This window comes from Mchenga conophoros, linkage group LG13 (assembly GCF_057382185.1).
Source record: "Mchenga conophoros isolate Kocher_MC1m ecotype Shallow Benthic linkage group LG13, M_conophoros_male_GT1.1, whole genome shotgun sequence".
Taxonomy (NCBI): Eukaryota; Metazoa; Chordata; class Actinopteri; order Cichliformes; family Cichlidae; genus Mchenga; species Mchenga conophoros.
The window spans coordinates 10940281-11177639 of record NC_140538.1 but is presented as its reverse complement, the minus strand read 5'-3'; the positions used below and the strand labels follow the sequence as shown (position 1 = coordinate 11177639).

At 39.6% G+C, this 237359-nt stretch overlaps 7 protein-coding genes across 17 annotated transcripts; 2 read left to right on the top strand and 5 right to left on the bottom strand.

The window, feature by feature from the left end:
- Positions 1–8018: 8018 nt before the first annotated feature.
- On the bottom strand, positions 8019–24594 carry tnfaip3 (tumor necrosis factor, alpha-induced protein 3). The gene is made up of 10 exons (XM_085296431.1): positions 24450–24594; positions 19941–20101; positions 17921–18329; positions 13769–13959; positions 13530–13671; positions 12944–13114; positions 12659–12836; positions 11477–12474; positions 11108–11301; positions 8019–10987 (listed from the first exon to the last, which is right to left on the bottom strand). Exons 3-10 carry the CDS (start codon positions 18225–18227, stop codon positions 10712–10714), a joined length of 2457 nt encoding a protein of 818 aa, XP_085152557.1. The 5' UTR covers positions 18228–18329; positions 19941–20101; positions 24450–24594; the 3' UTR covers positions 8019–10711.
- Positions 24595–30693: 6099 nt separating this feature from the next.
- perp (p53 apoptosis effector related to pmp22) lies at positions 30694–42686 on the bottom strand. The gene is made up of 3 exons (XM_085296430.1): positions 42306–42686; positions 35834–35971; positions 30694–33461 (listed from the first exon to the last, which is right to left on the bottom strand). Exons 1-3 carry the CDS (start codon positions 42508–42510, stop codon positions 33250–33252), a joined length of 555 nt encoding a protein of 184 aa, XP_085152556.1. The 5' UTR covers positions 42511–42686; the 3' UTR covers positions 30694–33249.
- A 3354-nt stretch (positions 42687–46040) lies between these two features.
- Positions 46041–56060, bottom strand: LOC146560877 (transmembrane protein 26-like). Its single transcript, XM_085296429.1, has 6 exons — positions 55796–56060; positions 54981–55077; positions 54638–54721; positions 50280–50488; positions 50044–50123; positions 46041–48417 (listed from the first exon to the last, which is right to left on the bottom strand). Exons 1-6 carry the CDS (start codon positions 55984–55986, stop codon positions 48125–48127), a joined length of 954 nt encoding a protein of 317 aa, XP_085152555.1. The 5' UTR covers positions 55987–56060; the 3' UTR covers positions 46041–48124.
- Positions 56061–64550: 8490 nt separating this feature from the next.
- LOC146560876 (transmembrane protein 26-like) lies at positions 64551–72063 on the bottom strand. The gene is made up of 6 exons (XM_085296428.1): positions 71822–72063; positions 71271–71367; positions 71041–71130; positions 68391–68587; positions 68189–68268; positions 64551–66841 (listed from the first exon to the last, which is right to left on the bottom strand). Exons 1-6 carry the CDS (start codon positions 72010–72012, stop codon positions 66339–66341), a joined length of 1158 nt encoding a protein of 385 aa, XP_085152554.1. The 5' UTR covers positions 72013–72063; the 3' UTR covers positions 64551–66338.
- Positions 72064–98045: 25982 nt separating this feature from the next.
- arid5b (AT-rich interaction domain 5B) lies at positions 98046–175182 on the top strand. Its single transcript, XM_085296427.1, has 10 exons — positions 98046–98876; positions 99209–99463; positions 108657–108891; positions 131887–132117; positions 153810–153973; positions 155715–155988; positions 160624–160676; positions 161724–161821; positions 169637–169847; positions 170037–175182. The coding sequence occupies exons 1-10, from the start codon at positions 98856–98858 to the stop codon at positions 172035–172037; spliced, it is 3543 nt and encodes a 1180-aa protein (XP_085152553.1). The 5' UTR covers positions 98046–98855; the 3' UTR covers positions 172038–175182.
- Positions 175183–176155: 973 nt separating this feature from the next.
- Positions 176156–185109, bottom strand: rtkn2 (rhotekin 2). Of its 4 annotated transcripts, XM_085296424.1 has the most exons (14): positions 184915–185109; positions 184500–184601; positions 182773–182972; positions 182323–182381; positions 182128–182181; positions 181900–182017; positions 181470–181670; positions 180917–181011; positions 180078–180184; positions 179854–179985; positions 179237–179405; positions 178918–179025; positions 177853–178594; positions 176156–177118 (listed from the first exon to the last, which is right to left on the bottom strand). In XM_085296424.1, exons 1-13 carry the CDS (start codon positions 185047–185049, stop codon positions 177882–177884), a joined length of 2193 nt encoding a protein of 730 aa, XP_085152550.1. In that variant the 5' UTR covers positions 185050–185109; the 3' UTR covers positions 176156–177118; positions 177853–177881. The 4 variants fall into 4 exon arrangements, with proteins under 4 accessions (XP_085152550.1, XP_085152549.1, XP_085152551.1 ...); XM_085296423.1 differs by having other exon boundaries at positions 176156–178594; XM_085296425.1 differs by lacking the exon at positions 184500–184601 and having other exon boundaries at positions 176156–178594; positions 184915–185107.
- Positions 185110–188317: 3208 nt separating this feature from the next.
- On the top strand, positions 188318–228341 carry cep170aa (centrosomal protein 170Aa). 8 transcript variants are annotated; one of them, XM_085296415.1, is made up of 23 exons: positions 188318–188473; positions 197562–197621; positions 198161–198300; positions 203040–203129; positions 205342–205423; positions 205908–205963; positions 206062–206287; positions 208049–208186; positions 211428–211601; positions 211927–212241; positions 216322–216687; positions 216931–217220; positions 218786–218878; positions 219537–219654; positions 219823–221400; positions 221661–221711; positions 223545–223803; positions 223966–224176; positions 224600–224767; positions 224867–224955; positions 225073–225166; positions 225277–225328; positions 225686–228341. In XM_085296415.1, the coding sequence occupies exons 3-23, from the start codon at positions 198196–198198 to the stop codon at positions 226018–226020; spliced, it is 4890 nt and encodes a 1629-aa protein (XP_085152541.1). In that variant the 5' UTR covers positions 188318–188473; positions 197562–197621; positions 198161–198195; the 3' UTR covers positions 226021–228341. The 8 variants fall into 8 exon arrangements, with proteins under 8 accessions (XP_085152541.1, XP_085152543.1, XP_085152540.1 ...); XM_085296417.1 differs by having other exon boundaries at positions 223945–224125; XM_085296414.1 differs by having other exon boundaries at positions 223945–224176.
- Positions 228342–237359: the final 9018 nt, after the last annotated feature.

Below are 237359 nucleotides of genomic sequence, written 5' to 3'. Positions count from 1 at the left end.
GTTTAATCATCTCTGTGGGGGAAATTACTGCTGCAGTGGAGACTATGATGTAGATGAAAATATAAACAACCAAAATAGTTAAATGCAGTTTATTTTGTTCAGCTAAAATCACCTTAGGGAAAGTTAAGAGACCTGAAACGGCAAGGTTAATGACCCGCTGCATGGTGTTTTGCTGTGATCTGTAGCCCATCGGTTTCACTTCTTTTATCATTGGCATCTAGACAGTCCAGTGACGCACTGTTGAGCACTCCTACAAGCATACACATACTTACACACAATGATAGGATTAGAGATCCTAGATTAGAAAGATTAATAACTGTGAGACCGCCTGTTGGATTACTCAGAATTACTTTTATAACACAGGACTTTGGGTTATGAAACTGTGGAAATTTCACAGATGTACATCTGTAACACTTTTACTTCCTATATGAAAATAAGTAGCTTATGAAGGACTCTAATATAGCTGTAAACCAAAATGAGAAACCAAAATGGAAATGTAAATACAGCACATGTATGTGTTTGTTTTATATTTTTACTGGTAATCAAAACTTACTTGAATATTTACAGTAACATGTTTAAGTCTGTTCACGAATGACAGTCATGAGATGTGGCTGAAAGCACAGAGGAAATCTGAATGAGCAAATCTAGCTTTCAGTTAGAAACATTTATTTTAAGCTATTAATCAGGCTGGTTAGGACAAAGCACATTTATATGAAGGACAATTCTGATACTGACACCTCTCTGTATATACTGTGAATTTTACACCTGTGATATTTTATTGGTAACTTATTAATTTACTTTTAACCCTGGAGAACCCATGGGGTCAGATCCGACCCCATTGGTTTACTAGGGAAACCATGGGGTCAAATTTGACCCCATGGGTTCTCCAGGGTTAAATACCATACATAGTTAACAAATGAATGAGCAAACACTTTAAGTGTTCCCTTATCTGTGGCTTTTTTTTTCAGCTTATGAATGCCAAATAAACAGGGTTAGATCATACTTCATGTGGCATGTACAAATTGTACTTTATATACTACTTAAATAATAATTTTAATGGTTTATGTGAAGAGCCTGAGAATGGCATTGATAATCAGTCAAACAAACTGTGTTCTGAGTATTTCACCTCACTCTATAACCCGAATCTGAATCCCGCCTCAGTTTCCAGGAATGTTACAGTACTTGAGAGTTTTAAATGGGCCAAAAAAAAAAAAAACCTCAGTTGGTGGGTGTTTATGTGATACTGTTAGGGTGAATGGGCGTGTTTTGTTTGCTGCTGTTACAAAAGGGTCAGACAAAGGTAACCATGGATACACCCTCTTCCTATTGCACAACAGCAGATAACTTCCTGTCGAATGAGCTTCAGCTGTACTTTTGAGTTTTGCGACATGTCACTTTTCAAAAGAAGAGGCAGTGAGTCAGATTCATTCATGAACAGACATTGTGCAGCGATCTTGGTTTGACATTTTCATTCTTATTTTATTGATGACAGCTTAAACACAGAGTTTGGGCAGCTGTTTTTTTCCTGTGTAAATCAGGGCGTTTTGCAGTCTTGCGAAATACCACAAACGTCAAGATGAAAACTTTTCTTGTATAATCCTTGTAGTTACATATTTGAGAGTTTGTAACGGCTTGATAAAGAGGCTACAACTAGAAGGTCACCAAACTTCCAAGTGCACCAAAGCTCCTCTTTCACTGCCTTTTTAAGGAAGTTCTGGTAATGACTCACCTTTTTCACTACTGCACAGAGTGCTACTGTAACCATTTCGTTCCACTATCTATATTGGATAGTTGTAGTTACAAGTTACTTGGCTGATTAGGATCATTTCGTTCTACAGGTATGATTACCTTATAAAAAAGTGGTGCTTTCTTATAGATTAATCTATCCACTGGTGGATAGATTAAAAAAGTACAAATTTGAATGCTTGTCTATTTTAGCACTGCGGGTTTTAGACACATAACCAGTGACCAGTTATTCGGAATGACATAAATTCACACCTCTTTAAGATAAGATAAGATAAGATAAGATAACCTTTATTAGTCCCACACGTGGGAAATTTGTTTTGTCACAGCAGGAAGTGGACAGTGCAAAAGTTATGACGCAAAAATTAGAATACAATAAGAATAAATACAGTACACAGCTGTACAGAATAGAATAAAATAATATACTATATACAGTAGAATAAAATAGAATAAAAATATACAATAAGATAAAAATAGAATACGAATGCTATATACAACTGAGTAAAAATACAACGATGCCAGAAAAGATTATTGCACTTAGTGTTATTGCACATGTATGGATGTGTGTGTTTGTTCAGTTAAAGTCTTTGTTGTGGAGTCTGACAGCAGTGGGGAGGAAAGACCTGCGAAATCTCTCCGTCCCACACCGTGGGTGCCGCAGTCTCCCACTGAAGGAGCTGCTCAGTGCTGTCACAGTCTGCTGCATGGGGTGGGAGACGTTGTCCAACAGAGATGACAGCTTAGCCGCCATTCTCCTGTCACTCACCACCTCCACTGGGTCCAGAGGGCATCCTAGAACAGAGCTGGCCCTTCGGATCACCCTGTTCAGTCTCTTCCTGTCCCCAGCAGAGATGCTGCCGCCCCAGCAGACCACACCATAAAAGATAGCAGAAGCCACCACAGAGTCATAGAAGGTCTTCAGGAGTGGGCCCTCCACCCCAAACGACCTGAGTCTCCGCAGCAGGTACAGCCTGCTCTGCCCTTTCCTGTAGAGGGCGTCTGAGTTATGAGTCCAGTCCAGTCTGTTGTTCAGATGAACACCAAGGTACCTGTAGCTGTCCACAGCCTCAATGTCCATACCCTGGATGTTCAGTGGTTGCAGTGGAGAATGCTTGTGCCTGCGGAAGTCTACCACCAGCTCCTTGGTTTTACTGGCGTTGATCTGGAGGTAGTTCAGCTGGCACCAGTCCACAAAGTCTTGAGTCAGTCCTCTGTACTCCTTGTCGTCCCCATCAGTGATGAGGCCGACTATTGCAGAGTCATCAGAGAACTTCTGCAGGAAGCACTGGGTGGAATTGTGGGAGAAGTCTGCAGTGTAGATGGTGAAGAGGAACGGAGCCAGAACCGTTCCCTGTGGGGCCCCCGTACTGCAGACGACCCTGTCCGACACACAGCCCTGAGTCCTCACATACTGTGGTCGGTCAGTGAGGTAGTCCAAAATCCAGGTAGTGAGGTGATGGTCCACTCCAGAGTTCTCCAGCTTGTCCTTCAGAACCGAGGGAAGAATAGTGTTGAAGGCACTGGAGAAATCAAAGAACATGATTCTCACAGTGCTTCCAGCGGTCTCCAGGTGAGCGAGGGAACGATGTAGGAGGTGAATGACGGCATCATCCGCGCCAATGCCAGGCTGGTAGGCAAACTGAAGTGGGTCCAGTGATGAGCTTGTTAGGCGCCGAAGCTGAGCCAGGACCAACCGCTCCAGGGTCTTCATCAGGTGGGATGTCAGAGCCACCGGCCTGTAGCTGTTGAGGTCCTTGGGGCGTGAAGTCTTTGGCACTGGTACAACACAGGAGGTTTTCCAGAGCTGTGGGACTCTTCCCAACCTCAGGCTCAGGTTGAAGAGGTGCTCCATCACCCCACACAGTTGGTCCGCGCAGGACCTGACGACCCTCGAGCTGATGCCATCTGGGCCCGCTGCCTTCTTGCCATTAATCCTCCTCAGTTCCCTCCTAACCTGGGTGGTTGAGAGAGACAGGCTGGAGCCTTGTGTTGAGTGTGTATTGGATGCTGTTGTTGGGGGTGGGGGGGAGTGAGCAGGGTGAATAGAGGAGGTGTGAAGTGTCTGAGGTGTCAGAGGTGGAACAGCAGCAGTGGGGGTGGGTGAGTCTGCAGCCGATGTTGTAGACTGTCTCATGGTTGAATCAAATCTGTTGAAGAAATGATTCAGTTCATTTGCCCACCTCACATCCCTCCCAGGCAGAGAGTTCTGCTGTTTGTGGCCTGAGATGGTTCTGAGGCCTCTCCAGACTTCACCAACGTTGTTTTGCTGAAGCTGGTTCTCCATCTTCTGCCTGTAGCTGTCCTTCCCATTCCTTATCAGTCCCCTCAACTCTCTCTGCACCCTTTTCAACTCCTCTTTGTCTTTGGATTTGAAGGCCCTCCTCTTCTGCTTGAGGACAGCTTTAATTTCTGGGGTAATCCAAGGTTTGTTGTTGGAGAAACACCGTACAGTCCTGGTAGGTACGGTGTTATCCACACAGAAATTAATATAGTCAGTAATGCATGTAGTAAGGCTGTCGATGTCCTCTCCATGGTCGTCACAGATCACCTCCCACACAGTCGACTCAAAACAGTCCTTAAGAGCCTCCTCGCTCTCCTCTGACCATCTCTGCACTGTGCGGGTGGCTGGTGGCACCCTGCGCACTAAGGGCTCATACACAGGGACAAGGTGCACCAGGTTGTGGTCAGATTTGCCCAGTGGAGGGAGAGGTGATGAACTGTATGCCTCTTCAGCATTGGCATACAGTAAGTCCAGTGTTTTATTGTCTCTGGTTGAGCAGGTCACATACTGGGTGAAGGTGGGCAGTGTGGAGTCCAAAGAGGCATGATTGAAGTCCCCTGATATTATGAGAAGGGCTCTCGGAGATTGTGTTTGCAGTCTGCTGACCACTGAGTGGAGATGCCTCTGGTTCTGAAGAGCCATATCCCTGGTCTGCTCGTCTTACTGGTCCCAGCTACCTTAGGGCGAGAGGCAGGGTCCACCCTGGACAAGTCGCCAGACTGACACAGCAGGGCCTCGGCCAAATGGTGGAGTCAAACTCAGGACGTTCTTGCTATGAAGCAACACTGCTAACCACCATGCAGCCCTAAATTAATAAATGTAATGCCTTAAATAAAACTGAATTTAATTAAACTGAAGACGATGTTGTTGCTGCAGCATTAAAAGGTACACAACAGCACATTTTTGCCCCAGGCCTGTTAGGATGCCTGGGTCGTTGACCCAGGGTGTTTGAGTTTATGTTATTATTTATACTTTCTAGTTTTTGGTTTCTTTGAGTTCCGTCTTATGGCTTATGTCTCCCCTATCACCTGCATCCCCTTGTCTAGTTCGCGTCTGTGTATCCTAAGTTCCTATATCCCCGTGTTCAGTCAGTGTTTGTGTCTGCCTTGTTCCCACGTCTCTGTTCCCTTTGTAGTGCCTGCATATGAGTCTGTGTCTTTGTTCAGTCTGTGTTATGTGTTTCCTGTTTTACTTTGAAAGTCCATGTCTGATGTTATTGTGTCTGGTTTTGCTTCCTCTTGTCTCGTTAGGCCTGATTTGCCCCAGCTGTGTTTCCCTTCTGTTACCCATTCCCTGATTGCTCCCTCTGTGTATTTAAGCCCAGTGTTTCTTTGTGTCTGTGTCGTGATCTACCGTTTATTTTGCTGTGTGTTTTGCCTGTCCACCGGTGTAAGTTTATTTTGAGTTTTTCTAGTTATGTCATGTTGCGTTCAGCATTAAAGCCTTTTTGAGTTCACGTCTGTCTCCGGAGTCTGCACCTTGGGTCCTATTCCTGACTGCACACAGCCTCACCTAACAAGGCCAACTTGACAGGTTAATCAAGCCTAGCAGACTGGAGCTGTATAGCATTTAGTCATGTGTTAGTCCTTATCTAAATAAGAATTTTAAGAATTTACTGGGTCTGGTATGTAACATTTGATTAATTTATGTATTTGTGTATGCACTTGCATACATTTTCCTAATTGCAAACTTGTTAATATACTTTTTGCCTAAGTCATCTCTCTGTCAGGATAAGCTATTCAATGAAGTCTGGCAATAAAAATAGGCTATTTGTAATCTGCAACTAAATTTGCTTCACTATATTTATTCATACTGCGTATGAATAGAAAGGTCTGCTGCACCACACTCATGAGAAACCTCAAGTGAAACACTTCTTGCCTGCTTGTCAGAACGGTTTTACAAGAGCGTTTGCATGTTGGGGTATTTCCAGGAAACCGCATCAGCCTACCAATCTCCCCACGCACAAACCTTGCAGTCCCACGTTTGTTAAATGTCACCTCAGCCCTACCATATATAAGTATTGCCAATTCCCCACCTGTAACTGCCATATCTCCCCTTACTCCAAATTCCCCCCTCCCACCGTGTGACCCACTCCTCCTGAGTAAACTGTTTTCTTTTGTGAGGGTGGGGGTTCCCTTTTTTCTTTTCTTTTTTAGCACAAAAGCCTTACAATAACCTGGAAACAAGAATATAGTGACCAAAAAAGAAAAGAAAAAAAAAAGCACAGAAGGAAAAAACCTTATTGTTTGCGCTTCTTTTATGGAAATCTGCATAACTGACAAAAGAAAGAAGAACATCAAAGGCGGAAAGAAGAAGAAAAAAATCTAACCCAGTTAAGCATATGGGAAAATGGTGCAGTCTGCCACATCTAAACCAGGCCTCAGTAGTCATTTATCTGATGTTTTTGCAGCACCCACTATACTTCCTACACTGGAGATGGATTTGTTGCCAACAGAGTGCAAGTGCTTGTCTGCAGAAACAGCGTTAAGCAATATCCAGCTTAGTAAAGAGAAGCAATAAGAAGAAGGTTGAGTATCTGAGAACACAAGCAGACTCCATATGCAAGTGCATGCAGGCTAGAACACATTATAGTGTTTCATATACTGTATTCTCCTGCCCCCTCCTAACCAGCCACAAGAAAATAATAGAAAAAAATGCCGAACAAACCCATTTGTAATGTTACTAATAATAATTCGAGAATTATGTCTCTCTTTTCTTTTTTCTTTGCCTATTTTGACAACTGTTTATCCAACCCAGTTCAAGCTTGGTGAGTGTGTTGCTGGGGACTTGACTAAGTATGATGCCAAGTCTGACATCATTTGGATGAACACTTCCCATATTTTGGCTAAAAGTACTCTCTTACCACTGTTTCCCCTGTGTGGCTGCCGCCTGCTCCACTCTCTGTGTGTTGAGGCATATACATACACACAAGGCCATATTTAGCTATCTTTATAAGGACCTTCACTGATCATAACATCATAACTAAGGGCCCCAGGCTTTACCCTGACTCAATTATAATTTTAACACCGAAACAGTATTTAATGAAGTATAGGGAGTAAAAAGCAATAACTTTTGCATTGTTCTAGCTTCTTTCAGCTGCTCCATTATTCACAATAGGTCACCACAGTAGACGGACCTGCGCACTTTTACACCAGATGCCCTTCCTAACACAACCTTCACAGGAACTTGTGCTTCCTACTGGTCTGGAACTTTCACACATTAGGAAAAGCTGTTAACCACTATACAACATTACTCATTCGGGACAAAACTCTCCTCACAATGACAGCCTGACGTGCTTTTTTTTGCCTTTGATGTCGAGTTACTGATGACCTCAGTCACTCATGCATTGGTTGAATGAGCTGTTCTCGAAAAACCCACAATGTTCCCTTTCTGCAAAACCTCATTTTAAACTGGAACCATCATACACTTAAACATAAATGCAACAAGCTCATCTTTACAACTTTCTTTTCCAAACAGCAACTTAACCCAATGAAGTTTAAGTAATCATAATCCCATCCATAACCCTAGCACTCCCCTATAATTGTATATTTTGGAGACTTTTTGGGGGGAAAACATAGATATTTTTGATGTATGTCACTTTGAATAAACGCTTTCTTTGTTTCCCAATTGAAAATATTTTGGAGAACAACTTAATAAATCAATAAACATATTCTAATTGCCTAGTTCTAGAGTTAGGGTCATCACCAATGATGTTTGTGGTGTTGTTTGCAAGCAGGTGATGCATTTGAGACTCATCAGTAAGTTGTAGCTTCAAAAGCTTATAATAAACTCTCCCCTGACAGCGATTGCACTTGTTGACATGGGGCTGCACGTTAATATGATTTTTATCAATATAATAAATGTTTGACGCCAATCCTCACGCAAATCAAATTCTACGGTTCCACCTGATGTCAAAATACATCCACACAAGTATATGCACACACACACACGCACACACACAGTAAGTACAGACCCAAGAAACACATCAGTCAGATTTCAGATTTCTTAATAAAAATAATTCATTTCAGGACGACATATAAATAATTATTGAATCACACAATACAGATATTTTGATATGAATAAATACTTAACAAATAAAACCAGGCTTTTTTCATACAATACCCTATTGTCAAAAAGTCACACAAAGAAACTTCCACACCATTTGCATGTTTTGTTACACCTTCTGCTCTTAAGTCGATGCTCTTCCTACTGTTGGAATGTCCCTACACAGGTCGGAGTACCATTCCTAAATGCCTCAGCAGCTTAGACAAGTCATGTGCAACTTATGTGATCTCCTCCCAGTCAAACTCAGTCAGAGCCCCTTGTTAAGAGGTTATGATGAGCTGAGCACTAATTGGCCTTGAAGTGATTAAGGTTTGTCTAGAGGTGATTAAAGCACACAGAGATCTACGTCCAGGCCGTCAACACGTGGGCTGGCCTGACAGCTTTAGATACAGTTGAATGAAAAGGCAGACCAAGAGCCTGGTTGTCTATGCTTTTCTAACTAGAGCCACAGATGGATATCTGCCCACAGCTAAAGTAAGAGGGGAAAGAGGTTCCAGTTATTACCAAATTTGAGTCTGATAAATGTTTCATGTTTGAGCTTATCTTTACAGACAGACATTTCTTCGTATCTGAATAAAAGATAAGTTCACGGAAAGATGGTGTCCATTAGGGGGTTTTCAGCATGAGAGATCTGGATTAGCTGAAGTCTGTGGTTGCGCAGAACAGGAGATGTCAATCTGTGGCACTCTGGTTAGTTTAGAATGGTCCAGGCTGGCCGTTTTTAAGGAGGTAACAACAACTGTTTGGCAATTGATGGCACGTTTTTTTGTTTTTTTTTTCCTCTTTTGGCAGAAAAAAAACAAATATATCAAAATACATTTGAAATTCAAAAAAAAAGAAAAGAAAAAAAGAGGAGGAATGTCAGTTTTTTGTGTACTCCAGACGCACACACGCGTACGTTTTATCTGTATGTGTGTATGTGTGTGTGTGTGTATTGAAGATGAGGCATCGGGTTGGAAGGTCCTACGGTATGGACTAAGATCCATGTTCACAAAAGCATTTTTTATAAGTGGGAGCACTGATCCATAATCACTGATCAGGCCCCTCTGGTCCATAAAATTTCAATCACTATGTAAAGGCAAAACTTATCGAGGATCAGCCCCAATACTGTGCTGCTGTACAAGCAGCACAAACACATTCAGATAGACAAGATTAGCCAAAGCAGGCAACAGGATTGCTCTCTGAAGTTTTGAAAGTGATGCCTTGGCACATCCAGGAGGGTGAAGCAGAGAGGAATGCATCTTTACAGGTTCATTTACCTACACATTACCTCAGGCTGGGGTGGGGACATACAATCTCACAAAGCTGTGTTTGCATGTGTGCGTGTGTATACAGTAGTAGGGTGGATAATTATCCAGACTTCGCCTGTCCTTGTAGTCTCAGTTCTCCTCACAGTTGCCAATCCCCTTTTAACAGGACTGACGATATTATGTTGGTGTATACATTGTGTAGATATGTGTGCGCATGTGTCTATGCGTTTCTAGGTGCTTAAGTGGTAAGTAAACAGGAAAACAACGTCCAAGGCAACAGATTTGTTTTGGAGAAAAAGGGAAATAAGAGGAAGGAAAGGAGGTTTTGAAAGAGAGTGAGTCCTGTCTCTACTGTGATCTCTGCCTTCTGTCCGCTGAAACCACCAGCATGTTGGCTACAATGGAGAGGCTTGTATTTCTGTACATGTAGCACCAAAACTAACAGGGGCCTGCCCTGTCTGTCCTGCACAGTTTATAATTTGTTTTTTTACTTTCCATATCAAGCAATTTACATCAGATATGTAACAGTAATAAGGTTAATTAGCCTCAAAATATAAACTAACCCTGCTATTGTCTGGCTAATGGAAGAAAATCAATATTTGACCATTTTTACAATATTGACTGCAAGAGAATCTTTTTGAAAAAGAAAAATCTTTGTCTGGGTTGTGAGGACATAGATGAGTGATTTAGGAGATTTAAGCAAAACAGTGGTGAATGCCATTTAACTTAATTTCAAGCACTTTGCTTGCTTTCCTTTGGCCCAGTTTTGCACACTTCTGCTGACTATTTTCACAGAGATTTGCTGTTGGGCATGCCCAACTACTGCATCTCTCTTTCTTCAGAGCAAATGCTAGACAGACAGGCAGACAGATACACAGATGGGTTAAGACAGACAGACAGACGGGGGGTATAAATCCTTGGCTGTGGTCTAGAAAGCAATGTCAGATGCTTCTTGTTATGTCGACATACAATCATTTTGTCCGGCACGATTCACTACGTACCTCTAAATACATATTGTACACAAGAGTTAATTCAGTTGCTCTGACATGTAGCCAAACCTCTCACCGTGTAAGTGCGCAGGGCATGTCAGATGATAATAATTGCACAAAGAGGTATTCTGGAGGCCATGTCTACTGCGAAAACACACACACTCACCACCACCCCCACATACACACACTCTCTCTTCACATTCTACATGGGGGGTTTGATTTTCAGGCCATAAGGTAACTAGTTAGTCACTAGCAAGTTAGTTAGTTGGTTAGTTAGTATCAGAGGTGCATTGACTGGCATGGAGAGCCCACAGCAGGGCGGCGGCTCTAGCGTGCTAGCGATGTGTCATCATCGCTGTCGTGTGCATGGGCGCTAAATGTGGTCAGCCGCGGTAAATCTGTTTGAAGTGGTCACACTCGTTGCAGTAGCCCTGTTTCTCTTGGTTGGCGTAGTGGTCACAGCCTTGTGTCCGGCACCGCTGCTTCGACTTTTCTTTGGGCGCCTGCGCCCGTCTTCCTGGCTCTCTGCCCTGACCACGCGTGTGGCACTCTGGGCAGAGGTCTGTGCAACCCGGGGACACATTACTGCAGCCACTCCGCCGGCACTGAGTCTGGGTCTGGGATTGCTGCGAAGATCTGGGTTTTGCTGCTCGTTCACGCTTTTGTACAGAGAAAGAGCGAGAATGGAAAGAACTGTCAACAGGCGAAGAAGAAGAACACACGAAAAAAACAAGACGTGAAGAACAGTGAGGAGTTATGAAGGTATGGCAGGTACCTACCAGAGGAGGGGACGTGCGATTTGCGACTTGGTTAAGTCTTGCACTTTGCTCTTTTACGTAGCACTTATCACAGTAGCCCTCCAGCATCACCTTGCCAACTGCACCACACCCAGGCCCACGACATCGTGAGGCATTCTGGAAGCCTGTCTCCAAACCATGCCGACTCTGGGCCGGGGCAGGAGGAGGAGTCAGGTCTGGAAGAAACAGTGGCCAACATAAGCAATGTGCCATATGATATTTGAATAACAACAAACAGAACAGTTAAATGAGATGTTTATTAAGACAGCTATACGGCTTTTATAATAAATTTTATATATACGAAAAGCGTGCAATGCAAGAAGTGTTTTCTAGTTTTGTTTTAGGACTTACGGTGATTTGTCTGATAGTCTACGTAGCAAATAGTGCAGAAACCCAGTTTCTCAGGTGTCCCAAAGAACTGGCAGCCAGATCTTTTACAAGGTCGGGCCACAGGGCCCTGCCAAGCTGAGGTGTGCCCTGGAGTTAGAGTGAGGCATGGCCGCTCAGTGTCCCTGGCCTGGGTCCAAGCTGAAGATGAGGCTTCAGTCCTGGGATTGATCTGTTGTGGCTCTCCCCTTTCTGGAGCCTGCTGTCTCTGCATGCAGGGTGGACACAAGCCATTGAATATCCTAAACGCCTCCTTTCTGCACATGTTACATCGCTCTGTCTCGGTCTCACAGCCTCCCCACTGGTTCCAGCCGGAGCCCTGGGCTGGGTGGGGAACGACAGGCCCCCCATTGGTCCCTGGCAGTCCTGTAGCGGCCGTTCCAACTCCAGGGGGTCCATGGTTTTGCCTGGAGTTGAAGCAGCGCTCACAAAGTCCATCATGCTCCACACTTAGGGTGAAGAGGCAGCCGGGTGTCTTGCACTTCATTGCATGTGTTTCACTGTATAGGCTGAGGCTGGGGGCGGTGGGCGGGGCTGAGCGGGGACTGGATAACACTACTCCTCTCCCAGATGAAGAGCATGGGGGGCTGCTACTTCTGGCCCCTCTGGAGCTCACCTCAGTCTCTGATCCCCCTATGACTCCTACCCCACCTTGTAAACCTCCTTCCTTAGTCTGAATTACCCCTTCTATCCTCGCTCCTCCACCAGTAGTGGCCTGCCGCTTTTCAAAGCATTCATGGCAATGAGGCTGCGTGTCCACAGAGACATAGAAGGTGCATCGTGGTGTGGCACAGCGGATCTCAATAAGCGAGAGCTGGGAGACGGAGAAGGGTGGCGGACGCTGTGGCTGGGCGGCCCATGCCTGCTCCTTGTCCTCCTGCCAGCGCTGGTACTCATGGTTCACAAGCTGTAGGTAGTCCTCCATCAGGTTCATGTCTTCAGGAAGGTTTCCCTCATCCAGCCTTAGGACAGAGACATACAATGTGGTTCTTAACTGCATTTTATTACTTTTTTCCCTTTCAAATTCATAGTTAGTAAAAGTAGTTTGGCTAAATTATCTTTGATAATCAGTCAAAAACAATTCTTATGCCATGAGCTGTTCAAGGCTGCATTTAACAATGGATGGAACTTATAATGCCCAAGTACCTTGCAGCTTTCATAATCTGTGTAATGTCATGGCCCAATCTGATAGGGATCTCTATCAGGTGCAGGTACTCTTTGAGGAGCCTCTCTTTCTGCTGCTGCTCCTTCTCCATCAGAAAATGAACTTTCAGTTCCTCAAAGCCATTCCGCCTCGGATTGATCAGCGGTACTGCTCGGATCTCTGGGAAATTCAGTTAAAGATACACAGAGCCAAATCCATGAACAGGGGTCCTGCTTTGTCCCTTTATCGTGCCAAATATATAACACCTATTTCTTTGTGATTTGTACCTGGACCACTGTCTTTGATGGTGATGAGGGGTGCAAAGTGCTGGGAGTCGTAGCCGAGCACTATTGGGTATTTGTAGCACTCTGTGGGTTGCCAGTGTAGAGGCAGATAAATCCCACCCACATTCAGAGGAGAGATGGAGGTGCCGGACTTCATACTCCTGACCACCTGGTCTGTTGAAAGAACAAAGATTTAAGAGTTTATAACTCTCTAACAAATGACAATGAACAACTTTTATAGAGCTGCACCCAATTCAAGTGGAATAAATGGAGCAATGTGCAGTCATTTTAGGATTTTAGATCCTGAAAAAGCAAGCTTTGCTCAAATATGACTGCAAACATGTTTCTGCATATTTATTTTTTTATATTTTGAAGTTGAGAAATCATCAGTAGTCATTTGAGATTCTTTATTAAGATAGACAGTAAGTGACACAGTGCATTAAGAAGACTTCAAAACAACCGAGAGCAAATGTTGAGGAATGGTGGTGATATATTATACATTACAAGATGTGCTCTTACAAAACCAGTGAGTCTTTGAGGGCTAACAAGGATAAATAAGCATAATTTGAGATGATAAAAAAGGGAGTACCTGCAATGACGATGATGGGTCTGCGGAGAATGTTGGAGAGGATGAAGATGTGGATGTCCTCCAAAGAATCAAACTGGAGGCCATTGCTACTGGAGACTGGCGATGCCATCTTCACAATCTTTTCCCACTCATCCTCCCAGTTCTGGAACAAATGCACACAATTAGGAAATAAACTTCTGCATGAGCACAGTTTTCTCAAAGCAAAGTAATGGAAAATGGATCTAGTTGAAAATTCATACCATGGTGGTGTATCGGAGTCCAGTTTGGGTGAACTCCTGAGATTGGAGCAGCTCTGCCTGGAAGCGAGCTTTGAAGACGCCCGTGTCAGTTTCTTTCAAAACACCATGGAGAGCTTTCCGAAGAACCAGGTCTGTGTCCTGAACACCCAGCATGTACTGAGAGGCTGCATGAAGCAAACAGTTCCCATCTCCTACAGACACACAAAGAGGAGGCAAGAAAACACATGTGTTTTTAGTACTATGGTTGGTTGATTTTGTACACAGGACACAAAGTTCTCCTTCTGTGAATAGGCACATGCACACGCACACATACAAAGGCTATGCACATACAGCATAAAAAACAGGCAACTGCAATGTGTACACACACACACACACACACACACAAGTGTAACTAAAGTCTGGGGATTTCCAGGCCGCTGGGCTGGTCGTTAGTATCTGGTGTTTCGACTATTATATGACCCTTATACATCTAACAGTACACACGCCACAGACAAGGCTGATAAAAATGACCCGTAATTTCCCCGGAACATGTTTTTGAAAAACTGAATCTTTTTACAATCTAAATCTGTATAGAAAACCAGAATTCTCACATACATATATTTGTTTTTGCCAAACGTATGTGCCTTTATCACTGCAGCCAGTCAGTAGAATATAGGTAAAGACTTGGTTGCTGAAAAGACGAGTGTGTGAGAGCGTGAGCGGCTAAAAATCCTGGAATTTTATTTATTCTCCTTTGGCAGTACTGGGTCTTTTTCTCATTGTGAAACAGCAGAGCCCATATTTGTTAATGTGTGCAGCTCTGAAAAACCCTGTTGCCACACTAAACACAGGAATTTCCCTGTACTAACTTCTGTCTTTCATGCGAGTGCATGTGTGCATGCTCCCCTCCTATGATCCCAACTCATCAATGCTACTCAGCTGGTCCTGTACTTTCCACAAAGGCGTGACTTGGACCGGATGGAATGTTATCTTTTTAAATACTACAATCAACACCCGATGAATGCTGTGATTAATGAGCAGAGATAACATGGGTCCTCACATGCACAAGCATATACACATGAACTGTAATGTGTACTTCTTTTTTTTCCCTCCACAAACATTTACCTGGCAGTAACTTCATACACATAAAGCATCTGCACCCTTCTTTGTAAAATACTGCTGTATTAAACAGGCGTTTTCAAGATCTCTCCTCTATACAGGAAAAGTTTAAGTTTAAGTAGGTTTAAGAAACAGCTAGGAAAAAATTTCTAAAAAAAAAGGATCATAAAATGTTGTTTTGTTTTGATGCAAGTGTTAAATAGGCCAAAATCTGATCTCAGTGTAGCATTAATTGTTGTGTGGCTCAATTAATGCAATCTAAGCTACAGTTGTTTTCTTTCAACTGAAGGAACATCTCGCTGTATTTAAAGAGAGAAAAAAAAACACTTCTCCATTTCAGACCAGCTAGATGTTGTTCCATTTCAGTGCTCTTGCATCACTCAGCAAAAACATAAAATGCAAGGCTTTTTTAATAAAAAACACCAGACATATGTAGGCCCAAAGGTACACACAAATCCAAACAAATGTCCACACACGTAATCACTTCCTCTTGCATGAAAAAAAATCATGATCACAAAGTGAGGTGCCTGAAAACTAAAGATGAAAGTGGTTCAGCAGCTCCCATCAGGTTATATATAGATACTTCCTCTGTGGCAAGCTGGGGAACTTCCTGAAAACATACCAGTGCAGAGCCAGACTTAAGTTGATTTGGTCACTGTCCAGGTGACAGCACAAGTTTGCAACAGTGTGCTTCCAGCAGGGCTGCACTTTCCCACACCTTGTCTGCAGGTTGTTGTGTGAGAATGGCCCAAGATTTGTGACTGTAAACAACTGCAGTAAATTATTACCAAACTAGAAAAACGCTCATAGATTATCCACTAAGGCCAATGTCCCATTTTACAGAAAGTGATATGGAAAATTTCACTGGCTCATCCTTTGCTCATGCGTCGCCTCCTCATCAAGTTTTTCCTTGTGTAGTCTTGCTTATAAAAACAAAGTGCACATACCACATACCCCAATCTAGGAGGAATAATGTGGATGCCCCAAAAGAAACCTAAAAGCTTTATTTGTAAGGCAGAACACTGCAGCAGTGTATGTGTCCTCCCAGTAACTTAACCATGAAGTTAGTGTATTGTAGCTGAACAAATCCTTCCTGATGGGGACACATGACAGACATGGGATACTGTTTGGGAAAACCCCACGGATGTGTCCGAGACATTCAAGACAGAAGAGAGACTGAATTCTAATAAAGCCTTGTTTTACTTGGAGGAAGAGTTGGATGTATCAGGAAAACGGATGTGGCCCTGTTATTTTAATTGAAGCGGAGTGGAAGTTTTATGAGTCTGGGTTTTTTTTGATGGTCAGTTATATTCTGTGGTCTTGCTTCGTAATTAAGCCGGGCTCGGGGAAATTGGTTATGGGGTTTGGATCTTTAGTGCATTTGCATAGACCAAATGAGATAAGGATTTTGGGTTCACTGGTAAATTCAGTTCTGAGATGATGTGGAGACAGATATCCGACAACGGCGCTGGACATCAGTGAACAGACTTCTTCTCTCTCACGTTTTCTTTCTGTATTTGTGTGTGTCTGCTGAGCTCCAGTGACTCAGCAGCAGTCAGTCAGCCTTGTGTGTGTGTGAGTGTGTGCGTGCGTGCGTGTTGTCCGTCCTCTGCTCAAAGTCACGTCTGGGTCCTTCAGAGTTAGACGCTCCGGCACTAAATTCTGTCTCCTCTTTATGACATCATCTTCGCAAACCAGGAAATTCCAGCCAGGTTACTGGCAGCAGAAGTCATCCATTTTGGTCATCAATTAAGGGGTCTTTGCAAGGGGGAATTATGTGCTGATGACAGTTACAGTAAGTCCTTCAGTGATTACTAACTTCAGAATTGGCAGGGACCCTTTCAAAGAGTTTCACTATTTAAAAAAAGTACTGTAGGACATAACACATCCAGCAAGTTCCTCAACCATCCAGTAATTATTCAAAGTAACTTCTGATATGTGACCAATGTAGGAATTTCTCACATGAGAAAGAAAGAAACTATTTCCTCTGGAAACTCACATGTTTAGCACAAAGCTGCAATTATGACTGATTTCCTCTTCCTCCTTCTGTTGTGAAGCTATAGCTGATGATTCCTCTCAAAAACCTTGCTCTCCATTAACTTTAAAATAGATCTGATGTACACAGCAGCTGTGTTTAAGCTACTGCAGTATAGATGGAAAAGGCCACCAGAGACACACACGTTTGCTTTAACAAGGTCTGATGAGCTCTAACAGATCATCACAAACACAAATCCATAAAGTCACATAAAGTCAGGCAGGTGGGGAATTTAAGGTAAAACGGTGTGTTTTTTTGACATCCACTGACATTCACTAACACACACCTACACAGAAAAAGAGGGGGCATACCCCAAATGCAGCAAATGAAAAACTGTGGAAATAGTTGGGTCTGAAACATCACAGACAGTAAATAACAGTCCTGCATGTGACGCCAGAGAATTTCCCAGTACACAACTATGATCAGAAGTAATCAGGCCCGAGTCTACATGTTTGCCTGCCCTGGGATGTTCCCGTCTTACAACATTCACGTAACAGAAAACATGACTTAGCAGTGGGGTGCCTAAAGTCAAACACTAAGGTCGGCACAGTAAAACCAAGGGGGCTGCTAAATGAGTCTATGTGAAAGCGGAACTCACGTCCCTCGATTGTTGTCATTTACAGTAACCCTGCCTGTGAGTAATGACATCTCAGAATTTGCATATCAAATAGTCCTGACTCATAAGAGCTCACCATCTCTCTCATAGAAAATGAAACAAAAGCAAAACACATCCTGTGTTGAGCGCAATATGTTTTGCTTCTAAAATCAAGGAGAAATGGTTCAACATTAGCTCTGTGACCAATCTGCTGAATTGTTCTATTCGTGTTGAATATCACCTACTGCTCCAACAGCAGTTATTTACGGTGCCCTCTGCTATACAACCAATAATATAAAACATCTTTGAACATCAACAAAGCTTCGTGGAGCTTCATCCACTTACAAGACCACCACAGAAATCTGGTTTACTGTAGCCTCCATATTCCAGAACAGCTCCTCAACATCAGCATAATCGTTCTTACCATTGGTGCGTAAGGGCACCATCTTCTTCAACTCCCCACACCAGTTGAGCTTTTTCTCCTTCTCTAATGAGGCCTGCATGGCTCGGTCCAGGATGGCGGCCTGAACCACCTCCCTGAAGGCCTGGGGGAAGTGGTTCATGGCGATCATCTCCAGCGTGTACCGGTGCATACCCCGCAGGTGGTGCATGAGGCCACCGCTGGCAGCAGGCTTCACCACATCGTTAGGCACTCGCTGTCGGATCTTCACTGCCTTGAGCAGGTTGGAGACAAACAGGAATTTGGGGAGGAAGTTCTGACCCTGCGACATGGCGGATGGCTGGCCAGGTGAATGGAAGGAGGGGAGGAAGAGGAGCAAGGAGGAGAGGAGGAGGAGGAGGCACCAACCACCGATGCCGGATCAACGTGGAAACTGGATGGAGAGAAGCGGAGAGGACATGTTATTTCACAGCAGGGATTTGTGGGAAATTTTCAGTGGAGAGTCCCCTTCCTAACAAATTAAGACTTAAGGCACAACTTAATTTACAGTTTGTTTGGGAAACTACCCATCACAAAGGATGATTCCAGTATGGAGGCTGTATGGTGCTTTTTCCTGGAGATTCTGCTGGGCCCAACTGAATAAAGTACACAAAGACCCCTTTGTATTCTTGTTTGTTCTTTTAATTCTCCTTTTTGTCTTGATGGTTTTTGAGAGTTTCCCTCAACAGGGCTTCCTAGTGTCCCACTGAGCTCAAAGACTTCCAACAATAAACGGGTGCTTTCCAGACCTTAACCGAAGGCCACCCAGGGCTTCCCAGGCTGATGGGAAGGTCACAAGGCCTCCTCCCTCAACAGCCTGCATAAAGTCTCCATTTAAAAGGCTGGGAATCATTAGAAAAATTATAGGCTTTCAGTACAGACACAAACACTGCTCTCAGTACAGGAGGAAGATAATCTAACCTGGGTTTACGTCACTCCCTGAAGTCATTTAAAAGACAAGCAGCTGCAGAATTATTTCCCCTAAATAAAGTAGTAGTAGTATTTATTTATTGTCATTGTCAAGAACAATGAAATTGAAATAAAATACAACTTTAATTCAGCCACGTTTCCCAATTTGTTACAGTAATTTGAAAGCTAGGAAAATTAGGGAAACTTTTGGCAGTTTTTATACTTTAAGTATAAAGGTACTGAGGTTCAATGCACAACCTCTATACCCAATTTGAGTCAAGTTTGCTAAAGGGAAGGTTTTAAAGGACTATTTCCCCTCACATTTCAACGCAGTGAAGACGCATTAGCAGTTTAGAGGAAGTAGAAAGTAATGGTCAGCAAGTGGGCCTGGAGTTTTGCTGACTTTTAAACTTCCCACAACATCCTTCTATCAACCTCTCGCAAGCTGGCAGTCAGGTCGAAAGATACTGTTCGAGTCCACAAACACCTGAACAGCGAGCTTCTATTGGCCTCTGTGCCTTTACTACCCAAACAGCAGCAGGTGCAACAACAGACTAGGCCGTGCTAAAGGGCTAGTCAGTCACATGAGGGACCAGACAACAGACACCTGGATGTCAGGGAGCATGTTGACACGAATCATTAGCGTGGCGTGCTGTCACAGCGGGGCACACTTTAAGGCAGACAGACAGCAGCACCCGGGTGGACGCTGCGGTTTAGGATGGCTGGCTACACAAAAACACAATAACAGGAGACTTTGCTGACGTTAAAGGCTTACGTAATTCCAATGACAACTACCTTTGGAACAATGTAGCGTTCAATCGCGTCTAACAGCGCGGGTATCGATACACTGTAGCTTCGCCGATGCCACATTTGGCTGTTTAAATGTCCTGCTATCCGCTCGAGGGTGACGTCTTTGTAAACAATGGCTGTCAAAGCCACTGTCGTGAGCAGGCTTCAAGCTTCCTCCGTGTCCCCAGAAACACGACCATACATTACTCAAGGCCCAAACGTGGTCTTACCCACCAAGTCTCACCCAATTGCTAAGAAATGTGTGTCCACATGGGGAGGCACAAGGAGGGAAAGGCTGGCGTCTTACCTGTGTAATTTGTCGGGGTAATAACAAAAGCCTCCCGGATGCTCAGGCTAGTCCTCTCTCAGCCACTTCACTCAGCCTCACCGCAGCGGTCCTCGGCGCCATTCAACCTTCTCTTTCTTTCAGTATCAGATCTATTTTGGAGCCCTCGCAGCCTGCGAAGCCTTTCAAAAGAATACACACGTACGATAATGATAGTTTTTTTAAAACAAGGAAAAAGTCCAAGTCAAAGGGGATTTCCACACGGGGACTTTCCGTCCACCCATTTTCCTCTCTCTCTCTCTCTCTCTCTTACTCACTCACACACACACACACTCACACACACAACCGCTGTAGTTGCAGCTCATTGCCACCAGGGGGTCTTTACTATCTGTCTGACTCGATACTGAAAAGCATATCCCACCTACTGAGCACAAAGGAGCGTCACTGAGGGAGGGAGGCAGTTCGCGTCATACTCTATTTCATGAGACAGCCTTAAAAAATAAATCATTAACCTTCAGAATCAGCAAATGAGTAAGGAAAACGAAGCTCATTACCTGATTGTGAAATGGATTTGAGTTGTTGACTGCATGCACTGATATGTGCATTCATGGTCTGATGACTGTAGCTATTGAAACAATGATGCGATGGTGCTTTAATTGTTAGCAAATCATGTAAATATAATTACAGACTTTCAGGTTCTTGGGGATTCCTGTCTTGCTCAAAGATATTTAAGAAGCAGATGTGAGCTCTTTGCTAACCCGCTGGTTCATTCACTACATTAGTAAGTTAGCTCAATGTTCATGTAAAGTGAAGTTTTCTTTTATTTTGGCAAAAGTTTCTAGCTCTTCCCACCCAAATCACAAAACAAAAATTGGTTTCCTCTTAAAGAAAGCCTCTTAACCTCCATATGTCTCCACCTAATGGAAACGTAAACTGACACTTGGTTAAATTGTGCCTCTCATTTTCATGTGAGTTCAATACTAAACATCAACAGATGATCTTTGCTCTAGTCTACCAAGAAAAGTGTGCATCTTCCATCATCCAGCAACCCACCTGACTTTGGCTGTCAAGGCGGCTAAAGCATTACAACAGTCAAGTCACAAGTCTGTTGTGCACCTGTGGTTTGTTGTGGTTGACAAGTTTTATTATCTTGACTGAGCTTCTAGTATGTGGCAGAGCATGCTTAACTGTTTTACTGCGGTCTACCATTCAGAAGCTGCAACGGAAAAGTAGTCAGAGCTTTATGTTTTATTTCCAAGTGTAGCGTTTGCTTAAGTTATGCATGATGCTAACACATGCAACTTGCTGGAGTTGCATGTGTTAGCATTATGCACGCGAAAAAGAGGTGTGACACATTTAGATGACATAAAGAGACAAATATTTTTAGGCTTTGTGTGATGGGTGTGTTCCAACACAAATAAAGTTTCAGTTTAGCATTTAGGAGGAGGTGAAAATACAAAAGTTGGAAAAGCCCACATGCTGCAAGTTACAAAAGCAAAATTTTTAGATGGTTTGATTTCCTTAAGTCAATCAAAAACAAAACATAAATTCAATTTGCAGTACTACTGGGACCAAAAAGTTAAAGAGCTACATATAACTTAGCATCGACTTACTATACAACACACTGGGGCCAGTATTTTTTATTTTTTATTAAAACATGCATACACCCCCTGATTTCTTTTTTGATTAACTTGTCAGTTTAACTTACCAAAGTCTTCTTGACTTCTTGAATTAAAGGAAAACTGAAGTTGACTAAGTCATTAGACAGGAAGGAGCAGTAAGTTTATACTTCTCTCTAGTCCTTTTGAAGCATAAAATCAGAATTGCTTATATATATATATATATATATATATATATATATATATATATATATATATATATATATATATATATACATACATATACATATATATATACATATACATATATATATATATATATATATATATATATATATATATATATATACATATATACACCAAGTACCTGCAGAGGGTCAGGCAAGTCCTGAGGAGTCAGCTGAATGGTAAGAACAAGATCCGGGCCATCAACACGTACGCCCTGCCCGTGATCAGGTACCCTGCTGGGGTAATAGGCTGGCCAAAGGAGGAGATAGAAGCCACTGACATAAAGACAAGAAAGCTCCTTACCATGCATGGAGGGTTTCACCCCAAATCCAGCACCCTGAGGCTGTACGCTAAGCGGAAGGAAGGGGGCCGGGGACTGGTGAGTGTCAGCACCACAGTCCAGGATGAGACAACGAACATCCAAGAATACATTAGGAAGATGGCCCCAACTGACCGAGTGCTCAGTGAATACCTCAGGCAGCAGAAACCCAAGAAAGAGGAGGGAGACGAGGAACCATCATGGAAGGACAGGCCCCTGCACGGTATGTACCACCGGCAGATAGAGGAGGTGGCTGATATCCAGAAATCCTACCAGTGGCTGGACAAAGCTGGACTGAAAGACAGCACAGAGGCACTAATCATGGCAGCACAAGAACAAGCTCTGAGCACAAGATCCATAGAGGCTGGGGTCTATCACACCAGGCAAGACCCCAGGTGCAGGCTGTGTAAAGATGCCCCAGAGACAATCCAGCACATAACAGCAGGGTGCAAGATGCTAGCAGGCAAGGCATACATGGAACGCCATAACCAAGTGGCCGGCATAGTGTACAGGAACATCTGTGCCGAGTATAACCTGGAAGTCCCGAGGTCAAAATGGGAGATGCCCCCAAGGGTGGTGGAGAATGACCGAGCTAAGATCCTGTGGGACTTCCAGATACAGACGGACAAAATGGTGGTGGCTAACCAACCGGACATAGTGGTGGTAGACAAACAGAAGAAGATGGCCGTAGTGATCGATGTAGCGGTTCCGAATGACAGCAATATCAGGAAGAAGGAACACGAGAAGCTGGAGAAATACCAAGGGCTCAGAGAAGAGCTCGAGAGGATGTGGAGGGTGAAGGTAACGGTGGTCCCCGTGGTAATCGGAGCACTAGGTGCGGTGACTCCCAAGCTAGGCGAGTGGCTCCAGCAGATCCCGGGAACAACATCGGAGATCTCTGTCCAGAAGAGCGCAGTCCTGGGAACAGCTAAGATACTGCGCAGGACCCTCAAGCTCCCAGGCCTCTTGCTGTGTTGCCGCACAGCAAGAAGGTCCTGAGTTCAATTCCACCATCAGGCCGGGGTCTTTCTGTGTGGAGTTTGCATGTTCTCCCCGTGTTTGCGTGGGTTCTCTCCGGGTACTCCGGCTTCCTCCCACCGTCCAAAGACATGCAGCTTGTGGGGATAGGTTAATTGATTAATCCAAATTGTCACTAGGTGTGAATGTGAGTGCGAATGGTTGTCTGTCCCTGTGTGTTGGCCCTGTGACAGACTGGCGACCTGTCCAGGGTGTACCCCGCCTTTCGCCCTATGACAGCTGGGATAGGCTCCAGCGCCCCCCGCGACCCTGAAAAGGATAAGCGGAAGCGAGTGGATGGATGGATGGATATATATATATATATATATATATATATATATATATATATATATATATATATATATATATATATATAAAATTAATATATTTGGGATTTTGTTTTGTTGTGTTTAAAAATATGGATTGTACATTCCTTCAATTGTTTGAAATAGGCATATCTATCTAAATTTGCAATGAAAAAACAGAAACTCACTAAGTGAGCGGGGTAAAGCAAATCAAAGAGTTTAATAAAGGAGCTGGCACTTTATTTGCAACTTTAATTCACACACACGCAGACGCAAATATGCACATGCACATTTAAACTGTGTCGTGTATTGCGCTGTCCTGGGCCACTTAAGATTAGATTAACATGCCATGACCCATTCTGTGATTCCCACCCCTAATTTCTAGTGTCATAAAATAGATAAATCAGAAAAAATAACCAAGTACAAATAGTATATTTTGCACGGCGTGCAAATACGAGTATTCGGTCCAAATCCCAGCTGTCATGGGCCGAGAAACAGAGCACAGTTACCACAGAACTGTCGCAAATTAATGTCGGTCTGTAAATTTGTTCTCAGTTAAGTGATAGATAATTTATAATGTCATCTTTTCAGTGTTGAATCAACCATTAGAAAGACCACAGAAACTTGGTTGTCATTAGGTTTCAAAAGAAGATTAATCCAGCCAGAGTCACAGTAACTGAAAGTAGCTTTAACAAGAATTTGGCATCCTAACAAACATGTTTATTATGTAAGGGCAGGATTCACGTAAATCTAGAGTAGGCCTGAAGCTGAGGTAAAACTTTATTCTATATTTTTCCCACTGTGGACAAATATCCACTTCACCGCTGTGAAAGAAGATAGTTCGTCTTAATCTTGCGGTTGTTATCCTGTGCTGATCCTCACTTTTTATTTCCTTTCTCCTACCTGTGGAAAGACTCCTACTGCTGTGTTGAGCTGCCCCAACAGTTGAAACTACATTTCAGTTTTCTACCTACTTGGGGAAAGAAACTTAAAAAACACCTGACAGCATTCACGAGGAATGAGCTCTGTGAATCAGTCTTACCTTTCGAAGTTTCAAGCTGTTGCCCTTGAGGTAATGCTTTGCACGCACCGGCTGTTAAAATGAACATCTATAAAGTCACTTTGACTGACCTCAAAAAGGCCTTTGATTGAGTAAGTGGGCACTTAAGAAAAACCCATCTAACTCTGGTCTGTTTTGACTGAATGCTGCTGAGGGGGCTATTGTAGATAAAGCTAAAAATTTCAGTTTCCAAACTTTTTAAAAGTTCCTTACTGAGTCACATGCTGGCTGAGTCATTGGCCGGAAGTCAATAATCAATACTAGCCGGCTGTGGAAGTGGTGAAAGCTAAGTAGCATAGTCATCAGCACATGGAAAACCCCAGAAGGGACAACTGGCCCACTCCGCTGTTTCAAATCACCAGTATGAGCAATCCTCTTTTAGTCACTGTCCCCACCACCGCCACCACTATTGTCTCATATCAATGCTGAACTTTTCCCTCATTAAATGACCTATATTAGACCAGCAGATGATACTGTAATAAAACCACCTGACCATTGTACTGCAGTCCACATTTCCTTATAACGTCTGGAAGGATTTATGTCTGTCAAGAAAAGGTCAAAGGATTCCACAGTAGTGCATACTTTTATAACTTTCTTCTCAAAACTGAATAGTTTTTCAGTTAAGTTACATTTTTGAGGATATGCTGCACACCATGCAGAGATGGGGCAAGTTTTTGGCTAATAGTTCTTTGGGAATCCCATTGTTGGTGCAAAAATAGAATTTTATGTCTGTCAAGCTGTGTTATTGTTAGCATTTTTTTTTTAAATATATAGAATAGGAACAAATGTGTTTTTGTGACAGGCTGCTAGTAGCAAAGTCCCAGGAGATGCATTTTATAATGGGGTCTTTGTTAAGTTGTCTGTTATGTGTAGACAGAACACTGCTTCATCCCTCTATAGTTGAATAATTCATAGGTCAGTGCTTAAAAAACAACAAAAACCCCAAATATTCTTTTCTTAAAATAGTCAGGTACAAGGACTGGACTGAAAATGAGTGAAAAAAGTGAAAAAGCAAAAAAACAAAACAAACAAAACAACAACAACAAATTAGAAACCCTTGGAAAGATCTGCAGAAAGTCTGGAGAGTTATTGCTTAAGACCACTTTTAAAACATTACACACAAGTTTAGCCTTTCCCTGGAAGCAAAATATAAAAATTCAGGGTGACTCAAGATTATTGCACAGTTTGTTTCCATTTCATTTATTTTGGACTTTTTTCTTCACCTCATTTATTTGTCAATATTTGCTTTAAATAATTAACACACAAGAGGCCTTTTAAAACAATTAAAGTAATAAATACAATAATAATTTAGATATGTACAATGCTTTTCAAAAAATCCAAGGACACAAATATGTTGCATTGATAAAATAAATTGAGATGAAAGTACTGGCAGTATGCAGTGCAGTAAGCTCTAACTGGATTGGCTGCAACAGTAAACTATTGCTTACAAATAAATGCATCAGCAACAATAACTTACTAAAAAAGTAGATGTCAGCTTGACACTTTTAGCCTCTACAGACATGATGGCTACTTACTTTTAATTGAGCAACTTCATCAATGCAGGACTTTTTTGCAGAGGTAAAGGTCTTGAATACATCCTACAATGTTGCCATCTTGAAACACCAAAGTTGAACAGCTTTTGAAAACCCATGAACATGCAGACAGAGGGGTCTGCAAAGATTTCACCCTTTCTTCAAATTAAAAAAACATAAAAATGATCAAATTCAAATAAATATTGCTAGTGTGCATTATATTCCTTGGCAGTCTATTGAAACCTTGCATATTAGGGGATTTTGTTGATGCTCTAAAGGAAGCAACAGTTGCTAACATGAAGTAGAAATCTGACTCACTGAGACTTTGATAGTAACCTTTACTTTAAAATGTGGCATCCACTTTTTGATCTTAGCTGGCAGCAAATCCGTGCTGCTGCTTACTTGCAATGCTTTTGTTGCATGCTGTATGTGCTTTGTTTTAAAGCTTGAGACATTTGCCAAAACAACAAAAACATGAGCTTTGCAAAATCTTAGTCAAGCCTAATAATGTTGGCATATACACCCTGCCCAGTCTCCTCATCTGTGTTAAAAGGCGGAGCACAAGTGGAATTGGGGATTTATGACAGGTATGTCGGATATGTACATCCTGCTGGTAAACCATTTACTTTACATTAATCTATCAGCCTCATTCTTACCCATATACATCCTCCAGAGTCAAACGTCTCTTGTGTTCTGACAGTGCGGCCAGTCCCTCAGAGTGACTTCTGAACCCGGATTGTTCCATCAGAGCCCCAAAAGCTTCGGAGCCCCATCCTGGTATGAGGTGGCAGAAGAGCGGGGAGAACCCTGGAGAGAACTGTGAAGAGGAACATCTCAATGTTCTTCTGACTCTTCTTCTCAGTGGAAAGCACCTCGGAGGCGGATCGAAACCAACCCCCACTAAAAAATTAGTATACACAGCTTTGTGTAGGGGTGAAGACTGACATTCACATTGTTTAATTGTGATATGTCCCCCTTTTTATGGGCCACTACTCCTAAGAAAGTAGTAAAAGTTGATGCTGACTGGTTCAGAGAAAGCAGTTGTGGATTGAACAGCTGGTTGATGACGCAGCCACGGAAGCTCTTGTGCTGATCAAGCCTGACCTCCAGTGGCAATTGTGTGGAAACACAAACTAAAGGGAACCAGTGAGCTACTAAAGCTGTACTGGTAACCTGTGGCAAAGAGTAATTGAGCATATTGGTTCAAGAATTGTACCACAATAAATCTTTGAAGTATTTACTGTTTTCTTTCTTTAATTTCTGCTTTTGCTCCACTACAATACAGAAGGAAATACAGCACATTTCACACCACAATTACTTACTAACGTCAGGGACTTTCCAGAGTCATTGTAGAACATAAAATTTATATAAAAACTTGGATTTACATCATAAAGTTAGTAAATAGTATTTGAAAATCTAAATATTTTGTGACCCTGAAGAAGCTATAAAAATGGTTCTTCTGATGAGAGTGCATGGGAAACTGAGGGCTGAATTTTCTTTTCACCAAATGCACTTGACATTAGACAAACAACGTCTTCAAATGCTCAACATGAATTCATCCATATATTCCGGGTTGTGTGGATATTTGGACGTCAGTTCACACATCAAGCATTCATTTGTGTTATGTTCGATGCCTGCAATGTTTGTAAAGTAACTTAACATTTACATAGTCCATTATACAACATATGTTGTGATTTGTCAACTTCTGGGCACTTCAGCATGCTCACATTGATGGTGAACTGTTAGTAAGTTGGAGATAATAGTAGAAACATTACCTGATCTGAAGAGTCTCAATTTCTGCAGCTGTATTTGGATGGCAGGGTCAGAATTGGGCAGAAACAACATGAAAGCATGGATCCATCCTGCCTTATTTAAACAATCAGCTCACATTTTTTGTGGTTTTGAAATGGTGTGGGCCTCTTAGTACCAATTAAGCATCATTTAAACATCACAGACTAAGTGAGTAATGTTGCTAACCATATCCAACCCTTTATGACTGCAGTGTATTCATCTCCAAAGAATAAAATAATCTCTGAAGGAAAACAGGGATCGACGTGAAGCGCACCTATTAAAGTGACCAGTGAGTGTATAACAGCATTAGAAGTAATGTACCGTTTAATGTACTGATATTGCTTTCATTTAATTTCTATAACAATATTTTTGCTACTTTCCTTGTGGAATCACTCGTTCTTAAACTTCAGGGCTTACAAAAACATGTTGACTTTTAATTTTAACTGATATGCTGAATTAAAAAAAAAACAACTTTTACAGAGATAAAACCAGCAGCTGAGAAGTTTTTCACTGTTAGAATTTCCTGTTTATATGAACCACATTTCTATTCATTTCTATTCTCTGTTAATATCTCTATCTCATCACCAGCATGTTTATTCTGTAACTTCTCAGACCTGAGGGGGTCAGCATTGTGCAGATAAAGACAGCAGAAAATCGAGCACATAAATTACAAAGATGCGTTTAATGTGTTAAAGATATCACCTTACAGTGCTGCTTTTTCTTAGAGCTGCACTTTCGGGAGATTTTTACAGCAAAGAAAAGAAACAAAAGTCTCTTCGTCTCAAGTGAAAGTTGTTGATACTTTCTTGTTATGCACAACTGTTGAATAAATATTACTTCTTTTTGTCTTCATGCTCAATTATTCACGGAGACTGAAGAAGTCACTCCCACTGAAAAGGCTATGTCCACACAAACAGATTCAACTTTTTGGGATATCTTCGTTTTGTGTTGTTGGTCAAACATGTCAAAAACATTTAAACATGATCCACCAACGAAAAAGGAATAACTGTGGAAGTACTCAGTAGTTTTATTAAGCACCTATTTTATATGTGTTTATATTGTAGATGTACTGTGTAGCAAAATACACTGCAAATACCCAAGTTTGACTATCATGAACTGTGGTGCTACATGAACAGAAAACAATGGTGCAGCAGATTTTCGCTCTGTGACGTGAAAAACAGAAACAACACAGAGGGAAAATAATTATAGTCCATGGTGTGGATTAAAAAGTTCCAGTGTGATACCATTTGTTTCACTTTCTTTCTCTTCCTGCTTCAGTGCTGTGTTACTTTCCCTTACGATCTCTGCCTTTGTGTTGTCTTTCCCTTCCCCTACCTGTCTCTGTTCTTGCCACTCCCATTTTACAGAGAAACCAAACTTGCCACAACATGCTGAGCAAAGTCTAATTCCCAGTCAGGGAGGTGCTGGGTGTGTACACCAGAAATGTATGACTCACATCGTTGGATCTCTGAGCTGTTTATCACCAATGTGTGTCTCCACTTGTATGTGGTAACAAATGCTCTGTGTGTGACGATAAACTACGAGTGGCAAATTAATGTTATGCTGCCAATACCACTGAACAAAAACTCAGGTTGACATGCACATTTAACTTTAATTTATAACTTTGAAGTTACCGATGAGAAACCCACCAGTCACTTTATTAGGTACACCTTGTAAGTACTTGGTTGAACACTCTTTTGGAGTTACAGAACTGCCTTCATTCTTTGTGGCACAGATTCAACAAGCTGCAGATTTGCTGGTGGCAAAGTGTTTGATTGTGTTGACTGTGATTAGTGACTGTGAGTACTGTGAACTCACTGTCATGCTGAAGAAACCAGTTTGAGATTACATAATCCTCCTGCGAGCAGCCATCATAAGATGGGTACACTGTAGTTAGAAAAGGATAGACATGGTCAGCAGCAATACTCGGGTAGGCTGTAGCATAAGGCTGTCCAAAGCGTGCCACTAACAGCCTGAGCCGTTGATATAAAGCAAGATAGATTCATGCTGTCATGTTGTTTGAGTCTCACCCTACTAACCAAATGCTACAGCAGAAATTAAGACTCATTTGTTTTTTCAGTCTTCTTTTGTCCAATTTTGCTGAACATATGCAAATTATAAGCTCAGTTTCATGTTTTTAGGAGAAGTGGCACCCTGTGTGGTCTTCTGCTGCTCTAGCCCATCTGCTTCAAGGTTCAACTAAGAAATGTAGTAAATATGTTTTAAGGATGTTTTATTTTAATCAGTGTCACGCAGATGACTTTCAATTGTTTATTTCTTTTAAGTCCAAAGAGGTTTATAAGTACAGACCTTGCACAAGTGCTTTCACTATATTAAAAGTTAGGTTGACAATTTCATCTTAACTTAATAAAGGGAATAAAGAGAAATCCTTGTTTGTGCCCCTAACAGAATTCTGCCAAGTTGCGCTTCATTCTGTCATCCCCTGAATTAGAAATGTTACTGATGCCTTTATTCCATTACATCTTAGTAATTACAATTCATTGTTCGCTTGTCTTAAAGCTTCCTTGGAACATCTGCAGGTTGTTTAGACCAACTAATGTGAGGCTTATGACTAAATCCAATGACTCACAGGTCACACCTCTGCTAATTCAGCTGTGCTGGCTCCGTATTACCATCACAGTCCACTTTAAATTTATGGATTTAACTTCTCCATCAAGTGATCAGGACTCAATACTCAAAGAGTACTAAAGGAGCTCCCGCACCCTGGAGCGTTCACTTTCTTAGCCCAGCTCTGTTGACTGATCTATTATTGTGTTGTGATATTTATCTCAAAACTACAAATATTTCAATTTGACTTGTTTATGCACACAAACTTCACTTTATCATTTTGTCCATATGAGCAATACAAAAATAGTCACTGCATTTCAACAAACACTCAGAAAATCTTTCCAAAAAAACTCTTTATTGCATAAAAATACACACGCTACCAAAATTATTCAAACTACAGCAGAAAACCAGCTAGATTTCCAGTGAGACAGTCCCTATAGATCCATACAGTTACTAATGATATATAAAGCTGGAACTAAAAAGAAAAAAAAAAAAACAAGAAAAAAACAGAGATCCATGCCTTGAGCAAAAACATGTTTTTGTTGCAATAGAGTTAGGAAGAATAAACCTGCTCTCATTAAAAGGTATAAAATAACGGTTGTTATTTAGCAACAACTTTATACAATCTACATTTAATGCGAAACGCTTCAACTGGGTTGTGGCCAATAATCGAGAATCAATTACTAATAACTACTTCTTTGGAACTCTTTCTTTAATTGATTAGAAAAACTTCATCTTGCTTGGGCATGAAATTTGTCTCAACACGAACAGACTTGTCATAAGTCAATAAAACCTGACTTACCAGTTGGATCGAACATTCAAGGATTCAGAAACACAACACTGAAGAAGCTAAGGCACAAGTTGTCCACACAGTAAGTCAGATGATTGTACAACATTGTTTCTGTGTCTTATCAAACAAGAAAATGTCAGCCAAAGTGGCATCATGAGAACTTTTGGCGGCCTTTAGAAAATACACATTTGGTCATCTGTCAGCAATCTGCCAGTATTAAAAACACAGTAAACCTACTGAGTTCATCGCGAGTCCCTTTAAACAAAGATTTTGACCACCTAAAACAAAAATGTTACCACATTTAGATGTTCTAAAATAACTATGATGTGGACGGGGATATCAGTTGTTATCAAGTTCGATAAAGGTAAAAAAAAATCTGGATACGAGTTGTTCTTTTTTGTTGTTTATGTTAAATTAATCATTGTGTTCAGTGGAAATTTCTTTATATTGTCTTCCAGTTTAGAGCGGCACGCAAAGAAGCAACATGCACTGGAAACCAGAAAACAAGAAAACAACTTTTTCCGGGATCACAGCAATCATCAAACTGCCGCCCTACTCGAGAAGTGTATCATTAGCCTTATTCATGATGGGGTATTGAAGGTGTTTTTGGCCGACAGAGGTGGAGAGGTGAGAAGTGACGCTAAGAAAAATCTCAAAGAATTTAAAGATTAAGTTCCTAAAATCAGGTGAAGATTGTCTCTGACATTGTTTGTAATAAAAATTACAAGAAACAAAACACATTTTTCCAAAGTGAAGCAGAAATTGCTTCACTTCACAACTGTGTCAGTGTTTCCTACACTGTTGTTCGCCAAATCTGATCGCAATTTAGGCCGTGATTTAATTAAGTTATTAGAGGCATAATAGAAGGTTTGTGTTATAAATAGGTTTTTTGTGACTTAAGGGGAAATTATGAGCCATTTCTCAGAATATTACTCCCTTCCTGCATATTTTTTAAAACATTTTTACTCTTACCTTCAATCGCTCTACTTAATTACACATCCAGACAAAACAGCACAGTGAACTCCCCCAGTTATATCCCCTTGGTAATATGGAAATTTAGAACAGAACTATGAAGACAAACAGCAAATGAATAAGAAAATGTATAAAAAGTTACAAACAGGAAAGTTGAACCACACAGACATTTTCTGTATAACTTGATTACATTCCAGAAGCAAAGTCTCCTTCTTATCATCTATACACAGCAACATACAGAACAAAAGACACAGAAAAACTAATGATGGCACACAGGACAAATCCAAGAAATGATACTGAATGATTTGATATCCTGTGCAAAATATTTGACTCTGGATTGCTTATCAAGGAGATACAGACAAATCAGGCAAAAAAAAAAAAAGCTTTATACCTAACCTCCTTTAAGTTGAGTGCACTTAGGTGATCTTGCATTGACAATAAAGCACAGTCTCGTGGTCCATTTGTGAAATATTCACAAAATGTGAGCTATTTAGTTGACTATATGGTCATTATTTTATTTTTTTATTTATTTAACTTTTCTATACCATCCTTTTAGGGACACATAAAAACATGTAGTAAATATAGTAGGTTAACCCAAGCGATACAGTTTTCCTAAATATAACCAGGAACTTGTGTAACCAAACATATAGAATTATAAAAAATATCAAATCAAAAATCAAAATGAAGTGTAAAATTAATGTTTGTCTGTTTCTTGGTCCTTTGATTGACGTTTGCAACTATTTCACAAAGTGATGTGAGACTGTGTTAGAGAGTTACAGTTATAAAAGTACAGGTAAATTGATAAGTGTGTTTTATATGACAAAAACAAAAAAATAACATCATGATTATTATTTCTTTCTTAATAAATCTAAAATAGAGATCTGTGTACTAAAGTAGATGCAGTTCCCAATTGCAGTCCACTCCCAGTAGGAATTACTTCTTGCCTATAACTTCACTCACAGATTGTAGAAGAGTGGTTTTCCCATTGCTGGACCATATTAAACTGAATAAGCCATTGGAAATCTTTGGTGAAACGGCACAGTGTAAAAATGTTCAGTGGCCAGTCCAGATGCAGCTCAGAGCGAAAAGTGGAAATGGCTATGACTGGGTGGGTCCCCAGGTTTTTTCCTTACTCAGAAGTATAGAGGTATTTGACCTTTGCCTGGCCGCTGAGTTCATCCTCATATCTCGGCAGGCAGCAGAAGAGGATGGCGCAGCCGATAGAGATGATGGTGGCGCCCCAGCCAAATCCGTAGGCCCAGGTGTAGTAATAGTTACCCTCAAAGATCAGCTCATTGAATTTGACTGGGTAGATGATCAGAGCGATGATTTGGATAATCGCTGCAGAGAGAGACAGACAAACAAGGCTTGGTGCACAGTGTGAGGTGATAATCTACACTAATAAATCAACTAATGCCAAACTGCCTAAACCAGCAATGGCTCAAACTAATTGTTTTGTTTTTTTTTTTACTTTACTAGAAATGTTGTCTAAAGTCATTGTTAATGGTCAAAAGCTAATTCAGAAATTAGGGTTTCAGGGCTTTAAATTACAACATGATGAGAACTACTTCTTTTCCTGGGATAATTAAGCAAAGTACATATTTAAGTTTTATTTAAAAACTGATATAAAGCTATGTGTTAACAACTGCAAAATGCCTCCGGGTTCACTCCACTAAATTAGATGGAAAATTAAACAATGCAATAATGATAACCTATTATTACATTTGATAATTTATGCAAGATCTCATTTTGGGGATAAATTGTTTAGAAGCTGATAAATGATCTATTGCATTTTTTATTAAGCAAGAAATAGAGGGAGATTTTATATAGCCGATTGGCCGAATAACTTACTCTCACAGACCAGTCAGTGGAAAGTAGAGTTCATTTTTACTGTATAAATAAAAACCTACTAATAAAAAATATATTTAAACCATAAACTAGATGAGCAGAGTTTTAAAACCATTACAGAAAACAAGGAAGTTGAACATACTTAGTCAGTCATGCAGTCAACACTACACTGATGGTAACAGCAGGGTGTGAAAAATACCTTCACAAGCTTGTGTAAGAGTTTCATCAGCATATCAACATCTGGGAGTTCGAGGTGAGTTTTGGCAGACCTGTCATTATTACCAGGGATTATTCATGAGAAAGGTGTGACTCTGACTCAGTTAGATCCACTTTCCCATGACAGATGACTATTAAAACAGCATTATTTTGCTTAGGAAAGGCAGGGAGTGAACATAAACTACTCTGTTTCAACACGCACTTTCACATTAATTGCAAAGGCAGGCCTGAATTTTTGAACACTGCATTAACATATTAAAGGGGACGGGCCCCACAGTTCATCTACTTGACTGAAGCAAGCTCTTTTATCTCACTTTCTGTTCCTAATAGGCCAAATTTCTTCAGAGTCGCTCGCCTCATAAAAAAAAAATGCTTTGAATGGCAGATGGGTTGGGCTCCTGTGCTCACAGCCAGAGCCAACCACAGTAGGAATGACCAAATTAGGGATATCCGCTCTCTTTGACATCATACGGACACCAGAGTAAAGACTTAACAAGTGAAGAAAATATAGTTTTGAAGGAATGCTTGCCAAAAATCATCAATATACTCTTCTTTTTCTATATTTCATAAATACACAGTTTAAATCAAACGTTCAAGTTTAGTTTGTTTTGTTTGATTTTTAACCACCACCTCTTTTTGTAAAACCCTCCACCAGACTGAAACTGAACTTCCTCATCCCACTATTTTGCACATTTTGTTCAAACACCCGACTTTATTTTAAAACTCCTGTATAATCAAAATCTCAGTTGCAGGCAACTGCAACCGACAAAGTGATGTATCCAATCCAATTCAACATATTTCTGTAAAATGCAGCTATAAAATAAACCCCGAATCTTGGATTTGATTCAATGTAGGATCATATCTTCAACAAGGAGCTGTGTGGGCTGAAACAGCAGCTGGGATGCCGTCGAATAAAAATAGGAAAATAGATTTTTGAGGTGGCAGTCATTTCTGCTATCTTTTTGGTGACTATTACAGTGTAAAGCAACTTAAAATAAAAAAAAACACCCCACCACCTGTAACTGTGTCAGGGTCTTTCGTCTGTGAGGTGAGTCAGTCAGTCTGTCTGTCTGATAAACACACCAGCTGTTGCCACAGCAGCGTCACGCCTCAGGGGAAAAAGGCCTTTTCCTACGCTCACCCTCTTAACGCCAAAACACGCAGTCATTATCAGCGTCACTAGTTTTATTGTGTGATTGTATGCAACTCCCACATATTTCCCTTCCCTATTTTACAGTTTTGGTGTTGGTATAAAATAATATTTTCAGATTATTACTTTTTTTTAACCTATTTTGCATATTGCTTCTATTTGGGAAGCTGCTGTCTGAACATTTGCAAGCTTAAACATGTTATTTGAAGATTAAAGCATCATGTAATGGACCGATAAGACCGGAGGCATGTTTGGTATCAGTTTCAGAGATTCTAATCTGTGGTTGAGTGTTGCTCTTCGTGTAGTTAAAGTTAATTTCATTTACCAACAAAGAATATCTGAAACGGAGGATTATTTCTTCTTCTCAATACATATCGCCAGCCCCACCTGACTTTGTTTACAATATTTTTACTGTGTAGATGTGGAAGTAATTATACCTGCAGAAATTAGGTGTTTGTGTGGATGCAAGTTTTTGTGCATGTGTGTGTGTGTATCTTACCAACAACGATCAAGAATGCTGCAACAGCAACCATAAGACCAATGTTGATGTTACACATCGCCACAATGGCCAAAATGAAGGCGATGATGAGGATGATTAGACCAATGATCATTAGAGCAGCGACTGCCTGGGCCCAAGCTGGAACGAAACATAAGCAAAAACAATTGTGACACTCAAGAAGAAACAAAAGTCTGAAAAGTTCAGTTTTTTTAAAAGGAGTCTTTTTTTAAGATTTTCAAACCTGGTATATCAACAAGTGTTACAACAGTGTATGTCTTATACGCCACACAAGGTACAACTCCCATTTCCATTTTTAAGTTAATTTTCTTAAAAACAAAACAAAACAAAAGAAAATCTCTGAATATGTTCTGTTAAAAATGTTGGCACATGTTACCATTAAGCCCTCAGAGAAAACAGCTGCAGAAAGTTACAACTGTAAAGCTGCGCACAGACTTTCCAGTCTTAGTGGGAAGGTTTCGGCTGCTTTATGCCTCAACACAGCTTTGGTTTTTCTATTTATGGTTAATGTTCAGTAAAAAGATTCATGAAAATGAAGGAGGCAGCACTCTTTCTGCACTATTCATTCTAACTTTATTGTGCACCTCTGAAATCAAACCACCACCTTTTTGTAGAAGCTCAGGATTTGAAGCATTAACTGCTTACTGGGTCAAATTTTTATGCGTTAAAATTGTCCAAAAACAACAGTTTATGACAGCTCAGGATGCAGCTTGGTGGTAAATCCAAATCCCTCTCACTTTTGTTTGTGGAACTAAATGAATCATCTATTGTTCAATATGTCTACATGGTGTTTAGTTATTATTGCAGCTCCCCTCCCCAAGGCTGTGCTCACACAGATTGCAAAGTTACTAAGGTTCAAGCTGTGACAAATTTTGTTTTGCTCACACACACACACCACACCCTTAAAAGCACTGGAATTCTCTAAAACTCTGTAACGTCGGCAGACATGCCTCTGAACTTTAGCAGAGATGCAAACCTCCCAAAATGCAAATTTTTCAATCTTTTGGACAAAAACTGATATGAGTTGTTGGCCAAATACTCAGCGCACCACCAGCCTTTGAACAAATTATCATGTGACACTGCTGCTGTTTGCAAAGAAGCACCAAGAGGTGTTCATTGTATTGTGAATAGGTTTTACTTGCATCAAGGATTAAAAACAAAACTTCCTGAGAGTTTTAGGCTTTATGTAAGCTCGCCATGTGGATCAGCACAGCATTACACCCAATTTACTGATACTGGATAAGTTACACCCTAAATTATTCACAGTGTTTTGCCTGTGAATGTGTTCAGGTCATGGCCTACCTGCCTCAGCCCCAGGCAGCATCACATACACATCAGACTAGTCCAACTGGTTCAGCCTTCCATACCCATGTCAACATCAACCAAGCTTCAAGCTCACCAGTAACACAGTGTTCTGCTTTTCACCAAACTAGACTGGTTATCAACAGTTTGATGACTTCAGGCTTATTGTGAGATTCAGTCCAATAAACTTACTACAAGTATTTCTTCAAGAAGCAAAGCTCTCAAAATAAAACAAGTGAAACAAAGGAGACAGTCACAGAGAGACATGCTACTATTTCAGCTGTTTTACATGGTGTCTTGATTCATTATTGGTAGAAGAAAAAGCTTTTGAGTTTCTGAACTGATACTTTTTGCCATACGAGAATTAAAAACTGATATAAAAGCTCCTACACTTAACGATGACTGTTTAATTTAAAAATATTCATGGGTGTGTCCTTGTTTACTGGGTGAGCACTCGAAATGCGTGTCCCAATCACTCACACTTACTACTATCCAGCTGCTCAGCATCTGCTTTCCCCATTTAATCAAAACACAAAGACATTTGGCTGCCCTCCTACATTTTTACACTATCGCTACCCGCGTGCCTGAAACTGCCTCTAATTGCAAATTTACTAAAATGCCCTATTAGTATGATTATGAAAACATACACTGACTTTCCCATATTTGACAAATCTAAACCTTCAGATAATAAGGATAATTTAATAGCTTTTATTCTAAAAGCTATTAGAATAAGGCTTTCACAGAGGCAGCTGGGATCGACAACACCCTGCGCTCTCCCTGAAAGAATTTTAATGGCACACTCTCTTAACCAGAAACTCCAGTGTTAGAAATGCAGTAAATCGTACTAAAATAGCTCCTTGGTTTTGTTTTTTTTACTTGCTGTTTGCGCATTTACATTTTTCACAGTTTGGGCTCAGCTAGAGAGCGGTGACAGTGAGTGGGCGATAAGCATTAAATCTCCAAATGCTGGTATTTAATTGAGGGCTAAAATGATTACAGCTACTCAATTTTATTTAGATTTCACCAACTGGCAACAATCGTCATCTCAAGACACTTAATATCGTTAAGAACACTTTCTGTCTATTATTGTAGGATCTTTACCTTAAAATATAAAGTGTCTTGAGGTGCTTTGAAGTATGAATCATCATGCCTGATACTTTTGATTGAAAATAAATCTGAAAATTACGCTCTGACGGATATTAAAGTGGCTTTTTTGTCATTACTCTCTCTGCACAACAAACTGGGAAGACAAGCAGCAGATTAATAGATAAAGAAAGCAGTGGTTAAGTATATCTTTTGCAGCTATCTTAATCTGTTACTAATAAATAAGATATACAGACTGGCATGTATCATACTTAATCCTTGGAATCACTGTATCACTGTGGCTCTAAGAGTGTGTGTGTGTGTGTGTGTGTGTGTGTGTGTGTGTGTGTGTGTGTGTGTTTTAAAACAATGTATAGTTAGTCAGTTCTGACTCAAAATGGGCTGCTGTAATTTGAAATATCACTCTTCCTCAAAGTGATGGGAAATTCTAATTTTGCCTTAATGCTGTGCTCCCCTAACTGCCCTAACACACTCATAAGGGCGTGACAAACTTCTTTTGTCTCAGCATACTATCATATCACCCAACCCTTTGCCATCATCCATAGTCAAGCCTGTAATTATGTGATTTGTTCAAGCACTCATACCAGAACACTGAAACTGCTTCTTCCTATTTAAAACTGCAGTTCCTGAGAATTCAGTCTCTTCAGCTTTACAGGCAGTTGGCCTAAACGCCCTGAGGGGGAGTTAGTTTGGTCTGCTTCCAATATTCACAACATCCTACAACTTACACACACAAACTGTGCTCTGGTTGTGTTTGTTTCCTTAGTTTTCAGAATATCCCTACAAGTATTTAAGCCAGAGAAACCGCGGGGCCAAAATGTACCCTTCATCTAGCCAGCAGCCTTCAGGCAGCTTTGTTCTGCTTCTTCTTCTTTGTGTAACAGCTTCAGCCCCGCTGAGACTAAAGGACACCAAAACAGTAGCAGAGAGCGGTTGAGGCAAATAAGGCTAGGTTCACACTGCAGGTCTTAATGCTCAATTCCGATTTTTTGATCAAATCCGTTTTTTTTGTCTGCTTGTTCACACTACAAATAAAATGCAACAATATTGTTTGACTGATGGCCCTTAATATAAAGACTTCGGACTTTACGTTTCCCAATTTTTGCTTTAAGTTATTTTGTTGTTAACATAATAATGTAAATAACCTAATAATTATCCCTATTGCTGTTTTAGAGAGGAGCGGTGCTTCAAAGGATAGTTGCAGATTTCTGTCAGAATCTGGAGATTATACAGTACAAATAAAATGTTCACGTTTCTCCAACGTTGTCTTCCCAGCAGTTTCACTGACATCTGGCCAGGAAGCGTTCGCGATGTCTTCTCGGGCGCTTCTCCAGCGCTGATAATTGGCGTCTGTCTTGTGTCAATGACGTAAAAGACGGATTTAATGCGACATGACCGTTCAAACAGCAGTCGCTTTCTAAAACATCGGATATGTATCGGATTCAGTACCACATAAGTGACCCAGATCGGATTTGAAAATATTGGATTTGTGCCGTTCACACTGTCATACCGTGATCGGGTATGGGTCGCATAGGGACAAAAAAATAGGATTTGATGCGCTTTCGCCTGCAGTGTGAACGTAGCCTAACAAAACTATTTAGCCTGAAATATCAAAAGAGATCAGAAAAATGCCAGAAAAACACTGACAACATGCTAGAGCTATAATACTCTCTTAACAACCACACTGGCAATTGTTGTTGTTGTTGACTTTTTGGAGCTGCTGTCACACAGCCATGGATATTTACATTAAACAGTCATCTTAATTAGGGCTGCAGCAAGTGGTTATTCCCATTAACAATTATTTTCTCAACTGACTGTTACAGTGAGGTCATTAAATATAATAAAACATGACACCACAGTTTAGTAGACTGTATGTGTTTTGTGTAAATAATACAAAACTAACTTATTTAGTGACATACAGTAAAACTGAGGTGATCTGTTGAACTGCTGATTAATAAAGTGATCATTTTAACCATGTTTTAAACTAAAACACAGGTGTGCATGCAAAGTATGAAACACAAAAAAGTAATATCAACAGACATCTAAAAAATAAGGGGCATTTTCCTGTGAGTAAGGTTTTATGCCACCGAGTGCTAAAAGTACTTTTTTTTTTAAATGTACATATTACACAAAAAATACCAGATCTTGCTTTGGGGCTGTGCTCCATGCTTAGATCTCTGGTTATGTTTTCTAGAAATGGCATTAAAGAGTGCAAGCAGCTCCTAAAATAATTACCACTGTGAATGGCGAGTCTAATAAGTGATCCTACATGTATGCTTTGCAGACCCTAATTTGGAGCTGTGTGACATTAGGCTGACCTAGGTGACTTTCAAAGAGTCTGATAAGAACAACAATAGTGTCTCTGTTGGCCACAGCAGGCGTGGAGCAACACAAATAAAGCCTGAGTAGGAGAGACCGAGAATACAAGTCTGTTCTGTTCTCAGTTATTGTTCCACATACTGGGTCTCCTTGTGTGTCGGTGAGTTACGTTTCTGTGGCTGACAGTCTTTGCTGAAGAATAAACTCATCAACTGGTTCTCCCAAAATAGTCTGTGTGAAATTCTGCTTCTCTTTGGTTTGGGCTGGGAGAAGCTATTAAAGTATTCTAAATGTACCCGAGTTGTTTTTGTTTTTCCTGATATGGTTTTCGCTACCTGTGCAGATTCACAGAGTTCACAAAGTTCTTGTTCGTAAGGGTTTATTCAGGGTGCCCTTGAATCATTCTGATGAGTAAAAGTATTTTAATCCATTAAGTCATAGCAACAATGACCTCATCTGTCAACAGTTTGTCTTTATAGGTTTAATTTCTTTGTAAATCCATTTTTTTCAGGGGCTGTAATCAAAAGTGGACCTTCTGGTCACTAATAGTAAACCCTGAGGGGGGCTGTGCAATTAAACAACTACTACTTTTCAAGAAGAACTTATCTCTGTGGTTGTTATGCAACCACCACAGTTGTGGGAACATATTTCACATATGGGTTGCTATGGGGATAGCACTATGAGTTTCACTGCTTTGATAAAAAGAGGTTTATACATTATATGTACTGTAAAATGCACATTAGTTATTCGTGTGTTCTAATATGAAGATAACCTTTAAAATGACATCAACCAAGGATTCTATAACAAGGATGCCACAATTTACACAAACACCATCAAACAGCAGCTCTGCGCTGTCTTCTATGAAGGCCACATTTAGTAATTATCTTGATGATAAGAACATCAATATCTTAACAGTAAAAAAGCTCAGACTTCACTTACTAACAGGCTTTTAGTCATCTTTGGTGCCTGTTGGTTGCACCCATTTCTGATACTTCAGAAGTATGTTTTCAAGATTCATGCTAATCCTGCCATTAATATTAATAATTAACATTATTAACCATAAAGGTGAAAAAAAAAAGGGGGGGGGGGTGTTATGGTTACACTCCATATAAAAATTTACAATTTACTTATAAATATGTTTTCACAACCATAACCTAAGTGCGACTGCCCCCAGAAAAGAAAATTCTTCCTCCGCCAATGCCCAGGTTTCATACTGAACAGGATATTATGTGAGGAATCGTTTCTTTATTCATGATTCTTTTTGCTGCCGTTTATCTACGTTTGAATCGTTTTGCCTTCTTCGAACTAATGTTGTGACCCTTCACACAAACTAAAGAACAGAAAGCTATTTCAAGGAATGTTTCTCCTGGCGTGAAGACGTCAGCCTAGAAGGAAGGCACTCAGGACTTATTATCCAACAGCATTCAACCGCCTTTCTTTCAACTGCGTTTATTTAAGCTGGAGGTGATAAACGAGAAAAGAGTTAATGCTCGTGGAGACCAAAGTTCATTCCGCCTGCTTGCCTGACTGTTGCAGGCCTCCCTCCTCCCCTCAGCCTGGACTTCTTTAGCAGAGGTCAACACCCTGAAGTTACAATATGGGAATGTGGATTTTCGCACTGACTCGAGGTTTATTATTGGCTGCATTAAGGCATCCCATTCGCTCTTGTCGGATTATCTTTGAACAGCATATTGTGTATGGTTTATGTGTGAGGTAGACTGATACTTACAGAACTCCATGAGCGACTGGCACGTCCAGTTGTCTTTTAAGCCGCGGCACTGCTTCCACATACTGGCGTAGTGAGACTTGGCGTCCTCGTCCTCTACCCATCCCGATTGTGCGCAGATGGCGATAAGGTCAAAAATAATGGCGAAGAGCAGAAGCAGGGGAATGATCCACCTGCATCGAGGGTAGGCGATCCCACAGCGAAACATGACCGACGATCAGCGAGCGGTGTACACGGAGAGGAAAGGCGAGCAAAGGAGCCGAAATCTGTCCGCTCAATGTCTTATGCGTCTTTGCGCAGTGACAGTGGGTGATGTGAGGATATAATATAAAAGCTCCAGCCCCACCCAAGAGTGAAACGTACCCGTCAGCCAGGTTAGGATCGTGAAGGGCTGGGCTTATTTGGATACAATAGCAAAGTATAGCCCAGCCCCACTCAGTGTGTCATATTACACACCCAACAACCGGCCTGTGACCGTTACTGTCTAAGCTCGAGTCCTGATCACAGAAAGGATTGCGTTTAACAGAAGATAGTTGAGCTGAATGCTGCAGAGATGTACTTTTCTTTTTCGGAATTCCAACAGGTAGTAATGGGTGATGTGCTGTGAGGCAGAAAATATAAAGAGAGAGTACAAAATAAATGTAATAAATGTAAAATGCCACAAGATGGCAGCCCAGCTAACCTTAATATTTTCTTTAAAGGTAAGGAGGTAAAAAAACAACAACAACACACAGCGTTTGGCTGTATTTATTCTGTATGCCTTTATGATTTTTACATGGAACTGTCTATCTAATCAAAAATTAAATGTATGATTCCGTAACTTATTGAATCATCTTTAACGGCAATAACTGTATATGGAGGGATTTTGGTCCACTCAGGTCCCTGTTTGAGCCATGCTTTAATTGTGAGACAGATGGTCTCATATTTGACTCTAGAATACTTTGGTATAAAGTGAAGTTCATGGTCAACTTGACTGCAAAGTGCCCAGATCCCTTGGCTGTAAAACAAGTCCAAATCATCACCCTTTCATCATCGTGCTACAAATGAGGGGTTTTTTTATGGGGCTTTGCTGTGTTTATGGGGTTTTAGGAAAACCTAAGCTGTGCTGCCAAGCTCATTTTAGATAGAATAGGCTTTTCTCCTGGCAACCCTTCCAAACAAAATAGTATAGCTGCTACTTACATCCTTAATTCTTATGGAAGCAGTAAGGGTGTATGTAGTTTTTCCAAAGGATTGCACAGAGTCCTGTGAAACCTTTATTCTTCAGATGAATGTAGGTATCTCCTAATAAAGAAGTAAATTAAAAAACATACTGTGATTGTAGATTACTATAATAAACTGTTAGACAACACTCAGTTGTCACCTTTGGAGAGCACATTGGACTTTTTTGGTCCAACACCTAATTACAGTTTGCTTGTTTGCTTTAGCACATTTCTCACAAGTTCTCAGTTCTGAAGATTTCTTTTGCAAATTAGAGCATGCTTATGCATTCAGAAAAAAACCCCACTTCTGCAAAAGCTGTAGCTCACTGGAAATACTTAATTCATGTGTCAAAATGTTTTTTGTTTTTTGTATTGATCAAAGAGTAATGACTACCAGAAATAGATAAATTAATATTTAGAGAGAGAGGTTAGATATGAGTACATCAGTGGGAAAGCTCAGGATGGAGACAAAGTCAGAGAGGCAAGGCTGAGATGGTTTGGACATGTGTAGAGGAGGGACAGTGGTATGCATATGGTCCTCCGGGCAGGAGGAAAAGAGGAAGACCACAGAGGAGGTTCATTGATATTGTGAAGGAGGACATGATGGAGGTTGGTGTGACAGAGGAGGATGCTAGGGTTAGGGTGAGATGGAGACAGTCCCCTAAAAGAAGTGGCTGGTAGAAGAAGCCAAAATCTTCATTTATTTATTTATTAATATTATTATTATTATTTGAAATAAAACTTGTCAGCTGATAGAAAAAATACACGTTTTCACAAAAAGTTATATGCAACCAATATTTGTTTTTAGTCATGGTCCTGGCAGGCCAAGGCTGTTTTTCTTCTTCTCTCTTTTTCTCTCTCTCACTTCTGCCTCCCCCTTCTCAGGTGGAATTGCCCACCCTGAGGTGACTCCAGTTTGAGTGTCCACACTCTGCAAGATCATTGGCTCCTTGGTATTGCATGGTGTTAAGATTGCTGGAAAGATTTTGGTGCATTCCTCCAAACTCAGCTTACCTGCACTTTCAAGTGGGACGTTACCTGTCAAGAGAAATATGCTTACAAGTTAATTTCCTGCCCGCTTTCCACCACTCTCTTCTGTTCCCTCTCTTGATTTTTTCAGCCTACTTGTTTGGCCAGTGCAACCTGCTAAGAAGAAACACAGAGGTAAACAATTTGAAACTGTATCTGCGATCCTCACCTTAGTCAGCTCTTACATGTCCTCTTCTCTTTGAGAGAAATCCCCATTTCCCTGTAAAGAGTTCACTTCCCTGTGTACTCACCTGTTTCAAAACTCTTCAGAATTCTGTAAACTTTAAAGCTGCTGTGCTTTCTCTTGAGTCCGGTGTCACTTTGATTATGATGAAAACATTATCAAATGATAACAAAGAACAAGAAATGCTCTAGCTAATGTGCACAGATAGCAACTCTTACGGAGGTTTTCCACAGTTATCTTTGTCTCTCTGTCAGCCCTTTGAATACCTGCATGTTTATCCAAATAACAGGCAAAGTCAAACTGGTGACTGATATTACACAGCCATGTTCAGTTTCTTTCACTGTAATCTTCATGCTCATGAAATGAAGACTTAGCTCAGAAGGCGACGCGCATATTCAGAAAACTTTTATGCCACAATGGGCAATTCAGTTTGACAGTCCACCATCATAATAACCATATAAAATTTGGAATAAATAAACAAACTACACGTAGGTACAGTTTTAAAGTCTCTGGGTAGAACCTAAACATAGATTGAAGATGGAATAAGAAAAACTACTCAACATTCAGCAGCTTATTAGAAGACGATATGAAAGATTTTGAGTAGCAGTTTGTTTTTCCCACAGGTGCAGGACAGCACCAACCTGAGGGCAACAACATAACTTCTCTTAAGAGAACATGCTTTGGTTGACAAATAATGCTTTTTGTCTTCTGAACAGATGTTTCTTCCAAAGCGAGTTCACTTGCTGTTAAACTAACTCTATTTTACTCAGGGTATGCAAACACTACACCTCAACACACAGCTTTGAGATGCAAAACTTTTATTTTGGATTTTTTGGATTATTGTGGCAGTCTGTGGCTGCTCTATTAAAAACAAACGAACTCCAGTAACAGTTTGACAGCAGCCACAGTGATTTCACAGAGAGCTCTAAGCTCAAATAAAACTGACTATGATTATACAACATGTCAAAATCTGCCCACAGATGGCATCAAAGTGTTAATACACTAATTGTCCACAAAGGGGAGACAGCAGACAGGTTGCAGAATCGAGTTACTGTAAAAAATGATCAGCTTTACTCAAAATAAATAGGAATCACTTTTTCCTTAAAGTGATTCAGCTTTTACTTTAAGGTGAGGCTGTGCAGAAGTCAAGTGACGGCTGAACCTTATAATTTATACTTTGTATCAGAATTAAGATGAAATGCATGCTCAGAGGTTTGAATTTATATCTGTGAAGTGAAACAGGTCAGTCCACGAATTCTGCTGTAAATGATCAGTTTAATTCTGAAACAAATGCTTGTTCAGTAAAGTAACGGGAGGCAGAGCTACATCATTTAATGATGTTTATTTAAAAAAACAGAATTACAGAAAAAAATAAGACCTTGACAGGATAAGATGCTATTTCTTGCAGTAATCTAGGAAAATAATGCAGTCAAAATAGCATCACCAAACCAATACGAATAATTTGAAAACAAAAATTGCTGGCATCTTAAAGCCTGAGGAGAAGTTTAAAGGTCTTAAATACAACGCAAACAGAGCTCCTTACCTGAGTAAAGTTTAACGGTGTGTTTGGTCTCTTTATCAGCTTCTTAGACCCTTACGTAAAATCAAGCCTTAGAAATCTCGGTGTCTTATTTGACAGCTCGATGTCGCTCGAGCAGCATTCTAAGCAGCTAGTCCGAAACTGTTTTTATCATTTACGGAATATTTCTAAACTCAGACTAATGGTATCAAAGCTTGAACTTGAGATGATTATTCATGCTTTTATTTCTTCTCGTTTAGACTACTGTAATGGCCTTTTTACTTGTTTTAACAAATCAGCCTTAAATCGTCTTCAGACTGTGCAGAATGCTGCAGCACGTCTCTTAACAGGCACCAAGAGAAGATCGCATATCACTCCAGTCTTGGCCTCCCTTCACTGGTTGCCTGTAACTTTTAGGTTTCAGTTTAAAATTTTAGTTCTAACCTTTAGGGCCCTGCATGGTCAGGCTCCTCAATATTTATCTGACCTGCTGAAATCACATACATCTTCTCGGGCTTTAAGGTCATTAGATCAGAGACTGTTGGTGGTACCACGCACTCGTTTTAAAACTCGTGGTGATCGGGCCTTTCAGACTGTGGCACCACGGTTGTGGAATTCTCTCCCACTGTCTCTTCGCTGCACGGACTCCATTGATTGTTTTAAGAAACAGCTGAAGACATTTTTATTTAGAAAAGCATTTGATTAATTTCTTCTTATGCTGTTTTTATAGTTTTATTGTTTTACATTGTTTTATTTACTGTTATATTGTTTTATATTCCCATTTTCTGTGTTGTAAAGCACTTTGTGATTTTTATCTGTGAAAAGCGCTATATAAATAAATTTTACTTACTTACTTTTACTTACTTTAACAATATTGCACGAACGATAAGATAATTCACCCACTTCAGGGATTATTTTACATTTCTGATACTTGTTAAAAAAGAAGGGGGGGGGGGGCATGAATTACTTTTTAAGCATCACCATCCAAGAGGTACAACTAACCATCAATCAAGGTGTGGAATAATTATCCACGCTGCTAAAGTTCTTTTCTTTAACAGCCAGCTGCTGGATCAGGGTTTGTTTTAGTCAGCCGGAACATCCTGTCTGCGTTAAGACAGGAAAAATGCTGTCGAGCTTTTTGTCAACACCTCCTAGCCTCTGAGCCATTGCTCTCATCTATTTTTCTCTTCCTGTTCTTGGTGACCTCATGTCCTCTCAGCCATTAAGCACAAAAGTCTTACCTGAAAGTCTGGGACTTCAGTTATTTTATGCTGCACTGATAAGCAGAGGCACTGGAGCTACTTTAAGGCATTGTGGAGTGTTGACAGGCTTAGTGTTGTAGATTTGCACTATTTTCTTATATGGAGATATTTATTATTGTGACCGCCACACCTTTTTCCTGTTCTGCTCTGTTTCCTTGTTTTGCTGTGTCCCTGGTGCTGTTGGTCACGTAAGTCATTCATTCAAACAAACAAACAAACAAACAAACAAACAAACAAACAAACAAACAAACAAACAAACAAACAAACAAACAAACAAACAAACAAACAAACAAACAAACCAGTTTATACCGTGCATAGTTGAAACTAACATTTAGATCATGTATTCATAACCGGATATAAGTACTACATGAATGAGTTGACAGAGATTTTCATAGGCTGAACTGGATGCTAAGCAGTTGAGTCTCTGAACTTAGCTGCTCAGCATATCCGAGTTTTCTGAATTCTGTATTTCACACAGTAGAAGTGTGTGAAGAAAGCAGAGAGCATTAAATTCTTTTTATTTTCCTGCTCCAGGTGTAGTTTTCTTTTTAACTGAAAAATCTTTAAAAAGTTTGGTGTAAAATCCTCCCAGACCTCCGTTTACACTTGTTGTTTATGCATCAAAGTCATGGGATGGCGGTGCCCCCGGCATCATTGTCACTGGAGGTTCTGAAGTCCTGACATATAACAACAAACCTGTACAAGTTCAGTGCAACCACTAGGAAGTTCTTGATGGCAAAAAAGACAAGCATCTGGTGGAAGACTTTGAAGCAGGCCATCACAGTGAGCCTGACACACAGAAAAGGGCCATCCTGGATAAACAGCGCCTGAATGATGTTCCATATGTCAGTGCTGTGCTTAGTCAAGAGAGACTCCTGTGCACCCTGATCAGCCTCTCTGCCAGGTGTGGAGTTCACCACTATGTCAGATAAGGAGAGAAAAAGCAACAGATTGGGAGTGAAATGAAGGTTTCATTCAGGTAGCTTGATGTAGTCTGACAGACGCCACACTTGCTATTTAGAGCAACCTTCCCTGCTATTGTTTTTCAAGAGGTAAATCTTTCTTCTCTAAAGAAATGCTGGAATAGTCACACATAAAGGATACCTATTATGCTTTTCCCTTGAACTTACATCTTCCCACCCATAAGAAAGTTAGCCAATTAGAAGAAAGCTGGATAAAGGGGAGGGAGAAACAGTTAGAACAGCTTACTTCTTTAAGTAGATCAGTAGATAAGAGGAGGGGCATCACTAAGACCTACAGTTAAAGCATCATTTTTAGCCTTTAAATGGCTAAAAACTAAAACAAAGGCTATCCATTTATTGTTTAGCTGTTTAAACCTCAAAAAAGTCTAACCTATCATAGAAGTGAAAACTCTTCACATATGCACAGGACTCCTATGTTACCCAGTTAATGTGTTTGTTGGAGTGTAATGGTTTACATAGTCACATAGAAAGCTGAGGGTTCCTGATTTGAGGACAGTAGGACACACAAATTCCCTGGGAGTTCTGTCAGGAGGGGTAGCTGGTATAAAAATCTATCAGATCAAATATGTAGAGCTAGCCAAATATTTGAATAAGTCAAGTCAAACTATAAACAGTCTTTGGTGGTTTTCCTGTGTTATAGGGGGATGGGGAAACCATGCTAGTGTAATTGGAAAGTCAAGCTTTTAAACCCTTTAATCTTTAATATATTCAGTGGTTGTTGTCTAATTTCTTTGAAGAGGGTTGATGAGGTTCACGCCTTTAATCATCAAACATTTTTCAAGAACCTTAACCTTTCAAAAATGTATTATAATGCTTGACCATATACCCTATCTTAAAGATTGTAAGATGTGTCAGAAACTCCAGAATAGCTTCTAAATTGATCTTTTTTTTCTCAGTGGCTGTTTCCAAAGTCAACTCTGCATTATATGAATATGTTGCATTTGTCTATCAATTCTTTGTGTGTTTAAAAGAGATCCAGACAAAGTGAACATGGCTCTCTGTGTGCAAACACAGAGTAAGATAAGATAAGATAGAACTTTATTAATCCCTCGGGTGGGTTCCTCTGGGAAATTCGAGTACTAAGTGCTCTAAATGCACTGCGATGGTAAAGATGCATATAACTGCATCATTAGGGTTACTTATAAATTATGAGATGGGGTTATGGAGAATTGAGATCATTATTAGGGTTTGGCAATTTCAAGAACACAGCGGCCTAATAAGAGATTCCTCTTCTCAGGTAAAATGAGAACTTGAAGCTTTGTCAATTTATCTCTAATTATTTGCACAAATTCCCAGTTCTGACTACTTCATGTAGCAGTTTTTTTTAAGTATAGGTCTGAAGGAAGCAGCATTTCCATGTTGGTGGCAATGCCCTTTGGTTTTGATACTCGGGAAGTGATGGCACTAGGGAGAACTTATCTACATCACCGTTTACTCCCAGCAGTTGATGGGATGTTTGGCAAAATTATAAACATGTTGAATTACTAGGGAATTAGTGTCTTTATGGTGTAGGCCCTTAATAAGCACTAAAGTTACATTTTGATACACTAACACGCACTGACCTGCTAGATGAAGTGGAAATTGCAACATACTCCAGGTCCATACACCTAAGATGACATAGACCAGCATATCATTGTTATCTCTGTAAAAAACAAAACAAAAAAACACGGTGAAGAGTGAAGAAAGAGTTTCACTGCTTATTTCAGTTATTGCATTGATATATTATCAACACATGTACATGGCTCTGTGTGAAATTAAAATAAATGCACATGGAGATGGAACATGATTAGTCACCCACTTGATATCTGATAGTGTCTCACTAGTAAATTCCAGGATGTCCGCTGCAGTGCCAACAAAGATTAGAAGAAGTTGAGACAACTCATCTCTTGTGACCCCGCCTCCCAAGGGCAGGAGCCACTTCCCCACAATGAGCAGGATGAGCAGGATCTGATGGAGAGCCAGGATCCAGTCATTCGCACAAACAGCAGAGAAAAAATTGCCAATATCCTGGAAAAAGAAAAGACATTAACAGATATTTAAAGTTGGTTTAAACTCACTTGTATACCCGTAAGAATGCAGAAATTAGCCCTATTAGAACAGATGTCAACATGAACCTTCGAAGAGAGAGTTCATGACAGAGGAGGATAGAGGTGGGGTGGGAATCCTATCCTTTATGACCAAAGAAAATTGGTCAAAAGACAATTCTGATGGACTGACCGAGTTATAAGTATCGGGTTTCACCCAACACCCACTCTTACCTTGATAATAACTAGCATCAGAACTGTCTTTTCTGCAACTGTCAGTAAAAACTGACCTCGGTTCAATTAAATTGGTGTTCCTAATAAAGTGCTCAGTGACTGTAAGAGTAACTGACACAGTTGCAAACCACACTAAAACAGAATTTAATACATCACTTACCACAAGACGTGACTAAATTATCTTTTACGTGTTAATATTAGATTTGGATGACAGTGGTAGTTTAGTGTCAGGGGAACACACTACATTATACTTTGTCAACACAGCCAAACTTGGCATTCACATGATATCATTGTATGTTATCATATTTCAATGGGATTTGTTGACAGTAAGAAAAATGAAGAACATTGCCAGAATTATCCTTCAGTGATTTTATCATCCCACACAACATTGTACATTGTTTTTATAAGTGACACGCTGCAACTAACTGCAGCCATTTTTAAAAAACGTGTTTTTTCTTTCATCTCCTGGGAGTTGTGGTCTAGTAATTGTTTATATAGTCTGGTTTAAATCACTCCTCTTACTGTTATTGGTCACTGTAGTATTGGGGCTCATGTGTTTCCAATCAGTGTAGAAAATTTAGTCTGTTTCATTTGTAATGTTTTACAACTGCAGTTTTATTCAGTGTTCTTAATTGCTGTGGCTGTAAAAGCAATGTGACCACTGGAGATTATTCTGATAGTTATGTAGATGCAGGCTACTTTTGCAAGTTTTAAAAGTCATACAATTTAAAATAGTCTTTGCAGCTACATTGTGGCCTCACTGTTTGACAGGTGTCCTGAAATGTAGTGTTTGTATGCTAACTACGTAAAACAGAGTTATTTTTTCCACTAAGTCTTCGTTTCAGCTGTATGACGTTTACTCCATCTCACCCTGTCACACCAACCCTCTCCATGTCCTCCTTCACTACACACATGAATCTTCTCTATGATCTTCCGCTTTCCTCCTGCCTTAGCATCCTCTGCACATGAACAAACCGCCTCAGCTTCTCAACTTTGTCTTCAAACCCAACGTACCCAATGAAAATCTGCAAATATTCAACGTCCCGCCTCTCGTCTTTCTCTCCAAACCAGACATAATAGCATGTCTCACCATCATCTTGCAAACCTTGCCTTTCACTCCTGCTGCTGTTCTTCTATCACAAATCACTCTTAGACTGCCTGCACTCTCTTCTTCACCACTCTTGTGCACTGTCTGTTACTTTGGATGGGTAACCACAGGTATTTAAACTCAGGCATCCTCTCACGCTCCAAAATTGTGTTAAACAATCTGATCTTTGCTGTCTCTCCTGGACATCTTCATACCCCCACAGGTAATCTCGGCCAGCAGCCCCGCTTCATCGTCTTCACAGTTCCCCTCTGCCTGTTCTCCATTTGTCCTCCCCTCATTCTCTTTTAATTAATCTGTGAGTTCCTCAAAGTACTTCTCCCATCTTCTCAACACACTCTCCTCATTACTTATTTCCATTTGTAAGAAAACCATCAACGGGAAAAGCTTTCAAAACAGTTTGACTGCACAGGAAGTTTCAATCCTCTTATTTTAATGACCTCCTGAATTAAATATTGCTTCCATTATCAAAGGTTTATTCTTACATCATCTGACGCAAAGCACACCCATTTAGAAATGCTACTCTTGACAGTCATTTTGATAGTGATGGACCCAGCCAACTGATAGACTGAGTGTTTGGTATTGACTTATAAATGCTCTTCATATTACGGATGAACTGTGGGACTCTATCCTTGGCCAGGTTCACAATATATCAATGTGTGCTCGACATACACTTATCCAATTTAAGATAGTTCATCGGGGGCATTGGTCCAGGGGTGGACCCAGCCTGTATAAGGTGTGGGGGTGCTCCTGGTACATTGTTTCATATGTACTGGTCCTGCCCTTCTTTGTCCACCTTTTGGAAATCTGTTTTCCATACCATGTCTGAAGTCCTGCAGCATCAAATTGAACCAGAGCCACTCTGTGCTATGTTTGGTGCGGTCCAGAATCTGAATCTGTCCAACTCCAGACTCAGTACATTAAACTTTTCATTATTGTTGGCCAGGCGAGCTATACTGCTGAAGTGGAAAGACTCTTCTTCCCCCTCACACACACAATGGCTAAAAGATATAAAGTCTTGTATGGATTTGGAAAAAATTTTTGTTTGTTTGTTTGTTTTTTGGTTTGTTTTTTTGTTTAGTTGGGCAGCAGGCTTCCAATTATTTGTTGTTTTAAGGGTTAAGGGATTGAAACTTTTGAATATTCTGAAGCATTTTGTGTTATTGTATACATTGTATTGGAACCTTTGTCTAATAAAAAGACTTTTGAAAGAAAGACTTATAAATGCTCTTATTGCTTATACTTATTTGACTGTGACCTGTGAACAGTGAGGTTCCTGAGAGGTTGATTGTTGGATCCTTTATCCTTCAACTTATTGTTTACCTGAAGGATTTGTACTGTATGCTGGTGATATTCATCTCAAATCTCATCTATTCCTTTCTTGTTGAATTACTCAAAGCGTTCTTATAATAAAACACAATTGAAGATTGTTCTTTTTCTTTGATCACGTCTCTCAGCTATTCATAACTTCTCTAGTTATCAAATACTCTCCATCCTCAGATAAAATTAAATGCAGTGCTGCAGAAGCATAAGTAAAGCAAACTATGTGACTGAAATTCTGCTGTCAACGTGAAAACCTGAGTTCCTTTGAACCAAAATGTCATAATATCGGAAAATTTAACACTAAGAAAAAACAGTTGAAACTGTCAAAACAACAAATAAAATGATCATCACTGACTGCAAGCCTTCAGAACTTCTGTTTTTCCTATTAGTGGTTACTTTCTATATTGTTCAGTCTCTAATGCCAAAACTAGACTGCCAGTCTTCTGATGTTGAAATCTTTCTAAACATATCGGAATCAGTCTGTACGAAGCTTTCCAGTTAAGTCTCTTCAGGGATCCCGTATTACACAGTCAGATTTCAGTTCCTGATAACCACGTCTCGTATTCTTTGCCCTTGAAGAGCCTGGCAGCACTGTCCACAACTAAATTGAGAAAAGACATGGACGCTGGTATTTCAATATACAATTTAATAGAAGTTAATAGAAGTTAATAGAAAGAGAATATGCTTTACATATATATTTATATATATTTTCCTAACCCTGTGTGTGCATATAAATAATTAATAATAATTTATATGCACATACGCATATAATAATAATTATTTAAACAATAATTACTGGGGGAAAGGTTAAAGTTTATGCATTGCAGACAGTGTGTCTGATGACGAGGTTATTCTGGGATATACATTGTGAACTTAAAGTTTCAGTATTACATTAAATCCACACTTCTGTGTAAAGAGTTTCCAAGAACTATTTCATTAAATCACCCTGAATCTCGAATTTTAAAAGAGACTTGACAGATTTTTTTTATATTATATGGTTTGCTAAACATTTTTGTGTTTTTCTTTTTGGCTTTATCAAAGAGAAACAGCCAGCAGGCAGTTAGCTTATCATCAAGAAGCAAGCTCTGTATGAGGTAAAACTTCAGCCTCACGAGCAAACACCTGAAGCCCAAGCTGTGGTTTTTTATGGTGAGCATTTGACTGTTTCCTGGCTGGGAGCAGTGACTTTCTCATGAATGATTATGTGGCAGCTTTAAAGTGCTGACATGGCAGGCATACAGCTGTGAGCAGTAAAAGGGAACAATACAAAACAGATAGAACCAGTGGAAGTAAACACCAAGAGACTTGTCTAAGCAACTTTCCTGAGAATTTTGTCTGCCTTTAGTTAGTTCATTCGGAAACGCTCTGTTAGTTTCACAACACTATTCAACATGATATATTTGACTATGAGTGCCAAATGGTATAAAATCAGTTTTCTTCTTTTTTTCTTCTTCTTTCCATCACTCTTACCTTCAGGGAATCCGTGATCGTGAGGTTTCTGGAGGTCTTGTTTTGAATGAGGTTGTACAGATCCAAAGAATCAAGCTTTTGACACTGAAACAGATGAAAGAAGATTTTACAGACTTAATTTCACAGGCTACTTATTATTCTCTTGTAGGTAAGCCTGTATAAACCTAAAAGCAAATGGGATATCTGATGGAATCTGTAAATGAATGTATAATGAACGGTTATTTTACAGAGCTGGAAGCCTGCAAACTTCCCACTCACCAACATCAGTTGTTAAATTACATGTTTGAGAAACAGGAGATTATTTTAAGCAAGTTATATAATTGATCTTTCTGGCATGGAGTACCTGAGGTTCGCTGTTCTTATTCTGCTGGTGATGGAGCTCCAGGAGCCACATGGAGGGAATGATACTAATGAGAAACAGAAAGATGGGTGGGGAAAACCTGCAAGATGACCAGAATCATTCAGACTTTTTATTTATTTATTTATAATTAGTAAAAAAGAAAAAAAAAACCATATACAGAACTGATACCCCTTAAAGATAAATAAGATTACAACAGATGCTTTTCATTGTGTTCTTTTGGAGATTTGGCAGTTTGAAATAATTATTAGTTACTGCCACAATATTAAGTATTTTATTATCACTTTGCTTCTAGTTTACTTCCTCAAAATACTACCACGCAACATGATTTTTAAAACAACAGATATTCTGAGGCATCCATTAACCTCCTCAGTGATTGGTGGATGCTTCATTAAATGCACAGTCTTACACAATATAGCACTTCAATAAGTTGTTGAATGAAATGCAATATCACGTCAGAAAAATAGAACAACACAATGTATTTCAAGCATGCAGGAAGACAGGGGAGACTGCGATCTGCGATATGAGTTAAGGGGTACCACCCCAACTTAATGTCTTAGGACAGCTTAACAATAGCAGCAGAGGGACAGGCAGGATATAGGATGCTCGGGGGAGATGGGGGAAGGGATAAAGTTTTTGGGGGAAATGGTAAGCGCTTAGTTTTAGTCATATACTGTACATCTATGCCAAGTAGCTGTGCAAACTCCAGTCGTTAAGTAACATAATGCATACTGAAGGATAATATAATTACAGCCTTACAGCACATTTCCACACTCTTACATTCATGCTTCACATCTCACCATTTGTAATCCTTTCCTTTCCTCCTCCTCAGGGTTATTATCATTTCCAGAACAAGCGGCAAAAAGAGGAAAGTTAGCAACCAGTAAAAGTCATGTTCCTTCACCCGAGTCACTCTCCACACACCGATGAGAGCAATCAGGATAAAAAGCGCTCTAGTAATGATCGCACTTATAAATTTAATCAGACCCATGTCGCCGGTTGCCTGCAATTTGGCACTGGACGCCGCAGCGGTCCCGTTATTCCTAACTGCACGGATACAAACGAAACTGTGACTCCAGCAGTGAAGTGGGGGGAAAATCGTTTTTCGCCAAAGTCACAAAAGTTTAAGCTCCGCCTTATAGAGTCAAGGTCCATTCCCCCCCCCCCCCCCGACCCTTAGACGGGATCAGATACACCAATAGAAGGGAAAGTCGGAATAAATGTAGCTCCAGTTAAATACAATGCAAGCTGACGCAAGAAGGTCTTTCTGTTTTTTCGTGATTAATTCATGACATCTTGGACTGATTAGAAATTCTTTAAGGGTATGGGGGAGGCAGCATCACAGCATGCCTTTCTTTAACAGGAATACCACGACAAGGACATCCTGAGCTGTTTTAATTCCTGGAAACTATAAATTAAGTCCCAAAGCTGAAGCAGAACAACAAACAGGCAAATATGACCTTTACTGGTTGAAAACTATTTTAATAATAATAATGGATTGCATTTATATAGCGCTTTTCGAGACCCTCAAAGCACTTTACAATTCCACTATTTATTCACTCTCACATTCACACACTGGTGAAGGCAAGCTACAGTTGTAGCCACAGCTGCCCTTGGGCAGACTGACAGAAGCGAGGGTGCCATATCGCGCCATCGGCCCCTATGGCCAACACCAGTAGGTGAAGTGTCTTCCCCAAGGACACAACGACCGAGACTGTCCGAGCTGGGGCTCGAACCGGCAACCTTCCGATTACAAGACGAACTGCCAACTCTTGAGCCACGATCGAGAGTTTTAGCAACTATTTTATATTTATTAACTGTTTTATACCCTTCAGTTAATGTATGAAAGGTCCACTGTATATATACAGGAAAAAATTACCCATGTCCAAATGCAGATACAGTTTATTTACAGAATTGTGCAAGTTTGTTCTACACACAGTAATAGTATCTTTACAATTACACAACTTCTGCATTGCATAAACATTTGCTCTCAATCTTAAATATACAGGAAGATATTTTTGTCTTCATTCATTCATCTCCAAGTTGTCCCGAGCTACAGAGTGCACATACTGCAATATTCAGCACCATGAAATCTGCCTGTAATTACTGGGATACCATCTTTTTTTTATAAAGAGGTGATTGTTAAGTGGCAAATACCCTATGCTTGTATTTAGGTTGAGCACTTGAGTAAATGTAGATTAGATTAGATTAGATAGAACTTTATTAATCCCTCGGGTGGGTTCCTCTGGGAAATTCGATTTCCAAAAAAGCACAGCACCGACAGAAGTTACAGAGTTAACTTCAGTAACTGCATTTTAATAGGATTATATTTGGATGAATCTTAGTTTGTAATTTTATAAAACTTGCATTTCTAGTAGTACTCAACTTGGGGTGTAAAATGCAGGTAAAGGTGGACTGAAGTATTTCCATGTTCACATACAGTTATGTAAAAAAGATCACAGGAGTCCCATGAGAAGCAAAGTACACCCTCTGATTTGGTAGCTTGTAGAACCATGTTATTGTAGCAATAACTGGAAACAATCTTCTTTACAACTTTATCAGTCTCTCACATCATTGTGGAGGAGTTTTGACTCACTCTTTTTTACAAGTCTGTGGTTATTCATTTATGCATAGCTCTCTTAAGGTCCTTCCACAGCATTTCAGTTAAGCTGAGGTCTGGCCTGGGTCATCAGAACACCTTAATTCTTTTCTTTTTGAGCCATTCTGCTGTAGATTTCCTGTTGTGTGTGGGACGTCCAAGCTTAAGCTGTCGAACAGATGGTCTCACATTTGACTCAATAATAGTTTGAAATACAGAGAAGTTCATTGTCGACTGCCCGGATACTGCAGCTGCAAAAGCAAGCCTGCAAGCTTGGATCATCACCCCTTCATCACCATGGTTTGCATTTTCCATGAATTATTGGATATTCTGTGTTTGGGTGTTTGCATTAAGGCAGATTTCTTGACTTTGTCCTTTGTATCCAAAGTACATTGTTCAGATGCAATTGTGCAGACTTAAGCTGTGCTGCCTTTATAGAGAGAAGAGGTTTTCTCCTGGCTATCCTTCCAACAAGCCATACACATTTGCTCTTTTTCTAATTGTCCTGTCCTGATCTTTAGCATTCAATATGCTCACTGAGGCCTGTAGAGTCTAAGATGTAACTCTTGGGTTTTAATTCCTGTGGAAGCCGACAGGTGTTTGCAGTGTTGCAAAAGACTGCATAGAGTCCTTTGCAAACTTTCTTTTTCACATGACTGTCAATATAAATTTTCAGAGCTACAAATATAATTAGACTCTTAATTTGTGGAAAGTTTTGAGGCAATAATTCAAATTCAAATTCAAATTTTATTTGTCACGTACACAGTCATACACAGTACGATATGTAGTGAAATGCTTGGACAACTGCTCGTGACCTAAAGAAAACAAAAAAGGAAAAGGCTATGAATAAGATAGGAAATAAATATGAAAAATTAAAAAGGGTAAATTTAACTAGGAAGGAATAAAATATAAATTAAGGTTAAAAATGAAATAACTGTACAACACAAATTAGAATGAAGGGTAAATTTAACTGGGAAGAATAAGATAAAGATAAATATATAAATTAAAGTTGAAAATAAAATAACTGTACAACAAAATACACAATACACAATATAGAACTATATAAGAATGTATGAAGAAATCTAAATATAAATAAATATATACACAATAACAGCAGCTGTACAAGTATTAACCGGAAATGAAGAATATAGTGACCAGTGTTGTGCAAAACCAAAGTCCAGAAAGTCCAGTGTGTGTGTAAGAACTGTATGTGTGGGTCAGTACTGTGTGGTGGTGTGATTGAGAGACCGTATCGCCTGCGGGAAGAAGCAATAAAGGTAAAGTGGGAGATCCTTGCAATAATAATGTTAAGAATGTATTTTTAATACATTAAAAAAATACATTAAGGAGAAAAAAATTGATCAAAACAGCAATGTTTTTTTGTTTTGTTTTTTTATCTTGGAGAACTTGCCACAATTTTTCAGTGGACGTATCAGGTGATCATAATTTGACTTCTCAGAGTTTGTGGGTCCATGATACAAGTTTCAGGACTTTCCATTCTTCTTGTGTCTAAGCACTGTTCTTTATGCATCTGTCTGTTTCAGGCATAAATTTGATTCCTCTTGATATTGTTGCTAGAATGCTAAGTTTTAAAACCTACTAAGGAAAATTCTAAAACTTCTGTACAGTTTAACACACACACACACACACACACACACACACACACACACACACACACACACACACACACACAGAGACACACACACTTATCTAACAGAAGTCAGTGATTATGTCATCTAACACACACACGCACACACACACACACACACACACGCACAGAGACACAGAGACACACACACTTATCTAACAGAAGTCAGTGATTATGTCATCTAACACACACACACACACACACACACACACACACACACACACACACACACACACACACACACTCACTTGTTTTTATATCTTAGTGAGGACATCAAATTGACATAATGCTTTCCCTACCCACTTACCCTAACCATCAAAAATGATGGACATTTAGTCCCCACGAGGAAATGTTGGTCCCCACAAGCATAGCAACATTCCAATTTTTGGTCCTCACAAAGATATCTAAACATGGTACGCACACACACGTCACTTTGCCCTGTTTGGCTGTGTGCTAGGTTGATTTCTATTCATATTTATCTGGCCTATCAGCTTTGCACAGAGGAAACGGTAAAAAGGTCTGTGACCCTGGAGAACAGCCAGACTTTTCCTGTCTTTGTTCCAAATTGTCTGTCATCATACTTCAGTCATCATCACGTGAAATCACAGTGAGAATTTTACAGAAGACGAAAGAGGAAGGAAAAAAATAAACTTAGTTCTATTTCTTCAAAACCCATTAGTCTCTGTTAATCACGAGGCAGCTTCCTTTTTTCCACACATCTTAAGTCTTAAGTCAACTCTGAGCACTTACAAATCACTGAAACTAAATTAAATGAATTTGTATCAGCAGGCTTTCCTCTTCACAACAGCAGGTTTTTTTTTCTGTGAGCGAGTAAATGGAAACAAACTGTCTTCTGTGGACTGAGACAGAAAGGCCATCCAACATCGCACCCTAGGCCTGGTGTGACCCTGCATTTTTATGTGAGCATAGTATTCAAAATTCAGCTGTTTTCAGCTTTGTTGAAATGATAATGACAGAAATGGGGCGATCGTGCCTCAAAGAGTTGTCAGTTTGTCTTGTAACCGGAAGGTTGCCGGTTCGAGCCCCTGCTCAGACAGTCTGGGTTGTTGTGTCCTTGGGCAAGACACTTCACCTGCCGCCTACTGGTGTTGGCCAGAGGGGCCGATAGCGCGATATGGCAGACTCGCTTCTGTCAGTCTGCCCAGGGCAGCTGTGGCTACAACTGTGGCTTGCCTCCACCAGTATGTTCTTTGAGGGCCCCAAAAAGCGCTATATAAATGCAATCCATTATTTTTATTAAATGGCCGAGGGGCTCTGGTCACTGATCACAGAACAGTGATTCCCTCTATGCAGTTGCTTCAATCAGTACAAGGCTCATGCAGACTAACATTGTTTGCTATCTTGGCACAAAGAACAATCTTGTCTGTCATGTAGAATAAAATGATCAGTGTTTGACATATTACTGGTCATGACATCCTACAATCTAGAAAGAATGATGACTATTAGAGAATTACAAGCCAGGGAACAGCGCTGTTAGTGGGTGAGCAGACAGATGAGGAAATAAAATGATTCCAAATCTAAACCGAAGTTTGAGTTTCAAAATCACAAAGGAGAATTTCAACAAAGCCACGAGGAAGATGACACACCAGGGGGTTACTGGAAGCAGTGGCAAGAGCAAGAGTAAGCACTTAGAAGCCAAGCAAAACATGGAGGTAAGAGAACTGAGGACTGAGACAGGATTCAGCTGGGAGACATGACATGCTGAATGAATTATCATAGATTTAGGTAGTTTTAGACAGACAGCGGATGGAGTTATGATTTCTTCAATTACATAGGGGCTGTAAAGAGATGTCATTGATGACAACCAAACATGTTGATCTAAATGAAAACAGGTGTCCCCCATCAATCTGCCAGTTTCTTATGTCGTTCAGCTGTCTCAAGAAACACACCCTTGGCCTCGTCCCATGCTTTCCTGAGCTGTTAACAGAGGGGGATAGGTGAGGTGGGAACAACCCAATGCACTACAGCTTTTATTTGTTTCGAGCTCTGTCTTCATCTGCCCACTCGCAAGGAGGTAGCCCAGAAAAGAACCTGATATTTCTTTGCATTAACTTCCTCACATTTTTCTGGTGATCAACTGGGTCTTTAGTAACTTTAAGTTATACATATCAGCTTCCACCTATCTTTACACCAGCTTTCTTCTCATTGGTTACCCCTGACAAACAAACATTTGATCGTCAGGTGGGTGGGGCTACTGTGTTCACAGGCAGAGCTGTGTTTTTAAATTTTTTAAAACCTCAAATAGAAGAAATTTAGAAACCCAGAAGATGTGTGAGGTCACGCTTATATATTTTATATATTTATTTACTTATTTTTAGGTTGTGACTTCTAGGACTCTGTGATAATGTGATTCTCTGCAGGTGTGCTCATGTGCTAGACAGTAAAGTCTAAAAAAGTAAAGTAAACCTTGGAGACAGGCTGCTAGGGATTATTATACTCTACCTACATTAAACCACCTTTCTTTGAACAATGTTTCCTTAGGCTAAAGATAATAAAAGAAGAGTTAATCCTTGTGAACACTAAAGCTCATTCCACCAGAGTATTGTCGTCCACTCCAGTGTTGCTATCTTTGAACAGCCTGTTATGTGTTCTGTGAGGTGTCAACTGATAGCTCTATAAGCGCTGTTGCACTACCAGTTGTCATTCCTCCTAAGTGAGTGCTTTTTCATATTTCAGTGGTGTAAAATTAGTCTAGAAATGTTTACAAAAGCATATGGTATGATCCATGAACATAAACTAAGATTTACAAATCTGCACAATGATTTGCGTGTTTTGACTTCTCACAAATGCATTTGCCAACCCACACACAAATACACAGCAACCTGAACACAGGTAAAATTATTTTGCAAATGCATAAATAGAAATTGTTACGGATTCAAATATTGGGGATGGATACAAGAGGAAAAACCACAATAACAACACTGGTCCGGCCGGGTTGAGTCAAACGATGATTTTAATAGTCACACGCGTGGGAGATGGACACTGTATGCAGACAGCCTCAGATCTCAAAATGGTGGAGCATTGATAAAACTCTTATAGCCTCTGGTGCCCCCACCTTATCATAAAAGCCTAAACATTCACATGCTTTCTCTCACACAGTGCCTAAGCTACGACCTTGGCTCCCCGTTTATCTGCTCCTGCTGAGATGGGGCAGAAAACTCCAGTATGTTCCGTTCTCTTCTAATCAGACAAATAAGGCGATGACTTTCTGCAAACAGTATTTCTTATAACATCATAAAACAATATCATTCATCCACAATAAATCATCAGTCTAATGTAATGCAAATCAGTTTAACAAATGCAATAGTTATCAGCTTCTTCTACTTCAGGAGAATACTGCAAACTAAAACTACATAATAATTCACAACCTTTAATTAGGGGTATAACATGGCATAAAATAATATTATAATCTAACAAAATCTATGAATGCATTAAGTTTAACTTCACAAGTCACATAATTTAAAAATTCAGTTATTTCAAGCAGCTTCCCGTGAATTTCAAATGTATATATATATATATATATATATATATATATATATATATATATATATATATATATATGTATATATATATATATATATATATGCTAGCCTTTTGAAAATAATTTGCACAAATCGCCTACCTTTTGAGATTTTGGATTGGATCAAGGGTAATGAAACGTGCCCGACATTCAGCGAGTGTTAAGCAGTGTAGGCAGAGACAAGCAGCCAAAGAGAATGACATTTGCCCGATAAATGTTGATAGGTTTGTAGCATAAACCTATTCGCTGGAACGTTAAGACAATATAATTACACTGCAAGCAAGACACAAGTAGGCAAACTTCTTCATGGTACTCGTGCACGGGAGAGAACCGGACAGGCACCGTTCCTTCGCTTGACCCCAGTAGCTCTCGTCCGTTCTCCCATACACTGTCCTTTTATTGAGGTTACATGAATATGCATAGGTTCATTAACATACGACGTCTACATACAAACAAAGAGTACCTTGCCTGTGTGTGTGTGTGTGTGTGTGTGTGTGTGTGTGTGTGTGTGTGTGTGTGTGTGTGTGGACTGCTGATCAAAGGGTCAAACATCCTTGGTCAGGAAGAGGGTAGCCTCCCCCTCACCCTAGATGGTTCATCCTAGATAACACGGTGAGGAAGTCCTGCAGTTCATCTAAACAAAGAGCACTTAGACTAGAACAGATGCAACTACGTTAATCCTACCATAAAACAATAAGACACGGTATGACCTCTCATGCTCCCAAAGTGCTGTCTAATACACACAAAGTTTGCAGACTATCAAGGATCAAAACCTCTACCAATCTACAACTAATTACAAAACTCTAAGCATATATAAGTAAATATTTCTAAGCATAAATGACAATCAACAATACAAATCTAACAAATGTCTTTTTCACCTTTCAACAAAGAGAGTGGCAGTGAATGAAATGGATTAGTGGAGTGAAAGTGGGCGTAAAATGCAGCAGCCAACCAGGTTTAACTTAATTTTACAAAATAAGAAGCTTGCAAATCTTTACTAGTTCAGTTTAACGGGAGTCCTGATCTCCAGAAATGATTTCGTTTAGTTAACTTTTTCTGTTACAATTAAAGAGGCAGTAAAGAGAAAAATGCTGTGAAGCAGAAGAGGAGCAAGATGATGTAATACATCTAAAATGCCACAAGAGGGAAGCCAAGCTCACCTTAACTGCCAAGAAAACTTGATGGTTTTTCCACTTTGTTTGTGTTTTAACTTCAAGTGGAATTATTCAGAATTATTATTTAATGATTATATTATATTTCGTTATTATTAAATAATAATTTAAATAAACATTTCGTCACTCCCACTGAAAACACAGATGTCCAGATAAACAACATCAACTTTTTGGAGTTTGTTTCTATATACAAATAATTCATTTCTTCTTACAGTAGTGAGTCAGGAAACACTCAATGGTTAGATTTCTGTGAAAATCCTGTCAATCAATCATGTCAATATTTGACCGGGACTGCTAGGCTCCATCTCTCCATCAGAGTTTCAGAGAACTGGGGAGTGTTTGAAGTTCACAAAGTTGTTTTAGTCTCATTGGCTTTGGCACATTTCTCATAACCTTGTTTGAAGTTCTCAGCTCTAACATATGTTTTCCGCAACAGATCATACATGCAGCATGTGCCAATATGAAGTCTTTGTCAATGAACAGGTCTAAATAATTGCCACCAAAATAAAGGTTAATATAACACTATTTAAAAGAATGACGGTGAACACTAGAAGTGTGTATCATTGTTGTCCTACATTTTTATTTTTTTGGTAATACACTATATGTGATTTCATTTGGTCACAGATTTTTATCACACTAACAATTAAATGTACTTCCTTGCAGTGTAACTAAAGAAGAACTGGCATATATGTTGCTGCACTTTTATGCATCTTCATATTGCAGCACACCTCTTCTCCCCTTCCTCCTGTAAAAAAAAAGTCCCTGTAAAATAAATATCTGAGATGATTTATATAATGAAACAATGCTTGTTTACAATTTGACCGGATTTTGGACAGCCGTTCTTCCTCATTTGCCTTAGAGCATTTCCAAATATTAAGGAAGGGTGAAAATGACTCAATCTGGTGTGATAAACTGTTTTGAAGGATTTCACACATTCCTTGAGCCTTTTGAACACCTGAGTATTTATTGTCATGACAGATTTATGGTTCCAAACATTGTTCAGTTTTATCCAGTTTAATCATCATAGAGAGGAAAAGGAAAAGACTATTTGCTGGAGCTGGAGTTAGTCGAGAAACTGTTTTACTCTTGTTTTGTCAGAAGCTGGACACACTAACATAAGACACAGACCTTCACAATAAAACAGGAAACCACACTGTGGGGCCATGACGCAGGTGCAAATGTCAATTTTAAATTTCCTGACATCTCTGAAAACTGGCTGGCATATAGATGGTGAATACAAAAATCAACTCTTGTGACAGTTTGACAGCAGCCACAGTGATTTCATAGGGAGCTGAAATGTTCTAAACTCAGATAAGACTGATTCTGATGCAACATCTCAAACAAAAAACTGTCACAGATGGCATCATCAAAGTGGTAATACACTGATGTCCACAGAGGGGAGACGGTAGACAGTTTGCAGGTTAGATTTACTGTACAAAATGAAGAAATGTAGACAAAATAAACACAGTTTTCAGATGAATATTTTCAACAGAAGTAGATGTAGCGCATTTGTGCTCATAAAGTTTGAATTTGTGTTTGTATATATTGGCAATGCGACAAATCACCCAGAAAAACTAAAAAATAATCATTTTGAACCCACTGTTTCTGGTTTTGTGATAAATGAAATAGCAAAAAAGTAAAATGAGCCACATTTACTGAAATGTATTCAGGTCAGAGCAGCTTTGACAGGATATCATGAGTTATAGTCATTTACAACAAACATGACATATATTTTTGTTCCTTTACCAGCTAAATGAAGATCCTCACATAAATCAGGTATAAAAACTTTGTGTGATTTTAAAGCCGTAAAAACGGTTTTAAAGGCTTTAAAAGCAACTCATACACAGCTCATCACCTGAGTGCAATTTTATCTTTAGTTTAAAAAAAATGTACAAATGGACAATGATCCACCTGTTTTAGCCACAGATATCACATTGATTTAATGTAACTACTGAGGTAACAATACTTTTTGATTTGTAAACAGCATATTCCTTATTTTGTAAAGAGCAATCATCTTAAATGAACAAAGCACCTACCGACTACCACTAGAGGGGCTTTTGCATGACTTTCAATTTCCTGTTTGGGTTAAAACAGGAAAATTTCTGTCTGTTATTATCTTCCTCTCGATCTCACACAACATGCAAAAATATCTCATCATCTCGCTTTCACCTTCGTTTGTTGCCCTCAATTCCTGTCGGCCAGACATCAGTTATCACACTGTTAGAAGTCGACTAACTTCTTATCTGACAGTCTGACTTTAGTCACTCTGACTTTGTAGCTGTGTCAAACCATTGTGTTGTGTTTCCTTCTTTTCCTGCTTCAGTGATAGTTTTTGCCATTTGAATTTAAAAGGTTTTAAATGTTTAGCGTAATACATCTCACTCTAAGATTCCTCTTTATCTACCAGAGCTAACTCATCGGTCAGCACTGCCTCTTCACTGTTGTGGCTGGAACGTCTGTCATCCAACTCATGGGTCGACACTGCTTCTGCACTGTTGTGGCTGGAAGGTCTGTCGCATAGCTCATCTAACTCATGGATCGCTATTGCCTCAGTGCTGCTGTGGCTGCAACGTCTGTCATCTGACTCATGCATCGGTACTGCCTCTGCATTGTTGCCCATGGAATGTCTGTAGTCCAGCAATATAATGGCCAACCTGTACAAGCTCAGTGTGATCACTAGGCCGTTCTTGATGGCAAAGAAACCAAGCATCTGGTGGAGGACTCTGAAGTGAATAATGACAGTCAGCCTGACCAACAGAAAAGGCCCATCCTGGATAAAGAGGGTCTCTATGATACTCCAAATATCAGTGCTGTGTTTAATAAAGAAGGTTTCCCGGACAACTTGATCTTCTCCGCCATTCTCTTCATCAGATTTGGTGTTCACCACTATGTTGAATAAGAAGAGGAAAAACAAATGATTGACAGTAAAAATGAAGCTTTCCTTCAGGTAGCTGCATGTAGTTTGACAGATGTCACATTTATTTGTTTGTTTTTAAAACAGCTTATCTCGCTTTTTGTTTAAGTGTGAAATTTACCAAGCTATTCTAGTAGAGTCCAAGAATACAAATATGGTCTGAATATAACAGGTCTCCTTTTAATTTAGAACCTGAATGCAGGACACAAGTGGATGGATTAACCAAAGGTTAGAAGTTTTAGTGAGGATGATACAGGAGGAAACCTTAGATAAAGGTGACATTAATTCAGAAATAGTCTTAACAAGTTTTTTAGCCACCCAGGTCAAAAGTATTTTAGCTACGACCAGGAAGAAGGTTCCCAGTGAGCAGAAACCTGGGGAGCTAATAATAATTATTAATAACAAACCAGAGCATAAGATATCCTTAAAGTTAGATACTTATCATTAGAATAACCATTTACCTATTAACAAATAGTAAATAAAGACTCGAGACCACAAAAACTAAGGTTGAATATTTCCTGTAACACTTTGAAAACACATCAGATCAAAATGAGAAAAAAATCATGCTGATATCTACACTGATATATACTGAGTAATGTGATGGGAATGAAAAGATGCCACATTGTTTGATGGAAATGGAAACCTACAGAGGGCTGAATTCAAAGACACCCCAGAAATCAAAGTGAAAAAATGTTGTGAGGAGGCTTGTCTATTTTGCTGAAATTATATTGCAGCAACTAAAAATGTGAGGGAGTAGTTTGTATGGCCCCCCACGTGCTTCTGTGGATGCCTGACAACATTGGGACATGCTCCTAAAGAGACCACGGCGTTACTGCGCTCCTAGACAGTCGGAGGTGCAACTTGGTAGCATCAGATGGGCAAAAAAATAAAGTCCCAGAGATGTTGTATTGGATTTAGTTTATGTGAGAGTGGGGACAAGTCAGTGATATCAATCCTTGATCCTACAGCAGCTGCCTACATACTCTCGCCACATGGGGCATGAGCTGTGTTGTGCACTAGGAGGAACCACACCAAAGCAGCTGAAAACTTATAACCTGCTACCTAATTCCTTTAATTTAAGTCTCGGGAAGTAAAAATGTTTGAGTTAGTCATTTAAAAGCACCGGGGGCTGTAATTTCAACTTACTTGCTGCACTTATGTACTTAACTGTTTACTTACTGGACTGGCTTGGATTTTTAGCCAATTTCTAAACACACTGTTAAGACTGTTTGTCTTTTTCATGACCGGGGAACAGGAAAGGAACTTCCTTACACTGCTGTAGCTCCTTAATAAACACCAAGTATTTTAAGGTACCTGACCTGCTAGATGTAGTGGAAACTGCAACATGCTCCAGGTCCATACAGCTAAGATGACGTAAACCATGGCAGGATTTTTTTCTCTGTAAGAAAAGTGACACCAATATCAGGAACTATATATGCATTTGCATACATTAAATGCAGACTTATGTCTCGATAGGAGAAGCACATTCTTAACGTACAAGCAACACGATTAGCCCCTTACTTTACATCTGACAGCGTCTCACTAGTAAATTCCAGGATGTCCGCTGCAGTGCCAACAAAAGTTAGAAGAAGCTGAGACAACTCATCTTTTGTGACCCCGCCTCCCAAAGGCAGAAGCCACTTCCCCACAATGAGGAGGATGAGCACGATCTGGTGAAGAGCCAGGATCCAGTCATTCGCGCAGACAGTGGACAACCTCTGCTCAGTATTTAAGAAAAGGAAAAAAGATGGCAAGATGTTTAATGCTGAAAACTTGGTTTTCTGAGAAGGTTGAATCACTTCACTCAAAAAGCCATTTGGGATTTAATCTCATCTCTGTCCTTTCAGTAAACAACAGTGAGCCACATGATAGTTTATGATAGTTTCCCACACATACAATTAAAAGCAGTTCTACAGAAGCATTTGAGTATAAGTAACCTGAGACACAGTACAGGTAATATGTCATAAGACCCTGCTGTAAATAAGAGAACCTGAGTTCCTTTGTACAATTTTTTAAATTATTATTTTCAAAATAAATAACAGAATAGTGGAGAAACTTATTAAATAAGTAAAAATGTCTATTTTCTTGGAACCTGCGCTAAACATTTTTAAAACTCTTCGTCAATATTGAGACCCAGGCTCTTATTTTCTAAAAATTATTCCTATTTCTCCAATTAGTGGGCACTTTGTGAATTATCTAGCTCTTAATGCTGCATCTTGAACTCGGCTGTCAAACTCCTAAAGTTTGCAGATGACACCACCGTCATTGGCCTCATTCAAGATGGTGATGAGTCTGCATACCGGCAGGAAGTTGAGCGGCTGGTACTCTGGTGCAGTCAGCACAATCTGGAGCTGAACACTCTTAAGACTGTAGAGATGACAGTGGACTTCAGGAGACATCCCTCAACTCTGCCCCCCCTCACCATATCAGACAGCCCTGTGTCAACTGTGAAGACCTTCAAGTTCCTGGGTACAACCATCTCCCAGGACCTGAAGTGGGAGACCAACATCAACTCCATCCTCAAAAAGACCCAGCAGAGGATGTACTTCCTGAGACAACTGGAAGTACAGTCTTCCACAGGAGCTGCTGATCCAGTTCTACACTGCGGTCATTGAGTCTGTCCTGTGCTCCTCCATCACAGTCTGGTATGGAGCAGCCACTAAACAGGACAGGAGCAGACTGCAGCGGACTGTACGGGCAGCAGAAAGGGTCATCAGCACGCCCCTGCCCTCAATCCAGGATCTGTACCTCTCAAGAACCAGGAAACGGGCAGAGAAAATCATCACAGACCCCTCACACCCTGCACACAGACTTTTCTGCTGTCCTCTGGCAGATGGTATAGAAGCCTGCAGACCAGGACCACCCGACACAGGAACAGTTTCTTTCCCCTCGCCATCTCCCTTCTTAACAGTTGACCTGTCACACTGCCAGACTGCAACTGCACCTTATGTACATGTGTGTGTGTGTGTGTGTGTGTGTGTGTGTGTGTGTGTGTGTGTGTGTGTGTGTGTGTGTGTGTGTGTGATTTACATTGCTGTGCTTGAGAGCCACCATCTATTGGAACCAAATTCCCTGTATGTGTCTGCACATATACTTGGCCAATAAACACGATTCTGATTCTGATTTTGATTCTGGTCTTTGTCATCAATCTGATGATATTTGAAATGATGAAAGTAAGAGAGACTGTCCACTTTATGCTTTACTGTTTTCTACTTTTCTTATTAAGAGTACTAAGTGAAAAGGCACTGGAATTTGGATGCCGCATTTTGGATAGGTAGCTGAAATAAATTCGTTTTTGTTTTTTTTAAGTGTGACAAAAATGCATTGTTCCTACAGGTGGAGTGGATCAGTTGGATTATTTTATTAATTTCCAGTCAATCTTAATGCATGAATGAAAAATGAAAAAATCAGAGCATAAATAGTTTCACTATGCGTTCAGTCCACACTGCTGCTTAAACAGTTTCCAAGAACTAAATGATGAAATCATCATTAATCATTTTATTTTACTTGAGTTGCTTCAACCTTTTCTGCTGCTCTTTCTGGCTTTCTTAAAGAGAAGTCATTATGAAACAGTCAATAAGCTGTTAAGTGTCTTAGCATAAAGAAATAACAACCTTTACAGTGGTAGTTCAGCCTTCTTAGCGAAAGACCAGAAGAGGAACAACGCCACCGGATGTTATTTCTGTAGAAGGTTATGTCAGTCTGCCCCAGGGCAGCTGTGGTTACAACTGTAGCTCGCCTCCACCAGTGTGTGAATGTGAGAGTGAATGAATAGTGGAATTGTACAGCGCTTTGAGGGCCCGAAAAGCGCTATATAAATGCAATCTATTACCATTATTATTATTATTATTATTATTATTATTATTATTATTATTATTATTATTATTATTATTATTATATGTCCCTTCCTGGCTGAATACAGAGAGTTTCACTCAAAACATTGGTAGAAAAAGTGGAAAAACTGGTTCTCTCTGATTAGACATGGATAACGAAATAAATTCCTGGCAAGTCTGTATTTGCTCATTGCTTGTCCCATTTGAGCTCATTCTTGTATTTACAGCACTTCACATGGCACAGTGATCTTTCTCATTTCATTCATTCACAGTTTCTTTCTTTTTTCTCTCTTTATTTCTGTCACAGAACCATAACTTAACAATTCAGTCACTCTTACCTTAAGTAAATTCTGGTTTGTGGTGTTTCCCTGCTCGGTGCTTCGATTCCACAGTCTTTGCAAAGTTTCTATAGAATCTAGTTTATTGCACTGAAAACAATTTAAAGAAGCTTTTGTGAGTGAATTTCACGGGGTATTTATTGTTTTATTGTAATTAAATCTTATAAACCTTAACATTAATAGCAGATGTGACATTTGATAGAATCGGTCAATAAATGTACATGGGGTACCTCTAGATCGCTGGCTTTGTCTTGCTGGTGTTGTATCTCCAGAATCCAGATCGAGGGAATAATAGTAATGAGGAAGAGAAAGATAGGAGGGGAAAACCTACAAGACAACCAAAGGCATTCAAAAATGTTTAAAAAAAAGAAAAGTGATAAGCATGTTTACTTCAAGCATGCAGGAAGACTGAAGAGATTAACTTGAAGTAATAAAAGTCAAGGGGTATCGTACCACCATTCGGGACAGTTTAACTATTAGCTTCCCAGCTTATCAATATAGTAGCAGCAAAGGTACAAACTACTTAAATATGCATGTAAGGTACACCGGGGTCGAGATAAAGACTAGGAAAAGATGAAAATGCATAATTTAATCATGCATTATACTGTTATACTGTCTATTAGAGGGGGAAAGTGCAAACGATAGAGCGGAGATGAGTTTGAAAGTAATATGAGTAGCTTCAGGCATTAAGTAGCCTAATGAATACTTAAGGATAATATAATTACAATATTACACCACTTTTGTTTTTACCATCACTTGCATGCATGCTCCTTTATCTTACCATTTATAATCCTGTCCTTTTCGCATCTTCAGTGTTACTATCATTTCAACAACAAGCGGCAACAAAAGAAAAGCCAGAAACAAGTAATTGTTATCCTTCTTAACCGATGCCACCCTCAACACTCCGATGACAGCAACTAAAATAAACAGCGCTCTGGTGAGGATCGCACTCATTAATTTAGTCAGCGCCATGTCGGTGGCTTAACGCAGTTCACAAGTGATCACCTCAATTTCCAGTGTTCACTGTGGCTTTTACTGTAAGTGAAACAAAACCTTTGGGAATGCATTTTCAAATAAAGTTCCCATGGATAAAGCCCCGCCTTGTTCCTCAGGCACAACATGAAAAAGCATGGGTCCATGTAGGGGAAATAACAGTAGAAGACCAGAAAAGGAACTGGTTTGAGTTTCTTAATAAACCGCTGGTGTATTTGTGAGTCATAATTCTGGTGTTTCTGGCTTCCAAGGAATAAAGCAATTTTTTTAAATGACTGTAAATGCTGCTGAGTAGCCTAATGTTTAATGTGAAGCTCATGATGTAACTCACTTTTTCTTTTTTGCTGGGCCCCCCTATGTTTTACATGAAAAATGTTCGCGCGCCCCCCCCCCCCCGCGCGTGCACGCACGCACACGCACTAACACATCCTCCAACCACACACACCCATATTTTGCTCCATTGCGCTTTATTTCACACCTCAAACATTTAGTAAACAATTAAGCAAATACAAGTAATCTGCAATAAATTACGGGTAGTAATAAAATAAACTACTAACTCTTTTACGCTACGTCCACACCTACACGGGTATTTTTGAAAACGCAGCTGTTTCGTCGTAAACGGCGTTTCGAATCACCGAAAACAGATATTTTTTAAAAACCCTTTTTTGCGTTTAGTTGTGGATGAGGAATACAGAGTTTGACACAACGTCAAAGGTATGTGCCTTTTTTCACGTCAGGCTGTGCGCCACATTGTTTACATGAGCTGCATTGCAGAATGGCAGACAGAGACAAAATACTGTTACTGTTAATCTGACTATCCTCAGGTTTTACACGCTTATATATACACAAGCAGTTACTGTCCCTCTATTTAGAAAGGCTGACGCATCAGGGTGTAATTATTTTTACTGTAGTTGGTTTTTTTTTACTGAGTAATAATATTCAACATTGCCATCAATACATTTTTAAAAAAATGTGTCTCTGTGCAAAATGGGTTCAAAAACATAAACAACTGTAGGATACTGTTTGTCTGTGATTTGAACCGGGGGAACAAATCGTGGCAGGATCAGTCTGATATTATTTGTATCCCGCTGTAACTTTACTGTATACAGAGCTAACATCTCCAAAATGTCAGGAGTAGTTAGTCATTACAACAAGTGTTTGTGAACTAAAAATCAAGAATGTGGGATACTGTTTGTCCGTGATTTGGAGAGCCCAGCGCTGCTCCCGACAAAGGGAAAACTAATTCTGCAGGGGAGACCTACCTCGGCACTTGTGCAGGTGAAACCAAAGGGAAGATATGCTTCACCAGATTTTCTAGTCTTTGGCTTAGAATGAAGTTGGTTTGGAAACATATTCAGCGATGCTTCATCTCCTGCTTTGCGTTTCTGTGGGCGCCCGTGCTAGCAGTGCCCAAGCCTTTTGTTTTTTTCCTTTTCATACCGCGCCCCCCCTGCCATGGCTCTGGGCCCCAATCACTTTGGGAAGGTCTGATGTAACTACTGGTACTGAAAATCAAAAAAAAAGAAAAAAAGTTAAAGCTAAAAACTTAAAATGTTTAAAAAAACAACAACAAAAATTTAGTTTGCATTTAATTTTTATTTGTTCATAGATTCTCATCACCCTTGCAGTGCAACGAGGGAAGAACTGTCATGTATATCACATCTATTTTGTGCACTGTTATTCATGTTCATCCTGCAGCACACCCCTACTCCCCTTTCTCTGCCTGTAATCCCTGTAAAATATATATCTCAGACGCATTATATAATGAAACAACGCTGATCTTTTTTTTAATAATTAAAATAAAAATAAAAAAATCTTAACGAATAATGAAAATGGCTGCTGTACAAAATGAACCAATACAGACAAAATAAATATGGTTTTAAGATGGAATTCATGCATCGGAAATATAGAAGTAGATCAGTTTAAAACATCTGTGCTCCGAGGATAAAGTTTGAATTTGTGTTTATGTACTGGCAGTGATACAAATCAGTTATGTACACAGAAATCAAGAGAAAAGCACCGGGCTGCTCAGTCACTAACTAACTACTGTTACTGTACTTTTATTATGAGTATATTACTGTAAGAGCAACAGGCTGGACTCTGCTTCAGCTCCTGTGCAGAGCTGATTATTAACAAACAGCATGTTGTCTGTCTCTTGCCACATCTGTAAGGATAGTAACAAACCTGGCACTTCAGTAACCCCTCATTAATCAGTAACTACGAATTAAATAGCAAAGCCCGATATTTATGTACTGAAACCAACTACTTCCGCTTGGCAGCTTAAGTTCAAATATATGTTTAATTTTTCCACTGATGAATTTTTTAGCACTGACTCTGTATATATTTTTGTACTGAGTTTGTTGCAAACATTCATGTTAAAAAACTGTCTGAATTATTGCTAATGAGATATGTTCACAAAGTCACATGTGCAGTACTCTGTACAGCTTACATCCTTTAAGAGAAATAATTTGAAGCCTTAATATTTCTTGTTCAATACCCAAGCAGCAGCTCACACACTGCTGATAATACCTCGGTAGCTTGGTGACCAGGATGCAGCAGCAGACTGAACCAGGACTGAAACCTGCTCCATCATCTCATCTTTGCATACCTCCATTTACAAAGCATCAACAACTCAAAAGGTAAACATTATATTGGAAATTTTTTTATTTCAGATTTGAGAGAGAAACTTTATATTTCAGTTTGTGATGATTCTGTTCTCCTTGTGATTACAGGAGCTGCCCTCAGATTCAGACCTCAGCACCAGCCAGTGACAGCAGACAGATCATCCTATATCTTCACTCTTTGTAGTAACTCCATAATTAACTGATGAAAACAGTACAAAGGTTAAAGTGCCACATGTGCTTTCAGTAAAAGCTGCAGCTGCTTATAGATAAAGTTAAAGACAAAGTCAAAAGGATTGATCACCCATGTAACTGTGTCACTATATACCAGCATTAACAGGACCTGAGTTTGGTGTTTCAGAAAGGTGCTAATCTCAGACCTGCTCAACTCCTGTTTTAAACACTGAATGTAGTCAGCTGCATGAAGAGGATGTGATGTTTTCTCTGACACAATTGAATAAAACCTGATGAAGGTCAAAAATCGTCACTTGTATGTTGAACTAAAAACGTCTGATCCGGAATTCTTTCACCGTTTCTTGCCAATAGTGTGTTATTTATCATAAAGTAATACAGAATCATTCATACAGAGTAACGAGAGCATAATATATATTTAAATATTTAACTTTCTACAGGACTGAATATAATATCTTTATGTTCAAAAAAAGAGCTGCTGGTGAAGATCATGAGTCCTGCTTTGTCCCTGCAATGAGCTTCAGTCTTCCTGGTGTTTCACTCAAAACATTGGTAGAAAAAGTGGAAAAACTGGTTCTCTCTGATTAGACATGGATAACGAAATAAATTCCTGGCAAGTCTGTATTTGCTCATTGCTTGTCCCATTTGAGCTCATTCTTGTATTTACAGCACTTCACATGGCACAGTGATCTTTCTCATTTCATTCATTCACAGTTTCTTTCTTTTTTCTCTCTTTATTTCTGTCACAGAACCATAACTTAACAATTCAGTCACTCTTACCTTAAGTAAATTCTGGTTTGTGGTAGTGTTTCCCTGCTCGGTGCTTCGATTCCACAGTCTTTGCAAAGTTTCTATAGAATCTAGTTTATTGCACTGAAAACAATTTAAAGAAGCTTTTGTGAGTGAATTTCACGGGGTATTTATTGTTTTATTGTAATTAAATCTTATAAACCTTAACATTAATAGCAGATGTGACATTTGATAGAATCGGTCAATAAATGTACATGGGGTACCTCTAGATCGCTGGCTTTGTCTTGCTGGTGTTGTATCTCCAGAATCCAGATCGAGGGAATAATAGTAATGAGGAAGAGAAAGATAGGAGGGGAAAACCTACAAGACAACCAAAGGCATTCAAAAATGTTTAAAAAAAAGAAAAGTGATAAGCATGTTTACTTCAAGCAGTTACTGTCCCTCTATTTAGAAAGGCTGACGCATCAGGGTGTAATTATTTTTACTGTAGTTGGTTTTTTTTTCCTGAGTAATAATATTCAACATTGCCATCAATACATTTTTAAAAAAATGTGTCTCTGTGCAAAATGGGTTCAAAAACATAAACAACTGTAGGATACTGTTTGTCTGTGATTTGAACCGGGGGAACAAATCGTGGCAGGATCAGTCTGATATTATTTGTATCCTGCTGTAACTTTACTGTATAAAGAGCTAACATCTCCAAAATGTCAGGAGTAGTTAGTCATTACAACAAGTGTTTGTGAACTAAAAATCAAGAATGTGGGATACTGTTTGTCCGTGATTTGGAGAGCCCAGCGCTGCTCCCGACAAAGGGAAAACTAATTCTGCAGGGGAGACCTACCTCGGCACTTGTGCAGGTGAAACCAAAGGGAAGATATGCTTCACCAGATTTTCTAGTCTTTGGCTTAGAATGAAGTTGGTTTGGAAACATATTCAGCGATGCTTCATCTCCTGCTTTGCGTTTCTGTGGGCGCCCGTGCTAGCAGTGCCCAAGCCTTTTGTTTTTTTCCTTTTCATACCGCGCCCCCCCTGCCATGGCTCTGGGCCCCAATCACTTTGGGAAGGTCTGATGTAACTACTGGTACTGAAAATCAAAAAAAAAGAAAAAAAGTTAAAGCTAAAAACTTAAAATGTTTAAAAAAACAACAACAAAAATTTAGTTTGCATTTAATTTTTATTTGTTCATAGATTCTCATCACCCTTGCAGTGCAACGAGGGAAGAACTGTCATGTATATCACATCTATTTTGTGCACTGTTATTCATGTTCATCCTGCAGCACACCCCTACTCCCCTTTCTCTGCCTGTAATCCCTGTAAAATATATATCTCAGACGCATTATATAATGAAACAACGCTGATCTTTTTTTTAATAATTAAAAAAAAACAAAAACAAATCTTAACGAATAATGAAAATGGCTGCTGTACAAAATGAACCAATACAGACAAAATAAATATGGTTTTAAGATGGAATTCATGCATCGGAAATATAGAAGTAGATCAGTTTAAAACATCTGTGCTCCGAGGATAAAGTTTGAATTTGTGTTTATGTACTGGCAGTGATACAAATCAGTTATGTACACAGAAATCAAGAGAAAAGCACCGGGCTGCTCAGTCACTAACTAACTACTGTTACTGTACTTTTATTATGAGTATATTACTGTAAGAGCAACAGGCTGGACTCTGCTTCAGCTCCTGTGCAGAGCTGATTATTAACAAACAGCATGTTGTCTGTCTCTTGCCACATCTGTAAGGATAGTAACAAACCTGGCACTTCAGTAACCCCTCATTAATCAGTAACTACGAATTAAATAGCAAAGCCCGATATTTATGTACTGAAACCAACTACTTCCGCTTGGCAGCTTAAGTTCAAATATATGTTTAATTTTTCCACTGATGAATTTTTTAGCACTGACTCTGTATATATTTTTGTACTGAGTTTGTTGCAAACATTCATGTTAAAAAACTGTCTGAATTATTGCTAATGAGATATGTTCACAAAGTCACATGTGCAGTACTCTGTACAGCTTACATCCTTTAAGAGAAATAATTTGAAGCCTTAATATTTCTTGTTCAATACCCAAGCAGCAGCTCACACACTGCTGATAATACCTCGGTAGCTTGGTGACCAGGATGCAGCAGCAGACTGAACCAGGACTGAAACCTGCTCCATCATCTCATCTTTGCATACCTCCATTTACAAAGCATCAACAACTCAAAAGGTAAACATTATATTGGAAATTTTTTTATTTCAGATTTGAGAGAGAAACTTTATATTTCAGTTTGTGATGATTCTGTTCTCCTTGTGATTACAGGAGCTGCCCTCAGATTCAGACCTCAGCACCAGCCAGTGACAGCAGACAGATCATCCTATATCTTCACTCTTTGTAGTAACTCCATAATTAACTGATGAAAACAGTACAAAGGTTAAAGTGCCACATGTGCTTTCAGTAAAAGCTGCAGCTGCTTATAGATAAAGTTAAAGACAAAGTCAAAAGGATTGATCACCCATGTAACTGTGTCACTATATACCAGCATTAACAGGACCTGAGTTTGGTGTTTCAGAAAGGTGCTAATCTCAGACCTGCTCAACTCCTGTTTTAAACACTGAATGTAGTCAGCTGCATGAAGAGGATGTGATGTTTTCTCTGACACAATTGAATAAAACCTGATGAAGGTCAAAAATCGTCACTTGTATGTTGAACTAAAAACGTCTGATCCGGAATTCTTTCACCGTTTCTTGCCAATAGTGTGTTATTTATCATAAAGTAATACAGAATCATTCATACAGAGTAACGAGAGCATAATATATATTTAAATATTTAACTTTCTACAGGACTGAATATAATATCTTTATGTTCAAAAAAAGAGCTGCTGGTGAAGATCATGAGTCCTGCTTTGTCCCTGCAATGAGCTTCAGTCTTCCTGGTGTTTCTGAAATGATACCTCTCTCTATGTGCAGCACACATCGTTGTGTGCCTCAACTTTCGGTCTTTTACCCAGGCTAATCTGCCATTTACCTTCCTTGGTTAGGTTTAGGGATTAGAGATCGATCTAGATTATCATTTTCAATTTGGGAGATATCATCAGCAGTGGACCTTGGATTCATCAGGTGTTTTGGCCATTATCACTATACACCCTCATCCAAGGAGGCCCTGCCAGGGTTGATCAGGCCCTGGATTGTGTCACTGGTTTATGTTAAATTGTTATTTCTCTTCTTCTTTCTTCTGTTTAGTTAGTCCACAGTGAACACTATCGGCTGTCATGATCCGAAGAAGAAGAAGAAGAAACCCCAATATTACTAATACTACTACAACAACAACTACTATTAATAATAACAACATAGCATGTACAAGTTGCAGTAAAAGAGGAACTAACACAGAGACTCAGACAGGTGGAATTGACACCAGGACTGGGGAAAAACAGACATGGAGACATGACCGGGAAAGCTGAAGAAATATCAAAACACAGAGACGAGACTAGGATGGATATGCAAATTCAGCATGGTGTTGGTTTAGCTCAGTGTTTCGAGTGAGCGACGGCTCAGAGCAGCCGGTCCAGGTTCGAGTCTGGCTCTTTGCCACAGTTTTAGCAGATCTAACAGACTGAATGAGATTGAGGGAGAAAGTAGTTTCCACTTCGCTGTGTAACATTTTTCCACATCCTTCTGATTAGCAGACCAGCAAAGAGGCCCATCCATTTTCCTCTTTTGCCTATTAAAACACTGAGCATTATGATGCATTATGCTTATCATTTGTTGTTATTGTTGTAAGTTGTGGTATTTCAGACTCACTTTTAAAAAACGGATGAGTAAAACTTTGCTATAATAATTTCTTTAGACCTTGCCCCGACTCCATAATAAATTTACCTGATACAAGTTTGTGCTTTCGTGTGTATTAAGTTTCTTTAGTACAAAGGTCACTAAAGGCCTGCTATAAATATGATATATGAGGTTTATAAATGAACAGTTCTGGTAATGACCTAAATCATGTTTTGTTTCTGTAATGGTCAATCCACCATTATATGAAGCCTTTTAATCAAAACTATATATAACGTATCCACGAATTTTCATATTTACTGTCTTCACTGTATCATAGATTTTTTTTTTTACATGTTTCTATATAGTAACTGAGGCAGCAAAGTGCATGAAAACCAAACTCACCACAACTGTAGGACTACAAAGCAACAGCAGGGGACAATCCTTAGGTTTGAACCAGCTCTCCATTTACAACTTGAAACGTGAAAAATCGATGTCATCTGTAATGGGAAAATTCTAGTGAATCCTCACATTTAGATTTAGGTGGTAAGAATTTCACTGTATTATTTTTGTATAACCTTTGCATGCTCAAGATGAAGTATGTATCAGCAAGACCTTGTGAAAACTGCTTAGCTAGGCCTAACAATGCTTCACTATGTTATCTGCTAACTGTTTTGCTCAGAAGGATAAAGTTCAGGGCCAGCGCCAGGTGCTGGCCTGGGAAGAGATAGTTGGAGTCTTCTTTGTTCAGCAAAAGCCCGGGATTGGACAAAAGACTGTTGTAACTAAAATATACACAGAAAAGATACAAAGCCTTTTAATCCAAACTACAGTGGGATGCAAAGGTTTGGGCAACCTTGATAATAGTCATTATTTTCCTGTATAAATCGTTGGTTGTTACACTAAAAAATGTCAGTTAAATATATCATATAGGAGACACACACAGTGATATTTGAGAAGTGAAATGAAATTTATTGGATTTACAGAAAGTGTGCAATAATTGTTCGAACAAAATCAGGCAGGTGCATAAATTTGGGCACCACAAAAACAAAGAAATGAAATCGATATTTAGTAGATCCGCCTTTTGCAGAAATTACAGCCTCTAAACGCTTCCTGTACGTTCCAATGAGTCTGGATTGTGGTTGAAGGTAATTTGGACCATTCCTCTTTACAAAACATCTCTAGTTAATTCAGGTTTGATGGCTTCTGAGCATGGACAGCTCTCACACCACAGATTTTCAATAATATTCAGGTCTGGGGACTGAGATGGCCGTTCCAGAACGTTGTACTTGTTCCTCTGCATGAATGCCTTAGTGGATTTTGAGCACTGTTTCGGGTTGTTGTCTTGTTGAAAGATCCAGCTTCAGCTTTGTCACTGATTCCTGGACATTGGTCTCCAGAATCTGCTGATACTGAGTGGAATGTGTCCCTCATCTTTGACAAGATTCCCAGTCCCTGCACTGGCCACACAGCCCCACAGCATGATGGAACCACCACCATATTTTACTGTAGGTAGCAGGTGTTTTTCTTGGAATGCTGTGTTCTTTTTCCTCCATGCATAACGCCCTTTGTTACGCCCAAATAACTCAATTTTAGTTTCATTAGTCCACAGCACCTTATTCCAGAATGAAGCTGGCTTGTCCAAATGTGCTTTAGCAAACCTCAAGCAGCTCTGTTTGTGCTGTGGGAGGAGAAAAGGCTTCGTCTGCATCACTCTCGCATACAGCATCTCCTTGTGTAAAGTGCGCCGAATGGTTGAACGATGCACAGTGACTCCATCGGCTGCAAGATGATGTTGTAGGTCTTTGGTGCTGGTCTGTGGGTTGACTCTAACTGTTCTCACCATTCGTCGCTTCTGTCTATCCGAGATTTTTCTTGGTCTGACACTTCGAGCCTTAACTTGAACTGAGCCTGTGGTCTTCCATTTTCTCAATATGTTCCTAACTGTGGAAACTGACAGCTTAAATCTCTGAGACAGCTTTCTGTATCCTTCCCCTAAACCATGATGGTGGACAATCTTTGTCTTCAGGTCATTTGAGAGTTGTTTTGAGACCCCCATGTTGCTACTCTTCAGAGAAAATTAAAAGAGGAGGGAAACTTACAATTGACCCCCTTAAATACTCTTTCTCATTACTGGATTCACCTGTGTATGTAGGTCAGGGGTCACTGAGCTTACCAAGCCAATTTGAGTTCCAATCATTAGTTCTAAAGGTTTTGGAATCAATAAAATGACAACAGTGCCCAAATTTATGCACCTGCCTGATTTTGTTTGAACAATTATTGCACACGTTCTGTAAATCCAATAAACATTTCACTTCTCAAATATCACTGTGTGAGTTCCTATATGATATATTTAACTGACATTTTGTATTGTAACAACCAACGATTTATACAGGAAAATAATGACTATTAACAAGCTTGCCCTAACTTTTGCATCCCACAGCATATATAACTTATCCACAAATTTTCATATTTACTGTCTTACAAACAAAAAGCAAACAACTTGTAAATTACATTGTTATTGTATGGTTAACATAAAAAATAACAGTTATTTATTTGGAATATTCAAAAGAAAAAAAATTAATCTCACAGATTGAATATTATGCTGATCATTTAGGGATGGAGACATAAGGGTGCCATAAGTATTGGTGTTAACATTTACATTTCTTTCCCAGTATGAAAAAGCCCAAACCGAAATAAAGAAAATGTTAAAACACATTTATGGGCAGTACCTGATAACACTTATGAAACTGAGTGCAGGCAGTCCAACACTCCTGCTAAGTTGGCAGCACTGCTTTTCCAGCTGCACTGCGCTCAGGAAATGCTTAAACTATTTTGTGCATTCAAAAATTGTAGCACTCAACAGAAGATGAATCATATACATAAAATGTCGATTTATTTTCAAGATCCAACAATGAAAAGGACAGAACAGAGGTGATAAACCACTGCACAGCCCATATTACAGACTGTGGACCTCAGGCCACACAAGCTGTAGTACAGGAGCTGCCAAAAAGGTTTGGCACTACCAAAACTAAAGGTATATGTATTTGTTAAATAAAAACTTTTGAAGCACATGAATTCCGTGTGATTGTTCTTCACTGTATCATAGAAACGTGTAAAAAAAACAAACAAACTATATGATAACTGAGGCAGCAAAGTGCATGAAAGCCAAACTTTGTGCTACTGCCCAAACTCACCACAACTGTAGGACTACTAAGCAACAGCAGGGGACAATCCTTAGGTTTGAACCAGCTCTCCATTTACAACTTGAAACGTGAAAAATCGATGTCATCTGTAATGGGAAAATTCTAGTTAACCCTCACATTTAGATTTAGGTGGTAAGAATTTCACTGTATGATTTTTGTATAACCTTTGCATGCTCAAGATGAAGTATGTATCAGCAAGACCTTGTGAAAACTGCTTAGCTAGGCCTAAGCACTATGTTATCGATGTTATCTGCTAACTGTTTTGCTCAGAAGGATAAAGTTCAGGGCTAGCGCCAGGTGCTGGCCTGGGAAAAGGTAGTGGAAGTCTTCTTTGTTCAGCAACAGCCGGGGTTGGACAAAAGACTGTTGTAACTAAAAGATACACAGAAAAAAAGTATTTAAAAAATGGTAGGACCAAAAGGCTATTTTTTTAAAGTGTTATAAAATCAAGACAATTTATACAAAAGCAATGTATAGATACATAACAGAATTTACTCTTAATCACTGAAAAGGTTTGTGAGATATGGATTCAGTTTATTTATCGTACAGGAATTCTTGTAGATCAGGAGTAGGCAACTCCAGGCCTTAAGTGCCAGTGTCCTGCAGGTTTGAGATATCACCCTGGGTCAACACACCTGAATCAAATGATTAGTTCATTACCAGGCCTCTGGAGAACTTCAAGACATGTTGAGGAGGTAATTTAGCAATTTAAATCAGCTGTGTTGGATCAAGGACACATCTTAAACCTGCAGGATACCAGCACTTCAGGCCTGGAGTTGCCCACCCCTGTTGTAGATCTTAGAAATATCATCAGCATTCAACACACTCTGGAGTATCACAAAGGCACTGAAACAAAGGCACAAATATTCTTCAGAAACAATTTTATGAATTTGAAAACATTAACCAGTAAACTCTGCAAAGTATCACAGAATATTTCAAATGAATAAAAACCTATGAAAAGTTGTTTCTGCAACTAAAAAAGCCAAAAGGATTATTCCCTGCAGGTAATGCTTCAACATAATAGTTGCCATTTAGAGATTTATATAACTTATAACATGTTTTTTTGCAGAAATTGAGACTTCATGATTTTTCAAAATGATGGCTGGTTGTTAAGTAAAGTTAAATGTAGAGCAAAATGCCTCAAATGTATTTTATTGCAATTACTTTTGAAATTATGGTATACTCACTGTACTTTTACAAATGAAAAATATATTTTCACCTAGAACTGTAGGGTTTTTTTTTTTTTAAACACATGAACAGTAAACATTAATGTCACGTACTGTTCTTGATTTACAATAACTGAATGTTTCTGGTAAAGTAAGGTATTATTTTTTACTTTATGGTCCAGTACTGTTGCCTTTGGAAATTTTTCACTGTAATTTTCACAAACATTTTTTACAGTGTAAGCTAAACAGCGCTAATCAGGTTTCTCTCTCTCTTTATGCAGGTCAGAACTGATCACCTGAATTTTCAGTGTTCACTGTGGCTTTCACTGTAAATGAAAAAAAAAAACATGCGGAAATCAAATAAAGTTCCCACCGGTCAAGTTCTGCCTTGATCCTCACAGGAGATCAGAGATCAGATAAGCTGAACACCAGGTAAACAGAAAGTTGGTTTTTTTATGATTTATGAGCGGCATGATTGGCTTAATCATAAATTCTTTAAGTGTACAGGAGAGGGCAGCATCATATCATGTTTCTTTAGCAGGAATGACAAGCAGCTCCTCTGCTGGAACTATAAATTAGGCCCAATCAGGCTCAAACTGAAGTAGAACAAATAGGCCACAAAATGTAAAAGGTCATAGGGCTTTCTTTTTTCTCTTTTTTCTATTCTTGTTTTAAAAAACACAAGGCTTTATTTGGTTTACATTAGGTGTTTAGGTGGGTCGTTTGTTTTTCTTTTGTTTCCTTTGGTTGTTTCCTGTTTTATTTTGAAGAGTAGCTTTCTTTCACGTCCTGTTTAGTTTTACTTGCTGTCTGTATTTCACGGGCTCTAGTTCTTAGTTTTACACCTGCACTCACTGGCCACTTTATTAGATAACATAAATATCTAAATAACGAATCACATACTAGGCAACTCTATGCTTTTAGACATGGTATCCAGAAAAGTCAACACAATCTTCAGAAGCAATTAAGTATCCAAAAGGCTGAAGAAAGGTGATTTCAGTGACTTTGAATGTGGAATGGTTGTTGGTGCCAGGTGGGCTGGTCTGAGTGCTTCAGAAATTGCTGATCTAATGGGATTTTCCCCACACACTTGTCACTAGGGTTTACTGAAAATGGTTTGAAAAAGAGGAAGTATTCCGTGAGCAGCAGTTCCCTGTGTGAATATACCTTGTTGATGTCAGAGGAGAGTGACCAGACAACAGTAGCTCAAATAGCCAGTTGTTACAAGCAAGGTATTCAGAAGCAGAGTCATTAGCACCCTGTCCTGAGCATGAGCACCACAGGTGGCAAAAGTACAGACTGTCTTTACTTATGTAGAAGTACAGATACTAATATAAAATATACATATATTCCAGTAAAAGTTGAAGTACTGAAGCAATTCTTTAATCATACATAACATAAGAATACAAATATTGTTCCTATCTAAATTTCAATTCTAATGGATGTGCTTAGTTTGAATCTGTTATGTAGGACACCTGCTGTGAATGAGAATTTAAGAAAATTACTATGTTCTGTTGCCTACATGATAGAGGGTGACTTTACGTCCACACCTAAACAGTAAAATGAATTCGCCACTGGATTTGCCACTGACGCCAGGTGAACTCCAGGAAGCCCTGATAAGTAAGGCTCCAGGTCCAGACGTCTTCCCTGTAGAATTCTACAAAGAATTCTGGACGATTCTAGCACCAGTTTTTAACAGAACGTTGTTGGAAATCAAAGAAAAGGGCAGACTTCCATCAAATATGAATTGTGCAAACATTAATCTCCTGCTAAAACCAGGCAAAGACCCTGTATATCCCTCAAGCTATCGTCCAATATCCCTAAATGTAGACCTTAAAATAATCTGCAAAGCTCTCTCAAAGAGATTAGAGAAAATAACCCCCCTCTTAATTCATCCTGACCAAACTGGTTTCATAAAAGGTAGGCACTCATCAACAAATACACGTAGATTACTTAATTTGATAGACTACTCATACAGTAAAAACCTAGAAACTACAATATTCTCTTTAGACGCAGAAAAAGCATTTGACAGAGTTAACTGGAAATTTCTATTTGCAACTTTACACAAATTTGGTTTTGGATCCTCTTTCATAAACTGGTTAAAAATATTATACAATTCCCCAACAGCTTGTGTCAAAACAACTGACCAAACATCCTCCAGCTTCTGTCTCCTGAGAGGCACCAGGCAGGGATGCCCACTCTCCCCTTCACTGTTTGCAATTTTTATTGAACCACTAGCAGCAGCAATTAGACAGAATTCAGTAATTAAGGGCATAAAATGCAAGAACGTGGAACATAAAATCAGCCTTTATGCAGATGATGTGTTACTTTTTCTCCAAAACTCACAAACTAATCTCTCTGGGGTGATTGCATGTATAAACTCTTTTGCAAGAATATCAGATTACTCAATTAACTGGTCAAAATCTTCAGTCCTTCCGATTAATTGCTCCTTCCATAATTTTTCTTCTACACCACTGCAATCAGGAAATATAAAATATGTAGGTCATAATGTTTCTCCCAAGCTTGCAGATCTAACTAAATTAAACCATATCCCACTTTTAAAGAAAAGTAAAAGACGATCTGGCTGGATGGAAATGTCTACCCATATCACTCACGGGAAGGGTTGCTGCTATAAAAATGATGGTCTTACCAAAAATAACTTGTTTATTCTCAATGATCCCAACTAAACCACCACAAGATTGGTTCAGATCTCTAGATTCATACAGTGGCTTGCAAAAGTATTTGGCCCCCTTGAACTTTTCCACATTTTGTCACATTACAGCCACAAACATGAATCAATTTTATTGGAATTCCATGTGAAAGACCAATACAAAGTCGTGTACACGTGAGAAGTGAAATGAAAATCATACATGATTCCAAACAAAAATGTTTGGAATCATGTATGAATCATGATCAAGTAAAGATGAAAAGGTTAAATGAGAAAAAGATTGTTTTCTTATCTTGAAGAATCTGCCAAAGTTTTTCAAGACTTTTCATTTTCTTGAGACTGAAGAAGTTTTAAGTTGTTTTCATGTTGAAGAACAAACACACATACACAGGAATTTCTCTTTCACCCTCCAGGAACACCAGGTGAAGCAGGTGTTGAAAGCTGTGAACATCAGGAAAGTTGCTGGCCTTGATGGAGTACGTAAAATAGTTTGTGCCTGCGCTGACCAGCTAAGGGGAGTCCTGACCAGGATGTTCAACCTCTCACTGTCACAGACCACCATCTGAAGGCAAACAACTTTATTCCTGTGTCAAAGTCATCTGCCCCAAGCTGTCTCATAGACAACCGACCTATCGCCTTAATATCTGCAGTCATTAAATGCTTTGAGAGGCTTATCCTGCAGCACATGGAGGCCTGCTTACCACAGAACCTAGACTTTTATTGCTTTGCCTACAGCGCAAACAGATCAGCAGAGGACGCCATTGCCACACCCCTACACAAGACTCAAATTGTATCAGAATGCTGTTGATAGATTACAGTTCAGCATTCAAGACCATCATTCCTGAAATTCTGGTTGACAAGCTGATTAATATCAGTTTGCCCCCCCTCCACCTGTGCCTGGATCAGGGATTCTCTGTCCAAATTGCCCTTAGTTGAGGTACTGCAGGCTTCTCCACCATGACCCTCAGCACAGGCTCCCACCAAGGCAGTGTGCTGAGCCCTCTCCTGTACACCCACCCACACACTAATGATTGTACACCTACCTACCCCTCTAACACCATCATTAAATTTGCTGATGACACTACAGTCATTGGTCTCATCAGTGAAAGGGATAAAACTGCGTACAGGGAGGGGGTTAAAAACTGTTGGGATGGTACGCTGAACCTTCAGCTCAATACCATCAAAGCTAAGGTAATGGTGATTGACTTCAGCAGACACAGAAGGGAACATGTCCCTCTCCACATCAGCCCGGACTGTTCAGTGAAAGTCCTCCTTTAAATGGCTCAGGACTTCTCATGGACCACTAACACCAACACGGTGGTTAAGAAGCCCAGCAAAGACTCCACTTCTTTAGCATGCTGAGGAGGAACCATCTGGAGAAGAGACTGTTGGTTCACTGCAGCACCATAGAGAGTGTCCTGACTGACATCACAGTTTGGTATGCTAATTGCTTGCTGGCAGACAAGAAAAACCTGCAGAGGTTCATTAAGAGAGCGCAAAAGCTCACTGGTGTGTGATGGTTGCCCACAACCCACAACTGAAATGCTCTGTTACCAGGCTGCTGCTCCAGTCCTTCCAGGTCTGAGTAAAAGAGGAGGGGGTGGAGCTGGTTTAAGTGTAGAGGCCACCAAAATGAGTGTTGTGATCATATAGGGGGTTTCTCCTTGTATTATGTTTAGCTATTGTCTCTGTGGTTTTCCCCTCTGATGTTTAAAATAGTTTATTCAGTAACTATATAGGTTGAGCTGTCTCTCATTTGGGTAGCTCAGTTTGTTGAGTTATGATATTTTATTAAATGTTATTTTCTTGAGAATAATTCAGTTTAGTTGAACTCTTTTACTTTGTTCTTAAAATAGCTTATTTCTGTGATTCCGTATTTTTGGTAAATGGCCTGTATTTACATAGCGCTTTACTAGTCCCTAAGGACCCCAAAGCGCTTTACATATCCAGTCATCCACCCATTCGCACACTGGTGATGGCAAGCTACATTGTAACCACAGCCACCCTGGGGCGCACTGACAGAGGCGAGGCTGCCGGACACTGGCGCCACCGGGCCCTCTGACCACCACCAGTAGGCAACAGGTGAAGTGTCTTGCCCAAGGACACAACGACCGAGACTGTCCAAGCCGGGGCTCGAACCGGCAACCTTCCGATTACAAGGCGAACTCCTAACTCTTGAGCCACGATCGCCCCATTTTTGAAGTAGCCTTGTGTTTTTTGGGTATAATACCCAGATTTTGAACATTACACCTGTGCCCGTACAATGTCCACCAATGCTGCCTAATGTAAGATTACATCATAGTACATATTTGCTGTTTTATTATTTATGTGGAATGAATGATGACTGTAAGCAAGTAAGAATGTATGTATGCTAGTCTGCTGAAACGTAAGCTCTGCTCAAGTTGTACAATGCCCAAGTACAGCGACAATAAAGGGATCTTTATCTTTACTTTATCTTTTTCAGTCAGCACAATGATTCATCCCAATATGTAAAAAGTAAAAATAAATGAATAAAAAACCAACAGTATCCTTGATCTTAAGAAATACATCAGTATAAAGAGCTAATTTCTTCTTGCTTCTCATCTGTCATTAGACTTTATCTAACATAAGACTGTGATTTAGTACTCTAATTACATATCTTATCTCACTGTGCAGGAATTGACATGTCAGACTAACTGTGCACAGGCTTTCTAAGTTTAAAACATGCACACGTCATTGTGTTCTATTTGGCTGCATACTCAGTTGATTTCTATTCACATTAATCTAGCCAGTCAGTGCATTAGACAGGAAACAGTAGAAAGGTTTGCAACCCTGGAAAAGAGTCAGACTTTTCCTGTCTTTGTTCCAAATTGTCTGTCATCATACTTCTGTTTACGTCATGTAAAATCAAAATGAGAATTTCAACCACATTAAAAAAAAGCATGGGAGAGAGTATCCAGCTGCATGCATGGGAAATAAAGGGAGAGGAAGAGAAAAGAAACTGTGGTTTGAGTTTCTTAAGAAACCGTTGGTGTATTTGTGAATCACTACCATGGTTCTTATCCAGGTTGTTGGTTTCCAAAGAATTAAAACCTAGAATTATTCAAAAAGCAAACAAAAGTGGCACTGATACAAAATGAAACTAATTTCAGTCAGCAGCGTTTGCGCTTCACTACAGCAGCTACACTACAGCACCGAGTCAGAGACGGTCACTCATAAATGGAAACAAGCTCCCTTCTGTGGACTGAGACAGAAAGGTCATCCAACATTACACCCCAGGCCTGGTGTGACCCTGCATTTCTGTGTGAGGGTGGTGTTCATGATTCAGCTGTTTGCTGTGTGGAGATGATATTGACAGAGATGGCCGAGGGGCTCTGGTCTCCGATCACAGAACAGTGATTCCCTCTATGCCGCTGCTTCAATCAGTGCAGCTACAAGGCTCATGCAGAGTGGCATTGTTTGCTGTCTCAGCACAAAGAACAAACTTGTCTGTCATGTGGAATAAAATAAAATGGATAAAACAGTGGATCAGTGTTTGAAATATTGTTGATCACAACAGCCTACAGACTAGAAAGCGTGATGACTATTAACTAAACGTGCAATTTGAAATTGGGCACTTAACACTGCATTAGTGATGTAAAAGCATACTCCTATATACGGAATGCATGATTTTAGGTGTTTTGCACAAACTTTGGGTTTTGGAGCATTAACATCAGTGCAGGGCCAGCAAAAATATAGAAAAAATAAGCATTAGCTGTGTTTCAGTGCTTTATTTTAACATTTCTGCTTCATCTCTGGCATGGTGTTTGAGGTTATTGTGGCTGACGTCTGAGGAAAACAACCCCAAGCAAAGCTATAATGAAGTCAAGATCGTTCTTTTGTTGGATGAACCCTGGTGCAGTTTTTACATTGGGTTTTTTTTTAGTTTATTAAGTTTCATATACAAACATGTTTTATTCATATTCTTCTAAAAGATTTTGTTATTACATTTAATGAGCCACATTTGCTACATAGTACAAAGACTGGATCATCAGCTGGAGCTCCTCAACACCTCCCTAATACTCAGGCTTACTGCATGCCAGGGGATTTTTGTATGTTTTCTTTTGCTTTTGGTTATGGCCACAGAGCATGATGCTAGCACCACCGAGCTTGACAGCTTTTGCAGTTTGAAAGCCTCATCTTCAGTATCTTTAAATTTAACGTAAAATGTTTGAACTGATGATCTGGAGAATATTCAGTTGTTTAGAAATAGCTCGAAGAGGCCTTCCCAGCTTGTTTAAATCTGCAATTCCCCTTCCTTGCATTTTTCCATTGTTCTGAGTATTGATATAAGAGTCAAACAAATCCTTTTTATTTTGGCAAAAAAAAAACCTACAAGCTGCAGTCAATTATGAACACTAACAAGAACTTATTAGGTATTGGCCTTGTCAGGTTAAAAAGACATGGCAGAACTTTCACCACCACTTATTAAAAGATTATGTGAGTGCACATATAATTTTAGCCTGGATGTATAATTCTGGCCCTGTGTAGATTAGAGAATATCCTAAATGAATTCAAACTTGTGTACGAAATTCTATATATGTGTGTGTGTTTGCGTGATAAATATGATTTTCTTTTTACATTGTAAATATGTATTCATTTCCTATGAGGTTTTCATCTTTATCTCATATATAGAATATCTCTTTATGAATAACCTCTGTGCATGAAAGGCCCACATTGAAATTCTCCTGTGGTTCAGTGTTGAGTCATCTGGCCTTATAAATAGACTAATTTTCATTTGTTTAGGTTCTCTAGCTTACAGTTTGTGTACTACATGCCTTGCCAGCTGTTGAAGAGGCTGTTTTACATTTGTTGATTTATTGCTCGGTGTCATTAAGATTGTATCCCAACAGGTGGCACTCAACACCACTGCTTCCAGGAAGAGCAGGAAAAAAAAAACATATCTGAAGGCGGCGCCTTTATTATTAGTCTGTGATATTTAAGCGAATGGACAAAAGAACCACAACTTTATAAAAAGGAAGGAAGGAGGTTGGAGAGGTGTGATTACAACAAGCAGACATTACCCTGTGTGTGTTCATCTATTTTGGGGACGAAAAATGTTATGTTTCAAAATCATAGAGTCACCACAGCTCACTGGATGTAACTCATATTTTCCAGAAAGAGAGCTCCTTTTAAGGCAAAAACGCTGAGTCCATTCCTCTTTTGTTTATTCATTTAATTTCATGCCAGCTGTGCCTGATTTAGAGGCATGTCAGAAACAACATAAGCTGATTGTTTCCCAAATATAAACTTTCTTTAAACAGCACAGGTCACAGGTGAAGCAGGTGGTTAAATGGTCATATAGCTCTGGCCTGAATTCTCTCCCTTCGTTTCAGAAATACTGCTTTAACCCAGGGCCCTGCAGAGTCACACATGTCAGGCATTTGCATGGGAGAAATTGGACTTAAATGGGTAACACATGACTCATTCTCTCTCAGCCCCGACAGCTGCAACAGGCCAAGCAGTTATTGGACAAATATGATTCGCCCTAGAACAGAGCAAGTCTTCAAAGCTTTTCCAATGTGGAATCTTTGACGTAAGCCGAAAAATAAAGAGATATTGAAGTGGATTTAGTGTGAAACATATTGAATTACACTCAAACCATATCATGTGTATTCATTTTCCTTTCACTCGCTAGGTTTTTTTTTTTTCTGACCTTAACCTGACAACTGTTATGAATTCTGCATTAGCAATCAAAACAAAAGACTATTATGCAGCACAGTGTTGGCCCCCAGTTGCTACTTGGCTCATATTCCCTGTACAGTAAACAGCCCACAGATGTTTTACATTGATATTAACAACCTTAATTTGTCCTGTGCAGAAAAAGGCCAAGCATAGCGTGGGGATTAAGTTCTCAGCCATGTATCACACACAGCACAGACAGCAATCTCATTTAGCTTGAGTGAAGTTTACAGTGAGTGGGTTTTGCATAGGTCATTAGTTGTCTCAAAATACCCCCCTGTCACCATAGCAACTTCAAGTGACTGCTAAATTGCCTTATAAAATGAGATAAATTATTAATGTTGAGAGGTTTTTTTCTCTTTAATATGTGTGCTCAGGCTCTGAGCTCAGAATACAATACTGTATTACCTTTCTTGTACTGCTGTAATGGAACAATTTAGCAGTTGTCATTCATTAATTCCAAACTTATCCTTTGTCTCCATTCTTGAATAGGCTGATTGCTGCGTCCTGGTTTCCAGATATATCATGGGGATTACACCGATTACAGCAGTGTTGCGCACATGACAACTGAAGCTATTATTCAAATAGAATACCTGAGGAGAAAGCTTGAAAACAGCCAGTGTAAAATACCTGCATTGTTATTGGCTATATGCACACAGCTATTTGACATATACATAACGCAGAACTCTAAGAGCAGATGGGAGGCTGACACGCACCAGTGAATAATCTGATCATAGATGTCTGCTGACATTTATGCCTGTTTTATAACAATTGGTGTCTCACAGAAAAGGCAGTAGTGATGCATTACACAGATGGTAAATGCTGAGGTCAGTGTCCTCAGTGATTTCATAGTCAATGATGGTTTGACCACTGGGTGTAATAACCATACTGATCTCTGAAACATGCAAAGCAAATCTTAAATGCTGAGATCAGGTATCAGTTTTAATGGATTCCTCAGATGTGAGGGTGACACTGTGACCCCTATGCTTCAAAAATTAGAGCTTTTTTTTTTTTTTTTTTTTTTAAATTCAGTGATGTTTGCCTGCACTGAAAACATCCATAACTCACTGGCAGCTGTAACTCAATCTAACAAAATGCCTTTTCAATCACTCTCATCTTTTATAGTTATACCCATCAGACATTTACATAAATACATTATTCATGGTTCTAATCCTGGTTTCAGATGGGGAGATATAAAATGCGACAGTGTGCGTCTGTGTGCATGTGTTTGTCTGTATGTGCTAGTGTGTGCGAGGGAGTGTGTGTGTCCTGATGTGTGTGCAGATGGCAGGGGAATGAAGCAGCCTATTTTGTTTGTGGTTTGCACATTTCTGATTCAGCTGAGCACTCTCCATCAATGAGGCAAATTTACATTTGCTGTGGTGGTAATAACCTAAAACCCATACTGATGTTAACACTTGTATACACTCGAATTCACGTTGCCCTGCCGCATGATTACATTTGTGTGGCGCTTAATAAAATGACTCACTTGACATTATCAAACAATTCAGCTGTAATAGTGGCCCGTGAATGTGAAATTGTGTTTTGCAGGCAATTAGTTCATTGTCACGACAGTCATTCAGACTGGGTCTACCAATGTTTGCCTTATGAATTACTATAACACGCATATAAATATGTAGTATTGGGTATCATCAGTGTTGCAGCTATGAATGGATACAAAAATTGGTTTGCGGGAAATAAGGCACCCCAGTGCTGCATACTGAAACTGAAAAGGTGGAATGCAGAAGCTATAAATTATGCATAAATCATGATGTATTGTGCCTCAGATAAACAAGTGTGATATTCGATAAGAACTAAAAGAGAGAAGAGAAGTATATTTTCAAGACGATATCTGTTCTGCTGTGAACTGTAATAATCCACACAGTTCACTGCACGCGCTCGCTCCTTTGATGTTCTGAAGATATCACTGCATCACAGATATTTATGAGCGAAGTCAGTTAATATTCAGCCTAGAGTACACTGCTGACACCTGCTTATATACACAGAAATCTTCTCAAATAGCCTCCAGATGAAGTCCTGATTAAAAGTGATCCTGTTAATAAACAAGACGGCTTTCTTGTTTACGTGCTGTCCACTGTAGGTGGACCGACATGTGATTGAATGGGGAGAAATGTAACACCATCTTATAATGACTCTAAGGCTAAAATTAGCCCCGCAACATCTCTCAGATCTCCTCTTACCTTGCCTAAAGTCATGCTGCAGACAGCAGCCATTGTCGTGTGATTACAGCAGCACAAAGACGCAGGTGTAAAGTTACTACTGAAACACGTTCCCCTGGACAAATTTACTTGATGGATTTTTAATGTTCCAGGGCTTTCCACTGATGATAGATGGATATCCACTTGGTAATGCATTTGTGCATTTGGAATGAGTAGGAGATAGAGTGTGTTGGCCTAATTTCTCAGATGCTTTCTTACTTTAGTCATCAGTAGATTTTCATAATGCCTGGCAGCACAATTAGAAATCTGAATCCTAATGTTGCATTGAAAGCTTTTACTGTCAGTAAAAGTGATGTTTGCCTGTGCATTTACGTGTGTATTACTTATAAATCTGCCTAGTTCTCCTTTCAGGATATTTCCAACACTCTATTAGATGACTAATTAAGTAAATGAGGAGGCTTTTGGTGTTTTTTTTGCAATTTAATGATCCTTTTTTCTTTGGTATTTTGAGTTGTGATATTTTGTTACAAAAATAATGGAAAAAGTCACTAAGTGCATTTACTTAAAGTGGCCTATTCTGCCTATTTCTAGCTCCATATTTTTACAGCAGTTAGCTATGACATACTTTTAGTTGTCCTTCTGAATGGCTGGCTCTAATAAACACAAGGTTTGAACAGTGGGTAGGAGGAAGGGTGTTTTCTTTACTGACATGTAGATACAAGTAAAGTAAGAAAGCACTCAGTAGCCTCAGCTTTTGGCCCATAGGGAACACTTACACACGTGGTGACCTCATTTTACAAAAACCGTGTTTAGAAAGAGCCCCGGCCACTATAGCATGAAGTACTACAGACATAAAAAACCCAGAGTGAACAATCTCCAAAAATAGCTTTCAAACATTTTAGAAACATTTAGAAAGTTATCATAGGATGATAGCCGAAAACCTCCTGCTCACCTGGAGTACCTTTTACTTAATTTTATATAATTTCTAGAAATAAAATCTACCCAATCACAGCAAATGTCCAGAAATAAAAGTGCTCTATTAAATAGTATTATATTATTAGATTATTCTGGGTCTAAACGTACACAGTTGGGATAAATCCAGTATTACTTCACCTACATTTGTCAGTAAAATTAAAAGCATTTTTATGACATTTTAGGTGCATTGATGAATGTACAGTGGTAATTGTTGCTAATAACTGTAATAATGATCAAAAACCAAATTTGAATATGCAGAACCTTTTCTGGCCACTTGGGGGCAAAAGAAACAAGTCTATGATGTATACTAATTGCATCTAAATGTATTGGGATCCTTTTGCAACATTATAGTTTCCAGGTGATGTCCAACATTAGCATTCATTTTGCATACATTCAGGGTAGCGTTTGAATATCTGGTGAATGTAAGTCATGTATTTCTTTTCATTTTAGCTCTGTCTTTGGTCTCTACCAACTCCTGGTGGAAACAATTACATTTTTAGTTCCCATGTTCATCCACTACCTTCTTTATTATTATTTCTTTAACTTTATATGCCTGCCTCCTGATTCTGAGCAAGTGGAGCACAATGGATTTATTCTAGGGTTTTGTTTTGTTTTGTTTTGGTTTTTTGGTTTTTGTTTTTGTTTTTAACTCTGAAGACAAGTTGCCTACTTGGTGTTGTTGAAAATAAAACAAAAGCAGGAAAGGAAGACTAAGAAAATTAACTTAAAGGCGCTAAAAAGCTAGCTCTGTTTTGTTTTTTCTCCCATGCATTAATAGTAAATGCTTTATTGGATTGGATTTGCGTGATTGGATTTATGAAAGGATTAAAAAAAGCACTGCCTACTTTTAAAACAGGGTGTTTTTTGTTAGTATACTGCTGGAAAATACACTTTTATTCACTTCTCTTCTGGATGGGTTCACCACAATACTGATTTAATCTCTCTTTAATGTTGCTTGAGCTATTCTAAAAAAAATGTCACATTCATTAGTGAGACAGGTCAACATGTGGTTGAAATTATATGTCCTATTTTTTTCTATTGGTGTGGTATTGCTTTGCCATGGTTAAAATTGTAACCTCACTTTACTTTGAGGTGGCTCTCCAACCACATTTGTGGCTCCCCACTGAGGCTGGCTCATTATAGTGAATGCGGAACACCTGTGCTGAGGAAAAAGGAAGCTTTCACCCCTTTAACAGGTATCTAGTACAGTATGTTCTTGTTACAGGCAACAAATAGCAAGGTAGCTGTCCAGAGCTACATATTCATCCAGCTTCTCATTTTATTTCCCAAAATAAGGCCTTTTAGTGAGTTCATTTGTGAACATTTTTCAATAGGGTTTCAGGCTTCTTTGTGAGCTCATAGTTTTGTTTTTTCCAGAGAATATTTGGTGTTCAGAATGATGCATTGCATGTTCCTCATACTACTTATTTGTGGAAAGTTTTTGAGGATGCTTATTCTTTCCAATCTTAACCATCCATCCATTCTCCGTGTTTCAAGTTCACTCACTAAACTACTGCATAAAAATATCTCTTACAGATTCCCATTATTAAATCTCATCTCGTCACAAAGTTGATATAAAGCGAGGCAGATGACATTGTAAACTTTGATTTCCAGCGAATTGTGCCGCATCTGCTACTGCAAAATTTTAAGATGTCCCATATATTGATATATATTATCATATTTAACCAGTACCTCTCTCTCTTTCTGCATACTGTTTTCATTTACTTTCAAAAAAGACTCTCAACGTGAAGCTTCATTCACACCAATATCTGCATAATAATGTTGCACTCGCGCTGGGCTCTAGCTGTTGACAAGAAAACACTTGCAATTGCCAGATAAGAGCTCGAGTGGTGCCATTGATTAACTAAGGACTTCATTATGCTGGCTGCCATTAACAATGCAACCCCATTGATTCAGCAACTGAAATGGCTGTGGGAGAAATCAGGAAAGATAACACTAAGAGCTGCGGTTTATATTGGATTCACTGCAGGAATCCCAACACTGCTGCAGCCACATGTAAGACAATGGGCCTCTGTGTAATCCACCTTTTGCTCTAAACTGGTACTTAAAATATCTGAGTGTCACAGAACATTGCCTCAGCTATTTTTGTATTAATGCATAACGTCCTGTCTTTTCTTTGAATGCAGGGTAGTGGGGGGGGATAATAGGAGGAAATTACCATCTTTCAGCCCTGATGCCACTAATTCTTCATCACTTTCTGTATGTCTTTAAGATAAACACCAGGCAGGCATTCATTTAACTAGAACAACACAACATGTCAGTTAAGAAGACATAAATACACTTTGCTGGGTGGAAATCAATGCGCCTGTATTCTCTGCCCATCATTTCTGGAAAAAAAGGCGCATTGCGTAATAGTGCTTGAAATAGCTGGTGTCAGAAGTAGGCCTGTGTTGCTGTTGCATGGTCTGAGATCTGAGTGGTGGATAAATGCAGGGCAAAGGGTGGATGACGGTGGAGGAACAGCACAGCGCTGTGGACTCAGTCGGTACTTTTGAATATACGAATAATTCCAGACAGCCGATAAAATAGAGCTGACACATTCAGACAGCGGGGACTCAAAGGACAATGAGTCCGCAGATGTAAATAGAAACCGAGAAGTTTGTGTAACTTGGTATGAATAACATAGCTGTTATTAATAATTCACAAGCTAATACTGGTTTCCTTACATCGGTTGCAATCCCCGACTGTTTAAAATGATAAATATTCATCAACGTAATTATAAGAGACTTTAATCGTTCAGATATGTTAACCTGTGTCAAACACATATCCAGCTGTCTGCACAAGGTCAGGTTAGCGTTTGAATATGATTTATGTACGGAGAAAGGACCGCCTCGTGGATTCTGTCTCGTGACGCCCCGCTTTCTAACTCGGCCAATTTTTTTTTTTTTTTTTTTTGTCTTTTCAAATGCTCGTTTCAAAATATATAAAGGGCATTATTTCCAGCATTAAACCCACTGCTCGAGCCTGAGCCATAGCGCATACCAAGTTCCGCTCAAAGCAAAAGCACCTCACGGGTCCTACACTGCCTTTTGAGGAATCATTTGATAGCCCTATTAACTTTCATGTAACATTGTTTCTTGAAGGCATCCACAGCGAGCGCTTCAGTGTCATTACTCTGAGAAATGTGCTTTCATACTGAACGTCGTTTACAGAAGTCCTGGAAGATACATAGTCTCGTAAAAGCCCTTAAACGCAGAATAATGGCACAAAGTCAGCTTCTGTGGGCAGAATATTTTGCTCAGATCCTGTTTTTTATTTTTCTATTTACAGTTATGTTTCATAGCTGAGTGATTTTGTTTTAAATATTTGAGTTGGACTTTAATATTTTACCTAAATAAGCGGTCGCGAATAATAGAAATGTGCCGAAAAGGCCACTATAAAATATTTTCTTAATCGGATTAGAATACAAATATGGGCGATGTTTCTCGCGGCGTATTTAATTGAAAACATATTTTTTCGGTGTCGCTTCAACGACGGAAACGCCATGTTTTAAACTCTAGAAAAATACGTCCCTTTCAGGACCTTGCCAATCCATTCAAGCCAGCAAGTTTGGAGAGCGTGTTGAGTTTAATCAATTCATAACGTCGAGATGGAGCCGAACTCACTGAAGGTAACGTTTGATATCAACCGTCGATTTGTTTTATTTTCGCATTGCGCTAAACGCCACCTGCTCTAAAGTATCCTCATGTTCCTATCCACAAAACTTTAAACATACAGCATTTGTATGACTACATCTGTGAATATGTTGACCATCTAAAAATAGTTACATGATACTAATTGTTTGCTTAAGACGGAGAGATCCTAATTTGATATTAGCCAACTATGCGTAATAACGCAGGGACATTAGAAATGTTTTTTTTCGCCTTGTTACAAATTGTTTACGAAAACGAGTTGATAAGCAATGTAAATATTTCCCTGTTTGCCTTTTTTTCCCCTCTACAGTGGGTGGGCTCGTCTTGCGGTTTACATGGACCATATATATTCTATAAAGCCTTTAAATTTAACCGGGACGCCAAACCGAGAATCCTGTCTCTCGGAGACTTTTTCTTCGTCAGATGCAAACCGGAGGATCCTATTTGCATAGCGGAGCTTCAGCTGCTCTGGGAAGAAAGAACAAGCAAACAACTTTTATCAAGCTCCAAACTTTATTTTCTACCCGAGGATACTCCCCAGGGACGCACAGTCACTCATGGAGAGGTAGGAATATTAATCGTCTGATGAATAATTGTGAATTTTTTTGGTGTTTTTAGTCCACCTCGTTCGGGAGGATTTAATTTAACATCTTTACCGCATTAAGAGTTGGCATTGGATGTCTCCGGTGACACGGGCATTTATAAACACAGGCACTGTTACTGACAATGATTGATGCGAGCAGTAAAAGGACTGACCTACAGCGGTATTTTCTTTTTCCACTAGTTTTACTTTTAGTCTGTTTGTCTATTGTGCTGTCAACTGCTGAATGTGCACTTGTCCAGCTGCGCTCAATAAGGCTGCCGCTGAGCTCTGTGGGGTTAATTGTGTTATAAAGGGGAAAATCCGCAACAATCCTGCGCCTGGGCTCTGTCATTTCATTTCTGGGTAAAGCGTGTCAAGCGCAGACATATGGGCGGAAATTGCGAAACGGTAATGAATGCATGGGATCAAACTGGCTCAGATCGGTCGCTACGATAGTTATTAGATATTTTGTAATGCAGCCTGATGTTGAAAGAAGTAGAGCGAGTCATAAAGCGTGGCAGAGCAAAAAGCCAGCGCTGACACGTTTTAGCTACTCTCCGCGTTTTGCATAATTTTCCATGTGAGCATCCATCCTTAATAATGTGATATTGCACTTAAAACCTCTGTGTGTTGAATTACGCTGTTGTTGGCACAGAAAAGCAATAGTTATAATTGGCTGTGGCCATATGTGGCGCTTGTGATCCGGTTACATCGCTGCACTGAATGGCATTAGTCTGATTATTGAGTTTTTCTAACCGGCTGTAAAACAAATGATGTGTTGTTTTTTTCCCTGATACGACCGCAGCACTTTAATTACTGCTATGTGCTTTTGATCACTTGCGGCTGCATTGAAATCACCCTCTGGTGCTCATATATTGTTTATAGGGAAGGACAAAGCCGTGTTTGTACTTGACTCTTCCGCTGAAGGTTTACTTACATTCTTTCCTCTTGAGTAATAGAGTGCCTATCACATTTCCCTTTCATGAAAAAGGTGGCTATTTATGGGCAGCGCTTTAGACAAACTATCATTCTTGTATGAACTGGTATCATCTCCCGAAATCCCCTCGCGTTAGTCTTTAGCACGCTGCAATTATTTAGTAATTACTTCGAGTGCATGCATTGCTGATTCTAAGGCAACGCTTGCGCAACGACGTGTCTTCCCCGCCCCTTTCCCAAAGACTTATTTGCATTGCAAAGTGCTTACATTCCACTCCACTGGACATCATATCTGGAAAATATGATACTTAACTACCAGAAGGTGTGTCCTGGCAGTGCAAATGAAACCTCATATTTGTCATATATATGAAAAAGTGCAGGATAAGAGAAGTCACAGCAGAAATAAAAAGCAGTCTCTATGCATAAACAAGGCATTGTAATGATTATAGAAGAGGGCTGATATGTTTAAGTGCAATGTAGGTGCCTCCAGGCTGACCTCAATTAAAGGACTTGTCAAACACTCCACTCTCAGCAAATCGGACTACTTACTGTATATTACAGAGTGGAAATTGCCCTGACAACTTCAAGTCAGTTTATGACCTTCACAGAGCCCATTCAGATTCTCGCTGACTTTGCCCCATAACACTAATCTGCACCGCATGAGTCAGCTAGGAGTGCTTACAGAGGCAAGCCGTAATCCAAAAAACAAACAGGAAGGGCAAGCCAGTCTGACAATAAAGCTATGACATTAAAACTCATCGGCTGCTAAACTCTGCGTCTGAGTGATGTATGTGTGAAAAGGTAAACATTAGAGAGAAGTTCATTTTTAGCTGCGCTGAAAAGTGGTGTATAAAGACAGATTAATGACTGTGGAGCCACGCTGACTCTAAATCTGTAATTGACTGGCTGAAAATCAGGGGTTCAAATTAGCCCAGTGACTCATGCAGATATGAACTTGATAACTTGCAGTTCTCAGGAAGTGTGTTGTTTTCACAAGGTTTTGGTGTTAAATGAGCACGGGCAACATCATGAGGTAAAGCCACAATTTATAACATTCACTCTCAGATCATGTGAGATTTACTCTTGAATATTTTCACACAACATAAAGCAGAATCAGTGTATGACTTATGACAGTCGGTGCTGCTTTGCTCTCTTTCTCCAACAGATCATGCCTTGTATCTTGTAGATAACTATTATCTTAAGCCTGAAGCCAATATCCTCCAAATACCAAAAAGGCATGACTTTGTTTTAAGATATCAAAACAGCCATATATTGAACAATTCCCCAGAATTGGATTACTGATTCACTTGTGTTCTCAGTGCTGTGGTATGATGTAATTTCCTGGTTATTTCTCAGGTATTTGTTTGCTCTCAGCCTCTCCTGCGCTGTATTTGTCATGTTTTGCTGTGCTGTGCAGTGACAAGAGGAACCAACCCGTGACCTACTGTGCTTGTTTTTCTTCTGTCAAAGGGTTGGAGGTCAATTCCTTTTAAACACAGCCAGCTTTGAATCCACTCAACTTTGGCTGGAAACAAAAATAATGATTCATCGAATAAGCGTAACTCTCGGCGCCCGTATTTGCTGAACGGTTGATAAACAGATCCAGGGAAAAATTTATTAACCTATTTATGCTGAGTTAATTATTAAGTCCATATGTAGAGGAAGCTTTATTTTTCATTGGATCACAGCATGACAAACAGTGTTTACCCCCACCAGTTGAGCTCAGCTTGCTCTTTAAACAGGCTTTGTGTAGAGTTGCTCACCCATTATGACAAACCCTCTATTGGGGCCTCTGCTCTATTTGTCTGCCTGCAAACTGCCACCGACGAAGCAGTCACATGTGTTTTAAAACTCACTGAGTGACACATTATTTCTTCTCACTCCAAATGGCCTGCCTCTCTTGCTGGTGCTGCTCACCGGCTGTAATACTTTCTGTTTTTGGACTCCCTATTTCAGGAGAGAGCTGTTGTAGATAACAGCTCACCACACACACACACACACACACACACACACAACACCCACTTATTGTATACGCTGCTTCAGGCGGTTAATTGCTTATTCTTATCTTATACTATATATCCCACATTAGTGCAAATACAGCAAGGTTCTCTTAATAGGAAGTCACAACCGCAGAGAATATTTCTAGATCATGTTATATTAATGTGCTATTATCATCACCTCTGATTTCATCTGACCTCTCTTCTCCTCTATTCTGTCCCTCTAGCTGACAAGGCTTTGGCTCACACACACATACATACACACACATAGACACAGAGACACACATACACATACACAGACACACTGACAGGCTGGGGACTGCAGCAGTAGGCCAGTATTGATTGCTGTGGAAAACACTTTGGCATGCATCCAGAGCCATTTCTTCAGTACATGGCAGTAGTCCATGCATGTGTTTCAGTGCTTGGAAAGCCAGCTTGTAGGGAAATTAGATTGTATTCATTTGCTGCTTCTTTGATTTTTCCTAAGGGAAAAACCCTGAATGGGTAATTCAAGCATCTGGGATGCTAGTTGAGTTAAGTGTAAGTGGCTTAGATATGCAACCAGCATTTTGATGGATAAGGTCGTTCTGCTGAATGACTCGAGTGTAAATGTGATATGGCACATTTTTACAGTGATCCTTTGAGTGCGTCCATACTGCTCTGTTGCCTTGACCAGTGTGTGCATTATAGCAAATCTCCCCATTCACACAACAATGGCAGGAATTTAGAGGTGGGGTGGGGGGGTTGGAGTGGGGATGTGTTTAGTGTGCATGTGTGGCGTGCACGCATATATGCCTCCTCCTGCCGCAGAACAAGTCATTAACTCTGAACACTGCCCTCCAGTGAATTCCTCACCATTGCTGAAATAGCATGTAAATTATTACCAGCTTTTTAGGATAGTGTAATTTAAAACCTTTAAAATGTAATACACTGGACTTCAAAGGCTATAAAAAACCCCTGCAAACATTCTGATTCTGATTCTTTTCACCAAATGTCTTTGCAGGCTAAAGTAATGATATGTTACAGCGGAGCCTGTTTGTCAACACACAGAAGACTTTTGGTGCTCTTTAGTTCAGTTTTTTCCACTTTGTCATTGACTAACCACTTGAACAGGCAAACATTTGCCTTGATGCATGACTCCAGCGCCCCCAGCTATAGTGGATCGTTATTATAACCTTTGAGGAGAATGCAGCCACAGATGGGAAGCTCTTGCTTAAATCCTCCAGCCAATATTTTTAATTCTTAACTGCGCTCTCTTAGATGGAGCATGTGGAATCAACATGCATTCAGTCTCTCTGTATTTCTATTTATTTATTTATTTATTTATTTATTTTTGCATGCGCATTTGCTAAAATACAAGGATACAAAGCTGCAGCGATTCAAGGGAGCTGACACAGCTTTTTTGTGGTGTCACCTTACATGATGGATGCCTCACCCACTTTCAGTAAGGCTTTGAAAACTCCTCTTATCTTGCTATTTCTCTCTTTCGTTATAACTGCAAAAGAATGCAAAGTTCATAAATCACCCTGGCCGATGTAAGTGAAGTTGCTTAATGGAATCAGTGAATAAAAGATGAGTTCAGCACCCTGCCGATATTACAGCAACATTTATACATGTGAATAAACTGCTTCAATTAAGTGGTAGTACATAATGTACAGTCACCTTTTAAATGCAATGCTTTGAACTCTTTGTAGTCTTTAGGCAGTCTCAAAAAGAAAATATTCTAATTCAATTGTTCCAGGCTTACTCCCCTGAGTTCCTCTTTAATTCCCAGATAAGTTTGTTTTGGGACACTGAAGCCAAGGTCAGTCATGGGGAGGGGAGATAGATAATGAACTCATATTGTGTTTCCTAGCCTCTCTCTCTCTTTCTTTCTCCTTCTTTCTCTCAATTTTTCCACCTCTCTCTTTCTCCCTCTCTGTCTCTTCATTGTCCATGTCACCATGTCCATTACTCAATTACTAATCTCCTTTGGCCTTAGGAATTCCAGTGCTGACCTCTCCGAGGCAGCAGGCTGAAACCTTCCCAGCATGACAGGAGCACTGTGTGTATGTGTACGTGTGTGCCCATAGTATAGAAAGATACCCACCAACTGGGAGCATGCACCCCTTGACTCTCAAGCTGAAAGTCCCGTCTGAGCGATGAGATGCTCCGCCGCAGAACGCTGACAGTCAGGAATGTCTGCCTTAATGCTCGCGCACAGTGGCGTGGATTTCTCACAGGGAATTGTTTGGAGTGATATGGAATATTTCAGGGTACATTGTTTGTAATTGGATCACCAAATATAGGATTGGGAATGTCCCTTATGTGCTGTTTTGCCACCAGTACACTATTGCATCCATATAAATTGAATGATATGGATTTTAGCGAGTTTAATTTCAATGAGATTGCTGGAGTCATGGGTTTCTGGAACAGAGTTATCTACAGTTTCGCAGCAGCAGGCTGTTTTTTCTACTTTCAGTCCATTATGTGCAGTCATAGCAATAAATTCACTCAGTAATGTTTTTGGAGATATCATGCTGCTGCAGTAATAACATAAATTATTGATAGAAGTATGGAGCCACGCTGTAACACTGAGCTGTTAATGTGTTATCTTGCATTTTAACTCAACCGTAAAAGGAGCAGTTTGTGTTTATATGGGCTTATTGATGTACCCACAGTAAAATTATGCCAACACATGAAGATATTTAGTGTTGTGTATAAATGCTTCTAATGCATCTGTGTCGGAAGTGTCAATGAAATGACACCAGGCTATTTGGTGTGTTGCTGATGTGGAGTGTCACCTCGTGGCTGCAGGCTTGTAGTCCTCTGACCTATATTATCAAGTGGCCTGCTGGCTGTGTCTGCCGCTTTGCTAAACTATCAACTGCCTAACTCGAAATGACAGCACAGTGTGGATGGGCGGCATTTACAGAGGAGCAGGGCCCCAAGACGCCCCAAATCAGAGGAGTGAGAAGAAGACCCCTGCAACGCTGCTACAGTGATTAATCTTAGTAAAATTAGTCAATTAATGGGGCTGACAGAATGTTAGTCAACAGCAGTTTAGCAAGTAGGTTAGCAGTTATTGTAGTCATCATTTCCCCTATTATTACGCATTATTTTCTTAATCAATTTTACTGACTGATACTGGAAATTTGTGGTTTCTTTGAACAATCACATTATTGAGAAGCCTTTGGTATAGCATGCAGGGGTTCTTCAGATGATCCCAATTTTGCTTTTTATGATCTATCATTATACATAAACAATAACAAGTGGATGGTACAGATCCTGGCCTGGATATCTACCAGTTATAGCCCCCCAACAAACTGACCATTGCCCTCATGTCTGATGATATTCAATCAGACTAGCTGAGGGGTTCTTCTGTTGCTAGATCAGTGCCTTTAAATTTCTCGTTGGACCCAGTAGTGTGAAAACTATTCAGGTTTCTGTTGCTGTGGTGTAAGAAGCTCAGAATATACTCAGAACTGAGACATCACAACTTCTAGGAGTTTAATATTTATTCGAAAATATCAACAATGTTCAGTTTAATTTGATATCAAATATTGAGTGGGCCCAGCTTTAAATATTTTCTCTTGCAATGCCACTTTGACTCCAGGCTAAAAGTCATGAAGGAAATAGTCATTTGTTGTAGCTGCAGTTCAGTGTTTTTCTCAGTGTAAGGGCAAAAGAGGTTGGTGCAATGCTGCTGTTTTGATCATTTCTCAACAACTTACGGACTTGGCTGGTTTTCAGAAGCCTTTTACGGAAACACAGCACATTACCAAACTCTTTACCTAAACATTTCTCAATCAAATATCATGACTTATGCAAACCACAAGCCAAAATTCATCTTCCTGCTGCAGCTCACAGACTCGCTGCTGTAAAGTTGTGCAGCCAAAGTACAGAAGGGAAAGGAAAGGCATTATATGGCAAAGTAATGGATGTAGCCTGTTTTCAGGGCTGCAGCTCTGTTCATAGACTGATTATATTCTGGACTGTGTTGACAGCTCCTGAATTGCGCTCACCTGTTGTGTTTTGCTCTCAAGCCGAACAAGTCCCCAAACAGCATCTGTTGACAGTCACACAAGGCACCATGTCATTCACCTGATTAATATAGAGGGAATGGCTGTGTGTTTTTAAGGTTTGATATAGCTGCGTGTATGCTCCGGTGTGCTATTGGGAGACTTGAATTACTGCCGTTTGACTGTTTGAGCATTCAGTGCATTATTTTAGCTGTAAATGGGTTCAAGTGCAATATTTCATGATGTTGTTTCTCAATATGCTGTCAAGAGATTGCATCAAAGTATAGTAGGTAATTCTGTAGAAATACACTACAATGTGGTTTTTGGCTGCAGGCTGAATGCTATTTACTGTTGCTCTACATTATTCAAATGTCCGGCTTTTCTGAAGGCAGAAACAGCAGTCAGTTTTTCATTGCATGGAAAGCCGGTTACAACCACCCGCCACCACTTGACAGCTGAAGACAGCTCATTATAAGAAGACCGAAAACCCATGTTTGATGTTTCTACTTAGTGAGGGAGGCACAGCTATATCAAGCTATCCCTCGCAGGCTTTTCCTTTATAAGGAAATACTGTCTCCAACTGGTTGGGATTTGATATGCCTTTAGTTGCAATGATGTGAGAACTGAATATGGGTAATTGTATAGACAGAGCACTCAGGGAGAATCTGAAACACACAAAAGCCATATGCATGTTTCTGGAATTTGGTGACAAACTCGAAACAAATACGACATTAAATGGCTAAAAAAAAAACAGCTTATCTTAACATTTAAAGATTCACAAAGAAAGGATTTGTTCTAAAGTGTAGCTTTATTTTGTCCACACCCTCTGCCAACACACATTGATATGACATAAATGGCTGTTATTTTAATGTCGACAGCTCTTTGAGGGGAAATAAGTACAGGCAGACAGATGCCTGGTAAATTGGAGATAACCAAGGTAAACATCAGAGACCTACTCAGTGTGTCTGCGTTTCTGCCCGTACACATCTGTCCTCCAGATTTCCCTGTTTCTGTAATAGCCATCTTACAGCACAGCACTCCATTCTGTTGGTAACAAGCACTTCAGCCATTAGCCCTTCAAATGGAAACACATTTAAGCATGTCTGCTTCCTTCCCTCCTCTGGACTTGTAGTTCTTTTGAGCATGAGAGTTATTAAAAGGAGCTGAATCCACCGTAGGAAAAAAATAGGTTGAAGCACACACAGACGGGAGAACAAATCTTATTAAGCAAGCCAACTGAGCAGACTGAAGTATGTACACAAAACGTTGCCTCTGTGTCAACCATGCGCGTCACTGCTATAAATTTACATTTTATAGTTTCCTGACAGTGCCACATTAGTTTTACTGTGCACTGAAGAAACCTGTGGCTACAGCGTTTTCCTCTTCATTCATTACATTCCCGGTATAACAAATTACATTTCAACTGCTCTTCTTCACTTTGAAGGTGTAATCATAGCCACTGAGTTTTAGAGCATAAAATCTTAACATTCACGGTGATTATCAGGAGCCCGACTTCCTAAACGCTAATCAAAGAGTCAAAAACACCTATGTCCTCAATGACATTGATTTAGTTGCTGGCATAAATTCAATTCAGCAATCATCCACATCATCCATATTCATGGTGCGGTAATTTACTTACATTAAGGTGCATCCAAAGCCATAACGTTACTTTATGCACATACAAATTGAGATTATACACAGGCCGTTTAGCTGTTGTGTCCTATTTATTCTATAAACTCTCATTTCGACTCTGATCTTTGGTCTAATTTTAATCCTCTCTTTTTTTACCCAAACTTTGACCCTGATTATGCTCAGCTTAGTTTGAGTAGTGGACCTGATGTGGTGCAATACTTTACTTAAGACGCTACTTTTACGTTAGTATATTTCAGAGCAACACTTTCACTTTTATGAGAGTTTTTCTTTTTTAGAAAAGTATAATTTTGAACCTGTATGTGTTTTCTGTACTGTATTCTATAATTATTTGTGTTTGTTTTAGGTTTTCTAATCTCATAAACCCAAGTTGTGTAATTATTTACACACCACAGTTGGTTATTGTTGGTCTCGGTTATTAAAAATAGCACATCTGCATACTTGGAGATGTGCTGTTTTGAAATGTTTATGTGTCTATGCAACAAAACCATTTCAGAGCCATAAAATTGTGGTGGAACTAGATGATCCATTTCCGTGGCACAGCTGCGTTTATGTAACTCGCTACGTGATTCTGCTCCTGCCTCTTTTCAGCACGAAGTAATTGCGCTGTCTGAGAAGGTGATCGTGCGACTGGAGGACCTGGTGAAGTGGACGGTACCAGACTTCTCAGGATGGGACAACAGTCTCAAGGCCGAGCCGTTGAAACCCTCGGTGCTCCGGGAGCTGGGGACCAATGGGAGGAGGGAGGCCCTCCACCGCTACAGGGAGAGCACCCTTACCAGTGGACTCAACTTCAAGGATGTCCAGAGGGAGAGGGCACAGCTAGGTGAGCTCCGGCAGAGACCTCAATTTCTTTTTAGCCTTTTATGAGGTTATTTTTATTATTTTCCTTCATTCCAAAAGGTTACTGTCATCTTTCCATTTTCTCTGGGCTGCTGTGTTGAATGTTTATGTATTTGTGTCCCATGTTCACCATTTATCATCATATGTTTATTGTCCTTTGGTTGGTTTAACAAGTGTTGTCTTGACTGGAGTAATTCATCAGTGCATAGTTGGAATTACTCCCGCTATAATGAGCTAAGAATCACACTAATACAAGCAGGCTAGAGGTAATGGCAGTGTGTTTGCCAACATATTATCATCTTACAGTGTTACAGCTCCGTTTTCTGAGTGTGACAACAACAAAGACTGCACTGCAAAAATCACATCATTCTGCTGGCAATGTCATAAATAATTGAGTTACATCAAACTGCAGTATAAGGCACCTCTGATACTGTCTTATCCATCAGTTCAGATCATAATTGGCTGTGTAGCTCAGCAGCCTTAAGGATCATTGCTGTGTGTATCTGAATGGCTGTCTGGTGTATTCATCATGTACACCGTGCCATTAAGTGTCAGTGAATGCTTGTTTCTTGAAGCAGGCTCTTGGGTTCTCACTACAGCCTTACCCATGAATCAACCCCAACGTAAAGCTGGATGTCTCTGGAGATGACTCATCTGATTCAGATAGGAAACTCTGGCATTTGAGCCTAATAATCAGAAAGAACATTATGTTCCCTTTGAAGCCTTTTCCTACTTATTTGCCTTTCCCTCACTTGGCTGTGATGCAATGCCAAATACTGCTTATAATGGTTTTACATAGCATAGCAAACATGCTTGAAATGCCATCAATTACAGTATTTCTTGTCAGATCACCAGTGCCTTTCCTTGCGATTTAAGCAAGCCAGAATTTTTTAGCTTCCTGATCCTCTAATAATTAATTTTTAATAACCATCTTATTCCTAAAGCCAACATGGAAGTAAAACTGCTACAGGCTTTAAAAATACTTTTTTTTCTTCTGTAGAAAATAGTGATTTATTGATGACTCTTGTAGTGTTTTCTGCTCAGGATCTTCCGGGAAGAGAGGCTGTTGTGTTTCTGTGTGATGCTGTAATGCCCTTGATTACTCGACATTGCTTGAATCTCATACGCAAAAAGGACAAGGCGATCAATAATGAATGCTTTGTTGTTATTCCAGTAATCAATATAGCGTGAATGTGCCTGCAGGCGCGTGTGTGTGTCTATGATTGCTCGCTTTCATAAATAGATGTGTCAGCTTGCTTCTGAAATGGTATTATGCTCCTTATTTGGATTTTCTTTAAACGTGTGGTATAGTCTAGAATTTATAGATTTAACTGTTGTTGGTGTAATAACCTGATGATAACGCTGTTGCTACTGAGAGCCTGCCTCTGTGTGTGCGTGAATGCATGTGTGTGTGCATGTGTTGCTAATGAGCAGCGCTGCCGTTAATGACTCCATCAGGCTGTTTCTAAATGCACTTGTCACTCCGATGGGACACTCCGCCAGAGAATCTGCCCAGTCAGCAGAACGGGCTCAGGCTCTGGCAGGGCACCAGAGACACACATACACACATAGATGCACACGCATGATACACACCGACAATCAGTGGTGTGCACTCACTTATCCATTTGTTTGTTTGTTCACTATATCTTTGGCGTGTGTCAGTTGTTGACAGTCTAACAATATGAGAGAGGCAGAGAGTTTGGGAGAGAAATATGAAATATGCCACTGCAATGCTGCTGACTACCAAAATGAAATATTCATACCACAGCAGCAGCAGATCAGATATAAAAGTAGCCTTAAAGCATCCTGTAGCTGAATGCTTGTAATTCTGTACAATACGTTCGCTCATTGACTAAACTAATGCTTTTATGATACAACTCTACACGCTTCTTCTTCTCTTTTTTTTTTAGATTCTTTTAGCCTGAAGTGGCAGCCTTCTTTATAACTTGAGTGATGCATTTGCTGATTGTTATTCTCAGGCTGATGTGTAACTATGTCAGAAGAATTGGATTGTTCCTCATAACAGGATACTGCAGCAATACCACAAGCTGCACAGAAAAGCATTGTGAGCTAAAGAGCAATAAAGTGTGCCATTGTTATCGAGGAAAACTTCTTTTTTTTTTTTTTTTTTCCAAGTGTGCATCCTAACTTTTCCTGGCATGCTGCCAGCGTGAATAAAGTGCACTGCTGTGCATTTGTGTCTCACAGGCAACATGTGAAAAATAAAAGACAAATGTGTTTCAAGCAGCAGGAAGACATTTTTTTGTTTTCATCTGTATTACATTGGGTTTTGTGGTTTGGTAAGCGAACAAAGCTCTACTGTATTCTCTCCTCAGAAATGCGTAAAAAGTGTAACAAAAGATGCCCACATTAAGTAAAGTAATTAATTAGAAGCAAGTGACCTTTACTGCAGTCCTGCACCGTTGGCAGCTCTGCAAAACCTTCAAGGCAGAGAAATTATTGGTATCATAATTCAAATTCCAGCAAGTGTTTCACAAAGTGCCATACCTGAAATAACAGGGTGTCTTTCTTTGGTCTTTTAACAATGTCATCTGTTGAAAGTTAAGTTTTGACATGTATGCCTTGTCACTTTCTTAGCCAAGAAGGTCAAAATTAGGTAATATCTTTATGCTATATTTAAAGCTGCTGCAGCTTCTTAGCTCAGCACCAAAACTGGAAAAACGAGAAACATCTATTCTGGCTCTGACACTGTGTCTCTCCTCAAATACTTCCATTACTACACTTCCATGTAGCACACAATGTACACTTTGTACCTCATTGCATAATAGGTGATTTTTGACTGTGTCAGAGTGAACGTATTGGTAAGCTGTTGGTAGTTGCAGCATTTGAATGTTAGCTCCAAATGTTCTAAATGTTTACAGCTTAGCAAGCCAATGAACACTCATACATTAATCTATAGTGTGGACATTGGGGTAACACAGAAAACCCCCCAAAAATAATAGAGTTCACAGTGTGTTTTAAATCATCTTTTGCAGCATTCTTGCAGATATAACAACTCTATGATACCCCCTGGTGCAGATATCTTTTACATACTTGAACAAACACATTCAATCTTATGTTCCCTCTCTCATGGACAAACTACTCAATAAGACACTTGCTGAAAAACAAATTGTTGCGTAGTCAAAGTCAACATGTTCACGGGAATTTTCCACAAATGACAGAGAGCAAGGTCAGGAAATACAAATAATATATTTCCCAGCTTGCCACCGCCACTTTAAGAAAAGGCACCTATTTTAGGAGTCTAAAATGTTGTGTAGATCTTTGCAGCTAAAATTAAATACATGGGAAAAACGTGTATTTTATAAACAAAGCTGGGCATTGCTTCACAAGATGGACCCATGCTTAAACATACTGTACAGTGGAACCTTTACAATCTGTCCAGTTTTGGCTAAGCACCATATATATCTGGATGTCTATTTGATAGTCCTATCAGCAGTGCTCCTCCTACCTTCTTGGACCTGCTGCACTGCATTAGCCTCACCATTGAAAGCCTTTGTACGTAGCCAAAGTGGTTACCCACCGAGGGTAAGAAGCATGTAATGTCAGTCAACTTTATGACCATTGTAAGTCCACCATCAGTGTACTAGTGCACTCACACCGAGTTATCAGTGTGAACCCGCTTGAACTCAAAATAGCAAAGGGAAATACAGAAGTACTTGATTTGAGGCAATCTGCAGTTCTGTTTTAAGAACTGTGTGGTTTTTTTCTGAAGAATCTCCAGCCCTGAAAAATTGTTGTGTTGAACTGTGTTTGTCTCACTCAAATTCCTAACTAACGATAAAGAGATAGCAAGTCTGCATGGGTGATGTAATGTATTTCGCAGTACTTATGTAATCTGTGGTGTAATTCACTTAATCAGGTAATGTAAACTGTCCACTCAGTTTATCTTGTATTGGAGTGGGTATTAGAGCTTCTTTTTACAGTTCAATCCACCAGGGATGGCTTGCCAGGGAAGTTTACATTCTGCCCCTCTATCTCTCCCTAGAGGACTGGCCTCGTTTTTTTTTTTTCATTGCTGCCTGCCGAAATTGGTTTCTGGTCGTATACTACGAGGCCGAGTGTTTGAGAGCTGTATCTGCTGATACAGTTTGTAGGCTTGTGCTGGGAGACATAGAGTGCTGTAGAAGAAAAATAATAAAGGATTGGAGAAAAAAAGACAGAATGGCTCATGCTCACAAAATAGCTCAATAGGTTTTCTGTCTTGTCTTTCTTTAATTCAAGCCTTCGGTGTGGATGCCACTGAACAGATTGTGAGCTGAGATGATGTGGAGGATTATACAAGGTCATAGCTTGCGACTCCTGCGTTCAAAGAACATAGATGGTGTTCATGACTCCTGCCCTCACCCATAGTATGATCTGTAGGCAGTTCATCCCTCAGCAATTGGAGGGATCAGGGCTCTCCAAGAAAACACTGAGACTAAAGGAACCATGCTGGCAGAAAAAAATAGAGTGAATTGCAGGGATGGTGAATTCGCCCATCTCCTTGACTTTTTTTAAATACTGTTTCTATGCTCTAACACCTTTGAAGATTCAACCATACAAAAATGAAAATTATATGACTCCATCTATTTTTTAATAAAAAAAAATACTACATACTATGTGCAGTGCTGCTCAAAGCTGTAATTTTGATGTTTAACCAACAAATGATGGATTGGATCTGGCAGAACATTTTCATGCAATATTCAGTTAGTAATGGAAATGAAAGCCACTTATTGGAATTCAAGGAAATTCATGTTCATTATGCAACTTTTTGTTGTATGAAAAGCCACAAATAGAGTTCTTTGAATAATGTTTCTATCCAGTAAGTGTGTCAATGTCCAAATTTCACATAACAGATTCGAATGAAAATGCACGTTATTGTGAGCTCTATGCTTAAATCATAACTGACCTTCTTTATAATGTATGCAGTTTCAAGTTAAATACATTTGGAGGGTGCTTTTGTCTAAAAGGAACCTACATATTTTCCACATCTATGCACTAGTGGAGTTTCTTGCCCAAGGGCAGCTTGGGAATTAGAGAAGCTAAGAATCAAACACGTAACTCTCGGATAAACACCTAACCTTCACTACAAAATTGAATTAAAAAATGATGTATGGTTCTATCATTTCCATACAGGATAAGCTACTTTGCATGAATACTGGTTTTGGAACTTGTTATACAAAAAGTCAACACACCAGTTTATGCAAACAGGAAATGACACTTGTACCTTCACATGTCAGTCAGAATGCAACTTCAGAACTGACACTTCAACTTCAGTAACTGACAGTTACTGCTGATGTGATTTTTAAGTGTGTATGAAGCTATTTTAAGTAAATGTTAACAGCATGAAAATTTGGACAAATTTCCCATGTCATGTCCAAACATTTTTCCCTTTCTGTGTCGTCTTGACCCACAGAATGACTTAAGGTGCCCTCTTTGCATTGATGTCGTTGAGTTGTATTGAGCTGCAGCAGATCGACAGTAACACAAAGAGGAAATTTCACACTAAGGAGGACACGGGCACACTTTTAAGTCTAAATGCTGACATGTGGTTGAGCGTATTTAGCGATGTCGCTTTTGTCACTTACACTGATTGATCTCGAAGGCGTAATAGGCCCGTGACACGCGTACCTGGCTTTTTTTTTTCCAAGAATCTTTACAGCCTCGCTCACTCGGGGGATATAGCCGCTGTATTTCCCTCCGATACAACATCTGATCTGTATGCCAGGCTTGGCACATATACCCGAGTTGATATCCTGACAATATTTCAGTCGGAACATTTCAATTTGATGTAGAGGGTAGATTCTGTCCTCTTTCAGAGAAGAGACTGTTCACAGAGTCACAGAATGTTTATGCGGGTAGGGACTTGTGATAAGGAAACAGACAGATGCGGTCTTCTCATGGTTGATTTGTCTTGGTGACAATACAGAACAATATTTGGGACACTGAGTCACTATCACACGTGAAAGCGTTTTATGTTTCGACTGCAACGTGGGAAGGAGTAAGCAGTTTCTTGAAAAAGATAAAGACAACTGGGTTGTGGTGTTACAAGAGTAATGGTATGTTGTGACTCAGGCAAAGAAAGAATGCCATGCTTTCGTAAGACACACTGCCACTGTACTCCTCCGTTCAGAGCATGTGGCAGATTGTATCGTTTGCACTTGTTTGCTTTCCGCCCCTCAGACATATTTGCTTCCCCTTCTGCTTTTTTTTCTCTGCAGAACTAATTCTAGAAACTGTCCAAAATCTCTTTTGAAGTAATTTAATGGAGTGTTTGTATTGATTATGTGCCTTTCTCACCCCCTCCTGTTTTCTTCTCTCCTCCTTTGCTATGTTTTTTTTTTCTTTTGGGGGGTTTATGGCAGTATCTTCTTCATTATGCCCAGACCTGTAGGAGAGAGAATCACAAGCTGTTTTTCCTCACTGATGTGCTCATATCATTAATTCCCTTCTGACTGTGGCCTGGCCGGAAGCCAGAGAATTCTAAATCTGTAAGCAGTAAATTGTGTGCTGGGGTGGAAAAATCTATTAGATGTTTGAGCATGCCTCGAATTTGAATGGGAGAAAGAGAGAGAAAGAGAAAGAGACCACCCAACAGTCGAGCCATATCCTGTTATGGCTCACGCCGTAATCAAATTCAGCTTCTTTGGATAGCTATATTCATCAATAATTTGTGTTATTTTATTTCTGGATTGTCACATAATGTGTTTTTTTGGCTTATGCAATGAAGGGGGCTGAAGGCTGGTGCATGGTTAAACAATGAGAATGGCCTCAGAGGAAATGAAGAGCTCCGTCTCTCCATTAGGGAGGTCTGAAACAACAGTTGTGTCTCTCTTCTCTCCATTAGTCAGGTCTGGAACAACAGAGATGCTATTGATGTGACCTCTGCCAGGCATCTTAAATAGACAGAAACAGAGTGAGGTGCTTTCATAATGCGCTAGCAGCTCTGCCTCCAAGACAAATTCCCTGATAGATTCATTATTAAATTATTCTTTTTAATGATTCGCTGTTATGAAAGCTCTAAAATCACATGGATAATGAGGCTTTATCTGAGGCTGTGTGTTGACTGAGAAACATTTGCTTTCTTTTCTTAAGCAAATCGCCTGCCTGTTCCAGTTACTCTGACTCATACTTAAGCGTTACCCAACCAGCAGACTTTTTAGAGAGATTTCTGTATTAGTCTATGTCAAAACATGATGTGTAATATGATGCCTATTTAAAGGATTACGGCAGCATTAATATTTCAGTGCTGAGGTTTTTTGTACATCTCCCCTGATATGTTTCTTTCTGCATGACAGCCTCACATTCTGCCTTCAGATAGATAGATATGGATGTTTTTTTTGGTGCTGCTCAGTAGGCTTTCTAGACATCACAGATTGTACAATTAATAACCCTGCATTTTTTATGAGCATGCCAGTCCATCTGCTTTATGAATGCATGTCCTCTTCTGGACGCCCTGTTGTGCTTATTAAAAAGGCTTGAAAGTCAAACCTACAACATGAGCAGTGTTAAGTTCTCCACTGAAGTGCAGATCTGAGGCATTTTAGTTGCTTTTAGTTTCAACTGTTTAAATTTTATACTGTTTGATGATTCTACTTCGCTGCAAGTCAGGGAAAATTTTCTTTTTTCCCTTTTGATTATGTATATGATAGTTTTGGCAAAGCACATCGTAAGATTTACTCACAAAAATACTATTTATCATTCAGTAAATGACTGCTAATGCACTGATATATTAGCCAAACGTCAGTATAAGCTATCAGCAGATAAGATGCCATTTACTGATGGCTGCTGATATTTATCTGTTGTATTCAATCCGTTTTGCACTGGATAATTGGCAAATATGGTCTGATGAAGAGCAACAAAAAGCAAATTAATCGATGATATAACAGAAAAAAAGATCACCTATTGGCCAAATTGTTGTTTTTAAATATGGGTGTCAGTATTGGCCCAGAATTTGACTTTTTTTTTGGCATATTATATACATATTACCAGTTACAGTAGTGAAATATATCAGTGGTAATGATATAGAAATGTAAGACTATAACCCTGTGAGCAGCTGAATGGATGGATGGACAAACAGACATTACTAAGTTTCCAAACTGGAATTGCTAACTTTTTTCAAGGACTTTACCTTTGCCTCATTAGTTCTTGTTAATTACTTTATAATAACATATAATTATCAGCACAGGCACATCTGTGTCTGATCTGAAGATAAATGAACAGATTTTTGCATCATCATTAAAACAGAGATACATTAAATCTGATGCTGTAATAAAATATTTCCTAAGTGACATTTCTGTTGTTCTTACAAAACTAAACACAGATTTTATCAGTTTATTGTGAGCTTCCAAGTTGTGCGAGTTTAATAATTCCACTTGTCTCTCTTAATAATACCAGAGACTTGGCTCATTATTTTCAAGATTTGAAGGTGCGTGAATTAATAAGACTGAACTCTGCAGAACGATGATAATAATAGCTTCTTGACTTCTACAGTATGTGAGAGTGTGTGAACATTAAATAACCATTTATTTGTATCATAGCATTAGAGTGTTGGAAAAACACTTTGAGTCAGACCCTTGCCAAGGTAAAAATAGCTTTCATTGCTGATTGCGGATCAGCTTCTCAACATCCACATAATATATTTCATAATGTGTAAGGCTGAACTAAACACAGGTGCACAGCCAAGCTGAAGGGTGTAAACTGTAGTACACAGTATAGATTATAGCCTTGCGTTCATTTCACAGCACAGAGGTACTGTAATGCATTTTTCCTCCTTTGAAAGGTAATTGTAATTTGGAAGCTTTGATAGATTCCAGACCTTTGTTGGAAGCTGTGGGAGTGTGTGCGCATAGTCACACATACTTGCCTGGGTACATAGCTGTTCTTAATGCTTTTATTAAGCCAAAGAACTACAGATGACGTAATGTGTATTTGCAAAATATCTCGTTGCAGATGGTGTAGTATGTTTGGCTTTCTTTGATATATTAACTGCCAGAGGAGTTGTATGCAGTGCCCTCCCTGCAAACAATAGATCATTGATGCTTCTCTGTCTTCTTTCTCAACCTTTCAGTCCATTTCCTTGTTATGTGGTGGCCCGAGGAGCACTTGGCAAAATGAGAGGCATTCAGCCAGCCCCTCCTCCCCCCCTCCCCGATTTTCCCGTCAGCCATAACTCAGGGAAAGCTGTTGTTTCATTCACAGTGTCAGAGGGTAATATTTAAAGTTAACAAAAGCCTAGTCACAGAATTGCTGCCTTGTAGAGTAGGTGCAAAATTTTATTTATATTGCTGAGGATAATTACTGAATGGGAAGGGAAAAAACAGCTGTGTTGGACTCTCATGAAGAGCAAAGTATGACACACCCATGTTGTCAGGCATCACGAAGACTAACTTAGCAAGTTATTTCTTAGACAACAAAGGCCTTTGCCAAAGAATCTCTGATTCATGTTGTTTTCGTTTCATGTCAAACACTTTGTCATTATACTGTAGTCAAAGTACAACACTATACAGAACAAATAAAATATCTTGCACTGTCATTTTAGATTCCTTTTGGACTTGTTTCATAATAATAATATTTTAAAAAAACAGCAGAGAGAAGTAAGAAGCCTTTTGGCATGAATGACCAGTGCACATAAACTTGTTATCACAGCTGGTAGATATTCTTCACTGAAGTTCTTATCAGTCCTGTGCAATGTGAGACAAGCAGCTACAAACACTGTATGTGCTGCATTACAGTAATTACAGCTCTGTTAGTAAAGCGCAGGATGGAGGTTTGCCACATCAGAGGTCATGTTCTGTAATCTGGAATGAATGAGTTTAGAGCCAAGACGGCTGCAGTTTATCAGAAATTACCTGCTCGTTTCGCCAGATACTGTGTATGTTAGGCGAATGAGACAGCAGCTATGTGAAAACTGTTTGTGTAGGACTGAGCTTGGGAACTTCAAACAGAGATCATTAGTGCTTGTGGAGAGAAAACAATTGTTAGTGGGTCTTGTTTTCTTTATTGTGGTGCTGCTGGAATGTGTAATCACAACTAATTGCACAGCAAAGAATGCAAGAGAAAATCCTACAGATTGCATTTCTCGGATTTGCTTTTGTATCTTCAGTACGGTTTATATCCATGACAGCACATAAACAAGAAATGTGAACAGATGGCACTGGTTTTTAATGACATATTGCTATCTGGAAAGTCTCCCTCTAAGCCACAGACTAAAACATCTCCCCTTGGGGAGCGCACCGCTCTAGTTGTTATCATCTACTGCTAATGTCACTCTTTTCTTTGCCACATTGTCAAATCCTCCAGCTAAATAAATGCAATGTAAATTGAGTATTGTGCTGGATGTAATTATTGAAAAGGGTTCCAGTTGGCTTAACTGCACAGGCTGTTTATATAAAGCCTTCCTCCTCTATACAGATCTGATGATAGAGAGATAGGGCGAGGGAGAAAGAGAAGTTCATATTTAATGACAGGAATTCGCAATGGAGCCATGCTGAATGACAACAACACCCCCACCCCCCCACCCTCAGCATCTCCAGCAAACACCCCCTCTCTTCTCTCTCTCTCATTACAGTTTTACCATTGGGAAACATGCCTGTCCCAAATAGCCTCCAGTATTATTCTTTTGTCCCTCTTCTTCTTCTTTTCTTTTCTTTTTTTATTCATTCTTTTACTAAAACACATTAAATTATGTTTCCTTTTGCACACTATGCTGAGTATACGCCCTGAGAAATAAGTCTGAGCTGATAATGAGGGACCCTTCTTTGAGGAAATACACACGGCAACTTTGATCTAGAATGGCATGTAATTCCTTGCCTGACCCAATTCCCAATCTCCTGATAAGATGTGTTTTTTTTCTCTCTCCCTCTCCCTCCTTTGCTCTAACCTTCCAGCAGAACTCACTTAAATGGGAACTCGCTGTCCCATTAAAGATACATTTAAAGGCAAACATGTCATCCATTTCATTCTGCGGGAGAATGATATGTGCGGTTGAAAATGCTGTCTTCTACAGGCTGAGCCAAAGAAACTCTCTATGTATTCCTCATTCTCTCTGTTGCTGACAACCTCTGAGATTTCTGATCACAGCTGCTCAATTGAGTTTGTGTCGGACAGAGCCGCGTGACAAATGAGAGTGGCCGTCATAGCAGATAGAGTATCATCACCTGGGTGTAACAGCTTTTAGGCTTGTTTGAGGAGAGGGAAAGAGACACGGGGAAGGGTTTCACTTGTTTGTGTAGTTGAAAGGAAGCTGTATTTCTCCAACCACAGATAGTTGATTAAATTTACTCCCTGTGGTATTTGCACATTTTGGGTTCTCGCAGAGCAGCTTTTTTTACTCTCTGAATTGACTGCGCTATAAGTGGATTGACCCCCAAAACCCAGCAGTAGTCTTTCATTAGTCAGGATGCAGCCGGGGACCAGACAGCGAACAGTGTTTAGGGCCAATCCATCACCGCACAAAAGGGGATCAACATGGCACAAACTTGTCTTCCTCATCTTAAGCGACAACGTGGCCTCGAACCTCATAGCTATCAGTTTCGAGTTTACTTCCTGGTGACAGTGATAATTCTGAAGGGTCAAAGCTACATCGAATTTCATTTCAGGCACAAAAGAGGAGCTTTCTGAAAGCTCATTTGTTACACGGCCCCCGTTGTTTTTTTTATAGTCAAAAGAGCCAATTTGGGTTTTTGACAAGGAGCCTCTCTGAATAATTCCTTCATGTATTACAGGACCTATTAAATGCAAACTTTTCAATCTGGCAATCAATAAGGCAGGCAGCTTTCCCTGGCCCTGTGCCAGACACATTAGGGCTGCGAGCGATGGTTGCTAGGGAGCTGAGCCTGCTCAGGGGAAAGAATGTTTAATGTAATAGAATCACATAAATCAACCGGAGGAAAGTGCTTGTGTTGTTTTTGTCTCTTCTCTTCTCTTCTCTTCTCTTCTCTTCTCTTCTCTTCTCTTCTCTTCTCTTCTCTTCTCTTCTCTTCTCTTCTCTTCTCTTCTCTTCTCTTCTCTTCTCTTCTCTTCTCTTCTCTTGCCTGTTTAACTGAAAACATTTAATATGGGTGTGTGTTTTTGAACCCCCCCTCCCACCAACATCAACCGCAAAAACATCTGGGAAGGAATTAAGCTGAGGGAAGTTGAATTTTCTCTGTATGTGTGTGTGTGTGTGTGTGTGTGTGTGCATACTAGTGTTGTATCACACTTGAATAAATTGAGGTGAAAATTATATAAATGTTTCTTTTTTTTATCCTTTTTCTTTTTTTTTCCTTTGTCACAGTCCGCCGCCCCACCCTGCTGAAATGAATGAGGCACTTTAGTGCTTTACTATAATTAAGAACAGGAGCCAGCATGCATGGAGGGCTCTCTTTCTCTCTATTTTATGTATTACTCTCTCTCTTTGTTACTCTCTCTTTCTATTTGCCCTCTGTACAGTTTCAGTGGAACATTTCCTCTGGGTGTTGGTGCCCTTTTGTGAGAATATTATTCTCTTGCAAGAATTAGGCATGTGCACGTAAAAGCCAGACTCTCACATACTAAGTCATACTCACTCCACCCATCTGATACTTTTTTTAATATCACAGCCTTCACGCAGAGCAGCAGATGTGATCAGCTTGAATTCCTGATGGGTACAGTTCATTCACCTTCTTGTGTTGGAGCACATAACGCTTTTTAGCTATCCGCCGGTAAGCTCAATGTGTTCCAAACAGTCATATTTATAACAAAATATCCCTAAGTAAACTGCGCCTGTGTCAGTCTCCACCTTGTGACAAACCTGCTTCCACATTGTTTGTCAGCTTTGAAATTCTGCTGTGGTTTACTTGCTTCGCAGCTTGTCACTGAAACACTTTCGCAATAAACAAAAGACCAGACTTCGTGCTCAACAGGGTGTATTAAAATATAAAACATTCTGGTGAAAACATAAATGTCGGGAACAAACTATGTTTGCAAACGCAGCTAAAAGGCAGGAAATGCTTCTGAGAGGCTTTTGCGAACATTTATTTGTAACAATCACAGATTACAATAGTGCTCATGTGAGGGGTGGGGCAAAATATCTATATAGCAGCATATGCAGTGATACATTATACTGGCAGTAAATAATGATATTTTATATAAATAATGCAGGTGAGAAAATACAGTTTGTTCAAAGCATTATACAGAAAGCAAATCAGATCAGAGTGCTAATTTAAGAAGCTGACTTTAAAAAATGTACTAATAATAATACACACCAGCTGAGGTTGAACTGCTTTGTGCTCCTCCAAATGCCCCAGTTTCAAGCAAATAGTTTACTGTGTATTTGTCCTTTTGCCCAATTTCTGGCCACTGAGTGATGTGTGAATACAACAGCTAACAATGATAAACTTATAACAGTGGGCATGTTAACAAACAGACACGGGGCAACAACAGCACTTGGATTAATTTTGTAAAAATAATTTCCATACTCTGCTTGTTTCCACTCTGTTTTGATCTCCACCAATTCTTGAGGGAAAATATCTGGATCTTCAGCTGCTAAATGCTAAGCTGTGTTCACCAGCTGTATACTGTGTTGGTATGCTTGAGGTAATGAATTGCTTAGTAGGTTTTTAGGGCATCCAGCTGTGCACAAAGATGCAAGCGTGTTGACGTTAAAACCAAAACATGAAAGAAGCTTAAAGAAGCTAAAATGGCTCAGGTGAGAGGTTTTTTTTATTGATTAGTCACTAAAAATGAACTGTTTCGTATTAGACGTTGGGATGTAATTGTTTGCTAATACGGCATAAAAACGGTGGCTGCTCGTGTAGGAATAGTCTTCAGTTCAGTACAGTTCAGCTACATGATCATTTTCGTTATAGTTGATTTATGGGCGACTCTGCATGAATTTGTCATATCTGTTCTGAGAAAGGAAATAAATTGTCAAAAAATGTCCTGATTTAAATCATCTGAGCCAACTCACTGCGATAGTTAGATTTCAGCTTGTCTTTTGATCTAAAAGGCAGAACGTATGCTGTGTACATTGTGTGCATTTGTCTGTGAGAGCACAGCTTGCAGCTGATTTAATGAGCAGGGGAGAGGCGAGTCAGTGTGTGTGACTGATGCAATGTTGATGATGGACGGCCACTGAGTCATTTGCAAACACAGTTTGTTATTTTGTGCAAATCCATTAAACAAATTTGAAATATTGTTTCAATTTTACTCCCTTTAAAGAAAATAAACTGTGCGTTAGTGTCTGTGTGATGGCTTTGCTTTGTTTTACTCTACTATAGTGATTTATTGATGCTGCTGCATCCCCGGTGTGATTAATGTGATTTTGTTTACTGCACAGACTAGGTTGCAATTAGCAAAATGTTCTAGCACATTTTGTTTTATCCCAGATAGTGTAGTCATTCACAGATTGGATAGGCGATGAATCATGCAAATTCAACGAATTTATTTCATTGTTTTATGTAATTCTGTCTTCATTGAAAACATGAGGTTGCCTGTAGTGTAAATGTGATGCCCCCCACACATCATTTCCATTTGGTGTCATTGACAGATGCCGTTCTCTCTTTATTTGGTCAGGTTTCAATAACCTGAAACCAACAGCCAGATCGGGCGCCTGCTGTCTCTCAGTGTCATGTCCCCTCATTGAAAAGTAGGAGAGAGAAAGGAGGTGAATAAATCAGAGCTGTGTTATATATTATGAGAAGAGGCTAAATGGAAACAGGGCAGTTTCGAAGATCAATACAGAGCACAGAGAAGAGAGCCCACAGCATGGAGGGAGAATACCAAACAAGAACCTACTTTTCTTTACTTTCCCTACTTATTTTCTGCCCCCTTTCTTCACCGCAGCCTCACTTGTCCCTATATTCTAAGTTTTTGGGCTTGTTTTGGTGTTACCGTGGGATTAAAAAAGGAAGGAAAAAAAAAATCAAATATGAAAGTGACATTATTGGCTCTGGGTTACATGCCTTGCCATTTCTCGCCAACCCCACAAAAGCAGCAGGGGGATCCAGTAAATTCCTTGGCCGAGCAGATAATGTGGAAATGTTGACAACAGCAAATTTGAGCAGAGTGAGTGATTTAAGGACTACAGCGGGTGACAGAGAGCATGAGAGTAATGGTTTTCAGCTTCTTCCTGCTTGTCTGTGACAAGAGAAATGAGCACACTTGCTTGAAAGATCTTGTCAGAGCTTGTGGGCAGTTTGAATATTTTTAAGCTTGGTTGAATGTAAATGACGCAGTTTACATGAGTAGCATTTGGTTTTTAATTAGCTAGCACAGATCTGCTTTTAACTGTCAACAACCCTCGTATTACAACTAGTTTTATTCCCAACTTTCAAAGCCGCTACAGAAATTATCCAATGAAAAGCAGAGGAGCTCAAAGATGCGGCAAATAGATCACCCTTTTATTTTGCTGGTTTTGAAATTCAATGATATCAATGATGTTTCATCTGCCAGAGCAGCTGCTTCAACCTCAACTAATGAGTTTCTTGTTGAATGCAGCATTTCTGAGATTTTGATTATGATGACTCGTTTATCATGCTTGTTATTAAAGAGAAATTCTTCATTTGGTGTAATTACACAAAATATGTTATAGTGGCTGAGCTTCTTCTCATCATACTTATTCCTGTACAGTGGGACCACAGTATAATCTCCTTTCATCCCTTTTTATGCACATGGATTACTGCATGTTGCTTTTATTATGCTGTGGTAGAAGTAAAAACCCTTATTTTTACTTTACACACTACCTCATTAGAGCTACTGTATGCTCTAGATAGTTGTTTTATTAAATATGTTCATTAAACATGTCGTGCAGCACATCATCGCACATATTAACTAATATGTAAATGCCATTTTATAATGCTTATAAAAGAAATAGAAAGTCATACTATTTGGTGTGACCAAAAGTTTGTACAATATCTCTTTATAAGTGGGTCTTTATATAGGTTCCCAACAGTTCATTGTTCTGTTTGTAGAATTTAAAACCTTTAAATGTCATCATAAAATGAGAAATAAAGCACAAATAAAACCACACACCCACAATAATATGTATTCTGCACACAGACTCTGTTAACAGAGAATTTGGCACAGGGCTAGAGAATTAGCACTTAACAGGCTCTCTGTTCCACTTTTCGGTTAGATGTAATGCAACTTTTTGTTGCCGCTGTCTTATTTTAATGTTTCCACAGCTGAGCTGTGAAGTGCAGCTTTGAAAACAATCTATTCTTGCGAACCTTGTGGTACAAATTGTTCTTAAGTCAGATGAAACACCTTTAAGTCCTTCCTTGACTCACCTGGCTCGATGTCACTGTGGGTGGAGTAGATGTATGACTATAGCTGTATTTGAACAATTCACGTCATGCAAGACACCATAACTGGCAAACCGGTACAGCTGACATACCATATAGCACAACTCATAAGACCTTGTTGTCATTAGTGCAAAAAGAAGTTGAGTAATTTTATGTTTTAAATCGCAATGATGTATTCAAGGGAAATTCGGTGAGCTGGATGTCTATGAAAGATGAGTGGGTTTCCAAAAGCATGTCATAGATGAGTGATTCTGAGAGGAAATCAACTTTTGTGTCTACCTCTGACAGGAGACAGACACAGATGTTGCAAAAAAGATGACATTCATTCTTTCTATCATGCTTCACATTAAAAAGTTGCTGTTTGGCAGGCTCTCAGATTTACGCATTTCCTTGAATGCACCATCAAAGCAGATATTTCATTTGTTCTCTGTGATGGATTTCCAAATGAATTATCAGCAACTTTACCCTGCAAGTTGAGTCTCATTTGTTTTTCCATTTTATTTGTTGAATAAAGAACAGCGGCTGCCGATAAGCCAGGAAATCAGGACTATCAAATCTTGTGTTCCGGCCCTTTAAAAAGGAAATACTACATCTGGTGTACAGTTGTTTTATTTCACATGTTCAAACCAAAAGTATAAAAAGAAAACTGTGCACTGCAACTTCTCAGTTTGTTCACTTTTTGTGCTTTGCTCCCCATTTCGGTTCCCTTTCATTTGTGCATCATCTGTCTTATTATTTACGTGGGTCATGACACCATTAACATAATGTATGGACTCACTGCATGCAGTCCTGCTTGTATACCTGAAACTCTAAAATGTTCCCATGATAGAAAAATAAAGGGAGAAACATTTGTTAATGTTATGCTTCCTGACTGATGTCATTTTTAAAGTATGCCAGCCCACAAATGAGTATTGCAGACTTTCTTGTATAATTGTCTTCCTGACATTAGAGGTTCGATGGCTCAAAGCTAAAACATACATTTTAATCACCAGCCCTCACCCTGTTGCACAATTCCCGAACTCTTGCTGTAGTTGTGTAATGCCTGTGTCTGAAAAAAAAAAAGACTGACTCCAGCTCGCATTTTTATTTGCATATTACAGAAATGTTTCAGTCATGCTTCTTTAATCTCGGGAATATTTTAAAGATCAGCCCAATCTTGTCATCTCAACACAGAGTGAAACCCATCCATGCTTTTGTCACATCCTGATTAAATTACTGTAATGCACTTTTTGCTTTAGTAACTCAGTCATCCTTGAAGTGTCTACAGCTTGAGCAAACTTTTTCTGCAAGACTGAATATCAAACTATAGACATATGTTAATAAAAGCTCTTCTTTTGCATTAGTACATTTTTGAATTGATTTTCTTCTGGAGGCCTTGCATACCAGAGACAAGTCTATGGAGTTGTTGAATTAGCTTGTATTAATGCTATTCTCGGTAGTACCGTAACAGAAAGCCATGAGAAAATGGATCAAGGTTTTTTAGCAGTCTCTTGGACAGCTCAAATCAAAAGGAGAAGAAGTATTCTCTTTATGACTCCTTAACTAAGTTGAATTGCTGAATCTTCCACATAAACTTCCACAACAATTTATATATATATATATATATATATATATATATATATATATATATAGTGAATTCCTTTGATTATATTTGGTATATAGCACTATGCAAAGGTATTATGTACACTAAAGGATTCCTATCCATCAAATAGTACCATGAAGAGATGTGCTACTTAGAATATATACATTCATAAGTAATAGAAATGGGCCTCGCATGCAAAGTGATCACAAGACTGAGAATCAGCTCAAATCCAGCGATAACAGCAGGGATGCGGGGAGTCGAGATGGTAGATTTTATCTGATTGTGCAGCATTCCGGTGGATGGAAAAGGGAGACCAGACATATTTCTTAAGTAGTGGTGACTGTACCGACTAACACTGACTCCACATTGGAAACAATAGCCAACCAGATAAGTCATAATTCAAGCATGAGATGCCAAAATATTCTGCCTTTTATTCCTCGCTATGAGTTGAGCTCCAGTAATGCAACTCAATAGCCTCTCTGATTAGGGCCTTCTTGGCTTGTTTACCCCCACATCTTTTATATGCCGCACTTTTTCAGTTATATATTTGAAAAGTGCTGGTCCAAGCTTAGATAACGTTAATGCTAGCACGATGACATCATCAGCATTATATTTTGAAACTTTAGAAAGCTCCTCCAGAGTCACAGCAGATGATACAGCAGGCTACAGGGAGGTGAAAATAAGCTGAGTGCCCCTTTAAGTGTAATACGTGTTTTAAAAGCACCACAGGGGATGTAATATTTAATGATTAGTATTCCTTTTCACTTTACTGTGTACTGTAAAGTATTGGAATTTATTTTGTGCTGCTCTGACTGAGTGGTTATATTATCAGCTGTCCTGCAGAGCAGTTATGACCCTGACACTATTGTAGTTTATGAGGTCAGAAGCTTTACAGCATGTTCTGAAAATAATCTGCCGCACCGCAGCTGTTTGATCAACACGCCATACTACCACTAGGAAAGGACAGAGAGACAGAAAGAGAAAATAGAAAAGAGGTCCTCAGAGAGAGAAACAAATTGCATAATGTTCTCACAATGTCTTCAGCTCTCCAGTGATACAGCCACAGCCCCAACCAATTAGGACGCTTACATTAAGATAAGGACGTCCTTTATTTTGAAAGGTCGGGCTGCAAGAACAAAAGGAATTTTTAAAGTGTGTTTGCACTCAATGTGCATTATACGCACGCACACTGACATGCATACTTTACAACACCTTTGTACAGTTATTAATGCCCTGCGGCTCTCACTCCAAATTGAATCTAATCAAGTGAAATGCTGTGAGGGTCCTCGGGAGAAAGAGCAGCTCTGACGGTGACCGCTTACAATAAAATCCCTGACATTTGGAAACAAAGCCTGCTCTACCTCTGAGCTGTAATTGCGAATGACAAATGCCGCAATCTTGGATAAATGTGTGTGACTGCTGTGGGATATGTATGCAGTAAAATGTGTGTTCATACATTTGTGGGCTTTGTAGCGACTTTGTAGCATGTGAATATATGTGTGAGTGGAGTGGCTGAATGGTTTTAATAATTTCTTTTGAGGTGGTCCGTATGTTGGAGTACAGTGGAACTAATTACGCTAATTGTTGGGAATGCAGCTGTTGTAAATATGTTATGAATAGAGTCCTTCCTGTCCTGCTTCTGCTGCACATTTCAGTGATTTTTATCAGCCTGCAGCTTCAGAAAATACCACCACAAAAGGGAAAATGCATTTTTAAAATCTGTTTAAAACTGTCTGTAGCAAGGCAAGGTGAAAAGCTTGCTAGTTAGCCTCCCCCTGAAATATTAACTCACCAGCAGAAATTCCCATGAATGTCATGTCCAAGGGCTTTGTAAAAGTAGACAGGGTGGTTAATAATTCATATAAAAATCGTGTTTCAAACTGCTTGACTCTACTTCATCAGCTGTGGAACCTTGTAGTCTGGTTAGTAAGCTAGAATAGTATTAAGACCTTACTGCAAACAACAGCCTATTAAAATGAGTGAGTCGGAAAAATCTGACGTTTACAGAATTGTGTTTGCTTTTAAGAAACAAAGCACTTGCATATTATCTGTGTGCTTTATGATTGGCTTATGTCAGATCATTATCTAGTATTGTTCTTTGTTCTAGGTCATTTTTTTATGATTGTACTCTATAATTACAGGGTTACAACACGTGAGCTTTTACTATGCCTCCATTTTTTCACGCTTATGCAATTACTCACGGTCTGCCAGCTATCCCAACTCTGATGGGTCAAGAGGCGGGTACACCCTGGACTTATTGAAATTATCAATTTAACATTACCTCATATTCATTTGTCATATTATCTTAGAGTTGAAATTGTTAGTTAGAATCAGTTTTACTGTTTTTCTAAACGCTACTGTTACACCAAGTGAGTGAAAATTCAGCAGTTGCAGTTTCTTGAATTTGCTCGTTTTGTGGTAGCAGGGTAATTCATTTAGCTTTATTTAGCTCTGCTGTTCAGAAAAAATGAGGACATTAGAAAATGTATACTTTGGCATTTGAAAAGTTGAAATGAAAGTGGCTATAATTGGCATACCTAGTTCATTGTTTGGAACAGAAAACCGCGTATGAAGTTCAGTGTTGTGCAAGCTCAGACTTCACAAGAGCTAGCTTAAAGTTCGGTTTACAGAGATTAAAGTGAGTCATTTCACATTCAGGTTGACATTCATTTTAACCTACTCTTAGCTATTCTTTTTTGTTGCTTTTTTAAGTAGCCCCCCCCATAAAGGTACACGCAATATAACTTTACAGATTTATTGCTGATGTGGCTGACTTTCTTTTTCAGATCTGGCAGGCAGCCTTTGTGTAAAAAGAATTCTCCAGTTTATTCATAAAAATAAAAAATATTTTGTATGGACTTTCTCTGATAGTACTGTTGATAGTTGCATCTAAAACCACTGCCGGCGCTTGGAGTGCCAAGGAGTTGTTTCCAGTGTGTCATGTGCACTGAGCACACTTCATAGCACCTGTTTATTCTGGTGAAAGAGAGCAACACTCGTGCCCAAATGTTTTGTTGCAATTACTAGTACTGTGCATGCAGTCCACCGAAAACATTTGCATGTCCGTGGTCAGCCCTGATGATGTTATATTACACAAAGTAGTTGATTCAGTGCCAGAGCTTCTGTGTATATTCAGATCATTTCCATTTGTTGTTTGTAAAGGAGTAGGTTCTCATGACAGATTTACTAGAGCATGCAGTTTCTGCGAAGTAGTCCAACAGGAAACACAAGATATATATACGTTTTTAAAAAGCAGGAAATGCTTCTCTCATGGCTTCAGCTTGGCCGATATTTACAGCAATATTTCTTTAGTGAAGTGCCTTCCTTAACCCTCTCCTGCTGAATAAACATTAACCGGGCATGTAATTAGTTAAGGATGATCATATATCTGATATGTGGGTGGCAGGAGATACATTCTGTTCTAATTAAACATTAAAACTGTCATTTTAATCACTGTCAGTAACCTGTAACCTCAACACCCTAGTTGCATAACATCAACATATAAGCGATTACTCAGGCATCATTATGAAGGAGAAAGGCCATAAACACATAACAAATATAAATAAAACTCAGTGCATGTTTCAGAGCACATCATATCAAACCCTACATATATATGTGGTTCTAGTGGTTTCCTTTTCCTGTAATAAGTTGTCATCTTTCTGACACGGAGCTCTGTATTCGTATGACTTTATGTTACATTTTTATCTTTCTGTGTCATTGTACACTTTCAGCTGTTTTTGTTCAACGGTGTCTTTATGGTATTTTATTAGCTGGGAATGGCATTCTGTCTGTTGCCCCGGCGCTCAGGTCGAGACTTGAATATTTAAACAACTTTTTGATGGGCTGCACTGAAATTGCATACGCACAGTCATGCACCCTCAGGGTGAATTGTGAAACCTCTGTTGAGCCTTTAACAATCATCTAGCACCATTGTCAGAAGTCGAAAGTTAAAAGCAGGCTAGTCTCTTGGTTAGGTTCTTACACGGTGCCAGTATAATATTAACTGTCCGACTGTCTATCAGCATATCTTCCTGGGATTTATGGCAGTTTATTGTATCAGCTCAGTGTGCACTTCCTGTCCTGAGGTTCTCCAAATAACAGTAGAGGTTTCTCTGCCAGTCAGTTGTCACAGGTGATAATGCATTAGTCAAACTTACACACTGTAAATGGAATGTTAATCACACAAAAGTAAAGTCTGGCTCCAGTGGGAGGGTTTGCTATTACCTGTGTGAAACAGTGAGTGTAGCTTTTGAAGCAAGGCGACAAACCGTGATTTTTTTTTTTTTTGAGATTGTTATATAAATAACAAATTCACATTTATCAGCAAGTGGCTGTACACAGATACCTGCAAACACTGATTCACACCAGCCTTGTTTAAATTGCTGTTTGAGAATTCCCATCCTTGAACTTGCTTGTTAAAAGAAGGCATCTGGAGTTGTTTTGACATTCCTCTTGTCACCCAAGCAGCTATGCATGTCATGCATTTCGAACATGCCGCCCGGCAACGTCATATGTTTGCACTCATGAAAGTCATCCTGTCAGTTTGCTGAAGTGTATTATTACTACAAGGAAAGGATGTGAAACTTTCATGAAGACTATTTAAAGTCACAATGAAACAGCAGCGTTAGAGAATCTTGCTTCCTTAATTCGATGCATTTCCTGATACACACAGCGAAATCCCTGTGATGAGATACCAGCTCGCAAGGGACACCTGTCCGTCTGAAAACAGTGCAGATGTGGCACCTTTCACAAATTCTTGAAACAAAATAAAGTATTAAGTTTGTTCTGCTGGTTTACATATTGATCCTCCTTGGTTTTATTGTGAATCAAATAAAATTTCATTAGGACAAAGTCTGAGATTACAGATAATTTCATATTCACAGCACACTGGCAGTAGATGTGCTTGAATATAAAAGTAGCCGAATAATGATCGATGAGCTAGAATGAAATCATAAAAGCCGAAGAGAAATGGAAGAGTGGATGTGTTCTGTAAAAATTAAGTGCTGCCCTTCTCTACAACTCTTAGAGGGGCACTTGAAAAAAGCAAAACAGTTACAGTTCAATGTCAAATTAAAGTATGTGTAACCTCTGTGGCCCTTCTAACTCCGTGCCTTTTTGTTGTGTTTTCCAGGCCAGGAAGAAGATGGGCGCAAGGTTTTAGTCCTCAGTTACCCTCAGTATTGTCGTTACCGTTCCGTTTTGGCACGGCTCAGAGAGCAGCCGTCCTCTCTGCTCATAGACCACACGGTGCTGGCGCTGGGCGGCATTGCTGCGTTGGATGGAAGCACGAGGATCCTGTACTGCCGGGACACCTTCGAACACCCCACCCTGCTGCAGAATGAGAGCATCTGCGACGAGTTTGGTGAGTGTGGCAGCTGGAGATTTGATTGTAGCCTTTAGATACATTATCATATTAGCTCATCTTGAATGCCAGCAGCTATTATAGTGCCAGTTTATGGAACTTTGAGTGTTGGCCCATGAAACATCAAACTCATCATGTCCTGATCTTTGAACATACGCATGCTCTTAAAACTCATTCTCACAGTACGGTTCATCTCAAACTCCCAATTATGTCATTTTGGTTACCTAGACCATTTGTTCAAGTCTGCTTTTAGTGGGAAATTGGCATTTTGGGCCAAGTAATTTAGTTCCATTGTGTGAAAATTGTGAAATGGTGAAAAAGTACTTTAGTTCATTTAATATTTTCACTTGTTAAGGGCTGCCTATCAAAACGAAGTCCATCAGAGGACAAAGAAAAACAGAGCCAGTGAATTATTCTGGTTCCCATGCCAAATACTGTTGTGCTGTGAAAAAAATATAGGATTTAATGAGCTGAGAAAAACAGCCCTGCTTGGCTTTCTGACAAGGAATTTTTCAATAGGCTGAGTTTGAACATTAAAGTGAAATCACTTCAGTTGACTTGTTGAATGTGAATTTTGAAAGTGACAAAAGCACATCTGGGGGCGTGGAGTTAAAACAAACTGAGCTTATCTTTCTGTGAATTTGCTTCATGACGCTAACTGCCATTAACATAACAGACCCACATTTCCAAACTGTCAGTGGCTAATTTGAATGCGGGTAATGTCGGTGCCAGATTTTGGCACAAAGGAGAATAAGACCGCACCTTCGGCTCTGCTGCATTGATTCAGATCTCTTTCTCTCACATAGTACGACGTGTTAGGACACTGGAATGCTATTTAACTTTTAAATAACTAGATTTTATTTAGTTTTTTTCTTGAAAATGTAAAATTAGGGCCGAGCTGGACCAATAGTTGGTGTTTGTATTGGCACAACACCCGCCAAAATCACTGGAGTGAATATCAAATAAAAAGACAAACAAACAGTTAAACGCAGCCCATTTGCCTAAACTGTCGAGCAAATGCTTAACAACGCTTTGAGTGACGTGCCATAAAGAGAGCAATCACCAGAGCCGTGTAAGTCGAGTAAATTTTAGCAAGAACATGAGTGAGACCTGTCACCGATGCTGTCATCTTGTCAGGTTTGTGGAGTTATGCTTGAGGAGGAAAAAGCAAAACAGACGAGTGCAACTGTGCAGTTTATTATGCAATGAATATATAAGAGTATGAATGTTTGAATGGTGCTGACAAATCAGAAATTATACTAAAAGTTCCCTAAAAAAGCTAAAAAAGTTAAATGACAGAAATTGTGTTGCATAACCGAGATCCCTGCTGTTAGGGCGTATTCGTCACATAGTATGCTGTATCCACTAATATATCACTAAAAGCTTAGTTGTTTAAGAGAGGATTGGATTGATATTGATACCAAAAAAAGTTTTTCAACACCTTTTATTATACCTGTTACCTGACTTGGTTTATAATTAAATAAATATAAAAATAATAACGTTTTATGTTTTTCAAAGCTGTGATTTGTCTTCATAACACGTCACTCCCTTGTTTGTTTCCTGTGTTTGCCCTTTACTTTGAAACCAAATGTACTTTTGATCAATGCTTTTTTAGTTTACGTTACATAATTAGAACCAAGAGAGGAATCAGGAATCACCTTTTGCTTTCTGACATATTTTCAGTATATTTGCGTTTATTTAGTGTCTACTGTTCAAACATCCTCATCAGTCACACCTATGGAAAGCATTCAGCGTTTCCGGAGAAGAGTCTTGAAGTGCTGGAACATGTCTGTCTGCCATTCAATCCGCTTTCCTTGCCTCTCTTGAATCCATGTATTAAACCCAGAGTTGGTCTAAAACAAAGGATTAAAGTGATTCATCTCTCTCTATATATTTCCTCTGCTCGGTTGCTCAGCGGGTTCTTGTGCAGCATCGGTTTGACATTCACATTAACGACTCCTCTGGTCAAAAGTCATTGTTTTTCTTTTCCTGTAAATTTGCCAGTAGGTAATTGCATTTTAAGAGAGCAGCAGAGGTGAGACCAGAAGGGAAAACGGTTTTAGGCATAGGAAAAATAAGTTATGAATAGTAACGCTAACATCCTGTGGCGGCTGTTGCTCATTCACTTGGCTCAATAATACCATTCCTCTGTGAGCCACATTTAAGCTAAAGGTTTATTTTCATAGCCTAAAGGAATTCCACAATTTTTTTGACTAAGGCAACCAGATTTCTAATGTTCTTCACTTAAGGGTTTACTAGTTTTGAAGCAGAGCTTTATTTCTGCTGGAATTGCTGCTAGGAGACTTGATTGTGATTTGTTTCAAAACAGCAGAGCTAAGTAATTTTCTTCACTCTGGCAGGTGAGTTAAAGCCTCAAGGGTGTCTTACTTGTAGGCCTAAACACACACGCATGGGTTTTTGCACATATACACAGCTGCTGAGTAAAGTTCTTCTCCCATTTATAGGCTCCATATGAAAAAGCAGCTATAAACGCCATATTAAATCCACCTTTATTACGATAAATACTAGCACAGTGGACACGTAAGAAGGAATACTGTGCTGCTGTGAAATATTAAAATGTTAGAAATTGATCCGGGGAACAATTTTAGGACTTCTTCTTCCTGTGCTTCTCTCAATGCTAATTCTGACCTTTTGGATTCAGCTAAATCTGCTGTGGCAGCTGTAATAGCTGTCCATCTTGTCTAGGCTAATTCATGAAAGTGTGTCAAGCTACCTCAGGAGGTAAAGAAGACGAGAGGGCAAAAAAAAAGAGTTTAACTGAGCCTTTTGGTATAGAAGTGTGTGAAATGCAGCCGTCAGATGGTGGTGAAATCCAGTCTATTCTTGGCATCCTGGTTACGGATTCAACAGAGCACTACAATATGTGCATGTACAACATAATCATGTAGGGGATGATTATTTGATAAGCAGCATATGTCGTTTTATTTGAGCATGTTCAGTGCACTCTCATTCTCATTTATCTGCATTTAAAGAGATGATAATGAAACATTAGCGTACTTGGGCTGCTGTTGTCTATATAATGGCTTTCATTTCTTCTGCGTTTGCTTGGAGTTCACTAAGGTGCGGAGATGGTGCAGAGTTATTCCTGGTGTATTAACGACATTAATCAGAAACGTTCTTCATCTGACTCAATCCAAGCTCGTGTTTTTTTTTTTCATCCACGTCACTACCAGCGTCCCTGCTTTTGAGCCAGCTCGAGCAAAACCGGGGTTGCGTCAGTTACCAGATCTTTAGTCCTGTGATCCATATTCATGTTCAGCATCGCCTGTCACCCCTGCAGCTGCTTTCCTCGCGGGGAATGACACAGATTTTGTTTATAATTATCATGCATTCTCTGCCAACGTGGATTGATTATACCCATGCTACTTTGTGTCCCCAATTTAATTTCTTGCCAGGAGGAATGTAATATTAACACTGCACAGTCGTACGACAGGAAATTTAAGTTATGCATTAAACGTTGCCAGTGCAGATATTTTTACTTATTGTGTGCTTACTGACACACTCAAAGAAAAACGATCTCTTATATAAAGCTAAGAGTAATGACAGACTGTGCTGGAATAAAATGCCTTGAGAAAAAGCCATAAATAGCGCTGAATGACAGATGACAAGGGTCAGGTATTTGTTATTAGCTGTCCTGGTTATGTTGAGTATTACTCACATTAATTTGGCAGGGACGCAGTATGTGCTACAAGGCAATAACATAAACATTTGTAAACTCAACCTAGAGGTGCTGTATATGATATATTTAAACAAGATGGCCGTCTGTTTTGGAAAATATTACAAGCACCATTTTTTCCCGGTTTCTCGGATTCTCAAGTTATGCTTCCAAACTGCTGACCTTCCTCTCCGCTCCCTTCTCCACCCCCCCCCACCCCCCCACCCACCTCCAGAAACCTAACACTCCTGGTGTGCACATTGCTTAAATCAACAGTATTCTGAGAGTTAGTGAGGCAATCACTTTTTTGAGGCAAAGCAGTTGAGAGGAGTTACCCTCTTCTTCCTCCTTCTCTGGCTTGCTCACATTTATCCTATATGCTCCAGGTCTTGGCACAGAATCTATATATTTTATTATCAGCTTTGTTTTTCTTTGAAATACATCTCAGTCATTGCTGATTTGATTTTTATCAAAAAGAAACATTTTCATTGCAATCCTTTGGAATCCCTTTTTCTTTTTTTGTAATCCTCCAGGGTGGGAGGAGTATAAAAAAACAATTTATTGCTTCAATATATTAATGCTGTCCAGATGCACCAATCACACACAATATTTTACAATCTATTTTTGTACTGCGGTGCATGAGCGCTGGTTTAATGCATCTGTGGCTGAATTTAGTTGAGCTTTGTGTGCTTTTAAGAGGTTTTTCTGCATGTCAGAGTCAGTGGTGTCTGTGTTTGACAGGAACAAAAGAAACATTTGAACTGAACTGATGCTGACATACACGGAGGGAAAAAAATGAGTGAATCTATAGTAAGTAAACAGCCTAAAATCCTGAACCTGTGCTTTTTGAGATACAATCTTTGAAAACATTGAGTCCTTCTAGCTTGATTGGGCTGGGTCACTAGATGAACATACAGCATGATGTCATTGTTTCCACAACTTGAACCACTTTCTCGCTGCTCTTTAAACATGAAATCTGATTAGATGAAATATGCATATGCCAATATCGTCCCACGACAGCTCCGTCTGTCAATGTAATAGGCAAATTGCTTGCTAAGCTCATGTTTTGCTATCTCCTCTGCAGATTTGTGTTAACCACGGCCCATGAATTTTTCATTGTCCATATGTCATGGTATACAGAGGCCGTAGAGGAGGATTTTAGAGGAGGACAGAGGACATGCTGTGGCTGTATAGTCACATTTCATAATCAGGACATGAACTGTATATAAAAACAAAGTGAACATCTGGTGAAAGATCACTTACACATGACAACGCACATTGCAATGTCCTTGTGTAAGATGTGAAAGTTGTATATTTTTACTTTATTAGCACCTAAATTACTCACATATAGCTTTAATATATACTAGGCTTGTGTTTCATCGTATCTAATGTGTATGGTATGCACGGCAGAATAAATGCCACTGTGCTATTTTAACTAAAACCACTTTCCTCCGCTGGCATCGGTAGCATTAGCACTTCTCTATCGTGTAAGGCACAATTGTTTTGTATTATCCCTCTTATGTCATCAGCAACACAGCAGCTCTACACATATGGCTTTGCATTACTACTTATCTATTAATAGCAAAATGTAACATAGATAAATAAGTAGCTTTGGGGAACAAGCTTAGCTTTTATTTCCAGTGCAAAAGGTTTGTCAGCGAAGGAGCTGATGGAGGATATTTGGAGAAAAAAGGACATTCATGTCTTACTTCAGCATTATACCAATTCATTTGCTTCATTTTTGAGTGCATCAATGACATATAGTTCAAAGCACATCATAACCACTGAGCATGGGGGCGGTTCTTGTTTTGTGCCCTGGGTTTGCCCCTACACTCATGCTACTTCTGGCTCTTATATGTGGTGAAGATTTACGCATAATGAGTGGGAAACTGTCACCTGCTCCTCATAGTTGAATGCTTATATTTTAATGTAGTCAGTAATTTTCCACAAAGATGATAGAAATGCACATCAATCAAATGCTGAATGGTTGATAAACAGCAAAGGGCTGCTATCATTTCAGCGGAAATCCTCGTAAGCTGTTAATCTGTCATGAAATATGAGGTCTGTATCAACAGACATATACTGACAAAACATAAATTTGATTTCAATGCAGTGACAATGAAAATTGGTTTGTAGAAGCATAAAATTTCTTTTATGCAGTTGATCCTATAGTGAAATATTTAGTCACCATCTCATTTTCATGCTGTCATCACATGTTATTGCAGCTGCGAGGAGTGATTGTCTGGAAATCTCCCCTTTTTGCTGCATTTATGGAAACTCTGACATCCAAGATTTCAAAGTTAACCCGCCTTAAACTATTTTAAATCAGTCTAAGTTCTTATTATGTTTTTCCCTCTGCGGTTTTTTCCAGGTGAACTTTTCCTGTCAGCACATTGTAATTTTTGAATGGAGTGTTTTAAGAGGGGGCAGAGTCTTACACATTGGATGTCGTAGCGTCTTTGAACGCATCACAAAAGAATGACTTCAGACTGGCTCCTACTTGTAATAGCAGAACCACAAGATGTTAACAGTGGAAAAAATAATAATAAAGTGATGAAATGCTCAGTGCAAATGATTGCCAATAACAAGTATGTTGCAACATGTATGTGCAATTGTCTTCATGTTGACAGCTTCCAGGAATTAAAGGGAAAAATCTGGTAAATTAATTATATTTAATGCACACATGAAAAAGCACCTCCTCGAGCTCTTCTAAGTTTATAAACGATTTATTTTTAACTTTTTTTTCTTAAATAAAATGCAATGCTTTTTATGTATTACGTTACACTTGAGCTGAGGAGGTTAGCTTGACCTCATTCGTAATGGCTCAATTGATAAATCGGTTTATTGTGAGTTAAATGTGATAAAAACAACACACTGAGAGTCAGATTTTCATAAACGCCAGATGTGAGATGTGATACAACTTCTGAAATTCCCTAATATAAATGTACAGAATAGCATGTTGCAACCTGGGGTGAGCAAGTCTGACTCATACGTGTAACTGAAAACGCTGTTTACAGAGTCAGGCTCCGGTGTGGAAACACGTCCTGAATGCAGCCTTTTAGTCAGGTTTAAGTGTTCAATATCTCTGTGTAGGTGGAGACTTGTTGCCGGCTGTTTCCCTAAAAAAGGCTTGTGTAACTTTTAGTGACGTCAAAAATCATTGTTGCACCGCTGATACACGACAGCAGCAAAGTGAGGATTATACACTATGCGGTGAATGTGATTGATGTTTCCAGATTTTTTTTCTTTTCTTTTTTTTGTTCAAAGTGACCCAGATGTTTCTTGGAAAGGAGAGTGCTTAAACAGAGGCGGTGCTGGCTGCAGTTTTAGACATTTGTTTACAAATGTGTTAATTTTTTTTCTTATGAATATGCAACTATTTACTAAAAAGAAAATACAAAGAGAGGCGATAACTTGTCCTGTTTTCCTTTTCTTTGTTTGTTTGTTTGTAGATTTGAGAATTAATTTGAATGCCTTAAACACAGTAGCATATAAACAAGGAAAAGAAAAAGAGAACAAAGATGAAAGTATCTATTGGTCTATTTTGTTATGAGAATGATGATTATTTATAATCACCACGGCCTAATGCTGCGTAGCTTTGCAGAATGATAAAGTCCCTATGATTGGGCTCATTGGCTGACTCGATCCCATCAAGTGTAACTAGAGCGTGATCTATTAGAATACATGTGTTTTATTGATGTATGGGCTTCGTGTTTATCCTGGCATTCATTTATTTATAGGTCGATGCTACGATTTTTTTTTCCTCCAGTAATGAATAGGATAAGCCTTGAAGCTTATCCACTGCTCCCTTTCATCTCTCCCTCTCTTTCTCTCTCCCTCCCCCCCTTCCCTCCCTCTGTCTATCTCCCTCTCCCTCCCTCCAAAAGCCAAATTGAAATACTGTATTTTTTTTTTTTAGAGCCCCACTCCTACTGAGTTGTTGCTGCAGTCTGTCAGTATCAATGATGTGGAAGCGTTTGAACGTTATCCCGTTTTTAGCAAATCCTCCACATTATGTAACTTTGACTCTGTTTTACATTTGCCACTCTTGGAACAACAGGGGTGTGTGTATTTGGGGCAGTCCCTCTGCGTCCTCTTAACATTTCTTTGCAAAAAGGGATTTATTTTTTAATTTCCTCTCCTGGAACAATGGCCATTAAGAGCTCTTGCCAACACTTTGGCACAGTAAAAAGCTGAGGTGACATGTTCACTTGTCAGATATTTACAGCTTTTATTGTGCTGTAGTGTTTTTGTCCTGACAGAAAAACTGCGTTATGACTTATTACAGTTTAAATCAACACAGAGAGACCAGAAAGACATTGTGCCTTGCTGGATTTGAGCCAGTATCAGTTCTTTTTTTTAATATATACCATGCATAAAATTTATACTGTGCATATGGGTCTTGAGATAAATCAAATTATTTGGTTCACCGGGGTCAGAGGTCATTGCATTCCTCAGCATATGTGTCAGTCAGGGGCGCTGGGTTAAGATTAAACCCACTGTTAATAAGTACTTAACAGGTGACGCTGCCATCATGAGGCAATCACATGAGGTGGATAAAATGAAAGAGAAAAAGGAAAGAGTGAAGGAAGAAACGAGAAGGAAAGAGTTTCTTCCTGTAATTACGGCTTATTTTGACTATAAATTAAGTTTGTGAGATTTCCCTTGTAAAACATGTAACACTGTAACATAATTCCCTATTTACTTTGTAAATGGAAAGCTTGAGTCGACAGCCTTTATGAGTTTGCGCAGTGCTAAAGTACACACATTCACACCCCTGTTGAAACACACACCCCAATGAATCCGATGAGAATGATTTCATAATCCATCGCAATAATAAACTTCTTTGAACTGTTTAATTGGCTCTTCCTGGAACGGCACGGCTTCGCTTCATTTGATCTGATGAAAGAGTAATGTTGCTTCTCCCCAGGGGGAGCATGCACAACGGCGCACAAATAATGAATTAAGAACACTACTCCTTTTTTTTCAAAATGACTGCCATAATAAAGCAGGAAAATTCACGATGCACTTACACCAGTTTCCCCTAAATTGCTTTTATGTTTACTTGCTTATGTATTTAATTTTCAGAGCTGGCTTTAAGTGAAAATAAATCCCGATTTCTAAAGGGTAATGGATTGAGTTCACATAAAAAGTGTCATCTGAAGGAACCACTGTCGATAGAAATGCTTGGAAACACTCCAGAAACATTCCTCATGTGTGATTCTGCGAAAAGTCACACTTGCACTGTTCTGGGAATGAATAGCCTGTGTAGCAAGTAGTGACATTTGATTTAAAGGCATGCAGTGCATGTAAAGGGGGGGGGACTGAAGTAGGCTATGCAAAAGAGAGAATGAAATATGTAAAATTTAAACTGACAAAGTCATGATGGTTTGGGAGAATGTCCTCTCTGCTAGGCTGAGGAATATGAATAGTGACAGTCTGAATAGAGAGTCTGTGTACAGCAACAGTATGGTTGCAAAAATGAGCTCATTACTGGCAAATACACACACACATACACACACTTTCTTTTTTCATTACTATGGTGAGAATATTCCATTTACATCTGCTAATTGTAACCCCTAAAATGCCAAAGCCCAAGACAGGGAAATTGGTGTACCACCAAAACCCCTAACCTTAACTGAATTATTTTTCCTCAGTTTTATCCCTTAAAAATCTCCTGAGACTTGTCAGGAAATCTTTAACACACACACACACACACACACACACACACACACACACACACACACACACACACACACACACACACTGAGCCCTCATGACTCTGCAGGCCAAGAGAACGATTTACATGATTTTATAAGTGTGAGATAAAAATATGGGAGAGTATTTTTAATGTCCTGGTAAACACACACTTAGAGGGATGTGGGCTTGTCTCCATGGCAACACTAGTCAGAGCGTGCCCGGCCTAGCGTTTTTGACAGTTTCTCCTGATGATGATTGATAATTACTACCTGACTTGTTGTCCCCATCTCCGCAAACATATGGCGAGATCTGCCCCCCGCCATATATCTGCCAAAATGTTCTTTTTTCTGATAATAGCTTTTTAATGTTGCGTTTTGTTGTGTATGCATAGCAGCCCCCCCCCCCCCCCACCACCACCACCACCACCACCACCACCACACACACACACACGCACCCCCTCCCAACCCCACCCCTTTGTAATTACATTTGCCACCGCTCACATACTTATTAGAGAAAGGAAAGAGAAATAGATAGGAGAAGCAGGAGAGTGGGAGAAAGTCAAAAACAGGCAGCAGAAGGAGGGGGGGACAAAATTAATTTAACTTTCAATTGATGTGTTCTGCGCACTGCTGCTGGATTTAAATTTGACAAATTGTCAGGATTAACAGAAAGAAAGAGCATTTTACAGTATAGTCACATATTAGAAAATAAACACCAGATAATAGCCAGTGTGGTGGGCTGTAGTTTGAAATGGCAAGCGAGACTCTTTATTCCATATCTGTGTGCGCGGTATTTTATTATGCAGTGTGTTTGCATGCGTAAAGCTCATATTTAGATGCAATTGGAGGCAATCTTGTTATATTCACAGAGGCCATAGAGGAGGATATCAATCTATAAACATGATTTATCTACTGTGCACTGTCTAAAAAGGCATTAGCATAGGCCCTCTGTTGTGGATCTTATTACCTGACTGTATGCTGAAACCACAGACTAACACTGCAGACCTGACCAGCATTTAAAACATCAGCTAAATTCAGATTAAACACTGCACTCTTCCTTTTAAGCTTTTAGTAAATTGCACCTACATAGACAATTTTAAAAAATGAGTTTATGTGACAAAAAGATGACAACTGTTTCTTTTTGATAAAACACGCAGACCCGATCTGCTTCTCGGTAGGTGTAGGATGCTTCATAGAACATTTTATTTCTAATTTTCTCTTCCATTTAATTGGCCTCCATAACCTCTACTTCCAGGAACAGGAATATTATCAGCATCTGATTATGTCTTGTCATGTTCTGCTGGCTAAATCAGATAAACACAAGTATCTGATTTAACACGTTTGTAGTTACAGATATTCTAGTTCACTTATATCTGGCTGGCTCATATAATGTGTGGCTCACCTGCAGCAGGCAAAAGCAGGGCACTCTGCAGAAACCGAAGTCATTTCTAATACTGTGTGATTGAGGTCTGCCACAGGCTATGGCAACAGACAGGCTCTGTGAAGGAGATAATGATGCATACACACACAGCTGTCAGTCAGCTAGCTAAGGGGAATCGTCTTTGAGGGAAATAAAAACAGACTGTAGCCGATATAATGCGGTGTTTGTATAGGAAATGATAGGATTGGGGGAATAGACTGGAACGGGATGTCAGAGTTGTTGGAAACGAAGAGGAGGTCTGGTAAAAATCTCACACGGATTCCCATCTTTGCATTGTGAATATATTAACATAATCGCACTAACATTAAGCGCACATTAGAGAGAGCAAGTTAGATTTTTCTCTGACCACTAGTGGTACCAAACCATGCAGGTAGCTGGGTGTTGCTCCCCAGCCCATAACAACACAGAAAAATTAAAAGTATGAAAAATACTCTGAACTGGGAGTCTTCCAGCCATGGCTGTGTATCCTTGGGATAATTGGCAGACCAACTGTAGGATAAGTTCCAGTGAAAACTTGTTTTGGGGCTTAGGTTGTTGCGTTAATGTTGACTCACAACAGCAAAATAAGTCACAGTATACAGTACACCCAATTCCGACAGGTTCAACAACCCACACGCCCTTTTTTATTTGTAAATTGTCTTAATTACTTTATGGTCTGTAAATAGTTGTCATTATCAATAACGTGCAAAGAAAATAAAAACTTCAGTTCTTAGAAGCCTCCATTCATCTCCTCCCTACGTCGTTTCCGCCCGGACCTGTTTAAAACTCGTCCCTGACTTCTCTTTTAGTTTTTCTTTAAGTATAGATTCTAAAGATATGAACAAGATAATGAAATGAACGAAATGGCTGTTTTTGTTTGTTCCTTCTAGCTTTTTACATTTCATATATAATAACAACTGTCAGTGTTTGGTCAGTACACATGTGTTTGACTTGCTTCGCCAATAAAAAAAAAAAGATTTCCATGTTAACATTTATTCAACTGGCTGTGTGAAATATGAAGGGGATTACCAGGAATGACCCACCCAGCCCTATGAGTTGTGTCTGTGCACTCACTTTATTCTACTAATTTCCCACTAAATGGCAAACATAGCTGAGCACTTAGAAGCTAAGGAGTTGGATATTTCCCTCGAAGAGTGAATATTTTACATAGATAATAATATTGACATTGTCTCCAATTTAATGTTGTTAATTTAAATCATTTTTCTATTATCCTAATAAAAAGGAGAGGATAAGTGAACCTCTTTTCACCTCCTCTGAATTAGGTTTTAAAAAAATTTACACAGACAAAAATAGAGACATCAAAAAAAACCCAATAATGGGCTAAGCTTCTTTGTGTGTGTAATTTGGGCAAGCTTGCTCTTTAAAAAACGCTTCGAGCAGAGTCAATCAAGGTGCTGTTGGAAAGAAAGAGCTGTTTACAAGAAGCTGTCGAGGACCTGGGGATGAGTCGGTTGTACCTCAGGGGGACTGTTGTTAGACCTCTTTTAGAAACAGGTCGGCTTAATCCCTGCTTTTTACTCGGGCCATGCTCTAATAGCCTTGTATTACAGTGATTTTCTGTGTGTTAGTAGTCAGAGCAAGTTCCTGATACAGGTACTCTCACCAAACACAGCACCAGTGAAAATTTGAAATTGTTGCTCTTGCTGCTGGGCTTTGCTGTGTTTACTGATTTTTATCTCTTTCGCTCTCCTCTCCCTCTGTTAAATTGGAAGGTGAGTTTGTTGTTGTTGTTTTTAAAGGCTTGGCACAGCTCAGATGTGTTTTTGTAATAACAGTAACGTGTAACTATTATCATACCTAGGAAGAAGCCAAATAATTCCTCCTCATTAAATTCAGAATAGCTCTCAGGCACAGCAGTATTAAAATATCTTCTTATGCTGCAGATGCATTCATAGTCAAAAACAGGCAATAGCGGTGATGAAAATATTTCAGTGTTACTGATGTGAAATCCCCCTGAGGTTGACCTAGTATGAAATGCCGCACTCTTGGATTGTTTTGTGTGAAATGTTTTGCACTTTATCAATGATAATCTTCCCCTGTATATTTATGAGAAATTAATTAACACTTGTATCATCTATCAACCTACGGGGGTTTTGATGATTAATAAAAACAGTGTACTGTGTCCACCCACACACACTCGCTCGCTCTGTGGGCGCATTGTGTAATTTTTGATGATTGCAGCGATGGAGATGCTTGAAGTATTGCTGTTCATTAAAGTTTTTGTGTGTCTGTCTGTGTGTTTATGTGTCTCAAATGACTCTGAGCAGAAACGTGCCTCAAGCGTAGGAACAGAGGAATAGCTCTGCTGTCAGATGTGACAAAGTGAGAATTACAAGTATGTCAAAAGTGCCTGATGTTAGTATGCGAAAGGTGACGGCAGCTTCAGTCGCGGCATAATCGCGGCGAGGAGGAGGCATCTAATGCTGCTTTACATGAGGAAAATCAAGAGAGCTGTTTTGGTTTCAGTCATGATATTGTGAAATCTGTGTTGGGTTAGTTTGCTTGGTTGCCTCATAAAACAAAGAATGTTTGTAAAAGTATTCCGATCCTTTCTTCCCTTTGTTGATGCTTCGCTCTATTATACCATCACTTTTAAATTATGGTCATAGTGTAAGATAACTGGTAGGACTGCTTGTGTTTTCGGAATCTCTGCAGACTGCAAGTGCAAAGTCACTTACAGTCCATACACACGGGCAAAGCGGTCACAATTAGGAATTAAAGATAGGAATCAGAATTTCCTTTTTTTTCTAATAGGAGTGTGTGGGTATAATTAAAGCCAGCTCTGATGAAGGGCACTGTTGAGAGAGATTTAAGCGAGTCTTTTAAACCAAAACAGTGAGTGTGGGTGGAGAATGTGTGTTTTTTAAATATCCAGTGGTATTCGGTAAAAAACAAATCTATCACATCCTGATTTACTGCCAGCTTGAAAGGCAAATAACTGTTGTTTTAATTTGTGGTAAGCAGCGGCGACCTGTGCAGTAGGTTGTAGTACAAATGTGCTTAGGTGTTGTGTATTGCATTCCCCTTGAGAACCTTTTGATTAAAATTACTGGCAATATGTGTCATAAATACCAAAAGAGCAATAGACAAGGTATTGACTCAGAGATGAGCCTGAGGAAGAAACATTAGCCCAGACGTGCTTTTTCCATGAAAGTGTGGTCAGAAACATCCAGTCCTTGAGAACAAGTACTTGAAATTCCTCCAAACTCTGAGCTCTTTGACGTACATATAGTGAAGACACATGGTTGCCCGTCATCGCTGGCTGAGGAATCAGTCTGGTACTGTTGGTTTGTTGCTTAAGAGCCTCCCTTGTCACTTCATTGTGCCTCCGGTGGAGTTGAAATGTTTCACCAAAGTGCAATATCACTTCGCTGATCGCACATTTAATGCTCCACTGCTCTACAGATTAAAGTCTGTGTCTTAAGCGTTGTATCAGAGGGCACTTTGTATCATGATTTGTCATGTGTTATTCATTACTTGTCAGGTTTTTTTTAACCTTTGGTTGTTTTGTTTGCATTGTGACAGCCGCTATTATTGTTCCTTATGAGTCATATTTAGTTTTATTCTATTTTTTTTTTTTGTTTAATTCTCTAAGTCTGCTTCTGTTTTCCGTTTGAAAAACTTCCCCTTTTTCCAGTGGCATCTTTTTATGCATACATGGAAATACAGCTGCTCGGTCCTCAAAGAGTCTGTCCCGGTGCTTTATGTTGTATAACTTGCGGTAAATTTCCGATGCGCCACTGTAAGCTTGTATAGCAGACCTGAGTGACCTCCTTTGTCTGAGTGTGGGCGTATTCACAAGTTTAGTTTCATTTACAAATCCTTCCCTGAGGACTGCTTCTCACCTGCACAGATAGAGCTCTTCTCTCTCACAACTTTACAGTGTGTTTAGTTAAAAAAAAAGCCCTTACATTTACTGAACCTTCAGCATGTAACTCATCAGGGAGTTACTTATTGAACTAATTGACCTAGAGGATCTCTCTTTGGAGAATTCCCATTGATTGTAAGCTCTGGAACATAACTCCACTCGTCAATATCTCTGCGCTGCTGAACTGACTTGAGTGGTTATGCTATATTTGCTCTAAAGATCCGCATGTGCTTAGAGGTTCATCAACAGGATGTTACATAATTTTATTTTGGTTTGCTGTGCTTCTGTGGTTTTGTTTGTTTGTTTTCTTTGGTTTTTTTTATCAAGAATTCTGTCCATAAATGTCGTTAATTATAATTTCAAAATTACATTTTGCCATATTCTATCCAGGGGGACATACTGTACTGTACAGGCAAGGCCTTGTATTGCAACATGAATGTTACCTTTGGCTGTGGGCTATTCTGATAATTGCTGAGTGGGTGTCAGGCCTTTAGTGAATTTGCAACCAAGTAAGACAACAAAATATGTCAAAACATGTTCTTCTGGTGCTTGTTCTTGAAATACCACACTCATCCTCGCTCTCCTCTTTGTTTGAACTTGAACCCCATTAGCTGAAGTTAGATGTAGTTGAAGTTCAACTGTAGAATTAAGGATGTGCGCAGAGGCATGAGTGGGAGTCTGGTTTCATGAAAGCGTAGATGGGGCATTCTTCCCCAATTGCAGTTTGTCTGGGGGATAAAAACTCTCATATGTTCCTCTTTCAAATGTGATGAGTCAGAACAGTCATCACTTCAGGAGGGAAATTATCATTTAACTTGTCTACAGTTGAAAAAAAATGTTATTTATCGAGCTGAATAAGGTTATCATAGTTAACCTGAAACTGGGTGTAAAATACACTGAAATAAAAAGAAACAATAGGTGACTGTTGGTCATGAATGCTCCTCTAACAAATCCCTGCATTGTAATAATTAAAAGGATTAACACTAAAGCAAAAAATCAAGCATTTATAGCACTTAAAAGTGAACTGAACAAGAAAATCCACAGATAAGTGTTTAGTTTGTCATTTGAAACTTTGTAGCATTTCTGAACAGTTTTTACTAATGATTTATTTCAGCTTGACCTTTGTAAATGTCAATAAAATGAATGATCAACATTTATAGCATCCTCGTTGTATATTTGCATAATAAGATTACAAGGATGATTGTAAATTAACGTAAGTCTACCACACTGTGTAGTTCCCCGAGGCAGTTACAGTGGTGCTAACAACATGTTGTATAAGGAGTTTTTGGTCATTAAGAAAAACAGTAGATTCAACTTTTGACTTGAAAATAGCTTCAGAGAAAAAATGCAAGGGGTGTCATGAGAAATGTAGCTTTAATATTGAAAAAATGAAGTGGTGACATTTAGGGCTGAACGATATATCGCATTTGCGATAATATCGCGACATGATCAAGTGCAATTTTCTAACCGCAAAGGCTGCGATTATACTGCGATTATATTATACAATTCATGGGCTGCATCCTCCTGAGGCCGCATTTGTAGACCGATTACGTCACAGCGACGCGCCGAAGGCTGTCCAAATTACTACCATATCCCAGAATTCATAGCGCGGCCCAGCCAAACTCCAGTTTCCAGCAATGGCGGCCGCTACTAAGTTTTAAAATTACTCATACTAATCTTTCTGGGTCACAAAATAAACTTTTAACATATTTTCAGGCGAGAAAGTAGTTGTGTAAACATCAAATATCTGCTCGGTTTATCAAGATATCCCATATTTGCAAAAGTGCTTCGACGTTTTCAGAGGCGTCTGCTACCCACCAGCTCGACAGCTAGCCGGGAGCTCGAGGGTTACTGATGCGGCCGAGAACGGCACAACTCCCGGCACATCATTTTCAGATCACCGCGGAGTTTCGCTGCTCGGGTTAAACGTAATATATAAGTCACTTAGACAACCTAAAAATGTTATTGTTGGGCTTTTTTCAGTGTTTTGTTTGTTCGTGAGTAAATCGGTTTGGCTGAGATTAAAGTTATTAGATTAGATAAAATAAAACTTTATTAATCCCCCGGGTGGGTTCCTCCTTGGTTTTCACACAGCTGACTAAACGTCAAACAGAAAACTTATTAAACAGAAGTATGAGACAGTCGAGAATTTACACCAGTGTCTGGTTATATTTTAGATAGCAAGAAGCAGACGGCCGAGTTTATTAAACTCCACCGAGACAGCGGTGACGCTAATCAGAACTAGCCTTCTGATTAGCTAATCAGAAGGCTAGACCGTCCAATTTCACGCCTTTAAACTTTAAAGGCGTGTTTGTGTGTGTGTTTATACAATTGCTATTATGTTTGCACTTTATGTGTAATGTTACTGACTGCAGAGATCAGTAAGATGTGTGTATTTTTTATTTATTAGTTTTATTTATTTAATATTATTTTTTAATTGAATGACTGTCTAGTAGTTCACAGATGTCGAAAAACTGAGTGTGGTAAAGCCACTGATTTTTTTTATGTATATTTCTGCAATCTGCACATTGTACTGACTTTCATTTTAATGTTTACACCAGGGTTCCTTGTCAGCACTTTATGCTCAGATGTTTGTAAGCTAAAAATAAACTATTGTGTATGTTCAAATATACTGTTGTGATTGAAGAAGTTAAATAAAAATGTCAGTCATCAATTCATGCATCACCTCATGTCATCATAACAGAGGTCTGTCTTCCAGGAAAGAACAGTTTAAAATTAATGTAATATAGTATTGGCCATACTATATGATGTATTGCTTGTCTTTGTTTAATAATACAGAAGACAAATACCTTAAAAAATAATCGCATATCGCATCGCAATCGCAATATTGGGGCAAAAAATCGCAATTAGATTATTTTCCATAATCGTTCAGCCCTAGTGACATTGTGTCAGTATGCATGTTATAATCTTCTTACTATAATACATGAAATCTGTTTGTTTGTTTGCCTCGCGTACAATGAGGAGTTGAGCAACCAAAATTGGCACACAGGAACATCTTCGGCCCCTGGAGGTTCTTATCTATATCAGATAATATCATGTCATCATGTTGCCTAGCAACTACCTACAAATGGGCTAAAATGACCCATTTGAAGCTTTATGCAACTGTAACACCTCAGAAAAGCAGTCTGTCATTCTTTTTTCATGACGGTAACATCTCAATTATTCCCACAAAAACTTTCATAATGCAGGATCTATTATGTCGTCATCTTGCCTAGCAACCACCTAACAATGGAATAATGTAACAGGCTAAACAATACAATCACATGGAAATGTACTAGTGTTAGAAAACAAAGGCGTGAGTAACTCCCACTCTTTCTGTATGACTGCACATTTATGGTAATACAATCAAGATTCCCATTAAAGAATAACCTTAATTTATGGGATTAGATGCTTTCTGCCACCTTTGTGTACTTTTCTAGCCTAATCAAACTTTATTGTATTTTTTACCATGATAATAGCAAGTTAAAAATCTAGTCTGTACCAAACTTTTTGCAGTTGTCGAGGACTTTCAGTCAAAATTATTGTTATCCATGTGAACCTTTAACAACATCTTTAAAAATTTCCTCTGTTTAGCTGTTTTGTCTTGTTTCATCTGTGCCAAAGTGGTGAACTGATCTTTCAGCTGACCAAAATTGCCATTCTTTTAACCGATATTGCTGGTGTGGCTAAAATTAGGAAACCACTGCACACATCTGTAGTTGTGAGTGATTATTTCTGTCATAAGTGTTACTCCAAAGTGCCAAATGAAAGGATGAGTTGGCCACTAATCCTGTAAAGCACATCAAAGTGTTTTTCTATCCTCTAAGCCTTTAATTTCAGTTTGCCAAACAAATACAAAAACAGGCACAGCACAATTATTTGGCCCATGCAGCCCATCAGCGTGATCATTTGTCCAACTACTTTAAAGAGGATCTGTGAAGCCACCCTCCTGTTCATTAAGTGAGCATGCAGATATTGCACTTTTTCAGTCAGCTTTGTGAGCTTTATCAACTGAGACATCCATCACTTGAATTCTCCAGTTGGCTTGATATGTCTCTCTACTCACAGCAGCCTCTCAATCAATCAGTCCATTTTGTTGTGGTTCCCTGTGGCTCGCCTCTGTTGATGCATAGAACCGTCAGAACCCTTCCTGAGCTGTCTCTAATGAGTTTTTCATTATCATTGACATCAGCTGAATAGCAATGAAACAGAGGTGCCAGGGCTGTGTCTAATTGAATCTGAGGGGGTAGAAATTATTAGACAAAGCAATGTTTTAAAGCTGTTAAAAGCATTCAGCTGCATCCTGAGATCAAGTGTTCATCCTGTGCTTCTCTGTGCTGAAGTCATTGTGACTTTCGTGGCTCATGATGGGAATAACCCTTATCCATATATATGAATTTAGTCACTATTTTTTTGTTTTACTATAACACCAGTGTCTGGTGATGGTGTATGTGTGTGTCTGCATGTGTTAGCAGTATGCCTTAGGGCTTTATGGGGGACTAGGAAAGAGTCCTCTGGTCACTTCAGTGCATGTCTCCCAAATAAGCAGAAAGCCACAAAGTAAGAAATTATTAACTTAAGGGGAAGCTTGGTCAGCATCCATTTTTGGTGTATGATTATAAGGTCCATATTTGGCTTGCAGAGGGGAAGTATCAAGTGTGCTTAAATGATCTCGTTCTTTTCTAGTACATTGACAAAAACACTTAATGCCCACAGAGTGTTAAAAATACCACGTCTCCCAGGGTGCTGTAAAATCATCGTCTTGTGATGTTGGCTTTGTTTTTCTACAGACTATAAATGTCTGTGTTTCCATTCGACAAAATCGATCTGCACAGAGTCAGTCCACGTCTTATTTTCTTTGTGTTATTCTAAAGCTGATGACTCCTCCCTTACGCAACTCTGCCACGAGGAGAGCAGATCAGCGCTTCTTCTGCAGCACAGAAAAATTGCCTTTACTTGACCTTGTGTGCTTGTTTCTGTATATTTACAAAAGTACATGAATGCACCATTTAACCCCTATCTGCAGCATCTGCCTGGCTGGTTTAAATGTGTTCTGTTTGGCCTCTGTCAATAAGTCACTGAATTCAGATTCACTCCCTGCCCTGTTGCAGAGTGTTATGCAGCAGCGTTTTGCAGTAATTGCAGCTTTTTCTTACGCAGCAGTATTTGACTTGATGAAAAATGTAAACAGACAGGCAGGTTATGTAACTCAGTGTATGGTGTCAGCGAGGTTAGTGATTGGACTAAAAACAAAACCACACTGAGTGTGTGACCTTACTCGGACCTGCGATGTTTGTTTAAATCTAATGTCACATGTTGGAGGATAAATCTGGATTCAAACCTGCAAGCAGTCATAATAACTCCTCTTATATTTGTTCTCTATGAGATATGTTTTCTTAGTCATCTCAAGCTTTCATTTTCTTTTTTACTTTATATTTATGGCTTGTGTTACTTACATAAAGCCTAAGCATCACAATTTGGCTGAGACGAAACATACTGTGATATTTTATGGCTTATGTCTATGACCCTTCAAAATTAAACATAAGTAAATACAATAAGATGTGTTATTTTTCAGTATTAATGAGTAATTGGCCGAATAAAAGGAGCCGGATAAGCACCAAAGTGGATAAACAGTGGAGGGAGGAACACACCCAGCGCTTTCTAAGTAAAGATTACAGCGTTGAAAACTTGTTTTTTTAGTGCCAAAGAGATGACAAATGCACAACAAATGTCCTTGGAATTTTCCCTGTGCTGTTTCTCCGCAGCGTAGCGGTTGTGAAAATAACAACATGAAGTGATGGGTTGCTGAGTCGTGATCATTTTACCCTTTTAATGACTGCCTCTTAGTTTTATTCAGCTCTGGTGTTATTGTAACATTCTCTTGATGGGAATTTGATCCGACAAAAATAATCACAGAGTCCTTTTGGCAGAGAACAACCTTGGATGTGATTTAATTGTCATTGCAGATGGAAAGAAAGAATGTCGACGCTGAGAAATACATGACTGAACTTAGAATATTTGAAGTTTTTCTTTCCCTCTCCTTTGAGCTTATCTCTGTTTGTGTTGCTGCGAGGAGGCAAGTCACTCTGCCAAAAAGTTACATTACAATTGCGGGTTGACATAAACGTGGGTGTACAAAGGACTTGGAGGGCTTAGATACTTTATTGTGTGTGTAATGTGAACTGAGCAATTATATCTGCCAGCCTTTCAAACAAAGAGCTCCTATCATGCAGGTTCATGTGTTTTTAATTAACAGCGTTGAGCTTTAAGACATGAGAAGACTAACCAGAGGGAAACCAAAAATAGAGTCATGATTATGAGTTCATCTGATGTGCTGTAGTACAGTGTAATTATTTATGTTGCTTAGAATCGGGGGGGCAAGACAAAGCATTTTTATGTTATATATGTTGCGGTTAGAAAAAAATACAAGCTATGTTTGTCTAGCATCTGTGTGAAATATTTCTTTTAGCACAAACTGACTGTTTCAAATTTCTTCCCTTTTGTGGGTTTCTCGGTTAACCAGCATCTGTCATTTTCATTATTATTCTAACTGCCTGACTGTTATGACGCCCTCATCTGTAATCTTAAAAATACATCTGTCTGAATTTAAAATGGAGTTTCTCTTTTAGGCTGGGAGTGAACTTGAGGATCGTGTTTACTAGCACATTGGAGCAATTTGGCAGGCTGCAACCCCATTCAGCACAATGTTGCACTAATCCAGTTTAAAAATAATTAGCTACAGGCTAGCAGGCCTGTGAAATTCCTTTCCCCTGATTGTAAATGTTCCTGTCATACCCTCCCTCTAAGTTCCCAGGCAAGAAATACATATTTGGGTTTAAAAGGCGTTTTCTTTTTAAGTCTTTTTTTTTATTCTTCCTGTAAAACAAAGTATATTATTATGAAAGAATTAGATGTTGGCAACAAAGAGCTGAAAGTATTCAGTGATTTTAAAAAGCAAATTTCCATCTAAATGGATAAATCTAATTGTCATTGTTCCCTTTCCGTCAGCTCCCAACCTGAAGGGGCGACCTCGGAAGAAGAAGCTGTCCTTCTCTCAGAGGAGAGACTCCCAGAGTCAGGCTCAGGGTCAGGGGTCATCAGGGTCAAACCAGGGTTCGACAGCAGTGACAGCACAGGAACCCTCTAGTCCAGAGGGCAAAATTACAACCAAGGTAAGATGAGTTACATTCCCTCAGGGAGTATTTACATGTTAAAACTGGGACATGGGCTAAAAGCAAATATTTCTTAAAATAAAATGGAGAAGTGTTGCCATAAAAACAGCTGCGATATCACGGTAACAAGCGTCCACTAGAGGATGCCTCATCAGTGTCACTGTACATGCATGCGTGAATGCTCCAGAGATAACCCTATAGATTAAAAAAAAAACAAAAAAAAAACACAGACTAGAACTGTTTTGGCAGCTTTGGCTCAGATTCTGAGTTATGTTGTCCTATAATTACGGGGTTCAGGGTTTGATCCCTGGATTCTTCAAATTGGCCTGGAGGAAGCAGTCTTGCACACTGTTATGGTTAGGCTTAGTAAGACAGTAATTTATCAGTTTTAGTTAAAATTGTGGGGAAGCTGTTTGCTGTTGCCTGCAGAGCGTCCTTCACATGACTCTGAGCGGACTCGGTGCTCTGAGAGGAACTGCTCTGCCACTTCACATTCCTGCACTTTATTGGAGAAAAAACACCTTTTTCATGCCAACGCAAAGCAAAAAATTGACACTGACATGGTATCCTCCAGTCAGCAGGTCTATTACACGCATTGCCTGTACGGTATACATACACCATATATTACATTTCCTTAGAACATATAGCCATGTAAGCTAGTCTACAAGGTTACACTTACATAAATATTTGTAAAAGACATATTATAAGGATATTATACAACAAATAGTAACTTTAAAGTCCACTAGCTTTATGTTAAGATCACAGCTTTTGTTGCCAACCAGCTGCTTTCCACGTTGTCCTTGAATCTTAAGTTACAGAATAACCTTTACTTTCCTACACAATGACCAACACAGCAACAGTGTAGTCTATTCGGGACGTGTAAAAAGCAACACGATTGCGAAGGCCACGTGCTACAAAAAGGGATGTCACAAATCAACACAAATGAAGCAAGGACGACTGGGGAATGAAGACTGTTTAAAAATTATTATTTTTATTATGACAGCATTTGCTGATTATACTTCTATAATTGACTTCTTCCTAAATCTAATGTGATTTCACCTGATTAACTTATCACTGATAGATTATGATATTATGATAGGATCTTTTGTTGAGAGGTACTTTTTTGTCTGTGTCACTTTCCTCATAATAGCCTCTTACCAGGTACAGTGTAATCTTAAATTGGGTTATTAATGGGTTATTTCATATTTTAATCTAAGAACAGTTTCCACCAATGAGAAGCACTCAACTCATTCTGAAATCATGTTAGTCGATGGAGGAAACTGGAAACAAGAAATAATCATCAAGCCCCATTACTAGGTCTTGTCATGTTTTCTTTATTTAAAACATCGGTTTAGTGGTATCACTTTCTATTGATATTATGATTTTGTACCTCTGTCCTCGTTTATTGTCTGACATTAGTCGTAATATTCCTGTGAGGGAAATATCTTTGGTAAAAGCTCTTCCACAGTCATTCCTATGACCTTGGACAGTTAAATCAATATAAGCAATTCTTTCTCAAAGCTGGAGTCAAACCTATCTGTGCCTAATCTGTTATGACCAGAAGAGCTGCTTCATTGATAATCAATGGGAGTTTTCCTCTGTGGCCATTAGGAATATTTACTTGTGCTTAAACTCTAACAAAAGTCATACAAACTGTCTGACATCATTTGAATAACACTCTGTTAAGGGTTTAATTTTCCGCTAAATACATCCGCTGAGTCTGTATGCTCTCTCTTTGCAGGTCAAACCCAACTGTAAAACGGTACCCAACGGAAAAATAACCGCACCGGCCAAACAAAAGGCCATTGGCCTCAGTAAGAAATCTTTATCCGAGGAGAAGGACAGAGGAAAGGAAAAGGAGAGGGAGGAGAGAAGCGAGAAAGAGGACAATAAAGAGGAGGATACATCAGAGGAGAGCCGAGCGGAGGAGCAGGCTTTCTTAGTAGACCTCTACAAGTACATGAAAGAAAGAGACACGCCCATAGAGAGGATCCCCTTCCTCGGCTTCAAACAGAGTGAGTAGGGCAACTTTTTCTCTTATTCCCTCACTGCCGTTGTTGAAGCAATGGAGCGCTCGAATCGATAGTAAAAAATTTGTGTGGATACATTTTTACAGGAGTTATTTTGAAAATTTAGGTCGTAACATCGACTGAGGCTGAGAGGAGATTAAAACAAATTTGGAGTAAAAGACACCTGTAGGAACAAGCAATAAAAAAAAAAGCCCCCAAACCTCCTCAGAATTTCCCTGCACAGAAAAAAGAAAGCACATTATTATTTGAACCCTAAAATATCGTGTGCTTGGAGAAAAGAAACACAAGTATATGTATCAGAGTGAAAGTGCACTCTGTAAGTCACACATGTCGGTGTAACGGGCAGGGGAAAACCTTGCGTGGACTCTAATCGGCATCTCTAACCACATGTTATATATGCAGAGCCCCTGTTGTGATCAAAGGAGAAACAAGTAGCTGGTTTTTAGTCAATGGTGGACTTTCTCCTATTCATCTAGAGTGTGAGAGTTTCATGTGCTCCCATATGTGATGGGCGTTATGTTTAAGGCCCCAGAATTTAAACTGCAGCCAAAATGTTAAAAAACTAACTCAGTGTGTAGTAATAATAAACTAAAGGATTAATATTCTATGTTGAGAAAAATCCCATCTAGCAGTTAGTAAAAGACTCAGGAGACTTCCTGTCAGAGCACATTTTGCCTGGCTTTTATATAAAGAGAGAATATCTTCTCTCACTTGTCAAAGGGGTTTCCTGTGAAGGCCAAGAACGTCCTCTACCAGTGTTAAAAGAACATCACATGTATGGGAAACACGTCGGCCCAAGATGAAAGATTTCTAATATAGGTCGGATGCTTAGCTTGCATTTGGTGTGAACAGGACAGAGAAGAAGAAGAAAAAACGCGCACCTAAGCATCAAAAAGGGCACACTGTGGTCTCTGGAAAGTGAAAAAGTGTGTTTGCTTTATGTGTTTGATGTCGAGGCAAGACGCATGAGAATGCGGGCTCTCTTCACAAACTGTGGTTTTCAGATTTAGTTCATGCTCAGTCTTTATTCAAGGAGGGACATAACATTTGCATTCATGTCAGAGGAACCAAGGAGAATTTAGCCATTCAGATCAGAATGTAGCACGACAACTCCAGCAAATTAACGAGAGACAGGGAGAGGGGAGACATGCCTATTGAATGTAACAGTGACAGTTTATAGCGTAGTAAAACTCATTACTCTAAACTATTACACGAAGGTAAGCTGTGGTCGACTCGACTGCGCTAACCTCACTGCGGTATTTTGACAGTCCTGTCATCTTGACTGCCGACATGTTGTTGCTTAAATAGGTCATTGTGGTTGCGGGAGATATAAAGAGGGAGCGAGGAATACGTAGAGAGTCGGAGGGAGAATTGCATACCCAACTCGCTTTACTTTTAGCTGGCATTTCTCAGTTTGAGCTCAGAATAAAGTCGAGGTCCACGCGCCAACTGTTTTACATACAGTACATGCTTTGAATCTCAAAACCAGACACATCATAAGCAAGGCCCTCATTAAATGGTGAAATCATGCTGTTTAAACTTCGTCCTTGGCAGCGAGCGCACATCAGCACATGTAAAGAGGAGGAAAAAAGGAAAACACATCATAATTAATACAACAAACCCTTAGATGTAATCAGACGCCGTTTTCATAGTCTTCTCTTTAAACTTGCTACAAATGCATTAAAAGATCAGAGCTCACTTTCCTGAAATGGAAATCCAAATTATGTTATTTCAGTTGCATTTGAGTAATAATCTTTTATGAAGTTCTCCAGAGTTTAACAAAGCAACAGATGGTTGATTGATTTACCAGACTTACCCATGCTTTGTTGGCTGGATCACTAAAATATCCATTTGACTCACCTCCAAAAAAACCCTATCTGAGCCTGAACGAAGACTATTTCTGCGTATTCCACCTCATCTTCTAGCCTTGGAGTCTTACCTTTAACACCATAATAGTGAAGCTTTACAGTCTGGCTGAGAGATAAGACCGCTAACCACTGAAATTCAGTCGGTCTGCCTTTACCTCGAATGACTCATAATCTATTTTAAACAGAGAAATGCTAATATTGCTGGTTTAGCTCAGCACCCACTTGTTTTCCTGCTTCACTCTCATGCGGAATTCATGTTTCACTTCAAGGTTTGTATGAATTAAACATCTTAGAGCTCAAGTGCTCATCTGAGACCAGCCGGCCTCATATTCAGTTTTCTGTCAAGATAAGCACAAGATGTCTTTACATTTTAGAGGCTCAAGATATTCTTATCTTTGCTGGAAGGTGGAAATGAACAATTTCTCTGTTTAATCTAGAGATCAACATGTTGTTTAGTGTTCTACTTACAGCTAATCAGTGATTCATTTGTGAAACTATGAAAAAGTCACAGAATCCCAGCGTGCAAGGTGAAATCCAATGAACTGGGGTTTTTTTCTCCCTGCTGATGTATTTAGTAAAATGAAAAGAAAAAGAAAGTGTTCACATTTCAAGAGTTGGAGCCAGATAATTTCATCCATCGGTCCATTTTCTTAAACACCTATCCCAGCTGTCATAGGGTGAACATCAGTGTACACCCTGGACAGAGAACCAGTCTATCACAGGGCTGATGCAGCCAATTTAGAATCACCAGTTAACCTAATATGCATATTTTTGGCCTGTGGGAGGAAGCCAGAGTACCCAAATAATACAATTTTTGAATTTTTAAAATGATTGTTTGTGAAACTACCCACTGATTATTGCTGTCCCTAAACTTAATGTTCCAGCTGTAGTATGCACTCTTTTTATTCCTAATTTGCATTGCTCAGTCATTTTAAAAGCTACGAGAGCACTAGCATTTGAATTGCAGAAAACAGCTACCAAGTGTGGCTGCAGTTTATTCCAGTGAGTTGTCGTCCTTCTATTTTTGTTTTGGGATTTTTTTTTTTGTTGACTTTGCTGTACAGTTGCTGCCATTTAAGTTGCATGGCTGCAGTAGAGATTGTAGAAAGATAATTTTGAGATTGTGATAGTGGATGTAGGAGGAATAAAACAAGAGTAGAAGTAGTTACACTGTATGTTGTGAATGCCCTTGATCTCCAAGATTAACTGTTAAGTGTGAGTGTGTGCCTCTGTGTGAAATTTTTTTGTGTGTGCTTCAGTGCTCGGGCATCAGCATGTGATTGTGAACATCAGTTCCAATTTGTCTCCTTCTTCCAGCCTTGTTGTCTAATTGCCATGCCATCGGTGTGTCATTGAGGCTGCATTGTGTTCCTGTTTTGTCATCCTTATCTCAGTGATAATTGCCCCTGCCAAATAGAGGGGAATTAAGAAAAGAAATTGCTAATGACAAGACATCTAAGAAAAGGCATGTTCTCTCATTTCCTTTATGTGTCCTGTTCCCTCCCAGTCCCGTGTGCTATTGTAATAATTACAGTCGATGCATAACAAGCTAGTTAAATAGACCGTCTTTCTGTTTCTACAGTCAGAAAGCACAATACGCCAGCGTGCTCAGTTCAAACAGAAAAACCTACCCAGCTCCCTTTGTTATTCCACCCGTGCATTGACAACGGTCACAGAGAGGAGGGAAGGAAAAAATCAATGCTGTCAAATGCGGAGATAGGAAAATGTCATTTTGACAAATGCAAGGCTTTGTGTACGCACAGATTGAATTTTGATGGATTTCTCCCCAGGCGAGGCCTCCTTTTCTTATTTATAGGCCTGCATATAAAAATGTTAAACAATGATGTTACAGAAAGCAAATACAAATGTCATTGGCACAAAAGTCTCCCAATGAACTCGTGGTTCTTTGTTTGTGGGAAATATTTTCTTTCAAAGACAGACAGCCATTTGAAGCCTTTCTGAAAGCTTACACGGCTATTTTTAGGAAAATGTTACACAAGACTTTTATTTTGATATGGGCTGTCATGGGGTATTTGCATGGGAAAATCAATGCAAAGGAATTTGCATTAGTTCAAACAGAAGTTTGAGCATATTGCCAAGTGTTTGATGCTTTTAATGGTGTTTCATTCATACCTGCAGGCGGCAGCTGAGGGTTAACACATCTCTTTGTCAGGATAAAGCATATGCTGTATTCTATCACATAGTCATGATTGTATAAGTGCTCAGTATTCATTTGCATCCTTTTAGCTGAAGTGCAGAATTGTTTTGTGTGAAATTATGATGAAAAGCTGTTTTCACTTTTCCAGGCAAAGAATATGTAATTACTACTCTCTTCAGTGTGTCTCATTAGTTTATAGTTTAATCCGTGCATTCGCTCATTTATATGTGCATTATATGGTTTAAAGCTAAACATGTATTTGCCCGTACTGATGCTTTCTGTAGGCTTTTAGACTTTACCTAAAATAAAATGTCATCAGCTTTTAAACATGTTGATTTGTCAGTGCTAACAATCCATTTATGTAATAAATACAATTATAGCGCCCAGAACTACTTTTAATCTAAACAAATGACTTCAGCGTGTAAACATACCTTTTAGTCATAACACTTGTTTTGTTATGGCAGCTTTTAAATAAAAGTTTGATATTCATCGCCTTCTCTCTTGTGTAATGACTGCACATGACGTTATGTGTTTCAGCTCAGGTCCTTTCCCAGAGTTCCTAACTCCCTTGTTTGTCTTCTGTCTCTCCCACAGTCAACCTTTGGACTATGTTTCAAGCTGCTCAGAAACTCGGAGGATATGAGTTGGTAAGTATTCACACATGTGGCAATATAGTCCTGCTTTTCCATGAAGTTCCCTCCCCACCCTCTTTCTGTTTCTCCTCCAAAAATCCACACTTGCTCTTTTTTTTTTCTTCTAAATTGTCTCTTCCACTAATGCTGTCCTCCAACCTGTCTTCCTTCTTTCCTCCCTGCCTTTTATTTCTCTGCCCTCCTTTTACCCCTTGAGCTCAGTCACTGTTTTCCCAAGAAGAAAGTTTCGCTCAGAGCCACTTTTAGCAGAAATGATGCTGTTGTTTCAAAACCCCCTTGGAGTGGAAAACACATGTTCCTCTGTTCTAAACTGGTCAAAAGGAAATTGGTTAAATCACTCATTTTTTCCCATTTGGAGATGAAGTGAAATGCACATACATACCCACGTGTGAGCAAGTACTATATGCGAGTTCACACACAGCCAGAGTGAGTCAGAAATGAGGGTGTATGAGGCATTTAACTTGGCAGCCTTACCTGCCTTTTATTCACTCACTATTCATGTGCGACGTATTTTCAAAGTGAAGTCAATGTTTGATATTAAGTCTTCAAGTCGATTGCTTATGCCTGTTTCTAAATATGCTAGCTGTGTCGTCCAAACAGACAACTAAACTAGGCCGTAAACAGGATACAGCTCATATAATTGGGGCTCATATCCTTTTAAAACGCTCATATCTGCAGCTGATTATCTCACGTTTCATGTTGTGGCTTTGTTGGCTCTGTGGCAGCCGTCATTCTTTTGTGTTTTGTGTTGTAGCTCGTCCTTTATTCCCATCTGTTGTGGAATAAGGAGTCGTAGCAGGAACAACTGACTGCATGATGTTAACAGAGCTTATTATGTTAGAGAATTGAGTGTTGAGGATTCAATAACTGGAACATGATGACTCATCAGCTCCCCAAGACCTTGAAATGATGTCAACTACTTATGTCTTTTATTATTTTTTGGTGTTTTTCTTTCTCTTGGTCTTATTTTTATCTCTTTTTTTGTCTCTATTTCTTTTGTCTTTTTGTCTGATCACTCTGTATTCTCACCCATCGCTCCAGATCACAGTCCGCAGACAGTGGAAACATGTATATGATGAATTGGGCGGCAACCCCAGCAGCACAAGTGCCGCCACATGTACACGGAGACACTACGAGAGGTGAGTTATTATGTCGGGTAGTTATATATGACACATTGTTATGCATGCACATGTGAACAGTCTGCATCGCCTGAAGTGGGTAAACTCCTTCACAGCTACATCAAATGTACTTTCACAATGCTTTATTTGTAACATCAGGACACAGCAGAACACATATTGATCTTATTTACGGAAAGTCAATGTACACATGAAGAGCAACAGTGGGATGCCGACTGTTTTAGCATGTAGCTGTAATTGTATTTAGAAATGTCTTCCTTATCCTATGGACCTAAATCAATTCATAATGACATGAGATTTGGTTATTTTCCTTGCCTCAATTGATCAGTTGTGTGGCACAGTGAAACCAATTGTGCTGTAATCTGTTCCAATTCCGCTCTACAAACAAACCAAAGAGGATTAAGGAGTTCAAAATAACAGCAAAGTTTTTAATTATTAGCTGAACTATATGAATACGCATGCAGTCTCTCCATTTTCCACTATATATGCATTACAAGCACAGAAAGCTGCGGGATAAAATGAAAACACCAGTTTAATATATTCATTTAATCGTTCAGCCTGATACTGCAGCATTTTCAACCTCCACATTATAATCACTCAGATGGTATTACAAAACCTAAGCAAGCATATGGATATGATCCTAAGGGAGCTGTGTGGTTATTAATGCAGGGCTGCTAGCACACACTCACAAACACACACAAACACACACACACATGCAAACATACACACACAGCCACTTTCCCAAGGTTAAACAAATGCCAAATACGATCTTCCCAGCAAGAGATAACCAGTCGCTCATGAAGCAGGTCATTCCTCCGGGCCTGTGACCCTCTCCACATCCCTCCGGCTGCTGCAGGTTTATGCATCAGCACAGTTCAGGCACACACACACACACCTATCCGTAATACAGCAATATGCCAGCAGTGCCATATGAGGGAGCCAGGCACCTTCATATTGTGTCAAGATTGCATGCTGTAAGCGAATTCACGAGCACAAGCATTGGCGGCCAGGGCAGTTTTTCCAGGAAATTTGCAACACCATATTTGTGAGAGTATATTATTTTAGGTGTTGAATTTGTTGACAAGCTGACAATGCGCCTCTAAATGTTCAGCTGCAAGTGCCTCCAGTGTTTATGCTGCATTCCCAGTTGTTTCTCCGAACTTCAAATAAGAACCTGCTGCAAACTGGATGCTCTTATTTCTACTAATAATAGACGTGACTATCAATTCATGGCTTCAAATATGATACTGGGGAAAAAAGAAGTCTTTGCTTTTTTTTGTTGTTGTTGCAAAACTCAGAATCCAAGACGTGTTTCATCCTTATTTTGTGGAGTGCAGCAATTACTTTGAAGTAAAACGCTATATTGTTCATTTGTCTGTAAGGCATAAAATAGGGGTGTAGGACGAATTTGTGGGAAGCGCTGAGGTGTGACTGCTGCTGCGCTGGCCTTTCCCTCTCCAGCCACCGAGAAGCAGCTGAGAGAAAATAATGCTGAATCAATACAAAGCAATAATATCCACACACTGCAGTGAATATCAGTCTGACAGAGAGAAGGTGTAAGAAGGAGGGGATGGGGGTGACTGTGTGTGTGTGTGTGTGTGTGTGTGTGTGTGTGTGTGTGTGTGTGTGTGTGTGTGTGTGTGTGTGTGAGAGAGAGAGAGAGAGAGAGAGAGAGAGAGAGAGAGAGATATCAGCTGAAGCTGAGCAAGTTTCCATTCAGGGGAATAATTTTAGCTGAGCCTTGGTGTTTGGACTGCTTGGAGGGCAATTAGCTTCATTGTATTAACTCAGCAAACACGGCCATTCTCTCTGCATGATGAATGAGGCTGTTTGTGGGCTCGCTGAAGTATGTGTTTGTTCCCCAGAGGCGTCTTTGTTTCCACCTTTAATCATTAGTCAACGTGCTACAGAAATATATTTCACAGGGAAGAATGTACAGTGAACAAACTGGAACAACACCTATGTTTTCCTCATCTCTCAGAAGGATCACTTTGATTTGTCTCAGTGGGCCAAAGTAGAGTAGAGCAGGAAATAAGTCTCCAGCTAGTAGGAAAAAAGGAAACAATATTTCAGGACATAATTGCTTTCAATTAAGTGGATATTCTTGGCTGTCTTGGTGTTATTTGGGTTAAAGACTGTGAATATCCACAAGCATTCAGTGCTCGTTTTAAATTATACACATTATCCCTTTACAGCCCTAATGGTAAAATCATATGAAATGGTTTCCTAGGAGATGTTATTGTGAAAGATGGAGCCAGGGGCATAATCACTATATTTATGCTGTCCAGGAGCGGGCGGTAATCACTGGTAGAAATAGAGTTACATAGCTGGAATTGAACAGGAGATAACCTCAGCTAATTGTCATTTTCAAAGTTACTGTTGTTTAGGCACAGAGCGCCCTTCATTAGTGCGCAGGGAAAAATCAATGTAGAAATGTCCAAGCCAAGGTCTGCCGCTGCAGCTACGGGGAAGCTTTAATGATATTTATTTAAACCGTTTCCCGAGATTAGCTGTCAGGGCCCAGCGCTCTGAATTAAAAATGAGGTCATGAAAAAGATGGCATCAATAACCTTGAAATAGACTGCCTTTTGCTTCTGTGCTGTGCCATTTTCTCCCTCCTCTCTCTCTCTTTCACTCTCCCTCTCCCCGTCTCTCTCTCTTCCACTCCCTGCCTTGCACTTCATGCTGTTTCTTTCATTATACAGGTCAGCGCCTTTTAACAGCTCCTACATATTTAATCTTCCAGGTTTCCTACGTGATCTCTTGTAACAGAAACATCACATTCCACCATCTCTGTTCATTTCTGCCTGTTACGGATTTTTAATACCTCACCATGCCTTGGCACTCTAATGTAATTGCACCACGGGGTTGGTATTGGTGTGGGGGGGGGGGGTGTTTGGAGGGGGAGGTGGGGGGTATCCATGGCAACAGCGAAGCAATTTAGAATAATTTGCTATTTAAAAACTCTGAGGTTTTGGGTAATAGCAGAAAACGCAGATGAGGGGTTTTTGGATTAAATCATTTTGTCTATAAAGTAATGGATGTTTGCCAGATGTACTGTACGCGGAGCCTGTGAAATATTCTCTGGCTCAGATCATGCAGATATGTGTTTCTTTTAAGACAGATGCACGACTGTTCCAATTTTAGTCGACTAGATGTTTTATTGATTCAGCCTTTATTCATTCCTCCTGGTATCGATGTTCTTTTGCATTCACTAAAGCTGCTTTCCAGATATAAAAATACATTATTAGGAAACCTTGAGTCAGTCCTTGCTCTGAGAATTACCGTATAATACCACGGGTTTCAAATTTGGGCAAGAGAGAAAGAGACAGGATTGTTTTGTAAATTTTATTCTGAACTCGTCAGCGTCTCGCTCCGCATTGTCCTTGCTGTGTTGCAATACATCAGATGTAGCGCATTATATTTTTACACTGAAACACAGATTTAAGTTGGTCTGTTGTCCTGCAGCAGAGGGTATCATTAGATTGCAGTAAGAAGTGGTGTGGAAAGAGTATCACCTTGTAAACCTGAAAGAAGCAGGATGAGACGTTGATAGAATTTAATAAAGAAGTAAAAATGGTTGACTATTTTAGTTTTTAAAAAAAAGAAAGAAAGTAAAAAAACAGGAGAGAGATAGGACAGTTGCAATATGATAACATAGTATTTACTCTCAGCATTCCTTAAGACTATAATAATGTCTCAACATGTTGTCTGTATCAGAAGGATGGCCAAAGTCTTTGTATATCCATGAACACTTCCACAGAATGTGGACTTGAGCTAGAGTGGGAAGGCAGCCAAAGAGCTGCATGTTCTTTACACTAAAATAGCAGGCAGCTATTTTAACATCTGAGAGCGAGATGGTTTCCCCAAGACAAATGCTTTATTGAGCATTCAGTGATAAAAATCTCTTCTTCTTTCTTTTTTGCAGCCATCTAACAAATCACAATATCGGATCATTTCTTTATGTGTCAAATTTAATCAAAAGGTCTGAGGGTTTTTTTCCCCCAGTGGCAGTGAGAAATCACAAATTATGGCACTGATGTGTGACAGGCAATCGACTGTATGAGAATCTATTCAAGTCTACTGAAATTAATAAGTGCTTCAGTGTTGCAAATTAAATTAATGATATTCTTGCTGAGATTTCAGTCCACTTCAGGGCAGCAAGAGGGAACATATTGTGGATATTACGGCGTATTAATACTTTAGTGACTGAAAGACTTGAGTGGTCCTTTATGCAGAATAGTACACATTTATTTTAAACACTTACATGTAGCACTCTTGGCTCACACCTTGTATGGTGAACATTTACTGCAAGCTGCAGCAGCAGCTAATGAGAGCAAACCCCGGGGGAACAGTAGAGGTCATTTTAAATCTGGTATTTTCAGACTTGACAAAGGACTTAAGTTTTTCATACATTCCTGCGCTGCCCTCCTGTTTTAACTGCATGAATGAGGGTCACCTCAAGTGGTTTGGCTTCGAGACAAAAGAGAGGCTTTGAGGCATAAATCCAAAGCAAAGGGACCAGCTACAATGTCTGTTTATCCCTCTGCCGGCATCTTGGCTCTTTCTCTACAGCAGTTATTGTTTTCTCATCGCTGTGATGGTGCTTAATCATTCCACTTACATATGATAAAGATTTGATTTTATCCTTTTCTATTTTATTCTCTTTTCCTCACAGCCTTGTAAAAGTACGTTATTTTTCTTTCCTCCAAATCTTTCTACAGCCCCAGGGGCTTGTCCACCAGCCTTTTTTTTTTTCTTTTAACGCATGAAGCAGCTCTTGTGATCTTAACACAACACCAGCAAAAATTAATTTCAAGACGGATGAGAGGGAAATTGTTGAAATGGAACAGCCTGTGGGCTTTTTCCACTTATTTGGTGACTTAGGCATTTCTTGGATTTGAGCACAGTGCTTGTTCCTGTAACACAAGACTCGGACAACAGCAGCACATTGCTGGTAAAGTCACCTTGTTTTTGCCAAGTTGTCTTTTTTTTTTTGTTGTTTTCAGTAGAAGTGCTTTGTGTGTAAGCCATTATTTCAAAGGCACAGACCTGCTTAGTTGACAGTTTTGTTCTGTTGAATCACAGTGTTGTTGATCCCAGATTCCAAAATCAGTCACATATAATCCATCGTGTATATGAAGAAATATTTTTTTCTGATTAATTACATGAGATAGTTTCTGTCTATCAATATAAATATTTCATCTTCACTGCGTATTTGGATTCCTTGTTAAGGAACATGGAAAACGGCCGCTTAAACAAAAGCCAGGTGATAAATTGGCATGAGAGGAAGTTAAGTATTTATTGACCTCATAAAAATGTTGCCTCTCCTGCCTTGATGAAATTCCTTGTTGGAGTCTTCCAGTGCAGAATACGCCCCCAAGTGGCTCAAATTAATAACTACATCTGGCTTTCTCTCAACTATTTCAGTGGCTGCCAAGCTTAGCCCCTCCCCTGCTTTGAAGGAAATTGCTACTTATAGCAGTATTGTATTATAAGTGCTTATTATATCATACTACACAATCATGATTAAGTTATAGGTGCAGTGTTTGAAATTGCTTTCACACACAGGGGTCTATTAGGATTTTATTTTTAATTTTTACTTGCTTTGCCTTGTTTGTTTGTTTGTTTTTTACAGAATTAAAAATGGACTCCTGCAGTTTTAATACTTGTTTCCTGGCAGTCAAAGATACTGTAATGGGTGTATAAAATGTACAATCATATTTTGATAGACTGAAATTTTTGGTCAGTAGTTAAGTGTTACAAAACAAGTCTTTCTAACAATGAATAGAACTTCCTGAGGCTGATTTTTTTTTTTTTTTTGGTTTCCCGGACCAACATAACATCTTAAGCTTTCCATGTGTAACTATTTTCAGCTCCAGTAATTTCCCTGGTTCAGCTCTTACATTAACCAGCAACACCACCATCCCCCTAGCCCTTATTGACATTCCATAAAGTTGACCCAGGCCCAGGCAGCCATCTCTTTCCCACAGATCCTGCTGATAGTCAACAGTAGACCCTTGTATATGCAGCAAACATGTCACTTTTCTAGCCCTTGATCTCTAATAGCCTCTAGATATTTTTACATGTCGGTATGTCGATAACAATTTTCAAGACCTTTTGTTTATAACAGTGGAAGATTTACCTCACCCTCCTTTTTTGTGCAATAAGGCCTAATTATAGAAAGACTGAGAAGCACTTCCCTGTTTAACAGGGGAAAATCCACAGCTTCTACTTTAAAGTTATGTTTTCTAGGATTTTTCATTCCTTTATTCAAAATCATTTTTCCTGTTCATTAACATGTCATTATGCCGCTCTTTCTATCCTTCTGTTTCTTTTTCCTTTTGGCCCTTTCCCTCCTCTCTTCTCTTTCACAACCTCTTTGCTCTCCATCTCTCCAATAAGTCACATTTAATAGTACATTTCCTTTCTTGGCCTGGGGCCTGGTGCCAGACCAGCTGTATGAAATGTAGTTTCACCGCTTTCCCTTCCAGCACTTTTGTTCAGAGGAAAAATAACAAAAAATCCCACAGAGCCTCTTGAACTCTCTGAGGCTTTTTTTTCTTCCTTTTGAAGAGGAGGCGAAACAGCTCTTGATTCATTGTTTGTTTTACCGCCATGTCCCTTAAAAGGAATAGTGCAACCGTCTCTTGTCGTTACACGAGAAGACCTTTTTTTTTCTTCTCATGACTTAGAAAGTCATGTTTCTGTCTGGCTTTCATGGATTTTTATTGTTTTAAAGAAACTGACAGAGGAGCTGGAAAGATTTTCAGAAGAACTTATTGAAGTTCTTAGTGTCGTAGTTCTTCAGTTGTCTTGGTTTCCTGTTCCACAGCGTTTCTTATTTCTGGTCTAGTGCCAATTTCCATTTTCTTTTCCTAGCAATAAAAGCCTAAAAGTTTCCCTCACTGGTTTCTTCATGCTATTATTTTACACATGGGTGTTGTTATGTTATCCAGATCCTAATGTTCCCATTAGTTATGACATCAGATATGGAAAAGTGACTTGCGGCGTATTCAGAGGAGGATTACCAGAAGTCAAAAATAGTCTAATGTTTATTCTACAGATTTTTCCTTGTTACTTAGTATGGACTTAATGAAGTTGAAGCATACGCAGCTATTCAGGATTTCATAACATGTAACAGCTAAAGCATGCTTATACCAGCTGAAATATTTCATTATTATAACCAATTTAAGGGCTTCTATCATTAATAACATTAGTATATTAAATTAGAGATTATGTGCGGTGAAGTTAAAGAATTTGATGTCATTTCTCCAAGATATTTTCCTTTTTTTTCATTCCAAATTACATTAACTTTAGAATCCCCTCACACACACACATACACAGACACACACATATTATTTTCTGTTAAGGTTAAAGTAATACCAAATGTGATCTGTCTCAGCAGGAGATAACTGGTTATTCAAATTCTCTCTGTCTCTCTCTCACACACACACACATGTTCTGGCACCCATTTGAGCCTGGATTTCCCCTAACCTAGTTTAATTACAATAGGATCGTTAATGCTTGCCAGGTATTAAAACAAGGAGGTTTTAAAGCAAGCTATTTGATACACTGCATGCCAGGGGCGAAGCTGCAGCTCAGTTGCCAAACAATGTGGTGTATTGTATTTTACGCTAAACAACCAAGGTGTTTTGCTTTTTAAAAGAAAAAAAAAAGCTTCCACCTTTTTCCTGTTTAGCAGGAAAAAAAGCTTTTTGTTTATGTGCAATGATCCACAATATATCAGTAACCAAGCCTTGCAAAGTTGACAGGACATAACTTGATCATATCTGCTTTGCCCACATTCTTCCTCAGGCTCCTCCTCCCTTACGAGAGGCATATTAAAGGAGAGCCCGACAAACCCCTCCCCTTGGCCAAACCCAGGAAGCAGGAGACCAGCCAGGAGAAGGCGTCAGGAGCCAAAGCCAAAGGACTAGGGGCCAAGAAATTAAAAAGCCTGAGCAATCCCAAGCTGGGGAGTAAAAAGGATAGAGGGGATACACTGAAAGGCCAAGAACAGTCACAGGTTAGTAGCAAACCTATCCAGCTGCTGGCTCATCAGGATTCCATCTCACTCTCAATTCAATTTAATTTTTATGTTGCTATGCTTTCTCATCAGTCCCTCATCCCCTGTGTTGAATTTGCCAAATAAGAAAGTATGAGTTTCTTTTCTTCTTTGAAAAACTGAAATAACTATCATTTTTCCAAATTGCAGGATGATACGGTGAAAGAAGAGGATCATGACCCTCCCTCAGCCATAAAACAGGAGGTACCTCTGCAAGATGAACCAATTGTAATAGAGGAGGAAGAGTTACACCTTACCCTGAAGAAAGAGGAGTCCCTGGCGGTGGAGCAGCCATTTTCATTCTGCCCCAAAGAGCCAGACTGCAGAGGCCCACATGCTGGTCTACCCCTTTGTACTGGTTCTGGTTCCCAGCCCGAATGGAGGCAAATCAGTGAGGCCCTGCAGTCAAAACTCACCTGTGAACAGCAAAATGAAGGTCATTTCATTCCTAAAAACCCTTACCTGTCTCATCGATGGGATATAGACAAACCTGCTGGACATGTAGCCTTGCCTGAGCCCTTCTCCAGGGTCAAAGACCCCATTGAAGGTCATGGTGGGAGAGTGGGGAAGGTGTTGCCGATGTGTAAACAGGCAGACAAACAGTGTATAGACTTAAGCACAGATTCCTTCCCAGAGAAAGAAGACTATGGGGTTATTAAGAAGGAGTCTACCCAGGGCTCCGGACAGACGGCTGCCTACTGCAAAGCAAGCCAGGGGGTCATGTCTCCTTTGGCCAAAAAGAAGCTCCTCTCTCAAGTGTGTGAGTCCAACCCTTTCTCCTTTACACCTCTTTCTCTTCAGCCTCCACCTCCCACAGCTACATCCTCAGTTCCTGTCATATCAGTGTCTGAAGGGGAAAAGGAGAAGAGAAAGAGTGAAGAGGAGGGACTAGGACAAAGGCACGGTATCCCAGAGGTAGCTCCTATATTCAGGCCATCAGTCATCCAGCATGCCCAGAGCAGCAAGCCTCACCACCAAGCCACAGGTGGCCCATCAGAGAGGAGCACTGCTGGGGAGCTTTCAGAGAGTTACAATTGCCGGACAAGCCATCATCCCCAGCCTCAAGTAAGCGCACCATGGCAGCCCTATCTCCCCCGAGCTCAGGATGCCTTGGAAAACTGTGGGGAGAAGCTACTCCAGGGCCCGGCTTCTCAGCCCCGGAATTACGCAAGTGACTGCTACTCTTCCCCTCACCTCCACAATCTGTATAGGCAAACTGAGAACTGTCTGAGTCAAGAGAGGATTCCTGGCTTTGTTAGTGCAGAGCGGCGAGAGCACTACACAAGGGACCGTGAAGGCAGCCAGGGTTTTGTTTGTGGCACCCTGGAGCAAGAGGGCTTGGCCTACAGATCTCACTTCAGTGACAGGACTCAAACACACGGCGAGAGCAGAGAGGCCGAAGATGAGCCAAGAGACTTCACAGTTTCTAAACAACGCTCTCAGAGGGTTTCCTCTTTCTCTAAGCCTCCCTTCTGTAGTCTCTCATATTCCATCATGCACCAGGGTTTGGATTCTCACCCTAAAGCATGCAGAGTTCCTCCTATGACAATCTCCCCCCCCAAGCAGAACCCAGCAGAGGCATCACAGTCATTTCCCAGCCCCAAAGCTTCAGGTGAATCCTCCCTCACCAGCCCCAATCGACCCAGTAAAAGAAGTCTAGCAGAGCCCGAGAGCGAAGATGTCCCTGAAAGGAAAGTTCGTGTGGTTACACCAATCCACCCTGCTGGCACAATCCGACGTAGCGATCCAGAAGAGCTGAAACCAGCTGAGCCGGCCCATGCTGTTCACCTCAACAACCATCTTCCTGAGGGACACCCTACAACCACTTTTCCCCCACCTCATGCCGCACCCCTCTATGCTGGCATATACCCGCCTGGCAGCCTGGTTTCACCAGGGGCCCAGGACGGGCTCCAACAGCATCCGGGTCTCCAGTACCTAAAAAGCCAGTCAGCAGTATCTCCTCTTGTTCCCCCTTTATTCCACTCCATGATGCTCCACAGGCAGCTTCTGGCCTCTAGTCCTAGCCCACACCACTTCTACAGGCACCCTGGTGGGGCAGCACTGTATGGGGACCTGTTGCACCATCTATACCCTCTCTCAACCCTCCCACCACCTCAGCTGTCCTCGGTACACCCCAGCACCAGACTGTGAGAAAGAGGAGACATTTATTTCCCACTCTCTTTCTTCATCCTCAGAAACTGTCTCAGCTTTTCTTTGTCTTTGTTTCTCTATCTCGGGGATTGTGGCTCAGTCAAAACAAAACACTGATTATGTAACTTTGGCTGATAACTGACTGATAAATGCATCAGTCAGGTGGACTGAAAATTCCATTTTCTTTATTTTTTTTTAAATTGTTTATGCCTTTGTTTATATACTTTGCACTGTTCTTTATTTGTATCACCACTTACTGTATCTTTTTTGTTGTTGTCGTCGTATTCTTATTTGCACAATGCTCATGTGTATGTGCTCACAAATCAGTTTGCCGCTCTCAGTAACCATGAGTCAGGTTGTTGCTCTGGATGTGTGAAATGTTGAGGGCAACAGAGAAAAGCCATTTGTTTACTACATCTGAGGGCTAAACTTTGTTGCTTAAGAACACTACAAGTAACATGACAACGTAAATCAAATTCTTTATATAACTAGAGGTGCGTTCACAATTGCAAACCATGTTCAGCAGCTGTTTAGCGCATAATTACTCTTTAGGCAGCCAGTGGTGTTGTATCTGTTTACATGTCTCCACGCTGAGCTCTGTTGCCTGTTTGTGCCACAGTAAATCCACATGGACTCTTTAGAATAGACATTAACACTCACTGTGGTGCTGCATAACACGAATAGTTTAATCATAACAAAACATTTAGAGGTGCTGTGTATGACAGATGTACTGTAGACTCACTTGTTCCTCAGTTCAGGTTTTTTCTTTTATTAATAATCATGTATTTCAGTTCAAATACAAAATAAGCAGTTTTCATGTTCAGTCTGTTGACAAATTACTTTTTTTTGTTAAGCATTGATTAAAAAGTCATTCAATTTTTTTTACTTTCTAAACTAAAAGTGATATGACCCCCTAAACCTTTTGTGATGAGTAGACTGTAGCGGCTTGTTTTTGTCTGCAGGACCAGCATAATGAAGCAGCTGTCTGCTGTGGAATGCTCACCACAAAAAAAAATCAGCATTTCATCTTTTTGTTCTTGACTTGAAAAGCTTTTTTGTTGGTGAACATATTCTTTTCTTCAGTACGCTGAAAAGACTCCCTGTATGATTTGATAGGAATGTTGTCACTTAGGATATTACTGCTTTGCAAATATCTGTGCCTTTCGCAGTGTTGGATTAGAGTTAGCACTACAGTTGTTAAGGTTTATCTTCTGTAGCAGGGTAGGAATGTCAATATTACTGTCACTCTTGTCTGAAACGAAGCGCACAGACACCCATGCAAAAACAGTATGGCACACTTGGCTATCAGACACCAGACTTAATGTGTGAGGCACAGAATGGGATGTTTTTAAAATGTAAACAGTTATGCTGTAAACCTAATGGTTAGTATCTGTGCTTAAATTATAAAGTGCCCCTATTGTGCTCATTTACAGGTTCATAACATATTTGGGGACCTATTTGAGTAAGTTTACACACTTTATTGATGAAAACCTTTTTTCTATACTCTTCCCAACCTCTGAAATGGTCCCCCTACTTATATAAACAGTGATATTGTTAGACAAAGTCGCTGTTATAATTCTAGCAGTTCTAAGCAATGGTTTAATAGCTTGAAAGTTACAGCTATTTTAAATTAGTCTCAGTGGGTTTGTGCTCTTTCTGTTGTCTGACAGCAGAAATAGAAAAATATGTAAATGTGAGCAGCTTTATCGGGAATTTTGCTGTAAAAATACAGTATGTGTAATTGCAGAGTGCAGACAGAAGCAAAGGATGATAATGTTAGCCACACTACCCGTGCTCTGTACCAACAGTAAACACAAGAATTTCCCAATTATTCTATGATATAGCTGTCAAAAATAAAAGTAATTTGGGTTCTGGTTTAGCTCACAAGCGGCCATATTCCACAGTGGCCCTGGGTTCAACTCCGAAGGCAAAAAAGTCCATCCCCCCAAAATACTTAAAAAAACTAACGAATAAAAGATGAATCTACTGGTATTCAGTTCTTTAGGTGTAACTGAGATATGCAGCATTTTAAAGAAGTTGCAGCTGGTTGACTCTGGATTTAATTCATGCCACTGCTCATTATTCTTTGTCTGAGTGTGCACCAAACTAGCTGCTAAGAAGGCAATATGTCACAGTGTTACATTATTATGTAGGCAAGTAAGTAAAGCCTGGACTAGCAAGGCAGTTCAGCAGCAGTGTTTTCTGTGTGAGAGAATAATTTTAAATATACAAAAGAAAAGCTATATAACAGATAAATAAATAAGGTGAAACACATAGGGGCACTTTAAGAAGTTTAAATTTTAAACACTTACGCTTTAACTTAAGTAAATCTGTTGACCTAGCTTAACTCTGTCAGCCAGTCGATTATACAAGAACCTGCGAGATTTACTGATCCTGACACAGGTCTGGTGTCTGTCACCCGCAGGGCGTGTGTGCTCTATGTGTTTTCAAGCAGTGATGAAAAGGTACCAGACTCCATAAAATATGCCTACCATGCTCCATAGCCTGAGGTGGAAAGACAACACCTGCGCCGGCTTTTACAACCACTATATAATTGCAATCCAGGATAGTCGAAATACACAGTGAACATGTCTGGTGTTTCAAAAGAAGAAAAAAAAATCTGTAAAACGTCTGTAAAGTTTTACCGAATACTTAGATAAAGACATTCATTTCTGATTAAGTACTGTACATTGCTGTGTGTAGGTAAAACTGGCATTAGTGCTGGCTCCTGTACAGAACATTCATACGGGATCAATTCATGGCAACCCCTCCTTCTCGTCTTATTTTGTGTAAATAGCACTGTAGATAGGACTGCGTGGTTGTTATCATATAAACTGTTATAATCTGTATATAGTATAAAAACAGTATAAAAGTTGGTTACACAATCTAGCCGTGTCCTTGTTTGCTCTGTTTCAAGGTCACCGTGATCACGTTAAATTCAAACACTACAATTTAAGAATTAGGATATTGTTTATTTGTTGTCGTTTCACTTTTTTTTTCCATGTCGTTTCCATTAATGTGCATCCTGAAAGTGTTTTTGATACAGCAGCCATCTGTTTACCAATCACCCAGCTGGCAGGCAAGACAAAAAAAATACACATTTTGTATTATATGACCTCCTGTATATTTAATTAAAGTATTTTACTATCTATATGTTTCTTCAGTGGTGTTCTTTAACTGAACTGCAGATAAATAGCAAGGGTTGGATAAACTGGTATTTAATGTCAGTGTGCTAACATCAAAGCAATGCTTTTTTTTCCCTCCCTCAGTAAATGCAGTGTGAATGGGGTTTTATTATTGTAATACCATTATCTGGCTATGAGATTCCATCCGCCTTAATCTTCACAACAGGCTACCTCTGGGCTCAATGCCAGAGAAGCCTCTTCAGTATTTGCTGCAGTAGAGAAATGTGCCAGTGCATGTATCTCTATGGGATGTGTACTAGGTGGCAATAAAAGCTATGCTTTGACTTTTATTGCCACCCCCTGGTAAACCTTTAACATGAAAAATATTCAGTAATACTTCCAAGCTCAGCAAAAATAAAGCAGCCTCACCAGGGTGGAATGTAGGCCGTTTTATTGCAGATCAGCAATCATAAAAAACACGGTGAGCTTCCAAGACAACAGAGTGAGAAGAAAATTGCACCTTTTGAGAAACATTAACTACTATATTTTTTTAACATTGCACTATACGCAAATTACACTGCAGTGGGACATGATTAATGAATAGCTATGTTGCAATACATAAAATTAAGTGCCAGTAAAAGTCTAAATAATGAACATGCTAAACAACAACCATTGAGATCAGAGGACAATACTAATGTAAAAAACTCCAAAATATTTTGATCAAAAACAGTAAAACAAACAAACAAAAAAAACAAACAACAACAACTACAAATTCAAGATGCTGTTTTTATTTATATAAACTGATTATAAATTCATAAAATGAAAGGAAATTTGGCTCCGTTATAAGATGATATCTTTTCATGCAATTAGTTTCATCAGGGCTACACAGTCAGTTGTCCAAAATAACACAGCTTTCAGAGTACCTGCTAGTGGTACTTCTATGCATTTCTCAAGCATACCTAGTGTACCTGAAAATGGCCAAGATGTTGGGGGGGGGGGGGGGGGGGGGGGGGATGTAGGATGTGCAATGTAATTATTTTGATAATCATGGGGTCTGAGACGTAACCACTGTTCTCATCAGCGAAAAGTGATGGTGTGCTGTTCTAGCCTCAAACCCTCTCTTATGTTTCCAAGTGTATACAGTACAAGATCAAAGTGACTAATGCATCAGTAATACACATCAAACAAAAAGCATTTGACACACTGCTAAAAATCAAGCTGCAGCGCTTTCTGTACTCTTCTCTCCCTTTTTCCCTTTCAAGGCTTAAACTAAACCCGTCTGTAATCCACCTCCTCCTAAATCTACATCTTCCCCTCTAAATTAAACAGTATGGAGGGTGAGATTTAAGAAAACAGGGACTGCAGCTTTCACTATAATGCTTCATCTAGATTGTGAAGGGAGCAAAGTCTAATGTTTTGCACACTGTGTGTAATTATGACGACCATTCTTCAACACAATATCACTAAGTGGCTGAGATATTTAGTGGCTGGCAGTACTGGATATGTTCAAAACACACACACAAGGGCATTCATTATTTCAGCTACTCAAAAGACTCATTCATTCAATAATGTTCATAGCATATATTGGCTGTAGTGTTAAATTATGTTGGACATACTGTGTAGCCACTGAAAACCAAGGTCACACTATTATTAAGACCTCAGGGAATGTCACATTAGTGCCTGCAATTGCTCTTAAAATTATGTTCCTTAAATTCAGCTATAGTGGTCATAAAGTCATCACAGTAAGTAGAATAAGTCAATAGTTCCAAAAGGAATGACTCGTCCTCAGTCGGCCAATGGATCAATTCCAATTTGGGCGCCTTTTCAAAAGCTCTTTCTTCAATCCATGTTCCAGTGGCAGAGCAAAGAAATAAGCCTTTCCATTTTAGTGCGATTGATGATGGTGGTAGTGGTGTATAAGCCAGCATTCAGCTTTTAATTTCATCTGTGGGTTAGCTGCACATGGAAGGTTTAGAAAGGGAAAGAGGAGCAGGAAATTTATACACATAGTCCTGATATTGCAAACTAAGGTGTAAACTCAAACGTGGCGTCATCACCTACCCACCCTTTATGGCAAACAACCGTTACACATTTTTGGAACTATGCTTATGTGTTTCATTGTTGAGTAAGATTTGTGCAGTCAGTATGAAGCTGGAGCTCGGGCTGAAGACTGTCCAAAGGTAAAAACTACCTACACTCACATCTAAAGCTAAAATATTAACTAACACTCGTTTTGCGCTGGCGTGACTTCTCTGAGCTGTGTCATGCCCATTCCAGTGAGTCACTGCTTCTGACATTACTCTCCTTTTAACCTTATTGTTTTATTTAAAATATTTGATTGAGAGAAATGTGCAGGTAAACACATTTATTACCTATCGAGAAAATTCGTCTTTGCATTTTCAACTTTATAACCTTCTTAATCTAAACTAAATGTCCTGGCTCAAGCTCCTTCCTGTATATATGAGAGTAGTATTGAATTTTTCCCACCAAACTGTCAGCAAATCACATTTCCCAAATGATGAAGTATTCTATTAAGGACCACACCAACAGTCAAGCCCAAATATCATCACCGATCATGACGAATTATCATCACTCCTCAGTTAGTTCTATAGTGCTATATTTGATTTTAGCAGCGTTACCCAGCTCAGTTGATAAAGTGTGACAGGTATCTGTATTAGTAGTAAGGTTACCTCACTCTAGATCTGATCTAAGGTTGGGGTTACAACGCTTTAAGGTTCATCCTCTCTCTGAAAGACTTCCTCAGTTTGCTCCGTGGTGCGGGAACAGGACCAGGACCATCAGTGGCTCTCACAAAGCCATGATCAGCTGTGGCCTCAGGGGTTTGGGTGTGGTGGTTTTGGTAGTCCAGCTGTTGGAGGGGGGGCTGGTGCTGACCTTGTGGGTGTACATTGAGCACGCCCAGAGGAGCATTTTTTCGACTTGAGGCGGTGGCTCCTCCAGCATTATTCCGCTGGAGCTGCTGGATGATGGCAGAAAACTTGGCATCCAAAGATGGTCTGCCTGTTTTGGACCTTGTGATTGGACGTGAAGTGCTAGTGCTAGAATTCTCTTTCTCCTGGTATGAGGGAGGAGGGTGCTGATGAAGAGAGGCAGGGAGAGGAGGTCTGGCTGGGCAGGTGGGAGCAACATAAGGCTCTCTGTCAGGGGGAGGAGGTGGAGCGCGTCGCTTCTTGCTGCTGTTGGTAGTACAGCTGCTGTTGCTGGGATTGGGGCTCGAACAAGGGGTGGAGGTTTTGCTCTGGGACAGAATACCCTTCTGCACTACCACTGAATGGGAACCATCAAACAGACTGGACCAGTTAGGTGCCTCTTTCTCCTCTTCATGGCCAATAAGGAAGTGCCCATCTGTCTCCTCAATTTTATTGTGGATAATATCAGTGATGCTCTCAAACTTGCCTGGTGAATTTATACCTATAAGGGAAATAAATAAACACCAAAATCAAGTGTTTTCCCTGATGTACTATTAAAATATAATAAAGCATCACAAAGGCTCAGATTGCAGCATTATATTTTGCTTGAAAAAGCATCTTATTAACATGCATCACCACTGAAAATTAATGTATTATGTGTATTCTTTTTCAGTGAGTGTCTTATTTGCTGTGAGCACTCGCATTACACCTTCTTAAAATGAATATGTGTAAATATAAATCCTGTTAAATCCACATCAAACAGTCGGCAAAATATTAACCTCCGTCTAACTCGCTTCAGTGACTCTTTCCAATTAATCTACTCACTCAGGTCGTTGTAAACAGAGTCTGCTTGCTTAGAGAGAAAAAGTGATGGTTTCCGTGGAGACGCGACTTCGATCTTCATTAGCTGGTCACAGCAGTGCATCCACTGGCCTGGTCATAAACAAGGATAGGCATGAGATGATAAGACCTATACCATCTGTTCTTAAAATTTAGCTAAGTGTATGTGCAACCACTTTTCCTGCGCAGACTAGCCCACACACCCCAGTTTCTCTTTTATAATGGCAAACACACACGAAACCCTTTACATAAACACGTGTTTTCATATACAAATGCTTGTGGTGCATGGTCACATAACACTCACTCTGATCATAATGGTGCTGGTGGAGGGCTTCCACCCAGTCCTCCAGCGCTTCCCTGGTGTCTGTGGTGAAGACGATGGACTGTGATCCCTCTGGTGAAGGGTTAATGATGGACAGACTCCTAGATTTGTGGCCTGCTGATTCCTTCTCCAACACTCGGATCCGGGTGTCCTGCACAAAAAAAGCAAAAGTAACCTATTACAAGCTGAAAATCACTAACGGAATACAAATCACACCTCTGTGCGAGTTAGTGCATTAAAAATTACATCGCTGATATTGCAGAAGAAAATTAATTCCACAGCAAAATGCCAAAGCTCCAAGCCGTATCGCAGTGAGTAATTTGGTATCTTGTATTTTGGTTACTCTGCAAATGTTAGGGAAAAGGTGAACTGAGATTTAAATCAATAACAATGAATCTGATGTTTAACTTCTCTTTCCAGACAGCACAATTGAAACAGATAATGAAGTTTAACAGGGGTAACCACAAAGCCTCATCTTATGCAGAGTTTTAGAAAAGTTTGTTCTTCCAGTCTTGTGTTATAAAATGATGCAACAGAACAAGAAATTGCTAACATTAATGTTTATCAAGTAATTCAACATTTTTCTTAGTGTCTCTTACCTTATTAATGGGTACTTTGAGAATGGGTTGTATTTTAGCATCAATTTCTTCTGGAGTGAAGAAACAAGACAAAAAGCCGGCACTCAGCACGCAGTAAAGACTGCAGCAGCGGCTCATGCCTTCCACACTTTGCTGTAAATCAGCAAAATACAAATAAATACTAAGACACTAGAGAATCAATGATGGAGCTTATTGCTATCATTACAAAATAACAGTGAACACACCTTCTGGCTCAGGTAACCGGCCATCATGGTCTGTGTCATACAGGCAGGCTGAGCCACTAACCGGCAGCAGAGGTTACCATAAAGTGGAAGCCAAGAGGACCACTCAGCTGTAAGGACGATGAAAAGCAACCAGAAAACTGTAATAAGTTACCTTGTACTATATGGAAAAAATAAAGTTAATTTAAAAATAATTCAGTTCTAAAAAGGACATATATGTTATTACAACTCATACATTCTCCTGTAACAAAAGCCCCAGTGTTTCCCCTCAGCCTCCTAGCAGATGCAACTACGGTATTATTTTGAAACTCCTCGGTGACAACATTCTCGATTTATTGTGCTCATAAGCGCTTCAGAAAACTTAGCCTCTGACCTCAACCTTGAGGTCAAACTCTTACATCGCCTCGTTCTCATATTATTGCACTCACAAACTTGGGCGTCCATGCCCTATCAGCCTTTTATAAATGAAGGGTAAAAACCCCATAATGTAAACTGTGCAAACTTGTACCAAAAGCTTGAGGTAAAATTCCTAAAATATATACAGAGAATCCCAGTGATTAGATGATCCCCTATGAGCAAGCACATGTCACATAGTGAGGAGGAAGAACTTCTTTTTAACAGGAAGACAACCAGGATCAAGGTGGGGCAGCAATGCAGGAGGGGCAGAAACCTGCCCAAGCCCTAACTTTCCATTTCATCACTCTTCATTTTGTTTAAATGGAGGTTTAGATTTAAGTGATGTTAAAAAATATCTATCATTACTATTCCAAAATGAAATCAGGAGTTAAAAAGCATAAGCATTTCATATCCCCAGATATAAAATGGTGTGTTTTGCTTCTTACCATCTTGGAGGACAATAAGGGAGTGAGACTGAAAGCTGCCTTCAGCCTCGGGCAGACACAGCGCTGTGTAGGCCAACAGGCTGTATTTGGCTCCACTGTTACAAGTACAAGACACATATGAACATTTTAGCAGTCTTCAAGTAGAGCACGCTGACTTTTCAGGAGAAATATTGCCAAGTTTAAATTTAGCAATAACAGTAAAGATAATGAAGACAATTCAACTTCTAAAATGTACACATAACCTATATTTTGTAAATTATATCCCAGTGAACAGGTGATACTTGAGATACTTTGAGCTGAGAAGTCCAAATTAATATTCTAAATGGTTTAAACTATGCTTTTCTGCTCATTTTAATAAAATTCTTATTTTTATTATGACAAAAAAATAAATCATGATTACCTAAAAGCTAAACACGGGAACAGGTTTTGTTTTCAAAACCCTAACAAGCTCTGGCCCAACAGTCCTGCTTCCACTAACCAGTCATTGTAGAGTTATTGTAAAAAATCTTGAGCCAAGAGCCTATAAAGTATTTAATGACAGCACAATACATACGACGGTATTGGGTTGTGCTGTAGGAAGGTGTCAGGGTCTGGAGTGTCCAGCAGAGAGCAGAGCTTCCTCCCAGAGCTTTTTCCAAAGGAGTTGCGGAGCTTCTTAGCCAGTTTCTTTGGCGTGTTTACCAGTGTGAGCTCCTCCTCTAGGGCGCAGCTCCACAACTCCACCTTCAGCTCAAACTGAGGAACTGCTTCTTTACTAAGGGTGGGGATTTTAATAAGAACATAACCATTAAAACATATTAACAAACCAGGGCTGAAGTGACACAATATACATTATACATATACTAGATCAAAATTTCATTAAATACTTTTAAAATTTCCCTTATATATAAATCTATAAAATAGACATACATCCACCTAAAGGGTGGAGTGCAGCAGTTCAGAGAGTACTACTTTGCATATTACATAAGCACAAAAACACTTACAAGATGGTAATTCCCTCAAAGCAGATGTCAGTGACTGATCTATCCACCACCACCATTTCAGTGTCAAACACTTCTGAGCCAATCTGCATCAGACAGAACACAGCCACCCTGCGAGAACCTAACAAATGTCATGGATGTACAGTATGCATTAGTACAGCCGGTATGTACAAAAATTACAGGAGGCAAAGCTGAACATGAGGCATGAAAGATAACAAAGAGCAAACTTACTCCCTCTGTTGTTAAAGTGGTCTGAGTCCCTCCACATCAAAGGTATGCGCAGCCCTACGTTTGCAGAAAGTTAATTAAAAAGAAAGGCTCTTAAAAATTAACTCAGGGAGCAAAATGTTGCAACTAAATGTAATCGTTGCATAGTTTTAGATGTGCGGTGCTGATTTATTCTGAATAAAAGATGAGCAATCTTACCTGACAAAGCAATTGTTCCATTACAGGGCAAACGGTCACCTGAAATTAGATCTGAAGGTCTGGAATAAAATTTGGAATTTACCATTACAATAGATCAAAATGTGTGTAATGTATTTAATTTAACAAAACAAATAAACTGTATGTACATTTACAAAAAAGGATGGAATCGCTGCATGATTAAGATTTTAGACACATCTAACAAGACTTCCTGGATTTTGTTATTTTAAAAATACATTTTAAAAACCTCTGTCCAAAACCCGCTCAGTTCTTTCATTAGTGACAGGACAATTGTTTCACCCTCCCCATCAAAGTTAACATATATCAATTGGACACACACACACACACACACACACACACACACACACACACACACACACACACACACACACACACACACACACACAACAGTGATGTGGACTCAAACTGAGCCATAAGCATCAATCTCCCCACCTGCCGATTCCCCCCATCATGTCCTCTTCCTCTTTTTTCTTCTGCAGCTGAGAGAGATATGCCTTTATCCGGGCATTGCAGGTAAACATGTTCTTGGAAGCATTTAGTACCTGTTCTCTCTTACTGCAAGCGAGCAGCAGCTTGTAGGCTCCCTCTCGCATTCGCATCTCAAAGTCAAGTTTCTCCTGTATGTTAGTTGTCTTTGTGGACAAACAGACAAGAATGAACAAGTGTCAAAAAAAGAACAGACTGCCAACTTTTCTATGACGTTTTCTATTGTGTTAGTGCATCAGACAACAAAAGCTTGGACATGAGCGGCATCACAGCAAAGGTTTTCATTAGTTATGCAAACTTTTTTCATAGGAAATTGCTTTTTAGATTACCAGAATTTTCTTTCAGTCTTTTAGTCCACTTCACATTGTGTAGCTTATAAAGCACTCATTGGTTTACCCCCTCTGACTTCCTCAGAGTTTATAGCCCAATTAGACCTTTCAGGTCATCAGGTGCAGATCTTTTAACTGTTCCCAGAATTGGACAGAAGCGTGCTGAGGGTGCTTTCAGTTACTGTGGTGATGTTTTTGGAACAAGCAGCCTGCTGACCTGAGGACAATTGGAACTTGGTCTACATTCAAAAACAAACTTAAAACCTTTATTCTCATAGGCTTAAACTTAACAGCTCTTTGTGCGCGCACAACTGTTTGTGTATATGATAACTTGTATTTTGTTTCGTTGAAAAGTTTTATTTTATTGTTTTTATCGCCTTAAGACACAGCAGACCTACATTTTTTTCCATGTTTTTACCTTATATGGTATTTTTAAAGAAAAGCAGTTGTTAAACAAAATCCAAGGTCACTCTGGCACCAACAGAACTAACATTTTCTGGGTTTAATACAAAAGACAGATCTTAAACAGCATGGCGGTTGGGAAATCTTCTTACCCAAGGGTGTCCAAACACATCTGATCACAAGTGGGCCATACCAGTCAATATTTCATGGTATTTTCTAGTTATTTTTTATTTTTAATTACTGAATTTTTTGTTATTCTTTAATGCTACGTCCAGATGAACAGACTCAACCTTTTGGGTGTTATTCTTTTAGTTTACTTTCAGTTTTATTTTTTCAGTTTAGTGTTTATTGTTTATTTAGTTTTAGTCTTTTTATTTATTGTTTTAATGAGAGCATATGTCAGATGAAAGATTTAGGAAAAATCTGCTCATGTATTGCAATAAAAACTGATTCAGACCTCAAATAATAAACTTTTCATACATTTACATTCCTTTGTAGGAATGCTGGAATCTCAATATTAAGCATTTTTTGTGAAAAACTGATTTCCCTACAAGTTTTGGACCCTTTGGTGGACTTGCAATCATTTGACACATTAGCCCCACTAGTTAAGATGATACACTGGTGATGTTTCAAATTACTTGATAAGCTTGAAATCACAAACTCAAGACCAACCTTTCGGTGACGTAATGATGCATGCATGAAGGGGTTAGATGGTAATGCCAGCTGAATGAGATTAATAAGTTGTCTCGGGTAGCAGTTGTAATGGCAAAGATGGAGTTTGGAAATGTACGATTGGCATTTCGAAAAGCACAAAACAAGTGAAAACTGGCAGGCATGCAGCAGACATATTCTAACTAAATGAAGTTTGATGATGTCTGTTATAATCACATCTAATATAACACAAACATCATCATTCTCCATATCACAATCAACAATATGCACCTGTAGCTTCTTAGAAATCTGTCGTATGTACAACAAATTCATATCCTCTACTATCTGGAGAGTGTCTTTCAGAAGACTAGGGCACGGCTGCATGCTCTTTGCCTGCAGGGAGATTAGTTGGAGCAGTATTAGAAGGAAGCAAACATACAATGATGATGCAGCGTACACGGATATGGTTTCAGGGAAGTGAATATTGACAAAAGGGGCACTGCCCCGAACTAGCTTTGCCCTGGAGGGTTGAAATCCAGCTTGAGAAGGGCGTTAGCAAGTCAAGTCGCAGCACATGAAACTATGTTATTAAAGCCATGTGAATTAAAAAAGATCAGCATTCCCGTGTTTGACGTGCACTTTACACCCACTCGGACCACTCCATTGGGTAAATCATACGAAACAATCACTGTCGTACCGCCCATACCTCTGTTTGTAGGAATAAAGTACTCTGTCGTATTTTCTTTCGTTTAATCTCCATATCCACCGCGGAGCCGGCCAAAAACAATGACCTGGAGCCCCCATTTTTCTTGGAAGTTTGAACGTCCCGCGGATCGTCCATGTTGCATGTCCATTCGCTAACAACAGCTGCGTATTACTGCTCCTGCTTCAAACGGCCGGGGGCGGCTCGATTTATGTTATCGTACCCCCCGTAAACGAAATCTCCCGTCGTGTTAACATAAAGTACACCCATTAAAAAGCTTAAAAGTGTGTTGTTCTCTCAGCACATTTAATATCATATCAAATAAATAAGAATTAGAGTATAAAATGTAACCAATACATAAAGCTACGACTTAATAAAATGTTGTAGTCACCATCAAACCTTAAAATTAAAACAAAATTAAACTCTAACTTGCAAATGTCCTATGCAATCGAAATCATTAAATAACAACCATTAAATAAAGAAATAAGAATATTTTAACAATAATACATAAAAGGGTACAGTTCAAAAATAAACATGAAAAAACGTTCCGCTTTTCCCGGCGGCACTGCCATACATAAAAACGAGTGCCTTTACGCCAACAGGGAGGGGGCGTCATTGCGTCAGTGTGTCAGACAAAACAGGGCTGAACCGTTTTCGAGTTTGAATTTTTAGACGGTATAAAATCATAGACGGTATCAGATAACATACATTTTATTACATATATTATTATTTTATTTTATTTTAAATTCATCAGAAAATGTATTTTAAATATTATAATATAATACATACAAACGTGCAATTAACTAAGAGGCTGTGATGCTAATTTAAAAGTATAATTTTCACGTTTATGCAATGAGCATTTCCATTTTGAGCTCACATTTTTGAAGCAGAACAAATATGAATCTTTTATATGTTACTGCCATTTAATCGATCTCCTTAATTTATATTTTTTAAAAGCGGTGGATGTTTTTCTTGTAGTGCTACATCCCTAATTAGTTTGATAATCTCTAGTAGTTTGGTTCCCGGTTATCATGCAGCAGGTACAGCCTTCATTATCAGCATGACCTCTGCACAGTCCATGTAGTGGTACTGTAACAAAAGACCCCGGAACGTAACCAGTGCGAGTCCAGGAAACCCGCCCACCCGGTTCTGGCTGACATCGCTTCTGGTTGAGTTGGAAGCATCCACGGTTGCAGTTGTGGACGCAGGCGCTCCTGGAGATGAACTCCGTCAAGCTGGGCAGAGAAATTCCACTAAAACAGGAAATTACATCCGCTTTTAAAAATAAAACACAGGATTTTGAATTTCAGACGAGGTTCACATGCAGTGTAATCCTCTGAGTCACTCAGTACACAGTCAGCTACTTTACCATCTGGAGAGCATTGTTAGTCTGAGCGACTGTCCTACAATAATCCATATGTGTGTGTATTCATAGGCTGTAACGTTTTATTTCACACTGTAGTACTTGAATCACGAACTAGTCTGCAACTGCACCAGCAGCTGACCTATCTATAAGTGGAAAACGTGTTAACATACAGGCATGTGCCTGAAATGCATTCATTCCTAACAGGATGCAAGAGCTTGGAATTTTATTGGGAAAGTGCTATAGTGGTTTATGGCTTTAAAATGACTCGTCATGTCTTTCTTACTTATATTTTTAATAATTTAATCTATGATATCAGTCTTTATCTCTATAATGCTTTTAGTAGCATTGAATCTAGAGTACAGTAATTCCATAAATATGGTATTACTGTAAATACAAGTTTCTTTTTTTTACTTTCCCCACATAATAAATTATTCAAAATACACACAGGTTATTACATGCATATTTTGCCGAAGAATGGTTTCACATATCCCAAAATATAAAAGGATCGATAGGTACACAATGCACACAATATGGCTTTATAAGTTAGAACAACATATTGAACTTTTTAGTTGAAACTCATGAGAGAAGGACTTTGGTTGAACCTCTGGTGTAACTCAGGTGATCGTGAGATTATAGTTGTGCGCGTGGTTCTGAATATTAAGTTTATTTCAGTATCAAATACACAAATAAATAAATAAGTAATTTAAAAGCTTTCTGGGGAACTTAAACTGCACACCTTGCAGTCGGAGGGCAACTTTCTACTCATTTTTTCATATGTGTTGTCGCAAGCTGCTTTGAGAGCTCAATGAGAAAGACCTGTCAAGCACAGATAATACCATTGTTGAATTCAATGTGAAGTTGTAACACAGCACCATGGGCCATCTCTATGTTTTACACTTGCAGGTTAAGGTGCCAACCATCTTGTCCATAGTATCTATACCTCCTTTGGTCTAGTTATAAAATGTGATTAATTAGTGTTTTTTCCCTTTTCTGGTATTTTCATCCCCCATTTTGTTGTGATACATCGTGCTCAGGAGTACAACAGCCATTTCTTTCTGCTGACATAGCTGACTATGGTAAAGCTGCCACTGAATGCAAACTGTGTGCTGTAAGCCTCCCTGGACTCAGAAGCCTTCATCAGATAAAGGATGTATGTAGAGTCCCCACAAAAGTGTCTCCAGGAGGCATGGTGAAAGAGTACACTGGAGGAAAAAAATTATCTGTGCCAGTGTTGCTTCTTGTCTTTCTGAATCTACTACACAACTGCTGGACAATGGTTTCACCCAGATTCTTATCAACTTCTATCCTTTCTTTCCATTTTCGTTTCCCTATGTTAACCATTTCAGATTGCATAGGGGATGCGTATCACAAACCTAGAAGATCTTTAGGCCATACTTGACAGGCTTGTTTGGCAGTGACACAATCACTCGGGGTGAACTGCTGTCTGAATGTTGAATGAATGCTGTCTTTTAATCCTAATTTCTCTAATAAGAAGGATGTTTCATGAACTTTATCATTTACCATTTTTTATTACCATACATTCTGTACATTCTTTTCAACCTATTCTTTTTGCAAACTAAAAACATCACAATCACATCACATGATAAAAAAACAAAACTGAAAAATTGCTATCTACTATGGAAGCCCGTTTCCACCACTAAAAAACCCAACATTATTTGCCATCCATATATCAAAATGGCAGGTTTTTATCTGAAAAAAGTCAGAGAAAATAACTCCAAAATGACATAAATCGAGAAAATAACGTAAAATTTCCAGTTAATTTTGAGGGGGGAAAACACCCTGAAATGATGACTAAGAATAGCAATAAAAATTTTTAAAAACTACCTCAACTTCCTTTTAGCGGAAGCAGATTTCTATACCGTGACAGCGTATGAATACAACTTAAAACACCACTTAAATAATGATCGACGCCTCAACTCGCAAATCTGAGTATCCTGTTGTCTCTTTGACATTTATTTTGAAACGTCTGACCGGAGGCAGCGATTGGCCTATTTGCCACTTCGACGCCTCTTTCAGGATGCTGGTCCGCTCGCCGCTGTTTTGCAGGGAGTCAGTAGCTTATTGCTGAGCAACGGAGGAAGAGAAGGCCACCGCATAGAGCCAGACTGAACTGCAGCAACGACAGGGCTGGGCTCCACACGCAGTCACAGAGCAAAAAACATCTTTAAGGAAAGGGTAAGTGTGGAGTGTACTTGATTTTTTTTCTTAGCGAACAGTATACAGTGGACAGTCCGTAGTATGGTTTTAGCTAGGTGGTTGACCGTTACTCACGTGAAGTTTGCGGCAGACAAAAAATATAAAGAGTCGCTTTTTCTTTCCTTCTGCAGTCCACTGATGTCAGTTTCCTCTTTCAGTGAGCTCATAGAAAATTCTCCCAAATTTTCAAACCATTAAACCTGCATTAAATCTGAGTAAAATTTAGGAAACAAAAAACACTCCGGCTCTTGTAACGACTAAGCAGACTGGTCTGACTCCCTCTTGGCTAACGGGATGGCTACTATTGTCAGCAGCGGCATGACAAGCCCACCCTGCTCCACCTTTGTAAGCCGCACAGACTATAGCCACTTTGCTGCCCTTGTAAAAACACCGGCCACATACTGCTTCACTCCAGATCAATACTATTGTTTACTACTGACCTGATTTTATCCAGTAGTTGCATCCTTTTGTAGCCAGACAGAGGCTAATCGAGACAAGATGCACATCAATGAAGATCGGTCACACTGAACGCTTTGTTTATCTTAGTGGAAACATGCTACCCCTCGGGTCTTCTTTTAGTCTGTATTGTCTAAGAGGTAGATTTTATGGGCAGGTTTTGCTCTAAGTAAGACAACTGCCGAGTGTTTTCCGATAACGGACCCCCCTCCTCTTCTTCTGTGTGGAGGCTTTGTTTTCGTGGGGCAGATGTAGCTGGCCTGCATGCATCCGCTCTCTTTGTGTTGAGTTTGATTTTTTTTTGCTGTCATCATCACATTAGCTGTAAAACTTTTGAAAATAGAAGCAAATGCTTTAGTTTAAATGCCATATGGTAATTTGATAACTCTTGACAGGCTGTTCATAAGCAAATGGTACTTGACGCTAGAAATCAATGCAAAAATATTGTAATTATTGTTTAATTACTGTTACCAATTTAGCACAAATGCCAGAGGCAGATGCATATCAATCAAAGCCTCACAACTGTTCAAAACATTTAAAATTAATATTTATATTCACAGCATTAGAAGCTGTTTTATTTTATGTAATCAGCTATATTATGCCCTTTAATTTCATCCAGTAGACTCAAAGGTGCTGGTGAAAGTCACTTGCAGCTCTGGTCTGAGTTTATAACCCGATTAGATGTTCTTTGACAGCTACGTGTTTCACATCAGTGTATCTTGCTAGTCTCCTCCCTCAGCTGTAAGAATTCAAATTTCTTGGGTTCGAGCCAAAAGAATGTGCAGATAATACCATCCAATCCAGTTTTGCTCCTTTTCCCTTTTCTCCCCTTTTTCCGCCTTCTTCCTGTGTTCTCCCCACAAATGTGGCTGCCAGCAGGGTTGTTGGCTCCACTGGCGGTTGCATTTTTAAAAACTGTGTCAGTGTCACAGGACGGTTGCTGCACTTTCGGAGAGGAAGCAGCAAACTGACTGAAGCTAAACTACAGCCGAGCCTGACTACAGACTTATCTATTATACTTAAAACATAGCTTTTTTGAGTTTTATTTTTCTTACAAAGAAAATCTAGAAGCTTCTTGCAGTAATTCGACTATCAGTGCTGTTTGATCAACTCACATTTAATGTGCACTGCTGTAAATTACCATACTCATTGAAATCCCGCTTTTTCGCCCTGATATTCTTTCTCAGCATCTTAACTCAATCTGCTGTTCAAAGAGTAATTTGTATGCATATAGTATATCCTTCAGTAATATTTTCAATTCTAGTTTCAAGTTGGGGACATTTTTGGAGACTCTTACTCAGCCTGCCCACGGCCATTGTGTATAGTAGGAAGTTTAGGAAGTGAGTTCATTTTACTTCAGTGGCCCAGGAGTGTTATGTGTGACAGAAAACAAGCCAGTCTTGAACTTAGTATCTGATTGTATTCAGTTGTATTTAAGATGTTGTTAAAAATTTTGTATTTGGGAGCCTGTAGCTAAAAATAGAAGTGAATCTCAGTTTTGTAATCTGCCAGAGTAGAAACGTTAAAAGGGTTATGACATTCACATAGCCTTGCCTGGTAACGCTCATGCTGGCGTGTGGTGTCAGAGGGAAAAACAAGAGAGGTGAATAGCGAAGTCTGTGGTTACAAATTGGGAGAGACAGCACAGTATACCAGACAAAATACCCCAAAACAAGCTTGGAGCATTTTATTAATACAATCATCAGCCTCTCCCTTGTTATGGAACATCAAGGGTGTGTCTGATTTAAAAAAAAAAAAAAAAAAAAAAAAAAAAAAAGCCATTTAACCTCTCACAGAAAGAGAAATTACACATCTGTTTTGGGGTGTAACATACTCCCCTCTGAGTTTCCTTCATTTGATACTTCTTTCCACTAGATATCAATCTTATATTTGAACATGTTCTATTCTCATCTTTCCCTCTGCCAACTCCTGATTGTCCTGTTATGCTAATGTTTATGTTTTTTTCCCTTCTAAGTGCAAGAGTGAGAGAGTTCACTATTTTTATCTGCTACTGAAGCTATTGCTACAGCCAGGATAAATGTTGGCACCATAATCAAAGTGGCAGGGTTGGCCAAATACTAATGTTCCTGTTAAAGGGCCATGGGTTAGTCATTATCTGCTCAGCAGGGGCTATGCGGGGCCATTAGAGCAGTCATCAGACCGAAGGTATATTTGAAATGACTGCAATATGTTTTTTATGTAAATGGAGTTTATATGTTGTGCCCTCTTGATGCTAAAATAGGTAAAACTATCTACATGAATAATTAGTTAGTTAAAAGTTTCAGGTTTTTGTAATTAAATATTTATTTCTGGAAGTTTAATAGGTAATTTGTGTTGTTTTTTTTTCATTTACAATTTATTTTTCTTATTCCCTATTAGAAAGCTGCCTCCAGACCTTGTTTCTGAAAAATGTAGTGTACCCATGCTCCAGAGAATGAGTCACATGAAAATGACTATGCTTCAGGGCATGTGCATCATTAACTCTCTTGGATTATTAATAATCTCTTTTTCAGCATATCTATATGACTGTAAGGATTGCCCAGGGTGCTGATGTTCCTCCTTCCACTCAACATGAATAATACTGTTGTTTTTCCCATTAATCCTGTTCTTCATGTTCTATAAAGGTTAAATTTCCATCAGTAGGGCTATAGTTCATTTTGAACACAAGGGTCACTAAGCATGTGGTGGGTTTATGTCTTATGGCCAGGGTGTGCTGGGTTGTGTTTGGTAACAACACTGAAACAGTCAGGATGGATGCTGGCTAAATGATGGTGTTTGCTTGTTTGTTCCTCTTGCCGATGGCTCATGTGGTGTGTGTGTGTGTGGCTGCTTTTCTACACCATATGGTCTTTTCTGCTGCATTGGACTGTTTCTTTTTCACCTACATGCTGCATGTAAAAGCCACATCAACTACACATAGCCATAGCTGCACACGCGCACCCAAGTTTCTGCTGACTTACACTGCCCATAATGATTTATTATGTCCTTCCATGGTGCTATGACTCTGTCACATTAGATTAATGTGGGTATATAGTCTATTTTTGAACCAGGTAAGATATGTAAGAATGAAGTCCGGTTTTTACATACACATTTACATTACTTTATTAACCACAGTGGTAAAATATGGCAGTTATTCTGGCAGTTCAAGGTTATCAGCTAATGCTACCAATTAGAGCAGAATATTAGGATTTCTCTCACCAAACTTTTTGGGTGAACTTTACCACACTGGCATGTTGCTGCTTGATATTAAAGGCCAGCCAGTTATATATGGCAGTTCAATGTGTTTTTAAAAATTATATATCCATGTAACAGAGCTAGTGAGCAATCACCTTGATCTGATTTTGACAGTCAGCAGTACCTTGTGCTTTCCTGCTAGCAGACTGATTAGTTACTGTCTCTCCAGTCAGTCTTTTATCTCTCAGTTAGATTCAGTGTTAACTTCACCATGATGGTAGTCCTCCTTCTACTTTGGAGATATGCTGTAAGCTGACCACTTTTAACCACAACCAGCTAGTAGAATGCTGGTTTATGTGCATCGTTACTGAGCTCACTAAAACTGCAGATAAAGAACACAAACAGCAGGGCAGGGCGATCCATAGGACGATAAAGTCACTGGAGAGGCAGTTGATTATTCTTGAGTTATTTATTGTCACAAAGTATTTATACTAATATTTACATTTATATTTAAGAAAGCATGAGTATAGCCTTAAAAAATGTTTAGAAAGGTCTTACATGCCAATACATACTTATGATTTTGTTCGATATATATAATTCAGTTTGAGATTAAATGGAATATTAAACACTTGTTTACTTTAGATGTACATGTGTGTGTGTGCGTGTGCATCTTACATTAGACATTAGACTGTAAACATGTTTGACAACGGTGTCATACTCATGTATTAGAATGGTGCATTATATTCTGTGCAACACAATAAAACTTAGTTTCTAGAGCTGTAATGTTTATTATTTTTGTCAGTGTTGAGATCACAACTAATTAATCCAATTTTGCCTAGAGTTTGGGAAAAAATAGTCTTTCTAAAATAGGATTTCTTGGTACTTTTATTAGAATTAAATAAATCTAAATTGAAAACATAAATAAATGTGCACTAAATCTGTCATTGCCTGGCGGGGAAGGAATTTGAAAGGAGGAGATTTTGCTGAAAAACAAAATAAGAGCATTATCGTGAAACAAAATGCTCCACAGTTATTTTATTTCAATTATCATGTTTTAAAAATTATTGAATGTAAATTCTATTAAAAACAAGTGGTCACCATTGGAAAACTTTAAAAGGATATAAAAACATAAAAAAAATTTTTTCCCATAAGCAACAAAACCTATCTCATATTATGGACAGAATCTTTTTTCTTGTGGAAATTGTCTGGTATATTATTATATCACAACAAGAGCTGGGATACTCCTTTTGTCTCGTTTTTAGAAGAACAATAGATTGTAGTTCTCCACTACATGCTTTCATGTCTGTATGTATGTAGTCGACTAAGCCATTGGGGGATAGAAAAGCCTTTGTCTGTTTGTCCAAAGGTTACCATCTTGTCTTGAGTTCGTTCACCTGATTTGCACCCCTCAGGGTCCTTTGCACTCTTTGCACAAAAACATAACTAAGCTTGCGAGACTGATTCAGCGTCTCTGACCTATTATTTATTGACATTGATCTGAAAGCCCTCACAGATCTTCCATTGGTGTTATTGAAAGAATAGGCTTCTTTGCTGTTTGTTTTGTCTGCCAGTATACTTTCTTTTATTGGTTTTATACCTTCAAGGTACTCCAGAACATCACATACCATCTTTGCTTTCTTTGTGAAGCTACAATATTGGTTATACTATCAGTCAGAGTGACCAGAGTTTAATTTAGTACAGCTATTGCTCTGTTCTTTGTCCGTTTAGCCTAAGGGCCTGTAAGTGCTGAAGCTACTGTAACTACTGAGTGCTGTTTATATTTGGACAATCAGCCTCGGCTGTTGTAAACATTAGATGCATTGTCTCATGTCTGCCAGACAAATACCAACCAGACATAAAAAATCAAAGCAACGAGTGCCTGAAAGGTTTTTTTAAATGTAATTACTTTGATTGATCCCAGTGAATAAGCAGCAAATGTGACTATTATTATTATTATTATTATTATTTTCGTATTTTATTTAACTGTTGTCAGATACAGGCTATAAATGCAGGCATGCAACCACGCCCTTAGAAGTACTAAGTTTGGCTCTTATCATAAGACCATGTGGAAATGAGTGTGACGAAAGAATGAGTTGTCTCTCTGTGCTCATCCCATCTCTTTCCCCTTCGTCCTCTCCCTCTTACTGTCTGTTGCTTCGTTTGCGTAGGACATATGTGTGTGTGATGTCTCTGTGTGTGATGTGGTGCGAGTCAGCTGTCATGGTTGTGCCAGTTGATGTGACATCTGGAAAGTTAGAGAGGAAAAGCAGATGAGTGTTTTCTAATGGTTACCCAGCTGTTGCATCATCCTGGAACGCACACTCCAGCCAGATGCTACGTGGAGAGTAGCAGGCCAGTACCAAAAAAAAAAAATCATATTAGGTGATGCCAGTAAATAAACTAGTGCTCACTGACATCACTTCCTGCCGCCCTTCAGCCAGCGTTTATGATTGGGTAATTCATGTCAAAGGAGGAGGTTTGAATTGTTGAAAGGATAAAAGGCTATTTGTATAACTTTTTCTGGTCCGAAATACATACGAAATACAAGTGCAGTTAAATTGGATTTTCCAAAAGTCAGCGAGCAGCCTCGCTATAGATAACAAATGTTTTTTAATTCATTTCAGCCTATCAAAAATCACCTAATTGTGCTCTGTGGATGCAAAGATGAGTGTCTGCAGCGAGGGGCGCTGCACATGCTTCCTGTATCTCCTCTGCCATCTCCTCTATACAAAGAATTCACAGTCATCTTAGAATAATCCTCCTGTTTCAGTCCTTGCGGATGTGTGTGTGTGTGAGATTGAGTGCGTTGGAGATAGTATAAGTGCAGGTCGGGGGTTGGGAAATTCCTTTCAAAACCCATGAGTCACTATTCCTCCTTATTAGCCCTAGTAGAAAATGCTGCTGAAAACGTGCTACATCGCCACTCCAGTGTTTACATATATAAACAATGTGTTTAAATATGTATCCATCCATTCACTTCCGCTTATCCTTTTCAGGGTCGCGGGGGGTGCTGGAGCCTATCCCAGCTGTCATAGGGCGAGAGGCAGGGTACACCCTGGACAGGTCGCCAGTCTGTCGCAGGGCTAACACATAGGGACAGACAACCATTCACACCCACATTCACACTCACATTCACACCTAGTGGCAATTTGGATTATCCAATTAACCTATCCCCACAAGTTTGTTTAAATATGTAAACAATGAAATATTTTTGTCCTTCTTTTGGCTACGCGTTACACATTAGTGCTTTGTGAATTGCCCATGCAGTGCCTTATATTGCATGATATGTCAGACTAGCTGTCCAAAACACAAGGACTTTTCTAATATTTCTAATATTGTTATTTGGATGCACTCGCACTCACCGTTTTTATTATAGAGAAGGAAAAGACTACATGCAGAACTGATAATATTTCCCTCTCAGCTGTGTGTCCTTCTTCAGACCTACCACTGCATTCCTCCATCTGTGCTACGTCTTTCATGTGTAATAGTGAGAAGATTTTTTTCTTTTTAATGGCACCATAAAGGAGACTGGTATGGATTGCATCCAGACTATTTAACCACATTCTCATTAGGCTTGCATTCTGATAACAGTTTGCAGTGGTTACTGAGACAGGCAGCTCTGTGATGCTTTAGTTACAGTCGAGTAGGAAACCAAAAACAATTATAGTTCTGTTGCTAGGTTTGGTTGCACTAGTGGTGTATCCAAACACCATTATCTGTAATATCTGCCACATAATGTTCACATGTACCTGCAGGTTTGTCAATACAAATTGTGCCACCTGTTAGCCAAACAGGTGGAGCATGCAATGTAAGCAGAACATCATTAGTTGGAATCTGATCATTAGCCCTGGTGCTGGATTTAATATATGATAATAATCTTATTTATTTTGCAGATGAAAACATTTTAAATTAGTTTACTTTTATTTTAACTTCACAGTTAACATGAGTTTACTATACTAAAATAAAAGGAAGAGAAGTTATGTTAAAAAATAACACTTAGCAACATGACTTGGATGGGTCTCAAGTGAAACCTTTTCAACGTTGAGGTGAGCTAAAAGTTGCAAAAGGACTAAAACACCTCTCCGCAGAAGTGACCAATACAAGCTGTGCAAATCACTTTATATTTGGTTGGTGCTTAATACTTATGTTTGCTCCTGATAATTGCATGTGAAAATGCAGAGAAATCATAAGTCAGATTTAGTGATTTGAGAATGTAATCACTGTTGTCAAAATGTGACATCTTCAAAAGTGCTTCTCTCTATAGCAGCTTGTTGCAGCACATTACTTGTATTTGAGTACCTACCAAGTTTCTAAATTTTCCTATTAAATCTTTCACTCAGCATGTAAAGCTGTCAGATATTCAGAGTGGTCACTGGAATGAAAGCTGATCTGTTTTACATCAGAGACAGCTGCTGACGATACAGTCCTATTCCCAACCCACATTTCCTACAGTGTCATGAAAGAACTGAGGTGTGCAGTTGATTAAAACTTTACCCAAGAGATTATTGAGTTGGTATACTAAGTACTTAAAAGGTCAAGTGAGCAAGAGCTTAGCTCAATAATCTTTAATTCCCACTCTGATGGGCTTTTCTTGGCACTTTCTACACACGACAGAGAGCTCTGGTTATTTGAGTGCCACTTCAAATTAATGTCAAAAGCTTGGAAACTTATTTTTAATTTGAAATAATTACTTAGGAAATGTTTTAGAACCGTCCAAACCCCACATGAACAACAGTATGTTAAAATGAATTTCATAGCTGGTACAACATTAGTTACAGCTAAAATTGAGTTTAAAATGTCCCTTTAGTCTCATATTTTACACCCTGTTGCTTATTCAGACAGGAACAGTCACTCAGTCTGTTGCTCAAAACAAACTTCTAGCATGCTCAATCAGTTTAAAAATAGGTATAGAGGTCAACAGCCCATCAGTTAGATCTCCTTAATGCTGTAGTTTCAGGTCTAGGCAGTTAGAAAGTAAGAGTGGCTGGCTTTGACCTCCTTTTCAGCTCATCTGAAGGAGAGCAAGGGGAGGAGGGAGGCAGGAGGGAAAATGAATGTCCTGATGGGCCGGCCAGCCAACAAATCTACATCACTTCCTCCTCTAACATCTGGCAGTGATCAAGGCAGGCACAGAGAGAGAGAAAGAGAGAGAGAGAGGATGTATCTTACTGGCTGGCCCAGTGTTCATTTCCAGGCGTAGACAGAGGCATCACATTGCAAGACCGCCCACTCGATCTCATTCCCCCTTGGAGCAAAACAAAATGAAGATGGAAAGAGTTGTGAAAGACTTTTTCTCATCTTCTCTGATGTCGTCATATCTTTTCTGTCATATGAGGTTACCAATTTTCCATGATGATAGAAAATCTATGATTGCCTGAATCTGTGAGAATAAATGAAAAAGAAGAAAACAAAAATGTTGGTTCTTCATCTTTTTCAGGATGGCGTAGCTGTGTTTTGCTGTCAGTGGTCAATCTGCAGTGAGCTACCTGGAGCAGAGGTGTGTAGTAGAGTTCACCAGCATATTTCATTCAAATTATGACTTACTTTTGCATACATTCAGATTACATGTACGTTAATAAAGAGTTCTGTTTTTGAATACTGTGGTGCACTGATAAGTTAAACCTTGATCAGTGATCTCCACAGGGTATGGTAACAAACACATTTTTCATTCTTTTTTATTACAATCTGTTATTTTAAATAATACTGTTGGTACAAAACAATTCCTCCCACTGTTGTTTATATACTGTTTTTATAAAAATTATCCACACATATTCGTAGATTTCATTTCTGAAATATGATGTATCAACATTTATTTAGACGGTAAGACTTAGGTTGATTCTAAGAAGAGGTGTTTTCTTGGGGGGGGGACTGGCTCTGGATTATGAGGAAAAATGCCAGGATTACAGCTGTAACCTATGAATTTGAATTCTATACAAATATTTTTTGCTGAGTGGGTAATTTGGTGTGGATTCAACCACATCTAAAATGTGGTCACCGAATAACAGTTTACTTACACTTCTGCATGTTTCTTTCCAGGAGGTTTGCATGAGAGGCTGCTGCAGGGTACAAAGATGAGCGTGACCTCCTGGTTTCTGGTTAGCAGCGGTGGGACTCGCCACCGACTCCCACGGGAAATGATCTTTGTCGGCCGGGATGACTGTGAGCTCATGCTACAGGTAAAGACATTTGATATGCCTCTTTTTTTTCACTGAAAAAAGCCCCAATAAAACAATCGTGTTTGATTTTACTGTTTAGAGATCATTAAAACTGCTGTACACATAGATTTTTCTCAGCCTTAGAAGTAAGCTGCGGAGTTCACATTGACCTGTTTCATTGGACAGTGCAATAACTGTACCAAGGATTGAACAACAATAGCACACAATGCTCATGCTGCTGCTCTTAAAGTAGCAGAGGTTGATTTATATGTCTGTATGCTGATGTCGCTGCAGCTGTGCATGCATCCAGAGAGACCACGTGCATGCTCATGTGTACCTCTGGTCACTGCACTAATAATAGAAAGTGGGGCAGATACCTCTTGAGTTAGATCTTTTCTGATGTGTGTTGTTGTGGATAGAGTATTCATCCATGGCTACAGGACTCCAGTTATGACATTACATTTTTAGAGAACTTTTCACTGCCACCAGTGCCTGTCAGAAAGTATGATTGTCAAAAACACATTTGTTTAGGACTCACTGATCCTGAGTCAGCAGACATTTTCTGTTCACTGTTTACATTATGCATCACACATACGCTTCTGTCTGCTTTTAGTTTCTGTTTTCAGTACAAAACCTCTATACAACACTGAAAATTAGATTTTCTGTGTGTAATTTGTATTAGTTAAATGATAAATGTTCAGATAATCAAATCTAATTTTCATAGTTTAATAGTGTAGATTAGCTAATGCTAAAACACAAAGGACTCTAAGCGTTATGTGGCTAAAATAATTTAGATGTCATGCGTTGAGTGAAATGCATATGAAGCAGAGACTAAAGTTGAGATACATATGTATGTGTGTACAACTTTTATGGAAAAATATTTAAAAATGATATGTTATAAAACAAACTCGGTGATATCTTACTAATGTCTTTGCATCCATAAAACTTGGAAACTACTTGCTGTTCAGATGGTATCGTATTACGCCTTTACAATCTGGTTTCTCACAGCCTTCAGTGCTTAAGTAATACAGGTTGTTTGCTTTGCTTTGAGTTGTAAAAGATCTCTTTCTTTTCTTCAAGTGGTTTCTTAATGTGTTTTTGATGACCTGCATGTCTTCGGGTTCTGTATGTGGATTGGATGTGGATTTTTCTTTCTGTGTGTCTTCTTGTAATTCTATCCCTCTGATGTGTTTGGAACCAGAGAAAGATAAGGGAACTATTCCAAGTTACAGACATTGGTTTTGTGTACTTGGACAGCACATGAGAAGCGGCTTACAGTTACCCTCCATGTGACTGTTTTAACAAGCCAAGGCATCATCACATGGTTTAAGGCTGCTTGTGTCATGCACCAAATAAAACTGGAATGCACACTCACAGATAGAATATCAAAATACAAGTGAATATATGACAGAATTTATCACACAGTTGCTTGAGTGGTCTGCGTAAGTGTTTTGTAGATGTTGTGTTGTCAGCTTGAAGAATTGGCTTGTTTTTCCCATCAGTCATACTGTTTGTGCTACATTGCTTTTGACAGTCATGGTATTTGCAAACTAAGGATAATGATCCGAAGCGCCTAGCTCTTATTTTCTTATTGAACAGAGAAGGTGTTTAGTGAATAGAGGAACACCAAACTATGATATTAATTTAACCTCTACAAATGATTTTTCCTGAATTAAACATTTTGAGGACGTGGCTTGGCTCTGCATATGTTCTGTTGGTTGTCAGTGCGTCTGAGTATAGCAGCATGAGTCCTCTCTCCTGTACAAGATAAGATAAGATAAGATAAGATAGAACTTTATTAATCCCTCGGGTGGGTTCCTCTGGGAAATTCGATTTCCAAAAAAGCACAGCACCGACAGAAGTTACAGAGTTATACACACACACACATATATAAATACAGAGACAAATATAAATAAAATATACAAAGGGGATAAATAGAATAAATAGGAATAAAAATAAAAATACAAGTGAATTGCACATTTCAAGTATTGAGTCTATTGCACCGTTGACTATTTACAAAAGTATTGCACAAAAGGTATTGCACAGTGAGGTGAAGAGGCACTACAGCTTAGTTGTTCCCTCCTTTGTCCTCCTGTTTCCCCTCCCTCTCCCCTCCAGAGAGGAGTTAAACAGTCTGATGGCGTGTGGGACAAAGGAGTTTTTAAGTCTGTTAGTTCTTGTCTTTGGGAGAAGCAACCTGTCACTGAACAGACTCTTCTGGTTGTTAATGGCCGTGTGCAGAGGATGCCTGGCATTGTCCATAATGTCCATCAGTTTCTTTAATGTCCTTTTCTCTGCCACTGTCACCACAGTGTCCAGCTTCATGCCGACCACAGAGCTAACCCTCCTGATCAGTTTCTCCAGCCTGGATGAGTCCTTCTTTGCTGTGCTGCTCCCCCAGCACACCACAGCATAGAAAAGTACTCCAGCAACCACCGACTGGTAAAACATCCTCAGGAGCTTCCTGCAGATGTTAAAAGACCTCAGCCTCCTGAGGAAGTACAGTCGGCTTTGGGCTTTTTTATACAGGTACTCTGTGTTGCATGACCAGTCCAGTTTATTGTCCACCCACAGCCCGAGGTACTTGTACTTGTTGACCACCTCCACCTCCTCCCCCTCTATCTGAACCGGCAGTGGACCTGCTCTAGACCTCCCGAAGTCCACAACCAGTTCCTTAGTCTTTGAGATGTTGAGTTGCAGGTGGTTTGTGTGACTCCATGCGACAAAGTTCCTCACCAGACTTCTGTACTCCTCTTCCTGATCATCCCAGATACACCCCATGATGGCTGTGTCGTCTGCAAACTTCTGAATGTGGCATAATTCAGAGTTGTAGCAGAAGTCAGAGGTGTACAGGGTGAAGAGAAGAGGGGACAGCACAGTTCCCTGTGGTGCTCTTGTGCTGCTGACCACTGTGTCAGACGTGATGTCCTTCAGCCTGACGTACTGTGATCTGTCGGTGAGGTAGTCGGAGATCCAAGCCACCAGGCAGGGGTCCACCTCCATCCTGTTCAGTTTTTCTTGAAGCATACAGGGCCGGATGGTATTAAAGGCACTGGAAAAGTCAAGAAACAGGATCCTGACCGTGCCTTTTCCCCCATCCAGCTCAGCTGGTCTCTATCCTGTTTGATCTAGCCTAATCTCACTAAAGTAATCGCTTTCACAGTTGGCCCTCTGGAGTTGCTTCCCTTGGTTTTACTAAGCCTTGCAGCTTTATCTTAACATTTTTTCTTCACCACGAGCATGTTTCTTTGTTTAAACAAGGAGTGAATGGCTTATAGGAAAGTCATATGAGAACTGAATATCAGATTCAGCTCCCATAATCAGCACTGGCTGATTTCAGTGGAATAAATTCACTATTGTCTGCCTTGCTTCATTGCAGAAATGACTTAGTCTTTGATTATTTTTAGTCATTATTAGTTCTATTTGTAATGTTGCCCAATGTATCTGTTACTTTTATAGTTTCCATCCTTTGTATTTGTCTGCCCTGCCATCATTTGTTTCACCTATGCTTGATTGTTTCCACTTGCATCTCGTTGTTACCTGTGTTTCGTCACCAATCGCCTCTGTGAGTATATACAGTCCTGTTGACATCTGTGTCTTTGTGTATTGTTATGGATTCTTTGAACACTGCCCTTGGGCCCTCTTTTCAGTGACATCTGCATTGTTAAAATTTTGCATTCAACAGGTTAGTGAAAGAGGTTCTGTGGTTCCACAACCCTAAAGCCCTTAGACGAGCCTGAGTTTATGCTTGTGCACATATTTACCAGATATAACATCTGTATTTGTCAGCGTTGGAGAGGTTTAAGGCTGGCAACAGAAATGTGGTCACTCCCAGATGAGCTAATCATTGAGAAATGACTTGCCTACTATCAACCCCAGATCCAGCAGACTTTTCAATCTCAAACAGTAAAATTAAAATGGAAACATTGACATTTCCACACAAAATAATTCCAGGTTGTCCTGCTTTATTTGCATTTTTATAGATTTAGGGTTTTGCAGTAGATATCTGACTGCAGCAAATTTGCTAACCAGTCAGTGTCATTGCAATTCTTCAGATACATGAAACATTTGTGTGGCACTGGTACATGAGACATATTTACCAAATTCCACAGCATATTTCTCTCCGAGGCTCTTGCCATCTTTTTTTTTTTTTTTTTTTTAGCTATGCAGAAGGTTGCAGTGTTTCTACTGGAAATTGTTTATCCTCCAAACAGCCTGCTTAAAATCAATATTTTACCTCCAATCTCCAGTTACTATTCCACTGCTCCTCTTTGTCTACTGTGTGTGTGTGTGTGTGTGTGTGTGTGTGTGTGTGTGTGTGTGTGTGTGTGTGTGTGTGTGTGTGTGTGTGTGTGTGTGTGTGTGTGTGTGTGTGTGTACAAATGCAAGTGATTACAAAGAGCCCCGACACAGACATTGAAATACCTGCTGATATGCTTAGAGTTGATATGATAGTAGATATCATATGCAGTAACCCTGATATTTACCTTCAGAGTTACATTCTTGACATTGTCATGGATTCTGATAATTCCACAAAGGCTCCGGTTCAGTGACATACAGTATTCTAATCGTTTATGTAAGAAACAGTTACTGTCCTGATGTTTAGTGTGAATAACCTGTGAATCTGTGCTGGAGTGCAACAGCAAACATGAAGAGTAAAGCCAACAATCACACATTATTTTGAGGTCCAGATGTCAATAATCACATTAACAGCTGTTACCACTTGCTAATGTTTCGTGTTTGTTTCCTTTTGTTTGAAGTCGCGCAGTGTGGATAAGCAGCATGCTGTCATCAACTACGAGCCTGGGACTGATGAACACAAGGTTAAGGATCTGGGCAGTCTGAATGGGGTGAGTACAAACACCAAAATATGCTAAGGACAGAAGTAAGCATCAAGATAAAAAGACTAGAAGAGGATACAGAGTCAAAAAGCAAAGGGAAAAGGGGGAGAGGATGGATGACAGATGGGGAGGAGTAAGATAATAAAAGGATAGAGAGAAATAGAGAGAGACCAATAGATACAAAGAAACAAAACATTCAATATAGTCAAGTTAAAAGTAGGAGAGATGGAGATGAGGTCAGAGATTTGTTTATTTCTGGAAGTCATTGGGAACTTCTTTTCTGCTGCTAATCAATCACCTTGTCAATCAAGATTCATATCAAGGCTTGGATCAATTTGAATCTAAACCCAATTATGCAAATTGCTGCTTAAGGGCAAACTCTGTGATGTGAACATGAATTAAGGAGTCAATTTGCCAATTAAACACATCTTTAGGACCTGTTTTCTTACCTTGATTGATTTAAATAACTCTCCCTAAAGGGTTTATGAGAAGACAATGGAAGAAAAAAGCTGTCAGTGTTTTCTGATGCTACTTGAAATACACATTGTAAACATGTGAGCTGGCAGAAAGAATGCTATTGTGGAAGATGAAATAAAGAATAAGCATTATAAATTTTTGTTATTGCACGAAGTTTTGTGAATTTTTAATAAGTTTGTTGTAGATGCGTAATGTTTTTGGGTATAAGATAAAAGATGTGTGGAGAAAAGCATAATTATTTGCATATTTAGGGTAATGGATAGTGATACCCAAGTTGGAATAGATTAAATTGGTTCATACCAAAATTCGAGCAGTACATTCATCCCAAAATACCACATAACAAACACCATAATTGATGTTAGCATGATGCATGTGAGAATTATGGGGAACACATTTATATTCGTTTTTGTAATTCTTGGTTTCTCTGTCTCTTTGACTCAGTAAAACTTGGTTACACGCAGCTACCACATGGCGTTAGTCATGTGTAATGATTCGTACTCAGTCACAGCCCACCAGATTAGACACATATGCACAATGCCCCTCACATCCTCTCTAGCTCTCAGACAGGAAGCCAGAGTCAGAGCCGCTTCCTGCTGTGTCATTAACCGTCCAGCTTCTTTGACGGGATTTAGAGGAAGTTTTCTCCTGCTGAGTCAGTGGATATACTGAGGTTTGCCACGGTCTGAAAAGCTATGTTTGGACAGTGTCACCATTTACTGTCTTTCTGAAGTCATTTCATAGCTGTGTTGTTGAAATATTTGGATTTCATCTCACTGGAGAGAAGACAGGAATGTTTTATTACAACAGCAGTGCAAGTGTGATAGATTTTCATTGGCTATCCAGTGAAACCTGATCTTTCCCAGAGCTGTACAGTAGAAAAAAGGGTGAAAGGGTTGTGTGGGGATATGAGAAGGAGAGAAATGGAAAGCAAAACTCCAAACAAAACAAAGAAATACAGGATTTCATTTGCTTTGGCATTTGATCCACGCTATCCAGACCAGTCGTGGTTCCTATATAAGAAGCCCCGTTGACTATATGAAAGTTTATTATTGGTGTTTAAATCTGTCGGATTGGTTTATCCTAGCTTCATAATCCTAAAACTGTAAACTGTTTAGGCTGTTTAGACTAGAGCTGTAATCTTAAGTTGATTATTTTATCACTAGAAAATTAATCTGTTGCTATTTTGCTAATCGGTTAATCATTTTATCCATCCATTAGTTTAACCTCTTAACAAGCTAGAGACATAGATGGCTGAGTGATGTATTTGTTTTTGCAAAAATGCTGAACATCATCTGTTTTTAGCTTACTTTATGAATCTGAAGCTTTGTCATGTCCTGTATTGAATGTTATTAACCTGAATATCTTTACATGTTGAACTGTTGGTTAGACCAAGCAAGCTGTAAACTCTATATTGTGTATATTGTGCATTTTGCTATTTATCGTACTGTTTATTTTAATCTCTGTGTGCAGCGCTTTGTGACTACCTGTCTATGAAAAGCGCTTAATAAATAAACTTTACTTACTTTACTTACTGTCCCTGCTGTGAGCTTTTGTGATTTATAATGGCTGTATATTAAAAAAAAACATTAAACATTAGGATGTTAATTGTTGATGAAAAGGAAATAAATATAAAGAAAGAAAGATGTCAACCATAGTACTTAAAGTACTAAAGCACATGTTATTTTTGGAATTTTACTGTGACTATTTCTTTAAATAACCGCCTTTCTGTACCCTCTCTCTGCAGACCTTTGTAAACGATGTCCGCATTCAGGAGCAGATGTACATCACTCTAAAGTTAGAGGACAAGCTGAGGTTTGGATATGATATCCTTCACTAATCTGTTCACCCCTCACACAACCAGCAATATGTTCACCATTTAGAGAACATGCTGAGGAAAATTTTTTTATTCTCACCAAGGTGCCAAACTTGTGTTGTGACCTAGAAACATAGTTGAGTTCACAACTTGCAGTAGTGTATCAGTTCTTAAACAGTTTGTGTCATGCCCCATCACAGAAGCCAAAACAGCTCATGCCTGACACCCCATAACTTTTATCAATCTATAACAATACATAGGGAATTATGAATAATTTCTTTCAATAGATTAGCATTTTTAGATTATTATTATTTTCTAATTAAAATAGGGAAAATATTAGAATCATTTAAATTAGTTTTACTTTGTATTTTTTTAAACCTGGTTGTGCAGGTCCTTACCTCATTTGTGCTTCCCCACCTGTGGGCTTGCATTAGTGTCTGTAATCATGTCATAGTTGTATGGTGACCCGTATTTCCTTAACCTTTCTGTTTCACATACCAATCTCTTTACGGTGGTGAGAGGAGAACTCACTGTGCCTGAGGAAGCTCTAAAGGTGAGGACCTTTGTCCTAACATGATCATGTTTCACAGTTGCATTGTACTACATATATGGCTATTCATTTTATGTGTCCATTTCTTCTTCTCCCTTTAGCATGAAAAGTTCACCATTGGCCTCCAACTCAGCAAGAAACCATCGACTGGTGAAACCGCTAGCACCACAGCCACAACCAAATCTCCCAGTAAGACCCCAACAAAGGCACATAGATCCCCCAGCCACACTAAATCAGGGGAGAGCAAAGTCACGGATGGGGTCACTTCCTCCAAAGAGTCATCTGCCAAACCTGTGGACACTCACAAAGCTGAAGAGAGGATAGGAGGTAAGAGACAAAACAGAAGTAAATGTGGAAAAGTAAATTAGTCTGCTGTTTCCTTAAATTTACAAATTTCTCTTATGAATAAAGATATCTTCAGTGGAATTTTAATTTTGTGGTGATCCAAAAGTAGCCCTGGGACTGAAATAACAACAAAAGCAATACAAATGTTTAGTAATGGCTTTATGCTGATATTAACAAGTAGAAAATGTATGTTCTGATATATAGTTCTGCAAATACTCTCTAAAACCTCTAGATGTAATACCACAGTTTCAAAAGCAGTTCACTGAATTTTTCACTTTCTACAACCCTGAGAGAGCAGGCTTTATATTCGCATTCAGGCTTCACATTCATGTCATCATTTAGTGCAGGGGTGGGGGAGCTCCAGGCCTCAAGGGCCAGTGTCCTGCAGGTTTTAGGTGTGTCCTTGATCCAAAACAGCTGAATTACCTCCTCAACATGTCTTGAAGTTCTCCAGAGGACTTGTAATGAAATAATCATTTGATTCAGGTGTGTTGACCCAGGGTGATATCTAAAACCTGCAGGACAGCAGCCCTTGAGGCCTGGAGTTCCCCACCCCTGGTTTAGTGTTTGTGTCTTTTTTTGTTGTTGTTGTTGTTGTTGTTTTTTGTTGATGTTTTTTCCCAAATAAGGAAACCTTTTTTAAAATAAGAATATTGTGTAATTTAAGTGTGGTAGGGTTAGGCCAGTAGGGGGTGGACATGGTCACAGGAAAAATTGCTGCCCGGCGCTGAGCATTATCATGAAGACGGCTTACATTTGAGGGTGTCCCTAATAAGTGACATCAGTGGGCATGTTGGGGTGCTAGCAGTGTTTCTGGTTAATCTCCAGATGTTAAAACAAGGCCATAGAGGGCTTGGGTTTACAGACAGCTTAAGCTGTAATAGGGTCAGATTGAATGAATAATGCAAACCAACATCCCAGCTCTGCTGTCTATAAAATGCAGTAAGATACACAGACACAGAAATAAATTTGGACCTAAACAGGCAATGATATACACTCAGCTTTGCATGTTGCCTGATCTTCCACTCAGTTTTTAAATAACACTCATGCTGTTTTTCATGAGGATGCAATCTCAGTGTTATTGCTTCAGTACCAGACCTCACCCACATATTATAATTTACAGTAAACATACGTTCAGTAGTTTTTATATAGATCAGCCCTACTCACTGTAAACAATTTGGCACTGAGGATCTATAATTATCTGGATATACTGTGTTTAAACTAACACATTGCAAGGTGAAGGGTACTAAAATGAGGGGAAAAGGCATAAGATGAGGAAAGAATGCAAAGAACTTGACGAGATGTCCTCTGATACAGCACTCAGTGATGTTTCCTCTCACTTCCTTACTCAGTTTAAGAGTTACCACTGGAGCATAGTACCTTTTCTTATAGTCTGATAGGAACAGGGAGGCAAATGGAAAGCTTGTCTTTCATATCCACCATTTATTTCTGAAAGAGAAAGAACCCAAAACATTGAATGTTCACATGCGTGTTCGACCAAGCTGGCTAAAGTTTTGAAAATAGGTCAGTGTTGCAAGACCTGACTAGGGGGAATTAAAGCACGAACACAGACATACGCAAGGAGCAGCTGGGTTAATTTTGGTGCAACGTGATTCAGTGAACTGTTTATCTAGATATGACCTGAGTATGTAAAGTCAGTAATAAACACTCGCCTTCACAGAGTAACACGTAGACTCACTGCAAGGCTTTGTTAAAATGTTTTTGTGTGAACATTTGCCCCAGGGGATATTACAGCACTGCCTCGTGGGACCCCCCTGTATGGCCAGCCGTCTTGGTGGGGGGATGGGGACGCAGATGATGAGAATTCTTTCAAACAGGAAAACAGGACATCCACAAAAAAGCATGACAGCTCCACCTCAGGTAGGAGGCTGTGAGATTTTGAATTATTTTACACTTTCAGAGATCAAATGCAAACATGTGCTTTCTTGGGTTTATACACAGCAAGCAGGTACAATGTACATGTACAATGACAGTGTTACATTTTCAAAACATAGTTGTAAGAATGCCAAATGATTTCCACATATTATAATAAAGTTTGTGTAGTTGTGATTGGTTTGTAAAAGGTGTTTTTACTGTTAGCACTTGGTAACTGCTTTACAAATAGACATGACGTAGAAGTTCAATTTCATACTCTATAATAGGATGCACTTTCAGTAATTTAAATGAAGCTTCTATTTGCTTTAGTTCAAGCAAAAAATTTAAAATCAAAGTGTTTTACTGTTTACAGTGTATAGTTACAATGTACTGTGAAACGTTGCTGTTAAATAGCTAACACATTAAAGATGCTATGTTAAGTTGAATCAGTAGCTTAAGTCATCCTAATGTCCTCCAGCTCCATTTATTTGCTTTCTTTGTGTTGAAGGGGTGATGTCCAACTAGCCTGTGTTTTTGTATTTGTGACAGTCCAAGTGCACACAAAGGCCTTTTTCATAGCATGTATGCATGTATGTCTGTTTGCCTGCACTATGCGATTAGACAGTGACCATTGGACTGAGGAGGGAATAACGTTAACTAGAAGCCGATAGTCAGAGTAACAGGATTAGAGGAATAGTGGAACAGCTCAGTGATACAAAAAAATCAGTCTGTGCCAGGCTGGTTTAGTGTGGACCAGAAGGAGTGGGGGGAGGTTAACCAAACACAAAAAAACACTGGAGCAGACTGAAGCATCCTCAAATCTCTCGTTACATCTGGATGGATAGTCTGGCAGCATCTTTGCCAGTCGGTAAAAGAAGACTGGGTTTTTGGGGGGTTTTTTTTGTTTGTTTGTTTTTTTTGTTTTACCTCTTTTAACAGTCAGTTATAGGTGCTTTCCGTTCTCTACGATTCTCATCACTCTGTGGATTTTAGTGTCGTATTTTTGTGGTGAAGTGAGATTAGAAAAGCTTGTCAGTTTGGAGTAAATCTGCAAAAGTGTGAAGGGTTGATTTGAAACCAAACGGAAAAAAAACGTTTCCAGAAGATCAGCCAAATGGGATTGGCTACTTCAGTTATGGAAGCGGGTGAGTAAAAGGCATTTACCCTCCCCAGCATCGGCTTTTAAAAGATGAATGTTGAAACGTTGGATTGTGAAGCAGCGTGCATATTTATCAGTATGTTATCAGTGGACATTTAATTTTAAATGGTGTGGCTTTACCTCCATGTGTATTTCCCCTAATAGGTCATTTTATTCAGATATGACAGTTAGGAGGAAGTGAAAGCGAGAAAGAGAGGTTTGGGGATAGGAAGCGATTCTGTTTGGTTGTGTGCTTTGTAGCATGTATGTGTACTTCAGTTAAATTTAGTGTGTGTCTTTTTATGTTTCCCTCTGAATAGGCTGTGCTGTCAGAGTCCCCTACCCTCCCCTCCTCATGTATTGTTGCTCAAGCTGATTGGGTTACACCATTGCACCAGCTCCCCCCTTTCCTCCCAGCACACACGCACACACACACACACACACACACACACACACACACAGAGTGTCCAAACAGACCACACTAAGTGTACACTGCAGCAATCATTAGCCAACCACGCTCTAATTCTTTTGTAAGTATCACTTTCTCATCCATACACTTTGAGCAATGGAGCTGGTGAAATGCTTTCAGTTTGAGTCAGCTTTGTATTTATCTAATATTTTACCTTGCACTTGATTGCCAGCAGCTCATTGAAGAGCTGTCCAGTCAGTGAAATCTCTTCAACTCTCAAGTCTGTGAAATGAGAAAGGGTTTGGTGTTGTACTGTTAGGCCAACAGAAATCCTGGAACACATTCAGCAGTTAGTTTGAACCTAGCGGTTAAATAAAATTATTATTGGAGTTCTTTACTTTGCAGAAGTGACTAATGTAAGTGATTCTCAGATGACTTATGTTCACACTAACTCACTCCTTACATGAGTGGGATAGAGGAAGTTTTCTGAGTTCATCAGAATTTTAAAGGAATAACTGTTGCTGTTTATATTGTTTTGTCTCTTTTTAAAACTGTTTGTTTTAACACCAGAAGGCCCTGAAAGGTAAGAGATCACAGAGAAGAAATGTGAACAGTGTAGTAGTACTGCTGTTTGAAAGTTGAACCATGTGTTCTGTCTTAGTTCAATGGTATTACAGTGTTCTCATAGTCATTGAATCTTAAGCATCACTGCACATATTTGATCTAAAGTACATCATATTTGCTCTCAGTCTTAATCTGTGTTGTAAATCTTTCCAAAACTGCTGAGCCGCTTACACTGGCAGCCACTGATAGTTTCAAAAAGATTAAAAAAAAATCAACTAAACTGAGCTGAGGGAAGTAAAGTGAAGTGGAAAGTGCAGCTTTTAACTAAGAGATTGTACCTTTTGGAATGTCCTGTTTTCTGTCCTAAGTCTTTAAGCAGCTCTGTGATATATTTAAAATAAATATTTTATTAGAAATGTGTTCACTGTTGCTCACTCTTGTATTGTGCAGACAGTTTCTGTTTCTTGTTTCTTTTTGTCAATTGCCATATGTTCCTACGTTTGCTCCCCAACATGAAGCAGATGGCCCTTCTAATTTCTGCAAGTATCATTTGTCATATTCAGATCTCACAGAGGGTCTGTTTGCTAATACGGACAAATGAGAAAAAAAGTCCCCCGAAATCAGGTTTTAAAGAGCTATGCCAGCACTACTTCTTTTTTTATAGTGACAGAAAGTGAAAATGAGAAACAGAAAGTTGATGTGAAGAACAAACCTTGAGTGGATTGATCTGTGTCTTGAATGGCTTGATTTTCAATATTTTCGCTTTCATATCCTTTGAAAATTAAATCTAGTATTCATCTGTGTCGACTAAGTAATGTATTCCTGTGCTCCACATAGAAGCTGAGAATATGGAGTCTTTAGGCAACGTACAAAATTTTTGGTACCGGAAGCTTTGTGTTTTTCTTTTAAAAAGGATGTGTGCAGCGCAAAAGCACATTAGCTGGAACAGTGTTGTGCTGTGTCCACAAGCTGGTAACACAACACAACCCCAAAATAAAATCTCACCATCTAATTTTGGCTAAGATTTTCACTGGTTGGTTGGGTGGTTTTATTTTAATCCACTGATGTCAAATATTTATTGCCTACCCAAATTTGATCTATTTTCGAATGCATCTTTTGGTATTTTCTGAACTTAGAAAGCAAAGAGGCACATCGAGGGGAGAAAGCTAAAGAGGGTGGTCTTCATGCGCCCACTGCCCATGATTCCAGTTACTTTGAGATCCCCACCAAGGAGGGTCACATGGCCAGTAACGGCATCCATGAGATTCCTACCAAGGACACTGAGGGCACAGCCAGTCACATCACTACAGGTAAAGTGAAGTATATGTTTAATTCTTTTTGATATGTCTTGATAAAAGCAGGTGTATTTATGTTTTGTATTCTTCATGTTATTCATGTTTAACTTTTGAGAAATCTTTTATGGCACAAATAAGAGATCAATGTGTATCTAGTGCAGACAAAGTAGCAGTTATTCTGCTAGTGACACTGGCTTATTTGAGTACATTTTAGCAAATGTCCATGCACTACTGTATAATTACACAATCTGGTTATATGCATTTTTTCTTTTAGAAAAGTGCTTCAGTTAGCAAACTTATATTTAGTACTGACTGACACAGTAGTATGTCTGCTCCACAGCTCAAGGTCACGCCTCCTTTACCATAGAGTTTGACAACACGTCTCCAGGGAAAGTCACCATTAAAGACCACGTGTCAAAGTTCACACCCGATCACCACAGATCTCGCTCCAAGAAGAGTGGAGCAGGAAGTGGAGGCGCAGGAGGAAGGGACTTGAGTACCCTACAGGCTGCTATGATGGCATCTGAGAGCAAAGTAGCTGATTGGCTAGCCCAGAATGACCCCACTCTTGTGCGCAGCGAGTCGACAGAGGATGACAGCAAGAGCAGCAAGAGCATCAAGAGCGATGTGCCAGTTCATCTGAAAAGACTGAAAGGTAGATTGCGTTTACTATTTGTATGTCTGTAGTTTGTGTGTTTTGTTGTGCCTCTTTTTGGTTTCCCTGATTATTTCTCCTTCCTCTAACAAAAGAATCCCATTTAGTCCCTACAATAATCCTTATTTGTGAGTTATCAGTTAGTTCACCAGCAAAGTCATTCTAATTTCACTTTCTTAGTGTAATAGTACAATATTTAACACACTGTCATTTGCCATACTATGTGAAGTTGGAGTTGATTCTTTGCCAGAGGTTGTTGGCAGTGGTAGCCAAGCAGGGGAGATTAGCAGCTAGCAGAGAATACCATGCCTATTCCTCTGCTGCTGTATAGCTCAGCCCCTTTTTCCTGTTTGCAGAAAAGAGTACTCATACTCACATGCATGCATAGAATACATCCTGCCATTTAAAGCCGGATTGCATGATCAGAAAAATGTTTTTCTTCTTTTGTATTATGTGTGGGATAAGGTTTGAAAATACTATTGCTGTAGATTTCTTGTTTCTCTGTGTTTCTTTGTCCCCATTACCTGCAAGCAGCCAGCTGCTGAGTTGGCTCCTGCTGCTATGGGTTTTTATGAGAATTGATTAAACCAAGCAAGGTTAATCCTTGTGCTCTCTCCCTCTAAAGAGAGTTTAGGTTTGATGCTAGGCTAGGCCATGCACATGTCTTGAGTCAATTAAATGAAGGCCAATTTATGATAGTGCTGGCATGTGTAAGGGAAGGGACCAGCAGATGCGAGCTGATGAAAATGGAAATCTATTAGCAGAAGTGAAAGGGAGAGAAGGTAATTCATTAGATGGAGTTAGTACAACACACATGTTAATGGGCTGTCAGAATGGCTCAGCTATGGGACTATTATTTTAATACGAGTTTTGGGTTGCTGGATGCTGCAGTCTTTTCAAAATGTGGCTGAAGAGCAAGGAGATAGAGGGTAAGTGGACAGCTGGATGAAAAGCTATCTGCAGACAGGTACAGAGGGAAGGTAGGAAGAAGCAGGATGAGAGAGAGCAGTATTTGCAGTAACTGCAGCCAAGGTGACTAAACAAAGAGAAGCAAGACAGAGAGAGAGAGACAGAGAGACTTGTGTACACTGCAGTAGAAGCGGAAAGGGAGGCAGCAAAGGAAGGGAGCTTTTTTTTTTAGTTAGTTGTTATAGTAACAGTGATGCAAATGATGGCAGGGAAGGCGAGCGTTCAGACATATATAGCAAGCACTAGTGCTGAACATCTGTCTGTGTGTCTGTGTGTGAAGGCTGCAGCGGCATGTGTGAGACATGCGTTTCAGTGCTGATGAGTGCGTGTGCGAAGCATGCGCTGCTTACATGTTCATTTGTGTTGCTGAAATTCGCCAGGTCTGCGTCTGCTGCATGTGTGTGCTGGAATCATGCTCTGCACTGATCTGCAGACAAGCAGTGCGGCATGTGTGAGAGGAGGCTTGTGAGATGTGCTCAGGGTGTGTCATAGAGGTTCTAGGCAGAGAGGGTAGCAGAGGTTCAGCAAGAAAATTGAGAAGAAGCAACTGAGGTTTTGATTTCTAACCATCAAGGTAAGTCTTTCTTTTCTCACTGTAGGAAATAGTCTACATGATATATCTTTATACTGTTGGTTATTTAGAATATGAACTGCCATGTGTATGCATGAAAATGTAAGTATTTTGTTGCACGCTTATCAGCATATTGCCAAATATGTGTGATTTGAGATGTTATTAAGAACACAAAATTCATTTTCTTATTAATGATGAGTGTTTCATGTGAAATGTAATTAATTTGCCCTAATAGTTAAAGCCTATCACATACTCAGGACTTTAAATTCAATTGTATGTGTTGTACTTGCAGTGTATCCTTACATACAGTACAATTCTGTGTATGTTTGAGGTTGTGTGTTTGCTTGCCTGCTTGTGTGAGTGTGTCTACATGTAAAGTAAGTACTTTCTTGCTGAGCTTTGTATGTCTGTGTGTCTGTTTACTTGTGTGTGTGTGTGCGTGTGCGGGCAGAGGCCAGCTCCACTGTGAGTCATAGTGGGGCGAGTGGGACAGAGCACTGGACTCTCACAGACATCTCTGTTCTCTTCTGGCCCTACCAAGGGCTTCTTTGTCTCGGACACACAGCATGAAAGACCTGCCTCTCGTTGTCTGCTTATCTGCTGATCTCTTCAAGCTACTGTTTTCTTTTTTTTCTTCTTGTTAATGAAATAGATGCTTTAATAAATGCTTTAATAAACTACAGTTTGGAAAGATGGAACATTTTGAGGAGGTGGCCGGTGGAATGTGACAAATGAGCCACAGACTCTGAATTATGCCCTAGGCAGCAGAATCATTGTGATATCCCAGTGTGGAAAAAGTACTTACAGGGGTGCTCTGCAATTTAATATTGTACTTGAATGAAGGTTGGCGCCCTGTAAAAGGCAGATTTAAAAAAAAAAAAAAAAAAAGTATAGCAAAGAATAAGACACAACTAGATGTAGAAACGTAGAAAACAATATGATCAACTTAAAAGAACTTGCATATATCAGACAGTCAGCATTATAATGCATGCATGCGTGGCTGGCAGCATGCATGAAAAGTAAAATGATTAAATTAAAAGAGTTCACTGTAGCATAGCCAGTCAGTCTGCAGGAAGGAGGGAGCTGTTAAAGCTGGGCATACTGGGCCCAGGTGTAGCTCATCCAGCTATCCACCAAAGCACAACAAGACCAAAGCAAAACAGAGACACCTAGTGTTGGGGTGGCATAGAGGTTATCTCAAAAGGTGTATTGCTGTTTAGATCTCCAGCTCTCACATTTTTTAAACAGACTTTCTTAGACTTGACAAAACAAACAAAAGTAATAGATTCAAGTAGGAGAAGTAATTAGAAAACTAAAGTGTGTCATATGTGGAGCTTCTGTAAGTACACATGTCACTGTTAACATAAATAATGTGTCATCCTGATACGCCACTAATGTTTACCGGCTTTCCAGTTTTAATTCAGTACTGTCCATAACTTGACTCTCAGTCCTGATTACAATGAAATTAATCTAGAAAGTTAACAGATTCAAAGGAGCAGTCTGTGCACAGTGAACCTGCCAAGCCATTCAAGACCACTCAGCATGTATGCATCTTTTAGGCTCTTTGTCCTCTTTTCTCACAGAGGGCAGTTCAGTAGCACTACTTGCACATTGTGTCTGAAGTGAAAAACAGCCTAAAAACAAGCTTTTGGGGCCTGTATTATTTTGGAGAAAGTATTAACTATATCACAGAGCTTTGGGTTTATACAATGTGTGTGATCATGTGCAGCACCAGTCCTGTGGTGTTTCCTTCCCTTCGCTTCTCCCATATCCTGATGGACTGACTGCCAGCTAGTTAAATGCCAGTGACTGGTTAGGTCTTTGATTGTGTGACATTCTCTTAGCTCTAATGACAATACATTCCGTATCCTGAGCATTCTTCAGTCTCTGTTTTTTCCTTTTTGTCACACTTAATCTGTTTTCATTCCTTGCCCCTCCACCCTCCTCATTTTCCACATCCCCCAATCTTCCTCTCTGTTCAGCCTGAACCCCCTCTACACACATACACACATACGCACACACTCTAGTCCAGCCTTCTTCTACTTCGCTTCCCTCTCCATGCTTTCCTCCTCCCCTCCCCCTCGCCTCTCTTGCTGTCAATGAAGTAGGCAGGGATAGTGGTGGGTGTGGGTGGCATGTCTGGATTAGCGTGGACGTGATGACTTGACCCAGACTGATACAAATGTAGAATAACTCGAGTAATGCGGTAGGTTGTGAATTTAGTGTCTGTTTTATCTGTTAAATGTGTGTGTCACAACTGAAAGTTCATAGTTCATTTAGACTACGAATGTGGTTTTAGGTGGATGTGGTTCTGTGTGCCTGGCTCTTGTGTTAACTGCTTGTTGTCAGAACATGCCGCACATGCTGCTGTATGCACAGCATTGCTATATTGCATCTTTTTACATAAGCTGTGGCCTGTTGCTGTGGAATTATTCTGCATATATGTTGTGATGTAAATGTAAGATCTTTCGCTTGAGAATATGTGGACGGTCAATATAGTCAATTAAAATAATTCTTTTTTTTTTTTTTTGTCCCTTTAGGCAGCAAACATGAGGATGGCACCCAGAGCGACTCAGAGAATGGGCTGGGGCTGCGTTTTGCCAACAGACGCCATGCTTTAGAGGAACGCCTAAAAGCGTCACACAGCCACGTGGGAGCAGGAGGATCTGGAGAAACAGGAGGGGGCAACATAACAGTCAGTGGGACCAGAACAACTGGGACTCGTACTGCTTTTATGATCGAGTTCTATGATGAGGAAAATCCTCGCAAGCGCCGGTCATATTCATTTTCCCAGACCGCACCCCTGCTGGGAGCAGGAGTTGGTGGAGAGGGACTCTGTCCTCAGCCTCCTTCTCACCCCAAGGTGTTTAGCATTTCCACCTCGGCCACAACAGCCTCAGACTCAGGTAATAAAACTCAGATTTAATGTATTTTTACACTCTTTCTATGACCAGATTTTGTTTGTCTTTTCCAAAGTAAATGTTTAAAACTATACCCATTAAATATAATAAGACATACTGGGAGTTTAGCTATTTAAGTAAAGGAATGACACAAAGGCACTATTTATCCTCTGAAAAGCATTTTATGTATGTGTGACCATTATTTTTTTTAACAGCTGTATTTCTGTGCTCTGTGTGTGTACCTTTCAGGTAAGGTCCCAGCCCCAATACCAGCTACAGTGACTGTAGGTGCCCCTACAGCTGCCCGAGTGCTTCTTAAACAGAGGTCAGAGGACCCAAGTATTGGTCGGAGCTCGGCCAGTACCGGGCTGGCGACAGGTAGCCCCACCACCCCCAGTGAGGACACATCAATTGTGGGCAGAGGTGCAAGTACAGCTGGTGTGGAGGCAGAAGACGACCACAGTGATAAAGGTACCTACACCATCGAACTGGAAAACAAGAACCCGGAGGAAGAGGAGGCCAGGCGAATGATAGACAAGGTAGCGTGGAAACATGTCTGTTATTCTGCCCCAGCTTTCACAGTACTTGAAATGAGATGTATTTAGGATCCCACATTTTTGGGCCATAAACATCACCACTAGTTTGTGATTAAAAACATATTTTCCAGAAACGAAATCCTAAACTCTACATAACAAACTGAAACAATCTGTAAGTCTGTAAAGCCTTAAATACCTAGATTGAAATCTTTTTTTCACCTGAGATGTGCTGTGTAAATAGTATACGATAAATTACAATAGTAAATTTAAATGTGGGTTATTTAAAGGACATTTGTTGCATTTTGTTGTTTGAGTCTTAATGTTTTATGTTCTGATCCCTCCAAAGTCACAAGAAAACAAAAATTATGTTTCCAAACGTTGACCATAAAAGTAGCAGTTAGAATGACAAGCATCATTTAAGGTCTCTGCAGTAACTGCAGAAAGTAACTGAGCCAACATAAACAGGCCAGAGCAAGGTTAATAGTCTGTTTATTACCTGCTTCATTGGCAGTTTTAGGGGTAGTGAGTCCTATGAGAGTACTTGGCGTTGTTGACATTAAAACAAAGCTATCCCCTTTCTGTTGCCTTTTTTGACCACCACCCATCTTCTCTGTCCCATTGGTAAAGCTAATGCTTCTGTAGTTGCCTGGAGAGACTTACTCCATCAAGGACTGTCCTGCTTTATTAAACAATGCTCCAGGGAGGCTGCGCCACCATCATCAATTTCCTACTGCTGCCACTGGTCTTATGCCATAGAGCTTTTTCATGGTCACTGAAAACATACTGGAAATAGGCAAGAAATGCACTTAGAGAGATGACTGTGAGTTAAATTTACAGAGACAATTTTACTTGCTAAGGTTAGAAAGTTGTAGAAAGGAAAGTTTGCAACTCTAACAATGGCCAGTATTTTTATTTGTCACCTAACCGATTCAGAAGTTGGGATTGGCTGCACATAAACCTTTTTTAGGAAGTCAGGTTGTTGCTGTGGGTTATTAAATTACAAGGTTATCACACAGGCCTGATTTTAACTTTACTAAATGACATCTTAGTGTGGCACTTGTCCCTTCAAGTGTTGCATGCAGGTGTTATCTTAGGAGGAGCTGTGATATAATTAGTGGGGTGTATTTCGAGGTAGTGGTAGTCTGGGCACATTACATTCAAAACTGGAAGTGTTGTTATGCTAATTCCTGTAATTAGCTGACACGCTAATTGGCACACTGCTCACAGTCTGTCCGCCTTTCGCTCTCTTTTCTTTTGTAAATAGTGCATGTGTGTCTGTGTGTGTGTGTCTGTGTGATGTGTGACTGATATTTTTTATGTCGCCATGGTACTCAAATAACCAGACCCAATTAATGCTTTATTTCAACAGCACTTACTTCTGTTTAGTTCACTTTTGTTCAGTAGGAGAACTGTTGAATGATATGTTTATAAAATATATTATGGCGGTATTTCATTTTCATTCCAAAGACTACCATTATTCTGTTGCATACAAAATGTGCATATTGTCTAAAGATTAACTGTACTTGAGCAAAACGTTTTTGTATTCTTCTTTTTTTACACATTTTTAGGTGTTTGGTGTGCAGCAGAACAAAGACTCATTGATTCTGTCAGACCTGAAAGGAGAAGGAAAAGGAAAGGAGGCAGGACAGAGTGGAAAAGAGGTAGAAAACAGAACTTGAACTGGTTATTTGTTTTTGCTTTGTTACTTTTTTATGCCCCTTATAGTATTTTTCTTCCTTTTTCTGTCTTTGATTAGCTTTTTTATGTTCACCTATAGATTAGCATGTTAAAGTACTGACAATAGCCTCTTAGTCCAGTGTCATATAACAGACTTAAGATTCATGACTAAGCTTCATATTGTGTGTCAGAATAACTCTGATGGCACTTACTCCCTAAGCCTGTTCGTGGGAGTAGGCAAGTCCTCCCTACGAGTGACCTAGATCATACTAAGATGAGGAGAGACATGCTCGGCCCTTTAGGCAGTTTTACAAGAGGGAGGGGACAGCGTGTGTGTGCAATGACAGCCTTTCTGTCTGTTCTTCTGTCTTTTATGCCCCCCTGTCTGGGTGATTTATATGTATTTAAATAACACACAGAGCATATAGCAAACTGTTATTTTTTTTAATATCAAATAAAAATGTAGTGAAATATCTTCATCCTTACAGTCTAACTCAGTTCTCTCATCATTTATATACTTTAATGGCTTTTAGATATAGCAATTGTTGTGATCTCCTGGGTATTTTTTGTGCCACCATTAAGTTAAGTGAGCTCTATTGTAATTTTCTCAATCCTGTTTTCTTCCCTGTTGTGTCCTCCCAGGCTCTCCCTGGTGATTCTAGCTGGGTCTCTCAGTGGGCCAGCATAGCAGCCAATCACACAAGAACAGACCCAGAGGGTTCAGGAGCAGAAACAGGCAGCTTCCTCCACAAAGAGAGAGGTAGATACTATTGGAAACTCAGTTTTTAAACACAATATGTTTTCATTTTTAAAACCTTGATATGCTAATTATTTCAAAGTAGAACTAGGACTGAAAATCTTTTTTTTTAATTTCATGCAAACAAAAGAAAAAAAAAAAGAATCACAATTAAGTTGTTTTTTCTTATAGGTGCTAATACTGTTGAGTCTGGTGCCTCCCTCAGCAGAGGCGAATCCTCCTCCAGTCTGACTGACCGTAAGCGTAGGACCCTCCCTCAGCTCCCTGTGGATGACTCCCGGGCTAAATCCGCTACCCAGACTCTGAGGTCAGAGATTGGGGAAAAGCAGGATACTGAACCTCAGGAGAAAGAGAACAAGGGAGACGGGGAGTCCCCGACTCCCATGGAGAACAGCGAAATGACTAGTAAACGGAAACAAAGTTCCACCTCCTCTCCATCTAAGGCTTCTCTCCGGACCTCTGGAAGCACTGAGAGGAGGAAGAAGTCAGAGGAGAGGAAAGGAGGAGGAGCAGGAGCAGGAGAAGGAAGCGAGAAGTCTGGAAAGCCTCTAGTCCGCCAGGGCAGTTTCACAATTGAGAAGCCCAGTGCCAGCGTCCCTGCCGAGCTCATCCCACGTATAAACAGAGGCTGCAATGGACGTGAACGCAGTGATTCTGTAGGCAGCATGGATACTGCAACTCTCCTGAAGGACACTGAAGCTGTCATGGCTTTCCTAGAGGCCAAACTAAGAGATGAAAACAAACTAGATCAGAAAAGTAGTAAAGCTGGCATCACTTCTCAGGGTTCAAGTTCAGCCCTCCTCCCTCGGACTGACTCTATCTCTCCTGAATCAGATGTGGACACAGCCAGCACAGCTAGTCATGTGGCTGAATCGGCAGATAAGAAAGCAGCAGCCAGTGTACAAAAACGGCGTTCCCTCAGCAGTATGCACCGGGAGAAAAGCAATATGAGCACAGCTTCCAAAACCAGCATCACAAATCCCAGTGCTCGTGAACGGTTGGAGAGAAAGACTAAAAGCAGGCCAGTCGAAGCAACGACCCGGACTGATGCACGTCGCTCTGTTCAGCCATCTTCTGCCTCCTCCAGAGCACGGCAGCCCTCGGCAGATCTCACTGATGACGACCAGACTTCATCCTTTCCCATCTCCGACATCCTCTCCTCAGACCAGGAGACCTACTCTGGACCTCTGGGGCACTCAACACACGGACGCGGCTCAGATGATGTCTTGCAATCCAAACTTGATAGGTCTGCAAAGACATCTGCCAGTGGTTCTTCCAAAACCAGCCGGACTCTTCATGCAGCCACAGCCTCCTCCTTGAGCAAGCAAGCCTCACTGCCTCAGCCACGACCCACAAGAGCTTCTCTTCTCCGTCGTGCTCGACTGGGAGACACATCTGACACGGATCTAGCTGATGCAGACAGGGTGTCTGTGGCTTCTGAGGTGTCCACCACCAGCTCCACCTCAAAACCGCCATCGGGCCGGAAAGGGATGTCACGGCTGGATCTGCTGGCGCAGCCACGAAGAAACCGTCTGGGCTCCATCTCAGCCCGCAGTGACTCTGAGTGTACAGTGACCCGAAGCTCCACCTCTTCACCCCGGCTATCATCAGAGACTGCTCTGCGTCTGGGCTTGCGCTCATCAACACCCACGGAGAACAAGCTGACACCCAGAATGAGAGCCAACAGCGTGTCCAAACTGAATGAAGCCAAAAGCAAGACCACTACAGCGGGATACTGCTCACCAACAGGTGAATACATCTACTCCAGCACTGTTGTCTGATTGATTCAGATTTTTTAGTTGCACAGAGAAAGGAAAAAGTAGAATTCTAGTTTTAGCTGTTCATTTTATTTTTGTTTTGACCTAATTATCAGTTTCTTTATAAAAAAGTATGACAAAGTCTAATTACATCTACATCATTGCATACCTCACATGTCAGTGTGTAAACATCTGTGTCCAAACATTTCCACCGTGTTGTGATGATTTGGTGCATTGGTTTTCATTATCCAGAGAGCTTTCAACCCGAACCTCCAGGTGGTGATACAGAGGAGGAGCTAATGGGTACTGTACCAGGACTATAGAGCCTAACTAGACTGTGTATGTGTGTGTGTCTAGTGTGTACAAGTGTGTGTCAGACCTGGGTCACAGGAATAGAAGGTTGAGCTCCACAGGATCTGAACTGTGTTACTGCAGCAACTCAGTTTTAAAAAATGGCGCTGCTTGCATTTAAAAGTTAAATGAAAACAATGTATGTACGTTGAGTAGCTTCTTTGGCAAAAATTGCCACATACAAAAATGCAAAGGCTTAGTAAATCACCAGTAAATGTCAACGTAAACTACAATGACCCAGCTCTAGCATATTTGTATTGTTAACGTCTCCTACCTAAAATCTGCTGTGATGAGGACTCGAATGCTCTACCCATACTCTTACTGCGTCAAATCTGTAGTTTGGCCCTATATCCCATGCTACATGCAGCCTGAAGTGCACCTTTTCAGAGGTTTCCTAGTTCTGTTTTTGTAGTAGTATGTTGTATTATATGTAATTATTAATTAGCACAAGGTTAAAACTGCCGTGATGCAAATGGTAACAGGATTTGTTTGTATCTAGATTGGTTACTGTGCTGATGCAGTAGCTAGATTTTTACAAGTTTACCATGTTTTTTAAATGCTTTTATAGATTCAGTGAATTCAATCATATTCAATTCCAATATGATCAGCCGAGTGTCACTCCTGATAGCAAATCAATACAGTCGTATCAGCTCTGTAAAGTATACAAAAATTTTTTATAGCAGGTATAAATGCTAACAGCGATGTATTAAAGATTAAGCTTCACTTCTATCCAAAGATCTGATATTTGATCTCCAACTCTGTGATTATGTGGTCCTGGCTCCACCTTGTGGAGAATTTACATGTAGAGCAGGGGTGTCGGACCACGTACAGTCCACTTTGTGGCAAAAAAAGAAATCTGTCAGCACGACTCTTTGCGTTTAAGTTATAAGACGTGCAGAATTACAGAAGAAGTTCTGGTAGGTCTTTGCTCAGGCTGTCTCTTAATTTTAAAGCAAAAGGTTTTTTGACCATTATTTGACCATTTATTTTAGTCCTATTGTAAAAAACCCTGAAGGTTTTATAGTTGATAGTGAAAAACATGGAAATTTTCTTTCATTTAACTGTTGAGCGAATACCTAATTACTTTGGTGTTGTTTATGCCTTCCTTTACTTGGTCCTGAATTAGAGTCTTTGCTGGGCTGATTCTAGCCCTCTGGCCTTATGTTTGACACCCCTGATCTAGACACTTCCGCTCTGAGAAGACTGGAAGAGCACTCTGTGTCATCTCATCATGGCACAGTTACAGTACATTAATGGCTCTGGTGTGTGAGCATTTTGAAGCAGGTTAACATACACTAACATGGTTCTAACAAGATTTGTTAACTTGTTGGATGCTTTTGTTGGCAGCATGGGCCAAGAGCTTTTCAATAAACTCAACTAGTGTTTCTTTTTTTGTTGTTGTTTTTAATTATGTTTTTTAAACTCCAAACATTGCTGCATCAGTCCATACAACAACTAAGCAAAGTTGCAATAATGATAGTATTCCTGAAATACTTGGCACCACTAACGCTTCTTATTCTCCCATCGTTTTTTATTCAAGCCCAGCAAGGCAGTTCAGTAATCAAGCTTATCGTCGTTGCCTTTGAGAAATATCTGTGTTTGTCAACAAACAAGGAAGCATCCATTCTCCTCTGCTTAACATTCATATTTTGTCAGATCAGAGCAGAATCGGCTGCTGGCTTCCTCAGAAACAAAGCATCTCAACTTTACAACACATTTATCTGTTTTATGAATAACTGATATTTTTGACTGAAAGATGACATTTCTCATGCACTTCTATCATAGTGTCCAGCAGCAGCAGGTGGAGACGTCTGCCACCAGAGTACGGTTCCACCTCGGAGGAAGAGTTCGGCTCCAATCGCAATTCTCCGAAACGGCCCCACGTGCGGCCTCATCACATCGTCCCACACCGCAACTCCAGACTCGGCGCCACTGTGAGCCCAGTTGGGGTGACGGGCCCAGGTGGAGTGGGGATCAAACACCGCATGAAAGAGCAAGAGGAGTACATCAGGGACTGGACAGCACACAGCGAGGAGATAGCCAGGTACTGATCCACACTGAACTGAGTGAAACTGAGCTTTAATGGTTTAACGGTTTTGTATATGCTGTTCTGTGTATGCAGGTTTCATGTGTTCATGTGGCTGTTTATCCCGAGTCCTAAAGAACCCCGTCTGATGGTTAACAGGTTATTCCCCTGTGTGCGCAGGATCAGCCAGGACCTGGCTAAGGACTTGGCCATCTTGGCTCGTGAAATCCACGATGTTGCCGGCGAGATTGACTCAGTCAGCTCATCCGGCACAGCACCCAGCACCACAGTCAGCACCGCTGCCACCACTCCAGGATCGGCCATTGACACTCGGGAAGAGGTAGGCCCTGCACGTCCTACGCAGCCGGATATACAGGACAGCATGAAAAAGGTGCCCATTTTTCTTCTTCTTATTGCCTTATTGCGTGTGTTTCCATTGCACTCTTCCATCTTAATGTTTTGCTTTCATTTAAAAAAAATGCCTCTCTGCTGCTTCTTGATCTCACCTGCTGTGTGGTATTCACGTATTACAGTCCCATGCACTCCACTTTCATTTGTTTATCCTTATTTTGACCAAGAGAGTATTTTTTTTATTATTTTTCTACTATAAGACTAAAAACCGACTTTCTTTGGCTAAACAGTTAAAAAGCTTCAGAGCTGCTTAGCTTTTACTGATAGAGTTTTTCTTTCATTTCCCATGAATTCTCACATACTATGTTAAACTAAAGTAGAACAACACCGAAGTTCTACTTTCGGTTCAAAACTTTGACATCCTTCTTCTCTCCCTGCTCCATCTCTCCCCCTCTTTGCCTAGTTGGTTGATCGGGTGTTTGATGAGAGCCTCAACTTCAGGAAGATCCCACCTGTGATTTCAACTAGTAAGCCACCAGAGATAAACGGTAAACCAGCAGAGCTCCGGCCCCGTGCTCCTGACAACTTGGAGCCTCGAGCTTTAAGAAGACGCACCTGGAATAGAGAGGAGGTGAGAGGCAAACAAGAACATATGACACCAAATTTCTGGAAGCTGCATTGCATTCAGCAGTCAGCTTAACAGTCAGTTTCTTCTTCTGTGTGCATGCAGGCCGTGTTAGACAGCCTGCTGCTCCATTCAGTTTCCCAGCTGTCCACCAAGATCAGGCACTCCATTGACAAAACAGCAGGAAAAATAAGGTGAGTATACTTGTTGATATAAGTACCATTAGCATTTAACAACATATCTACAGTGCCTAACTCTAACCCATTGATCCTGAATACAAACGTGACCTGTTGTACAATGTTTGCTTCCAGGATTTTGTTTAAGGATAAGGACAGAAACTGGGATGAAATTGAGAGTAAACTAAGATCAGAGAGTGAAGTACCACTCCTTAAAACTTCCAACAAGGTGCGTAAATTCATCTGTCTGAATCATATCGAGTGACAAACAATTCCCAGTGTTAAGTGAACCCAATCGTTTTACTTCCTAATCATTTTATTTCCACCCTCCATTCACAGGAAATTTCTGGTATTCTGCTTGAACTGAAGAGAGTCGAAAAGCAGCTTCAAGGTAAATTATAAATGTGAACTCGCTCAGAGTCGTAGACATTTTCCTGCATCTCAACTCTGTTTATTTGTATTTAAAAGTTGAGAAGCACCTTAATACTAAGGGAAAAGAAATAAAAATGATGGATTTCTTTCAAATGCTGAAAATTCATCACCCTGCAAAATGGGACGGACACATATGTAGGAAATGGAGGTGTCAGAAAGATTCTCTGCAAATCTGAAATGTTTTTCTTCTTCTACACTTGTGCATGTGGCTTTTAAAGCAAGACCAGATCAAAAACTATATTTTACAATAGAAAATATACACTGGCTTTTACATGAAGCCTTTCACACACTGACCCTCTGTCTATTTCTGTGATAGTGATCAATGTGATGGTAGACCCAGATGGGACTCTGGATGCCTTGGCCAGCCTCAGCCTGACCAGCCCCACAACCCCTACAAAGCCCCAAGCCGCCAAAACAACTCCCCCCTCTGCTACCAGCCCTGGGTCGGCACCCCCAGCCAAAGAATCACTGCCGGAGATACTTCCAGGGTCTGGAGGTTCAGCAGCAGCCTCCGCCAGGGTTCAGACTTCTTCTGCCAGCACGGAGGAGAAAGCACGCGACACCAGCATTGGTTTGGGTAAATCGGCAGTCGGAGGTCTTAGCTTCAGCCGGATCCGGCCGAGCGGAGAGGAGGCCATCGCCCAGAAATAAAGTTTGGTTTATGTGAATAAACAAATGGATTGGAGTGCTAGCGGCTGGTGATCCATGTAGAAACATTCAAACTGTTTTGTTTGTTTATTTGTTTATGACAGAACAATGGCCATTCTGAGACTATACCAGTCTAAGATTATAGCATAATATAAAAAAAAAAGATCTCCTCACCAGAATTGAAGTGCTTCATCTGACGTTTAGACTCCCCTCTCTGACCCTCAGCTGATACATCATGAGTTAACCATGAACAGAAATTGACCCATGAATGAAAGACTGACATTTCAACTTTGAACTGTTCAAGCTGGCCGGCTGACATGGCGGTACCGGTCGGGTGCTCTCTCAGTGGACAGATTTCTGTGGGCGTACAGTCTCCTCCAGTCCTCTTGCCTTCTCCGTGTGTCTGGACCCCTTCTACACTAAGGACATGCCTTAAAACATATCCTCCATAGTAGCAGCATGACCCCGTATCCCTTCTACTTCAAAGACTTTTAACACTTTCATGACAGACTGCATTGTAACGTAACACTTGCAAAACATGTTCTATTTACACTAGAACAAAATACAACACACTGCAATAATTTATTAGCTCCACGCCAGTGCAAAGAATATTTCAGCAGCCTTAAATAACCACCCCGACAAACCACAGTCATAAATAGACATGCTTTATGCCAGGAACTGCCAAATTGCAGATGTTTTATATATTTCCGAATTGTAACCGTCCATCGAGCCGTCTCTCAAACTGATTTGCAGTGCCTCCCCATCTGTCGGTTCACCTATTTCTTGTTCGCCTGTTATGTTCCCCTCTGTCCTCCCCATTTTTTCCTCCTTGTAGCTGGAAACATGTTTGTCAGAGCAGTAGCACATGCATGAGAGAGCAGTGTTTTCTCCCTGCAAGCTAGCGCCTGGGTTGCTCTCAACAATACTGAATAGTGGTTTTACTCAGTAGTAACAGCCTAAGGGAAACCAATGATAATCACTTACCAAAGCGAGTATGTTTCCAAACACTAAAAAGTCATCAACTGATATTGCAGTTCATCTTAACGTGATCTGGTCTGCAGTTCACCCACCTCTCTGAATGTCAAAACCCAGTCTCTGTTAGCAAATCAAGAATTCAAGAAGATTATTTATTATAACGAATCATTATTTTAATAATTGCAAACAGATATTTCTGGCCCCTGTGAGAATCTATGCCTAAGTGTCTTTATGATTTCCAATTGGCTTTTTCTCTGCTTTTTTTTTTTTCTTTCCAAGTCACAGATTGACTTCTGTTTCAAGTAGCAATAAAGAAGGTCACTGTTTAAACCACTGTTTTATATTTAGACACTTTTTATGATTTGACTTGTTCGTTTTCTTTGTGCATACAAAATCTGAACTTGAAAAAAGCTGCTGGGTTAGTTTCAATTAATGTGCTGTCAAAAGAATATAGGCACCTCACAAGAAGCCTTTTTATGGTTTAAAATATCAAGTCGTTGAATTGATTAGATAATTACAAAATAAGCTCCCCGTCTGTGAAGATTTAATGAATTTTGCTTGTGTATATACAGAAGGTGCATTGTTATCTTACTGATACTGTGGAATTTCAGTATAATTAACCTCTTACTCATTGACATTGCTGCTTTTGTAGTTATTTTATGGGGACTAACCATTTTCTGAATCTCTCTCCAGCTTATAGTCTGTGTACTAGAGTAAGACAACTTAAAGGCAAGTGTATTAGTACTTAGATGCTCATGGAATAGTGAATTAGGTACCACAATACATGTTCATTTCCTTCTCTATACCGTACTGTACAATGTTTTTCAATGCCTCAAAGTGCCCGTTTTGAAGCTGGGGGGGCATTGATTACAAGAAGAAAAAAAGACGTAGTCGTCTAAGGAAGATTTATCTGGTTTTGCACATCAGATTGTGGTGTGTTTTCATGCAGAAGTAGTCAAAGGCTGCATCAGATGAGCGATATCATTTAGCCTGATATCAGACGTGACTGCCTTGCCTCTCTGGAACTATTCTGCCTGTACAAAAAAAAAAAGAAGAAGAAGAAGAAGCCTCTAATTGTGTTTTTATTTTTTATTTTCTCCCATTTTATCAGAAAAAATATAAATTGGGGGACTGTGAATGCTAGGTACAGGCTTATTTTTTAAAACTCTACATGTGTCATCTGCTCAGTGGTCTTTGTATTTTTTTTTCTTGTTATTTTTGTAAAGAAAAAAAACCCATTTTATTTATTTTATTTTTTTTTGTTTTAATATGTTGTGGATGTTTCATGCATTTTATATTTGTTCAGTTATCTGCATTGGTTCTTACTGTTAATAAAAAAGAGCCATACACTTGTCTGTCCAATTTCATTTGACTAGGCAGTGAAAAAAAACACTCACCACTCACTACATTAGGTACACCTTGCTAGTACTGCACTTTTGCCTTCAAAACAAGGTGCTGGAAACAATTCTCAGAGATTTGAACTCATTGTGAACCCATTTTCATGATCAAGAAACTGGTGTGAGTTTTATGACAGGATGTGTTATCTTACTGGAATTGATAATCTTTAAACAGACACTCACTGATCCTGTAAGAGCAGGAATTTAACTACAAACCCTCATAGTTCCCATCAGTAACATTCATTCTCTGCCTCAATGGTCACAGTGGCTAGTTTAAGTACGTTTGCCCCATAGAAATCCACTGATGTTCAGTGAGTCCCTTTGATACATATTTAGACCTTCATAATTTTCAGGGTGCATGAGTGTTATATCTCCATCTCATTCTAAACATTTTACCAACATGTAAAAGGCATACGTCCACAAGATTTTGATTTGTTTAATTTTAATTGAAACTTGTTTTGTTTTTTTTTCTGAATAAATGTGTGAGATGGCTCTCAGGCCTCTAAATCCACGTCCAGGTTTAGGTGACTACTTGGATTAGGGGAGTATTATTTAGAGCAATGTTTGTCACTTTGGTTAATCGCTCAACTCAGGCCGTTTTTGTTCAGTCTTTTTCTAACTGAACTTTCACATTTAACATGCTAACTGAAGCCTGTAGAGTCTGAGATGTAGCTCTTTTATTTTCTGTATTGTACAGTCTGACTTAGGGGTGAATTTGCTGGGATTGGTGACTGTGTTGCATGTTTAGAATAATCTTCTTCAGAGTAGACTTTTGGTGTAAGATGATAGTGAATGAAAAAAGCTATAAAAAGCTGCTGTGGTTTTAATTTTCCAAGAGAGGTAATGCACATAATACAGAGACGAGCGCACGGGGGATATCCAAATTCTAGGAAGGCAGCCTGCTGCTGTACACAGGCGGATTCTTCTCAGTCATTGTTCTTAACAACTTGACTGTTTTCTCCAACCACACAAAGAGTGCTGTTTCCATTCTGGGAAGTCTACTCATTGGTGTAGGTAGTTCTTCAAATTACCTATATATGAGCAGCTGTATTAGCTTTGACTTAATATATGTTAAATAGTATACTTTCCTGTTTTAAAATTTATGATTACTCAAACCTTACAAATTATAACTCATCACCACTTGTGTGAACTACAAGGGTGTCATCTTTTTTTCTTTTCAATCCATTAAGTACTACCTCTACGGTGGCCCTGAGAGGCCAAACGGACTGCAACTTCAGAAAACACTTGCAAAAAGAAAAATGCTGCAAAAAGAAAAACGCTTGCAAAAAGAAAAATGCTGCAAAAAGAAAAACGCTACAAAAGCACATAAAGCACAACGGAAATAGGAAAAAAGACAACGGAAATGTTTCTGGGGAGACAATAACCGGACGGACCAGTTGCACGAACCAAAACATGTATGTATGGTTGTATCCCAATTCAGGGACTGTGGCTGTATCCCAATTCAGGGTCTGCAGCCTTAAAGTACGCATTTCAAGGCCGATTACGTCACAGCGGCGCGCCGAAGGCTGTCCCAATTCAAAGGCTGCTCGAAATGCGGCCCTGAAATGCGTCCTTAATTTCCCTGAATTTTAAGGCTGTGGCAGTGTAGACTTCGTGGCCCAACATATTCCAGAATGCATAGCGCGGCGGTGGGTGTGGATAATTTTGCCGAAAAAAACGGCGGATGAGTATGGAGCGCCAGGACTGCCATAATGAATTAATTAAATACACCATTAAATAATTAATTAAATGTGGCAATAATTAATTAAAATTGGAATTAATTAATTAAATAAATAGTTATGACACATGTAATTAATTAATTATTGACACATTTAATTAATTATTTATGTATTTCACATTTTAATTAATTATTGACACATTTAATTAATTAATTATTGACATATTTAATTAATTATTTATGTATTTCACATTTTAATTAATTATTGACACATTTAATTAATTATTTAATGGTGTATTTAATTAATTCATTATGGCAGTCCTGGCGTTCCATAGTGAGGGGCGCCCGAAGAGTAAACTTTAAGTAAGTACTGAATATTATGTCACTTATTTATGTGCAAATGTTTAATAACGAAGACCATTAAAACATTACTGTTGGCCACATGTCGGCAAAGTTATGTGACATTAGTGACGTTTGTACTAACTTGGTTTTAAAGCCTTTACTTTAAAATATACGCCGTTCAATAGCTGAGCTTAATCTTACAGAGAATGATCAAAGCTCATGTAGAAACAAACAAACAAATGAACAAAATATGTTCTCCTTCATTTCTGTCAAACAAAATTGTATGACACGTTTCCAGCTGTTAGTATCATGGTTGCTAGGCAACCTGGGCAGCGGAGGCTAGACCCTGGATTGGGATACAGCCTGTTTCTCAATTCAGAGTCTGCAGCCTTAAAGTATGCAGCCTTAACGGTCCTCAAGGGCCGCACTCAAAGACCGCTGAGGCCGGAAGTGTGAGGCTTGTAGGCTTGTGAGATGGGACGGTCTAGCCTCGCGCTGCCCAGGTTGCCTAGCAACCATGATACTAACAGCTGGAAACGTTTCATACATCTTTGTTTGACAGAAATGAAGGAGAACATATTTTGTACATTTGTTTCTACATGAGCTTTGTGTGATTTGATAAGTATCTGAGGCTGAGAACTGTAAAACATGATTTTTGGGCTTCATTTCTGTACTGAACAGTCATTTAAGATTAGCTATAAAATAAAAATTAGCTAATGTTGTTCATGAGACTAAAGTCATCTCACTTTGGTAATGTAAATATAATATGGCCAATATTATATTATTCATTATTAGTTATTACAGCAGTGAAAATGAACTCTGTGCCAAACACTGAGCTTCAGTAAAGATTCAAGTTGCATCTATTTCTATTTTCTATCACCTTAAATCTTCACTTAAAGACAAGTATCTGTGACAGTGTATATATAGATGTATTATATATAACAGACAAAGATTGTTCTTTTAATATGTTGGCATTACTAAATTTGGCTCAATGCTTATATATGTGTGGAAGAAGCAAATGTACGAGCTGTCAGGATTTTGTCATCAGTGTCAACAAAACGCTCATTTTTTTAGCCGCGTTTGTCGTCAAAATTGAGTTGGAGTGTTTAACTCTGATGGCAATCTCTCCCTAACAAGTCCACTTTATTGCGTGCTCATTTTCTCCTATTAGTGGCTCATAGGAGTCTAACTAATGAACTGTATGCATGTTTCCTAATCTGTCACGCTTATCAGTGGCTCATGGTTGCTTAAGGCCTATGTCTGTACTTGACCACAGAGGCAGAGCATCATTCAACCTGCCAGCTGCCTATCTTGGGAGCTTTTCAAGGATGACAGACTCCACTTTCTCTGCAGCAAGACAGCTCATAACTTTTTTACAGTGTCTCCCTGTCCTCATACTTCTATATATTCTTCTGTAATAGATAACTATACTTTATCATTGCAATCTACACTACAGCTCGAAAGTTTGAAGGCAATTTTCACCTGGTTTATAACCATGTGATCGGTCCACACAGCAGTGATGGTTACTAAAAATGGGCCCATGTATAAGTGTCTAGACATTTCCTAATGCATCATGGGTGATTTAACTTAAATGATTCATTGAACACACATCTGTGAAAACATTTCTGATCATTTTCCTGTAACGTTATGTTAAAGTAAATGTAAGTTATTAATTAAAAGACGACCGTTTCAGTCTGACCACAAACTTTTGAGCAGTAGTGTGTGTTGTATGCATGTGTCTGTCTGTATCTGACCAGGATTTTGTCATCAGTGTCAACAAAACGCTCATTTTTTTAGCCGCGTTTGTCATCAAAATTGAGTTGGAGTGTTTAACTCTGATGGCAATCTCTCCTAACAAGTCCACTTTATTGCGTGCTCATTTTCTCCTATTAGTGGCTCATAGGAGTCTAACTAATGAACTGTATGCATGTTTCCTAATCTGTCACGCTTATCAGTGGCTCATGGTTGCTTAAGGCCTATGTCTGTACTTGACCACAGAGGCAGAGCATCATTCAACCTGCCAGCTGCCTATCTTGGGAGCTTTTCAAGGATGACAGACTCCACTTTCTCTGCAGCAAGACAGCTCATAACTTTTTTACAGTGTCTCCCTGTCCTCATACTTCTATATATTCTTCTGTAATAGATAACTATACACTATCATTGCAATCTACACTACAGCTCAAAAGTTTGAAGTCAATTTTCACCTGGTTTATAACCATGTGATCGGTCCACACAGCAGTGATGGTTACTAAAAATGGGCCCATGTATAAGTGTGTAGACATTTCCTAATGCATCATGGGTGATTTAACTTAAATGATTCATTAAACACACATGTGTGAAAACCTTTCTGATCATTTTCCTGTAATATTATGTTAAACTAAATGTAAGTTATTAATTAAAAGACGACTGTTTCAGTCTGACCACAAACTTTTGAGCAGTAGTGTGTGTTGTATGCATGTGTCTGTCTGTATCTGACCAGGATTTTGTCATCAGTGTCAACAAAACGCTCATTTTTTTAGCCGCGTTTGTCGTCAAAATTGAGTTGGAGTGTTTAACTCTGATGGCAATCTCTCCCTAACAAGTCCACTTTATTGCGTGCTCATTTTCTCCTATTAGTGGCTCATAGGAGTCTAACTAATGAACTGTATGCATGTTTCCTAATCTGTCACGCTTATCAGTGGCTCATGGTTGCTTAAGGCCTATGTCTGTACTTGACCACAGAGGCAGAGCATCATTCAACCTGCCAGCTGCCTATCTTGGGAGCTTTTCAAGGATGACAGACTCCACTTTCTCTGCAGCAAGACAGCTCATAACTTTTTTACAGTGTGTCCCTGTCCTCATACTTCTATATATTCTTCTGTAATAGATAACTATACACTATCATTGCAATCTACACTACAGCTCAAAAGTTTGAAGTCAATTTTCACCTGGTTTATAACCATGTGATCGGTCCACACAGCAGTAATGGTTACTAAAAATGGGCCCATGTATAAGTGTGTAGACATTTCCTAATGCATCATGGGTGATTTAACTTAAATGATTCATTAAACACACATCTGTGAAAACATTTCTGATCATTTTCCTGTAACGTTATGTTAAAGTAAATGTAAGTTATTAATTAAAAGACGACTGTTTCAGTCTGACCACAAACTTTTGAGCAGTAGTGTGTGTTGTATGCATGTGTCTGTCTGTATCTGACCAGGATTTTGTCATCAGTGTCAACAAAACGCTCATTTTTTTAGCCGCGTTTGTGATCAAAAATTGAGTTGGAGTGTTTAACTCTGATGGCAATCTCTCCCTAACAAGTCCACTTTATTGCGTGCTCATTTTCTCCTATTAGTGGCTCATAGGAGTCTAACTAATGAACTGTATGCATGTTTCCTAATCTGTCACGCTTATCAGTGGCTCATGGTTGCTTAAGGCCTATGTCTGTACTTGACCACAGAGGCAGAGCATCATTCAACCTGCCAGCTGCCTATCTTGGGAGCTTTTCAAGGATGACAGACTCCACTTTCTCTGCAGCAAGACAGCTCATAACTTTTTTACAGTGTCTCCCTGTCCTCATACTTCTATATATTCTTCTGTAATAGATAACTATACACTATCATTGCAATCTACACTACAGCTCAAAAGTTTGAAGTCAATTTTCACCTGGTTTATAACCATGTGATCGGTCCACACAGCAGTGATGGTTACTAAAAATGGGCCCATGTATAAGTGTGTAGACATTTCCTAATGCATCATGGGTGATTTAACTTAAATGATTCATTAAACACACATCTGTGAAAACATTACTGGTAAGCTTTGTGTAATATTATGTTAAAGTAAATGTAAGTTATTAATTAAAAGACGACTGTTTCAGTCTGACCACAAACTTTTGAGCAGTAGTGTGTGTTGTATGCATGTGTCTGTCTGTATCTGACCAGGATTTTGTCATCAGTGTCAACAAAACGCTCATTTTTTTAGCCGCGTTTGTCGTCAAAATTGAGTTGGAGTGTTTAACTCTGATGGCAATCTCTCCCTAACAAGTCCACTTTATTGCGTGCTCATTTTCTCCTATTAGTGGCTCATAGGAGTCTAACTAATGAACTGTATGCATGTTTCCTAATCTGTCACGCTTATCAGTGGCTCATGGTTGCTTAAGGCCTATGTCTGTACTTGACCACAGAGGCAGAGCATCATTCAACCTGCCAGCTGCCTATCTTGGGAGCTTTACAAGGATGACAGACTCCACTTTCTCTGCAGCAAGACAGCTCATAACTTTTTTACAGTGTCTCCCTGTCCTCATACTTCTATATATTCTTCTGTAATAGATAACTATACTTTATCATTGCAATCTACACTACAGCTCAAAAGTTTGAAGTCAATTTTCACCTGGTTTATAACCATGTGATCGGTCCACACAGCAGTAATGGTTACTAAAAATGGGCCCATGTATAAGTGTGTAGACATTTCCTAATGCATCATGGGTGATTTAACTTAAATGATTCATTGAACACACATGTGTGAAAACATTTCTGATCATTTTCCTGTAACGTTATGTTAAAGTAAATGTAAGTTATTAATTAAAAGACGACTGTTTCAGTCTGACCACAAACTTTTGAGCAGTAGTGTGTGTTGTATGCATGTGTCTGTCTGTATCTGACCAGGATTTTGTCATCAGTGTCAACAAAACGCTCATTTTTTTAGCCGCGTTTGTCGTCAAAATTGAGTTGGAGTGTTTAACTCTGATGGCAATCTCTCCCTAACAAGTCCACTTTATTGCGTGCTCATTTTCTCCTATTAGTGGCTCATAGGAGTCTAACTAATGAACTGTATGCATGTTTCCTAATCTGTCACGCTTATCAGTGGCTCATGGTTGCTTAAGGCCTATGTCTGTACTTGACCACAGAGGCAGAGCATCATTCAACCTGCCAGCTGCCTATCTTGGGAGCTTTTCAAGGATGACAGACTCCACTTTCTCTGCAGCAAGACAGCTCATAACTTTTTTACAGTGTCTCCCTGTCCTTATACTTCTATATATTCTTCTGTAATAGATAACTATACTTTATCATTGCAATCTACACTACAGCTCAAAAGTTTGAAGTCAATTTTCACCTGGTTTATAACCATGTGATCGGTCCACACAGCAGTAATGGTTACTAAAAATGGGCCCATGTATAAGTGTGTAGACATTTCCTAATGCATCATGGGTGATTTAACTTAAATGATTCATTAAACACACATCTGTGAAAACATTTCTGATCATTTTCCTGTAACGTTATGTTAAAGTAAATGTAAGTTATTAATTAAAAGACGACTGTTTCAGTCTGACCACAAACTTTTGAGCAGTAGTGTGTGTTGTATGCATGTGTCTGTCTGTATCTGACCAGGATTTTGTCATCAGTGTCAACAAAACGCTCATTTTTTTAGCCGCGTTTGTGATCAAAAATTGAGTTGGAGTGTTTAACTCTGATGGCAATCTCTCCCTAACAAGTCCACTTTATTGCGTGCTCATTTTCTCCTATTAGTGGCTCATAGGAGTCTAACTAATGAACTGTATGCATGTTTCCTAATCTGTCACGCTTATCAGTGGCTCATGGTTGCTTAAGGCCTATGTCTGTACTTGACCACAGAGGCAGAGCATCATTCAACCTGCCAGCTGCCTATCTTGGGAGCTTTTCAAGGATGACAGACTCCACTTTCTCTGCAGCAAGACAGCTCATAACTTTTTTACAGTGTCTCCCTGTCCTCATACTTCTATATATTCTTCTGTAATAGATAACTATACACTATCATTGCAATCTACACTACAGCTCAAAAGTTTGAAGTCAATTTTCACCTGGTTTATAACCATGTGATCGGTCCACACAGCAGTGATGGTTACTAAAAATGGGCCCATGTATAAGTGTGTAGACATTTCCTAATGCATCATGGGTGATTTAACTTAAATGATTCATTAAACACACATCTGTGAAAACATTACTGGTAAGCTTTGTGTAATATTATGTTAAAGTAAATGTAAGTTATTAATTAAAAGACGACTGTTTCAGTCTGACCACAAACTTTTGAGCAGTAGTGTGTGTTGTATGCATGTGTCTGTCTGTATCTGACCAGGATTTTGTCATCAGTGTCAACAAAACGCTCATTTTTTTAGCCGCGTTTGTCGTCAAAATTGAGTTGGAGTGTTTAACTCTGATGGCAATCTCTCCCTAACAAGTCCACTTTATTGCGTGCTCATTTTCTCCTATTAGTGGCTCATAGGAGTCTAACTAATGAACTGTATGCATGTTTCCTAATCTGTCACGCTTATCAGTGGCTCATGGTTGCTTAAGGCCTATGTCTGTACTTGACCACAGAGGCAGAGCATCATTCAACCTGCCAGCTGCCTATCTTGGGAGCTTTACAAGGATGACAGACTCCACTTTCTCTGCAGCAAGACAGCTCATAACTTTTTTACAGTGTCTCCCTGTCCTCATACTTCTATATATTCTTCTGTAATAGATAACTATACTTTATCATTGCAATCTACACTACAGCTCAAAAGTTTGAAGTCAATTTTCACCTGGTTTATAACCATGTGATCGGTCCACACAGCAGTAATGGTTACTAAAAATGGGCCCATGTATAAGTGTGTAGACATTTCCTAATGCATCATGGGTGATTTAACTTAAATGATTCATTGAACACACATGTGTGAAAACATTTCTGATCATTTTCCTGTAACGTTATGTTAAAGTAAATGTAAGTTATTAATTAAAAGACGACTGTTTCAGTCTGACCACAAACTTTTGAGCAGTAGTGTGTGTTGTATGCATGTGTCTGTCTGTATCTGACCAGGATTTTGTCATCAGTGTCAACAAAACGCTCATTTTTTTAGCCGCGTTTGTCGTCAAAATTGAGTTGGAGTGTTTAACTCTGATGGCAATCTCTCCCTAACAAGTCCACTTTATTGCGTGCTCATTTTCTCC

Excerpts from the sequence above, each read along its gene's own strand:
- arid5b (XM_085296427.1), top strand. The coding sequence starts at position 98,856 with ATGGAGCCGAACTCACTGAAG. Across the intron at positions 98,877-99,208 it reads TGGAGCCGAACTCACTGAAG|TGGGTGGGCTCGTCTTGCGG; the intron begins GTAACGTTTGAT and ends TCCCCTCTACAG. Across the intron at positions 155,989-160,623 it reads CTTCCTCGGCTTCAAACAGA|TCAACCTTTGGACTATGTTT; the intron begins GTGAGTAGGGCA and ends TCTCTCCCACAG.
- tnfaip3 (XM_085296431.1), bottom strand. The coding sequence starts at position 18,227 with ATGTCGCAGGGTCAGAACTTCCTCCCCAAATTCCTGTTTGTCTCCAAC. Across the intron at positions 13,115-13,529 it reads ACCCATCATCGTCATTGCAG|ACCAGGTGGTCAGGAGTATG; the intron begins GTACTCCCTTTT and ends TTCTTTCAACAG. Across the intron at positions 12,475-12,658 it reads CAGATTATGAAAGCTGCAAG|GCTGGATGAGGGAAACCTTC; the intron begins GTACTTGGGCAT and ends CTCTGTCCTAAG.
- rtkn2 (XM_085296423.1), bottom strand. The coding sequence starts at position 185,049 with ATGGACGATCCGCGGGACGTTCAAACTTCCAAGAAAAATGGGGGCTCC. Across the intron at positions 182,973-184,499 it reads AGATTTCTAAGAAGCTACAG|ACAACTAACATACAGGAGAA; the intron begins GTGCATATTGTT and ends TTGTCCACAAAG. Across the intron at positions 182,382-182,772 it reads ATGATGGGGGGAATCGGCAG|ACCTTCAGATCTAATTTCAG; the intron begins GTGGGGAGATTG and ends ATTTTATTCCAG.
- perp (XM_085296430.1), bottom strand. The coding sequence starts at position 42,510 with ATGTTTCGCTGTGGGATCGCCTACCCTCGATGCAGGTGGATCATTCCC. Across the intron at positions 35,972-42,305 it reads CCAGTCGCTCATGGAGTTCT|CTTGGGCCCAGGCAGTCGCT; the intron begins GTAAGTATCAGT and ends GTTTCGTTCCAG. Across the intron at positions 33,462-35,833 it reads AGCATTCTTGATCGTTGTTG|CGATTATCCAAATCATCGCT; the intron begins GTAAGATACACA and ends CTCTCTCTGCAG.
- LOC146560877 (XM_085296429.1), bottom strand. The coding sequence starts at position 55,986 with ATGGGTCTGATTAAATTTATAAGTGCGATCATTACTAGAGCGCTTTTT. Across the intron at positions 55,078-55,795 it reads AAAGGAAAGGATTACAAATG|GTTTTCCCCACCCATCTTTC; the intron begins GTGAGATGTGAA and ends GTCATCTTGCAG. Across the intron at positions 50,489-54,637 it reads CGATCACGGATTCCCTGAAG|GATATTGGCAATTTTTTCTC; the intron begins GTAAGAGTGATG and ends TTCTTTTTCCAG.
- LOC146560876 (XM_085296428.1), bottom strand. The coding sequence starts at position 72,012 with ATGGCGCTGACTAAATTAATGAGTGCGATCCTCACCAGAGCGCTGTTT. Across the intron at positions 68,269-68,390 it reads GAGACGCTGTCAGATGTAAA|AGAAAAAAATCCTGCCATGG; the intron begins GTAAGGGGCTAA and ends CTTTTCTTACAG. Across the intron at positions 66,842-68,188 it reads GTTTCCACTACATCTAGCAG|TGGTGAACACCAAATCTGAT; the intron begins GTCAGGTACCTT and ends TATTCAACATAG.
- cep170aa (XM_085296414.1), top strand. The coding sequence starts at position 198,196 with ATGAGCGTGACCTCCTGGTTTCTGGTTAGCAGCGGTGGGACTCGCCAC. Across the intron at positions 217,221-218,785 it reads CCAGGCGAATGATAGACAAG|GTGTTTGGTGTGCAGCAGAA; the intron begins GTAGCGTGGAAA and ends ACACATTTTTAG. Across the intron at positions 224,956-225,072 it reads AAAACAGCAGGAAAAATAAG|GATTTTGTTTAAGGATAAGG; the intron begins GTGAGTATACTT and ends GTTTGCTTCCAG.